Source organism: Papio anubis, chromosome 14 (assembly GCF_008728515.1).
Source record: "Papio anubis isolate 15944 chromosome 14, Panubis1.0, whole genome shotgun sequence".
NCBI lineage: Eukaryota > Metazoa > Chordata > Mammalia > Primates > Cercopithecidae > Papio > Papio anubis.
This window is the reverse complement of record NC_044989.1, coordinates 41137272-41425629: the sequence shown is the minus strand read 5'-3', so window position 1 is coordinate 41425629 and position 288358 is coordinate 41137272. Positions and strand designations below refer to the sequence as shown.

The window sequence follows — 288358 nt, the reverse complement described above, 5'->3', positions numbered from 1 at the left end:
TCCTCATTCTCGACATCATCTGTTGTTTCCAGACTTTTTAATGATTGCCTAACTGGCGTGAGATGGTATCTCATTATGGTTTTGATTTGCGTTTCTCTAATGACTAGTGACGATGAGCTTTTTTTCATATGTTTGTTGGCCACAAAAATGTCTTCTTTTGAAAAGTGTCTGTTCATATCCCTTGTCCACTTTTTGATGGGATTGTTTTTTTCTTGTAAAATTGTTTAAATTCCTTGTAGATTTTGAATATTACACCTTTGTCAGATGGATAGATTGCAAAAATTTTCTCTAATTCTCTAGGTTGCCTGTTAACTCTAATGATATTTTCTTTTGCTGAGCAAAAGTTCTTTATAACCTTGTGTAAATCCATCTTTCCATCTGATATGTTTCCTTTTTCTTGAAAGACTTCCTTTAACATTTGTTTAATGTGTATCTGCTTATGACACCCTCTTTTTTTCAGCTTTTGCATGTGTTTTCTTTAATTTTTATTATTTTATAGTTTTACAATTAATATATCATAGTTGTACATATTTCAGGGGCACATGTGATATTTTGATACATATATATCGTGTTTAATGATCAAGTCAGGATAATTGAGATTTCTATCACATTCAACATTGATCTTTTTTCTTTGTGATGGAAACATTACAATTCTTCTCTCCTAGCTATTTTAGAATGCACACTAACTTATTGTTAACTATAATTTCCCTACTGTAGTATCAAACACTAGAACTTATTCCTTCTATTTAACTGTATTTTTATACCCACCAACGAACTCTTATTTATTCCTCACCAACCCCTTCCCTTGCCATCATTCTACTCTCTACCTCCATGAGGTTCACTTTGTAGTTTCCACATATAAGTAAGAACATTTAATATTTATTTTACTGTGCCTGGGTTAATTTACTTAACATGATAACTTTCAGTTTCATTCATGTTGCTGCAAATGACAGGATTTCATTTTTATGATTGAATATTTTATTCTTTGTATATTCCACGTTTCTTTATTCATTCATCCATTGATGGACATTTTGGTTGATTCCAAATCTTGGCTATTATGAATAGTGCTGTGATAATCAGGGGAGTGCAGACACTGCTTCCATATACTGATTTCCTCTTTCTGGATATATGGCGAGCAGTGGTATAGCTGAATCATATGGTGTTTCTATTTTTAGTTTTTTTAGGAACCTCTGTGCTGATTTCCATATGGCTGTACTACTTTACATTCTCATCAACAGTGTGCAACTGTTCCCTTTTCTATGCATTCATGCCAATATTTGTCAGTTTTTTTTTTTTTTTTTTGGTCTTTTCAATAACAGTAGTTCTAACTGGCCTGAGATGCTATCTCATTGTGGTTTTGATTTGTATTTCTTGATAATTAGTGATGTTGAACTTTTTTTCATATACCTGTTGGCCATTAGTATGTCTTCTTTTGAGAAATATCTATTCAGTTATTTTGTCAATTATTAAATTGGATTGTTATTTTTAAACTATTCAATTGATTGAGTTTTAAAAATATATTCTGGTTATTAATTTATATTTGGGGCCACAAAACAATCCTCATACAAATTCAAGAAACGTTGAAATCGTATAAAGCCTTTTTTCTTATGACAATGAAATAAAACTAGAAATAAATCAAATGAGAAACTTTGGATACTGTACAACTACCTGGAAATTAAACAACATGCTCCTAAATTACAAATGGGTCAAAAAAGAAATTAAGAAGAAAATTGAAATATTTCTTGAAACAAATAAAAATGGAAACAAAACATAATGCAACCTGTAAGATACAGGAAAAGTAGTACTAAGAGGGAGGTTTAAAGCAATAAATGCCTATATTAAAAACATAGGTTCCAAATAAACAACTAAATGATGCATCTCAAGGAACTAAAAAAACAGGAGCAAACCAAGCCCCAAATTAGTAGAAAGACAGACATAATAAAGGTCAGAGCAGAAATATATGAAATTAATACTAGAAAAATAAAATAGTAACAAAATTGACAAACCTTTGACTATACTATCTAACAAAAACAAAGAGAATAACCAAATAAATAAAAATGAGATGAAAAAGAAAGTATTACAACTAATAGCATAGGAATACAAAGGATCATTAGAGACTATTATGAACAACTATATGCCGGCAAAATGGAAACCTAGAAGAAATGGATGAATTCCTGAACACATACAACATACCAAGATTGAATCATGAAGAAACAGAAAACGTGAATAGACAAATAATGAGTAATTAGATTGAAGTCATAATAGAAAGCTCAGGACCCGATTAATTCACTGCTGAATTCTACCAAATATATAAAGAAGAGCTAATACCAAATCTACTCAAACTATTTCAAAAAATTGAAGAGGAGGGAATACTTACAAACTAATTCTATGAGACTGGCATTACCTTTGTTACAAAACTAGAAAGGACTCAACAAAATAATAAAACTACAGGTCTATGTTCCAGGTGAAAATAAATTTAAAAATTTTCAACAGAATATTAGCAAACAGAATTCAAAAATGAGTTAGAAAGATTATCTACCATGATCGAGTGGGAGTCTTCCTAAGGATGCAAAAACAGTTTAACATACACAAATCAATAAATGTGATTTATCACGTCAGAAGAATCAAGGACAAAAATTACATGATTATTTCAATGGATGTTGAAAAAGCATTCAATACAATTCAACATCCCTTCATTATGGAAGTCTCAACAAATTGTGAATAGAAGAAACATACCTCAACACAAGAAACGCCATATATAGTATTACAAGGCCACAGCTAATAGATGATATACTAAATGAGAAACATTGAAAGCATTTCCACTAAGATGTGGAAGAAAACAAGTATGCTCACTTTCACCACTTTTATTCAATATGGTATGGGAAGGTCTAGCCAGAGCAACTAGGCAAGAGAAAAATATACAGGGCATCCAAATTGGAAAAGAAGTATTCAAATTAGCTTTTTATCCAGAAGACATGATTTATATTTAAAAATCCCTAAAGACTCCACCAAAAAAAAATTACAGTTGATAAAAGAATGTCATAAAGTTGTAGGATACATCAGCATATAAAATTAGTGCGTTTGTATACACTAACAGCCATCAATCTGAAAAAAAAAATCAGGAAAGCAATCCAATTTAAAATAGCTACAAAACAATTTCTACAAAGGAACAAATTTGATCAAAGAAGTAAAAGATCTCTACAAGAAAAACTATGAAACATTGATGAAATAAATTGAAGAGGACACCAAAAAATGGAAAAATATTTCATTCTCATTGTTAGAGTTAATATTTTTAAAATGTCTATGCCACTTAAAGCAATCTACAGGTTCCCTATCAAAATGCCAATGACATTCTTCACAGAAATAAGAAAAATGATCCTAAAATTAGTATGGCACCACAAAAAAACCCTAAATAGCTAATGCAATCTTGAGGAAAAAGAAAAAAGCTGGAGGCATCACACTAAAAGATTTCCAATTATATTACAAAGTTATAGTAATCAGAACAGTATGGTACTGGCAACAAGCAAATACACAGAACATTGGAAAATAATAGAGAAACAAGATATAAATTCATGTACTTACAGCCAACTCATTTTTGACAAAGGCATCAAAAATATACATTGGGAAAAGAACAGTCTTAAATCAGTGGTACAAGGGAAACTGTATATCCATGCAAAAGAATGAAGCTAGATCCCATCTTTCACCATAAACAAAAATCAACTCAAAATGGATTAAAGACTTACACATAAGACATAAAACTATGAAACTTCTAGAAGAAAACATTGGGGAAATGCTATAGGACATTGATCTGGGCGAAGAGTTTTTAGGCAAGACCACAAAAGCATAGACAACAAAACCAAAAATAAAATAGGCAAATGGGATTACATCAAGATAAAAAGCTTCTGCACAGAAATTGAAACAATTAACAAAGTGCAGAGATGACACACAGAATTACAGGAAATATTTGTATGTCTTAAAATACCCCCACCTCGTGTTAATTTTTGGAAGATATTTTTGCTGGTTATAGAATTCCAGGTGGATGGGGTTTTTTTTTGTTTCAGCTTTTTAAATTAATATCAGCACTTTAATGATACTGTTGTTTTATCTCTTGCATTGTTTCTGATGAGAAATCTGCTGTCATCCTTAATTTTAATCCAGTGCACACCATACACGCACCCTTGCACACCTCTGGATGTTAAGTTTTTCCCTTTACCATTGATTTTAGGCAATTTGATTATGATATTCCTTGGTGTCGTTTTCTTCATATTTCTTTGACTTGAGCTTCTTATTTGTTTGGTTTGAGATTTCATTATATTTGTAAAGTTCTGAGAGATTTTTCTGTCTGCCTCATTAGATACGAAATATTAATATTTAGTATTAAATTTTTTTTATGTCTCTGTCTCATCCTCTCCTCTCCTACGGGGCCTCCAAATACATCTTCATTAGGCTGCTCCAGTTTTAATGTTTTAACTATTCTCACCTCTATTAACTTTTCTGTGTGGAATCACATGAATGCTGTTTCTAGTCCATGAACATGTAGCTACTTGAAATTGTCTGCAGTTCCCTGATGACATGTTCTTTTTTTATATAAAAAAAAGTTTGTGTCTCTCATTTTGGTTCATTTCTGTGGCTGTGCATTCAAGTTCATTAACTTTTCTACTGCAATACCTAATCTTCCATTAATCCCATCAAGTTTTGTTTGTTTGTTTGTTTTGTTTTTGAGATGGAGTCTCGCTCTGTTGCCTAGGCTGGAGTGCAGTGCTATGATCTCGGCTCAGCACAACCTCTGCCTCCGAGGTTCAAGTTATTCTCCTGCCTCAGCCTCCCAAGTAGCTGGAACTACAGGCTCATGCCACCATGCCTGGCTAAGTTTTGTGTTTTTAGTAGAGACAGGGTTTCACTTCGTTGGCTAGGCTGGTCTTGAACTCCTGACCTCATGATCCACCTGCCTTGACCTCCCAAAGTCTAGGATTACAGGCATGAACTACCACACTCAGCCCCTTCAAACTTTTTTTTTTATCTCATGTATTGTAGTTTTCATCTCAAGAAGTTTGATCTTTGTGAGATTTAAAATATTTCTATACTTATCTCTTGATCAAGTGAAATAGAATTATAACAACTATTTTATTTTAAAGTTTTTGGTCTGACAATGCTCACATCTTTGCTAAACCTGAGTTGACTTTGATTAAATACTTTTTTTCTTTTCATTATCAGTTAATGTTTTCACCACCTTTGCAGGCCTGCTAATTTTTTTGATGCCTGATATTGTAAATACTAACTTGTGAGTGCTAGATATTTTTGTATTCATATTTGAACTTTCTTCTGGGACTCAGTTATGTTACTTTAAGAAAGTTTGATCCTTTTGAATCTTGATTTAAAATTTGTTAGATGGGAACAGAGCTGTCTTATTCTAGGACAGGTTTGTTCAACTTCAGCATTATTGACATTTGGGGTTGGATAATTTTTTAGCATAGATCATTGTCATGTGCAAATAGGATGTTTGGCATGATTCCTAGATCTACCTGCCTAATGCCAGTAGCACCCTCCACCTTCAGTTTGACAAGCAAACATTTTTCTACACATTTCTCAATGTCCCATGGGGTTCAAAATCACCTCTGGTTGAGAATCACTGGTTCAGAACTAATTACTACATACTCCTGAGGCAAGACCATTCTGAATGCCCTACCTGGTCTCCATGAATTACAGGATTTTTTTCTTCTGGCTGGTGGGAATCTTCTCAAATTTGTGAAGTGTTAGGCACTCCTCCCCTGATCCTTTGAGAGGGTTCTTTCCTCAGCTTATTCAGGTTGTTTCTTTACATCCATGTGCTGATCACTATTATACCAAATGCTTGTGGGGGCCCTCTCTCCTCTCCAGCATTTTTTCTTGCTAATTCTAGCTGCTTGGTCTCCTCTTATTCTCAGTTCTGTCTCTTCAATTCATAGTATCTGATAGGTACCCTTTCTCTGTACTGCAGACCAAAAATTCTCTCAAAGCAGAAAATGTGCATCTTTGTAAGCCTTACCTTGTTCATTTCCCAACATCTCTCAGGGATCACTGTACTTCATTATGTAATGTTCAGTGTCTCAAGATAGCTGTTTTACATATTTTGTCAAAATTTTTTATTAATTCAGGGAAGAAAATAAATCTTATCACTTTACTCCATCTTGATTTGAAATGATAGTATCCAATGCATATTTTTTAACCATTGTCAAACCATTCTTTTATATAGTTTCCTCACTTACATTTCTCTCTTATCATTCAACAACCTTCTTTTTCCCCTGGTCTTCCTTATCAATTGATATTTTTATGATAATATCTGGATAGACAGATAATAGATAATACCTGGAGTATCAGGATATCTATTTGACAGTTATCAGCATATAACCTGAATTAAAGTTGTGGGACTGGATAAGATTTGCCTATATAAAAAGTAAAGAAGGAGAAAAGAAAATGACTAAGAATTGATTCTTGTATATGTGATGTTTGAATTAATGTGTTCCATAGAAATAATTTAACATATATTTGCATGCAAGATGAATTCGGTTGTATATGCTTATCTCCATTTTAAGACTGACTAAACCTTGAGTACCGGGACTATGGCTTCTCTGCCATCTGTTATCTCAGTATAAAGTAAATAGTTAATGAGGAAATTGATGATGAGTGGTGAATGTAGCATAGAAGCAAAAGCGTAAGGATGAACAAAGAAGTTGGAAAAATGCTGTGCTATGTTGTATTTATCATCTGATTTTGCAATGATTTGAAATAATTGCAATCCTAGTCAGCCAGAAAAAAACAGATAATTATTTTGCTTTACCTTTAGCAAGAAATAGAGTTTAATTCTCAATCACCAGAACAAATGTTTAGATGGAGTTTTAATTGGTTATGCATCTTCAAAAAGGCTACCATCTGTATATGTGTAAGGCTACCATCTGTATATGTTTTCTATAACCAACACAAATGTCTACAGTGATATGGAACAATACACTTGAACTTTATGGAATGTGGCTATCTGGATAGTTTTATGGTTATTTGGATTAAATAATAAAACTGAAAACAGATTTACTTGACTTTGTTATGGATGCTTCTGTAATTGTAAAGTAAAATGTACACATCAATATGAAAATTCTTTTTTTTCTTTATTTCTTCTAAAAAAAATGGGATACATGTGCAGAACGTGCAGGTTTGTTACATAGGTATATGTGTGCCATGGTGGTTTGCTGCACCTATTGACCCATCCTCTAGGTTCCCTCCCCTCATCTCCCATCCCCCAACAGACCCTGGTATGTGTTGTTCCCCTCTCTGTGTCCGTGTGTTCTCAGTGTTCAACTCCCACTTATGGGTGAGAATAAGCGGTGTTTGATTTTCTATTCCTGTGTTAGTTTGCTGAGGATGATAACTTCCAGCTTCATCCATGTCCCTGTAAAGGACTTGATCTCATTCTTCTTATGGCTGCATAGGATTTCATGGTGTATATGTACCACATTATTTTTTATCCAGTCTATCATTGATGGGCATTTAGTTGGTTACATGTCTTTGCTATTGTAAATAGTGCTGCAATAAACATATGTGTGCATGTATCTTTATTGTACAATGATTTATATTCCTTTGTGTATATACTCAGTAATGGGATTGCTGGGTCAAATGGTATTTCTGGTTCTAGATCCTTGAGAAATCATGAGGAATCACCACACTGGCTTCCACAATGGTTGAACTAATTTACCTTCCCACCAACAGTGTAAAACTGTTCCTATTTCTCCATAGCCTCTCCAGCATCTATTGTTTCCTGACTGCTTAATAATCTATTCTGACAGGCATGGGATGATATCACATTGTGGTTTGGATTTGCATTTTTTTGATGATTGGTGATGGTGAGTTTGTTGGCTGCATAAATGTCTTCTTTTGAGAAGAGTCTTTTCATATTCTTTGCCCACTTTTTGATGGGGTTGCTTGTTTTTTCTTGTAAACATGTTTAAGTTCCTTGTAAATTCTGGATATTAGACCTTTCTCTGATGGGTAGGTTGCAAAAATTTTCTCCCATTCTGTAGGTTGCCTGTTAACTCTCATGATAGTTTCTTTTGTTGTACAGAAGCTCTTTAGTTTAGTTAGATCCAATTTGTCAATTTTGGCTTATGATTGCAATTGCTTTTGACATTTTGTCATGAAGTCTTTGTCCATGCCTATGTTCTGAATGGTATTGCCTAGGTTTTCTTCTAGGGTTTTTATGGTCTTGGGTTTTACATTTAACTCTTTAATCCATCTCGAGTTAATTTTTGTATAAGGTGTAAGGAAGGGGTCCAGTTTCGGTTTTCTGCATATGGCTAGCCAGTTTTTTCAGCACCATTTACTGAATAGGAGGTCCTTTCCTCATTGCTTGTTCTTGTCAGGTTTGTCGAAGATCAGATGGTTGTAGATATGTGGTGTTATTTCTGAGGTCTCTGTTCTGATCCATTGGTCTATATGTCAGTTTTTGGCACCAGTAGCATACTGTTTTTGTTACTGTAGTCTTGTAGTATAAATTCAGGTAGCATGATGCCTCTAGCTTTGTTCTTTTTGCTTATAATTTTCTTGGCTATATGGGGTCTTCTTTGATTCCATATGATATTTAAAATAGTTTTTTTCTCATTCTGTGAAGAATGTCAATGGTAGTTTGAAGGGAATAGCATTGAATCTGTAAATTACTTTGGGTAGTATGACCATTTTCACGATATTGATTCTTCCTATCCATGAGCATGGAATGTTTTTCCATTTGTTTGTGTCCTTTCTTATTTCCCTGAGCAGTGGTTTATAGTTCTCTTTGAAGAGGTCCTTCACATGCCTTGTAAGCTGTATTCCTAGGTATTTTATTCTGTTTGTAGCAATTGTGAATGAACTGTAGCAATTGTGAATGGAAGTTCATTCATCATTTGGCTCTCTGCTTGCCTATTGTTGGTGTAAAGAATGTTTGTGATTTTGCACATCAATTTTGTATCCTTAGACTTTTCTGAAGTTGCTTATCAGTTCAGGATGCTTTTGGGCTGAGATGATGGCATTTTCTAAATATAAAATCATGTCATCTGCAAACAGACACAACTTGACTTCCTTTCTTCCTATTTGAATATGCTGTGTATTTTTGTCTTGCCTGATTGCCCTGGCCAGAACTTCCAATACTATGTTGAGTACAAGTGGTGAGAGAGGGCATCCTTATCTTGTGCCAGTTTTCAAAGGGATTGCTTCCAGCATTTGCTCATTCAATGTGATATTGGCTGTGGTTTTGTCATAAATAGCTCTTATTATTTTGAGATATGTTCCATCAATACCTAGTTTACTGAATGTTTATTTTTTATTTTTTATTATTATTATACTTTAAGTTCTAGGGTACATGTGCATAACATGCAGGTTTGTTACATATGTATACTTGTGCCATGTTGCTGTGCTGCACCCATCAACTCGTCAGCACCCAACAACTTGTCATTTACATCAGGTATAACTCCCAATGCAATCCCTCCCCACTCCCCCCTCCCCATGATAGGCCCCGGTGTGTGATGTCCCCCTTCCCGAGTCCAAGTGATCTCATTGTTCAGTTCCCACCTATGAGTGAGAACATGCAGTATTTGGTTTTCTGTTCTTGTGATAGTTTGCTAAGAATGATGGTTTCCAGCTGCATCCATGTCCCTACAAAGGACATAAACTCATCCTTTTTTATGGCTGCATAGTATTCCATGGTGTATATGTGCCCCATTTTCTTAATCCAGTCTGTCACTGATGGACATTTGGGTTGATTCCAAGTCTTTGCTATTGTGAATAGTGCCGCAATGAACATACAGAAATCAACCAACGTAATCCATCACATAAACAGAACCAAAGACAAAAACCACTTCATTACCTCAATAGATGCAGAAAAGGTCTTTCATAAAATTCAGCATGACTTCATGTTAAAAACATTCAGTATAGAAATAGGAACACTTTTATACTGAATGTTTTTAACATGAAGTCATGTTGAATTTTATGAAAGAACTTTTCTGCATCTATTGAGATAATGAAGTGGTTTTTGTCTTTGGTTCTGTTTATGTGATGGATTACGTTGGTTGATTTCTGTATATTGAACCAGCCTTGCATCCCAAGGCCAAGGTGGCTGACTAGAAGCAGTGGTGTTCCAAGGCTCCCACCAAAAAATAAACGTAATAAGCATGTGAATCCTTCACCGGCAACTAAGGTTCTCTAATCAAAATTGACTAGAAGGCTAGTGTGACCCATAGAGAGAAAGAAGAGCAGTGTAGTCCTGCAGCCCACTTGAGAGCCACATGGGTTATTCTTGTTGGCAATTCCTCTTATCAAGGAAAACCTTTTATCAAAAGTTAGCAAAATCATTTATCAAGGTTGTTGGCTTCTTTGCATTGGGTTAGAACATATTCCTTTAGCTCATCGTAGTTTTTTATTACCCATCTTTTGCAGCCTACTTCTGTCAATTCGTCCATCTGTCTCCGTCCATTTCTGTGTCCTTGATGGAGAGATGTTACAATCATTTGGAGAAGAGGCACTCTGGCCTTTTGGGTTTTCACCATTTTTTTGTTGATTATTTCTGATGTTCGTGAGTTTGTCTAGTTCTGGTCTTTGAGGCTGCTGACCCTTGGATGGGGTTATTGTGGCGCCTTTTTTTGTTGGTGGTGCTGATGCTGTTGTTGTCACTTTCAGCTTGTTTATTTTTTATTTTTTTGTTTTTTCAATAGTCAGGTCCTTCTTCTATAGGGCTGCTGCAGTTTGCTGGGATTCACTTTAGCTCCTATTCTTCTGATTTGCTCCTGTGCCTAGAGATGTCGCTCGAGGAGGCTGGAGAGCAACAAAGATGGGTGCCTTTTCCTTCTGAGACCTCTGACCTTGAGGGCCACCCACCTGATACCAGTAAGATCACTCCTGTATAGAGCATCTGACAACTCTTGTTGGAGGGTCTCACCCAGTGGGGTGGCACAGGGAGTGGGACCTGTTTAATGAAAGACTTTGTCCCTTGGTGGAAAGGCTGTGTTTTGCTGGGGTAGGGGGGGAAGCCCACTTGTCTGGGATGCCCAGATTCCTCGGAACTATCAGGAGGAGAGGCTAAGTCTGCTGGTCTGCAGAGACTGCAGCCACCCCTCCTACTAGTGGCTCAGGCCCAGGGAGATCTGAATTCTGTTTCTGAGACTCTGGCTGGAGTTATTGGAGATCCTGCAGGGAAAGCCCACCCACTGAGGAAGGATGGGTCAGGGTTAAACCTGAAGAGGCACTCTCGCCACAGACTGCCACAGCTGGTGTATGTTGGGCTGTGAGTACATGTCTTGGAACCAAGCTGTTCAGCCTCCCTGGCTCCAGAAGGGTAAAAGTACAGCCTGGAGCTATAGAAATGGGTTCCATCCTTCTCCTGCCCAGTGAGCTTAGCGTGTTAGGCAGTTGTGAATCCCAGTGCTGGCTCTTGCCAGTCCCCCAAGAAGGTCAGATGGCTTAGACAGCAAGCAGCTGCAACTGGTGCTGGTTGCCGCTCCCACTGGGAGTTTGGTAGACTTAAGCAGATTCCAGCTGAGAGGCTGTAAGAATCTACACTTCTCACAGTTGGGATATTTGGCCCCAGTGGCATGGATTCGTGAGTGGGATCTTCGAATCTGGGTTGCCCAGTTCCATGGGAAAAGCAGTTTCCCTGGCTGGGTAGCATGCTCACTCACTGCCTCCTTTTATTTTGAGCTTGTGTGTCTTTGCAAATAAAATGGGTCTCCTGAATACAGCACACTGATGAGTCTTGACTCTTTATCCAGTTTGCCAGTCTGTGTCTTTTAATTGGGGGATTTAGTCTATTTACATTTAAAGTTAGTATTGTTATGTGTGAATTTGATCCTGTCATCATGATGCTTTTTGGTTATTTTGCACATTAGTTGATGCAGTTTCTTTGTAGTGTCATTGGTCTTTATGTTTTGGTGTGTTTTTGCAGTGACTGGTACCAGTTTTTCCTTTCCATATTTAGTGGTTCCTTCAGGAGCTCTTGCAGAGTAGGCCTGGTAGTAACGAAATTCCTCAGCATTTGCTTGTTTGGAAAGGATTTTATTTCTCCTTCACTTATGAAGCTTAGTGGATATGAAATTTCTGGGTTGAAAATTCTTTTCTTTTCTTTTTTGAGACCAAGTCTCACTCTGTCACCCAGGCTGGAGTGCAGTGGCTTGATGCCGCCTTACTGCAACCTCTGCCTCCCAGGTTCAAGTGATTCTCCTGCCTCAGCCTCCCAAGTAGCTGAGATTACAGGCATGTGCCACCATGCCCAGCTAATTTTGTGTATTTAGTAGAGATGGGGTTTCACCATGTTAGCCAGACTGATCTCGAAATCCCGACCTCTGGTGATCCATCTACCTCAGCCTCCCGAAGTGCTGGGATTACAGGCAGGAGCCACCTTGCCGGCTGAAAATTCTTTCCTTTAAGAATGTTGAATATTGGCCTCCAATCTCTTCTGACTTGTAGAGTTTCTGCTGAGAGAGGTCTGCTGTTAGTGTGATGGGCTTACCTTTGTAGGTGACCTGGCCTTTCTCTCTGGCTGCCCTTAACAGTTTTTCCTTCATTTCAACGTTGGAGAATCTGATGATTATGTGTTTTGGGGTTGATCTTCTTGTGGAGTATCTTAATGGTGTTCTCTGTATTTCCTGAATTTGCAAGTTGGCCTGTTTTACTAGGATGGGGAAGTTCATGGACCCTAAGGCCATATTAATATTTGACTATTTCAATAAGTTGATGACATCTAATATTTATATCATTGACAGAGCCCAAAAATATATAGGCTCCTTTTCAAATAATAGAGAAGTTTTGGCTAATAGAAAGATACTTTTGATTAGAGTTGGACTCCCTTTTGTCAAACTACAATGGACTGTGAAGTTGTGATAATCTTTTTTAAGACTATTTTTTAAATAGCACTTTTAGGTTCACAGTAAAATTTAGAGGAAAGTACAGAGATTTCTCACATTTCCCCTACCCTTAACCTCCATAGCTTCCACCTTAATCAATGTTCCCCACCAGAGTGGTACACTTGTTATAATTTATAAACCTGCACTGATATAGCATAACCACCCCAAGTCCATAGTTTATGTTAGGGTTCACTCTTGGTGTTATGTCATGGCCTTTTTATATAAATAGAAAACCATCTCATTGCTTTCAAATAAAAAGAAAAAGGTAACTTCCTGAAATTTTTTAAAATTTTTTGAGAGTAAAATGACAGACAATAAGGCATTTAATTTCTCACTGTTCCTGCAGTTCAGGTTGGAGAAATACATGATAATTATGTATGGTGTTTGATGACTCAGTGATATATATACTTAGAAGCAAAGTGGAAACATCTCTAGAGTAAAGAATGGCTTAGAGAAACTATTTCAGCCTTGTATTTATATTGGAATCAACATAACAGTGCTACTCTGCCAGTAGTATAAACCATTTAAACTGGACTTCAAATTTTTTTTTAAATCTTAATAGCTAAGTAGCCTATGATCCCTCCTCACCAGAGTCATTTTATGTGATAATACTGGCATTTTTTTCCTTTAGCTATGTATAATGAGTTCAGATCTTATTTTAGGCAAAAGGATGGGCTAGCCAACTAATGTGTTGATGACAGGGTAAACTTTTCAGTAGCAAATATTTTGAGTGCATGCTGTCTAGGTGACATTGATAGTATTGGGAGGCAGAAGCAATCCCTACTTTGAAAAACACATGTTTTTTAAATTGAGATACTACCAGACAGCACAGCATCTGGGTCATGAAATTATTTCCACTATGCAGTCTCTCAACTGTGTCTCTCAACTGTACTCTTCTCCTGCACACACACACAAAAACGTACACACACACATGCACACACACACACCCTTCAGGCTATGGTGAAAATATAGAGGATAGGGGTAAGTGGGAATGAGTTGTGAAACACTGTATGGGCTAGAATAAGGTCCAAAGCAGCAAAAGAGATGGTAGGGATGGACATTTTAAACATAAGTAGGTATTCAGGAGTTACTGACTCACTGAACCTAGGAGATGTGAGAAAGAGATGCTATTAGGAAGACTCTCAGGTTGTGGCTTGATTGCAAATCTTAGGATAGACAACACTGGCATATAAGTAGATTTTAGAGTTAAAGTAATGATTCTGTTTGGGAAATTTTGAGATACTTACAGAACATTTGAGAAAACATGTGTAATAGTCAGTTGAATAAGACAGGTCTAGAGCTCAAAATTAGAACCGAATTTAAAATCCTCAGCACAGAATAAAATCTTAGAAGACATTTATAGGAATGGGATTGAGGTAGAAAATTACCATCAGAATGAAATTGTGATGCATTAAATTCTTAAATTCTTGGGAAACAAAAAATAAGAAACAAATGGATCAAGGGACATGGCCACTTTAAGAGAAAGTCTGGAGAACATGAAAGAGTTCATAAAGACAGGCTTTGTGATATATAAGGCAAGATGTCTAATAGGATGGAGGAAATAATTGGGAGAGTGGGGAACGTGAAGAGTGCCTGGAATAGTCATGAGGGCAAGTTTAGAAGTTGAGGTGGGGACCCAACTGTGGAAGAATAAAGTATGACAGGATTCTTAATGGAGCTAATCAGTTTGGTCTGGTTATATTATTCAACATTCTGCAAAATGATGAAGACTATGATGAACTGGGTTAATCCAGGTTAGGGAATAAATGAGACTGGTGCTAGAGAAGGTCAGTATGCTTGCTTTTCTCTTATCGAGGGTATTGGTTGAAGAATTTGAACCCAGTGTGTAATACACTAATGAACTAAGGAAGAATTCAAAATACTGAAAGTCACAAAAAAGTAAAGAAATTTGAAAACTTCAAACTTAAGGTATGGTAGTCAGAGAAAAGTATTTGAGATTTTATGCTATGAGTTGGTGTACTTCAGGGCAATTTGACTTGATAAAGTAGAGATGATATAAAATTCAGAGATGTTTAGGAGATCAATGGTATGTGAAGACTGAAGGTCTAAGGTATTATCAACATGTGCTTAATGCAGTGGTTCTCAACCAGGGACAATCTCATTCCCTAGGTAGGACTGTCAGGTAAAATACACAACATCTAGTAAAATTTGAATGTCAGATGAGCAAAAATAACTTTTTAAGCATCAATATATCTTATTAAATATGTGGGACATATTTATACAAAAATTTGTTGTTTATCAAAAATTCAAATTTCATTGTGTTCTTTATGTTTATTTACTAAACCTAACAACCATGCCCTGGGACATACTGAGAAATTTCAATTGTCACATTGTGAGAAGGGATGTTACTGGAAACTAGGTTGAGGCCAGGGATGCTGCTAAACATTCTACAAAGCACAAGACCACCCCCACCCATCATGGCAAAGAATAATGTAGCTCACACTGCCAGTAGTGCTGAGGGTCAAGAAATCTTGGCTTATTGTAACTTCATAGAGAAGCTGTCCCTAACCAGCATAGTAGAGTAGGTTCTCCTATAGATACACTATATAACTTATTTTTCTCCTTGGTAGTATGTTCTTTTCAGAGTTGCAATAAAATCCTTATTTATTCGTGGACAATTTCTCCTAATAGATTAGAAACCCCATCAATGATGCAATTCTAATTTTTAATCCTGTGATGAGGTACAAAATAGAAGTGCAATAAATATTCATTGAATAATAAAATAGACAAAGAGGCTTTGAACTCACCTGAGATATTGAGAGTGAACAAGAATGAAAGAAATACAAGTATTTTGATGCAGTAAGTATTGATAGATATAATACAGGCGCCCAAGTCCCTATAGGATATGGAGCAGTATTTTAGAAGAGGCCATGTAATGATAATATTGATGAGAAGAAAGTGTAATACTGGAATGTAATGTTTTAAAGGAGGAGTTTGAACATCTTAGCAGGAAAATTGTAATGAGAAATTTTATAGAGACAGTTGCGAATATAATTAATAAAAATTAATGAGATCTTATTAATTTGTTCTAATTAAGTTGTACTGCTTCAGACTGACTTTTCATCTTCAAGGTATTTGACAGAATTTTCAAATGCAATAAAACATAGTACTGCTTTAAAACAATAAATGTGTTGGGGCCTTGGCTTAAAGAGCAGGTTCTTGGATATATTAATTTAAGTAACACATTGCACATTGTGAAACCAAAATCTGTGAACAATTGCTATGTGATTTCTCTAAAGGACAACAACAAGTTTATTGGATTACTTTATTATAAAACTAGGAATTTAAAGTTTCTGCTACCCTATAGTTCATCATGACAACTATTTATTCTTTAAATGCTTTTGTTACTCTAAATATAATTCTTTTTCAAAATTCTGAGTTAGTTCTGATGCTTCTGTTTATCACTGAATGTATCATTTCTTAGATATTCATAGGGATGTACTGGTTTGTTTCATTACCAGAAGGAAACATTGAAAGATAAATTTTAATCATTCTGCCATAAGTATATCTATTTTTCTAATTTTGCATAATGAATAAATCAATCATTTAAATAGCACTCATTAAATAACAAGAACGTTTATGCTTCTCCTTGTAGCATTAGGATGCATATTAATTCAGATATATTAATATAATTAAGATATATTTATTGAAAATCCATGTTTTCATAGCCTCTGGCTTGAGTAGATGAAGAAGGATAAAATGATAAGCAAAAATGTATATAGTTTATACGTTCATGGAGCTTACTAGTAAGCAGGGTAATAATTTTATTAGTTACATTATTATACCAGTAGTAATTTAGTTATACTTGCAAAATATATTAAAATATATTACAAATACATTATGAACATACCTGATGACACACATGCTAGGTACATTACAATAGTTATCTACATGCATAACAAAGAATTCTAAAACTTAGCAGCTAAAACAACACATTTTTATTATCTTGTAATTTCTGTGTGCCAGAAATTTGAGAATGCCCTAGCTGGGTTCTGGCTCAGAGTCTTTCATGAGATTGCAGTCAAGATATCAACTGGTGATGTTGTTAATGAGAAACTTGACTAAGACTGAATGATCCAGTTTAGACATGGCTTGCTCACTTGGCTATTGGCAGGAGTCTCAGTTCTTCACACACTGATGTCTCCAGAGAGCTGCTTGAATATCCTCATAATATGGTCCTTGGCTTCCCTTGGAATGAATAATCCAAGAGAGATAGCAAGCAGGAAGTTAAAATAATTTTTATCGCCTCATCTTATAAGTTATATAATGTCACTTCCACCAGATTCTATTTGTTGGAAACAAGTCACTAAGCACAGCTTACATTCAAGGGGGAAGAAATGTTTTTAGGCTCTACCTTTTAAAAGGGAGAGAAGCAAATAATTTGTGGATATAATTTAATGTTACTATATTTATCTTTCTTAATCTGAGACATAAAAAACCTGTTTCTTATAGGATGACACTGTACAAAGAATTGAAAGGTAAATGTAAAACCTATTGCTATATAACAATTGAAGGGTGATAGATCAAAATAGTTCCAGACACAGGAAACATACACAAACGTCCTAAAACAGAAGAAGTCGTGAGAAAAAAGAAAGAAAGAAAGGAAGGAAGAAAGGAAAGGAAAGGAAAGGAAGTAAGGAAGGAAGGAAGGAAGAGAGAAAGGAAAAGAGAAGAAAGAAAAAATGGAGGAGGGAAGGAAGGAAGAATAAGAAAAAAAGGCTGGTGTGACTGTGGAGACACCAGTGAAATAAAGAGTTGCGAGTTGAGGCTGGAGTGGGGCAGGAATGAAGAGGGAGGATATAGCAGATCAGGTTAAGAATTTTGTCCTTCATTCTAAGGCAATGTGAAGGCTTTGAAGAGTTTCAAGTGAGAGGATGGGAGTAGGGTTGAGGGTTGGGCACAATTAAGTCAGCAGTTTACCAACAAGATACAATAATCTGTCTTTGAAGAGAAAGAAATAAAGGGCATCCAAATCAGTAAAGAGGAAGTCAAACTGTTGCTGTTCACCAATTATATGATTGTATACCTAGAAAACCCTAAAGACTCATCCAGAAAGCTTCTAGATCTAATAAATGAGTTCAGTGAAGTTTCAGGATATATAATCAATGTACACAAATCAGTAGCACTGCTATACACCAATGATGACCAACCTGAGAATCAAATCAAGAACTCAATCCCTTTTACAATAGCTGCAAAAAATAAAATAAAATACTTAGAAATATACCTCACCAAGGAGGTGAAAGATCTCTGCAAAGAAAATTACAAAACACTGCTCAAAGGAACCATAGATGACACAAACAAATGGAAACACATTCCATGCTCATGGATTGGTAGAATCAATATTGTGAAAATGATTCTGCCAAGAGCAATCTACAAATCAATGCACAAATCTACAGATTCAATGTAATTCCCATCAAAATACCATCATCATTCTTTGCAGAACTAGAAAGAACAATCCTAAAATTCATATGGAACCCAAAAAGAGCCTGTATAACCTAAGCAAGACTAAGTAACAATAACAAATCTGGAGGCATCACACTACCTGACTCTAAATTGTACTACAGAGCTATAGTTATCAAAACAGCATGGTACTGATATAAAAATAGGTATGTAGACCAATGGAAAAGAATAAAAATCTAGAAATAAAGCCAAATACATATAGCCAACTGATCTTTGACAAAGCAAACAAAAACATAAAGTGGGAAAACGACACCCTATTCAACAAATGGTTCTGGGATAATTGTAAAGCCACATGTAGAAGAATGAAGCTGGTTTCCCATCTCTCACCTTATATAAAAATCAACTCAAGATGGATCAAAGACTTAAATCTAAGACCGGAAACCATAAAATTCCAGAAGACAACATTAGAAAAATTCTCCTAGATATTGGCTTAGTCAAAGTGTTCATGAACAAGAACCCAAAAGCAAATGCAACAAAAACAAAGATAAATAGATGGGACCTAATTAAACTAAACGCTTCTCAACAGCAAAAGAAATAACTGGTGGAGTAAACAGACAATCCACAGAGTGGGAGAAAATATTCACAAATTGTGTCTTTGACAAAGGACTAATGTGTAGAATCTATAAAGAACTAAAAAAATCAGCAAGAAAAAATAACCCCATTAAAAAGTGGGCAAAAGACTATTCTCAAAAGAAGATATACAAATGGCCAACAAACATGACAAAATGCTCAACATCACTAATGATCAGGGAAATGTAAATCAAAACCACAATGAGATACCACCTTACTCCTGCAAGAATGACTGTAATTAAATAATAAAAATAAAAATAAAAACAGATATTGTTGTGGATGTGGATGTGGGAATGTAAACTAGTAGAAACAATATGAAAAACAGTATGGAGATTCCTTAAAGAACTAAAAGTAGAACAACTACCATTGAATCCAGCAATCCCACTACCGGGTATCTACCCAGAGGAAAAGAAATCATTATATGAAAAAGACATTTGCACACACATGTTTATAGCAGCACAATTTACAATAGCAAAAATATGAAACCTGCCTAAATGACCATCAACCAATGGGTGAATAAAATGTGATACACACACACACACACACACCATGGAATACTACTCAGCCATAAAAAATACTACTCAAAAATACAGCCAAAAAAAATTACTACTCAGCCATGAAATGAATGAAATAATGGCATTCATGGAAACCTGGATGGAGTTAGAGACCACTATTCTAAGTGAAATAACTCAGAATGGAAAAGCAAACATTTTACTTTCTCAATTATAAGTGATAGCTAAGCTATGAGGACACAAAGACTTAAGAATGATATAATAGACTTGGGTGACCTGGGGGAAGGGTGAGAGAGTGGTGAGGGATAAAAGACTACACATTGGGTACAATTTGCACTTCTTGGGTGATGGGTGCACCAAAGTCTCAGAAATCACCACTAAAGAACCTTTCCATGCAACCAAATACCACCTCTTTCCCCAAAACTATTGAAATTTAAAAAAATTAAATTGTTGACAAGGAAAAAAAAGCATGAAAACAAACAAACATACTCTGTCTGCAGTGTGTGTAGGGACAGAGGTTAAAAAGTTGTTGCCTGATGCTTAAGATTTGAACCCATTGGTGACCATTGATGGAGAATAAAGAGGACGTATTTTAAATATATTTGAAGGTAGATTAGACAGGATTTGGGAATTAATTGGATATGGTAGGAAAAAGAGAGAAGGTGGCTAAAAGGATTCCTAGGTTTCCGGTTTAGGCAATAAATAGATGGTGGTAATACCATTTACATGCACTAAGAAAAGGAAACACATGGAGAACAATAGCTTTGTGAGCAAGGAGAAAAACTACAACTAAGATACTTACAACATAGTAAAGTCAATAGGAGATCCTCCAAAATAATCAATGTAATTTTCCCCAAATCACAGTTAACTATTTATTGGCAGAATGCATATCCCTTATATTTAAACTCAAGTAATTTCTACCACATTATGATTCCCTCTTTGTGGTTGTTTTCCTGTTTATTTGTTAGGAGATAGAAAAAGAGAGAATGATTGTAGCACCCCCTAGTAAACTCTTTATAGGTTTTTGACCTATCTTTGCATTTAGAGAAACAGATTTTTGATATGTGTGACTACTTAAGTAAAACACAAAAGAATTTTCATGGTGCTACATGGCTGATGTTTGGGATTATTTAACTGGAGTTTATCATACAGGCAAAGTAGACATTTTGTTCGGGGGAGAAGCTATGGGGAATAGTTAGAGTGACTAGGTAGAAGACGTAGATAGAAAAAGGTGGTTTCATAGAAAAAGGTGGTTTCATTCAAATATGTGGGTGGAAATTATGGGGAGAGAGAGAGAGAACATAAGTATCATAGTGAAAATCAAAATAAGTACTAATAAATATTTTTAACTTATTTTGAAGAACTGCTTTAGTACAGTCAAAATTGCCCTATAATATTCTGAGTCATTTTATGTGGGTCCTGGACAGAGTCAAGTAAACAATAAATCATGACCCATCAGTGTTGTTGAGGAAGGTACATGAACTTTGGGAGGCAGGGTTGGAAAGCATTTGAGACTCATATCACCTTTAATATCAGTTTAGGGGAATGGAGTTAGCTAATGAACAGCTTGGAATTCAGGATAAATTCAGGATAAAATGTTCATTTTTGAACATGAAGTATAAATAATAAATTAGAAACATTAATGGGCAGAGTGTTCTGGATGCTTTCTTGTAGAACGAATGTGAATTTAGAGAAGTCCTCTGTCACTCTAATATAGGGTGTATGAGCTTTGTTAGATTTGAGGTTTGCTACATTCAGGTTGGATTATGGCTTTTATGGAAGGCAATCCAGAATATTATATGAGGAATCATTTTAGGAATCAGATAAACCCAAGAGTGAGACTTGATTCTGCAACTTATCATGTGAGCAACACTGGATGAGTTAAACAATTTTTTTGATTGTACCTTTTTCTTCTCCAGTGTAGAAAAAATAACCTCATCAGTATCTCTGCTGTTCTGTGGTCTACACTTTGTACCTTCGTCAGGATCTTTCTCTTCTCTTACAACATTGTCCTGTTACTGCAGATTTGTTGATACTGTTAGGAGGGCTGATAAATAATTGATTGAGCTGCACATCCTAATTCACAGTAGGTAATATTTGTGGGTTATGATCACTGACCAGAACAAGCAGAATATTAGCTGATAAATGGAAATTTAGAGATCAACCATTTTGGCGAATGAGCTAAACAAAAGCTGGATGCCAAACCTGGGTCTAAGTGGACACAAAGCCAGAAAAATCCAATTAATGGGAGTGAGGTATATTTCCCTGAAGATTTAAAGTATATATGTTCGCTATTTACCTACAACCCCAAAGATATGTTAGGGAGTAAAGACTCAAAACTTGTCCAGTAAGAAAGTATTATAGCTTGGTCTGGTTGTGGAGATATCGAAATCAGCACAATGTTGTCATGCTAGTGGTTTGTACACTGTGTTCCAGAGTGAGACCATCCGGGTCCAAATAGCATCTTGGATACTTAGAACCTGCATGTATTTGGGAAATGACTTACATCCCCTGTATCTCCATTTCCTTATATGTACTCTGTGGATAATTATAGTATTTTCTCAAAGGGATCTTTTGAGAATCAAATTAAATGACAAGTGTCTTAGTCCAGTGCTTGGCTCTGGTAAATGATCAACAAATGATTTATGTTATCTGTTGTGATTATTACCTTCAGCAACAAATGTATAAGGGCCCACTGTAATATATTGGTACATCATTTAGCAAATATTATCTCAGCCTTCATCTTTGGGGCAGAGTATACTTCTTTACATGATTGACTTTGGCTTGATCTTATGATTCACTTTGATTTTACTTGTTTGGTTGGTTTGATGGGGAGAGAGAGTTTAAATGTACCTGCGTGCTTTAGTTTGGTTCGTTTGCTAGGAAACTTGCCTTGAGAAAAACATGCCCCAGTTAGTGCTGGTTCACAGAGAGCATGAAGACATGTAAAACTTATTTGAACCCTATCTGAAGACTGAAGCTAAGCCCAGCCAATGCACAGCTTAAATAGCAGCTGTCCAAGCCAACCCAGCTGACCCCTACACACTAGGTAAGAAAAAAATGCTTATATTTTAAGCCACTGAGTTTGTAGGTGTTTTATTACACAGCATTTTAGTGGCAATATCTAATTTGCCTTTTGTGCAGCAGTGATTCATTCCTAGCAAAGCAAGCTCCAGGTAGCCACTGCCCCTTTACCTGAGTAGCCTAAAGCAGAGCCACCAACCAAGCCCAGATTAGATGAGCCAAACTAATTGTTATGTGAGTTTGGGAGTATTTTTTTACATTGTTACAATAGCTGCTTGATCCTCCTATTTTGTGGCAGGCATGGGAAAGAACAAGGACAGTGTTGCTGTGGTGTTTGCATTAAAGTGAATATTTATAAATACTACTAAATATAAGTCAGATGCTTTTATTTCTGACCATAACGTTTTAGACAAAATGCTACAGTTCACTTTTTCTTATCTTTGGCCAAGATATGAAGCTAAAGTATAAACTCTTAAACCCATAAGTGAGAAAATAAATCCCAGAAGGTGCTACAAAGGAAACTGTAAAATCTCTTCCCTGAAGAATTTGAAATACAACATAATCAGGCTTTTGGTTAGATTATTGGGGTATCTGCCTATCTGAGGGAAGAGGTATGAACAAGAAAACTTAGAAGTTGCTCTGGTTTTAGGATTTTATTATTTTAAATAAGATAATCTTAGCCAGCTCAAATTGTAAGATGGCTTGGTATTTTCTGGTTTATGAAGGTAAATGATATATATATATATGTAAATTAATAATATAATTATATATACACATAGATATTGGAATCCATGTGTGTATATATATAATTTGTATATGTATAATGTATATATATATCCAATATCTATGTGTGTATATATAATTTATACATACATGTATAAATAATACACACACAAATATCCTTCAGAGATATTCTATATATATCTATGAAGGAATATCCTTCATAGATATTAAATATGTATGTGTGTATGCTTTATTCCCATAGATATTCCTTTTCCTCATGGTCCGAGGAAACACGCTTCAAAGCATGTCACCAGGTAGAAAGGCTGTCTTCCTAGAAGATTGAAAAGGTAGTGAAGAGCTTGATAAAATAGCTAGTACAGATTTTCAGATACAAAAGTTTCAAAGATGTCAAAGAAAACAATCAACAAAGTAAAGAGACAATATTGGGGTGATTGGACCCAACACCAGGTCATGGGAGTGATGAAGTCCTATGGAATCAAAGGAATGAGAAAAGACAGTTTGAGAGAGTAAGTGGGTTCAGGGGGCCAACGCGAGTATGGAGGCTGTGAAGGCCCCAAGCTCTGGAAGACCCCGAGCTCTGTTTGATCACTTATTGGTGATCAAAGAAACAGGTGGTGATAATGTGGGGGTCAAAAGGGAGAGTTGCATTAAACACATGATTTACAGCTGTGACAGTTTAGCATATGCTCTGCTACTTGAGATAATGAAAAGCAGGTTCTTTTAACTCAAGACATAATCCATCCTGGGAGAGCAAGGAGCAAGGAGCCAGAAAGTCTAGATACATTCCAGAGCCATGAGGGGTTTTACACCCTGAGCCCTGGAATCTATCCAAGCCACAAGCGGTTTTATGCCCTGGACTTAGATTATGGTGCATCAGGGTAGCATTCCACCCTTTAGCACAGAGCTTGATGTTCCAAAGGCCGTGAGGGGTTTTAGACCCTGAACTCTGGACATGTTCCAAGACTCTTTTACATTATGTCAGACATGCAAGCCCTGCTTCAGCTTCTCTCCCACCACTCAGTTTTTCTCCCAACAAAACAGCCTACAGAATAGGAGAATATATTTGCAAACTGTAAATGTTATAAGAGATTACTACAAAAATATATAAGGAACTCAAATAACTTATTAGCAAAAAACAAATAAATGAATATAAAATGTGCAAAAAACCTAAATAGCCACTTCTCAGAAGAAGACATATAAATGGCCAACAGATATACGAAAAAGTGCTCAATATCACTCATCAGGGAAGTACTAATCAAAACCACAATTAGATAACACTTCATTTCAGTTAGAACGGTTATGTTAAAGTGTCAAAATATAACAAATGCTGGTGAGAATATAGAGAAAAGGGTATTCACACACTGTTGGTGGAATATAAATTAGTATATCTATTATGGAAACAGTATTAAAATTCCTCAAAAAATTTAAAAATTGTACCATTATAAGATTCAATTACTGGGTATATATTCAAAGGAAATGACATAAGTATGTCAAAGAGATATCTGTACTGCCACAGCACTATTCACAATAACCAAGATATGGACTCAACCTAAGTGTACATCAACAGACGAATGGATAAAGAAGAAGTGGTATATATACACAATGGAATACTATTCAGTCATAAAAAAGAACAAATTTTTTGCATTTGTAACATGAACTTGGCTAGGATTATGTTAAGGGAAATAAACCAGATACAGAAAGATAAATGCCACATGATCTCACTCATACGTGCAATTTAAATAAATAGAATTAGAGAGTAGAATAGAGGTTACCAGAGGCTGGGGAAAGTAAGGGAAAGAGATGATGGAGAGTGAACAATATGTGCAATGTTACAGTTAGGAGAAATAAATTTATAGTTAACAATTGTCATCCTATAACTATAATAATAGTTACTTATACATAGTTAACAATAATGTATTGTATATATCCAAAAAGCTAGAAGAGAGGAATTTAAATGGTCTCATCTCAAAGAAATGATAAACGTTTTGAGGTAATGGAATTGCTAATTGCCCTGCTTTGATCAATATACAATATATTCATGTATCAAAACATCACACTGAACACATAAATTATATGCTTTATACAAGAAACCCACTAAAGTCATAGATAGGTTAAAATATGGAAAAAAAGATAATCTATGAAAATGTGAAGAAAAAGAATACTTAAGAGGCTCCATTAATATCAGATAAAGTGGACTTCAGAACAAGATTTCCTTTGGCATCCCATATATAAGACTTAAAAATTATGGCCAGAAAAAACAAAGAAAGGTAGGAAAATACAGAGTTAGAATTATTTGATTTTTCCCTCAGTTAGCTGATAGTACTTATCAGTAACTGATACCAGTTTTTTCCTTTATCTGTGTATTGGTCTTCACTGTGGAAAAACTTCTTTATTCCCCCAGTCCCCACACTAGATTTTGTCTCAATGTTTTTTTTTTTTTTTTTTTTGCGCATATGCTTGTAACCAAATAACAGATCTAATGAAATGCTAGTCACTTTCCAATAATTGCATGTAGTAAATAATTGTATAGTTAAATGTTAACAGAATCATTTTATAGGTGATGGCATAGAGACTCAGACTGGTTACTAATCTTTTGAAAGTCACACAACCAAGATATGGGGGCAGACAATAAGGTGAGGATTCATTTTGTTTTCTTCCAGGGGCTACTCTTATACATAACCCCCCACCCCACCCAAAATTTTGAGGCCAGGGCTCCTTATTACACCTCCTTTATAAGTGTTCTATTGCTGTATAACAAATTACCACCAACTTAGCACCTTGAACACAGCCACTGTGTGTGTGTGTGTGTGTGTGTGTGTGTGTGTAACATAGGCTACATATTATAGTATATATATAATTTAGCAGTTTTAAAAATCACTTCATAGTCTCTTAGTTCATTTTTTACGAGTCTGTAGTCTTTATGGTTTTGACTCCAGTGACTTTTATTTGCTTTTTTCATCGTTATATGCAATTTAACCATGAAAACTTGTGGACTTTTGAATCTGTTAATTATAATATCAGAAGATGGGAATGAATAGGAAAGGAGCAGGTTTGGGGAAAGGAGATAAATAGTTGTTTGAGTCAGGTTAATTTTAAATTAGGGAATCTGGTAGGAAAGACTGGTAAGTTATTAAATATTTGGGCCTGAAATTCAAAGGAGGAAGTACAGGTGGGGCATGAGAAGGAATAGGCTTATTCAGTAACCAGACTTAGAAAAGGCATTGGGTTGCTGTGCACAGGATGAAATAGGACACGTGAGGCACGGTGAAAGAGTGATTAAGAACACAGGCTTTTAATCACTGTTTGCATTCAAATCCTGGCTTGTGACTTACTCGTGTGATATTTCCTAATCCATAAATTTGTGGAGGTTGGAGAATAAAACCCAAACATGCTGACTCACCTTGCTTTCAGTTCATGATCATTCTCCTTAAGGAGGCCCTTGGTGCTGCCCATTATATTTACCTGGTCCATTCACCATGCCTCTCTTCTAGATGACTGTTTTATGACTTACAAGAGACATTTCATTTGCTTTTTCCATACTGTGGGCTGCAAGTGATGGCTATCTTGATTTATTCTTGGATCCGACTCCTCTAATTGAGGTTTTGTCAATGGTCTTTTCAAACCTGAAAATTCCAGCTTTTCCTGCCCTATCCTTAATCCTGGATGCCAGTATTTGCTGTTTCCAATTTCTTCCTTCTTGAGCCTATTTTAATCAGGCTTTTGCCCTCGCCACTTTATTAAAATTGCTCTTGCAGAGCTTATCATTGACTTCCACTTTAGTCATTAATCAATTATCAGAACTTGTTTTATCAGCAAGATTTGACATATTTGTTTATTTCTTTGTTTCTAGATACCAATCTATTTCAGTTACCCTTCTACCTAACAGGTCCTTCCTTTTCCATTTCTTTCTATGACTTTTTTTTCATCAAGTTGCTGACTTCTAAATATTGACATACTCTCACTCCAAACCTTATACTTCTTGTCTTTTAGGTATACACTGTAACCTTGGTAATTTTATCAATTTTCAAACTTTAAATATTATGTATATCTTGAGTATTCCCAATTTTATATCTCCAACTCATAACGTTATCCCTAAGTGTCAAACCTGTGTATCTAGCTGTCCATGTGACATCCTCACTTAATTGTCTGAAAGGCACGTCAGACTTAATATGTCCCAAGTCAAGTTTCTATTAACTTTTCTCCTATTTCAAAATTATTGCTTTAATATTATTTTTATGTCATCATTTGCCCACTGCATTTTTATATTTGCTCAAATATCTTAGATAGGTAAGTTGGGACATCATCCAACTCCCAGAAAGGAATGCAGACTCAATGGGTAACAAAGCAGGTAGATAGTAGATGTGGCAGTAGATGCCTGTGGAGATTTTTCTCCAATTGTTTTTATTTTCTTAGTGAACCCAGAAACCATCCCATATCTAATGCTAAAGTGGAGGAAATGAAAGGACAGGCTGAAGGGTTGGAGAGAAAGGGGCATTTGAGGAGACTTGAGTAGACTTTCTTTCATACCCTGCATCTGGCTCTAGCCTCAAATACATGAGGATTTGGATATTTCGTATTGTCTTTAATGCTACTACTCTCATCTAAGCCATCATCTCTCTCTTAGATTATTGTAATACCCTCTTAACTGATTTCCATGCTTACTTCCTTGCCACTTTCCCTTGGAGTTTTTTTTTTTTTTTTTTTTAATTCACCAATAAAAGAGATCCTTTAACATGTAAGTCAAATGTTGTTGCTCCATAAAAGCTTTCTATCTTAACCAGAATAAAGGCTAAAGTGAACAGTGGCCTTCAAGGCCTTGTATTTTCTGGCTCTGTGAACCTCCTTAGTCTGACTCCTACCAGCCTGCTCCTTGCTCCCTTGACTCCAGCTACATCAAGCCTGTTGTGGTGGCCAAACACAACAAACATAATCTGTACTTGATGTTCCTTCAACATGGCGTTCTTTTCCCTAAGAATTCTGGTTAGTTCAGTCCCTCATTTCCTTTCGTTCTCTTTCAAATGTCACTAGATCAGGGGAGTCTTCACTGATTACCCTGTATAAAATTGCAATGCTCCCTTCTCTACCACACCTACTGTGCCTGGTCTTCTTTAGCCTATTTATTATTTTACTTTCTGTAGCAAATATCACACCATCTGATATATTTTATTTTTGCTTTAAATATTTCTCCTTTCTTAGAAGCTGTGTAAGAAAAGCACCATTGTTTTTGTCATTATGAAATCTCTCATGCCTAAAACGCCAATTTAGCACACAGAAAGTACTCAATGAATATTTTCATATGAATGTGCATCATATTTATGAGACACCAAATCAAAGTTTAATTTTTCATATTTGTTACCTGCCTAGACAATATTTCAAAGGACATTTGCTTTTGAGAAACATTGAGGAATCATGAGACTAGCAGGGAGATTATCATCAGGATAGCTTTTTTGGTTTATGTCATAGTTGTGCTACTTTTTAACTTACGACTCTGGTTAATAGGAGATTTTATTTCACCATTTTGATCCTCAGTTTCTTAACCTGGGATTGGTAAAACAAAAAATACCTAACTAAATGAAGGCGATGTATATAAGAAGTCCTTGGAATATTTAAAATACCAGAGCACTGAACAATGTAGATTTCTACATTTAAATTTTGAATCAGGATTTGTTTTTTAAGGTGATAATGCTGCAATTTTTGAAATGTAGTTCAATTAATGATTTCATATACACATCATCCCTATGTTGATTAATATATCACTAGGTGAGTGACCCTCCAAAGCTAGAAAATTTTACTTCTGTACATCTCCATTATACAACTGTAATAAAAAATCCACCTAATCACCATATACAGAGCTCTATGCAATAACTAACACGTGGCCAAATTTGCAGAGTCAGTCTATTTTCCGGTAACATAGCACTTTCATACATGATCAAAAATCAAGGTTAATTATTCTGAAGAAGATTTGGTCTGTAATTAGGGCAAAGAAGTTATTATTAAAATGTTATTTTTGTTAAAGAAGATTCCCAGTATATAATTAGAGATATTTATGCCTGAGACTAAAACTGGAAAAAATGGCCATCTATTACATTCTTACAGATTGCTCTCTGATTTATCCACTTTCTTCCAAATCACAATATTGTATCCCCTTATACACACAAACACACACACCACATACACACATGTACACACACATGTGCACACACGCATTCCTGCTTAGGCCTGTAGAACTGTGGCCCATAAGCAGATTAAAATAACATGTTTGCTTGTTTGCACTAATCCCAGTTATGGTGGATTGTGGAGGAGCCAGGATACTCTCCTAGTTGTGGCATCGTTTGAGAGAGATGTTCAATCTTCAGAAAGCTAATGTAAACTTATCAGCTTATCCTGTGCAGACTGCCAGGCATGCCATTTTCCTCCTGTGTCTCACAAAGTCAAAACCATCTCTGTCTGCTGCTGTGTCATTGCCATTTGATTCATGTTCACACTACTGCCAGCCCTTCCCCAGGACATCCTTCTCTTGTCTTCTCACATCCTTTAAGATGAGGTTTGTGGTCAGCCTTAAGATTTCCTAGCCTTGGACAGTCAAAGAATGTCCCTCTGTTCTCAGAAAAGTTTATTGTGCTTAGACACCCCATAGTTCAGAATGTATTTCAAGTTCACTGACAAACTTGTTTATGTGATAATGACTGAAACCATATTTTGTTTCCTGAATTCTCCATAGTAAATACTTGCCTGAATGATTCATTTACTAACTGAATATAAAACCTAATATTGACAATTTCATCCAGTTTTCTGAAGCTACTTGTTTTACTTAAGCAATCACTTCTTTTCACACTTGGCATCACGATTCTAGATTTAGTATAGGAAAAATAATTTTAAAGGTATACTTATAGGTGGGGAATTTATCTTTCAATTCTAATAACTTATTATTAGAAGCAATATTGTTTAAATGGACTAATTAATGTAATACCAATTCAGTACCCACATAGAATTTCATGCAAGGGCAGAAAACTTCTTGGATGTACTGTAATAGATTATGGTCCTGAAAGTGTTACAGCTGTCTAAAGTCTACATTTCAAATGTTTTACAATTGTTTCTTCTGCAAGGATTTTCCAGAATCATACTCTCAGATTTGCATATAATTTGTATTTCTTAAGTGGCACTGAAATGTAGCCTTAGGCATTGTCCTCATTAAAGTTTTGTCACTGCTCTTCTCGAGGTCATTGCTTCATTCATCTATCTTTTTTTCTTTTTCCAATATATTCAAAATAGCTGGTCTAAATATACTAATAAGCAATTATCAAGTTACTACTTTACTATCTTACTGCCCCATCTGAGGCACCATCAACAGCAGGGGCTTACTATCACACTGGGAGAGAGGGCCAGAGAGAAAGAAAGAGAGAGAGTGAGACTAACTCTGTCAAAAGTATGTAAAATTTAACTATAATCAATGAAGTATTTGGGGTCTATAATATCTGCTTGCTTCTTTAATTTATTTAATCCATTCCCTGAATGCCTGATAGGTTGGTCTAGTTAATAGAAAATGCTGTCAGTATGAATATCAGTCATACTGTTGTGTTGTGAGTTCTACTAGAGTATAAAATCTTGGTCTCTGGTCCTTGATTTTGTCATTTATATCCCTCTTCCTAAATCCTACAGACTGCCTAGAGGACACTTGGTAACTATTTGTTGGTGAATGAGTGAATGAATGAGAATGTTATTTGGAGGATAACTGGTTTTGTGAATGACGCAATGTGGCATATCAGAAGGAGATAGAATTTGGGATTCACATACTCTAGGTTCAAATACCAACCCTGCCACTTAATAGCTATTATATTCAGCAAATTATTTTAGTCTGAGACTGATTGCTTAACTCAAACTTTCCTGAAGGGGGAAATACAGTTATATATTGTTATCTATTCTTTTTGTACATTCATTCTTTTACCACCTAGTGTCCTATTCGTCCTTGGAATAATATATTATCTTCTGTGAAATGATCTGCTATGTTTTCATGCCCTCAGGGAAAGATGAAGTTTCCATTTCAAACTTACTAAACACCTTTCTCTTGGAAAGTTATCTTTACTCTACTGCAACCCCTCCATTAAGTGAAAAGGAAAGCAATTGAAATAAAAATTAATTATAAAGAGATTTTCAATGTTACCCCAACAATATTGGTTCTAGGAGGGGAAACAGATAAGCTGTAGCTGGTCTATGATTCCCACTAAGTCATTTTCTGGTCATTAACAACTTATAAAACAGAAGTCTGTGTTTATTTTTAAAAAGCTTATTCTCATGACACACTTTTCATAGTTTAGTTTGCAAAACTGCAAAATTTGTGGTTCATTAAAAAAATAATGGTCCAGAGTGATTGAGACAATGATTACAACTATGAAGGCACGGATGGCAGTAAAGTTGGAGAATTAGAATGGGTCAGAGTCCTGAGAAGAGAGGATGGAAGAGAGAACCAAAATTGCTCTTCTTTCTTATGTGGAGATTTTTTGTTCTTAATCTTCTTTGCTTATACTGTACATTTATTACACAAGACTCTTTTCCTCTCAAAGACGGGAACTGGAACTTTGAGAGTGTTTGAGACTCTGAAAAGTAAGACTGTGTTGTCTGATAGAGAGGTCAATGAGAGTCACAGCATAGGAGTAGGGTAGAAGGCGGCTGGCAGAAGTATAATGGCAAACATCTGCCATTTAAAACATTGCCTGATCTCCATAGAGTGCACCTGACTCCTGTTCCCACGTACCCATAATTCAGTAACAACGGAGTAGGAAACCTGATCTTCTCTTCCTCAAGTCAGCTAACCCCTCTGGACTGTAAATGAAAAATTCAGCTATGACAGTTGTCCAACTGGGAGGATTAGTTACGTGGAGCTGGCAAAGCCTCCTTGAACCCTTTGAAATTAACCTGCAGATATGAGGTATTTGAAACTGACAGAAGTGCTATATTTTGCCCCCAGGAATTTAAAGTTCTTCCTGAAGCCCGTGATGCGACACATTTCTTGTAGCAATCTGCTTATGACTCAAATTCAGAGGTGTGAATTTTTTCTGATTTCTAATACATAATGTGCAGATGGGGGAGTAGGAAGAGATGCTTAAGGAGTTTTTTCTTCCCTCCACAAAGTTATATTTGTTTACTATGGATGTTTAGATCATGTAATTAGTGTGATATTGTTTTACCGGAGGAGGACAAAAAAATCCTTGTTTGATATTTAACTTCGTTACTTTATATGCAATGTAATTGAGCACAGCTGAACAAGTAACTGGCCATATTGGTCTAAAACTGTAGCTCAAGTCAAAATAAAATAGTTGGTCACAGGCATTTATCCTTAGGCTTGTATTTTGGAAAAGGAAATGCTTCCAAGATTTCACCTGCTTCTTTTTCTTCTTGGAGTGTTTAATGGGTGATGTTTCAAGAATCAGTTTATTTCCTTCAGTTCTTTCTTCCATCTGACCTTCCCTAATTTTTTGTTTTGCCTTTGCTTACTAACTTTTAGGCCACTAATAAAACCATGGTGAGTGTTGAGAAGATGTAGATATATCTTTAAAATGTATGCTATATGTTATGTATGTGGTATTTGCTGGCTGTCGCTGAGTGGGAATAACAACAGCATTTGGCTTTTTGGCGTGTGCTTCATTTATTGAAGAAAATAGTAAACCTCCCTACTATGGTGGCACTTTCATGAAGAGGCATGGAATCAGCTATATATTCATGGTGTCAAACAATTCACTGCTTGCCTTTTATCTTCTTTACTTTTCCCTTTTAAATCTAACATGATTACTTTAGCCTTACATAAAAGAAGGGAGAAGCTTTACTCCCATTTAGTTTGGTATTTTATTTGATAGTTCCCATTACGGAAATCATAACATATTTGAATCACAGGAGATAAACAATAAAATTCCTCATGGCTAATAACCCAAAATTTTGCCCTATAATTTTTTTTTATTTTTGATAAATACAAGGTTTTACACTGAATCTAACTTTAATAATAAAAATATTCTTAAAAATCCCTCTACTTATTTCTGGAAGGCTGATTTTCATTGGCAAATTAAATTGAAATTTCTGGCATCACAGAAGTCAATGGCTATAATGGGCATCATCCCAATGTTGGTGAATGCCACAGAAGATATTTAAGGAAAATTTCTGTTACTGTTGATTTTGGTGGTGGTTCTGGTGGTAGAAGTGAGGAGATTGAATCATTTGCCATATGTAGATTCCACTTCATCATAGGATAGAAAGTTTAAATTTTATTTTTTACATTTCAATATAAGATAGACTATTTTGAAATGCCATAGCTATTACCTAATATGATTATACGGAGCTCAAACATTACACTCTACATTAAAACTACATATCAGTATTAAAACACAATTGTCATAATAAACTTTTCATGAAACAATAATTAGAAAACACGTGTATATATGGTATTTGGTGTTGCTTAGTCTGAGACTGTAGATTTCATTTGGTTAAAAAATTATGCCCATGTGGCTACAGTGGCATCAGGATAAGCCCAGTGTAAACTTGAGGGTTTTTATAAATAAACTATTTTCCTTTAAAAGAAATATAAAGCATTTAAAATGCAGGATTTATTTGAAGGTAAATGGCCATATTATTTGTTAATGGATCTCTGAAATCTGTCACAGTCAATGAGGGAAAAAAGCACCAAGATAGTGGTATGTTTCTGCGAAAAGGGCTGTAGATGTTGGACATGCTGTATATTCCAGGGCTCTAGGTAAGTTTTAATTCTAATTAACTACACATTTTTTGACAAAATATTGATTTAATGATCTCAAAACTGCTAACTTGTTATTTTTGCTAGTTTAAATAAAAGATAATTTTTCTTTTATTTGCCTTAATAATTCTCACAAAGATAAGCTGATCAAAATTTTTAGAATAGTCAAGAAAACAACTTCTTATATGAGACTTTACTTTCCCTAAGATCATCAGAAATCTGAATTTTTTAGTCCCAAATGCTACAAGATAAACCTCAAGCCTGCACATCCTATGATCCTGTTAGTGGCATAAAACATATGAGAAAAAAGCAGGGTCAGTTTTCTACTTGGCATAGAAATGTACTTGTTACCATTCCATCACTACATACAGTTATAGTATGCACTGGTGTGGCACCTAGTGAGGTTCCTGTTTTAGATGTTTATTCAGGCTCTTGCTATTTTCTGCAAGGAAACTCACACCATTAATTATGTTATTTTGGTGGCTTGCAGAGCTATATTTTCTTTCATTTAAATACAAAATTTGTTTCTATTAGAAAATCATTCCTTTTAAAGTCGTTATTAACATAAAGTAAATTTGAAATCTAGGTATATCTAGCTACAAATAGCTGAGTCCCTTTACATATCTCTAGGCTATTGACTTTTACATGACACTGGAAAAAATGGACAGTTTTTTGTTGTTTCTCTGTGGGGTTTTCCTGCATGTAAAATAAAGAGAACAGCTGCCATGCGCTCATTCCAAATTGGAGTGATTCATAAGAATCACACGTGTGAAGACCTTGTACAGTGCAGAAAAGTGCTAGCTCAGCCAAAGCTATTATAGGCATGAAGGTTAATGTTCATGTCTATTTCCATTATAGCCACCTGCTCTGTTTGCATATGTATTTAATTTTCTATGATTTTATATCATCTCCTACCCTTGTTAGAGAAACTACATTTGTTTCCTGAAGATCTTAAAAAGAATATTTTGTAAGATTATTTTACAATGAAAACTAGATAAGACTATTAAACCAGATCTTTAAATAAAGGAAGGCTATTCAGAGAAAAATGTTACTCATAGATTTTTTTAGACTAACAGCTATGATATTATTAAAGAGTGAGTCTTCTAAATTTCCCAAGAATGAGGTTTTTCTAAGAGACACTATTGGCATGTCTGTTTTTTAGAGCATACTTTGATTTTATTTTCAATAGAAGCAATTTTGAGTCAGAAAGAAATAACTATATTCTGGGAAATGGTTTAGAAATCTATCATTTCTAATGGTCTTTCCTGATGTAGAAACACAGAACATTGCCTTGACCAGTGGACATATTTTGCTTACTGGCTTAAAATCTTTGACAAGTCTAGTGAAACCTGAGGAGCTAGAGACCAAAGAAGAGGCCTACGTGTAATGTTTTCCAGCTAAACTATAAACAAAAGGGAGATATACTTTCCTTGTTCTAGGAGTTTTTCAAAGGGTAAGGGTCCAGTTTGAAGATGCAATCAAAGATGAGATGAAGCAAGGCACTGCATTGGCATATATGGTAATAATGAGATGCTTAATTTTTGCCTCATGATGCCACTCATTTTTATTTTATAAAGGTCATTTGTATAAACAAATATTTTTCAATATGGAAAAATTGGAAAATACACACAAAAAGGGAAAAAAGGATTTCTCATAATCCTACTCAGAGATGATCACTGTTAACATTTTGGTGATTATATTTGTAGTCTTTGATATATTTGTCTATATTATAGGCATTCACAGATATGAATTAATATAGTGTGTTGGGCTATATTTTCTATTTTTTAAAAACTTGCCTTTCTATGAGCTATCTCTTGCTATTTTAGTATTTGGGTAAAACTCCTTTTGAATGTATGCATCATACTTTGTTTTATGGCTCTATAATTCTGAAAAATAGTTGTTTCAACTCCTTAAATGCTCACTTGCAAGCTGACCAAACAAGGTTGCAACCTTGGGGTGCTAAGAAATTCCCTCATCCTGGGTCATAATTAATATAGTATTGTACTGACACTATATTGTATATTTTTGGAAATGATATTCAGAAAACTCTGTTTCAGTTATCTCACTCATAAAATGAGGAACACATTTCCCATTTGGCCTCATAGAAACATTTTGCGGGTAAAATGAAATGTAAAACATTTTATAAAAAACCTATAAAGGTCCACACAAATGCAAAATGGTTTTGTTTTTGATACTGAGCTCCCTAGATTTAGATTACACGCATCTGCATTCCTGAAATCATCTCTAAGATGTAGTATACCAATTGAGTGGGTGCACTGTCATGTTGTAACTGCTTCATCCAACCAGCACCATGGATAGGTCCTTCAGGAGTCTGGTATTAAATCTTAAGACAATAGGAGTTAAATCTAGAGTGGTTGTAAATTAGATTTCTGTTTAACTTTATGTTAAATCCACTTAGATAAAATATCTAAACATAAACACAAAAATTGCAGATACATAAATATGAAAGTTTACAGACTAGGAACTGCATAATACTAGGTTGCACAGACATCAGCTCTGAAAAAAGAAAAAGAGTTATGCCTTTGTTGACACTATTAAGCCTATATGTGGGCTTCTTGTTGTAATAATTAAATGTCATTATTACTAAATTTCTGTTCATCCATTATTTAGCTTCTTGTTGTTGAAGGGATTCTTAAGTTATGTATAATATAAATATAAATGGAGTAATCCTTAATGGGACCTGCATGCTCTTTGTTTATAATTCCCATCACCCAAAATAATGCTTTCCATCTGGCAAGTGCATACACACACACACACACGCACACACACATATGTATGTATTATATATATTATAATATTATAGTTGCATATATTTAGGTGAATAAAATAGATACAAAATACACACAAAGGCATATATTTTTATGTATTCAGGACATTGCAACATGTGGAGAAATTTGCTTGAACTAGATGATAAACAAAGTGAAAGCAGAGATTCTCTTTATTTTATTTATCAATCTTCTCTGAGCTCCTAGCAAAGTATTTGTCTATGGCAGACTCTCATGAAGTATATTTTAATTAACAAATTAAGTAGCAAAGTAAAACACTAACGCATGTGATTACCACAATAACTCTACAAAGCATATCTCATAAATATTAGTATTCATTATTTACAGGTGAGAAAACTGATGGTCAAAATGACTAAATTATTCACTCAAGGTCATATTACTGGTAAATAGAACTCAGATCTCTTCATCCCCATGGCTAACACTATGCACATTGCCTTAGGAGCATCTTGTTCATTTAAGGGGATGATTGAACATATCATAATTGATTTGTAGCCTAGCAGTTTTTAGCCTAAAGTGTTTCTATATAAGAGGTATGATATGGTTTGGATCTGTGTCCTCACCCAAATCTCACATCGAATTGTAATCCCCAGTGTTGAAGGTGGGTCCTGGTAGGAGGTGATTGGATCATGGAGACAGAGTTCTCATGAATAGTTTAGCAACACCTCCCTTGATACCATGTAGTAATAGAGTTCTCATGAGATGTGGTTGCTTAAAAGTGCATAGCACCTCCTCTCACTTTCTTGCTCCTGCTCCCACCATGTAAGGCACCTGCTCCCGCTTTGTCTTCTGCCATAAGTAAAACCTCCCTGAGGCCTTCTCAGAAGCAGATGCCACCAGGCTTCCTCTACAGCCTGAACAACCATGAGCCAATTAAGTGTCTCTTCTTTATAAATTAACCAGTTTTGGTATTTATTTATAGCAGTGGGAGAATGGGCTAATACAAAGTGCATCAATCAGAATGTTTTGACTTGAGCGGTTTCAGGTAGCACTTTTAGGCTTCACAACTACCGGAGAAAGAAATAGAATATCTTTTCGTTTTATTTTTTGGAGTGAGGAGAACCTAGCTGGAATTCCCTAGTAGGCTCCCCGTTGAGTCTCAATGGGCAGGTTACCATCACATTCCTGTTTCTAATTTCTGACCATCTTTATCTTTTTTATCTCTTCTGCTCCTGTCCTTCCTCTCACCCTCCCCGCTCAAGTAGACCCCTGTGTCTGTTGTTTCCTTCTTTGAGTTCATAAGTTCCTATCATTTAGCTCCCACCTATAAGTAAGAACATGCAGTATTTTGCTTTTCTGTTCCCACATTAGTTTGCTAAGAATGATAGCCTCCAGCTCCATCCGTGTTCCTGAAAAAGACATGGTCTCGTTCTTTATTATGGCTGCATAATATTCCATGGTGCATATGAACCACATTTTCTTTATCCAATCTGTCATTGATGGGCATGTAGGTTGATTCCATGTCTTTGCTATTGTAAATAGTGCTGCAGTAAACATTCACAACAGTCCACGATATTTTAATCTTACTGTCATTACTGAAATTGTTTCAGTTCTAATGTTTTTGCAAATAACCCCAGGAGGGTCTATGTTTTAGGACCCTAGTACCTTTTTCTAAGGAGTTTTTCAAATGTTTGCACTTGATTTAACAGGCCTATGCAATATATAATGCTTTGTTTGGTAGAAAATGGGGTAAGAAACTCAGAAAGACAAAGAAACAAAAGGAAAAAAAAATGTAAATGAGAGAGCAACTATGCTTTAATATGAGAAACCTAGGTACTTTATGACACTCCGAATGAGCAAGTGCCAGAAATGACCCTTTACTACATATAAGATTTGGGATTGCTGGTGATATAAAATACTAACTCTCTAGGCAGTCTGTCCTCAGTGAACTTATATTTTAATGGAGGAAAAACCAAGTAAACCTATAGTTATTGTATAATACAAGTCTTGATTTCTTGAATCACAAAGTGCTCAGGACTCCATTGGAAGAGCACTTCATCAAGTCCTTAAATTCTCCAGCCATCTCTCTTCTTTTCAGTCTCTAAACACTACTTCACAGTTTTATTCTACTTCACAGTTTAGCACTTAAGCATATTCTCGTGTTTTTCAATGTTGTTTCATAAAAAAGAAGGTGAAGAAATTTTATTTACTAGATTTCTCCTGGGAAGAAAACTGTAGTTTTTTTCGAAAAAATATTTTTATAAGTAACTTAGAGAAGAGGTTGAAAATCTGATATGTCTAACTAAATGGCTTTGATCAGGAAATGAACTTATATTGTTCCTGAAAAATAAAGAGGGAGAGGGAGAGGAAAAGAGGACAGAGACAATAAGGGGACAATTTGAGAAAGTGGGAATTTGTTCAATCTGTGATGTGATCCCTCAATATCACTCTATGAATCATCAGAATTGTAGCCAAATTACTGTAATTTATGATGTGATTACAAGTAGGTTGTGTGTGTGTGTGTGTGTGTGTGTGTGTGAGGTAGAATGAGAGAAAGAGAGATTCTGGTGAAGGAGAGATGCTTTGTCTCTGACATTGGGAAAAAAGAGATAATATTGGTAAATAAAGAAGCCAGTGGCATCTGGAGGCTACAGTCATCATCTATATGAAGTAAAATAGTGTTGGTACTCCAAGTAAGACTGTAACACTATAAGCTTCTTAAGTTAGGGACTGTGACTCACTTTTATATATTTAGTGTAGACCAGAGAAGGCATTTAATTTTTTAAAATGACTCTCTTAGTTTTTGACAAATTAAAAATTAATATTTGAGTTGGCTGTGGTGGAAGGTGACAGAGACAGAAAGGGATGACATTTCTAGAAGTGATTTCAGATACATTAAATAACCAGACTGCTATGAACGTTGCTTCTTGCTGGCAATTTCCATTGAATCAGCAACATAGCATTTCTGCCTTTCTGATATTCTGAGAGATGTTCAACTCCAGACCTGCTGAATGTGATTAAACAACATGAGTAACAGCATGCCTCAGGAGAACAGTGTGCGGTCGTCTGTGCTGTGTGGTTGGAGGGATTGGCTCTGTGCCGCCTGTCAAAATGCATAACCTTATGGGCCAGAAAGGTCACAGCCATTTCCTGTGTGGATATAGCAAAGCTACTGCATGAATTCTTGACCAGAAAATGTCCTTGGCCGATATATACCAGGGGGAAAACAAACCCTGTGTTATAATGGGATTTACTTCCAATGACTTTGGGCTTCGAGGAGAAATCATCTACTCTGACAAAAATGTATTGCAAAGGAAGCTGCCATGCCACTCATCATATTAACCCTCATTGATAACAGCTTTGTAACTATATTCCAAAGCAATATTTTTTGCTATTTTTCACAATATGCCACACTGAAATCCTATAAGCAGCCGACTGCCTTATGTTGCCCACTGTTTTTGTTTACCATATGAATTTAATTCAAGCTTCCACTATGGTGGTATTTCACTAGTCTGGTTTCAGACTCTTTCCAAACTATAGATTTCCTGGTCTTTCTACAAAGTTTAGAATCTGAGTCTCTGGAGCTAGGGCCTGTTATCTGCATTTTAAAATGCATTACAGGTGATTTTTATGATCAAGTAGTTTCTGGATCTTTGTTCCAAGCAGCTGGCACGATCTTCACCACCCTAAGCTGTTCAGTTTAAAAGTCTAGGTCAGGACCATAACAGGACTTCCTGGATTCTACAGACCAGCCTTAAAATTAACCAGTGAAAGCTGTCAAATATACTAAATTATTCCTTTCTGGTTTACACTATAATAACTAAATAGCTTAACATTTACACTGACATTATTTGTTGTTTTGACATAGTTGTGCAAATTCTGAGTCTTACTATCACATGTTTAGACACAGTGAAAGCCAAATAGATAATAGAGGAGAAGTTAAAATTATTGTAAAACTTGTTATTTTATAAGTTTATCAGGGGTACTAGTTGAATATTTGCAAACAATAGGAAGAATACACTGAAAGGAATTAGGAAACTAATCAGGATGTATTTGCCATACATCAATACGAATAAAAAATAATAAAACACATTGCCCTAAATAAAATTGTTATTAAGGGCCTTCTTTCTTTTTTATAGGTGAGAACTGATTCTTCTCAGGAGACAGATTCTTCTAGCTCTCACCTCACTAAAGATTTGAGGAATAGCTTAGAAAGCATCTCTGAAGCTTTGAAATGTACCAACACCCTCTATAGGATCTCATGTTTTGGGAGATGACTATCGAAAAGCTCTGACTCTAAAGAAGGGTTAGGAATGCCACTGATAGAACAGAAAATTCTGTCAAATAATTTTAGAAATCACGAGGACTGTAAATTCCTAATTTAAGAGAGATTAAAAAATTAAAACAAAATTCTTTATAGAACTTGAAATTTTACAACAGGAAAAAACTCAATGATTTCTGTGAAGGATGTATACTGTGAAAAAGTAGAAAATATATATATATATATGTGTGTGTATATATATATATATTCATTTATTTAAATCAACTTCCTGATAGCTAGACCTGAGAATGAGTTTGAGGGACAGCCGATTTTCATGTCTATGATAGTGGTTTTATGGTAACCAAACATATTGGTTTGCCTGAGACTGAGGAGTTTCCCTAGACGAGGGGTTTCCTGGGACATAGAACTATCAGTGCTAAAGCTGTTTAAGCTGCAGGAAAACTGGGAAGAGTTGCTCACCCTAGTTAGTTACCTCCACACATGTACTGCATGGTGTGGACTTCCTGGGGACAACAAATTGCCTAGTTCCAAACCCCTCGCCACAAGGATTGATTCCGGCAGGGTATATAATCTAAATACTTTTGATGAGTGTGAAGCCAAGGACTTTTGCTTGATACTCTGAAGTAGAGAGGCCCTCCATTTCAGGGTGGCCTTGTGTTTATATAAATATAAAATAGACCGGGCGCAATGACTCACGCCTGTAATCCTAGTACTTTGGGAGGCCGAGGCGGGTGGATCACAAGGTCAGGAGATCGAGACCATCCTGGCTAACACGGTGAAACCCCATCTCTACTAAAAATACAAAAAATTAGCTGGATGTAGTGGTGGGCACTTGTAGTCCCAGCTACTTGGGAGGCTGAGGCAGGAGAATGGCGTGAACCCAGGAGGCCAAGCTTGCAGTGAGCCGAGATAGCACCACTGCACTCCAGCCTGGGTGACACAGTGAGACTCCATCTCAAAAAAAAATAAAAAATAAAAAATAAAAATAAATAAATAAATAAATAAATAAAAAATAAAACTGTTACAGCCCATTTTTGCTACAATAGAGAAACCAAATCCCAGGATGAAATTGACACATGGAGGAGGGTACAGTCTATGAACAGTAGGGAGGAACTGGAATCTTGATGACAATGAAGCCCTCCCTATCAAACATTATCTGAAACCTACCTTCACCCCGGACCTATTTAATCATTATCTGGAAAAGCCATGCCTCACGGAAAGTTAGATAATCAGAAGGGTTGACTTTATGATATTGGGTAATCCGTTTAACCTTGCTTTGTCTCTGAAACCTTATCTATAAAATGGACATAATTCCTTTTCTGTTTGCCATATGGGCTGCCAATCTATTAATTTTTTGTTCACTAAACAACTATTTATTGGAGTATTCACTGTCCTTCAGGCTCTAGGAACACAGCAATAATGAAGCCACATAGTGCTTAAAAAGTAGCTTTGGGACATAGCAAAATTATAGAGGGAACCCCTTGAGGGAGATCAACCATATTTTGGGACATTGGGTATCTGGGAGGTGAGATGGCATATGAAGTTGCTGGAAAATAACCTTAAAGTCTAGGATTATAGACAAGCATATGTTGTGTGGTGCTCATAAAAGATGAGTGACTGGAGGATCTCTGAACATACACTTGCCTGTTCTGTATGTGTAGTCCATGGCTGATCTTGACCTTCTCCTCTAAATCGGTGACCTGGTAAAACACAGCAATTGCAATTCAACTTTGTATTATTTGTTACTAGCAAGACTTGTAAAACTACTGATGTGTGTGCAATTGCTGTACCTTCAAGAACTTTAAGGGGTCATAGCTATCATCAAATAGAATATTTCCTGGGAGAGTGGTTATACATCCATTGGAATAGCCTGCCTCTAGCTCTTTGCTTCTGTTGGTCTCTGATTCTGTCTTCCTCTCTCCATCTGCCAAGCCTTTGATGAAGCCTTTTATTATTCCTTGTAAACAAAAGTGGTCTCTTGTTGAGGCTCTTAGAGAATTGCATCTGTGTTTTACTTTGACTCTTATCACAGATATTCTTGTATTATTATTTGTGTAGCATTTAGGTCATTGATGGGGACTGTGTGTGTGTGTGTGTGTGTGTGTGTGTGTATGTGTGTGTGTACTGTAAATAGCAATGCATAAGCATATGGTGAGTAGATAATTAAATTTTTACAAGGGTCGCATAATATGTTTTTGGCCTGTTTCGTAAATAGAGCTTCTAAATTTGATATATAACTTCTGTAAGTTCCTGTTTTAAAATGACTACATGTTAAAAATAGGCCGGGCGCGGTGGCTCAAGCCTGTAATCCCAGCGCTTTGGGAGGCCGAGACGGGCGGATCACGAGGTCAGGAGATCGAGACCATCCTGGCTAACACGGTGAAACCCCGTCTCTACTAAAAATACAAGAAAATTAGCCGGACGGGGTGGCGGGCGCCTGTAGTCCCAGCTACTCGGGAGGCTGAGGCAGGAGAATGGCGTGAACCCGTGGGGGCGGAGCTTGCAGTGAGCCGAGATCGCGCCACTGCACTCCAGCCTGGGGCACAGTGCAAGACTCCGTCTCAAAAAATAAAAAAAAAAAATAAAAAAAAAAATAAATAAAACTGCTTTTGTCTGAAGAAAATGGGAAACAATAGTAGGTAAATAAAAAGAAGATGGAGTTTTTTTTTTTTTCTTTTCTTTTTTTTATTATTATTATACTTTAAGTTCTAGGGTACATGTGCATAACGTGCAGGTTTGTTACATATGTATACTTGTGCCATGTTGCTGTGCTGCACCCACCAACTCGTCAGCACCCAACTACTCGTCATTTACATCAGGTATAACTCCCAATGCAATCCCTCCCCCCTCCCCCCTCCCCTTAATAGGCCCCGGTGTGTGATGTCCCCCTTCCCGAGTCCAAGTGATCTCATTGTTCAGTTCCCACCTATGAGTGAGAACATGCGGTGTTTGGTTTTCTGTTCTTGTGATAGTTTGCTAAGAATGATGGTTTCCAGCTGCATCCATGTCCCTACAAAGGACACAAATTCATCCTTTTTTATGGCTGCATAGTATTCCATGGTGTAAAAAAAAAAACTCCCTCCATATTTTAAACAATTGCTATCTAAAGAAAGGATTCACAGTGTTGCCAAGGATGCTGCTTAGTAAATAGTTTAAATTCCTTCCACTTGAGACAGAAAAGATCCAAAGTATATTAGTCTTTCCCTTCCCCGTCTAGTGAATTAATATTCCATGATATACACCACCATGAGGTGCTGATGGGGGCACCTCTTTTCAATGAACAGAGTTCAGCGAAATGGCTATTTCACAAATAATTAAAATATATCCTTGTAATTTTAATGTGTGTTTATGTAAAAAAAAAAGTGGTAGATTCATGTTAATAAACCTTGCTTAGGGAAAAAATAAAATAGTTGCCAAGCCAAAAAAAATAAAAAAATAAAAAAAAATAAAAAGAAGATGGACATGTTTCTTTTTCTAAGAAAATGATTATTTTATATCAAGCTTTTGGAAGCTCAGATGCCTCTGACACTGAGTATTATTTTCGGCCTTTTGCTGAGCTCCCAAATTATAGATGACCTGAACTGGCATCTCTTCTATGAAAATGAATTCTTCCTAGAGAACAATGGGAGTAAAAGTCCTGAGCTGGATGAATGAAAGGAAAAGACCAATTTTCCTTTTGCAGTGAGCTGGGAAAGAACCCTTGGAGATAACCATGGAGGAATTTTCAAAACCATAGAAATGATGTTGCGGGGAGGGTTTGCTGAAGAAGAGATGTTATCAAAGAAGTTGTCTTTGGCAAGTGATTCTCTACAAACTGAGCTCATTTTACGTTACACGTGTTTCTGACAATTACTCAAGTGACTCTATTTTTGTACAGTAAGTACTGGCTTCTAATGTTTCTTTATTTATCCCTTGCCTCTCATAGCACCTTTTCACCTAGAAGTGCCAATATTGTGAAGTAAACAGGAAACACATCATTACATCCAGAAACACTAAATACGGTCCAGTGAATACTCATTATCTCACATATGTGCAAACCAAGCAAGTGATTTGGACTCATCACTATGTCTCAAATAGGAACAACAACAACAAGCTGAAAAGGAGCAGAAGACTTGCAGAAAGAAAGAGAAATATTACGTAAATGAAATTACAGAAACAAAGGAGAAGTAAAGACAAGAACAGAGCTGCAAAGCTAAGAGGGATGCTGGACATTCTTTGGCAAAAGTTGTTATAAGGTTCCTTGTCTCTGAATCTCAGGAATGAAATAAAACTTGCACTCAGTTAGAAGAGAAAATCACATATGAGGAAAAATCAGTCTTCTTCACAATAATCTACAATTCTAGAGGCGTATAAAATAGACTTCTGGAATAACGTCTTCAAGGATGGCCCAAGAAGATCATGATCTCCCAGCTGCCCTTCATTTGAAAAGGAAGCAAAATACATTCTTAAATGCATTATAGAAAAAATAATACAGTCATTTTTAAAACTAATAAAACTACCGGATGATAAAATGCAACATAAAAGCAAATCTGAATCTCTGCAAAATATTCAGGACAAGAGGAACTTTGAGGAAAAGAGTGGGGGCTAAGTATTTAACCCATTGAAGTGGAGAACCAGTTTTTTAATGATTCCAATATTTTCATGTTATTAATAAAGTTTTATGACTCTTGACTGATATTTCAGAAAATAGTATATATGAAAAAAATATTATCTAGAATTTACCCCAAATATTAGTTTCATTTCTTTTTTTATTTGTTTACAGCAGCTTTGTTTATTTTTTTATTTTTTAATTTAACTTTTAAGTTCAGGAGTAAACGTGCAGGTTTGTTACATAAGTAAGCTTGTGTGATGGGGGTAGTTTATTTTCTTCATCTAAACATGAGAGAAATAAGTTAGTATCTCATAAAAATAATGTCATGGTCTGAATCTGTTTTTCTACCCTTTTTCTTTCTTCTTTCCCTTATTTTTGACTTTGTCTCTAGGTATATGGGCGTGTCTGAGACCATCTACAACCAATGCTAACAGCACTACTTCCAGGGTGATTTGATCAATATTTCAGCAAATAATACGTCTATGGTAAAGAAATATTATCTAAAATTTACCCCAAATTCTAGTTTCTTTTTTGTTTGTTTGTTTACAGCAGCTTTGTTTTTTTATTATTTTATTTTTTAATTTAACTCTTAAGTTCAAGGATACAAGTGCAGGCTTGTTACATACATAAACTTGTGTCATGGGGGTAGGTTAATTTCTTCATCTAAACATGAGAGAAATAAGTTAATATATGTTATAAAAATGATTTCATAGTCTGTTTTTCTACTCTTTTTCTTTCTTTCTCATATTTTTGGCTTTGTCTTTAGGCATATGGGCATGTCTGAGACCATGGACACCAAACGCTAACAGCACTTCCTTCAGGGTGATTTGATTTTGGCTTATTTAAGCTTTCTTCTCTTGACTGTCCTGTCACGCATGATTTCATTTTTTAGTATTAAGCACATATCATTTTTATAACAGAAGTCTTTCTTTTTTTAAAAAGAAGCTATTCATATGTTATTTTCATGTCGAAAGGCTATAAATGAAGTGTAAAGAAAGAAACTCTTTTTTACAAAAGATATTCAGTAAAACTTTGTCAATCAGGTAGTTTTGAGAAAGAAGCTTGCAAATTTCTTTGGAATTAAAAAAAAATAGATCTCTAGGTAAATCCTCCACCCCGTTGGTATCACATATCTATATAGTAAATAGCTGTCTTGCAAAACCTGCTAAGTGTCTGCTTGGGCTCCATCTTGCTAGGCAACAGCCTAAACGAAAAGGAAGGTGTTGTTCCAAATAGAGCCACAGAAAAGCTCTGCTTCTGCCACATTACTGTTTTTAAAAATATCAACTTGACTTTCATATGTAAAAATAGTTAAGCCCTATAATAGGTAAGCCCTATGTTTCTATGTATTTTTTTTCCACATAGAAAAATGATTTACTGTCTTTCAGGTTTTAGAAATGACCATTGTAAAACTTTTGCTGTATCATAAACTCTAACTTTTAACTTTTACAAATTAACATTAAAAATAAATTAGGTTCCTTCCTGGCCTTTGCTGATTCATTTAGCATTTCTAGTTCCCCAGGGCTAGAATAAGGACAAAGGCAGGTGGAGTTTCCTAAGGCTTGGAGAGAAGAAGAACTAGAGGAGCACTACATGTCACCATTGCCATATTCCTAGGACACTGGATCAGTCAAGGCCTAGTATTGAAAATAGCATCAGAACTGTTGTCAAGATCTTCACAGATAGTAACATATCTTATCAGCACAACCATTTTTATAAATTTGTCTATGGAGTTGAAGATATCCAGAGGTTCGGTAACCTACCTAACTGTCATAAGACTAATAAGTTTCAGCATCATGCCCTGAACCCAGAGAGTTTGGCTCCAGACTTTATTTATATGCCTCATCTGATATTTCAGAAGGTAAATTGCTTAGGTGTTAATAGATGTGTTCCTAGTTTCATAATGGGTGAAATGGTTCTATAAATAGCATTACCATAAATAATATACTCACTAAGGCTAATCTTTGAAAACATCTTTGAAAACTGAGATGGTTCTTAAATGGGAAAGTTCTTACTCATCAGTGGCACGTGCACATACTTAGTGTGTTTACTGTTTGGGAGATAATCTTTAAAGATGTATGTGTGTTGGGGGAGATTTGCAATTAAATAAGTATGAGAATACACAGAGAAGCAGATGTTGCAGCTGGATGCTCCTTTGGGGTCATACTGACAATGTTATTAATGCTCTGATGGTCATGAGGATAGATGTTCTTATGTGCTTGCAAGAGGCAAGAAAGTAGGCAGACAAGGGGAAGAACATAAATCTAACCAATAAAAATATTAGCCTATGCCAGTTTGAGTCAAGAAATAATAGTCTCTGTAAAGAACAGGGCATGGGTGTTTGTTTTTATTGTGCTGCCTTTAGGATTATTATGAGGCAGTGCAACTTATGTTTCTGTTGCCAACAACATTTGTAAAATTGGCACTTTTACAGGGAAGATTGTGAGCAGCTATAAAAATATTATTTCCCTATAGATAAAAGTTAATTTCTATTTCTATCATGCCATGAAGCATGGTCTAGGGATCGATCAAAAGAGTCAGGAGCAGTGGAATCTGGAATCTCATCTCAACTGTTGAGTCCTTAAGGATGTGCAAGTCTCAGGCTGTGTTTTCTTTGATTCCAAGTCTCTCTTGGCAATGAGCTAAGAATCTAGAGATAACTTATTCTTTCAGTTCTTTATAGGACCATTTTTTTTAGTACTGTAGCCATGAAAGCTTAAATACTAAAATCCTACCAGTTCCAGTGAATAGAACAAAAAATAATATTTTGCAATGGGCATTTTGGAGGTGATTGGAAACACAGAGCACTACAGTTCAGTTTCTGGCAAAACAAACAAACAAACAAAAAACAACAACAACAAAAACTGTTCTAGAGGTCAGCATAACATGTATGCTACGTATCTGTCTCATTGATATGATCATCAATAAATTCTTCACATGCAAGTTCACCTTTCTAGATGGAAAAGTTTTCTGAAAATGTTTGAGGTATGCTGCTATCTGGATACTCTAGCTTATTTGAGAGGATGACAGAAAATAATCCATAAGGTAGCCATAAATAGGAGAATAAAAAGTTTGGGGAGTATTAAAACTTATGTGTGTGTTAGATAAGCATACGTTAGTGTTTTCATCTAGAAAATGAGGACATGAAAAATGCAAAAGGCAAACTCAGGACTACAGTTTGTCAAATAGGAGAAGATAATATACAGGAGAAAGAGAAAAGAAAAGGAAACTATGTGTACCACTGCGTTATTGTATTTATTTGTTCATTAACTCATTTCAAAAATGTATATTAAGCCCCTACCATGTCCTAGATGTATCTTAGATGCTTGAAATAAATATATCAATGAGATAAAACACATAAAAGTTACAGTTTTTGTGGACTTTGAATTTTAGCAAGAGGATACAGAAAATAATAATAATAATGCATTAATAATATAGAACATTAGGAGATGATAACTGGTATGGAAAAATAGATCAAGGCAAGAAGTTATGGAAAAATTATGGAATTACATTCCTGGGTGCTGATTCCAAGTTATATGAAGGTATACAATTTAATATTTTTTAACAGAATGATGAGGATGGTTTACAGGCAAAATAGTTCAACGAAAATTGTTGGTATATTAAGGAGGAAGAGGGATGCATTAATAGAGGTTCTCTACAAGGAACGGACTGCATAAACATTGCTTATTATTTAATAAACATTGCTTATTGTTTAATAAACATTATGTTTACTAAAATGGTATGCTGTTTTCCTGGATGGAGATGTAATAGAGGGTCCATTAAAACTCACCAATCCTCTATAACAGTACCTGCTTTCCCTCCGTTTCATAGTAGTAAATCACAACATAAAAATACCTCATTTATGATTGTGAAGTCCAGGGAAAAAACTAAAGGAGCAGAAGAGTTCCTCTTTTTTGTTTTTCAGTTTAAGATCATGCTTTAAGAAGAGAAAGAAATATGAAAAGCCAATAGTTGAAGCAGCATTTCATTATTTGCGGTCTTGGTTTATGGTTTTAAGACTCATGAGCAAAGAGTATATCAAGCTTGCAAAAGCAAGGAAAAATCTTTCGGGCAGGTCACTGGCAGTGTTTACCTGAAATTTGAGGAGGAAAGAGAGGGAAATAAGTAATATGAAGAACGCTAGGTAGGACATAAGAAAATCTGTTGTTAAAGGGTTTCATGTCACTTTTGGAGAAATTAACAAGGAAACAGGAAATAGTGACGTATGTATGTCTATATATACTTTCTAAAATATATTAAAATGCATTTTAACAATATCACAAGTATGAAAAACTGGTAAATAGGATGTTTGGAATATCAAAATAAAAGCAATCAAATAAAAACAATGACATACGTCAGAAAAATACCTGCATATAAGAAGAAACCAACCTATAGTGCAAGCACAGTAGAGAGACAGTAGAGAGATTTAGCTGAAATTCAAAGGAGAAAGGAGTTACAATGCCTATAGGAAAGAACTATGTATTTGCAGATATTCTGTAGTATTGTATATGTAGAGATAAAAAGGCCGTTTAATAAGGTTTCATAAGGTTGTGCTATAAAGAAGCCATTTTTTGTCAACTATAAATTAGCTTGCACTATTAGCCAATAAGACAGATTGAAGGGTAGATTTTCTAACATCAACCTTGCTGCATGTTCTAGTCAATGTTCTTTGGGAATCAAGAATAAGAGACCCACTCAAACCAGTGCAATAAAAGTGGGGTTTTATTTTAAGGATTCAAAGACTCACAGGGCAGGAATTTCAAACCAGTTAGGTATCACAAGAACTAGAAAAGTGGGATAGCTCACTCAGTCACCAATCCCTGTGTGTATCTTCCTTCACCTTCTCTTTGCAAATTTACTGTATTCTGTTTCCAAACAGTAACATCCAATCATCAAACCAGTCTGACCTTTCAGTGTGCTTCAAATAACTCCTCTATTTCCTTGTCTCTCTGTCTCTGTGTGTATAAATATGTATATATCCTTCACTGCCTTCCTATGCTGTGTTTAGATTAAATTTCTCAATACTGTGTTCATGAATTATCTCTGTGGCTGTACTTAGCATAGAGTTTATCTTACCTTTTGATTTTTTTATATTTTATATTTTAATATTTTTATTTCTCTGATTGCTAAGTGGTTAATTTAAATTTGTGTGGTGTTTCATTTATCCCTACTTTTGTTCCAGAAGTTTTCTCATCTATGAATATTTTTGCTGTGTCTCTCTTTGAGTATTCTAAATTATCTATTTTAAGCAAATAACATCTGACTAAAATTATTCTATAATATTAATTTATCTACAATAAGTTCCTATTCTAATGGCTGTTGTTGAATTCCTTATTTAGCTCGAGATTCCTTCAGGTATTTTTAAATATTGGTTTGTCTGCCCAATTTGAGTGAGAAATTTTGGGTTTGATTTATCTTCTCTCTCTCTCTCTCTCTCTCTCTCTCTCTCTCTCTCTCTCTCTCCCTCTCTCTCCCTCTCTTTTCCCCTCCCTCCCTCTCCCTCTCCCTCTCTCTCTCCTTTGCCCTCTCCTCTCCATCTCCCTCTCTCTCTCTTTCTCTCTCTGTGTGTGTGTGTGTGTGTGTGTGTGTGTTTTCTTCCACATCCTTGGCAGTTACTGAAAATGAGGCTGTGTGTTTAGCTGTTATAGTATTAGCTGTATAGTTGTTAAACTAGAAATTCAATGCTGTTACAATCAGATAGAAAGAATATCCACCAGTCTTTAACCATTCCATAGTAATTTCCTGTTTGTTGGAGAACAAGGAATAGACTTCCTAGTGCCTGATCAGTCTGTAGAATGTTGTAACTTATTGTCAAGGTCATACTTCTCTATACATTATGATGCAAACCATAACAATTGCATACATGAGCACAATGGTTATAATTGCCTAGATGCAATGAGATTACATATGCTTTCCATGTTATAGCCTGGGGACAACAGAGTAAGTTAGCATTGCTAGACTCGTACATGGATGTTAGATTCAGCTGATGTTGTATGTGAAAGGCAGAACTTGAAACCATATGACGTAATTATGCTAGTTTTGTGATGACATTGTCAAGCATATAGGAGTCTAATAAGCTCTTAATTAGCGCTCTCCTCATAGCAGGTCCTTGCCCGAACAATTTTACCTCCACAAACCCAAGAGTAAACACCCAAAAGAACAGTGTGATTTTTATCGGGATGGCCTCTATGGGAACAAGCTTTGGCTAACATAATGGGTACAATTTTGACAAATTGAGGTTGAATTTGTTTGTTTGCATTGAGTGACATTTACATAAACCTAGTCGATAAGTAAATGAGTGTATATCTACAGCTCTGAGAAGCCATCTGTACAGTCTCCACTAATTTGGGAATCATGACCAGAACAATTGAAGTCATGGGCATGTGTGAGCAGGAAGTATAGCGTTTCAGGGAAAGAGGACCTGGAGAAAAACCTTGAATTACCTAATAATTAAAGGATCTCAAAAAAGAATAGAGTATTGAGAAACAAACTGAAGGAGAAACCAGGGACATAGGAAGTCCGCAAGAAGGGTTGTGAGTCAAGTATAGAAACAATTTCAAGAAGACGGTATTTTTCAATGGTGATGTGTACTGTCAAATATCTATTAGATTTAATAAGGTGATGGTTAATGACCATGAAGTGTTATGGCTACAAAACTTTAAATGTAGTTGGTTAAGGTGAAAGAGATAAATAAGTGAGGAGGACTTTACCAGATAGAATAACAGCAATAATTCTAGGTAGAGGATGCATTGTGGGGGACTTTATTTAAATAATACAGTAATGACATGAAGCTTTCTGTAATATTTTTCTCTGGAAGACTATGTCTTATAAAACTATGTCGTATAAAACTTGTACTGACTTCACTTTGTAGACACTTAATAAAATTTGTAGAATGGTTGAAAAACACATTTCGAAAGAACTTCATGAAGTGGAGGGAGAAGTGTGGGAAGAAACTCACTTGCATTTTGAGCACTTATGAGTGTAGCAAATGTCATAATTGGCCCATTCATATCTTCTAGGTGCTCATGATTATAAGCAAAAGGCTGCTTATGTTGACACCTGTGAGTCTCTGCCTAAGGGCTCTTTTCTGTCTATGGAAGATTGCTCAGCCTACACATAGGGCAAGCTAGAAGCACTGCACAGTTAATGCTCCCAGAAGCAGCTCTCAACTAACAGGCAAAGATAAACACTTCAGCTTTGTAAATATCAGAGGGATGTATTCTACACTGTCTCTTAGGGTTTACCAGAAGGATTAAACTCTAGTTTCCCACAGTGGTAACTTGCCTTATGATGCACCTTAATTGGCTTTCTTCCTTTGCCTCTCTCATTTCTTCTGCTAGTGATTCCTGAAATAATCTCCGAAATATATTATTACCCTAAAATCCTTGTATCTGACCCACTCTGGGAGCACCCCAAATAAGACACTGAGCTAGTCTCTATATGCTTTCACATTTTATGTCACTTAATCCTCATGGTTTATTTAACCCTGTGACTTTAGAACTAGATAGAGTATCCTATTTTATAAGTGATGGGTTGTAGGCTTGGAGGGATTGAGAGTATTGGCCAGGTTTGTACAGCTAGCAACTTCTGGAACAAACCAAACTCTTTTAGTCTAAATCTTAGGCCTTTTGTTTTAAAACTAATCGTTGCATCTCTGGTTTCTTGTTAGGTGAAGTCTTCATTCCTCTTCATCAGGACATTTTTTATAACTATGTGTATACATGGAGAGTAAACTAAATGTGAATAAAGTGAAAAACGAATTCTGTAATACAAATGTTATTTGGCTATTACCAAAAAGTAAAAAAACAACAGATGTTAGCAAGGCTGTGGTGAAAAAGGAATGCTTACACATTGTTGGTGGAAATGTAAATTAGTTCAGTCACTGTGGAAAGTAGTTTGGAGATTTCTCATAGAATTTAAAACAGAACTACAACTCAACCCAGCAATCCCATTATGGGGTATATATCCAAAAGAAAATAAATCATTCCACCAAAAAGACATACGTAGTCATATGTTCATCACAGCACTATTCACAATAGCAAAGACATGAAGTCAACCTTCATGCTCATCAACACGTATACACGACAGAATACTATGCAGGCAAAAAAAGAATGAAATCTTTTTTTTTTTTTTTTTTCTATCAGTAACATGGATGCAGTTGGAGACCATTATCCTAAGTGAAGTATCACAAAACAGAAAACTAAAAACCACATGTTCTCACTTATAAATGAGAGCTAAACATTGGGTACTCACGGACATAAAGATGGGAACAATAGACAATGGGGACTACTATGGAGGAGAGGAAGAGAGTAGGGCAGGGAATGAAAAATTAGCTATTTGGTACTATGCTCAGTGCCTGGGTGATAGGATCAATTGTATCCCAAACCTCAGCATCACACAACATGTATAGCTAAGCAACAAACCTGCACATGTACCACTTGAATCGAAAATAAAAGTTGAAATTACTTAAAAAATGAAAAGAACGTATTTGGAAGAAATTATTTGACTTTCCTCACTATCAGAGGTACCAATGATAGAAATCCTTCTCATTTCATATAACTTGTGTTTTTTTTTTTCATTTTTTAATTATTGAGACAGAGTCTGGCTCTGTCGTCCAGGCTGGAGTGCAGTGGCCGGATCTCAGCTCACTGCAAGCTCCGCCTCCCGGGTTTACGCCATTCTCCTGCCTCAGCCTCCCGAGTAGCTGGGACTACAGGCGCCCGCCACCTCGCCCGGCTAGTTTTTTTTTTGTATTTTTTTAGTAGAGACGGGGTTTCACCGTGTTAGCCAGGATGGTCTCGATCTCCTGACCTCGTGATTCGCCCGTCTCGGCCTCCCAAAGTGCTGGGATTACAGGCTTGAGCCACCACGCCCGGCCTAAAAAGCTGTATTGCATTTACTTGCGTATGATTAGCCATAGTGCCAATGTTTAAATGATTTCAAATTATCATAATGGTGGAATTTGGATTTAAAAAATCTTATTCCCAATGTAACACCATTTAAGATTTTTAAAACTCTTAATATTTCATAATTGAAGATTTTAGGTAATTACTTTTATAAAATTTTATTTTTTAGTTCTTTCCCTCCAGTTGTGGAGAATTTCTGCTAATATTATATTCTGACTTACTTTAATCAGACATTTTCACCTATGTAAACTAAATAGATATTATTTATATTTGCAAGAAATAGAACCAAAATTTGGTTTAATTAAAAGGAGGTTAATATATATGCAGCACACAAATTGAACAGCATCCATAGCTGTCATATGACAGTAATTACCCCTCTATAGAGGTTCAGCGGTCCCAAGCATCAACTATACATAAGATCTTGTGTGTGAACACATATAATGTAATTTCTTCCTTTCCAATATTAAGCCTTTTATTTCTTTTGCTGGCCTTCTTGCTCTGTCTAGGACTTCCAGTACTGTGATGACTATACGTGACAAAAGCAAGCATCCTGGCCTTGTTCCCAGTTTTTCAGTCTTTCACCATTTTTCTGTGGGGTTTTTTGTATTTGACTTTTATTACATTGTGGTAGTTTCATTCTAGTGCTAGTACGTTGAGTAAACACTCATGAAAGGTTTTTTGTTTGTTTGTTTGTTTGTTTTTTACCATGGAAGGGCATTGGATGTTGTTAAATACTTTTTCTGCACCAATGGAGATGACTGTTTATTTTATTTCCATTATTCTGTTAATGTGATGTATTACACTGATTGCTTTTTGTATGATGAGCCATCTTTGCATACTAAGAATAGATCCCACTTGGTCATGGTGTATAATTCTTTTAATATGCTGTTGAATTTGTTTTGCTAGTATTTTACTGATAATTTTTGCATCAATATTGTATTAATCTGTTCTCACACAGCTATAAAGAACTACCTGAGACTGGGTAATTTATGAAAAAAAGAGGAACTCTCAGTCCCACTAGCCATACAGGGAATGTGGCTGTGAGGCCTCAGGAAACTTACAATCATGGCGAAAGGCAAAGGGGAAGCAAGCACATCTTACCATAGCGGAGCAAGAGAAAAAGAGAGCAAGCAAGCAGAGAAGTGCCACAATTTTAAACCATCAGACCATCAGATCTTGTGAGGACTCATGATTATGAAAACAGCATAGAGGAAATTCATCCCTATGATCCAATCACTTCCCACCAGGCCCCTCCTTCAACACATGAGGATTAGAATTTGACATGAGATTTGGATGGAGACACAGAGTAAAACCATATCAAATATTAATTAGGGATATTGGTTTGTAGTTTTTCCATAAGTTCTTTAGATATTGTTCATTATAATTATATCTTTAAAATTTCTGTTCCTCAGACTTGATAATTTCAATAGTCCTATCTTCAAGTTTGTTGATTCTTCTTTCTATCTGCTCATATCTGCCTTTGAATCACTCTAGTGATTTTTTTTCATTTCAGAATCACAAGGGCAAACTGTGGAAGAAGCAAAGAAGAGGTATTATTTTAAATGAGCAACAGACTAGGAGGCTGTCATTTTGAATGTCATCTCATACATTGTTTAGCTACTTCCTATTCTGACAGTGGTCAGTAAGCCAGAGTTTCTGAATCACCTGGGAGCTTGTAAGAAATGAAGAATTCAGGTCTCCTCCCAGACTTAGTGAAACGAGATCTACGTTTACACAATCTGCAAGTGAAAGCATAATAGCAGTGCCTAAGGTGATGACTAGAGACCAACACATGATAATACATACCTTTCTATAGTAAATTCTTCTGTGTGGAGTCATATGAATACTACCTGTATGTTTAATTAGTCTTATACCATTATGTATGAATTCACAGTCAACTTGAATTAATATATTTGCAAAAATAGTTTTCAAAAGTACAGGCTTAAAACAGATATTTAATTGTTAAATCTAATGGACTGGTTTTATAAAATTCCTATTGAATACATGGTTGAAAATATATCAACTTCATACACGGAAATTTTACATCCTAATTGCAAACCCTGGGATTATTTGCATTTTTTTTGGTGATTTTCCATGCTGTTACAAAATATTAAAATGAACACATAATATTTTTGTGTCCACACAAGATGTTGTTTTAAAAATTGTGCTTTCCTTATCCGCTACAATGAAGTTGGCTTCATCCCCGGTATGCAAGGTTGGTTCAACATATGCAAATCAACAAATGTGATTCATCACATAAACAGAACTAGAGACAAAAACTACAAGATTATCTCAATAGATGCAGAAAAGACTTCTGATAAAATTCAACATCCCTTCATACTAAAAATTCTCCATAAATTAGGTATTGAAGGCACATACCTCAAAATAAGAGCCATATATGACAAACCCACAACCAATATCATACTAAATGGGAAAAAGCTGGAGGCATTCCCCTTGAAAACAAGCACAAAACAAGGATGCCCTCTCTCACCACTCCTCCTCAACATGGTATTGGAAGTTCTGGCCAGGGAAATCAGGCAGGAGAAAGAAATAAAGGGTGTTTGAATAGGAAGAGAGGAATTCAAATTATCTTTGTTTGCAGATGATATGATCCTGTATCTAACAAACTTCATTGTTTCAGCCCCAAAGCTTCATAAGCTGATAAGCAACTTCAATAAAGTCTCAGGATACAAAATCAATGTGCAAAAATCACTAGCCTTCCTATATACCAACAACACGCAGGCAGAGACCCAAATCATGAGTTAACTCCCATTCATAATTGCTACAAAAAGAATAAAATACCTAGGAATACAGCTATCAAGGGAAGTAAAGGACCTCTTCAAGGAGAACTACAAAGCACTGCTCAAAGAAATCAGAGATGACACAAACAAATGGAGAAACATTCCATGTTCATGGATAGGAAGAATCAATATTGTGAAAAAGGCCGTGCTGCCCAAGGTAATTTACAGATTCAATGCTTTTCCCATAAAACTAACATTGTCATTCTTCACAATATTAGAAAAAACTGTTTTAAATGCATATAGAACAAAAAAGAGCCTGAATAGCCAAGATAATCCTAAGCAAAAAGAGCAAAGTGAAGGCATCACACTACCTGACTTCAAATTATACGATAAGGTTACAGTAACCAAAACAGCATGGCACTGGTACAAGAACAGACACACAGACCAATAAAACCACACACCTATAACCATCTGATCTTTGAAAAACTTGACTAAAACAAGCAATGGGGAAAGGATTCCCTATTTAATAAATGGTGCTGGGAAAACTGGCTAGCCATATGCACAAAATTGAAACTGCACCCCTTCCTTACACCATATACAAAAATCAACTCAAGATGGATTAAAGACTTAAATGTAAAACCCGAAACTATAAAAACTCTAGAAGAAAATCTAAGCAATACCATTCAGGACATAGGCACAGGCAAAGATTTCGAGATGAAAATGGCAAAAACAATTGTAGCGAAAGAAAAATTTACAAATGGGATCTAATTAAACCAAAGATCTTCTGCACAGCAAAAGAAACTATCATCAGAATGAAGAGACAATCTACACAATGGAAGAAATATTTTGCAATCCATCCATCTGACAAAAGTCTAGTGTCTAGAATCCATAAGGAACTTAAATAAATTTACAAGAAACAAACAAACAAAAAAACATTAAAAAGTGGGCAAAGGGCATTAACAGGTACTTCTCAAAAGAAGACATACATGCAGTCAAGAAGATATGAAAAAAAGCTCAGCATCATTAATCATTAGAGAAATGCAAATAAAAACCACAATAAGATACCATCTCATGGAAGTCAGAATGGCTATTATTAAAAAGTGAAAAAACCAAAGATGCTGGTGAGGTTGTGGAGAAAATGGACCACTTTTATACTGTTGGTGGGAGTGTAAATTAGTTCAACTATTGTGGAAGGCAGTGTGGCAATTTTTCAAAAACCCAGAGGCAGAAATATCGTTTGATCCAGCAATTCCATTACTGGGAGTATACAAAGGAATATAAATCATTGTATTATAAATATACAAGCACCTGTATGTTCATTACAGTGCTATTCACAATAGCAAAGACATGGAATCAACCTAAATGCCCATCAGTGATAGACTGGTTAAAGAAAATGTGGTACATATACACCATGGAATACTATACAGCCATAAAAAGGAATGAAATCCTGTCCTTTGCAGGGACTTGGATGGAGCTGAAAGCCATTATTCTCAGGAACAGAAAACGAAACACAGCATGTTCTCACTTGTAAGTAGGAGCCGAATGATAAGAACGTATGACGGGAGAACAACACACACTGGGGGTTGTGTGGGGGGTGGGGGTAGGGAGACCATCCGGGAGAATAGGTAAGAGATGCTGGGCTTAATCGCTAGGTGATGAGATGATCTTTGCAGCACACCACTGTGGCACAGATTTACCTATGTAACAAACCTGCACATTCTGCACATGTACCCTTGAACTTAAAAGTTGAAGGAAAAAAACCACAACAAATAAACAAATGAAAATGTTACCAAGTAATGATATAGAAGCAGTCAACTGTAGAAGATAAGTAAATGTACCTTATTTTCACCTTTTAATCTCTCAAACTGGAGGAGTTATATGGCTGTTGTGACAGAGTTATGTGAAAGGTTTCATTGACACCTTCTGGTTAGGTTTTTAAAAAGTAGTAACCTCAAAACACTTTAGATACATAGATAATACAGAGATACACTCAGATATACTATAAGAACTCCGAAAAACGTAATTCTTTTACTGTGCTTCGTGGTGCTTTTGGTGGGGCCCTGTGTTTACTTCATGAAAGGATCTTAAAGGCTGGGCTAGCTTCCCACATCTGTAGAGCTCTGGGGACATAAGCCTTACTTCAGCATTACTATGCTTATTTAAAAATATGATTTATGCACTAAACTTCTTTGCAACATTTTATTAGAAAAATAGCATTTTATAACCAAAATTGTTTTTTAAAGTTGAAATGCCTAAGCAAACATGTTAGTCTCTAGAGTGACATTCAAAACCTTCTATTAGCATCTTTTCCGGTCTGGCATTAATTCATCATGCTATCTGAATTACACTTGTATGCACTAAAAAACAACTCGTCATTTCCTAAATTTGATGGCTTAGAGACCTAAATTGTCCACCTTTAGGTTAAGGTAATAGTTCACCCCTCTGCCTCTTCCTTGGTCTATTCCCTGTACTCCTTGAAGATACTGTGTGTTAGACATTCATTTTACAAACATACTCTTGCCTTCTCCCCCACAAATGTTACAAGTTGTTGCCCTATAAAACTTAGAACTCATATTCACTTGTTCTGCAAATCTTTGGTGGGCCTAAATATGCTAGGTCCTGGGATACAAGTGAACGTCAATGTGTTCACCATCCAATGAGGGAAAAGACAGAAAAATATATTAAATGAGAAATCCTGACTAGTGAGGTCCATCAATACAAATTCTAAAAGCTTTCCAGTTAATGATGATATGCACAAGACTTAAAAATCATGGGTAGACCATATTTACAGTCAATCAAGAACCCCATGTAATTGTATAAAGTGATTCTTAGAGACACATAGAAGAACTCTTGGCATAGTTTACTGCTTTGTTTCTCACCCTATCCCCACCATCATCTTTTTTTAAGTGAAAGGAGTCTTAGGCAGCTTTTATACTCAAAACCCACAGTTTCAGATAAAGGAATGATAAATGGAGAGGTATAGAGGCATGGCCAAGACAGTCACTCTGGTACTACTATGTAGTTCTTTTTCTTTTTCTTTTTTGAGATGGAGTCATGCTTTGTTGTCTAGGCTTGAGTGCAGTGGTGTGATCTTGGTTCACTGCAACCTCCGCCTCCTGGGTTTAAGTGATTCTCCTGCCTCAGCCTCTTGAGTAGCTGGGATTACAGGCACATACCACCATGCCCAGATAATTTTTTTGTATTTTTCATGGAGATAGGGTTTTGCCTTGTTGACCAGGTTGGTCTCGAACTCCTGACCTCAGGTGATCCACCTGCCTCAGCCTCCCAAAGTGCTAGGATTACAGGCGTGAGCCACCATGCCAGGCCTTCTATGTAGTTCTTCTAAGTCCTAGTTCAATGCTCTTGTCTTTCCATGCTGGACAGATTCAGTGCTATTATTACTATTAATACATTGTAGGTAGGAAAAATAACTCCCTTTTATAAAAGTCTTCTATCACACGTATATACCCTCATGGAAAACATAAATGCTTTAAATCCTATTTCTTCAGGAACTCTACATGCTTTGCCCTTAGACTTTTATTTTTCACTTACTTTCATGGGCAACGTCTGAATATGCACAATTATCCCCTATCATTGTATTTTTTATCAAATCACTATCAGCATCATAAGTTTCCCTACAACACCAGCTACTAAAATATATTTTTAGCTATGCAGTCATAGTTTGAGTTCAAAATATGTTTGTCAGGTTGAACTGTTCTTTTCTGGGTTATAGGTCAAGAGCAAATCACAAGCTGCCATTAGGAATATTTCTATATTTCTTCTTATTGTGCCCAGTGATTGCAACACCAACAACCAAAATCTGTGGTGTGTTTTCTGATTTACATAGCACATTTTTATACAGTTTCTCATTCAAATGTCTCAACTACTTTTATAAAGGGTAAATATAATCAGAGAAAAAAAGTGACTTCCCTCAAGGCACCCTGGTTGTCAGTTCTCAAGCAGGGGATTCGATTCCAGGTTTTCTTTTGGCAAATTTAAAAACGACGCTTTCTATTACAGGACTGTTGAGGAAATCAGAGTGTATTTTCCTAGCGAATGTACTATCGATTGGTGTTCTGTAGAGAGACCTGCTGCTTTTTTCTCAAATGAAAGTGCAAATGGGTGGTAAAACTTTGTTTTGTAAAATTTGGAGTTCTTCTTAAATTACCAGGGTTACAGGAAAAGTACTCAATGAGCAGACAAACTAATCATGACCACATGATGGATTTGTTATTATTTTCTCAGGATTAGTTCTGCCATCATATTTGTAAGAATTTCAAATACATTCGTTTTGTGGTCATGTTAAATTATTACTGAATATATACAGATACTGAATCATAGTTCATTGGTTTCCACATTTCCATACAGATAAGAGTATAATTGCATTAATCCTGTTTTTTTTTTTTTTTTTTTTTTGTTTTCTGTTTTTTGTGGTTTTTGTTTGTTTGTTTGAGATAGAGTCTTATTCTGTTGCCCAGGCTGGAGTGCAGTGGCGCTCACTGCAACCTCGGCCTCCTGGGTTCAAACAATTCTCATGCCTCAGCCACCCAAGTAGCTGGGGTTACAGGCATGTGTCACCATGCCCGGTCACTTTTTTGTATTTTTAGTAGAGGCGGGATCTCCCCGTGTTGCCCAGGCTGGTGTTGAACTCCTGAGCTCAAGCAATCTGCCTGCTTTGCCCTCCCAAAGTTCTGTGTGAGCCACCACATCTGGCTAACTGCATTAATTCTCTATGGTTTTGTTTTGCAGATGATATACCAATTCACTTAGAAACATCCATGAATTTCTAATATCTAGTTATACTTTAAAAAAAGATTTTATTGCAGCTGAAGATTCATTTGAATCCAAGCTAAAATAATACAGAAAGGAGTATAAAGTGATAGGCCTGGCATGGAGGAAATTATTGTCTTGTTATGGTATATTTATTTATTTATATAACTATATGCACACTTGTGAGTGTGTGTGTATGTGTGTGTATTGGAGATCAGGTAATTTGGTATTTAGACAGATGTATTCCTCCATACAGTAAGCCACGTGTAAATATATATGTTGATCAAAAAGAAAATGGAAGGGAAGCTGAGAAACAGGGTGACTCAAGGCAAGCCATGGCCTCTGATCATTTGCCTTAGGAAAAGAAGTTATATGTTCAAATTCAGATACTGCTGATTTCTGGCTGAATGTCTATAAGAAAGGAATTGAAGCCTTTGGATCTCTGTTTCCGCAAACAGAAAAATCAGAATGGCATATGAGATCAGAAATGTTTAGTCTATCTATCTATCTATCTATCTATCTATCTATCTATCTATCTATCTATCTATCTACTTACCAATCAATCATCTATCTGATTATCTAACTAATCTATCAACTGCATACTGTATACTGGCCTGTCAGTATGGAACCTTTTTCATAATGAAAGCTGACATGCAATCACCAATTGTAAAACAACTGAGTTTTTCTTGTTGAAGCTAGGGGTTCACCTCACAGGCTCAGTTTCTTTCCTTTTTCCTTTCAAAGAGCTATCAGTATCCCTTACCTTCCTTTAGGCTCTTTTTTTTCCCTAAGTTATATTTTTACAATATTATTATGTTACAAAACAATTTGGAAAAAAAAAAAAACTGGATCAGATGATTTCTTGGTTTTCCTTATGCTCTTACACTCAGTGATTAAACAAAAGGAATAAACTCTTAAAATAAATATAAATTTAAGATTAGTATCTCCTTCTCCTCTCTCTCTGAAATATGTGCATTATAGTGACTGGTTTGAATTAAATTCTAACTTTATTTGCTTATAAGTGGGTAATCAATGCAATTCTTTAAATAAATAAATGTATTATTCTCATATATATGTGAATTATTTCACGAATACCATCCCATTACATGCCTTCATACAAACATCCTTATTAATTAATTTTACATTTTTTGTACTTTTCTTTCTGAAATAGTTTATTCTTTCTATGTATATATAATGAATATAATTCAAACTATTTTGTAATCTTTCATATACGTTCTAATATGTTTATAATTTTCTATTATGTATCCATTACACTTTGATTGCAGTTTTACTGAATTCATAGATTTAATTGAGGAGAGCTTACATTTTCACTAACTAGAAATATATAGCACATTTTACCACAAATTATATCTTTTTATGTTCTTCACTAAAGTTTCATGATTTCACTCATACGATACTTACATATTTCTTGTTGAATGCTTTTTTTAAATTAATTAATTAATTTATTATTATTATTATACTTTAAGTTCTAGAGTACATGTGCATAACGTGCAGGTTTGTTACATATGTATACTTGTGCCATGTTGCTGTGCTGCACCCATCAACTCGTCAGCACCCATCAACTCGTCATTTACATCAGGTATAACTCCCAATGCAATCCCTCCCCCCTCCCCCCTCCCCATGATAGGCCCCGGTGTGTGATGTTCCCCTTCCCGAGTCCAAGTGATCTCATTGTTCAGTTCCCACCTATGAGTGAGAACATGCGGTGTTTGGTTTTCTGTTCTTGTGATAGTTTGCTAAGAATGATGGTTTCCAGCTGCATCCATGTCCCTACAAAGGACACAAACTCATCCTTTTTTATGGCTGCATAGTATTCCATGGTGTATATGTGCCCCATTTTCTTAATCCAGTCTGTCACTGATGGACATTTGGGTTGATTCCAAGTCTTTGCTATTGTGAATAGTGCTATAATTTATAATATGTGGTTTCATTATTTTTGTAATGGAGTGCTTTCATTATATTTTTATAGTTCATAGATCCTGGTATATAGAAAAGCTACATTTTAAGATGTTGAACTTAAAACTGTAAACTTTTACTGGTTTTTTTTTTTTTTTTTTTTTTTTTTTGAGACGGAGTCTTGCTCTGTCACCCAGGCTGGAGTGCAGTGGCCGGATCTCAGCTCACTGCAAGCTCCTCTTCTCGGGTTCACGCCATTCTCCTGCCTCAGCCTCCCAAGTAGCTGGGACTACAGGCACCCGCCACTTCGCCCGGCTAGTTTTTTGTATTTTTTAGTAGAGACGGGGTTTCACCGTATTAGCCAGGATGGTCTCGATCTCCTGACCTCATGATCCGCCCGTCTCGGCCTCCCAAAGTGCTGGGATTACAGGCTTGAGCCACCGCGCCCGGCCACTTTTACTGGTTTTAAATAATTTTCTGATTATTTTATTGGCATGGAATCATATCCCTCACCAAAAAGTATTGATGTTGTTTCTCCTTTCAAATACTTGAAGTTGCTTGGAATATAAATGGCACTTTTGGCAAAAGGGGTTGACAATTTCTTCTAAAGTTAAAACTCATCTATCATTTGACCCAGTAATACAATTTTTATAAATACCAGAGGAAAAAAAATGTTCACAAAAATAATTGTGTCTGGATTTTCATAGTAGCTGTATATATAACAACTAAAAATTCAAAGCAGCTTATGTTCCCATCCACAGGAGAACTGGTAAACTAATTGTGGTTTATTCTTCAATGGAATTCAGCACAGAAATATAAAAGAAGGAACTACAACCTGAATTGATCTCACAGGCGAGCTGAGTAAAACAAGCCTTTTGTTCTAAGGATAGTGTTGTAGGCTGACTGCTAAAACCATTTATTTTTCATCTTACTTGTTTTATTGAGTATATTTAAGAGTATAATTTCAGTTCTCACTTCTGTGGCTGCATCTGCATTCTAGAAATTTTGACATGTAGTACTTCTGTTTATATTCAAGTCTACATATTTTGTTAATTCCAGTTATCCTTTTTTAATGCTTAATTTAAAAGATGATGAAAAGTGGGACACACATAGGAGTCAGATGACCATATGAATTCTGAAATTCAGCTGTGAAGATGCTGCCAGGTCCTTCTACCCCAGGGATAAGCCTTAACTAGCTTTTGTTTTGCTACCTGAGGATGGTACCCAAGTCCATTGCTTTCTCCAGCTCTTGACCCCACTTTTGGGATGTACTTCCTTTTCCATTATCCTCCTTGGCCACATCTGCAGAGTTAAAATGGAAAAGTATGACCTTTTAGGCAGCCAAAGAAACTTTCCAATCTGTTCCCTTCCCTTATAACATTGAGAACCAGATATATTTTTGAATCTCAAATATTTTGGTTTTTTAGACCTGGTTGGTAGCGCTTTTGCTGGTACATCTCTTTTTCAAATATTCATCAATTTCTTTTGCAAAAGCCACCTCCATAAATCTTTTTTAGATAAAACTCTCTATATATTTAATTTCAGGTGATTTGAGTGCAAGTTTCTGAGTAACAGGCATGTAATCTTTTTGAGTGCATTTACATCTAGGAGAAAGGTCTACTAGACACTAACTAAATATTTCCAAGAGTGTTAACAGATGGAGTTGCAGCCACACTCTTGATTTGGTCTTTACCTTGAGCCCATTTCTTACTGTTTGTATCGTGGGTTTGGTCTTTTCCCTGTAGCTATGTTCAAATGACATGCCTTTGATTTTGTGAAAAACACTTTCATATTCTGACACTAAAATTTATGAGCTCTTTATTTTCCTTCTAAATTATCTTGTCAGTCAATATTATTCTGAGCTTCAACACTTTTTTGGATCACTGTAACAAATGCAACAAGCTGCAGCCTCTCAAACCTTGCACTTTCAACATACTTTCAGACCCTCATCATCAGATTTTATAGAAGTATTGGGTACTTTTCCTGTTTTCAGATTATTTTAGGCAGCACTTTTACCAAACATTTCACCACCATTTAACATGAATTACTATTTTTTAGCCTTCTATGTTTCTTCACCTCTCTATGGTCTCAAGTCAATACCATATGTTTTAGATTTTTGTTATAGCAGCACTACACTTCTTAGTAGCAATTTTTATGCAGTTAGCTATTGATATAATAATGTTTCATAATATATAAAAACAAAAGATTGGTGGCATTCAACCGTAAACATCTGTTTACTATCCAACCATTGGTGGGTTAGCTTCGATTCAGGTGATCTAGGCTGTGCTCTGTTAGGTTTAGGTCCAGTTCTGTCTATTAGTCTCAGACTTCTTACCCAGTGACTGCCCAAGGCATGTCCCTTTCATGGTGAAAGGCAGGAGTCAAAAGGCCTGGCTAAATTGTGCAAGCATGTTTCAAGCCTCTGTTCATGTTACCTGTACTAACATTCCATTGACTAAAGCAAGCCACATGACTAAGCTCTAAGTAAATGTGATAGGAGGTGTAGTCATCCCACGTAATCGTGGTCTTGAAGAGTGAAAATTTTCTGAATGCTAATCCTAATCTACTCAACTAGTATTTATTTTTAATTTATGGCAAAATATAGAAATAATCTCCCTTAGTTAAAAAAATGTCTACTGGGAATTTTTTTTTTTTAAATCTAAAGATAATTTAAATGTTTTTGTTTTCTTGTTTTGTTTGCTTTTTATGAATCAAGATTACAGGGGTTTGACGGACTTGGGGGGCAGCCAAGGTGAAAATATGGCAATGACAGGCTGTAGCACACCAAGCTCTATTGGGCAATGCCTTGGCAGGTTGACAAGTAGGGGAAGTTGCTTTCAGAAGGAATTTGTCCAGAAGCTGAGGTGTAGGGGTCTGCTACTCAGAAATGGAGGTGGCTCAGACAGGTAAGATAAGTCCTATAGGAGAGAGGAATCTCAGTATGGGCTTAAATATCCTGGTGATATTTAAGGAAGCAGGAAGTCTATGGGTCAGAGGACTCTGAAAGGTAGCAGTGATCCAGGGCCTTTCCACTAAAAAGACCTATTTTATCAACAGGTAACAATTGTTGGGTAAGGTTCCTGGGGTATACAAAACAGTCTCTGTAGGGCAAAACATTTGCTTATTTAGGCTATTTTTAAAATGTTAAATGTGCACATATTTGAATCTCATGCCAGTAGGCTTTTGAGCTAACAGCTCTCAGCCTGCAGTGAAGGAATAAACGACATAGGGGGCCAATACACAGAGGCAATTTTTGGCTCTTTTATGTAATAATGATGTAAGAGAAAAAAAATAGGTGATTATACATGGAAGGTTGGCTGCAACTTGAGCTCTGATACTGTTTTTAGGGATTTTGGTTAAATAAGTCACTTAATTCCTCTGAACCTGATTTTCTTCTTCTAAAATAGAGTAGATTAGACTAAGAGTCCCCAAACTGTAGCTCACAGGCCAAATCTGATCTACCACTTGTTTTTATAAATACACTTTTATTAGAACACAGCCATATTCATTCATTGATATATTGTTTATGGCTGCTTTTCCTCTACAAAGGCCAAGTTGAGGAGTTGTGACAGAGACCATATGGCCTACAAGACCAACATTTTTATTATCTAGCCCTTAACAAAAAAGGTTAGCTGACTGCTGGACTAGATGTAACACAGGCTTTCTTCAGATTCAAACTTTTTTGATTAAAATATTTTTTAAAGCCCAGCTCTTATCATCTTGCTCAGAGTTCCTGATTCCATTTTTTATTTATGTTTTGAACAATCAATTAATATTTCAGTTTTGCCATCTATTTGTAAGTTTCATACCAAACATCGTAGACATTGTTTCTCCTACTGCTAAAATGATGCCACTCTTACTGCATAAATCAGTAGCTATTTAATTTTCATGTCAAACCTAAAATGGAAATGGAAACAGAAGGCAAAAATAGTGCAGGAAAATGAAAATGACAAATATAATGTTTAATTGAAGTAACATGAATATTTTATGTTAAAATGTAATTACATAATAGATTTCAGACTGTGGAATGCAGCTTATCTCTGTCTTGGTGTGAGTGCCGATGATGATTTTATCTCAACAGGCATTCGGGTCTACAAATTCACATCTTAACTGACAGTGGACAAAAATTAATCAGAAGAAACTCAATTCATTTCAGTCACTTAAGTTTTCATTTGGCAAACATTATCCTTAAGCATTAATTCAATGTTTCAACTAGTAATTGTTCATTATTACAGGGAGCTTTAGAACTGTCAGAAGTCAAACTAAAACCTCTCAGAAATCATTAGTCCTTCCTTCTCCAATGAAATTGTTTTGCCATATGATGAATAAAATTTTATACAGATCTTCATTATATTACCAGCTCAAGAATAGCAAAACACATTATATAACTGTGTATCATATATATTTTAAAAATAATTTAAAGCATAATGAGAATTCTCACCTAAAAAGAGATATGTGTTCTTCTTAGAATGTTTTTGTCATACATATTCAAAATGATTCCTTCGTGAAAGTCCTTTTGAATGTGATTGAAATCAGAATTCATTTAAATTCAACTCTACTATGTACATTATGGTGAAGGCCCAGAGAATATAGTAAAAAGATAATGGCCACTAAGTTTCAAATAGAAAATTGATTTTCAAACAAAATGCAAGATGGGAATTAAAAAATTTACAATATACTTTTGGCTTACATGAGAAGTACAGTTTGATGGAGTTTTCTAATTTCAATACATATTATGTTTGCTATTTTTGCAGATTCCATAATGAATTGCACCTAGATCTAGCTGATGTATGCTGTGACTCATTACACTGTTTCAAATATTACCATTGGTGCCTTCAGAAGTATTTCCTCCTTTAATACTGACAACAGCCTTGTACACTAACTTCTTATTTTATTTTGTTTGTTACCATTAAGTAGTTGAGGAAACTGAAACTCAGAAAGACAAAGCATACACTAAAAATAAAATAAAAAGGCAGCAGAGCCAGGTTTCAAACCCTTCTCCTGGCTTTAGATATCTAAATAGAATAAGGACAAAAATCTTACCAAGCTAAGTCCATGCTGATTCTGACCTGGTTTGCTGACATCTATATTGATAAGACTGGTGAAATCCTGGTTTAAAAAAAATAACGATTAAGACAAAATCCTTTATATTGCTTTCTGAGAACTTTTCATGAAAAATATCAATCATCAAAAAGAGAACAGTAGAATGTTGGCAGTAGAAGAAAAGATAAAAGCTTACAAGCAAACATTAATTAATAGCAAAGTCAAACTGTAGTTGTAATGATGGTGGTTTAAATCACAAATTTCTCAAATGTGCTTTTTCCTTTGTTTTCTTGCTTCTGTCCATGCTATAGCATTGTTTTTTGTTTGTTTTTTATTTTGTACTCTGCTTCCTGCAGTATTTAGAAACTACCCCAGCAGAGTGCCTACTTGGACCTCCTTTGATAAGTGATACGGAGGGGATCAGCACGCTGTGCCAGCATATCCAGTGATTAGCAGGGGATGATGGGTCTTTATGGCATCTCGCAGGTCAGATGGATTGGGCTTTCTTAAGCACAATAGATCAGCTGCCCTCATGCTGTGGCTTTTGTTGATACTGTGTCATTCAGCCTGTCTCCAAAACAGCATGATTTTGACAAGGATTTTAGTTCCCGCTGCTGAATAGAGTATATTCAATGCCTAGTCAATTTGCAGCAGCAATTAAAAGAACCCTTAGCCTTGCTTCCTTTATGTAAAACTGTTGACAGGTAGTAAAGAGCTGTGTGGCACACTTGGATACGTGTTGAAAATGACTTGTGTTTTCAGACACACCTCAAATTCCCAAATACATGAACTATAAAGCAAATGCCAATCAGGTTAATGATTTCTTCCCACAGAATTCCATTACAGAAGTGAAATCAAGTTTTCTGATATATAGCCTAAAGTTTCAGTTGAATGCATTTCACTAAGAAGAGGTTAAGACATTATGACCAAACAATATGCTTGATATTTCTGTGGCAGGGAAAAAAATAGTTTTGACAAAGTATTCTGTACTGGTCCTACTTTCTCTTGGCTCCTACTTCCTTTCCTGAAGAATTATTTTTTTCTTAGATGGTATTATTTTCTTCCTTGATTAAAAATTCTCTCTCATCACTAATTGTTTTTTATGTGTTTGCTAGGTGACAGGTTTGTGATATTATTTAGTAACAATATTGGTATTAAATTAGTTTTTATTTTATTTTTATTTTTTATTTTAGTGGAAGTGAGATCTCACTGTGTTGCCCAGGCTGGTCTTGAACTCCTAGCCTCAAGTGATCCTCCCATCTCAGTGTCCCAAAGCGTTGGGATTACAGGTACGAACCACTGCGCCTGGCCAATAAGTTCTTTAAGCATGCTCTTGAAAGTGTGTTTTGGGATCTTCAGTGGCTATTTAAATATCTGTGCTTGGCTTGACATCTTTTGAACACTCATCCTGCTTAGAGGAATTTAGTACATTAGACATCCTGCCTACACAAGCTAGAAGCCCTTCTTTTCATAATGGCCTTCAAAACAGATTTTAGAAAAAGGTCCAAAGCTCTTTCAATTAGGCAAACGCACATGAGAGTCTGATTCAGGAGACAGTGATGTGAGAAAAAGGATGCTGTGTAGAATTAATTTGGGAAGATACAAGTTATGATGAAGAGATGTCTGGCTGTCAGAGCATCCTATGGCTGGAGCTGGCTTTGGGAGTCCCAGGGTTTGAACTTGGAGGTGGCTGCTGGAAGGTCTCCACTGGAGTAGCCTGCAGTCTAATCTAGGAACTGGTATCTCTAGTCTTAAAAAGTCTTGAGTCCTTGCAGAGGCTCAGTGAGCTGCCTCTATCCATATATATATATATATATGACATTATATATAGCTAAAGTGGATATTCTTATAAAACCAGCACTAGGAGATAACCAAACTTTCAAATAATGACTTTCAATTCTTATTTTGATATCTTATGTAGCTCTTAATAGAAAGAGGCATAGCAGATGTTTTCCCTTATATGCCAACCATTGCTTTAATCTACTTTCTATTCTCCTTGTTTAATCATCCACCACTACCTTTCATATGGTGGATACTCAATAAATACTGAATATATAAACTCTCTTATTCAAAACTTATGATATAAAATTCAAATTCTCTGTATCAAGTGCTTGAGGGCAAAGCAGCATTAAATTGATCATAAGTAGAAAATATTGCCCTAGAACTTAGTGGATTGAAAGTGCCTTGATGGAGGAAGTAGAACAATCAGATGAAAAGAGAGAAGGTGGATAATAGGAAAAAGGAAAAATAAGAAAAACTTGTTTATGAGCCACAAATTCTCCTTTAGTTATGAACAAAAAGAAAAAATGCTTTTTCATAAGCAATCAAAAAATAAATGTTGCCATTTAAATCATTTCTGTGAAAACAAAGATGTCATTTAAAATTTAATAACACTTGTCCAGAATGTTGTTTTATTAATTTTATAATAAAGTATGGAAAATGCAATAACAAAGGATAAAGTAATAAATCAAGTTGCCAGCGTGATAAAAAATTATTAGAGTAATATCAAATTTAACTGGACTCTCATTTAATGGGGCGTTAGAAAGCTAATAAAAATAGTTTTGAGGCAACAGGCAATAAGTGACTCCAACTCATACAACTTTAATAGTGAGGAAGAAGGGGTCTAGTTACACAAAATAATAATACGTGTCATTTTCTTTCTTTTCTTTTCTTTTTCATCTGTTTTGAAATAAACCTTTTATTTTAGAATAGTTTTACATTTACAGAAAAGTTGCAAAGATGGTATGTAAAGTTCCCCAGTTACCAGTTATCCCCACTGTTACCCAGTTTTCCGCACTGTTAATATCTTGTTACCCAGTTTTCCCCACTGTTAACATCTTACATTACTATGTTACATTAATCACAGTTAATGAACTGATATCAATATTATTATTATTAAAGGCTTTAAGAGTTATTGTTGAAGATTTATAAGTTTATACATGAAATAATATTTAGAACACACCAAGCTTTGAATTAGAAATATTTTAAAGTTTGAATTCTTTGATTTTAAGAATTAAAACTTTTGAATTCTTACATGTAGTCATAGTTGGGAATATATCCACAAAGCAAATAGACCAATTCTTGTGAGAATGATTCTAAAACAGGTTTTTCAGGTGTCATTCACCTTCTGGAAACTTGAAAGGGGGAAGATTACTTTCAAAGGCTAACATTCATTTAATCTACCTGTAGTACTCCATATGAATGGCAGTCACTATTTATCGACGTCTCAGGTTTTGTTAGATATGATATTTGTTTTGATTATTTATTTATTTATTTTTATTATACTTTAAGTTCTAGGGTACACGTGCACAATGTGCAGGTTTGTTACATATGTATATATGTGCCATGTTGGTGTTCTGCACCCATTAACTCGTCATTTACATTAAGTATATCCCCTAATGCTATCCCTCCCCCTTCCCCCTTCCCCACAATAGGCCCCAATGTGTGATGATCCCCTTCCTGTGTCCAAGTGATCTCATTGTTCAATTCCCACCTATGAGTGAGAACATGCGGTGTTTGGTTTTCTGTTCTTGCCATTGCTGAGAATGATGGTTTCCAGCTGCATCCATGTCCCTACAAAGGACACGAGCTCATCTTTTTTTATGGCCGCATAATATACGTGTCATTTTCAGCAACTAAAATTTCATTGTCTGAAACTTGTTTGGGAAAGTGCTCTAATTTAGTAACCCCTATTTTAATTGTATTTTTACAGTGAAGTAGACTTCACTTTCTGTCATGTGTCATCAATTCAGTTTTCAAAGCCTGTATGTCTCCACACACATCTACCTATACTACTACTACTACCAACAAAATATGAGAATAATTGGGTCAGAAAGCTATTCTGTTAAAACTGCATCATTTTCCTACACAAGTGAAAATCAGCAAGGTATTGTGACATACAAGTGCCAATATATTGAAGGTATAGATTCAAGTACTTTTAGAGGTTAAATGGACTTTAAAGGTCATCCCCAATTTTCTACTCCCTTAGGAATCTTTTCAATAACATCTCTGGCAGATGACCATATAATTGTAGTGGTAGGGACTCTGTTTCATATTAAGTATCCAATTGTTTACTTAACAAAATAATTATTGGTCTTTTTGCATGCTACAGGCATCATGCTAGGAGGGTGTTTGCTAGATATCATGTGCCACATGTTGTGGAGGCCTACCTTTAGAATGTTCTTCCCGTCTACAGTGGGCTCAAATTCAAACTTTATGACCCGTCAACAGCCATGCATTTATTTAAAATTAATCAATAGTTAAAATTTCTAGGTATCTTGAGCTTCATGATCCAAATAACTAAATTTAATTGTTAGATAGAGAAATTGGTACAGTTCCATTTAATTATACTTTTTCTTATCAGAATAGTAATCTTTATTAAAATATCAAGGCTTATCAACTTAAAGAACACCAAGTCAGGCATGGTGGCTCACGCCTGTAATCCCAGTACTTTGGGAAGCCAAGGCAGGAGGATCAGTTGAGCCAAGGGGCGCTCAAGGTTGCCGTGAGCTATGATCTTGACACTGCACTCCAGACTAGGCAAAATAAATAAATAAATAAATAATTTAAAAAAATTTAAAAACCCATTTAAGAGAGGATATATATTGAGTGAAATATATATCGAGGTACACTTTATCTTCTTATTCATAACTGTTTTTTTTTAACAATGTGCTGTAATTCCCAATCATGTTTCATGAAAAGATTTCTCCCTTCTATAGGTAAATCAAAATATAACGTATTTTCTTAACTTTGAATTACAAGTCTTTCTTGAATTTAAAACTGATGCAGTGCTGATGCGTCTCCTTTGCCTTCTGCCATGATTATGATGCCCACCCAGCCATGCTGAATTGTTAGTCCATTAAACCTCTTTCCTATATAAATTACCCAGTCTTGAGTGTGTCTTTATTTGCAGTGTGACTACAGGCTAGTACAATATATGCAAAGTTTCTGACACATATAAAATTAAAAGTATCAACGCATAGAACACTGTGGATAGTATATAAATGTGTTTTTAAAAGCCCTTATTTTTAAATGGACCTAAATTTTCTGAAAGAATACTAGGCTGAAGGGAAGATTACACACATATACACACACACAAAATGAAATTTTTAAAAAATATATTTAAATTTATATTTAAAGCAAAAAAGAAACAATATTGTATTGTATCGTGAAAAACATATTTAGAAGATATATAAGAAGAGCACAAAGGACAGGAAAAGGTTAAAAGGGATTACACTGTTGCAAATTTTATACGTTGTTTGACTGTACATAAGCAAAACATGCATATGGTAATCTCTAGGGCAGTCAAAGAGAGCAATATTATAAAGAGGATATCTCAAGAATTTGTAGGGGAAATACAAATCAAATGCTAGAAAAACATATTACTCAACAAAAAGTACAGATAAAGATCTGCGGAACAAAATGTATATTAGTATTTGGAACAAATATCAATACTTAGAATAAATGGAAAGAAAAGAAACACTCCAATTAAAAGACTTTGATTATAAGACTGAATTAAAAAACAAGATCTGCCTATATGCTATCTAAAAGGAATATTAAATAAAAAAGACACAGACTGCATTAAAATAAAAGTTTGAGGAAACTTCACTTTGAGAGCCCTAAGCATAAGAAAGCAGAGGTAAGTACATTAACATCAAAGTTTAGTGTACTTCATGACCAAAAATATTATCAAAAATAAATCTGTATGCTCACAATAATAGACTTTCAAAATACAAAAGCAAAATTAATAAATGTAGAAGAAAAATTAAAATGCACAAACAATTGGAAATATTAACACTACCCTCTCAAAAATGGATAGGACTCATAAAAATCAATGCAGACATGATATGTTTGAACAACTATAAATCTTAATTGACATCGATAGAACACTACATCTAACAGTTGAAGAGTAAATATTATTTTCAAGTGAGCATTAAACATTCACCAAGATAGACAAAATGCTTTCTCAGAAAACATAAGATCAAAGAATCAAAATAATGCAGAGTATATTCTCTGAGCACAACAACACTAATTTAGAAATCAGTAGAAAAGACATATACTCCAAGTATCTGTAATAATCCATGGCTCAATGAAGAAATTTAAGGTAAAATTAGAAGATCTTTTTAGTATTCTGCTAAAATGGTGTTAGAGTAAAATTTTTAGATTTAAGTGCCTGTAGTAGAAAGGAAAATGCCTGGGTAGAAAATCAGTGATTTAAATAACCACCATAAGAAAGTAGAAATGAGTGAATTTTTTTAAGTAGGTAGAAAAATAATAATAAACCATAAGATCTCATCATACTGTACCCCATAACATGCCTAATTAGTATATATGTCAATGAAAAATAAACATAAAGAAAGAAAATCAATGCTACAGGTCAATGATGAAGAAAAATAATGAACAAAATTAATGCTAAAGCCAACAATGAAGAAACATTTTTTAAATGGAATATTGGTTCCTGAAAAAGATTGATAAACCACTAGAGAAGCTGATCAAAGTTAAAGAGAAAGAGAAAAAAAAAACTATCAAGAAAATTCAAAATGACAATATCTAGAATTTAAAAAATGGATATCATTAGAAAGCTTTCTTATATGAAAAGAGTTATAAAGAGTATAAAAGACTTAGTGCCAAAAATTAGAAAATTTGGATAAAATAGAGTATTTGAAAACAAATCTCCAGACCAAGGCTTTACCTCTATTGCTTCTGAAACATTAATGAGCTTGGAAATCACTCTGAGGTTCTTGTTAAATTGCAGATTTTTATTCAGAGTTCTAGAGTAAGACTCAAGATGGTGCATTTGTAACAAACACCCATTTGATACTGATGCTGATAAAAGAACTGTACTCTATGAGAAGAGATATCCACTATGCTCTTCAATCCTTTTGTGTACTGAATGGATTTGTAAGCATAAAGGATAGGTTGCTTTCATCTGGAATCCAGGGAAGGAGAGCCAAAGACATGGGATATTGACTTTATAAGAATTTGAATGGTCACCAGGTTGTAACAGGCACCTGAGTACAAGGGGAAGAATCTACGTATTACTTGGAGAGAAATGAAAATAAAATTCTAAAAACACAAAAACAAAAAATCCACAAAATACACTTCACAAGCTTCATGCATCCTTCTTGAATTGGATCCTACTGATTCCGAGCTGAAGGGGTGAAGATACCTAAGTTAGAAGAGAAGCTATAATATAACTTTGATAATGGGTATAGTGGAAATCTGTACCTCTTTTTTTCCTCCGTTTTAATAATGGAGGTAAATTTTCAAAAAAATATTAAAAATAGCGAAAAAAAGTACAATTAAGTAAAGATCACATTTAATAGGGCCCTTGATTTGGAGAAAAAAATCAAGTGTATACATTTTTGTTGATATAATAATCTTTTAGGCTATGTCGCTTTAGTGAAAAAATGTAATTTGACTACTTTAAGAGTCACTAGTCTTCAAAAATAGTTAACCTTCAAAATTAAAACTAAGATACTTTTCTCATTTAAAAGTTAGCTGCACAGTCAATACAAAGTGTGTTTTGCCTCATATTAACACTGTGTGTCTCTAAAGCTCAGCATAAATAAAACAGGTACAGACCAAATTATTGTCTCTTTGATTTATATTTTTATTTCAGTAATACTTTACTTTCTATTCTGATTAATTTTAAATAAGAACCAACATCTAAGTTAGGATAATGTTGCTTGAAAAACCTTAGAAGTTTACTAAGATAAAACGCCAGACAAAAAGTAACCAATTATATCATAGAGCATCATGAAATAGCTACTTGGCTTTTGCAGCACACTAATTTCTTGGAGAGTGGATTTAATTCAGAGTCTGGCCTGAGGACTGAAGTTCCAGAAAATCACCTTTGTTAAGAAGACTCCAAATTAATCAGGCCCTCAATTTTACAGGATATGTGTGCACAAAGCAGGATATTAAAACATAGAGATGGCAGATGTTTTTTCCTCCTGATTGTATTTCACTCTCTGATGTGGCACATGCCTTTCCTGGAATCATGATTTCTAATAATCTGAATTCAGAGCATTAAGATGATTTACTGTATGAACTCAGAGCACAGGAAACTGGGCTAAAGGGTATGTTAGGCCATGGAAAATCCTGGTGATCTCTGTCATCACAGGATGTGCCTGTGTAGTGATTAGAGGGCTGTACAGTAAAGCTTGCATTACCCTAATCTGGTGTCTCTACCTATAGACTTTGTTAGATAAACACTGATGATTCCTCCACTGCCTTTGCTTCACATTTCTGGACTCTACTGAAACCTAGCACCTTCCTTCTATTCACTCATTTTTTTCTTCAGGCACTGTGGAAGGCAGAAAAAAAATGGCCCCTAAAGATGCCCACATCCTCACTCCTGGAACCTGAAAATATGCTATGCTCGGTGGCAAAGGGAAATTAAAGTCACAGATGGAATTAAGGTTGTTAATTAACCAACTTTAAGATAAGGACTATTCTAGATTATTCAGGTAGGATGAATGTCATCACAAGGGTTCTTAAATGGGGAAAGGGGAGGCAGAAGAGTTAGTCTCAGAGTGAGGCAGTATGAGGTGACTAGATTGGCCTTTGCTGGCTTTGGAGATGGCAGGGGACCACGAGCCTAGAAATGCTAGCAGCTTCAAGAAGCTGAAAAAGGCGAGTAAATGAAAACATCCCTCAAGCATCCAGAAAGAAATCAACCCTGCTAACACCTCAGTTTTAGTCCAGCGAGACCCATTTCAGACTTTTGACACCAAGAACTGTGACATAACAAATTTGTGTTGTTTCAAGCTGCCCAACTTGTTGTCACTTGTTACAGCAGCCAATAGCACAGGCACATTATTCTGTCCTGTTGCTTTACTTTTGTCTTAGGAAATATCTTGTGCTTTAAAGGGATTTTTACCCTTGAGAATTTAATCCAGTGTGAGTTGACTATAATGAAGACCAATTTATTGATGACTTACCTTACTATAGTTTTCTATATATTGACAACAAAAGCACGGGATATGGAGTAAAATAGTCGGAGTTCCAACTCTGGTTTTTCACTTGATGGCTCTGAGTCCTCTAATCAATTTGTTTTAAAGACTATCAATTTCTTAAACTATTATGCTTACTCAGCTATACCTAACTGACCTGACACATAGGATGTTTTGAAGTTCAGATTGGAGAATGATACATAATTAAGATAATCAACTTGTTTTCTTAATTTACAATGATAGACATTAAGATTGAAAGGGTATGCTATTTAGAAGCTGACTAACTTAGCAGGAGATATTTGCCCTATACCACTGTTTTTAAAACTCTGCCACTGGGCCGGGTGCGGTAGCTCAGGCCTATAATCCCAGCACTTTGGGAGGCCAAGGTGGTCACATTAAGAGCTCAGGTGATCAAGACCATCCTGGCTAACACGGTGAAACCCCGTCTCTACTAAAAATACAATTAGCTGGGCGTGGTGGTGGGCACCTGTAGTCCCAGCTACTCAGGAGGCTGAGTCAGGAGAATCACTTGAACCCAGGAGGCAGAGCTCGCAGTGAGCCAAGATCACGCCACTGCACTCCAGCCTGGGCAACAGAGCGAGACTCCATGTCAAAACAAACAAACAAACAAGCAAACAAACAAACACTCTGCCATTGATTTTGCTGGCAAACTTGATTGAGAGATGGGGAAATGTTGAAGGAAGGGAGAGGTTGGGTGGTGAACTAATTTCCTCCTTACCCACACTGGATTTAAACCAAAGCAATACCTATCTGTGAAAATACAATATGAAGTAAAGGGAGAGGGTTCAAAGAAATTGAGAATCCTTGCACTGTAGTATGTGCAAATGCAGGTCCATGTAGCCTTGAATAGTTCCTCTGGCCTATGTATGTCAACATTTGGTGATGCACAGTTCCTATAAACATGTGCATAGAAACAGAAGAATACATATTTGCATATAGAATTAAAAGAAATGACTGCTGTAAAATATCTAGCACAGAGCTACAGAGTATATTTTTAATACATTATGGTTGTTGAGTAAAGATGAGTATTTGATAACACTAAGTGATATGAAGCCAAGAAATGTAGTAGTGTTCGAATCCTCTCCACCTTCCTTACTCTTGGGTTCTGACTTTAGACACTAAATAATTCCAGGACGTAAGTGAAAACACATTTCAATTGACCTCTATTCTACGTACTTGGTAAATTAGCCTGCGCATTATTTTTTAAATGAATTTTTTTCTGTTTCTAAAATGCCTTTTCTAGAAAGTTTCTGTCTGTTGAATTCATTATTTAAAATTGAATCTTACTGCTTTGGGTAAATACCAGTATGATGTTTACTATATATTTGCATTGTGCTGGCATTAGGTAAGGATTTATACAGTGTTCCTTCTTATGATGAGTGACATATTTTATAAGAGGGAAAAACCATGGAAATGAATTCTCATAGTTTAAAAATAAAATATATCCAATGTCTGTCTTGCCAAATATTATAATACCACGTAGTTAATAATATAACAATTAATATTCTTAAACATTTCCAAAAGACCAAGTATACTATGAAAATATATATTTTTATAAAAGATACATTAAAACCCTTTGTTGGAATGCTTTCTACTTTCCACAGGACAGAACTAAAATAACATGTTATACAATTAGTCACAAATACAGTCTTCAAGTTTTTTGCCCATACACATGAGTATTTTTCTAAAACATGTCTTCTTTGTAGCAGCTAGGCCCTGCCACCACTGTGCTTGGCTGAGTTTACAAATCTGTTATAACGTGTAGCTTCCCTGTGACTTCTCTGGCTCGCCTCTCTTGCTAAGCTTTGTTTCCTAATTAAAATCTTCTGCCACTGCCATGGCTACTGCTTCTACTGGAACCGCCATAACCACCTTTGTTTTGTGTTTGGCAAAGTATTGGCCTCCACCACCATAAGGGCCAGAGCTTCTGCCTCTAAAATTTCCTCCCTTTGTGGGTCCAAAATTTGAAGAGTGATTGTTGTAATTGCCAAAATCCCTGTAGCTTCCACCACCTCCAAAATTGCTTCCATCATTACCAAATCCATTATAGCCATCCCCACTACCACCATATCCAACACCACCATGGCTGCCACCAAAGTCACCACAACCACTGAAGTTTCTTCCATGATCAAAGTTGTCATTCCCACTGAAACCACCTCCATGACCACCACCAAAGTTTCCAGAACCACTTCGACTTCTTTGGCTGGATGAACACTAGCCATCTCTCGCTTTGACAGGGCTTTCCTAACTTCACAGTTGTGGCCATTCACAGTATGGTATTTCTGAATGACAGTCTTATCCCTGGAGTCATGGTCGTCAAATGTTACAAAGTCAAAGTCCCTTTTCTTGTCACTGCCTTGGTCAGTCATGATTTCAGTCATTTTAATTTTTCCAAACTGTTCAAAATAATCTCTTAAGTGATGTTCTTCAGTGTCTTCATTAATGCCACCGACAAATATCTTCTTCACAGTTAAGTGGGCACCTGATCTTTCATAATCTTCTCTTGAGACAGGTCTGTTTGGTTCCATAACTCTTCCATCCACCTTGTGTGGCCTTGCATTTATGGCTGCATCCACCTCCTCCACAGTGGCATATGTGACAAACTCAAAGCTCCTGGAGCACTTAGTGTTTGGATCTCCCATGACTACACAGTCCATGAGCATTCCCCACTGCTCAAAATGGCTCCTTACGCTGTCATCAGTTGTTTCAAATCTTAACCCTCCACTGAGGAGCTTCCTCAGCTGTTGCGGCTCTTTAGCAGACTCTGACTTAGACATGATGGCAGGGAGAAGAGAGACTTTAACCATGCTTCTTCAGCAGTATCCACGGGCAGAAAGGCTATGAAAGTATTTTAAGCAAATAAATGTGTTACAAATATTTACAGAACACAAGAATTCTTAGTATTATCAGCGGGTGGTGAAAAATAAATAGACATGTGATAATTTCATTTGAATAAAGAAAGCACAATAAATTATCCCATGAAAAAGTTGAAGAAACAAAAATATTAACTGTCAAAACTTACTAAGATTGAGTGATAAAACTGATGTTTTTTCTTGGTAACTTTGCGATAGTTTATTCTGGGTAATTTCTATCGAGATACACTATAAAAGTTTGATTTTATTTATAATTTTTATGATACCCTCTTCCCCCACACACTTTCTGGATGAAAACAGCCTGAACTTCTATCATGTTTTCTTTCAAGGAAATGTTTAGTACAGACATACACAAAATAAATAAAACTTAAACCTACTTTAATAAGCTTCTGTAACGCACAGATTCCATATACACACGTACATGCACATGTGTATAATTCTACATTGTGTGTGTGTATATATATATCTGTGCTAACTTACATACAAACATATCAACTGTGATTACCAATACTGAGATGATATGAGATCGTGTATGAACATGACCATCTAATGACTGAAGACCTTGGTCTAGGAAAACATCTCTTTACTAAAAATTATTATATTTAATTCAATAATGAAAAACAATAATAATTATTTTCTACTATTTGTAATAGCTTTTGTCCTTTTTGAAACTGTAGGATGTTTTTAAATATTTGAAAAGTTCTCAAAATCTTTCACAAACAGCAGTTTTTTTTACACATTACAATTCTAAACAAAGAAATATATGCAGATTGTACATTCTAATTACTATTGGTCTCAAATGGATGCCAATCTATACTGTGAAAATATAATGGAAATTTGCCTTAACTTTGCATATTAGGGTGATGATAATAGACAATCACTACATATCAAATACTCTACTCCTCTAGATTCTGAAATTCTTTTTTCAACCCATTGTATTGTGAAAGTTCCAATACTGATACACTGGGAGGAGAAATTTTCTAGAGTGAGGAACAGTTCTTAGAAGTTTTATTATTATATATGATATGTGCAAAAAATGTATAATGTATATTAGCTATAATCGGTCTACATACATTTACTGAACAATTACTGATGCCTAATAGATGTGTCAAACCGAATATATTCTAACTAAATTCCTGGTCTTCCCCTAAAAACTTGCTCTACCACACTGCAAATAGTAGTAATTCTATCCTTTCAGTTAGTCATAAAATCTTGGAGTTACCCTTGATTTCTCTGTTTCTCTCAAAAAATCCTGTTATCTTCAAATATTTCCGAAATCCTACCACTTCCCACCACCTCTGCTGCTTGTCGAAGCCATCATCATCTCTAACTCGTATCCTTGTTCCCCTTACAGTCTAATCTCAACCTAGCAGCCAGTGTTATCCCCCTAAGTATAGATCATGCCATCTCTTAGTTCACATGTCCAAGAGCGCCCCATCTTACAAGAGTCAAGGCCAGCCTCTTCACAATGCCTGTGAGGCCCATCACACTAGCTCCCTGCTATTTCTTTGACCTATTCTTCAGCTCCAGCCACTCTGGCTCCTTCTTGGTTAATGACAACATCAGGAATTGCATTGGCTCTTCCTGATTCCAGGAATATTCTTTCTCCATATGTCTGGTGGCTTGTCCCTCCTGTCTTTCCAATCTTTACTTGCATGTAACCTTCACAGAGAGGCCTGCACTGACCACCATACTGAAGCTTGCAAACCAAACCCTGGCATTATTGTTCCCCTTCCCTTCTTGATTTTTGTCTGTAACACTAATAAACTTCTAACCTATAATACAGTTTACCTATTTCCCCTCACTAGAAAATCCATGAGGGAAGGAATTTGTTTATTTCTTTAGCCCAAGTCCCTTGAGGTGTGGCTTACATACAATGAAAATTTGTTGAGTGAATGAAAGAATATGTGCTATTCACTATAATTAAAGTACCCAGGAAGCCGATAGTGAACGGGACACATGCCTCCTGCTTAATGGAGTTTACAGGCTATTGCACTAGTTGTAGCACTTAAAATTTGAAGATATATTTAAATTGCATATATTCCAACTTCAACATTTTATAGATCAAGAAACTGAGGCCCAGTTAGGTTATGGAACTTTTTAATAACCCTAGAGGTTTGGGAATTCAATTATCTGATTCATAATTCAGCAGTGTTTTTACTACATACTGCGCTTAACAATTACCTTTTATCATAGTTTGTAATCAAAGTACAACAGGTGTTATAAAAATTAAATATAAGACATATGGGGAAAAGCCAATGCACAATATTATAAATTATATTATTTATGCTGCTGAATAAGTGGTATAAACAAATAATGCAGCCGGGTGCAGTGATGCATACCTGTAGTCCCAACTACTCTGGACATGAAATGGGAAGATCTCTTGAGCATGAGTTCAAATTCAATCTGAGTAACATAGCAAGACTTCATCTCTTTAGAGCAAAAACAACAACAACAATAAACAACAAATGATGCTGGAGTAGTTCGGAAATCTCTGTGCTCTAGAATTATTGTGGCATAATTCAGTGAACTGAAAGATGAGTGAACCAAAAATAATGAAATGAGGTATAATATAACCAAAGGTGTAGAAGTAGAGTAGATATAGTTTGGGGAGAGGACAGAGGAGAGTGAGACGCTCCCTTGAATTAATTTAAGTCTTTAATTTAAGTCTTTAGGCTTTAGTGAATTGAAATCCTTCCAGAGATTACACATTGAAGATGTGATCAAAGATGAACTCAAGATGTCATCATGGAAATCAGGTGAGAAAATGTTCTTTCAATTTTCAAAAAGATAAAAATTGTGGGTGACAGAAATAAAAATATTGAATAAACTAGCTAAACAAATCTTCCATGAGCAATTAGTGGCAGAATTGGCAGTTATAAGGAGTTAGCATAGGTTTAATGATAATAAGACTTGTTATAATGGTTTGACATTGCATCCTTTTTTTTTTTTTAACCTCCCACCTTTTTTTATTTTAATTTTAATTTTATTATTATTATTATTATACTTTAAGTTCTAGGGTACATGTGGATAACGTGCAGGTTTGTTACATATGTATACTTGTGCCATGTTGGTGTGCTGCACCCGTCAACTCGTCAGCACCCATCAGCTCGTCATTTACATCAGGCATTGCATCTTAAAGTTAGTATGGCCGAGGTAGGTGGATCACCTGAGGTCAGAAGTTTGAGACTAGCCTGGCCAAGATGGTGAAACCCCATCTCTACTAAAAACACAAAAATTAGCAAGGCATGGTGGCAGACACCTGTAATCCCAGATACTCAGGAGGCTGAGGCAGGAAAATCACTTGAACCCAGGAGGCAGAGGTTGCAGTGAGTTGAGATCACACCATTGCACTCCAGCCTGGGTGACAAGAGTGAAACTCTGTCTCGGAAAAAAAAAAAAAAAGTTAGTATGACAGTGCCCATGTTTGTTATGTGTGTATTTGTTTGTGTATGGTATGTGCATGCACATTTGTATGAATTTGAGAAAGGTATTTGATGAAGCTTCATTTGTTGTAGGCCATATGGAGTAAAATAATCACCACATTTTGCTGGTTCATAGCTGGCTGAACATTTATACCCCAATTATTGATTAATGAATAGGTTTCAACTTAGAATAGTCTTTATTGCAGCAAGTTTTCTACTTCATCTCATTTACATTTTCCTTTTTAACATTTGTGTCAATGACCTGAATGTAGATCAAAATAAAGCACAGTTATGAAATTTGAGGCTGAGGCTATATAATATGGCTATTTAAATATGAGATGACAGAATCAAGGTTTCAATGACATTGAGCAGAAATGATAATCATAATTTTAATTACCACATTTTGGAGTGCCTATTATGTGCTGAATAGGCACCTTTATACACTGCATCTCACTTGATTATTACAACTACCCAGCAAAGTAGATGTTATCCTCATTTATACATAAGAAATATAAAAATTAAATCACATACTCAGTGGTTGAGAAACAATTTTTATCTCGGCTCTGTCTTACTCAAGAGCTCATGCTATACCATTCCTATGCTGAAGTTTATACAATTTATGAGTAGGAAATTTAATAGAGATACATGCAAACCTCTACACTGAGATACCGAGTCATTTTCCTGAGTGTGGAAAGGGGCAACTTGAATTTAAAATACCTATTTTCTAATAGAAGATTTTTTTATATGAGTGAAGGATTTTATTCAGCTGCTAATAAAGCTAATATAATCTTAAATTTTAGGTTGCATTGAAAGTTTCAGACCAAAAGGATATTTGTCCCATTCTGTTCCTCTTTGGTCAGATCATATCTAGACTACTATGTTTAGTATGTCCTGTGGCTCGTAAAGAAGTATATGGACAAACTAATGAGACTCTTATGGAGCATGAATAATTACGACCACAGGACCTTTATCACATTATTTATTTATTTATTGTTATTTTTAAAGTGAGTTCTTACAGAAAATGTCCTAAATTTCTGTTTGGAAGATACTTATAACAACAGATGACCTAATCTTACAAATGAATATTTCTAAATCCAGACAGTTAGCAGATATACAAGATTTGAACTCATGCACGCTTACTGGATAGACCGGATCGCCGAATGGCTCTACAAAGCAACTTTAAGTACTTCTGGATAAAGCGAAATAACAATACAATAAACCACTTAGGACTACCACACTGAGAAAATGTAGCTCCAATAAAAGCTTTCACAGAGGAAAATATAATTAGGGTTTCTACCTATTTATAAGCATTATAGGATATATTTATAAGCACATGTATTCGTGCAAATAAAGAGTGTACTTTTTCTGTAAGTTCCTCCATTACTAAAGGTGCCATAACACATTTTATAGTCACCAGGTGAGAGTGGGAGGATAGTATAAAGCACGCCAGTCATTGCAGCGTATCGTGCAGAGGTAACTAGACTGACTTACATGGAAAATGACACTGCTGATCATCACATTCTGTTAGACTTTGAGACAGTTCATTTAGCCTTTGACGTTTTGGGTATATTAACTTCAATTTGGGCTTTCAAACCAGTTCCAACTGATTTGACAGGAGCAGAAGAGACTTCTGCTTTCCATTTAAAGACTGTGATCAAAGAAATCATGACTGAGATTTTTTTTTTTTTTTTTTTATTTGCAACACTGGTTTTCTTGAGTGCCTTCAGCTATGATCTGGTGCATTTATTGTTCTTTGAGGAAGAGTAAGGTAAGACTAATTTAACACAAATACCTGCAGCTGGAATACAAAGAGGGTTCACTGTGTCATCTCAGGAATTTTCCTCAATTAAGAGGGAGGGAAGCAATGAAAATTGATGTTCCCATAAATATACTGGTTTTCTTTCCATCGAATAAATTTGGAAACTCTGCCAATTGGAAAAAAGATTTTAATCGATGTCAGTTTTGTTACTCAGTTATTCTAGCAAAGGTCATAAAGGGAAAAGTCATAAATATTTCCACAAATACAGCAAAGACCATCAAGATTACTTTATTTAGGTCACATTAATGCTTTGTGCTAATGACCATAAAGTATTTTTCATTTAGCTGCTAGTCAACACTGCTAACGAACGTATTTCAGATCTCCTTCAGGTAAGATTGCCGTGAGTGACACTTTAGAATCTATGAATTAAGAACATGCTCACTGAGGAGAAACGCTCCCTTAAAAAAAAATTACTTCTCTTCAATATCCTTCCTCCACATAAATACCAAGGACATTAATAATATTATTGTCAATGCAAGAAAGAGATTAAGCTATATTTATCAGTTTAGCATTCTTAGGTCACTTATATTTCTGGAACTCGAATATCAAGCATCTATACTCTAGGATAAGTTTAGTGCAAAGTTTTCAAGCAGGTTAATTGATGTACTGATTGACAAATCTTTACATTGCTCAATTTACTGGCTCAGGAATTTAGTGCTAACTACAACAGAATAATTAGAATGTCATTTTAAAGTTTATTATTGGTCAGGCGTGGTGGCTCATGCTTGTAATCCTAGTACTTTGGAAGGCCACGGCAGGCAGATTGCTTGAGATTAAGAGCTCAAGACTAGCCTGGCCAACATGATGAAAACCCATCTCTACTAAAAATACAAAAATTAGCCAGGTGTGGTGGCACACATTTATAGTCCTACCTACTCAGGAGGCTGAAGAAGGAGAATCGCTTGACGCTGGGAGGCTGAGGTTGCAGTGAGCTGAGATCCGGCCATTGCACTCCAGCCCGGGCGACAGAGCAAGACTCCCTCTCAAAAAAAAAAAAAAAAGTTTTTTATTGATAACTATATCCTCTCTTTGGGCACTCCAGAGGCTATGAAGACCAATTATATCACAAAACAAAAAATAACAAAAATGAGAAAAAGAATGCAAATTTCAACTTTGAAGAGAAATCTAGCCTGAACAGATTGACTACATTATTCAAACTTGATTGTGGCTGAAAGTCCAATTTAATCAAAAGCACTGGATCTTTTGCTTATGTCAGTGCTTAATTTCGACAATTTGCTGTGTAAAGCAGAGAAAATCAAAATAGTGACAACTGTTTCATGTGGATATAGTGTGGGTCAGTAGCCCCTCAACGAAGACTTGGAGGAAGTGGTTTCCTAAGTGAGGAAACAAATTATTGTCTGGGAATATGCATTCAGATGTATACACTCAAAATAAAAGCCAAATTTCAATATCTTTTCTACCAACAGGAAAAAGTCATGATAAGATTTTCATGAGGAAGGAGAAAATAGAACATTAATTTGAAGCCTCTTGTAGGCATCCTGGCAAGAGATGATGAGAATCTAAAGTAAATCAAGCAGGAGTTTGGGGAAAAGGTGGAAGGGATAATTTTGAGTTATGTGCAACTCAAAACACTAGCTACAATAGAATATCAGTTTTAAGTTTATTATCGATAACTTTATCCTAAAATCCATAGATTTTAGTGGCTGAATATAGAAAATGAGAGAAATAAGAGTCACAGATACCACTAGGCTTCTAGATTGGAGGCATTGTTTTGAAGAACAAGGCTAAATGACAGCAGAAACTATCGGAAATCAGAATTTATTATACATCTGTATTAATAAGACAGTATAGAATTTTATTAGCACAAAGAAAGACAAATCGAATATAATAACTAGAGACTTCAAAAATAGGCCCATATTTACACAATCACCTGATTTACAATTTATAACCAAAGTTCCATCATAAAACATTAAGGAAATAATGTCTTCTCAGTAAATAGTGAGGAGTTTACTCAGTATCAGTATAGAAAAAAAAAAAATAAACTTTCAACCCTATCTTTCACTTCACACAAAAATCAGTTTAGTTGGATGGTAGAAAAAGGGTGAAAAATTAAAAAGATAAACACAGTTTCTATAAGGTAACAAGTATAATTCTTCATGTCTTTGTGGTAGGTAAAGATTTTGAAAAAACAAGAGACAGCAATAGCAATAAAGGAAGAAATTGATGAATTGTACTCAATAAAATTATGAACTTTCCTTCATCAAAAGACAGCATTAAGATAGAAAAAAATATATAGAATGGAAGAGATATTTGCTATAAAAATTTTTGAAACAGTGCTCATATTAAATAGAGAGAGAGAACTCATAAAATCAATTTTTAAAAGATAACAATATTTTAAAAGGTACAAAACTATTGAATACACACATTATTTTTCTTAAAAAGATATGTGAAAGTTCAGCTGGCTAGATTCCTTTTTAAATTATATTTCGGAGTATTTTAAACAGGTGCAGCCTGAAATGTTCAATAATATGTATTTTCTGCAAAATGTTAGTGATTCAAAGCTTGTTCTTTAACACAACTAAAAAAAGCGGCACCATCTTTATTATAGCAATGGTAATGTGAGTTCTAGAATGATTCGTTTTCTGCTTATTTATTAATAAAACTAGTGGCAAACTCCATAAATGTTAGTCGAAAATAATAGGTACATTTTATTGAATACTTATTAAATACAGAAAACTCTAATAAGAATTCTAGATCATTATCTCATTTCATGCAATTAATAAGCATGTAAGATTGGAATTAGTATTATTTCTCCTCTTTTATAGAAAAGGACATTGGAACTAAAGATGTTAAATAATTTTTCCAAAACCTAAGCACTAATGGGAGATGGAGTTAAATTCAAATTGCCAGCATGCCCCTGGACAACGTGCTCTTAAGCACTGTGCAATGCAGTAATGAGTTATGGTAAATTCCCTTTCACATTTTAGCAGATTTACCACTGCTTTTCCCTATCAGTGAATTCTAATGCAAACTTTCATTTGGCAATTTTTCTCACGTTAGAGATCCCCTGAAAGACAGGTCATTGAATAAAAGTATTTAGGATCAGTTACAAGATTTCTACTGACTGCAAGTGTTTGACAAGGAAAAATGCCATCAATACTTACAGATGCTTTTAACTGTAACCAAAGTACACTTACTGATGATATGTTTTTCAAGCAGAAACTGATAACAGGAGTGTAAGCTGAGGACACAATTTATTATTCCATTCGAAAGTGCTTATAAGTCAATGACTTTCAACTCGGAAATTAAAGGGGAAAGTAAGATTTAACTAAATGAGGCTTTTATTCTCTGATTAAGAAAGCAATGCTTACTAAAGAATATTTGGAAATACTGATAAATGTGAAGAAAAAAAGTAAAATTGCCCAAATTTATATATTAAAAATTCAGACAATTGGCACAATATATAAAATTGGATCAGGTTAAACTTAATTTTGAGCTATTTGCAACTAGTTGCTATTAAATGAATGTAAAGAATCAAAAACCTTCAATTTCAGTCTTGTGTAACTGATTTTATAGTATAGAGATTGACTTTAGTGTGGCTTAATACTAAAATTTATAGGCAAAAAGTAAAAGCAACTTGTCCCAGCTCTGGTTTAAATCAATTCTGTATTTTCTTAGACAGTTATTTAACTTCTCATACTTATTGGTATTTGTGATGGGGTAATACAAAACTTATTCTGTCAACTTCTCAAATTGATAATAAAAATCAATGAAATTTTAGGTGTCAAACTTTGCATAAGAGAATACTATCTAATTTCTGTATGTTTCACTTTTGCTCCTTTTTAGTATTACTATTACTAATACTCCCAAATAAAACACTCATTGCATTTCGTGTAAACTATTTAGGTAGTTTCTCACTTGTCCACTACCCTTCAGCTTAACTATTTAATGCACAGCCCATCATCCTGAGTGATACTCTTGCAAAAGAACAGTTTTAAGTCTGCCACTTCTATTAGTAGACAGTGATTACAGAAGTGCAGAACTACTGTAGCCTGCCTTCTTCATTTATTCCACAGGGTTGCTGTAAAACTTCATTCTATTTTGATGGCTTGCTTTCTTCCTTTAAACCTCTCATTCTCAAAAACTTGGGGAAGGGCCTTTATGGTTATCTTCACACAAAAGAAAATGGATGTAATGAATGAGGCCTTGCAACTTGCTCATCCTCTCCCCTCCTCTAAATGTCCATGGATTCCATTCTTACTTCAGAGGAAGCCATGTGTCTTCTCTCCGAAGTGTGAACTCCATGTAGGCACTCCAGCTCATCCCTCTTAATTTCCTGAGGTCCATGATTCACAAGTTCCATTTCATATTTTGTCTTCATACTTTCCCTTTCTATGATCCCTTTCCTTCTCTCTGTAAAATTGTTCAAGCTGCCTTCATCTTTTGAAAAGCTTACTTCAACCTTACCTTGCATTCAAACCACCATTATTTCTTTCCTTTGCTGACACATTACTTAAGCCAAGCCTCTAATTATTTTCCACTTATTCAGCTCCTTTTACTTTTCAACTAATTTCAATTTAGGTTTTTTATTAATTTGAAAATTGACTTTGATAAGATCACCAGTGAGCTAAAAATTATTAATCCAATGCCTCACTTCACTGCTCACTAGATAGACCCCTCTCTAGGATTTAACATTACTGATGTCATTCTTCAGACTCTTTCTTCCTTGGATTGATACAAAACTCATTTTTTCTGGTTTCCCTTCTATCTTTTGACTTGATTACTTATGCCTGTTTCATCATCATTCCTTAAAATGTTGATATTTTTCATGCAGCTCTAACTACCCATTTGCTCTTCATTTATATATGCTTCTCCTTTTGGTAACATATGCTACATATGTTGTCTATACTCTTATGATTTTCCCTTACGCCTAAGCGTTCATAGCTCTAACCACTACTTTCTCATGAAAGTTCTTCTCCCCTGCCTTTCCATACCACAATATGCTTGATTTGATGCTATCTATCTTTCAGAGTCTCACTCAAAACCCTCCATTATAGATGTTCCTTGCTTCTTTCCCTCCCTCCTGATTTGTGTATCCTATATTGTGTTTGTTGTGTCCTTGTGATACATTACTTTCTACCTTGCTTTATCTGCAGCGATGTGGAAATGTATGCTACCTGAGTACAATGTTCTTGTTTCTTTAGCTGCATATCAGTGCTTTTCACAGTCTTCTGTATAGTAATTTCTCAATAAGCATTTGTCGAATGTGTGAAAAATAAATATCAAAATTGCAAAATATCTTACAGATGATCAGATTTTGTTTTGATAGCAAATGGTCAGACTCAGGATGGGGCATCTTATAACTTAATCTTATCCTGTGCTCAAAAGAGCCTCATTAGTTCCTGAAATATTTTTTATTGAAGCATATAGATCCAACAGCTTTCATAAAATTTCTCTGATTGAGCAAAGTGTGCTGCCAGTGTTCCTCCTTCTCACCAAATTAAAAACTTCCCTTCTTTCTTCTGCAGAAATAATGAACAAAATAGATAGTACATGAGATCAGTATTATTTAATCCCTTTAGAAATATAGTTTTTACCACATATTTGACTTTCCTCATGTATGGTTTTCTGATACGTATACATAAAAACAAAAGGAACACAGGTATGGATCACGTGTGACTGGGAAATGTTCTTTAATTTCAAGAGCAGAAGAAAGACGAGCCAGTGTGAGTGAAGGAAGAGAAATGGGATCCCCTTTTGGGTTACTCAGTAATCCTGTGATAATATCAGTTCCTGTACACAAATATTTTAAAAATACATAGAGCAAGTGAGAGCTGTTTTTCTAATTTCATAGGCTTTTTGAAAAATTAGGGATGTTTGATTTTATAGAAATTAATTGCAGAATAATAATAGTAAGCTGAGCTAATTGAGCACCAGTGATTGCTGACTCTGCAGTTAGTTTTAGCAATACAAGTACAGGAGAAAGACTCTGAGGAGTGAAGCATCAAACACAATGAAAAAGTAAGATATAAGAAAGATGGTCAGGAGCACATGCCCTAATCTAAAACAGGTAAGTTAAAATTCAGAGGCTGTAGAAAGACAGTAATTTACTATTTCTGTAGAATGAATAAAAAGAATTGAGATTATATAAAGTTCTTACTAGAAGAACAGAAAATATTTTTCCAGAAACTATGACTGGGCAGAGGTTAGTTGATTCACTCATTCAACAGATATTTATTTACTGTTCTGTGTGCTAGACATTGTTTTATGTGCTCAGGATAGACCAGTGAATATAATAAACAAAGATCTCTGACCTCCTAGAGCTTATATTGTAATGGGAGAAAACAATAAGCAACGAGTATGATAATAAATAAGTAAATGATATGGTGTATTAGAAAGTGAAAGTGTTATGGGAAAATAAAGTAGTACAGTTTAAGAAGAATTAGGAGTTCTGTGCTGTATTAATGCAGTGGTCAGGGTAGATTCATTGGGGAAGTGAAGTTTGAGCAAAGACTTCAACTAAGTGAGATGGACAGCCAAGCTGTCATTGGATTGCCAGTCAGAATACATTTCCAAACCCCTGTGAGAAACGCAGGCATTAAATATGGTAGGAGATTTGGCCCAGGAAATGAGAAGACAGGATTCCTCTACTTACTTACATAGTTATGCTGCTGAAATCATTAAAATTCTATTAATTCTCAATTTCTTCATTTGTAAAAGAAGTATAGTATTATTAATCTCACAGTACAGAAAAAATAAAAAAGTTTTATATTTAATAAACTTTTAAAATTTAGAATTGATTTAGATTTACAGAAAACTTAGGAAGATAATAAAGAAAATTCCCATATATCCTACACCCAGTTTCCCCCGTTATTAATGTCTTACAATAACATATTTGCCACAATTAGCTGACCAATATTGATTCATTAATGTTAACCAAAGTCAATATTTTATTCAAATGTCCTTAGTTATTACCTAATCTTCTGTACAGGTTATTCCATCCAGGATACCATATTACATTCAGTTCATGTCCTCTGGGACTCTTGTTGGCTGTGAAATTTTTTCAGATATTCGTTGTTTTTCTTGACCTTGACAGTTCTGAGGAGTAATGGTCAGGTATTTTGTAGAATATCCCTCCACTGGCAATCATTTGATCTTTTCCTCATGATCCAACCAAACTTACAGGTTTTGGGGAAGAAGGTTACTGAGGTAAAGTGCCAGGCTCATCACATTGTGTCCAGGACACGTACTATCAACGTGACTTATAAGCTGTTGATGTTAATCTTGATCAGCTGACTGAGGTAGTGTTTGTCAGGTTTCTCCAAAAGCTTCACACTTAACCGTGAGTTTTACAGAGACCTAAAACTAAAATCTAGCCCCATGTTACTTGACGATATTTGTTGAATCCACCTCCTGGGCAAGGAAATCTACATCCATTAAATGTATATTCCTAGAATCTGTTTGTACTCTGTGCTGAAATGCATCAATTTCATAAAGCAACACAGCTCTCTCATAAAAGGAAGTAATTTATGAATTCTTTTCTCTCAGATAAATGTTGTGGGAAGAACAGGAGTTTTCAAATGTACTTCCTTGTAGCTATATACAAGCCTTTGGTCATATTTTCCTTCAATTATATTTTAACACAAAAAGAGTAAACTCCATATCTCTTTCAACTTGTAACATGTCAAATTTGTATGTTGCTTTGGAATGTAATTGTACTACCGTCCAGCAGTTCTGTGTGGGAATAGAAAATACATTTTCTAGTGACAAGAGCACATTTCAACTGAAGCAGCAAGTTGGTTATAAGGGCCCAGGTTATATTTCAGAAAATGAAAAGCAAGCAAATCAAACAGAAGGATAGGCAGGCCTTGCGGGCTATCCAAAGCCTTCATGTCTTTCTAATTTTACTTTCATGATTCCCACAGAGTAAATTATATTGCACAAAGTGAAATGGGGCCTTCTTTGTTCATACACTCATTCCTTTGTATATGTTTCAAAAGATGCCAGACCCAGATCAAGCCCAAATTTTAGTGCCACCCTGTCAACACCAATGACAAAAATGTTTGCATTGTACATTGCCATTTTTCTTTAAATGCAACTCATTTTCATCAAAAGCAGCCCTCAGAGGGCACAGAGTGCTAGCTTGGAGTGGTTCGTTACAGAATGTTTGGTTAATGATTTTAATCTGTAAAAGTGCAGCAAACAGCTCCTGTAGCTGCCCCTTTGTTGTGGACAGATCGGCTCTCCCTCCAGGGAGAGTCTGATCCTTGTCCAAACAGAGAAGCACATTTGTCCTTGGATTGTCCTTTACTGCCTCTGGTGCCCAGGGTCTCTTCTGTCCTACAGTCTCCTCATTAATCCAGAACTGTGATTTGGTGAGATGTTAACCCTGAGGCCTGGTGTGATTTTACATAACTTTGAAAAAATAAGATACATTCTAGACCAAAAGAGATACATTTCTAATTATGGAATATTAGAGGATTTTTTTGCTCAGGGGACATTGCCTCACATGTATCATACTATTAAACATAGTATGGCTCTGAGTAGCTGTAAACTATTTTATTACTGGAGACATTGTGACATTTAGCTTCATCTCTTATACCTGCTTTAATATTTTAGTATTATATTTAACCATCCCTCCCCTTTCCTCATAACTCAGTCAAAGACATCTTCACTGTAAACTTTATGGGATACTGGCTAGAAAAGGGAGAAAATGAGTAATATATACAGAAAAATATTTTTCTTTAATATTCCTTTTTAAATAGTGCATGGGATGCCTCTCTATATAATTAAAGTTTGCTATAAATGTTCACATATACCCCCCATTTCTAATCTGCCCAAATCTATGTTATTTATACCTATATTTAGTTAGCATTAATTCCTACATCTTTCTTCCTAGAATACTACATTTATCTTCCTTATTTATTTAACCCCTCTGGAATATCCTTTCTTAAACAAGTAATAAAACTCTTTGTATGGATCATGAAAGAGTCCCTACGAGTAAGTAGTTGAATTAGTTTGTCAGCAAACAACCGTGCTTACATGGGGAATAAAATACTAAATGCATGTTATCAGGAGTATGGGTGGTAATTACATAAGTCTCACGGCAAAGTCAATCTGATGCATGTTTAACAATGTCTATATTATTGTGTTGCATGATAAGCACAAATGAAAAAGTTAATCTAATGTCTATATTTAGTATTTCTTATGCTGAACCAAAGCATGTTTTTCTCACCTTTTTACATATTTTCCTGTTTTTGTAAATAACAGTCACTAAAATCTGAGCTCCCTGAAGGCACACATCCGCTTCACTGTGTGTCCTCTGGTCTTAGCACAATGTCTGCTCTATGACAGTTTCACAATCAATGTTGAATGAGTAAATCCATATATCTACCCAAACATTAAAGTTGACACTTGTCCGTGAAAAAAAAAATATATATATATATATACATATATATATATCTCCTTTCAGACTGTACTGGCATAATGACCAACTGAGATGACCACATACACTCAAACAATTCCAGAATTATTTTGTGTCCTACCCTATTTGTGTTTGACATTGGTCTATATCCAGCCCTACAGTCATGAAAAGCCACAGTCCATGCCATCCAGGAGTTAACAGTCTAGTGGAAAAAGTGGATAAGATACAAAACAATGTGGAATGCTGCATCATATATTGCCTGTGAGAGAATGAAAAGACTGGAAAATTATGCTTAGATTTTTGATTATCTTGAAAGAATTGGGTGTATCTTAGATCACTTTTAAACAGACAGTGACAGGAAACACTTATAAAAAGATAAGCAATCTAATACTTCAAAAGTCATAATTATATGTGCCTATAATTCTAGCCCAGGGCTGAGAATCTGGCCTGTTTTAACTCCATTTCTAACTTCTATTCCAGTGGTTTTCAACCTTATCTACTTATGAAAATCACCTGCAGAGCATATAAAAAATACTGAAGTCTAGGCCATGTATTTCTTCTGATTTTTTGGTATGGATTAGAGGCTAATGCATCATTTTTTAAAAAAGAAGTACCTCCCAGTTGATTCTAATATCCAGTCATGTTTGCAAATCATGATTCTGTTTTCTTCCTTTCATGACTTAGAAGAACTAGGCATCAGAAATTCAGATATGAGGCTACAAATGGATAGCTAATTTGGGGAGCTATAGTTTTATTGTGATATAGGAAGAAATAATCTGAGTTTGTAACTCATTCGGGTGCTGATTGGAGGCACGTCAGTGATGTTCTACCCTTCATTAACTTAGAAGGTCTCTCTCTTTTTTTTTTTTTTTTTTTTTTGAGGCAGGATCACCCAGGCTGGATTGCAGTGGCACAATCATGGCTCACTCAGTCTTGAACTCCTAGGCTCAAGTGATCCTCTCATCTCAGCTTTCTGAGTCTCTGGGATTATGGACATGTGCCACCATGGCTGGCTAATTAAATTTTTTTTTTTTTTTTTTGTAGAGACGTGATCTTGCTGTGTTTCCCAGGCTCCTCTCTAACTCCTGGCCTCAAGCAATCTTCTCACTTCTTGATAAAGACTCTTTAGTAGTACCAGGCAAGCCAGATCAAAATATTCCATTGATCTTTGATGTGATTTTGGAGAAAGGAGAGGGAAGGGAAAAGTGAGAGAAAAATATAAGTACTCTAGGGCTTGAAAGTGAAGGTGAGGAGTGGAATGAAAAGAGATGAAAGTTAAAGAAACTTGAAATTATAAATCTTTCTCTTCATTTTATCATATTATTAATAATACAGATCCTAGAGGAGTGGTATCAAAATGCCCTCTCCCGAACTCTGGAGAAACAATGATATTGAAGTGATAGATCTTTCTGTGAAAAGGAAGTACTACTATTACTTATTTATAATTTTATAATACAGATGTAATTATAAATCACAGGTTTATGGTTATACTTTCTATAATTCTATTCATAATTTTTATGTTTGTAATTCTATAATTTTGCTTATGACTTTTGCTTATAATTTTTACTTTGATTAAGTATTTGTGTTGTTTATTCAGTCACAGAAAAACAAATTACCCAATGTCTATTTCAGTCTGCAGTTACATTTCACACCCATACACAAACATGCCCACAAGTCTCTGAACTTTATGCTGTGATCTTGAGGGGATTTAGCATATCAATTCACACATGCCTTCTCGGTCCTCCTCAATGCCTGGGTTCTGACTGACTTTGTTGTTAACTTCATAATCATTTTGTTTCCTGAGTTGGGGCCTTTTTTTTGGACAAATATACATATTAAGAATTTCTGATGTCTCAATTGGGCAAGAACAATAGATAAAGCAAATTTGACTTCGAAATCAGAACAAGGATGATGGTAGAAGTTACTCTTTAAATCTTTGCAATAATTCTTTAAATATATTGGGGACAGACACACATTTTTGTGTAATTTAAACATATATTCATATTTAGAAAGAAAAAATGTTTAACTTGATAGCTTAACTTGACGGCTTCAATGGATAGAGGCTTATTTTCTTAAGTAATAAGATATTTGGAGCTGGATTCCAAGATGGCCACAACTACCCAAGGATCTCGTGTCTTCTAGTTTTCTGTTCTATCCTTTTTTAAAGCATGTAGCCTTTGTTCTCATCATCACAACATGGCTGCTGCTCCTGCAGGCATTGTGTCTACTTGCCTGGAACAAGTAGGTAAAGTAAGTGCGAAGGAGAAAAAATCAAAGTTATGTGACAGCTGAGTTCATCCCATTTATAAAGCTTTCCCAGGAGGCCCACTCAGAAATTTTCTTTTGTATTTCATTGCCATACCTTGATTATATGGCCACCTCTACCCATAAGAAATTCCAGTATGGATTAAGCTGGCCATCTTAATCCACCACCCAGTTTCTCTTCCCTACTAACCTTATCTAAGTTTTCTTTGTTTTTAAACTTTAATCTCTTTAATTTCTGGAATGAAATTTTAAAAATCAACTGAAGAGGTAAAGCTGAAACTCATTGATAAGAGTTGTTGATGTACATATGAGAAACCACAGGCTTATAGCAAGGTTCAGTAAGTATGAAGGGATCACTTAGGATTTAGAACGAAACAAATTAAGTTATCCTCTTAAAAGTACTGAAAGAATACTTCAAAACTGCAGACTTCTTAATAATTGAGTAACCATTTGATTTTGCCCTGCTCAGTTCTTTTTAAGAACTGTGCCATTAAATACTTTTTCTGGGGGGAAGAAAAAAAAACTCAGAGGAAAAAATGATGATTTTTCTCTTCAAACTGCCTTAGAAACTAGGCAGCAATTAATGTTGCCAGATTAACGTGGGGAGACATTTTGGTGGCACTGTTGCTATTCTTGAGTTATTAACTACCAGTATCACTACATAATGGAAAAGCATTGATATTAAGATTAATGAAGTTGTTACTTCATCCAAAAAAAATCAAGCAGAGGTGTTCTTTTCTGTGGATGTTCACTGGATTCATTTGTTAATCCTGATTAGAAGTATTTAAGTTATTAAGTGTGCCCATGTTATGCCTAAGTGATATGTACTAGCTTTGAATCTGATTAAGTTTTCTTCATAAATATTTAAATTTATATTAGGAATATCAATTTAGTTACTTGTTAGTGAGCCTTTCTTGGCACATGAATACATAAATACAAACAAACACAAACTGAAACCATTCTCTATTCTCCATAGTAAAATGGAAGAATCAGGTTCTGAAGGCAAAATTAAATATCTGTACCTTTGGTTTATGTCTTTTTATAGTAGCTGAATTGAACTGCATTTTTGTATGTGTTTGGACCATATAGGAATGAGTTTGCCTTACTAATTAGGATGCATACTGAGTGGAGAGTATAAATCAGTCCTTTTTTTTTTTTTTTTTTTTGAGACGGAGTTTCACTCTTGTTGCCCAGGCTGAGGTACAATGATGCCATCTCAGCTCACTGCAGCCTCTGCCTCCTGACTTCAAGTGATTCTCTTGCCTCAGCCTCCCAAGTAGCTGGGATTACAGGCACACACCACCACACCCGTCTAATTGTGTATTTTTAGTAGAGATGAGGTTTCACCATGTTGATCAGGCTGGACTCAAACTCCTGACCTCAGGTGAACCACCTGCACCGGCCTCCCAAAGTGCTGGGATTACAGGCATGAGCCACCATGCCTGGCCTAAATCAGTCTTGATTATTCACCAGTGATGATAACAAACACACATTCACTCACAAGCGATAATTATCCCAGAGAGGACTTAAATTTACTTTCTAGTTTCTCTGATTAAGATTAGAAAGTCCATTTCATTTTGATGTTAACTACAGCTGAAAAATTTAAATTGTTAAAAAGAAAAATACATACTATTTAATTCACACAAATTAAATTGTATTCATATGAATGGTTCAAGGTATTCTTTTTAGAAAATACATTTAAATTTTGATGGTTGGTTCTAATATGAATGTAGCAATATTTTGATGAGCATTCATATCTTGGTGAGGTACTGTGAGGAATGTTTATAAAAAGAGTTTTAGTTAATTTTTCACCTTGTATTTTGTGTTATGACCTTCACGTTTGAAGAAACCATGACAATTGCTGACAAAAATCCGCATAGTATTGTAATTTTATTGTCAGTAGAAATTACACATGAATTGTTTATATATTTTGAGGCAAGATATTCTTTGCTTGAGGGTCAAAGCTTTGATTATGACTGTATTCCTGTTAGTTTGCAGATGCACTTTCTGGTTCAGAAAAGTAATTTTTTTTGTCAGGATTGAAAAACTGTATTTTGGTCATACTGAATTGTTTACTGCTCTTATGGAATGAACTCCTCCTGGAATGAGTCATCAAATTAAATCGATAAGAACTGTTTTCTCTGAAAGTAGTTTTGCCACTGATTCTTCTGTGGGGAACAGTCCATGTTTAATTGACACACAATGTATCCATTAGGATTTTGATCTTGAAGCTATTTTTTTAAAAAAATACAAATAGCAATCTGCCTTTGAAACGCCTATCCCCTCCTTTTTAAAAATTATTTTATTTTATTTTGAGACAGGGTCTTGCTCTGTCACCTAGCCTGGAGTGCAGTGGTATTACATGGTTCACTTCAACCTCGAACTCCTGGGCTCAAGCAATCCTCCCTTTTTAGCCTCCCAAGTAAGTGGGACTGAAGGCACATGTCACCATGCCTGGCATTTTTTTTTAAGTAGAGATGAGGTCTCACTATATTGTTCAGGCTGGTCTCAAGCCCCTGGGACTCAAGCAATCCTCTGGCCTTGGCCTCGCAAAGTGCTGGGATTACAGGCGTAAGCCACTGTGCCCGGTCTCCTCCTCTTATGAGTGCCCTACTTCAATTATTGTGCCTGTGCTTTCTTGGGTTTAAATGTTATTGTTAGACAGTGGGCTTCTCTGTTTATATCAAAATTAGAAGAATTCTTTTCAAAGCAAATGTTTTACTTCAGGATCTAAAATAGGCTACTAAAATAGTTTTAGTTTCATAATTGCTATATTTTTTGTTTTCATAATTACTATAGAAATTTTATGTAAGAAAGTATAGAAGCTAGATGAGATCAGATTAGCAGTTTAATCAAAAGACTAGTCATTTTGACAAGGCTAACTATGAGAAAAAATAAGATGAATGACGTAAGGTGAACAAATCCCTTTAATAAAATAGATTTAGTTATCAGAGATTAGGAAAATAACCACATGTGAATAATGCCTTCATAACTGAGAGCAAATACTATATACTAACCAACTTACCTATTAATCATTTTTTATTTGATCCAAACCAAAGAAACATAATGTAGGGATAAGATAAAACCATCACCAGGATGGATCAAACATCCTGAGAATTCAAACTAGAATTAAAAGATGTCTAAAGATTCAGAAATATATTTATTTTCCAATTGTAATACTGCATTTATGAAGATGACATTTGGGGATCCTATCATGAAGTATATAGATATTGGCATGTGAATGAGAATTTTTGAAATTTTATAACATTAACATTGTGAAAGGCACTTAATGACAAACAAACCTTAAGGCCCAGCTTTGAGGAGTGTTGCTTTCTAAAACATTAATTGAATGAGGGCCATTCTTCAAAAGTGAAAGTGCAAATTGAACAAAGACTGCTCACAGGAACAGTAGTTGGTTAATACAGTATCAAAGCATGTAAAGATCTGGGAGATGAGGTGTTGAGTCCAGTGGTGGAAACCTGGGAGCCCCGACAATATAGGGTCTAGATAAAGACAGATACATGTAGATAAATAGATCTTAATAAAGTATAATAAACACTCTTTCTTGCTTTTCAAGAGTGATTGAACCTGATTTAGATATCTCTCAGCAAGGACCATGGACAGAAAAATAGCTAGAAAAAGTGGGAAGCTATACAAACTGAAAGCAGGCAGAATCACATGTCTCCTAGATGCATGATAATGCACAACCTCATTTGATTTACTTTCAAAAGATTTTTAACATTCATCAGAATTCCTCAATGGTTGCCCGTTACCACTTTGTCAATGCCAGATGCTTGTTCAGGGTCAGAAAGATATTGCTGAAATTCAGAATTTGATTTTTAGGGTGTATGTTGTTTCCAGGTGGATTTTTCTGTCTGTGTTTCTTGCTGAGAGTTATCTAAATCAGCTTCAATAACTCTTGATAAGCAAGAGAGACTGTCTGTTATACTTTTTTGAGATCTGTTTATCTACATGTATCTGTCTTTATCTAGACTCTATACCCTATAGCCTAGGAATGTAGCAGAATATACCATTCAGATACAAGCAAATATACCCTGTGATATTTGCACAATGATGAAATTGTCTAATGATGCATTTATCAGAATGTATCCCCCAGATTAAGTAATGCATGATGGTACATATACATTGTGAAATGTTTACCACTATGAAGCTAATAAACATATTCCTCATGTCATACAGTTACCATTTTTTCTGCATGCGGTGGGAACATTTAAGATCTATTCTTTTAGCACATTTTAAGTACGGAATAGAGTATTATTAATTATAGTCATCATGCTATATATTAGATCTCCAGAATTCGTTCATTCTGTATAACTGAAATTTATACTCTTGGGCCAACATTTACCCATTTTCCCCACCTTTTCTGTATCATAACAGAACTAAGCAGGAAGGGATCAGCCTTGGAATTTAGAACCACAGCTGTCAGGGCTATAAAACATGCAGTCTTAACTAAGGTTCAAAGATATTCTGCTGGCCCATCAGATACGAACAAGCCTACCAGGCAAAAGGAGGAGAGGAACTAATCGGAAGCTAGAAGGATAAAATAGGGTGATGAGCAGTTTTAGACAATCAGTCAGTGGTAGAATATAAGGGTGTAGGTACCAATGGATGTATTTTTCAAGATTTTTATATGTTTGCAATTTTCTCCTTAAGGTGACCATTGCTGCTTTCCTAATACGTTTAAGAACTTTTGGCTAAAACTATAGATGGGTCTATCTCCCCCAGGGCTTGATACCACTTCTCTGGTAGATTTTGACAGTACACTAGGGATAAATATTGAAATTCTGGCATGTGATTATAAGGCATTCTCCCAGAGAAAGGTCCACCATTTAGAACCTGAACTCCTACTCTACCAGAACCAGGTAAGTCAGTTAGCTATGTAACTGAAAATCAGAGGCTAAAAACTATCCCTAGAGAATATTCTCTCATTAGTCAACATAGCACACAAATGCAAGGATGAAATGAACAAACTTTAGGAATTAACATGATGCAATTTACTGTATCCTGAAAAATAGCTGATATTTTGATGTGAATCTGGATCCAGACACAGAGGATACATGCAACATTTTCTACAGGTACATAGATATTTTTCAGCATTTTCTACTCTGTGGTACAATGGAAGATTATGGAGTTCTTTGAAAGAACAGTTTTAAATTGCAAAAGCTATCCAGCTAACCATTTGGATCCTTCAAAAGGGAGCATGCAATTGTTGGAACAAATATTTCAGTGGTATCCACAGAAAACTAATAGTTCAGCTGAAAAATGTTCAGGTGCAATTAAACAGAACTTCTTCCTTCCAACAGCAAGACTGAGATGGAGTTTAGTTTCTGTTAAGCACTAACTGATGCTAATTATTTTCTCTTCTTTTTGAGTTAAGAAAAAGAGAAAAGTTATTTGGACATGAAACTATCTCTCCTACAAGAGGTAAATAACTTTTTTCTTAAGTTCTCTAAATGTAAAAGTCAGAGTATAGTGTAGTATATAGTACTGTCATTTCACAGTTTCTACTTCAACAAAAATATATGTGCTCCCTCAAATATAAAATATATTATCATATAATTTATACACACACAAACCTTACACTTACCTATCTTGATTCATACTAATAACAAGGATTTTCATTTGAATAGATGCTATACTGTTCTCCATCATATTTTCATTTCTCAACCTTAGATGTTTAATCTAGATGTTTTAAGTGAAAAGTACTACAAAAATTATTAGTCTATCAGTACACTTTCTGTATGACACAAGGAATAAATTGATCTACTGCATGGTTACTGGATGACTAAGTACTTTTCCATGTAGAGTAGGTAATTTTATGATATGATTACTATATTTTATGATATGTCATTTTATGTCATGTAACATTAATATAAATATATACATTACATTAAATATAAGCCTAAGGAGAGAAGTTTCCATAGGACAATGTCTTATTTCAGAAAGACTATATCCGTTAAAAAATATCTGAGATTAGGTTTATTTTTTTCACTCTTCAGGTATATTTTAAGATGTTTCTTTACTTTCATTTCAATTCCTGCTTTTCCCCTACCACCTCAACCCTACTTCCTTATGTTTTTCACTACCTATCACATATGAAAATTACACTAGGCGCTAGGAACAAAGACAATCAAAACAAAATTTCGGATCCCAAAAACCTTCAGTCTGGTGAATTAGACAGAAAAGGAAATTAATAGTTCATTAAAGAATAAGTTATAAGAGATAGGCACAGAGAGAGCTACGAAAACCAAAGCTTTCTGAAACACCTGACTCAGAGTATCAAGTGATGCTTGGCTGAGATTATACCAAAGTTACAGTAAGTATAAGTAGAAGATAACACAGCAAAAAATGAAGGAGTATATCCTCAAAAGAAAGGGAGTATTTTCAGTTTAATAAATGTGAGTTATTTGGTATGGCTGTAGTTCCACGAAAATATGTATTTTAATTAACAAGTCTCATTTTGGCCATCTGAGAATAGAGGCATTTCCAATGTGAACATCACTGCCAAGACAATCTCTTTGTATTGATTGAATCTACACATTCTTCTAATTTAAAGCAAGTTATTAAAAAGCTTCTTAGTCTACCCAAATATGGAATCATTATCTATTTTCACATTAGCAATTTTTAGGCATCCAAAAACTTTGCGATTGTTTTCATGATTCATACCTCCCCTCAGTCTTTTCAAGCACTATTCAAACTATTCTGAGAGAATAGTTTCTATTCTCTCAGAGAAGAGAAACTAAAGTGAAATGGTTTGTCCAAATCTATGTGGTAATTTAAGAAAGAAAATGGAATTAAATATACTATGGTCTCTTTATTTGGAGACTAATATATATCCCACTGAGTTTTATTTCCTGTTAGCTATTTTCTTTTTACCAATTATGCCTTGGTATACCTCATTAGTGATGAAGCAACCTGATCTGAAAAACATTTAAAACCTCAATAAAATTGTATATGTGGGTTTTCTCTTTCTAAGAGTTTCATTTAAACATCTTTTTGTCTTTTCAACGCTGGTATCTGATTAAATCAACCAAGGTTCTCTGGGGTCTCCTGAATTTGAGATTAGAAGACTATATCAACATATTTCACTATTGTTTCTTGATGTCACTAAGATATCATTTACAAAGAAGTATTGCAACATACTACTGACAACTAGGAATAGAATAAGAAAAAATCAGAAGAAATTCTATTGGTTCTTCAAAATCCACTCATGTGCTTCAACCTTAGAAGATACTCCATGGATCTGAGGACTTTCAGAAATAGAGCTAATTCTGTAGTCAAATTAATTTATCTCTGACATGTATTGCTTCTGACATCTGCACCAAAATGCACATTTATATTTTCTCTCCAGAATAGACACTGATCTGCTCAGGGATACTTTAATATAGAGAAATTGAATAGAAAAAATCTTTAATCATATTGCTTACTGCCCCAGCTGCCTTCTTCTCTCTCCCAGGATTGGAGAAATACCCCGTGAAAGAGGTTCAGCATGACAACCACCAGATTGAACCAGACTGCATTGTGCTTTAAATACCAGAGCTAATCTGAAACAATAAATTCACACACAGACATTTACATGGCCATAGAGAGTTGATAACAAGATTCCATTTGTATTTGCTTGAGAGTTGAAAGACTAGGAGCTACTTGAATACATTTGGAAAGTCCTTTGAAGTAGCTGTGTATAAGGTTAGTGAATTCTGCCACAGTTTCTCTTTTATTTCCATAATGGTGTACATATTCTGATGACACACACAGTGTCACATTTAATCTAGCTGCTAAGAAATTTAAAAACTAGTCTTAAAGATAGCAATTTAAAATCTGAACTCTGATTTATTTCTGTAGGCTTATCATACAGTACTCAATTTAAGAATGACTTGAGACAGAAAGGTATAGCATTCTGGTTAACACAACGTGTTTTGGAAACATACCTGATCTAATCTGATCAGGATTAGAAATGACCTGCCACATACTGGCTGTATGATGCTAGGCAAGTTTCTTTGTTCACCAGAGGCTCTATTTCCTCATCTATAAAATAGAAATAATAATAGGATACATGCTGTATATATAATAAATGAGTTAACTATATAAAGTATTTAATAAAACAATTGGCAAAAATCAAATGCCAAGGAAATGTAGCATTTTTTATCAGGCACAAATTTAATATAGATGGTAATAGTTACATTGTAGCATTTCGGGATAGACTTTTTGTTTCTCCTACACAAATTATTTTGGCTAAATAAATTAGATACATAAACCTTTTTAGTCACTAAGATACCATTTACAAAGAAGTGCTGCAACATATTATGAACAACATAATGGGTTGGCAGGAGAAATGGGCCTTTAAATGTATCTTCTGGATCAGTGTAGTTGATTATATAAGATGAATCTACTAACAGTTTTCTCACTTTTAGCCACTATCAGAGAGCCGCCTATGATCTTCCTTGTTTTTAACACTTTAATTTTTCAATCTCTTAGAGAGGATCATAAAGGCATTCCAGTTCCAGTCAATCTACTGAGTTTGGTTAATATGTACATAAATCATCAGCCATCAGTAAGGAAGGTGACTATTTGCAGGTAGAGCGAATCCATCATCAGGACTATGAAACAGCTGCTCCTTTTATAGAGGAAATAAAAGCAAATAGAGAAAACCTTAAGACTTAAAGATTTCTGTATTATCAAGTCCATGTGCTTTTACCTGTGTGATATTTGCAACTTTTGTTTTCTGATTCTTAGAATTATGGTAATATATGTATTAATCCTGCTACTTTGGCCTTTTGATTTTGGCATGATTTCATTCTTCTTGTAGAAAAAATAATCAATGTATCTCCACCTAGTTTGTTTCCTTAACAAACAGGGAATATACTTTTACTGCTCACCATGTTTAACAGGGAATATACTTTTACTGCTCACCATGATTGCAATCATTATATTAGTATTGAAAATACCAAAACAGTTAGTGACATACCTTTGGAAGAAATTAATAACCATGTAGGGGGAAGAATGGATTGCCAAGCCATATACTCAAGTTCAGAGTCTTTATTTATTACTGTTTAATTTGGGGAGAACTTTCAAAGAGATAAGCTTTAAAATCTGCACTGGAATTCAGAAAGTGACATGAGCCTGTCTCTGGGAAACAGAAATGAGATTGATGATATAATTTAGAAGTACAGCAGTGACATAAGCCATGTGCAAAACAAGGTAGGTGCTTACTTCATTCATGACCTTTGAAAATTTCTCAGTGATAGTGTGGGAGGCTTTTTTAGGAATGGAATTGGAACAATATGTGCCTCTTCCTACGAGTAAACTGTGAAATGAGTGTTTAAAATGATTTTTAATTACAATTTCTGAGCCCAGTACTTGAAGGTGCCAGTTGAGATGAAAAGCATGTAGTTTGTTTATTTCATTGTCAGGATGAGAGTATGATATAAAAGAGTTCCTAACTCACATTAGAATTCATTTAAACATTATGAGGAAAAAACCGAAAAACAAAAACCTTTGCCTAGTGGGATTTAGGTAAAATATATTTGAGTAAAATTTGAGTTCAAGAAAAATTTGGATCCTCTCTAAGGAATTTCTATCACTAACAGAGCTATTTATATTTAACATATTTAATGATAAGCAAAGTAGGAAAGTTGTACTACAGGCCAGTTTTTTAAGAATCAGAGAAGTTATTTTTTGCTTAATGAGTGTAAAAATATTAAAACATAATAATTTCCTCTTCTTTACATGTTTTTCATACCTATATTTTTTGTATTTATTTAAAAATTAGGCCAGTGACAAAACAAAAACATAACTCAAGTTAAAAATGAAACATATGTTAACCAATTGACATAAAGATGTTTTGACCATAAGGTTTTGAGTCTTACATGATTGTGGTGCTTTAAAGTGACAACAGAATTTCTTATTCATATATAATTTGATATTAAGAATATACCAAAGGCAGGAAAAACAATAAATAGAAGAAGTAGGCAAGTAGATAATATTTTGTAGTGAAAGTTTTGTTAAAGAGTGAGTAGATTATAGACCAAGTCATAATGGTCTGTAAGAATTATTCAGACTCAACAAGATATGTGGAATTCTTTCACAAATGGCATTTAATAATATCTGGGCTCCTTCTTAGTTAGGTCTGCCTTATTTTCCCTCATATTTGGGTCTTTTTTTTTTTTTTCTGAGACATAGTCTTACTCTGTCACCCAGGCTGTAGAGCAGTGGCTCAATCACAGCTCACTGCAGCCTCAACCACCCTGGGCTTAGGTGATCCTCCCACCTCAACCTCCTGAGTAGCTGGGACTACAGGTGCACACTTCCACTCCCAGCTAATTTTTTAAATTTGTTGTAGAGACACCAGGTTTCACCATGTTCCCCAGGCTGGTCTTAAACTCCTGAGGCTCAAGCTATCCACCTGCGTTGGCCTCCCAAAGTGTGGGTTCTTATAAGTAATCTTTAACAAGAACTAGAGAAGTATACTAATAAATGAATCCATTTATTATTTTCATAAAATAATCTGCTAGCAATATAATCCAATGTTCTCCAAACATTTTTATTGTGCATCTCCATTTGTTAATAAAAATTTAACATACAACCTTAACATACATTATACCAGTTCTAAAATGCACATTTTTTCACATTTTAATGTTTCTTAAATAAGGATACATTTCACAATTATAGTCACACAGCTACAGATAGTGTAATGATTTCAAGTTATGTACCTCAATCGTTCTGCACATTTTGAGTTTGTCATTTAAAAGTCTTCTAAATCATTACTTTGAATAATTGGACACTGAAAGAAATTGACCTTGTATAACCGGCCTGGCATAAAAGCAGGGTGGCAGAGCATAAATTCAATCTATTCGCATCAAACATTTGTCTTTGAAAGAATGGCTTCCATTTTGTAGTTTTTTGCGAAGGAACAAAATACATCACATATCCTAAAAAAAGACGATATCCACAAGTAAGTAAAAGTTTGTTACCATTTTTAAATTATCAAACACCAAGTAATGCAACTGATAACAAACAATGTGAATACCATAGAGCAAATGAAGAGAATTCTAAAACAAGAGTCTCTTGTGATCAATACCTGTGTCATTCTGGACTCTTTTTTACAAAGCATGTTGTCATAAGATTTTTTCCAATAGCATTTTTTCTTTCATAATTATATACAAAATAGTAAATGTTATAATTGATTTCATCTTAGAGTCTACAGGAAATAAAGACTGTATGAAATATGGGATATTATGGAAAATAAAATAGTTATAAGTGATACACATTTACTACTTCCCTATTTTATGTTAAATGTCTTATGGTTTTACAAATTATGTATATATAAAAGTATCCTATATATACAATGCACTTATATTTTCTGACATTGGTCTGGATATATACGCAGTAGTGGGTGGAATTGGTGGGTCATCTGGTAATTCTATTTTTAATTTTTGGGGGAACCTGCTGGTATGGTTAGGCTCTGTGTCCCCACAAATCTCACCTTGAGTTATAATCCCCATAATCTCCATGTATCAAGGGCAGGACCAGCTGGAGGTAATTAGATCATGGGGATGGTCTCCCCTATGCTGTTCTCATGGTAGTGGATGAGTCTCATGAGACCTGATGGTTTCATAAATGTCTGGCATTTCCCCTGCTGGCACTCACTCTGTCCTGCCACCCTGTGAAGAAGAAGCCTGCTTCTCTTTTACCTTTTGCCATGATTGTAAGTTTCCTGAGGCATCCCCAGCAATGTGGAACTGTGAGTCAAATAAACCTCTTTCCTTTATAAATTACCCAGTTTTGAGTACTTCCTCATAGCAGTGTGAGAACGGACTAATACAGTAAATTGGTACCACGGTAGTGGGGCACTGCTATAAGGATACCTGAAAATGTGGAAACAAATTTGGAACTGGATAACAGGCAGAGGTTGGAACAGTTTGAAGGGCTCAGAAGAAGACAGGAATATGTGGGAAAATGTCTAACTTCCTAGAGACTTGTTGAATGGCTTTGACCAAAATGCTGATAGTGATATGGACAATGAAGTCCAGGCTGAGGTGGTCTCAGATGGAGATGAGGAACTTGTTGTGAACTGGAACAAAGGTGATTCTTGCTATGCTTTAACAAAAAAACTGGTGGCATTTCGCTCCCGCCCTAAAGATCTGTGGAATTTTGAACTTGAGAAAGATAATTTAGGGTATCTGTCAGAAGAAATTTCTAAGTGGCAAAGTGTTCAAGAGGAAGCAGAGCATAAAAGTTTGGAAAGTTTGTAGGCTGATGATGTGATACAGAAGAAAAACCCACTTGGTGGGGAGAAATTCAAGCCCATGCCTGCTGCAGAAATTTGCATAAGTAACGAGGGGCTGAATCTTAATCACCAGACCAATGGGGAAAATGTCTCCAGGGCATGTCAGAGACATTCGTGGAAGCCCCTCCCATCACAGGCCCAGAGACCTAGGAAGGATAAATGGTTTTTGTCCCAACCCAAATCTCATGTTGAATTGTAATCCCCAATGTTGAAAGAGGGGCCTAGTAGGAGGTGATTGGATCATGGAGTAGACTTCTCCCTTGCTGTTCTTTTGATGGTGAGTTCTCATGAGATCTGGTTGTTTGAAAGTGTGTGGCACCTCCACTTTCTCTCTCTCTTCCTCCTCTGCCAGCCATGTGATATGTGCCATCTTCCTCTTTGCCTTCTGCCATGATTGTAAATTTCCTGAGGCCTCCCCAGCCCTGCTTCCTGTACAACCTGTGGAACTGTGAGTCAACTAACCATCTTTTCTTTATAAATTACCCAGTCTCAGAAATTTCTTTATAGCAATGTGAGAGCTGATGAATATACCTTCCAGTAGTAGAAGGTATATCATCTTAAATTTTCTTGGAGGACGTAATAGAACACTAATTTAGTAATTATAATTGTTATAGGCTTTGTAATAGTAAAAGCAGAAGGTTTTCAGTAGCACAATGTAGTTATCTAACTCAGCATCCAGTGCATGACTTCCTGGGAGAAATATTGTCCAAACTGGGATGTGAAGTTTGGGTAGCAGCCAGGGAAAATGAGAAGTGAAGAGAAAGCTCCAGACAGAGAAATAACTATGTCTGGAAGCCCAGAAGCAAAAGATGTCTAGAATATTTGAGGGAGTGATGTTCAGTATGGTTATACTGAGTGAAGAAGAAAGAGAGATAAGACAGAGACTAGAAAGGAAAAGAAGGGGAAGACCCCAAAGGCCTTGTGTTATTTATCACTGAGAGAAGAAAATTCTCCTCCACTTCATGTCTGAGTCAGGCTAACAATGAACTTCTTCTCTATGTGGTTACAAATCTTTCAGAAAATAAGTAACATTACAGTTCACCAGGAGGTATACATTCCTGGTTCAGTCAATGGCAAATATGAATTGAGAGTAGTAGCATTTTCAGAGGCTGGGTAACTATACCCCATCCCTATGATATCTCAACTCAGCCATCTTTGGCAAATGTGCTGCCACAGTTCTGCTGCATCCTCATAATAACTCACATTGATATAGTCGTTTGAAATGTAGACATGTCTTCGTTCCTTTTCCTAGGACTAGCCCATATTTTTACTGTGAACTTCTAATAAGCAGTCCTTGTTAACTCAAATGGCATTTCCTATTCGTTGTGTCAGATAGATAATGTTATCACAATCATTAGGAGAAGGGCAAGTGAGACTAAACACCTTTAAATGACTTCTGTATATTAATAGACCACGGACAAATTGGAGGTTGGATACTAACCATGTCTGTAAAATTCCATGTCAAATGATCATTTCCCACATCATATCATTAATGTGCCTCAGTCCCTCTCCCATGGTTTTGGGTCTTCTCATAGAAGATCGTAAAATTTCATTTAAAAATCATTAACCTTTGTAAACTGAGGCATGATATATTATGTAGGCCTATATCCTGTTAGAGGAGGATAGTTAATAAAAACATGGTCTTTTCTTGACAAAAAAAGGAGAGGCTGTCATAATATTGAAAGTTTAATTTTGGAATTTTCAAGTTTTCAGTCATTGACAGTACAGCATACAAATTGCACTAGGAAATACAAATCACTAAGTGGGATAATTTTAAATATAAATATTGCTTCAAACAGAAAAGTAATGATATTTATTTGTCATGTATGTTCAATGGAAATGATGACCAGGTATCTGTATTACCAAAACTAAATTATCAAGTAATACATTAAAAAGGCATTGGGGGTGGGTGGATAACAATTCAATTAAATTCTGCATGTCTTGCTGCCCGTCAGACATACTGTTTTCTAGTAGACAACAGAGCTTTTGTCTTGACTGTCTTTCTAGCTTGGTGTTAGCACTTTTGTTCCATGTACAATAAAAAGAACAGAGAGGAGTGACCAAACATGTGATCACTGGACATTCTTCCAGTAACCCAAAGAGGACACACATTCTCAAGACAAATATGAAATGAGAAAACTTCCTTGGAGGTCCTCCTTCATCTGTTGCTGACACCTATTTTTATACCTTGTAATCCCTATCCTTTACTGCAATTCTCCAATTCATCATTCCCATGTCTGCTCTGTCAAATTTAGCCCTTCAGTTTCTAGTCACTATTTTTTGAGTTATTGTCTCTCCCATAGAGTTTGATGTTTAGATCAAAGAGTATCTCTATTTTTACTTTCTACTTTATGTAGTATGTGGAAATTTTGTGAGTATAATTAGTTTTATAATGAGAAAAATGAAAACGTATTTCCATTTTGTGAAAATGAGGTATTTGTGAGTGAACATTTAAAGACTGAATTGTAGAAAAGATCAATGGGAAAATTCATGGGGGAAGACTGCTTCATTATTTTGCTCCACCCTAATCCATTTGTGCCCTGAAAGTGACTGAAAACACTCTGGGTATTTTTAAGTGAGGGAATTTAATGCTGATGATTGGTTACATGGGATTGAAGAGCTAAGAAGCCAAATATGGGCTAGAAAGATAAATGGCAATTAATATTGTCATGAAGTCACTAGCACCCTACAGCTGGGGGAAAAAGGGAAGAGTTGATGGTTTCTGAGTCTAGCGACTAGGATAGTCCAGCAGAGGATGGATCTTTCAGACCCAGTCTGTTTCTTGCTACAAAGTGTCAGAAAAATGGCTTTGGAAAAACTAAAAATCTCCCCATCTTGTGGCAAGCATAGAACCAGTCACCCAACAAATGACATGGCCTATGACAGCAAAATATAAGGTACAAGGAAGAGACAGCCTGGAGATAAGAATGTTTATTATTGGAGCTGCAGAGCCCAAAGGAGGTGATGTAGCTGCTGCAGGAGGTTCTTGCAAAGATAGAGAAAGGAGACTAGACACACTGACCCCTCCTCCTTCCCACTCTTTCAACTCCTGTAATTTTTCCCATGTCAAACTCACCTATAATCCAGATGACAGAGGGGCTTGAGAAATTCAGCTTGGAGAGTCAGACAAATTGTGTTATGGAAAAGAACAGAGGAATAATGAGTATCTTGTGTCTGGTACTGTAGAAATGAGGCCTGGCATGGGAACTCTTGTCCAGATGACTTATGTGAAGAGTGCTTTTAAAAGAAGATTGATAAAAATAGGATCGAGCAAAGGGTGGTGTTACCTAAGCAACACTATGGTCACAGCTGGATCCTAGCTTTCCTCTGAGTCCATAGAAAAGTGCTAGAAGTGTAGTTAGGCCCATCTCAACGCCAGGGGCACAGCTTTTGTCCCTGCCAGTCCATCACTCCCTGAAGTTTGTGTGGGTGTTGGGGTAGCTTACACTTGACTGAGGGGAGTTTCCAGAAAGGGGGTAAGTAGTGGGTCATGACCCACACTCACAGTAAGTGGGGCATGGGTGCACTGTACATTCAAGAGGGTCTGGACAGGGCACTCCAGTCACTGCAGACAGAGCTGTGAGCAAAAAGCCAGAAAACTGGTACCATCATGGTTGGAATTACAACAGAATAAAATCAAGGAAGAATTAAAAGCATTTGGAATCTTTGAGGGATGAGGTGATGGGAGTCTGTATTGAATTAAAGTAGTGGGAATGAAATGCATTCGACAGGAAAGATTTTTCATTAGAAAGGAAATATTGAAAAGTCATTACAAAGTAACAGTAAAGAACACATAGTGACTGATTTTAAATGAAGTTTGTAGAAGATGATTTTAAGATTGTATTATGTTTCTGAAACATTTCTGGGAAAGTGATTCTGGCTTTCACAGAAACTGGGAGCAAAGAGGAAAACCTGACTTAGAAGAAAAGGTGGTCTAATGATTTCAGATGACCACAGAAAATCCAAGCAGACATTTTTTATGTTATTATCAGTATTTTGCACATGGGATATACTGGGTAACTGTGCTTTGTTGTTTTATTATATGAGAAATGCAATATTTAAAATATGCTGGTTAAATCATTTGTACAGAATTGATATTTTTCAATAGTCAATAGGATCACAGAGATTATATAAAGAAAATAGATAAAAAGCCAAAGATCAGTCTTAAGAAATACCCCAAAACAAGAGCTAGAGTTAAAAAAAAAAGAGGCAAATACTCTATATTTTGTATCTTAGCTGAACCACATACAATGTGAAATATTTTATGAATGATGAAAACAGTAGTATAAGCTTCCTCCCAGAGAAACAGAAATATAAAATCAGAAAAAAGTCTCATTTTAAAAAGAAATCATATTTAGTTAAAATGAAGCAATGAGTCAAATCGCGTGAACCTAAAAATACTTTTTTAAATGTTCACATACTATCCAATAAATGAAAAATCATTTCTCTTGACCAAAAAGAAAAGTTAAATTATACAGAATATTTATGAACCATGAAAACAAATAAATCTAGTTTGAGATCTCTGTCGCAAGAATAATTTTGTTCATATTTCTAGCTCTTTCAAAGTAATAGGTTTCATCTCTTTTTTTTTTTCAAAGAGATATGTTTTCTGCTGCCAAACTGTTTTGCTTCTGAGCTTTCTATCCAGCCAAAAATTTAAATATTGTATCATCATAGACCTCAATGTTCATCAAACTAACTGTGAGTAATTTCGGAAAGTCATAAATAATGGTATATTTGTTTTCTATATTGTTGATATAACAAATCACCACAAACTTTGTGGTAATTTGTGGATTAAAAACAATACAAACTTGGCCAAGCACTGTGGCTCACACCTGTAATCCCAGCACTTTGGGAAGCTGAGGCAGGTGGATCACCTAAGGATTAGGAGTTTGAGACTAGCCTGGCCAACATGGTGAAACCCTGTCTCTAATAAAAATACAAAAATTAGCTACGCATGATGGTGCACGCTTGTAATTCCAGCTACTTGGGAGGCTGTGGTGGGAGGATTGCTTGAATCTGGGAGGCAGAGGTTGCAGTGAGCCAAGATCATGCCACTGTTCTCCAGCCTGGGCAACAGAGCCAGACTCCATTTCAAAAGAAAAAAAAAAATCCAAAGCAAACAGAAAACCCCCCACAAACTTACTATCTTACAATTTTATAAAGTAAGAAGGCTGACACAGGTCTCACTGTGATGATGTCAGCAAGGCTGGTTCCTCTGGAGGCTACAGAGGAAATTTCCTTCCTTTTTCCAGCTTCTAGAGGCCACATGACTTCCTTGGATAGTGGCTCCATTTCTTCATCAACTAGCAACTATTATTTTCTGATCCTTTCTGCACTGTCAGTATCTCTGGACACAGCTGGGAAAGGTTCTTGCTCTTAAGGATCCCTGTGATTATATTGCGTCTGCCTGGATAATCCGCAATAATTGCCCTATCTCAATGTCAGCTGATTAGCAAACTTAATTGCATCTTTAATTCATTCTCTTTTGCCATGTTCACAGGTTCTAGTGACATCTTTGGTTTGAAGGTGGGGAGGGAGCTTACTTTTCATACTTCCTACGAGGAATATATTATCACTTCAGATTTAAGTAAATTTATAATGAGCTTACTAATTGTTTTCAGATGTTTTTCCCAACTGGAAATATATTTGACATTCTAGAAACCTCAGTGAAGCATTTAGTATTTGAAATTACTGACTTTTAAATTACTTTCTCTCTGCTGCTGCTGTGTACCAAAAGTTTGAATCAAATAAACGTGCTTCTGAAAATTCCTGAACACAAAATACAAGGTGAATATTGTATTCTTTCCCATTATTTTATTTCTTATAATGCATGAAGTAGATATTATTTTAATCTTAACCTGCAGATTGAAAAAAAACTGTCTTCATATCTTTAGTTAATTTGCCTAGTTAATTACATTTGGGGATTCTAATTCTTACTGTTAATTTTTGGCCTTGTTTCATTCTCCAACACTCTTTGATTTCATATATAAGAGTATTTATTTTTGTCTGGGATCTATTTTTGTCCCACTAGTAAATAAAGTCCATGAGGCAGATACTTCATTGTTGCAGTCGGTGTTCACTGCTGTTCCTCAGAGCACTTAGAACAACATCACCTGACTTTTTCTCTGCTCCACACTGACATGAAAGATGGCAAAGCAATGAAAAGACTGAAGATGGTGTAGAGTTGTAGAAGCCAAGTGACGTGAGAGTGTCTTCTCTGCATTGAGGGTGATCCAATGATCCTGCTTTATGGCACCGTTACTTATAAAACAGGAGGAAGAAACTGATGATGGAACAGTCAATCTGACAAGTGGATATCTATTTTAAAATCTACGTCAGAACCTAGGTGGACGTATAAGCATAAGTACAGGTTTATACGTACATTGAGGTAAATAGTGAAAGGTTTGTGGGCCTAGAAACACTTTTACTATGTGTTTTTTTGAACTATAAATAATACTGACCTAGCTCTACCTATTTCACCAGAGTAAACTATTTCCTAGTCATTATTTCCTTTAATAATGATAACAATTACTAATAGGCACCTGATTTAAAACTTCTTGGGACCTATTAGCCATTAGTCCACAAATACTTAACAATGGCTTGCTATGAACCAGACATCATGTTAAGTGGAATACAAAGGGCAGTGAGGGGAGGGAGAGAATCAGTACAAATTCACTTTAATATGACCTCTAAAGATTTCTTAAGAATGCCCCACCGTATTAGTCAGAATTTTCGAAGGAGTCAGAACCAATAGGAGATAATATAGACATACAAAGATATGAGGTGGCATTTATTAGAGGACTTGGCTCACGTAATTATGGAGGCTAAGTAGTCCCATGGTGGGCTGTCTGCAAGCTGGAGAAACAGAGAAGCTGGTAGAGTGGCTCAGTCCAAATTTCAAAGCCTCAGGATCAGGGAAGCCAATGGCATAACAGTCCAAGGCTAAAGATCTAAAACCTTGAGGCGCTGCTGGTGAAAGTCCTGGAATTCAAAGGCCAGAGAACCTGAAATTCTAATGTCCAATGTTAGGAGAAAAAAGGTATCTTAGCTCTAGGAGAAAGAAAGGCAATTTGTCTTTCCCGTGCCTTTTTGTTCTATCCCGGCCCTCAGCCAATTGGCTCATGCCCACCCACGTTGGGTGAGGGCGGATCTTCCTTAGTCAGCCCACTGATTCAAATGCCAACCTCTTCTGGAAACAGCCTCACAGACATACCCAGAAATAATGCTCTACCAACTATTTGAGTATCCCTTAATCTAGTCAAGTTGACACCTAAAATTAACCATCACACTCCCCCGCTGAATTTTATCATACTTTTTTCCACATTCAGAGAAAACAAGAGAACTAGCCAATTCGTCCCACTGGTTTAAAAATTCCTTTGAGTGGGAGAATCATAACAAGTAATTTGTAAACAATATTTCCACCAAGTTGATAAGAATATTTGCCAAATTGATTTTTGATGACAAGATCTATTCAATCAGAAAATTTTTCTGTAAACATCATTTTTTTCTGGTCATAAGCCAAGGTACATGTGTCTCAGTCCACTTATTTGAGGACACAAGGGAAAAAAAGAAAATGCTAAGAAATGCCATTTATAATATGGTACATCTTTCCAAGAGAGGACTTGAAAGTAACAATTTGGAAATCATATTCTAATGGTGTGGAGCTCCTATTTCCTTTCTGACTTCATCTGCTACTACGGCTGCCTTCCCATTTCATTCCAACCAGAGTGGCTTCCTTGCTGTCTTTTAAACACAACAGCCATCCACTCATCTTGGCATATTTTCACTTCCTCTTCCGTTTTTGTGTAGTTCTTTCTACCTGTGTTACTCCCCAGCTCTTTCACAACCTTAATATGTGCTACCTCCCCAAGGTCTATTCTGGCCACACTTCATGAGATTTCAAACTCCTCTCTACCTCACATTCTGTCTCCTTTTCCTTTTTAATCCTTTTTCTCTGTAATATTATTTATTATCTTTTTCATCTGTCTTATGTGCCAGAACTTAAGCCCTTGAGGCAGAGGAAGTTTGGTTATTTTGTCCAGGGCTGTACCCCCGGTTGTAGAACATTCTCAAGCACTTAATAAATATTTGTCAAAGGAATGGATTCGAGGTTACCTAATCTGATTCCAGAGCTCCAATGGGTAGCTCGAATATGTTACTAGACAGTGAGTTCTTAAGGCTAGGATCTCTTGTGTAGGATCTCTCTCTCTCTCTCTTGCTTTTGTTGTTTGTTTTGTTATTGCTTTGCCGTTCCACAGTAGCTGAAAAAAAGTGTCCACTTAAATGTTTGCTGAATTTAAATTAGTTATATTTTATAGCACATCTAAAAGGAGTGGTGAAAATTGTAGCTAACTTTAAAGAAATCTATTGTCATAGAACGACTTCTGGGTCTGAGGACTCTGATTTTATGTAACAATTTATAAAATGGGATGCATTTACCATGGTGAGTATTTTCAGAGAAGAGATAATTAGGAAGAGAGTTAAGTCCTTTCCTAATAAGAGATAATTACCTATACTTACTTTCAAGTATTTTAACTGTATTCAGGACAGGGAGGTTTAAGCCTAAGAGGAACCATAAATATCAAGAAAATACTGTTTCCTTCTGAGAATAAACACGGTGTGTGGGTGGAAATTCTGGCTAAATGGTCACTGAATGAATACAGCCAAAATCTTGATGGCTTAAGCAGAAAATATAGGTGTTTTTTAAAAATCATACTCCAAAATAGAATACTTAAAGTTGCTTTGGTTTAATTATAGGCAGTTCAGTGACCTTTGGGAGCCAAGCTCTTGCCTGCTGGTAGCCTTTCACATAACAACATCTCTAATATTGCAATGCTTTACATTACCTCTCAGGTAGTACTGCTGTTTAAAGGCTTCTCTAGTATTGAACTGTCTTGCTCAATTCTAATCTTATTTTCTATATTTTTATCTTTCCCACATACCAACATCAACTTATATATTTTTTAAAAGCAAAAGAAATCTAGAAACTTCCTTTTACTTACTTGCTTTATTATTTTTTAATTGACACAAAATAACTGTACATATTTATGGGATACAGTGTGATATTTTGAATATTTTGATACATGTATACAATGTGCGATGATCAAGTCAGGGTAATTAGCATACCAATCATTTCAAATGCTTATTTCTTTGTTTTGAGAATATTAAAAACCTGCTGTTTTAGCTATTCGGTACAATAAATTGTTAATTATAGTCATCCTATAGTGCTATAGAACAGTCACACTTATTCCTGCTATCTAGCTGTAATTTTGTATCCATTAATGAACCTCTGGCTATCTTCTGCTTCCTAATCTTTAGACTATTATATATACTGAGATGATAATATGAGGGGGCAATTGGTGGATTTTTTTTTCTGATTTTTATTCTAGGTCTACCTCTTTTGTTCCTGGTACTCAAAGCATACACATAAACCATATTTTTTTAAAAACTGTCATCCATTAACAAGGAGGGGGAGGAGTTTTTAAGTTTCCTAAATTTGGGAGTCATTATGGGACAGATAAATAATATTTCTTAGATATTTTCATCAGACACCACAATGTATATATCCTGGTGTTCCTCTAAGATCGTTTTTCTTCTCCTTCTCCTTCTTCTTTCTCTCTGTGTTGCCTAGACTGGAGTGCAGTGGCATGATCTCAGCTCACTGCAACCTCTGCCCCCTTCAAGTGATTCTCCTGCCTTAGCCTCCCAAGTAGCTGGGATTACAGGCATGTGCCGTCATGCCCAGCTAATTTTGTATTTTTAGTAGAGATGGGGTTTCACCGTGTTGGTCAGGCTGGTCTCAAGCTCCTGACCTCAGCTGATCCGCCCACCTTGGCCTACCAAAGTGCTGGGATGACAGGCGTGAGCCACCACATCAGGCCAGAGATCCTTTTAAAGGTGCTAAATAATTGTACTTCTTTTATCTTTTGTGGGTTTCTTGCTTATCTCAAAATCATCTCATTTGCTCAGTTAAAACACTAAGCACTTAGAGTGGCAAATCTGTGGATATAAGAGAGTAAGTTTTTTATAGCCCGCATAGTGGGGGGCTTGCTAAGTTTTCTTTCCCTCCAGAAAATAATAATATAACACAAATAATGATTAAACATTATTTAATGAAAATTATTTGATAGAAGTAGTATCAAGGCTTTCCTGTTTTAACTGAATTTTCAGACTCAATAACCAAGTTTATTGCCTACATTTTCTCTGAGAACTTGTGACATGATCAATAAAATCAGTAAATTTACGATTCAGTAGAATTCAGCTATAGATATCAGATCAGACCAATATATACAGGAGCACTTCCATTTTCACTGACAAAAGAATTTGTCTGTAGAGATGGACTGGTTATGTAATCTTTTTGGATGAAGAATAGATCTCTATAATATTACAGTGTGCAAATCAGACAAGCATCTCAACCATGCAATCAAAGTTGATACCAACATGTCATGTTGGTAAGTCATGTTGATAGAACGCATCCTTGATATGATGTGATAAGAATTGTAATTTACCTTTACACTCTTCCTTCCAAGTATGTATAACCCTTGTCTACCACAAACTGTAGAATGTTCTATAAAATTCCTGACCAGCATGACTCACAACTGTTAAGTTTAAGTTAGAAACAAGGAAAAACTGAGAAACTCTGACAGCCAAGAAGAGCCTGAGGAGACTTGCTGACTAAATGTCATGTGGTATACTAGACAATATCCTTAAATAGGAAAAAAGAACTCTAGGGGAAAACTAAAGAATCTGAATAGAATATGGACTTAAGAATGTATCAATATTGATCAACAGTTGTGACAAATATACTATCATAAGATGTTAATGATAGGATAAATAGTGTAGAGTATGTAGGAATTCTCTGCACTATTTTTGTAGCTTTTGGTAAATTAAAAAAACTTATAAAATGAAAAGTTTGTTAAAAATAAAGAAGTTTGTCAAGTATATTGTTTAAAAAATTGTCATATTTATCAACGTTAAATGAATTTTAAAAAAGAAAGAATAATTTTCTCAGTCCAACTGAACACATTTAAGGTGCACAATAGTTGCATGTGGCTAGAGTCACAAGGTTAGGTTGACTAACCCTACTGGACAGCACAGATGTTAAACAGAAACTATTACCACACAAAGTTGTGTTACACGTTGTAAAACTCCAGAGACAGCTTTCTCTCCATTTCTGATACTGGTTTTGAAGAACTGATATTGTATTTGTTGATTTTCTATTGTAGGTCTGCATTTAATTTCATCCATTTATATTCTTATCTATATATTCTATATAGTTTTTCTTTCTACTTCCCTTGGATTTACTTTGTCGTTCTATTTTTTAGCTTCTTGTAAAGGCATAGATCAATGTTCCAAAGTGTTCTTTAAAAAATATATACATGTAAATATATATATTTGACTATAAATTTAAAATCTTCCATTTAGCTATATCTCATAATTTGTGATATTTTTATTTCACTCAGCTCAGAAATGTTCTAATTTATGTTTTCTCTCACCTGCCTTGGTTTAATGTTATCAAATATTTTACTAGTTTATATGTTACATATATTATACAACATAGTTGTTACTGTTATATTAAAGGATTAATACTATTCATTTTCTTACATATTTTTATTTTTTGTTTCTGCACAATTCCATTCTTACATCTGCAGTCATTTCTGTTAGTGCTTCTTATTTTAGTAATGATTTCTCTCAGCTTTTTCTTGTCTAAACCGTGTTGCCTTTATTTTCATATTTGAAAGATATTTTTATTGCATATAGAATTTTAGTTTAACACTCTTTTCCTTTTTACTTTTTTCTTTCTATTCCTTTTAGCAGCACATTAAATGTGTCATTCCATTGTCTTCGTCGTTTCACAATTTTAGTTAAAATATCAGAGGTTGATTTTATGATTATTTTTCCTGTGAAAGTAAAGTATCTTTTTTGCAGGGCTGCTTTTAAAATTTTCTATTTAGCTTTGGCTTATGGAATTGTTACTATTCTGATGATTGTCTGTGAGTGTATGTGTGTGTGTGTGTTTGTTTGTTATTCTACTTAGGGTATGCAGAGCAGAGTAAATTAATGTGTTTAAATCTGTCTTCAGTTTTGGAAAGACATTTTCTCTTATCTCTTAAAATATTGCTTTGGCAAAATTATATTTCTAGTTTTTTTGAGGGGAGACTTTAATTTCATGCATTTTTTACCATTTGATCTGCATCTTTCTTCTGCTCTGCTATTTTCATTCTTTATTCACCAGTCTGTGCTTTAATTTGGTAATTTTCTATGTCCTGTATTTGAGTTCACTATTTTTCTTTTTCTGTGCCTGGCATGTTAAACCTATGAAATAAGTTATTAATTTTAGAAATTTTAATTTTCAAGTCTAGAATGCACTATAGATTATTTTTATAGATTTCAATTTTCTGTTGACACTGGCCATCTTTTTCGTACTTTTGTCATATTTTCCTCATATACAATAATCAAGGTTATTTTAAAGTCCTTATTTACCAACTCCAATACCTTAGGCACATGTTTGTATCCTTTTCCTCTTTATCATTCAGTTACATTTTTCTGTCTCTTCACATGTGTGGTATATTTTTTCCTTTGTATTATTTTATTTTGTACATTTTACATAATGTAACCATATAGAATAAAGTTGTTCTAGTGCTTCTTTCCAGAAATTTTACCAAAGTGAAACAAATGGTATATCAGGCATGAACTACCTAAAGAAATGAGGTAATGTCTATAAAACAAAGAGAATGCTCTGTGATATGAAAGGGAAAGGTTTCCAGGATGTATTGTTAAGTATAAAAGTATGTAAAGATGCATATGTATAGTGTGTTTCTATTTTGTTAAAGTATAAGCATACATGGCCGGGCGCGGTGGCTCAAGCCTGTAATCCCAGCACTTTGGGAGGCCGAGGCGGGTGGATCACAAGGTCAGGAGATCGAGACTATCCCTGGCTAACATGGTGAAACCCCGTCTCTACTAAAAATACAAAAAACTAGCCGGGCGCGGTAGCGGGCGCCTGTAGTCCCAGCTACTCGGGAGGCTGAGGCGGGAGAATGGCGTGAACCCGGGGGGCGGAGCTTGCAGTGAGCCGAGATCTGGCCACTGCGCTCCAGCCTGGGAGACACAGCGAGACTCCGTCTCAAAAAAAAAAAAAAAAAAAGTATAAGCATACAAGAATTATAGAAACACAATCAAATAATGTTTATTTCAACTTTTTATTATTTAAAAAACATGTAAAGATTCTGAAAATATCTCTTTTTAATTCTTCTTCTATTTGAAAAATGTTATACCTCCTTCTCAACAAGAAGAAGAAAAGAGAGAATAAAAGCAAGAAGCAAGACAAAAAGGCAAAAACAAAAATAAAAACAAACAAAAAACAATGGGGGGGATGAAAGAGGAAAGGAGGAAAAAAATGTCTGAAAATCATAGCTTTAGAGATTATTATCCATCATTGTGAAATATGCCTTATGAAAGGTAAAAATATTACTTAGAGAATCATTAAAACATTAACTTTTAAATATGTATTCTTTAATAATAAACTTTTGTATTTAATTGCCAGATTGTCTCTACTTTTACAGTATACAGCTAAGTAAATATTAGGGTGAATTTTGCTATGAGCTCAATATCATTACAGAAATGCAAATTAAAACCACAACAAGATACTATCTCACACCAGTCAGAATGGCTGTTACTAAAAGCCAAAAATTAACCGATGCTGGTGAGGAGATGATGATGTTGTGGAGAAAAGGGAGTACACTGTTGCTGAGAGTGTAAATTAGCTCAACCGTTTTGGAAGGCAGTGTAGCAATTCCTCAAAACGCTAAAAACAGAACTACTATTTGACCCAGCAATCCCATTACTGAGTGTATACCCAAAGGAACGTAAATCATTCTACCGTAAAGACACATGCAAACATGTGTTCACTGCAGCACTAGTCACAATAGCAAAGACATGGGTTCATGCCCGTCAATGACAGATTGGATAAAGAAAATGTGGTACATAGACACCACGGAATACTATGGTGACATAAAAAAATAGTGAGATCATGTCCTTTGTGGGAATATAGATGGAGCTGGAGGCCATTATCCTCAGCAAACTAATGCAAGAACAGAAAACCAAATACCGCATGTTCTTACTTGTAAGGGCTAAATGATGAGAACACACGGACACAAAGAGAGGAACAATAGACACTGGGGCCTACTTAAGGGTAGAAGGTGGGAGGTGGGAGAGAATCAGCAAAAAATAACCCTTGGGTACTAGGCTTAGTTCCTGGGTGACAAAGTAATCTATACAACAAATCCTTGTGACACAAGTTTACGTATGTAACAAACCTGCATATGTACCCCTGAACCTGAAATAAAAGTAGAAAGAAAATTTGTTATGAGTATGAATTAAAGGCATATCTTGACTTAATTTTGGCCTGGAATTCAATTTCATCATACAATATGAATTGAATACTTAATGCAAATATTAATGCTCTAAAAATAACTTCTGCTTTATGATGAAAATTATCTTTTCAGATATAAAGTATACTCAGTTCCCTTGGTAGCCAATATAATTTATACCTAAACTTTTATTTATATAAAATAATAAATGTACATATCCATAGAGAAATACAATGTAGTAGAACTTAGAGTAACATATATGAACAGCAAAAACTATAAGCCATAAAATTTTAGCATTAACTGTGAGTTCACATAGTGATTTAATATCTGATTTGATATTTCCTAAAATAAATATGTCAAATGACTGTCACTACGTCAACCAACTGAAAGTTCAGTACCTCTCAAGGCAATAAATGTCAGTATCTGAGAGTTCTGATTGTTAGAAATGTAATTCTTATATAGAATAAAATTAATTTACTTTCTCCATAGGTCACTTTATCTATTAATTGGTAAGCATACAATTCCCATATCTAAATAACTAGCCTTGCCTTCTTTAGAAATTCCAGGCTTGAATTTCAAATCATTTTTTATTCTCACTACCTGTATAGAGTAAACCCCTCTAAATCAACATGACCACAATTTCATCTAAGTGTTTGTATCCTTCTCACACCTGCATTGTCTATTTTATCCTCCTAATTACAATAGAAAACATCTTTAATTGTGACCCTCCCTACTTTATAACATATACCCAGTTCTTTAATAATTCATTTTTACTTTTAAAATGTAACTCATTTATTTCCTTCTCATTTCCATTTTAATAGTCTCTGCAATCATTATTTCTCCTTTTTCCTTTTCCTCCTATGAAGCCTTGGGTACACATAATTGTTCCAATCATAATCCCTAGTTTATGATGTACTGCTTTAATTACTCAATGGAAAACTCTTTTACTTTATTTATTCTAATGGTATAGTGAACATTGTGAACATATTATCAAACCTGAGAACCAGAAAATTAACAATAACTATGTGCTTCTCTCTGATCCTAAAACCCTCCTAAATTTATTTTAACATTCTCTTTCTCTTCCATAATAGTTTCATCACATATTTTTATGACCAAACTATATTTTGGTTACTTTTAGATGACTTTGAGTTTTGTGAAAAGGGAATATATTTTAGATACTCCTCTGAAACTTGCTTTTATTAACTCAACATTAATGTATTGATACTCATTTTTACTTGTGCATAACATTTTATTTATCTAACATAAATTGTTCATTATCTATTTGTTTCCAGCTTGAGTCTTTTAGAAATAATTTTTATGGACAGCCATGTTTCTTTCTACACTTATGCAACAGTATCTCCTGGGTATATGCAAAAGTAAAATTGCTATACGAGTATGTCAATATTCAATTTTTAAAATAGTAGAAAATTGCTTTCAAAGTGGTTATAGAAATTACATTCCTATCAAATGTGCCTATTGATCCATACATATGTTTGCTAAATTTGGTTTGATTAAACATTAAAATGTAGGAATTAAATGGGGACAATGATGTCTTCTGTTTCTGACTTGCAATTTTTGACTAGTAATGAGATTTTTTTCATATTTATCAGAATCACCCATTTTGCCTTTTGAGAAATGCCTGCTTATATCTTTTGCACAATTTTCAAATGCATAGTTTTTCCATGTCCCTTCATTTTTAGGAGTTATTTATACATTCTGGGTATCAATTGTGCCGGTTTTATATATTGCAAAATATCTTCTCCTGGTTTATAGCTTGTCTTTATACTTCTTCTTCTTCTTTTTTTTTTTTTTCTTTGAGACTGAGTCTGGCCTTGTCACCAGGCTGGAGTTCAGTGGCGCCATCTGGGCTCACTGCAACCTTGCCTCCCAGATTCAAGCAATTCTCCTGCCTCAGCCTCCCGAATAGCTGGGATTGCAGGCACAAGCCACCACACCGAGCTAATTTTTATATTTTTAGTAGAGACAGGTTTCACCATGTTGGCCAGGATGGTCTGGATCTCCTGACCTTGTGATCTGCCTCCCTCAGCCTCCCGAAGTGCTGGGATTACAGGCGTGAGCCCCCGCGCCCAGGGGTCTTTATACTTTCATTAAGTTGGAATTTGATGAACAAGAGTCCTTAAATTTAAATGGTTAATGATTTGTTTCTTGTTTAATAAATAATTCCCTTGACCACATGGTAGAAAGTTGTTTGTATTTCCTTCTAAAAGTTTTGTTTTATATATGAAAGTTTTTAATCCATCTGAAGTTAATTTCTATGCCTGATAAACAGAGTGAGATGTAATTTCATTTTTCTTCCATATGGGTAATTCATCTTTCTTTATGATCTTCAATGACAAATATATGAAAATTCCATAAATTTTTAGACTTTTGTTTGTTTGTTTGTTTTTTGAGATAGGGTCTTACTCTGTTACACAGACTGGAGTGCTTTGGTGCAATCTCGGTTCACCACAACCTCTACCTCCCAGGCTCAAGTGATTCTCCTTCCTCAGCCTCTCAAGTAGGTGGGATTACAGGCGCATGCCATTACTGCCTGGCTCATTTTTGTATTTTTAGTTGAGATGGGGTTTCACTATGTTGGCCAGGATGGTCTGAACTCCTGACCTCAAATGATCCACCCACCTCGGCTTCCCGAAGTGCTGGAATTACAAGCGTGAACCACTGTGCCCAGCCGTAAACACGTTTTTAAGTTGCCTATTCATTATGTTAATAAATATATTCACCAAATAAATGTACTAAATATCCTTAACATCTAGAATTTTTATAATGAGTGCTAATATCTGGTATGGCAATACTCTTCCACCTTTTTATTCTTTCTTTCAGAAGTATCTTAAACTGTGTTACAGTTTATTAAAAAATGGTAATAAATTTTTATTAGAGTTCCATAGAATCTATAGCATTTAGAGGAGTATTGCTATATCCACAACTATTTACTTATTAATGAACATAGAACATATTCTCTAATAAGGAAGGCAAGAACCATTGCCTTCTTTATAGTTCTATAGATTTTAGTAAAGCTTTTATATTTTTATGTAGGTTTTCCACAGCATTTTGGTGAAATTTTCCCAGGTGCTTTTAAGTTTTTGCTTTTTATGATTGAAAATGGTGCTGATTTTTAAAAGAAAGTTGTATTTGAAATATATATACACAAACTGTGCTTATTGGAAGGGTAAAGCTTACCACAGTTTAAGTGAACATGATTCCATAACCAGCACCAAATCAAGAAAGAGGATATTAATTTATGCATATATTTTTAAAATTATATTTTCTAGTGTTTTTGTTACTGCATAAAAGTACAACTGATTTTTATTTTGATACTATTTTTAGCTATATTACTACCTTATCTTGTTTCTAATAATTTGAAGATATTTTAGTGTAAATCATCAGAAAATATGCCAATAATGAGATTCATTTTTCTTCTTTCTATTTCTTATGCTTTCAGAATTGTATACTCTAATTGCAACATTTCGGGCATCCACTGCAATGCTGCATTTGAGTGGTGGTAGTAAGACTACTTTTCTTGTGCCTGGTTTAAAGGCTTTCGACATATTCTCATTTGATTCTTATGATAACTTTTCAGATTAAGAATGTTCTCTTCAAACTCAGTTTAATAGAAGTTTGGTCAAGGACAGATGCTGACATTTACGGAATGCCTTTTCTATATATGTTGAGGATATAAAATGTTTTTCTTCTTTAATATATTAATGCAGTGACTCATACACACATTGTACATGTATACACATATTAGATCATTTGCTTTTCTTAGGATAAACCCAACTTTGTCATATTATATTATAATTTTAATATCCTCTTGGATTTTTTTCTAATATATTATTTAGAATCATTGTAGTCCTATAATACTGTTTTTCCTTATTATCTTTATTTGTTTGGGTATGGTAGTTTAACCACAAAGAATGAATTATGGAATCTATTTTTCTTTTCTGTTCTCTTTCATGTTTCCATGTTCAAGTTTGACATGGAGTTCTAACTTTTTAAAATATCTTTTATGTTAACTTCTTTGGCCCATGAGTTAATTAGAAATAAATTCTTAATTTGTAAATATATTGAGATTTTAGGAGTTTTTATTTTTTACTAACTTCTGATTTGATAATTCCATGGTCAAAGCTTCTGACCTACATAACTAATCTTTATATTTTTCAAAACATTGTTAATATCTCAGAAATTAATCAATCAACTTTATAAATGTATCATGTCTGAGAATAATGTGTACTTTCAAATTATTTTATTTAGAACTCTAAATATGTGAGTTAGATGAACTTTATTATTTTGCTCAAATATTATTTATTGATTGAATTTTAGCCTGTTTGATTTATCAATAATTGATGGATACTGAAGTACTACACTGTGATTTTGTATGGATTAACACTATTTCTTTCAAATATTTATTAAATGCTTAAGTGATTAGTGTTTTATCTTCCTGAAGAAGTCAATACTTTTATCAGCATGTGGTTACTCTCTATATTCTTAATAATATTTTGCCTTAACATCTGTTTTTAAAATATTAATATAGCTACAGGAATTTTTTTCTGCTTAGTGTTTATTATTTTAAATTTTTCTGTAACTTTTACATTGATGTAATTTTACATTAACTTAAAAGGTGCAAGAATAATATAAGGAATATTCATAAACACTTTTTCTAAATTCACTATTTTTTTTTTTTTTTTTTTTGAGACAGAGTCTCTCTGTCACCCAGGCTGGAGTGCAGTGGCCTGATCTCGGCTCACTGCAAGCTCCACTTCCTGGGTTCATGTCATTCTCCTGCCTCAGCCTCCCCAGTAACTGGGACTACAGGCACCCACCACCACGCCCGGCTTTTTTTTTTTTTTTTTTTTTTTTTTTTTTGTATTTTTAGTAGAGACAGGGTTTCACCATGTTAGCCAGGATGGTCGCGATCTCCTGACCTCGTGATCCGCCCGCCTCGGCCTCCCAAAGTGCTGGAATTACAGGTGTGAGCCACTGCGCCCGACCTCTAGATTCACTATTCATTTGTTGTCTCATTTGCTTTATATTGTGTCATTTTTAATATTATTGCTTAATCGTTCCCTAAATTTTCCTTCTCCTTTATCATATATATATACATAATATTACTATACACTCATGTTGATTTTGTATATTCATATATAATTTTCTGAGCTGATGAGAGTAAGTTGGAGATGAACAGTCTAGTGTTATTTCCTAAGAACAAGGACAGTCTATTACAAGAGTATACTACAATCAAAATTAAGAAATTGATATTCATGCAGTAAATTGTGTTTCCTTAGTCTTTTTTAGTCATTCTAGTGTTGTGTAGTGGTATCTCACTGTAGTTTAATTTACATTTTTCTGAAACATATTGTTGAAGACTTTATCAGGTGCCTTTTGAACATTGCATTTCTTGCTTTGTAAAATGTCCATTCAAGACAATTGTTTTTTGTTGTTGTTGTGATTCTTTTATTGGCTTGTTCTGACTGTGGTTGATTTTTTAAAAAATTATTAAGTTGTAATAGTTCTTTTTATATTTTGCTGTAATATCATTATCAGATGCAAAACTTGAAAACACTTTTGGTCGCTTGTCTATTCATTTTTTAATGGAGTATTTTATTAAGCAGATGCTTTTGTTTTTAGTAAAATCTAAATTATCAGTTTTTCTTTCATTATTATTTTTTCTGTCTTAACTAAAAAATATTTACCAACTTCTAGGCCATGAAGATATTCTCTTTAATATTTTAAAAGCATTATTATATTTTTACCATTGACTTTTAGTTATATGATTCATCTTAATTAATTCTGAGTATTGTGCAATGTAGGGGCAGACGTTCATCATTTTCTACAAGTATATCCAGTTGTTCTAGCATCCTTTGTTAAAAGGTGATCATTTCCCATGAATAGATTTGGTGACTTTGCTGACAATGATTTTATAACAGTATACGTATTTCTGGACTGTTTATTTGTTTAACTAGTCTTATTTTAATTCCACACTCTCTTGGCTTCTGTAACATTTTAATAATACTTGAAGTATGGTGGTGTAAGTCCTCTATCTTTCTTCTTCATTTTGAAGTTGTTTTGGAAATTATTGGTACTTCACATATCTGTATAAATATATGAATTGCATTAATTTCTGTGGATTAATATTGAGATTGTACTGAATTGATAGTTTGACTTGTGGATAATTGGTTTAGCAAAATAGAATCTTCTATTTCTGTGAATATAGTCATGTGACATCTAGGTAATGAACATACTGCAGGTTCTGCCGTGATTAATGAAATGGTGGCCCTGCCTATTTCCAGTTATGAGCTGGAAGAGCCTAAAACATCAGTAGCATTTGGAGATGAGGCAGTGATGGAGATTTTAATCCCTGGTTACTTTATTATGGCTGGTGTGTACTATCTTTGAGGTTACGACTGCTTAGAAACATAATCCTTGTCTGAGGGCTGGGAGGGCCATGGGGCCATTGGGCCAAAGTAACACATAACAACATATATAAATGTTGTTAATATAACATTCCTGCACAGAGCTGGCTAAAATTAGTGAGGAATTAGGTTATTTTGTTTAAAATGCAATCATAGAGCATTCTACATATAGGTAGGGAGCTGAGCTAAATAAATGGTAAGATATTCTATTGTCATAATCACTAATTTACTCAATCCTGGTTCTTTGTCTTTTTTGTTTCATGATAATTTTGAACTTCATAAATTATCTATTTTAAGGGTTAGATACATTTTCTTTATAAAGCATAATATATTTGACACCTAATTCCAATCTCACAATCCAAGTAGAGAGCTTGATAATTTGATCCTCACAAAAATCTTAATTTAGTTGCTATATCAAAAGTAAAATGAGCACAGTGACTTCTGATAATTCAGGTGCTACAATAAATAGAATTCTTCTCCTTCAGTACAGTGGTCAAACTGATGACTCCTGTCTTCATGATAGTCTTCTGAAAGTTGAGTAAGAAGAGTGTCTGATGTTATATTCATCAAATTCCCTCTCATGTTTGAAAAGCCAGGACATGGAATACTGTCAGTATTTTTAATTTAAGAATCTTATAATTAATCAAATATAGGTACAGTTTAATGTAATCCTCTCACTATATAAACAATTGTGATTCATTTTAATATTTCACTGAATTTGGAGTTCAGGAAGCAAGGGAAGAGAGAGAGTCAGAGAGAGGTAGAAAGAGAGAATTTTTTTTTATTACAAATTGTCTTAGTAACTTATCCCTTCACACCACTTGTCTATTCTGCTACTCTGGAGTCTGGAGGCAGGCTTCTCTGAGCAAACGCTCATTCAACAGCATGTTTACTCATAAGTTCAAGGCTCTGTTTAAGGTATCAGAAAAATGTTACAGTGCTCAGAGTACAATGCAGCTCCTTAATTAGATAATTTATTTACATATTAACTTTAGTCTTCGTATTAGACATATTAGCTTTCTGTCTTCTTCCCTTCTCGTCCTTCCTTCCCTTCCCTACCTTCTTTTCTCCTTCCACTCCTTTCTCTCCTTCTTTTATTCCTTTTTCCTATCATTCTCATCTACTGTATGTGGGATCCTTTATTTTAGTTAGAGTCCTCTGAGAAGCAGATGCCAAGAGAGAAATAAATGTCCAGGAGATTTGAGGAATGGAATACCTGTGATGGATAAAGCAATAGGCAGGGAAAGCCTTCAAATCCTCATGCAGGTTTGATATCTGTGACAGGAGAAGGAAAAGAAAGAAGGAAGACTGGGCAGGAGGAGATTCAGACTGCTGAGTATTTCTAAGAAAGTTTATATTAGGTCAATGAAGAGTATCAAGTCCCTCAGGAATAGGCCTAGAGAGGTCACCACCTATCATGCTCAGACAAAACTGAATGGATCTAAAACTGCATCCCTATATGTCTTAGAACTCTTTTCTAATAAAAACATACATTTAATTTTTATATCCAATATGATAATATCTGACTTTTAAAAGTCAAGCCTGGTGTGTTGATATTTATTGATGTATTTACATTTATTTATTTCATTTTTTTCCCTTTAAAACAAGGTCTTGCTGTGTTGCCCAGGCTGGAGTGCAGTGGTGTGATCATAGCTCACTGCAGCATCAACCTCTAGGGCTCACACAATCCTGCCACCTCAGCTTCCTGAGTACCTCGGACCACAGGAACACATCCCCATGCCCAGCTAAACTTTCTTGTTTTTTCATAGAGACAAGGACTCACTACGTTACCCAGGCTGGTCTTGAAATTCTGGGTTCAGATGATCCTCTTGCCTTGACCTCCCAGAATCCTGGGGTTACAGGTGCGAGTCACCATGCCCAATCTAAATTTATTTCTATCATTTTATTTTGTGATTTTTTCATTTCCCTGAATGATACTTGAATATATTTTCTTCCTTTCCTCCTTTTAACTGAAATGATTGTGTTTATGTTTAATTCCTTCTCTTTACCCCTTTCCAAGTTTTTATTTTTATTCTTTTATTTTAAAAGTCATTACTCTTAATATGTGAATATGCGTGAGGAAAGCTGATATCTTTATTCAACTCAATGCTAATCAGTCCTTTTGCCATCCATGATATTGCTACCCACCATTTTAGTTGTAGCTTGTTTTTACCTTGTATGGAAAGAAGAAGCCCGTGTAGGTTCTTAGTTGGAAGGAACCCCTGTAGAAAGAGAAAGTTTAACAAGAGAAAAACAAATAGAAATTTATTAACATGCATATTTTATTTATACTTGGAAGAAATCCTGGGAATAAAAAGTGCTCAAAGAGATGGTCTTGAATTCCAGCTTATATAGCATCTTCAACAAAGAACAGTTAATTTTTAGAAAAGTGACAATACAAAAGAAAAGGACTTTGAGTCTCTAGGGGTGTCAACTTGGGGGTAGGCAAATAAATGGCAGGAAAGGCAGGTTAGCAGGGCTTATTAATGTAGATTATTCTGATACCATTTCCAGGATGATAGGATCTAAATTGTCTTCCACGGTTAACCTTAACCTTTGTCTTTCCTGGTTGGGAGTGTCAGAGTATTTTTTGTCTTTGCAAATTTACGTCTTGGTTTAATGCTAGTAGAGGAAAGGGAAATAACTGTCTTACATCAACTATTTTATTTCTTAATTATCTTCAGCTTAGCAGTTCTTCATAACATGGGGTGGCAATGTCTGGTCTCCCACAACACCCAAAAACTAGAAATAATTATGATTATTTTTTCACATGGTCAATAATATTTTTTATTGTACTACCTCTTTATCAGTTTCTTTATCATTTTTTTTTGTCTGCAATCTTCATTTCTGGGACCTATTTACATTTTTTTCAAATATATCTGTAACCATGGGACCAGCCCAAACTGGGCCCACTCTGCTGATAACAAAATGTAGAGTTATCTTGTAGATGTAACAGTATCAAAAACTGGCTCATGTAGCCCAGGCATGCACAATAGAAAAAGCTTAGACCTTTCACAACATCTAGAACAAATTATTCCTCCTCTCAGAACCAAGAAGACTGGGACATGACCAGAACATAAATGATAGAACTCTCAAAAGCAAGGGGTCTGTTGGTCGGAAAGATTCAGAGCTAAAATCTGTCTCAACATACCTTACTGTAAATGGTCAAATTTGAAGCCCTCCAAGAAGACCCTGCCAAACAAACATTCCTAAGTCATTTTCGTTGCCCTCTGGTCCCTTAAAACTTGCTTCAGACCTCATTTAGGGAGACAGATTTGAGCTTGTTTTCTATCTCCTTGCTGAAGAGGCAGAAAACAATAGAGCCTTCCCTTTCCCAATAACCCATCGCCACAGTATTGGCTTCTGTGTGCATTGGGTGGCAAGCTCATTTGCTTGACAAAATATCCTTTATTAATTTTGTGGTGAGGTTCTATTAGTAGTTAGCTATCAACCCTTTTCAGAGTGCTTATTTATGAATGATAATTTAACTTGGCATAGAATTATAATCTGTAAGTTTTTTTTTTTTTAAATCAGTGAATTGTTAGCTTATGTGTTTTAGTCCTAATTTTTACTGCACTATTCATTTTTTTTGAGTCCTGAGGATTTTCTTACTTCATTATACCTTATAATTTGTATAGGGGAGGGAATCATGAATTTGTAATTGCCCAAAGCGTCCTTCTTGCCTACTACCCAGATAGAGCCGATTTACCAAGACAACAGAACTGTAATAGAGAAAGAATTTAATAAATGCTGAGCCAGCTAAGTGTAAGACTGGAGTTTACTACTCAAATCAGTTTTCCAAAAAAATTGGAAACCAGGGTTTTTAAGGATAATTTGACAGATAGGGGGCTAGAGAATGGGGAATGCTGATTGATTGGGTTGGGGGTGAAATCACAGGGAGTTGAAGCGGGGTCTGCTTGGTCTCCCCAGTTTCTAGGTGGGATTGCAGAAGTACTTGAGCCAATTTACTGGTCTGAATGGCACCAGCTGGTACATTAGAAAGCAGAGTCTGAAAAACATCTTGAACACCAATCTAGGTTTTACAATAGTGATGTTACCCAATGGGAACAACTGGGGAGGTTAGGAATCTGTGGTCTCTGGCTTCATGACTTCTGAGCAATAATTTCTCTTCTTGTGGTAAATTCGCTAGGCACTTTAGGCCCCAAGCAAGTAGGAGATTTGTTTGGGAGATTTGTCATCTTTGTTTAAAAGTTAAACTATAAACTAAGGTCCCCCCATAGTTAGCTCAGCCATGACAGGAATGAACAAGGGCAGCTTGGAGGTTAAAAGCAAGACAGAGATAGGCAGGTCATATTTCCTTCACTGCCATAATTTTTCTGTATCAGTTTTTTCTCACTGTCATAATTTTTGCAAAGGGTGTTTCAGCTTCCCCGCACACTCCTAGGTTTTTTGGCTGGGCCAAGGTAATTCTATGGGCTATCATAAGGCAGATTAAAAGGAGAATTTAAAAACCATTTTAGTTATGTGCATATCTATATATGCAAGGCAATCTTACAAAAATATGAGATTCAAAGAAGGGCCAGACAATTGAAGCTTATATAGCATCCTGAGTTACAGAAAGAAATAGGGGATTGGGGCTTCTTTGGTGATGGATGAAGGGCTGAGCCAAATTATGAGCCAGTGAGGGCAGGAAATGTATGGTGAATAAACGTTAACTTATTATGCAAATAAAAGCCTCTCAGGTGATAAAACTTGTGTTACAGTACCTTTCTTCCTGGTATAGATAGTTCTACTAACGTAAATTTCCTTTATAGATATGTTTCCTTTACAAATGGGAGGTTTTTAAGAGCTACTCCTGTGTCTGCAGTTCTCAAAATAACCAACTCCAAATAATCAATATGCCAGAGAGGTATATTTTGGAGTGGCATATTCTGGTCTCCTGAAGTCATAGTTTGAGCTGGTGCGTCCTGGGCCTCAATATGTGTATTTAGAAATACCTTCTTTATATTATATCTAGCATCTAGAAATTTTGAAGGGAATAGTTTCTTTGTTTTGTTTTGTTTTTTAATCTGCTTTGCTATTTTCCTAGAAGTGGAAATCTGCTAACATAGCATCATAAAGTCAGAGCTGGCAGGTAATTGCTTGGTCTCTGTTGATTACCAGCTTCTAACTCTTATCCATTGTTATTCTCATTGAAAGGATTTATCCTTAAATGACCTTTTGTTGCACTTTTCATGACACTTTGTGCATTTGGTAGATGAGAATTAGCAAAATCATTCCCTGTTATCTGAAGTGCAGGAGTGGGGATAGGGGCTAAATCCAGACCATCACATCATGAGAAAATATTATGAGCATTTCTATGGAATTAGTAGTTTAATTAAACAGTGGCCCAAAATCTATAAACAATATGGTAGACACTGAACAGAAGCAGGAAAATCAGCTAAACCAGAGAAAAGGCTCTACATAGATTTCGTTATGGAAAAGGCTGCCTTTTGTATTAGTCTTTTCACATCTTCACATGTATTTTTAATATTGTCAAAAATTCACAACTAAGAAAGTTAGATAAGGAAAACCTGAAGCGCTTAAAACACTTAGAAAAAGAGTATCAAGCATGTTTTGTGCTGCCATAAATTTCTTTATGATATTTTATGATTGAGATCATGAGATATAAATTTATTTAATAAACCAAAAACATATTAGACAGAAAAAAAATTATTCCACTGGGTTCTGTTGATGATTTGGAACTCAGAAAACAGCCTCAGAGTGAAGGTGAAGGCTGCAGAAACAGACTCAAAGGCAGTTTCTCTCTGACCTTCTGTGCCTCCCTTTCTCTCATCCCTCACTTTCCTGCACTGCAAGCCATAGGATCTAGAATCCTTCTCTCCAAGGGAAGTCATGGAAACCAAAACCCCTTTTCTCTAAAGCCAGCCATAAAATCTAAAAATATTACTCTAACTTTCCCCCTTCTTTCTATGTAAGAATTGGCCAAGAAAGAAATTATCTATCTTTTTTGATTGTAGGCAGTAAGACCCTCATTCCAGAGACAGCCATTCCCCATACCTAGAAGGAAGGAAGGAAAGCTGCACAAGAGGCCAAGAAGAACCTGAACAGAGAGGCCTTGCTACGTTTCCCCACTCAGTCTATTTTCATTAGCTCCTACCCTTTTTGCCCAGTCACATTTCTACATGGCCATCCCTGCTTTATCAAACCAAAGCATGAAGTCAGATTGTTTCCCCTGTTTCTTCAGGCTTCTTTCTGAAGGCTCCTATGCCATATAAAATTATGATTAAATAAATTTGTTATGTTTTTTCTTGCTAATCTGCCTTTTGTTGTAGAAATGGAGGTTGCAACCCTGATGATAATGCTGATCATGCTTGCGTTATGGGACAGAATATTTAACTCTTAGATTTCTTTGTTAACTCAGAGACAAAGATGAAAATTTTTCTACTGTTATGCCATAAGGAAAAGGAATAGATACATTGAAATGGTAATGCTTTGTGTGATTCTTGTATTTCTGCATCTGCATATTATGTTCTAATATGAGGCCAACGTTCCTGCAATCATGATTATAGTGGATTAAATTGTGTCCCTCCAAAATATATGTTGAAGTCTTAAACACTCATTCTTTTGAATTTTATTTAGAAATAGGGTCTTTCAGATGTAACCAAGTTAAAATCAGATCCTTACACGAGGTGCTAATTCAAAATAACTGTTATCCTTATAAGAAGAGAAGAAGAGGCACAGACAGAGGCACACAGGGAGAATGCCACGTGATAATGAGGGCAAAGAGTGGAATGATGTGTCTAAGAAAATGGTGCGGAGCCAGTTCTCCCTCAGGTCTTCAGAGAGAAATGGCCCTACCAACAATTTCATTTCAGACTTCAAGCCTCTAAGACTTATGGGAGAATACATTTCTGCTGTTTTAAGCCAATCAGTTTGCATACTTTGTTTTAAGCAACTCAGTTTGTGTACAACTGCATACAGATTAGGCATTGTGGAAAGGAAGATTAATGAACTCAAATCCAAAGTAAAAGATTGGAAAAAAATTTCTAAATGAGGAAAAGGAGAAAGCAGAGAAAAAGGATGAGAAGGGAATATCAGTCAGTGATCTATGGGATAACTTTAAGTAAACTGGTATATGTGTAACTGGAGTCTGTGACAGAGGAGAGAGAGGAGGAACAGATTGCATGCTAATTTGAACATCTATTTTAGTTATGGGTCAGTGTTATTTGTGTGACTTTTCTCCTCTTGAGGGTGATAGTTTCCAGCTTCCTTTTATGCTGTAATTTTTTTTATGTCTTTGTAAGTGTTTTTAATTGGATGACAGGCATTGTGAATTTTACTATGTTGAGCGCTGTGTATTTTTGTTTTCCCTAAGTATTCTTAGGCTTTTTTTTCAGAGTCGCAATTAAGTTACTTGAAAATTATGTGATCATGCTGTTTTTGCTTTTAAGATTAAGATTTTTTTCAGGTGAGACCAGAGCTGTGTTCAGTCTAAGGTTAATGATTTCCCACATCTGAGACAGGAATCTAAGGAACCTACTGCGTATTCTCTTCCAGTTCCCAAAGAATCTTGAAGTTTTCTAGTAAGTCTGGTGAAAACAGGTACTATTCCTTGCCATGTGTGAGCTCTAGGCACTGCTGTTTCTCTTTGTAAGTTATTTATCTGGCCTCAGCTGGATTCCCCAGACACTTGCGCTAATCAACCAGTGCTGAGAGGAATACCAGATGAGTGCCCTCTGCAAATCTTCAGGTCACTCTCTTTAAACCTCCTCCTCATTTTGTACTTTGTCCTGAGAACTTTAGCTACTGTAGTCTCCTCGGGCTGTCAGTTCTAAGGCATTAAGTCATCAATTTATGGCAACCTTAGAGTTCACCTTTTTTCCCAGTTCACGGGGATGACTGTTTTTTGTTGCCTGATATACAGTGCTTGCAAAATGTTATTCTATAATTATTTTTCTGGTTATTTCAAGTGGGATGGCGAATCCAGTCCGTATTACTCCATTTTGAAAGGAACTGGAATGTTCCCTCCTGCATTCATTTTAATTATTTTCTGTCTAATAAACCAGAGAGCACTTAAGACCGAAGATAGAAAATGTTTAACAAAATTTACATTTTAGAAATAACTGTTAGGCCGGGCGCGGTGGCTCAAGCCTGTAATCCCAGCACTTTGGGAGGCCGAGACGGGCGGATCATGAGGTCAAGAGATCCAGACCATTCTGGCTAACACAGTGAAACCCCGTCTCTACTGAAAAATACAAAAAACTAGCCAGGTGAGGTGGCGGGCGCCTGTAGTCCCAGCTACTCGGGAGGCTGAGGCAGGAGAATGGCGGGAACCCGGGAGGCGGAGCTTGCAGTGAGCTGAGATCCGGCCACTGCACTCCAGCCCGGGCGACAGCGCGAGACTCCGTCTCAAAAAAAAAAAAAAAAAAAAAAAAAGAAAAGAAATAACTGTTAAAAAGAGGGAAGAAAAAGGAGGTCTAGGATAGATAGGAGCTTTATTGAAACATGAGTTTTGTTTTCTGAAAAATATCTCTTTACTCTCAATTTGTCTTACTGGCATTAACATTTAAAGAGAAGACCATGGATAGTCATCATAATTTCCCCAAATCTGATATGAAGTCAAGGTAACAGGAAGAAGTGTTACTTAAGAAAATATCAGAAATATTAGACATGAAAACATTATAAATAAACTCAGTCCCAAGAGGCTTTTTACTCATGCTGTTTTCTTAATTTTTGTTTATTCTAAATTTTCCATCTTCAAATTGCACTCAATCGTATAAGATTAGTTTAAGTCCTACCCTTACAAGAAAGCCTTCCAAACAGCTCTAGGCTTTTAAAAATTGTAGAATTTATGACATAAAAACCAAATTTAGTGGTTTATGATATTCTGTTATGCATTATTAATTTCATTATATTTTAAAATCTTGTGATAACAGAATTAATATCCCTTTTCACATTTCTATATGTCTGCATACATTTTTTACCTTACTGTTCATTTTTTAATAGTTCTTGAATTACACTAGGTTACTGAGTATTTTATCTTAATCATGATGTTTTATTTATTACAAACCGTTTAGTTTACGTAATAACTGTTTACTTCAGGTTTTAAATTCCACACTGTCTTCATAGGTTAGGTGTAGCCAAGGGAAATAACTTGTTTTTATTCCATTGTTTTAAATGTGTTTCTTTTAAATAAAGGCTGTAGTTTTATTTTAAATAAAGCCAGTAGTTTATACAAACACAGTGAAGAAGATTAATAAGTACATTTAACTAAAGTTTTTTGGATGTACCCAATAACCAGCAAAAAGAAAGAGAAGCAAAAGGAGAATGTCAAGTGTTACAGCAAGGAATAAGATAGGAGCTGAGATATTGACTCAAATTTTAGAAACAAACTGAAATCTGAGCTAAAACTGAGATATACTGGGAGAGCATGAAGAAAGGCAAAGAAAGTTTTCTTAATCTATCCAACTCTTTAGTCCATTAGATAATTTCATGAGTGCTGTGTGACACGGATCAAGGTTTTTCTCCCAAAGTAAATATCTAATGGAGTCAGCATCTTTTAATGAAAAGATCTTCCTTTCCCTTATGGTATTGTATTAGTAGTACCCTTGTCATTAAGCTGGTGACCATTTATTTGAAAGTCTGTTTCTGGTTTCTACTCTGTTACATTTGTCTGTCCTCAAAATGTTATATTTATATGTCCTTAAATTAGATATTCCTAATTTCCACAAAAGAAAAACTCCTATTATTTGACTAGGCTTTAATTGAATCTATAGATCAATTTCAGAGAATTGATATTTATTGCCCTAGTGAATTTGAAGTTTCCATTTTGTGACTATGGTTTGTTACTTCTTGTTGTTATTTCTGTTATTATTATTATTATTTTGAGACAGAATCTCTCTGTCACCCAGGCTGGAGTGCAGTGGCACCATCTCGGCTCACTGCAACCTCCGCCTCCCAGGTTCAAGCAATTCCCCTGCCTCAGCCTCCCGAGTAGCTGGAACTACAGACATGCACCACCATTGCTGGCTAATTTTTTTGTATTTTTAGTAGAGATGGGGTTTCACCATGTTGTCTAGGCTGGTCTCAAATTCCTAACCTCAGGCAATCTGCCCACTTCGGCCTCCCAAAGTGCTGAGATCACACACATGAGCCACCGCAATGGGCTGGTTTATAAGTTTTTAATTTAAGTTTTTGCTTTTTCTCCACAATGATTTGTAATTTCCTGTATGGAAGTACTTTTTATGTAACTACCAGAATGATTTCCAATTTTCATAATTATCATCCGCTGTCATTACTGCTGGCTTATTCAGTTTTTCTCCTTTTAATTATGTTGTTTTATACTGAATTTTTAAAAACCATTTACATAAACCCAGTAAGATCCCTTGTGACTCTTCCCAATCTCGACCCCTACAACCAGATAAAAAAATATTTTTTAAATTTCTGTCATCATATAATAGTTTTGTCTGCTCATGAACCTCATACAAATAGAAACATATATACTCTGGCGTTTCTGCTTCCTCATTCACTTACTATTTTTGAGAATCAGTTGTGTTGTTGCATATATAATTTTTTTTCCTTTTTACTACTAATATTTTGTTTGAATACATTATAATTTGTTTATTCATTCTCTTACTGATTAATATTTGGTTTACTTACAGTTTTTTAATTATTAGGAATAGAACATATTTGAGCATTCCTTTATAAGTCTTCTTTTTTTAAAACCATTCAATGAGCATTTATTTGTTGTTACCCTTCACTAGTCATTGTATCAGGCATGGGAGATACTGAGATAAGAAAGCCTCTGTTCTTTAGGAACTCTCCCCGCCCCGCCCCCCCTTTTTTAAAATTATACTTTAAGTTCCGGGATACATGTGCAGAATGTGCAGGTTTGTTACATAGGTATACACGTGCCATGGTGGTTTGCTGCACCCATCAACCCATCATCTATATTAGGTATTCCTTCTAATGCTATCCCCCGCCAGTCCCCCACTCCTTGACAGGCCCCGGTGTATGATGTTCCCCTCCCTATATCTATGTCATTGTTCAACTGCCACTTCTGAGTGAGAACATGCGGTGTTTGATTTTCTGTTCCTGTATTAGCTTGCTGAGAATGATGGTTTTCAGTTTCATCCATGTCCCTGCAAAGGAGATGAACTCATCCTTTTTTATGACTGCATAGTATTCCATGGTGTATATGTACTGCATTTTCTTTATCCAGTCTATCATTGATGGGCATTTGGGTTGGTTAAAAGTCTTTGCTATTGTGAATAGTGGTGCAATAAACATATGTGTGCATATGTCTTCATAGTAGAATGATTTATAATACTTTGGGTATATACTCAGTAATGGGATTGCTGGGTCAAATGGTATTTCTTGTTCTAGATCCTTGAGGAATCACCACACTGTCTTCCACAAGGGTTGAACTAATTTACACTCCCACCAATAGTCTAAAAGTATTCCTATTTCTCAACACCCTTGCCAGCCTTTGTTCTTTCCTGACTTTTAATGATAGCCATTCTAACTGGCATGAGATGGTATCTCATTGTGGTTTAGATTTGCATTTCTCTAATGATCAGTGATGATGAGCTTTTTTTTCATATGTTTGTTGGCCGCATAAATGTCTTATTTTGAGAAGTGTCTGTTGATATTCTTTGTCCACTTTTTGATGGGGTCATTTCTTTTTTTCCTTGTGAATTTCTTTAAGTTGCCTGTAAATTCTGGATATTAGCCCTTTGTCAGATGGATAGAATGCAAAAATTTTCTCCCATTTTGTATGTTGCCTATTCACTCTGATAATAGTTTCTTTTGCTGTGCAGAAGCTTTTTAGTTTAATTAGATCCCATTTGTCAATTTTGACTTTTGTTGCCATTGCTTTTGGTGTTTTCATCATGAAATCTTTGCCCATATCTATGTATTGAATGGTATTGCCTAGATTTTTTTCTAGGATTCTTATGGTTTTAGGTCTTATGTTGAAGTCTTTAATCCATCTTGAGTTAATTTTTGTATAAGGCATAAAGAAGGGATCCAGTTTCAATTTTCTGCATATGGCTAGCCAGTTTTCCCAACACCATTTATTAAGTAGGGAATCCTTTCCCCATTGCTTGTTTTTGTCAGGTGTGTCAAAAATCAGATGGTTGTACATGTGTGGCATTATTTGTGAGGCCTCTGTTCTTTTCCATTGGTCTAGGTCTCTGTTTTGGTACCAGTACCATGCTGGTTTTGTTACTGTAGCCTTGTAGTATAGTCTGAAGTCAGGTAGTGTGATGCCTTCAGCTTTGTTCTTTTTGCTTAGGGTTGTCTTGGCTATACAGGCTCTTTTTTGGTTCCATATGAAATTTAAAGTAGTTTTTTCTAATTCTGGGAAGAAAGTCAATGGTAGCTTGATAGAGATAGCATTGAATCTATAAATTACTTTGGGCAGTATGGCCATTTTCATGATATTGATTCTTCCTATCCATGAGCATGACCATTTGTTTGTGTCCTCTCTTATTTCTTTGAGGAGTGGTTTGTAGTTCTCCTTGAAGACATCCTTCACATCCCTTGTAAGTTGTATTCCTAGTTATTTTATTATCTTTGTAGCAATTGTGAATGGGAGTTCACTCATCATTTGGCTCTTTGTTTGTCTACTATTGGTGTATAGGAATGCTTTTGATTTTTGCACATTGATTTTGTATCCCGAGACTTTGCTGATGTTGCTTATTGTCTCAAGGAGGTTTTGGATGGAAACGATGTGGTTTTCTAAATGTACAATCATGTCATCTGCAAACAGAGACAATTTGACTTCCTTTCTTCCTATTTGGATGCATTTTATTTCTTCCTCTTGCCTGATTGCCCTAGCCAGAACTTCCAATACTAAATACTATGTTGAATAGGAGTCGTGAGAGAGGGCATCCTTGTCTTGTGCCAATTTTCAAAGGGAATGATTCCAGGTTTCGCCCTTTCAGTATGATATTGGCTGTGGGTCTGTCATAAATAGCTCTTGTGATTTTGAGATACAAACTATCAATACCTAGTTTATTGAGAGTTTTTAGTATTAAGGGGTGTTGAATTTTATCGACGGCCTTTTCTGCACCTATTAAGATAAATCATGTGGTTTTTGTCATTGGTTCCGTTTATGTGATAAATTATGTTTATTGATTTACATATCTTGAACCAGCCTTGCATCCCAAGGATGAAGACGACTTGACTGTGGTGAGTAAGCTTTTTGATGTGCTGCTGGACTTGGTTTGCCAGTATTTTACTGAGGATTTTTGCATCAATGTTCATCAGGGGTATTGGCCTGAAGTTTTCTTTTTTTGTTGTGTCTCTATAAGTCTTCTTGTAGGTACATGTTTTCACTTAATTTTGGTAAATATCTAAGAGTGGAATTGATGGGTCATAGGGTATGTTTACGTTTATTAGAAATGCCCAAACAATTTTCCAAAGTGTTTCATTATTTTACATTTCTGTCAGCAATGTATGAGAGTTCACATGACTCTAAAGTCTTGCCAACACATTTCATCATCAGTCTTTTAATTATGGCCATTTTGCTGAGTATGTAGTGCTGTTCATTGTGGTTTTATTTTGAATTATCCTAGTGATTGTTTCTGATCATCTTTTCATACAATAATTGGCCTCTCATATATCAACTTTTGTGAACATTCCTTTCAAGCATTTTTTAAGAATTTTATTTTTATTGTTCTTTATCATTATCCTTTTTATCTGATGGAGGATGTACATATGGATATGGATATATTTATGGTATTGTAATTGTACCATTGTCATTAAGCTGGTGACCATTTATGTGTAGGTCTGTTTCTGGTTTCTGTGTGTGTGTATATATATATATATGATTATGGATTAGATATATATCAATAGTATATACAATATTGGATATGTCATATATAGTATATATGGTATTAGATATGTCATATATAGTAATATATGATATTGGATATATAATATATATGCTATTACATATAAGATATATGATATGTATATTATATCATATATATGACGTATATCCATATATAAACATATCCATATATATCATACTTTTTCCAGTCTGTGCCTTACTTTTTCACTTTCTTAACACTTAACTTGGTCCTTTTATTATCCTTTATCTTCTCTTTCTACATTTTACTTTGAATAATCCTAGATTCATCAGAAGTTGCAAAAAATGTATAGACAGGTCCTCTGTGCCCTTCATCCAGTTTTCTCCGATGATAACTAACTTCATTATCTTAAAATAATATCAAAGCCTATAAAAGGACATTTATATTGGTATAATTTACAAAACCTATCCAGATTTCACCAGTTTTATTTGTACTTGTGTTTGTATAGTTTTGCACAATTCCAGCACATGTGTAGACTGATCTAATCACCAACACAATGAAGATACAGAACTGTTCCCTACTTTAAGGTAAAATATGCAATGCATTTACATTTTTGACAAACATTGAAATTATTTCAGCCCTGGGTAATTCTAGAAATGTAAAACACCTACGTATTACTCAGTTTTGTTCTTATCGTAATAATATAATTTGAACATTTTGAGTTATTTCATACATTAGGCTAAAAAATTCACTTCTGAAAATCATACACTTATTGTTTATTTGAGACAGTAAAAATAAGATATCTTGATGCATCTGTGTTGGTATCACACATAATTCATTTGCTTGACATCTTTTGTCCCAATATTCATAAACATAGCTATTTAAAGGTATAAATGACAACAAAAGTTTTATTAGGTCATACTCATTTATATTTAACAATGCCAAATGGTATTTCTTTAAATAGAATTGTATTCTATTTAAAAGCATGTATAAGAGTAACTATAATACAAATGGCTGATGGCATAGATAGGTGGAGAAAGAACCAATAAAATAAAAGACCACCATGTTTTTCTTCTCATTCACCAGTCATTTATTGGCCTGATAATGTACGGTTGAAATTAAAAGCTCTCATCTGTGACACATATTAGATCTTCAGAATTCCATTCATTTCCTACCTGAAGAAAGAAAAATATGGGATATAGGGCGGATGAAGGAAGAATGTCTGAACTGTAGGAGTTAGCTCTCAATAAGCTCACAAAGAATCAAATAATCTTTTCCAAGATGAACCCTAATCCACTCATATAATACAATATTGTCATCTGACAAAAGTGCTTATGATTTCTCACCTTCTTTTTTGACTCATGTAGAACCTTACTTACTGGAGATCAAGACCTGTCTTATAAGATCAGGATACTATAAAGTGGCTTCAGACATGTTAAGCTTAACTTGAGAAGACCAATCTGCTGGTACCAAGTTGTGGATTTCTGTAAAAACTCCACAAATCACAAATCCGATCTAAATTATATTCCTCTGTCATCTGTGAGGCAGTACTGTGCCAAGTTGGATAAAAAGATGGTCTCCTCCTACTCTTCTCTTCCCATGCATGGTATAGGCCAAAGGAAGCCCCATTTCTATACCCAAACCTACAGTTTTATCTTATGTCCACAAGTACTTGTGAGGCTGATGTTGTGAGTTCCAGTCCTAATCTTGCTGATCCCTTTTTGTTCTGAAAGAATTAGAAATTTACTCCCTCTCAATTTTGGACCCAAATTGTCAGAATATTCCTCAAATCTTTATCTGATTAAAAAAAAACAGACCCAATATAGCTTTTCCTTGTAAAAAGGGAGAAGAATAATACTTCACTTAAATTACTTTGTTAATAAATATATAAAACAAAAAAGTTAGTCATCAAGCTATTTTTCATAAGTTCCCCTTTCCCTTTCTAGCTATGTGATGCACTGTATTTTAAATGTATTACATTAAAATGCTGATGAGAAAAAAGAGAATGATTTGTTTTTTCCTTTCCTGAAGATTATTCATCTATCAAAAGCTTAATTTACTTGAAAGTAATAAATCACGCTGGGCTTGTCACAAGATTTTGGGTTCTTTTTTTAATTTATGTCAATTAGAAAAAAGCTGGTCTGTTGGAACTGAAGTTGAATTAATGATACATGTACTTTGATGTCAGAATGAGCTCTGCCTTGGTTTCCTGAGACTTTTAGAGAATGCCCCAAATCTGATATACCTCACCCTAAAGAAGGGCCTACCTCCAAGGAGTCTTATAAAAATAGACCTTTGGGAATGAGTCCAACCAAAAAAAAACAATGTACAGTGATGAAAGGTCACACCCAGAAAGTAGCATTGAGTGATTCCAGTAGAAATCATGAGGGACCGAGAATTGTAGTCAGATTTTCCTCTGTTGATTAACTAAACTCTTGGAAACAGCTATTGTAAACTAATCCATTGTTTTCTGGAGGATATTACTTTGTCCACATCTAATTGCTTCCATGTATTCATCATTGTTCAAAATGTTCCTTTTAAACAGTTGCATGGATATCACCTATGACTTTTCCCTATGAAATTTTAATGATTATTAAGGTATGCCCAGTAGGCAGTCATGGTCTGCTACTACAGATTTCATTTACAGAAGTCATAAATATCTGAACACGCAGAAAGGCAATTTCTGCAGTAGTGTTTTGGAGCACACATTTTGCAGTGACAGAAGATCAGTCTACACTCACTCTCTGCCACATTCATGGCTTATGGATAGCAATCCTAGAGTCATACTCTTCCAAGATCTCCTTGGAGAGTAAGGACTATACCTTCTGTTTCTTTACAATCTGAGTCTCTTGATCGTATTTCTCTTTTGGATGGTATTATGTTCTTACCTAGAATATAAGTTTTGGTTCTCTTTGTAAAATTTCTCCTACCTTATAAATAATTAGGGGCGTATTTGATTCCTGTAATACCTACAACTATCTTGCATGTGGCCGTTGCTCAATGAGTGTTTATAGTATAAAGAGACAGAATTTGACTCAGAAAGATGGTGTTTGAATATTATGGTTGCATAAGGTAGTGGCATAACTTTGGGCAAGTTTATCCAGTTCTTTACTCTTCAGTGCCTACATAAATAAAATGAGGATAATAATTCTAAATTTGTGTAGGGGTGAGAATTATAAATAATATTTTATAACATCTAGAACATTATCTGTCACATAGTAAACATCTGAAATGCCAGTTGCTTTATTGTTTAATGAATATTGTTAAGGTCATTGCTGAATTACCTTATTATACCTAACTCAGCCTCACAAATGCTATCAACCTACTAGAAGTGTCTTTATATTTAGTTGAACTTGAGTGGTTTGGGAGAGAATAAGGTATTTATGATTTGGCTAACTTTATTTGTGCAAGATAAAGAAACCAGCATGTATTGAACACTAGAAAAATTCAATTCCATGAGACCTTGGGAATACTTCAAATGTACAAATCAACACATAGCCGTAGATGGTGTCATTAATTCTCAGATTATTTGCTTCCTTGTATCAAACAACATAATGGGAAAAAACAAAATGCCCAATAAGTTCTCAAAAATAAGTCACTTTTTATCTTATAGTTGGAATCAGCCTAGAATGTCAGATACTATGTCAATTTTAATATTTTAATTTTGAGTTATCAGTTTCCTGAAATGATAGCTAAACTTTATGCCTGATAATGCAATGTGGTTAAGTGTATAACACCGATTATATTCCAGACACTGTTATTAAAATAATATTGAGGCATTGTTACTCTGATTCTTTAGAATAATCTGCATTTTGAACACTGTGTTTCATCATGATACCATATTTCCAATCACTTTTAACTCATTAATTAGTAGAAAATTACATTCTCATAGTTCAATAAATTTCCATTCCATGAATGGGTATGTATCTGATAAAAATAAGATCTTATGTTAATTAAATAAAATATATGAGAATTTAAAAAATATATATATGCAACTTTAAGGCAACTTTTCAACTGAACAATGACACAAGCCATTAATGAGGACAATCAAAATGTAGAATTAATTGAGCAGTGCTAACACGTTTGCTAAACTGGCAAATGTTGAGGCAGTGATGGTGGCTTTAGACTGTCAACCTGATAGGTTTACATAGAAGAATGCAGAATAATTAAACCTTATAAATGATCTTGATCTACCATATACAACATATCCTGACATTTTATGTCATCTGGAGCTTTGATAATTATGAGGGGACTTCAAAAAGTTTCTGAAAAAATGAAATTAAAAGATACAAATTAAAAGCATAAACTTTATTTCTCAGCATAACCTTCATCAACGTCAAGACACTTTTCTAAGCAATGATACCAATCATTTTGTCCATCCCAAAGACCTAAGGACCCTGGGAGTTTAATCAAGTCAATGTAGTCTTTCTTACATTATTAACTGAAAAAAACATTGGAGAAGCTTTAAAGATTTTCTTAAGATTAGAAACAAAAATAAGTCAAAAGAGTCCAAATCAGAACTGTAAGGTGTATGCCTATTGATTTCTCATTGAAACTCTTGCAAAATTGCCCTTGTTTGATGACAGAAAGGAATAGGGTTATTGTCGTGATGGAGAAAGCCTCTCTGATGAAGCTTTCTTGGGCATTTCTCTGCTAAAGCTTTGGCTAAGTTTCTCAAAGCATTCTCATAATAAGCAGATGTTATTATTCTCTGACCCTCCGGGAAGTCAACAGCAAATATCTTGAACATTTTCCCCAAAATGTTGCCATGACTTTTGCTGTTGACTGGTGGTTTGCTTTTGCTTTGACTGCACTGTTTCTGCCTCTTGGTAGCCATTGCTTTGATTGTGCTTTGTCTTCAGGATCATACTGGTAAATCTATGCTTCATTTCCTGCTACAATTCTTCAAAAAAACAAAATGCTTCAGAATCTTGATCCCACTTGTTTAAAACTTCAATTGAAAGTTCTGCTCTTGTTTATAGCCAATCTGAGCACAATGATTTTTGGCACTTACTAAATGGGAAGGTTTGTTCAGCTTTAATTTTTCATTCAGAATTGTGTATGCTGGAACAATTGAGATGTCTATAGTGTTGGCTATTTGTGTGGTTATTTGTCAGTCCTCTTCAATTAGGGCATAAACAAGATTGATTTGTTCTCACAAATTGATGTGGGTGGTCTGCTAGTATAGACTTCATTACAGCATCATCTCATCCCTTCTTAAAATAAGTTGTCCATTTGTAAGCTGTCATTTTATTTGGAGAATTATACCCATAAACTCCTCATAAAGCATCAATGATCTCACCATTCTTCTACCCAAGCTTCACCATAAAATTGATGTTTGTTTTGCTTCAATTTTAGCAGAATTTGTTTTGCTCTGATAGGAGCTTTTTTCAAACTGATGCATTATCCTTCTTAGTTTCTCCCCAACCCAAATCTTGTTCAAATATGTTTACAAGTTTATTTTGGTGCAAAGTATTTTTCAAATCCATGCATAGTTTTTTATTTATAATACACATTGTCCGTAAAATTTAAAAGACTCCCTTCTATATCATTTATGTTATTCTCCACACTGTTTATTATAACACATGTTAACAAGGGCTGTGCTTTAGAGCAGAGTTCTCCCACTGCCCCTTGAAGCTTCTTTTACTATGCTGACACTGAGTTATCAACCCTCTCCCTCTAAACTTAACTGTTTTGAGGTAAGTGATTCAGAGAAAATTTAAATCCAGCTACTGACCTTGGTGGACGTCCTAGCTTCATATGCTAACTTGCATACGTTAGCAAAACTGAAACAAACTTTCCATCTTGACAATTGTTCTGTAAGTTATACAACTAATGTCATACAAAGAAGCTTTTTAGGGTATGCTACCTATATAAACTTAAATTTAGTTGTACAGTTCAAGCAAAAAAGATGCAGTACTCAAGTATTTCTTTTGGTTCTCATGGGTCCTCTCAAATCAAGTGAAATTTGTTCTTGGATTTGGAAAGGGGCTTTATTTTACAAGAATTGCTATTTCATTCTACTCAGTATTGCTCCATTCACAGAACAGCTGTAAGCAAGGGGATATGTGGGAATTCTTATCAGAACATAATAAACAATATCATTTTCTAGCAAAGTATAGGAAATGGTGCAAGAGGTTCAATCTCTTCAGGTTGCTAAGTGTGGCAGGATGTTTTTGGAAGGTGACACATTCACAGTGCACTATGTAACCTGATGAAAAGGTAGAAACTCATAACAATGAATATGAAAACAATAACAACAACAACAATCATAAAATCAAGCTTTACTATGCCCTTGCTTTGATAGAGAAACATGGGTGAAAAACAGAGAAATCAGATTTCAGATGTGACAGCAAATCTAAGGATACTTTAAGCATTAATTTTTAAAAATTTAGGTTATTTCATTCTAACTAAAGGCAGCATTAAGTAATCTTATGCTCTAAACTGACTGCAACAGTGATAGAATGATTAAGACTAAGAGAGCTTATTTGGGGTGTGGGTTGGGTCAGGGTTGCAAGGATGTTTGGCAAGGTACAGTTAGCAAAAGTATATCAATAGGATAGGGATGAAGGTTATGGTTGAAATTAGAGCAGCGTTTGAGGTCAGAACTAACATTTACTTGGAAATAATGTAAACTTTGTTGTCAAAGAAATGTGATTCCCATTAAAGAAGAGAATAGTTAAAAATGCAATTAAGAAGGAAATAATATCAAATGAAAAGTAAATATTCTGCTGAGCAAACTTGCAGAGGAATATACAATCATGAATGGTTAATACAAAAATTGGGAACAAACTCACCTTACCTAAAGAGGAACCAAGGATTAGGATTTATGGACTTTAATACTACTTTGGATACTAACAAATAATGTACACATTAGGAAAGCCAACTTACTGCCTTTGAATGGAAATAATGTATGTTAGTCTAACAATATCTTCTCATTTCATTGAAAAAATGTTAAGTAATCAAATACTAATCGTATGTCTAGGGCTATATGCTAAATTCTTGGATTAAGTAGTGTTTGTGGAGGACTCATGGGAACAAGGAAATAAGAAATCAAAATTACTGAGCCTGTCAAATAGTTGGGGAGCACAAAACACAGAAAGTACAATTGAACACAAGTAAGATGATGCTCATGCCTAGTGTTACAAAACTAATCTTTCTGTATCTAAGGAGAGATTTTAAGATGGAATAAAACAATACTCTTCTAAATCAGAGATGTTAAACATATATCTGGTACTGAACTTTGGGCTCAAAAAGATCTGATCATACTTATCTCCAATATCTGTGAGGTTGGTCAGTCATTTGCCTCTCTAGGCTTTCATTTTTGTAGTTTAATGTGTTAATACACTTTAAACACTTAGCACAATGCCTGGGACCTAATAAACATTAAATAAATGACAATGTTTAAGTTTACTAATATGTTTACAATGTTAAAAATAGAATAAAAGAGGCAATATGACCATCTTACATTTTTAAACTATTGGATTCTTTCACTCTTTCACCTTGCTTGATCCAATGAATACATACGGTTAAAAAAAAAAAAGTCACAAGGAAAGTAGTAAAAGATTAAACTTACCTGCCATATATTCACATAAAAATTTATGATTTTCAGTTAACAACTGGATCTATTATAGCTGGCGCATGTTGTATGAAAATTTATTACCCAAAGCTATAATTAAACAAATTAATATTTTTGTTTCATTTTATTTTGATAAAATAACTATGCACAAGGGAAAATTCTACCCATATAAACATCTCACTTTTATGTGTTGTCAATTATTCTGCACTCATTTCTAAGAAGTTACAAAATTAACACAGGTATCATAAAACTGTATGAATTATTTAACACCAATTTAACACTCTGATTATTTATATATTTTTATCTTTATATTTTGCTTATATTTCATTTGTTTAGTCTTTCTCTCTATCTTTTGCCCCGAATCTTTGTTTTTCAGAAAGCAAAGTTTCTATTTCATCCACTGACATGATTAGGTTAAGATATGGGGGATTCAGTGAGTGCTTAAAACTACTCTTGTAAAAATCAGTTTCACACACACACTGATTTCACTGAACAAGTAAGAAGTCTGCCAAGACATCCTTCCCTCCTCACTCTTAATATCAAGAGAATCAGGAAAGGCTTTGGGAACACACGTGTCAACACTATGAGTCAGGCACTCAATACTCAAGGTCAGCCCAGTTGATCACAATATTTTGGCTTACTATAAGGATCTAACCCCTCTCATCCCATTTACTACAAGTCTTCACGTGATTTCAGAGGCAACTGTCCTCCTCTACTCTGATTAGTTTATCTGTATTTCTTTCAGAACTCTCTACTCAATTGAAGAGGGTCTTTTGCAAAATGAAGAGCTGCTAGTGCACTGCTTGTCACTTATCCGTTTGATCTTGACCCCTTTTTGGAGGAATCATTTAATGAATCTTGTTATTTTCCACATACCAATGACAAGTATAGGATAAAGGCTGAGAACAAAGATTTTAGAAACCTAGAGAACAGATTTAGATGCCAAGCTATACTATTTAATAGCTGTAAAATCGTTTTAGAAATACTTTTATCTCCTGCAGTTATTGTAGATATTGGATTTTATACCATGTATATAAAACTCTTAGCACAATGCTTTGCACATAGAAAACAATCAAATGCCAGTGATGGATGACAACAAGGATGTTGACTGTGATGATAAGGAAGATGATGGTGAAGATAATGGAGGTAACATTTGTATAGAACTCTGGATATTTGAGAGCAAGTAATACATGATATAGCCAGTGCAAATTATATATAATATAAATATATATGTACATCCATATATGTACACCCATATATACTTTAAATAAATGTATATATACTTTAAATATATATACTTTATATATATACTTTAAATATATATATATATTTATATTTGCTTTGTTATGCCAATAAATGTAGCAATGAATGAAAGGGCTACACTACTAATTCATGGTTTCATACATTCAGATATTACAATTGTCAGCAAATATTTTCTTAAAAGGTCAGATATTAAATACTTTTTACTTTGCAGGCCATATGGTCTCTGTCACCGGGAACTCAAATCTGCCACTGTAGCATAAAAGCAGTCATGGAGAATACATAAATTAATGGGATGGGTATGGTTGTGTTTCAAGTAAACTTTTCAGTAAAGTGGCCAGTGCATGTTTGCTGAATCCTGAAATAGACTATTATATGCTTATTTGGTACTTCTGAAGGTAATATAAATGTTATAAATTTGATATCAAGTATCTGAGATATATAGCATTTTAATGCACTACCACCATTTAATTATAATTAAGTAAAATGGTTAACTTCTCTTTGTACATGTCTTGATTTGTTTACATATTTATTTATCCAACAAATACTTATAAAGTGACAATCAAGTCCCAAATGCTAAATCTTGTGCCAAGATAACAAAGAAGAATAAGGCAAAATCTCTTTCCAAAATGGAACAAAAATTCGTTCTTTATATATACACACCTACTATGTCCCCATAAAAATTTTTTAAAAAATTAAAAGTTAACAAGTTTAAAGAGATATAATATTTGTATTCACATGCAAAGTGAGTAGTATGAGCATTATGGATCCGTAAAATAAATAGGCTTTCAAAGTCCTCAGCTGTGGTAGATTGCAATAATTGTCACAATATTTGGCAGTTCCCCCAATCAAGAGGCAGAGTTTATTTCCCACCCCTTGAATCAAACCATGTGATTTGCTCTGAAAACAGCACATTGACAACTGTAATGCAAGCAGAGACTTGGAAATGTTCTTACGTAGTGGGTCCTGGACTTTCTGGCTGCTATTCAGGATGCAGAGAGCATCCTGTGAAGAAGTCCAGGACAGCCTGCTGAAGAATAAGAGATCATGTGGAACAGAAATTAGCACAGCTGAGACTCCCTAGATTAATCAGTCTGCTAACAACAGATGTAAGAGTTAGACCATCTTAAGTCATTCAATCCCAGTTTAGACTCTTATTAACCATAAATATCAGTTGAGCTGGCAAAGACCAGATAAATGGGACAACTGACCTGTAGAACCATGAGACTTTTTTAAAATTATTATTTACTTGTGTCATGATTTGTTAGGCATCCAAAGCTAACTGAAATAATAGCTACAGTTCTATCACTTGGAACACATATATAATACATTGGCATATTCACATGTATGTTTATGTGTGTGAGTGTGTGTGCAAGCATGTGTGGTATACATATTTATATAACAAGCACACTCACAGTCTACATAATTTTATAACTCTTTAATGTATATCTCAGTTGTATAACTAAATTGAGATATTTTGTAAAGAATGCCAATTAATGTAACATTGTATTGACATCCTTTAATTGACATTCTTCAGCTACTGAGAGGAGGTTTCTTTTAAAAGGGATAAAAAAGGAATGAAGAAAATGAACTTTTGCCCAAAATTAAAATGTGTAACATTTAAAAATATGCCATGTACCATATGCCACATTGGCTTATATTACTACAGTAATTCATAACATTTCTGGGTGGCAGCAAAACTTAGTAGTCTGTACAATATGGTCTTCACTTCACTGGCATTTGTCATTGCTTGATATTATATTACTAACTGTTAGTAAAGAGATGAAGTTTCTGACCATTTGGAGGACCACTAATTCCTATATCTCATAACAATTCTTATGGTAAGTACTAATGATGCTCAAGGTACTGCATAGGTAATGTTCTTATAAGATATGAACAATTCTTCTTTTCCTACACATAGAAAAAGGAAACACAAGGCACATCTTCACTTGGCAATAAATGTTAATTCTGGAGCTCTTGCAGGCCCAACTAACATTCTATCCCAGAATAGGATCACAGATAAAAGACAAGGTGCTCATCTGCATAAGAACTCCACAGTATGTAGGAGCTTGTAGACTCCTACAGGGCATGATTTTCCTCCGCTGCCCCATCTGATTCCCAAAATGAGACTTTCTTTCTTTACCGCATTCACACGTGAGTCCAGATTATCCTAAGATTGCTCCCTAAGGGGTGCACACATTCTTTTTGGTGGCCCTCCATTTTATTGTTGTTCTTAGAAGGGTAGTATATGTGTGCCAATGGGAATGAGGAGATGTAGATAGTTTACAATAATGGGATACTTCACAACTTTCTGTCACTTGTTTAAAAAGTAAATAACACCCAAATGATTCTGACAGAGACACAATGCTCTACTCCAAAACTGGTAGACCTTCGAATATGAGGGACCAAAATATTTTAAGTGTTTTTCTAGTATAACTACTGTGTCAGTTATCCTCAGACAAACAAAACAAAACAAAACAAAACAAACTTCACCACAGCTTAGAGTCTTAAAATTTCTAACTATTCTTTCTTATAGTTCTGTCAGTTGGCTGGGTGGTTTCTTGCTGTATTCACATGGACACACATAGCTGCATAGCTGCATTCACGTGGAGAATCAACTGGATTGGAAGGTCCAAGATAGCCTCACTCACATACTACTGGGCTATATTGACTTCCCTGTATGTTAATTTCAGGGCAATGTTCCAAGCAGGTGAGGGAGAAGGCTGCCAAGATGTCTTAAAACCTATGCTCCATAACTCATACACCATTACTAAATGCCACATTATTCTAGTGGTCAAAATGAGTGACATGGACAGCCCAGATCTAAGAGGGTAGGGAAATAGACTCCCTCTTCGGATGGGAGATGTGGTAAAGCATAGTTGCAAAGGGACATGTATACTCGAATGGGAGGAATCTGTGGCCATTAAGGAATCAATGACTGTCAACTTTATGGCATAACCATAAAAAACACTGCTTAATTTGGAATGAAGATCAAATATCATTCTGGATTATGTTTGCTATCATTCCAGGATAGTTGAGGACAGTATTTCTCAATAAGTGTTCTAAGGAGTGCAATATTTAAAGATATTCACAGAACATGCAGTATTTGGTTTTCTGTTCTTGTGATAGATGAGAATGATGGTTTCCAGCTGCATCCATGTCCCTACAAAGGACACAAACTCATCCTTTTTTATGGCTGCATAGTATTCCATGGTGTATATGTGCCACATTTTCTTAATCCAGTCTGTCACTGATGGACATTTGGGTTGGTTCCAAGGCTTTGCTATTGTGAATAATGCCGCAATAAACATACGTGTTCATGTGTCTTTATAGCAGCATGATTTATAATCCTTTGGGTATATACCCAGCAATGGGATGGCTGAGTCAAATGGTATTTCTAGTTCTAGATCCTTGAGGAATCGCCACACTGTCTTCCACAATGGTTGATTAGTTTACAGGCCCACCAATGATGTAAAAGTGTTCCTATTTCTCCACATCCTCTCCAGCACCTGTTGTTTCCTGACTTTTTACATATGTAACAAACCTGCACATTGTGCACATGTGCCCTAGAATATAAAGTATAATAAAAAAAATTGACAATAAAAAAATAAAATTAAGAAGGAAAAAAAAAAAAGATATTCACAGGAAAGTTACAAAATGTGCCTCAATGAGGTTGAGATAAGCTACATGTTATATTCCACTCAGAGATTAGCAATAGACATTAACAAAACAAAGGTTCTAAATTAAAGGCTAGAAAAGGGAAACTATTGAACTTTGCTTAACTCAGTATTTGAGAAGTGACACTTCTTACTAGCCATTACCCTTTAAGAATTCTGGCTGAAAGAGTATTCTGGTTTGAAAAATGTTGAGATAAATGAACAGGAAATCCTCACACAAATTGATAAACAATGAGCACAATTACTATCTCCCTGGTCAGTAATGGAAAAATAATCAAGTGCTGATAATTATAGGCATAACAATAAATTAATTATACAAAGTACACATTTTCTACTGATTCCTGCCAGAGTGGGAACATCCTTTCCCTGCTTTTGTTTCATCACCTGATTGTGATATTTGGATAAAGTAACTGAAGAGGATTCAATGAGTGAAAAGACCCTGCTATACTAATTCGCCTCCAACCAACTTTGTGGCAGTATGTATAGCAATTGGTAGTGCCAAAGTCTTCTAAATTATTTAACAATTTGATCTCTATGCGGAAGAGACATTTCTCCTCTGCTATATTCCCCATAGGCTTTTCTAAAGTGTTTATATTCACAGTAAATTGGAAAGGTTTGTAATTCATCAAAGTAATAAATTTTCTCATGCCAGTTTTCAAAGCAATATCACAGTTAACCATTGTTTCCATTTTCACACATAAAATACCTCAGATATAAAATAAAAGTGAGTTTAGCAAAGGAGTAACTTTGCTAGGGTAGATGGCATCTACAATGCTATTGAAATACGAATACACATTGATGACTGCTCAGTCTTCCATAAATGTAAGAAATAAGTGCTTATAATTACATCTTGCATTTTGTATCTGTATTATTACTAGCTACACAGTACCATATTGTACAATAATATAACGTAAAATGGGTGCAAGTCCTCATTTTTTTCTCTTAATTGGAAAGAATAATTTTTTTTGGAGAAAGATCATATTGCCTTTACTAGGTGTCATCAATTTGAGACCTTTTGTAATCCAGGCACACTGTATAAGATTTAATTTTTCTACTGAATAAAATAAGATTTATGAGTTTTTTGATAAGGTAAAATAAAGTCTGGTACCTTCACATTGTACAGGATCCAGATTGTAGTTAGAATGTAATTGAGGGACTCTGAAGTAGAAAGGCATCAGTTCATCTACAGATGAGGTTAGATAATTTTTGTTATCTTCTCTTTTTTTCTAGATTAATGTTCTATTGTCCTTTTTATTTGAAACCATGTAAAACAACAGAAGAATACCAGCGTAGCCTGTGAATGTGATACAAATCATACGGTATTAGAACAAATGTTTTCCACTGAAAATTGTATTTTCAGGAAACTTAAATGAGAAAATTGTAGTAAACTAGTATCATGTTTTAGTTAATACTAATGACTAAGAAGGAAGTAAAAAAGCCAGGAAAATAAATTACACTCCTGACCACCAGAAACTGACTGAAACCTATTTCTCTCCACCTCTCCATCTGGAAAAAAAAAATATGAAACTGTGATATTTAGACACTGGACAAAGGTCAGTACAGGATTGTGATCCTCAAGAGAAGGGAAACAAATGAGATGATCCCTTTGATTGCCTTATCTTGTACTTTCAGGGCAGTTTCTTGGCCACAGAACAAGGAGACAAAAAATTGAAAAGTAGGGAGAACAAAAGCAGCTGCAGAGGTGGGAGCTGTGTGGAGGTGAGAGCCGTGCACAGAGAGAAATTCCAGAGGTCTTCACAGGGTTCCTTATGCCTGCAACTGAGTTCTGATTAGCAAATGTGTTTGAGACTGAGAAAAAAGCCACTTGATAGGAACAGGTAAAACAATCTCAGGAGCTCACATAAAGCCAAGAATAGTTTCTTCTCTCACAGTCAACATGGGCAAATCTTATAATACTTGGAGTCCTAGGTACAGTAAATAAATGCTATTGCTGGTACTTTTTCCTACTCTTCCTTGTAAGAACAGATTAAAATGCTGGGCATTATATATTAAATAAACATAATAAGCCTCTGAAAAGTGAAGAGAAGAAGGCAGGCTGGTCAAAGACCTCAGGATCTAAGGAATGATATAGTGGTAACTTACTCTGAGTTTTCTTCTTTTGGCATCATAGATCCAGGGCTGAGTGCTGGAGAAGGCAGCACCCTAGAAACATCAATGGACACAGACAAAACAAAGCCCCAACAGAAACCTGTTCTATTCACTTAAGAGACCAGAAAAGGGATATCCTATTAGGACAGATAATAACTGTTCTACTCCAGCCACAAACCACAGAAAAACTATGGCCCCATCCCCATGTCTCCCAGTAAAGGCTGAATGGAGAGTCTAGACTTCTACCTTCGTCAGGATATAACGATGTGCTCCAACACTCTGCTGGGATGTTGTCAGAGAAGGCTGCATAGGGAGCTGGGATATCTGTTGTCCAGCAGGTGGTAAGGCCTCTCCTTCCTGATGTTAATGGAGACCATAGAGGGAGCCTGGACATCCACACCATATGGTGGTGGAAGCATCCCATTGTCTCCCTGCTAGGGGGGTGTAAAAAGGAGGCTGGTGGAGTTTCAGTAATGAATCCTAGCAGTAATGAGGCCATCACCCTACAATGTCAGCATAGGTCATGTGAGTGTAAGCCCCAGGGTATCAATGCATAACTAGAGGGAATCTGTATTTCCACATTTCTTTAACATATGGCAGAAATGAGAGGGCATCCGCTTGCCTTTACTGGAGTGGTGTCACAGGAGAAATTAAATAAAGCAAAATATTTAAATAAGATCCAGAGTCTCACAAAATAATACCTAAAATGCCTAGGTTTCATTTGAAAAATCACCCTTCACACCAAGAACAAGAAAAATTCAGACTCAAATGACAAAAGGCAATCAAAGAGACCACACAGATGTAGGAGTAATCAGAAATGATTTTTCAAACAGCCATTATAAAAATGGTTCTATTAGCAATTTTGAACACACTTCAAACAAATGAAAATATATAGTCTTAGCGAAGAAATATAAATTCTCAGAAAAGACATAAAAATAGAAATTTTGGTAGTAAAAATGCAATAATAGACAAAAAAATCCTCCATGGAAGTACTCATTATCAGTATGGAGGCAATAGAGAAAATAATTAGTGAAGTTGAAGATAGAAAAATAGAAAATACTTAGTCTGATCAACAAAAGGAAAAGTAACGGAGAAAAAAATACCCGTCAAGGAACTGGGATCATAACAAAGGAATCTAGCATTTGTTTCATTGGAATTCCAGAAAGAGAGTAGAAAGTTGTATGGCATCTAAAAAGTATTTTTAAAAATGACAGAATTGAAAAAAAAACTTGTCAAAAGATTTCAATGTGACATTCATAAATTGTACCGCTATGACTTTATCCTTGTAAAATAGCTATTTATTGAATTTTCTTTTAAAACCTATATTTACTGTTTTTTTTTCCTTCTCTCAGTTTAAACATTTTAACAGAGAACTGGTTACTGTTTATTAAAAGAATTGCATTTGGAAGCAAGAAAACAACCTGATTTACAATCATATGAAGAAACAATAATGCCTTTATTATCAAGTATTAAGCACAATTCTTATACAAACTGTGATAAATTCTTTTCTTTTTCCTTTGCCACATTATTTTCTTATGAACAAACCAAAAATTCATGGTGAGCAGTTGCAGTGTTGACTGATATATCTTTTATGTACAGGGAATTAGAAGAGGACAGTGGATTCATTTAGAAGTGTAACTGGTGCTGTGATTATAGCAATACATTTGTTAGTTGTACTTCATCTTTTTCATGCTAGCTTTTTAAATGTTTAGTTTTCCTCTTGTCATTATCAGCTGCTGAATTTACTTGAAGGATGTAGAATACTGTTTAAAAAATACTAAAATCTGTACAATTAGGTCAAAGAATTGTGCAGTCATTTCCTTTTTAATTGTTAAAATGTTGAGGGTCATAAATATTTGAGAACATCAGATCGAATGGAGCGTAGTGATGCTATTTAATTTAACCAAAGTCTCTAGTGAATATTTCAACTTTGAATGTAAACTAACGAATAAACTTGACCACCAAGGAGATTGTTTGCCCAGAGTTTCAAAGCACATTGTCTACAAATGGAAATTGAAATAATTTATAAAATATTGACTTTACTATGTTTTTTAAAAAGTTCCTAATTTTTTCACTAAATGGAGGAAACTATTAGTTTTATTGTTAAATATGGTAGATATTAATATTCCTCTTAGATGACCAGTGATTCCAATTGTCCCAGTTTGAAATAAGTACCCTGTGAGTATGAGATAAATTAGTGACAATCAGAACAAGTTTCAGTATCAGATGTTCAACAGGAAGTTGCTATTGTTGCACTGATTTTAATATTTGTACATAAACACTGATTTTTTTGAGCATTATTTTGTATTTGTTGTACTTTAATACCTGGTGTGCAGTTCCAGATATAAAAATCTGGGAATCTTAAAAAAAAAAAAAAAACAAAAACAAAAACCAAAACAAACATTTAATCCCACAGACTCAAGAAGCTGAGTAAACCCCAAACAGGATAAGCTAATAAAAAAAATTCTGAAAAACAGTAATAAAGAAAGCCATGACTGAGAAATGAAAAGTGACAACCTGACTAACTGTAGAGGAAAACAATTCCAATGACAACAAATTTGTTGGAATAAACCGTGGCGGCACCATATTTTTCAAGTGTTGAAAGAAGATAATTGTTAAATCAAAATGATCCAGAGAAAATATTCTTCAGGAATGAAGAGAAAAATCAAATGAATTAGCACTAAAGAATTCAAGTGAATAACAGAATTTGTCACCTTCAGATTTAGTCTAAAAGAATGGCAGAAGGAATTTTTCTAATGATACAGAAACATGATACAGAAAAAAAAATTGAAACATCTGAACATAAGAAAGAACAGAATGAGCAAAAATATGGTGAGATCTAATAGATTTTTCCATATTTCTTTCTCTTGAATTTTCTAAATTATGGGCTATAGTTGAAGCAAAAAATATAATGCTCTTTTGTGTGGTTCTCAATATATGTAGAAGAAATATTTAAGACAATGAATGATAAACAAGGGAAGATTAAAGAACATAAAAGGTTTCTCAATTTCAATTGAACTGGTAAAATTTTGACTCCAGTAGACTGAGATAAATAATGTGTATATAATAAAATACCCATAACAACAACTAAAAGGCTATACAAAAAGATACAGTCAAAAATATTAGATATGAATCAGAATGGAAATAAAAATAATATTCAACTAACTCATAGGAATACGGGAAAAAGAAAACAAAGAAACAGAAAAACTGAAAACAAATCAAAACCAAAAAATAACATAGCACACTTAAGACATATCTAAAATTGCCTTTGATATAAATGGTAAATAAATTAAATGACAGAGATGAACAGAGTTAATTTTTTTAAATGACTGAACAGAATGCTGCTTACAAGAAACTCACTTCAGATACAACTCTCTCTATATATAGGTTGGTAATAAAAGGAAGAAAAAAAAATACAGCTGTTCTTTGGTATTTATGAGGGCTCTTTACAAGACCTCCTGCTAATACCAAAGTCCTTGGTTGTTCAAGTTCAAGATATAAAATGGCGTAGGATTTGCATTCAACTTATGCACATCCTCCTGTATACTTTAAATCATCTCTAGATTAGTTATCTAATATTGAATACAATGTAAATGGTATGTGAATAGCTTTTATACTGCATTATTTAAAGAATTATGAGAAGAAAAAAGATATTTAGTATAGACACAATTTTATTTTTTGAATATTTTCAATCTGGAGTTGATTGAATCCATGGATGTGGAGCCCGTGGATACAGAAAGTTGACTGTATTATACAAAAGTTAAAAGAAAGTAGGAATGGCTAGATTAATATTAGATAAAGTAGACCTTAGATGAATTGATAGGTGTGTAGAGGCATGAAGAAATGTACATATATGTTATAAATCAAGTACAGTAAATGCTAATTACAAGTGGTAGATATATGGTTATTCACTGCAAACATGTTTTCAATTTTTCTACATGTTTGACAATTTATAATGAAGTGTTGGGAGACAAATTCATGTAAAGATACGATGAAATTATCCGAAAGAGAGTGAACAAGATGGCGAATAGGAACAGCTCAGTCTCCAACTCCCAGCGGCGACACAGAAGACCGGTGATTTCTGCATTTCAGCGAGTCACTGGGTTCATCTCACTGGGAGTGCCAGACTGATCCCGGTGCTGGTCAGCTGCTGCAGCCCGACCAGCGAGGCACAACAGGGCGAGGCAGCTAAAACCTCACCACCAAGGAAGCGCAGGGGAAAGAATCCCTTTTCTAGCCAGGGAACTGAGACACACAACACCTGGAGAAAATCGGGTAACTCCCACCCCAATATTGCGCTTTTAAGCAAACAGGCACACCAGGAGATCATATCCCACCTGGCCGGGAGGGTCCCGCCCAGGGAGCCTCCCTGCATTGCTAACACATCCAGTCTGTGATCTACTGGCAAAGTGAGCGAGGCTGGGAGGAAGCCCGCCATTGTTGAGCCCAAGTAGGTAAATAAAGCTGCTGGGAAGCTCCAACTGGGTGGAGCTCACAGCAGCTCAAGCTCCTGCCTGTCTCTGTAGACTCCACCTCTGGGACAGGGCACAGCTACACAGCAACAACAACAACAACAACAAGCAGCAGAAACCTCTGCAGGCCATAGCGACTCTGTCTGACAGCTTTGAGAGCAGTGGATCTCACAACATGGAGGCTGAGATCTGAGGAGCAGACAGACTGCCTGCTCAAGTGGGTCCCTGACCCTGAGTAGCCTAACTGGGAGACATCCCCACTGAGGCAGTCTGACACCCCACACCTCACAGGGTGAGTACACCTGAGAGGAAGCTTCCAAAGCAAGAATCAGACAGCTACACTCGCTGTTCAGAAATATTCTATCTTCTGCAGCCTCTGCTGCACGATACCCAGGCAAACAGGGTCTGGGTGGACCTCAGAAACAGTCTCCAACAGACCTACAGCTGAGGGTCCTACAGAGCTGTTAGAAGGAGGAAAACTATCAAACAGGAAGGACACCTACCACCATCAGTACATCACCATCATCAAGACCAGAGACGAATCAAAACCACAAGATCATGGGGAAAAAGCAGAGACAGAAAAACTGGAAATTCAAAACAGGTGCATCTCCCGGCAAAGGGCGCCAGCTCATACGCCAACAACGGATCAAACTGAATGAGGAGAATGACTTGGCGAGATGAGAGAAGAAGGCTTCAGTCATCAAATTTCTCAAAATTCACTTTTAAAGAGGAGAATTGCGATACCCAGCGCAAAAAGAAACTAAAATCTTGAAAAAAGTGGAAGAATTGACTAAGAGTAATTAATGCAGAAGGTCTAAAACAAAAGGAAATGAAAAGAGATGAAAACCATGACCGCGAGAAATCGTGACAAATACACAAGCCAGTAACCGACTCGATCGCTGGAAGAAAAAGAAGTATCAGCGGTCGAGGATCAAATAGATAAATAAACCGAAAAAAGAAAGAAAAAAGAAATGAACAAAGCCTGCAAGAGGTATGGGATTATGTAAAAGAAGACCAAATCTCGTCTGATTGGGGTGCCTGAATGTGAGAGAAAAATGGAACCAAGTTGGAAAACACTCTTCAGGATATCATCAGGAGAACTTCCCCAACCTAGTAGGGCAGGCCAACATTGGAAATCCAGGAAATACAGAGAACGCCACAAAGATACTCCTCGAGGAAAGAGCAACTCCAAGACACATAATTGCCAGATTCACCAAAGTTGAAATGAAGGAAAAAATCTTAAGGGCAGCCAGAGAAAGGTCGGGTTACCCACAAAGGGAAGCCCATCAGACTCACAACAGATCTCTAGGCAAGAAACTCTACAAGCCAGAGAGTGGGGGCCAATGATTCAACATTCTTAAGAAAAAGAATTTTAAACCCAGAATTTCATATCCAACCAAACTAGTTTCATAGAAGGAAAATAAAATCCTTTACAGATAAGCAAATGTAGAATTTTATGCGCCCTGGAGCCTGCCTAAGAACCCTGAAGGGAAGCACTCCAACATGAAAGGAACAACTGGTACCAGCCATTGCAAAAACATGCCAAAATGTAAAGACCATCATTTAGGAAAAACTGCATCAACTAACGAGCAAAATAACCAGTTAATATCATAATGGCAGGATTCACACATAACAATCTTAACCTTAAATGTAAATGCAGACTAAATGCTCAATTAAAGACACAGACTGACAAACTGGATAAAAAGTCAAGACCCATCAGTCTGCTGTATTCAGGGAGACCCATCTCACATGCAAGAGACATACCTGGAAGCTCAAAATAAAAGGAGGATGGAGGAAAGATTTACCAAGCAAATGAGAGAACAAAAGCTTGGGGGTTGCAATCCTAGTCTCTGATAAAACAGACTTAAACCATCAAAGATCAAAAGAGACAAAAGAGACCATTATATAATGGTAAAAGGGATCAATTCAACAGGAAGAGTACAACTATCCTAAATATATATGCACCCAATACAGGAGCACCCAGATTCATAAAGCAAGAGTCATGAGAGACTTCCTACAAGAGACTTAGACTCCCATACAATAATGGGAGACTTCAACACTCCACTGTCAACATTAGACAGATCAACAAGACAGAAAAGTTAACAAAGATATCCAGGAATTGAACTCATCTCTGCAGCAAGCAGACCTAATAGACATCTATAGAACTCTCCACCCCAAATCAACAGAATATACATTCTTCTCAGCACCACGTCATTGCCCCTCCCAAAAATTGACCATATAATTGGAAGTAAGCACTCTCAACAAATGTACAAGAACAGAAATTATAACAAACTGTCTCTCAGACCACGGTGCAATCAAACTAGAACTCGGGACCCCTAAGAGAAACTCAATCAAAACCACGCTCAACTACATGGAAACTGAACATGCAACCTGAATGACTACTGGATACATAACGAAATGAAGGTGAAATAAAAGATGTTCTTTGAAAACCAATGAGAACAAAGATACAACCAAGAATCTCTGGGACACATTTAAAGCAGTGTGTAGAGGGGTATAGCACTAAATGCCCACAAGAGAAAGCAGGGAAAGATCCAAAATTGTGCTCAATAACATGCAATTAAAGAACTAGAAGAAGCAAAGAGCAAACACATTCGAAAGCTAGCAGAGGCAAAATAACTAAGATCAGAGCAGAACAGAGGAGATAGAGACACAAAAACCCTCCAAAAATCAATGAATCCAGGAGTTGGTTTTTGAAAAGATCAACAAAAATTGACAGACCACTAGCAAGACTAATAAAGAAGAAAAGAGAAAGAATCAAATCGGCCTTAATTAAAATGATAAAAGGGATATCACCACAAACCCCACAGAAGCCACAAACTACCATCAGAGAATACTATAAACACCTCTACGCAAATAAACTGGAGAAACCTAGAAGAAATGCATAATTTCCTGGACACTTACACTCTTCAAGACTAAACCAGGAAGAAGTTGAATCCCTGAATAGACCAATAGTAGGCTCTGAAATTGAGGCAATAATTAATAGCCACCACCAACCAAAAAAAAGTCCAGGTTAGATGGATTCACAGCTGAATTCTACCAGAGGTATAAGGAGGAGTTGGTACCATTCCTTTATGAAACTATTCCAATCAATGAAAAAGAGGGAATCCTCCCTAACTCATTTTATGAAGACCAACATCATCCTGATACTAAAGCCTGGCAGGGCACAACAAAAAGAATTTTTAGACCAATATCCTGATGAACATCGATGCGAAATCCTCAATAAAATACTGGCAAACCGGATTCAACAACACATCCAAAAAGCATCCACCACCATGATCAAGTGGGCTTCATCCCTGGGATGCAAGGCTAGTTCAACATTTACCAAATCAATAAACATAATCCAGCATATAAACAGAACGAAGACAAGAACCACATGATTATCTCAATATAGATGAAAGGCTTGACAAAATTCAGCAGCCCTTCATGCTAAAACGCTCAATAAATTCAGTGATGGAACATTACCTCAAAATAATAAGAGCTATTTATGACAAACCACAGCCAATATCATACTGAATGGGCAAAACTGGAAAAATTGCCTTTGAAAGCTGGCACAAGACAGGGATGCCCTCTCTCACCCACTCCTATTCAACATGGTGTTGGAAGTTCTGGCTAGAGACAGTGGAGGCAGAGAAAGAAATCGGGGGTATTCAGTTAGGAAAAGAAAGAAGTCAAATTGTCCCTGTTTGCAGATGACATGATTGTATGTTATTTAGAAAGCCCATTGTCTCAGCCAAAATCTCCTTAAGCTGATAGCAACTTCAGCAAAGTCTCAGGATACAAAATTAATGTGCAAGAATCACAAGCATTCTTATACACACACCAATAACAGACAAACACAGAGCCAAATCATGAATGAACCATTCTGGTGCTTCAAGAGAATCAAATACCTAGGAATCCAACTTACAAAGGGATGTAAGGACCTCTTCAGAGAGAACTACAAACCACTGCTCAGTGAAATAAAAGAGGACACAAACAAATGGAAGAACACCACCATGCTCATGGATAGAAGAATCAATGTCTCGTGAAAATGGCCATACTGCCCAAGGTAATTTATAGGTCAATGCCATCCCCATCAAGCTACCAATGAGTTTCTTCACAGAATTGGAAAAACTGCTTTAAAAGTTCATATGGAACAAAAAAAGAGCCCGCATCTCCAAGACAATCCCACAAGTCAAAGAACAAAGCTGGAGGCATCACGTTACCTGACTTCAAACTATATACAAGGCTACAGTAACAGAAACAGCATGGTACTGGTACCAAAACAGAGATATAGACCAATGGAACAGAACCAAGTCCTCCCGAAATAATACCACACACATCTACAGCCATCTGATCTTTGACAAACCTGAGAGAAACAAAATGGAGAAGGATTCCCTATTTAATAAATAGTGCTGGAAAATTGGCTAGCCATAGAAAGTGAAAGCTGAAACTGGATCCTTTCCTTGCTCCTTATACGAAAAGTAATTCAAGATGGATTAGAGACTTAAATGTTAGACCTAATACCATAAAAATCTAAGGAAAACCTAGGTAGTACCATTCAGGACATAGGCATGGGCAAAGACTTCATGTCTAAAACACAAAGAAAGCAGCAGCAAAGCCAAAATTGACAAATGGGATCTAATTAAATAAAGAGCTTCTGTACAATAAAGAAACCATCAGAGTGAACAGGCAACCCTACAGGAGATGGGAGAAAATTTTTGCAATCTACTCATCTGACAAAGGGGAGGCTAATATCCAGAACCTACAAAGAACTCAAACAAATTTACAGAAAAAACAAAGAACCCCATCAAAAAGTGGGCAAAGGATATGAACGAACATTTCTCAAAGAAGACATTCATACAGCCAACAGACATATGAAAAAATGCTCATCATCACTGTATCAGAGAAATGCAAATCAAAACCACAGTGAGATACCATCTCGCACCAGTTAGAATGGCGATCATTAAAAGTCGGAAGCAACAGATTGCTGGAGGGATGTGGAGAAATAGGAACACTTTTACACTTTGTTGGTGGGATTGTAAAACTAGTTCAACCATTATGGAAAACAGCTGGCAGTCAAGGATCTAGAACTAGATGTACCATATGACCCCTTCATCCCATTACTGGGTATATACCCAAGGATTATAAATTATGCTGCTATAAAGACACATGCACACGTATGTTTATTGCAAGCACTATTCTAATAGCAAAAGAACGGAATCAACCCAAATGTCATCAGTATGAATTGGATTAAGAAAATGTGTACATATACACCATGGAATACTATGCAGCCATAAAAGGATGAGTTGCATCCTTTGTAGGGACATGGATGCAGCTGGAAGCTATCATTCTTAGCAAACTATCACAAGAACAGAAAACCAAACACCGCATGTTCTCACTCATGGGTGGGCTGAACAATGAAAATCACTTGGACTCAGGAAGGGGAGCATCCACACACACCGGGGCCTATCATGGGGAGGGAGGGAGGCAGTGGGATTACGTGGGAGTTATGCACCTGATGAAATGACAGAGTTGATGGGTGCAGCAGACCAGCTTGGCACAAGTATATGTATGTAACAAAACCTGCGTTATGCACATGTACCTACAGCAAAGTATATAATAACAATAAATAAATTTAAAAAAAAATTATCGAAAGAAATGATGTTCCTCCTGTAGCAGTTCAAAAATTGTCATAGATGAGAAGTTGCTATTGTCCTGTCTAATAAGGTTTAAAAGAAAGACTCTAAAGGACACAACAGTTTCTATATAACTTAACTGCATCTCAGAATAAACCTCGAGTTTTTTTCATAAGAATTCAAACACATCCAGTCTCTAACAAAATGCAATTCAGAATACTTGGCAATCAAGAAAAAAGTACAAGGCATGTAAAGAAGCAGAAAAATACAACCTATGATGAAAACAAGAATCAAACCAAGAGTGACAGTCTTGTATATGAGACGGTAACATTCATGCACAAATATATTAAATGAGTTCCTATAGCTATGTTAGATATGTTACAGAAGGTAGAGAAAAGCGTAAGCCAGTTAAGGAGACAGATGCAAAATATAATAAAGATCCAATGAATTTGTAGTGATTAAAAATCTAAAATTTAATATGAAAATAATGCATTGGATGGGTTTAACAGACAATTAGACATTGCAGGAAAAAAAACAATTAGTAAACATGAAGGTATATCAGTAGAAATTATACCAAGTGAAACATAAATATTAATGCTAGTAATAGTAACAATAAATAATGATAATAATAAACAGAGCATCAGTGAGCTGTGGGACAACTCCAAGTAGCCAAATATACATGTAAGTAAAGTCTCTGAAGAGGAGGGCAGAAAAAATATTTGAAGAAATAAGGCTAAAAGCTTTCCAAATTTGATAGAAGCTATAGACTCTCAGACCCAATAAGTTTGACAAATCCCAAGTACAACAAAAATGAATAAAGTTCTGTTAAAACATGTCATAACCAAATTGCTTAAATAAATGATAAACAGAAAATTCTATAAATAGCCCGAAAAGAAAGACATAGTATATGCAGAGGAGCAAAGAAAACAATGACAGCAAGCTTCTTTTAAAAAACATGCTACATGACAGTGAAGCACATTTTTAAAGCATAAGAGAAAAATGTCTTAGCTAGAAATCTGTAGCGAGTAGAAATATATTTTAAAAACAAAGACTGGCCAGGCACGGTGGCTCATGCCTATAATCCTAGCACTTTGGGTGGCTGAGGCAGGCAGATCACTTGAGGTCAGGAGTTCAAAACTATTTGCATGTGTGTGTGTGTGTGTGTGTGTGTATACACATATATAAATAAGCTGGGTGTGGTGGTGGGCACCTGTAATTCTAGCTACTCAGGAGGCTGACGTAGGAGAATTGCTTGAACGCAGCAGGTGGAGGTTGCAGTTAACCAACATTGTGCCATTGTACTCCAGCCTGGGCAACAAGAGTGAAACTCCATCTAAAAAAAAGAAAAAGAAACCAACAAAAAAACAAAACTGCATGAACTCTTTTTCAGACATACGAAAGCTAAAATAATGTATTACCCTTAGACCTACTATACAAGAAATTTTACATGAATTATTTCAGCGAGAAGAAAAACACCAGATGGGAGTATGGATTTATACAAAGGAATGAAGAACAATGGAAATAAGAGGGTATCTATAAAAGACTGTTAAAATATCTTTTAAAATCTTCTTTTAATTATAAGTGACCATGTAAAGCCAAAAAATGACATTGTGGGTTTTAGAATATATATAAAAATAAAATATTTGACTACAAGAGCACAGAGTTTAATAGTGGAAAACAGTAGTATACTATTATAATTTTATTGCACCATGCATGAAGATTTACAATATGTTTAGAAGTTAGTTAATGATAAGTTTACATAATTCATAATTCCATTTACTTAAAAATTATAGAAAATGCAAACTAATCTATGGTGATAGGAGGAGATCAATGGTTGCCTAAAAATGATAGACAAGGACCTAGGAATGGAGGGATAGATTGCAAAATGGCAGAAGGAAGCATTGGAGTTGATTGATATATTCAATATCTTGATTATGACAATGGTTTTACATGTTTATACACATTTATTAGTGAAAAAAATTCAATCATAATTCATTTGAATAATTTGGAAAAGTTAGTTCCCTCTTTTAAAAAATGTTTCAAAATTGATCATTTACTATGTGTCAGGCTTTATATCAAAAGCATTATAAGAAAGATCTTCTTTCGTATTTATGACATGCATTACCATGAAAGTACAATTATTATGTCCATTCCATACAAGGGAAAACAGTGGTGAAAGTGACTGTGTAAGTTACTCAATGTAACAGAGCTAGTTTTTTGCAAGACCAGAATTAAATCTTGGGCAGTCTGATTTCAGGATCTATAGTCTTCAGCATCCATACTCTTATCACCTACTTTATCCTGCTAATACTGATATTTTGCTCTAATATCAATGTTAAAATGTTAAAATCAATTTTAACATTAAGCATTTCACACTTCTTTCTTTCTCCTCCTGCAACCTCCACCCCCCGTGGAATTGATCAGTTCTGTACTGAAGCACAAGGTCGCTGCAGCAGCATTTAATCTCTCTGATGTGGTTTCATCCTTTCCACAAAGATCTCGCTGACCATTTCCAGAACTACTGTCGTGATACACTAGTTTCCATAGGTCACCTGCCTTTTCAGGATCTTAGAATAACTCTGTGATTCAAAACCCTATTCAAACTTCACAAAATTCCCCACCACTGCCTGCCAGTTACATATTATCACTTGTAATTTTAAATATACACAACTCTTTTTTTTTTTTTTTTTTTTTTTTTTTTTTTTTGAGACGGAGTCTGGCTCTGTCGCCTGGGCTGGAGTGCAGTGGCCGGATCTCAGCTCACTGCAAGCTCCGCCTCCCAGGTTTACGCCATTCTCCTGCCTCAGCCTCCCGAGTAGCTGGGACTACAGGCGCCCGCCATCTCGCCCGGCTAGTTTTTTGTATTTTTTAGTAGAGACGGGGTTTCACCGTGTTAGCCAGGATGGTCTCGATCTCCTGACCTCGTGATCCGCCCGTCTCGGCCTCCCAAAGTGCTAGGATTACAGGCTTGAGCCACCGCGCCCGGCCCACAACTCTTATAATTAGCATGTGACATACATATTCTCAGGCCAGTGTCTGAGTTCAATCTCTCTCTCCAATAAGGACTTCCACTCAACTTATTTTAGAATATCTGAATCTCCTCCTTTCTTTTTTACTGAAATCAAACTCTATTTGCTCCATGGATTCTATTCTGGATCCTGTAATCCATACTCATATCCTCCTTTTTTGAATGCATTTAATGTTTATAATCGGCACTTAACATTTAACCCTTGTTTATTGGTTTTAGATAAGGTTCATGAGATTATAAACACTTTCAGAGCAAGACCTACTTCTCCTTTTGTGTCAACTACAATTCCACAGCTGTTGGAGTATCAGTAAGTCTTTACAAGTTTTCTGAATCACAAAGTATATATTTTATGTTGTGAAGTGTCTCTGTGCATAGCTTTAAAGTCATTACTTAGATAATTTTTACTTACAGTTAGTTATGTCAACATCATTATGGCCACTTTGGGTGAATAGGATTATGGTTAAAGAGTTATTCAGTTACGTGATTCATTTCCATAAATGTAAAAAGTGCATGCATAGTGTTTGTATTCATATCATCTACCACCACTGTGACACAGATATTGTTCTAGGTATTTATGTTAAGTATATTATTTTATATAATTTGTCTCGTTACACTTTAGACTCTTACAGGACTTTAGGCTTATTGTTTTGAGCAGTAATTCCCATTACACAGGATTATTGATGCTAGCAAGTTCAAAGACTTGGCTGAATGGGCCAACATCCTTTAGAAATCTGTTAACTTTCCTATTTGTCTTTAAAACATATAATTTAATTTTTTAGCCAATACCAAGTTTCTGCTTTGTTGCATTAACTGGAAGAGGTAGTGGGAACACAGTGTAAACAGGATATAGGCTCTGTAGTCAGGGAGGTTATAGCCTGTGCCTGTGAAGTAGACAAATGCATAGGCAATGGGATTACAGCATGAGGCAGGCTGTGAAAGGAAGGCATCCAGAGTCCTGTGCATCACAGAGAAGAGTTGTATAACTCAACTGGAGCAACCTAGGCTAAAAATATAGAATCCTGCATTAAAATTTGGACATAACCACACATACTATCACAAAGCAGTACCAATTCGAGTTCAGTTTTTGCAATTTTCACTTGGAATCGTTGGTACTTTCAATTCTGTTAAATTAATGTTTGTGGGTCATAGATTGCTTCCTAGGTTATGAACAGCCTTCTAGATGCTATTGTGGATAGAAAGAATAGAAAGATTAGCCTCTGTCTTCTGGATGTACAAATATTCTCTGTAGTGGACTATCCTTCTAATTTGAAGATGGCAACAAGAACTTGGTCTGACAAAAAGAATGAGTGATCAATATGCATACTATTATATTTGGTCAAAAATCGATATATTATTATAGTGTTGAGGCTTATGTTTTTTCAGGCTTTGTATATTGATTTTTTTTAGCAAAGCCAAAAATAGCATACATAAAAAATATTTTGAGAAGTAAAAACACCTAAGTTATATTATTTCTCACCTTGATATATAAGATTCTATGTTAGAATCACTTATTATGTATGTATAGTCCTTGTGATGTCCCGTCTCCCTCTTTCAGCTTTTCAAGAGCTCATTTAATAGCATTGGAATTACTCCCAGATTTTAAAATAAAACCCACAAAGCCAGCTCTACAGAGAGAATGTCTTCTGATATAATTGAACCAATAGAAAAATGTTGGTACTTGTTGTGTAAAAAATCCAAACCAATCTGAGTTTAAAATATATATAACTCCCAGGAAGGAATCCAAACTTGTTAAAGAGTTTTATCATGTTGCAAATGTTTTGCACAAATAGAGTGATTTAAATGAGAGTTTGCCTCAGAAGACTCTTTTCAACACTTTTATTTGGTTAATGTTAAGTCTACTGCATTTACTAGTTTAAAAAGAAAATAAATACAAGAAAGTAAAAAAAAAAAAAATCAAAACCATACTAAGATTGAGTCTACTTATCTTTAAAGTTTTTCTGTAAGGGAAGACAAAAATAACAGCCCCAACACCCCAACACAAACACACACATTTTTTAGATTAATTGTCTAAACTATATTTGATTTTACACCCAAGTTATAGCGAACACATGTCACTCATTGATTTTGGAGAGTTTCCTCAGTCTTTTATTTACAATTCTGTTTGGAAAACTCAACTCTCTAAAGCAAAGAATAAATAATGACTTAAAAAGTGAAGGGAAATTAACCTTACAAAAAATGAAAAGCCCAATGAAATGTGAATTATAAATACTGAAAAAGCAATTCATTCAAATTATTCTTAGATTCATTATAATTAGGTAATCTGTGCATTTCAAAAAATTAAAACTTTTCTTACTGTTGATTTTTTATGGCAACCAAATGGGAGTCTGTATGACTATCTTCTTTGATATTGCTTTGCTACCTTCTAATCTTCCTTTTATACTTATATGTATATATCCAAACTAAGAAACTCAATTGAGAGTACTTAATAAAACTAGGATCAAAAGAATCCTTAAAATTGCCTATAAAAAGATCTTAATTCAGAGATATGTGTCAACATGCAAACCATTCTTTGATACTGATCTGTTTGGTTTTATTCACAAAACCAAACACAAATTTATTGGAAATTAATGATAATAAATATTTGTGTTACTTTAATATTGTAGAGGAGTAGTTAGAAAGATAGTGTAATTCACCAATGTGGCTTTCCAAATGTGTTCCTTGGAAATGTGGCTCTGCAAGGACCATCTGGAACTCACAGTGTTGAATATATGTATAATCTATGCTTGGAGTAATGTTTTTGTGCTTTACTTCTAATGGTGAATTGGGAGCCTGAAGTTACAAATCACAGCATAGAAACAAAAAGAGAGAAAATTTATGTGTAGGAATTCAAAGATACTAATCTTATAGATATAACACTGTGTTAGATATAGAGGAATTAATGATAATGTCAGTTTGGTTCCTTGAACAGCAGCATAATAGATAAAAACATGCTTTCTGGAGGCATGCAGCAGGTTTTCAAATCTTGAGTGACTTTTCTATGAGTACTGCTTCCTATGACTCAGTTTCCTTAAACATAAAATTGTGTTAATATGACTTAATCATCAAAGGGAAAATGCAATAATAAAAATATTCAAAAAATCTGAGACAAACCAAGAAAGGACAATTAAAAAAAAAAAAAGGAACAGGAGAGGGAGGCTACAGAGCACAAAATAAGATGGTAGATATGAACCCAAATATTTTGATAATTACAATAAATGTAACTATACTAAATGTTCCAATTAAAATACCAATATTTTCAGACTAGATTTAAAGATTTAAAATCAAATTATAGTCTTTTACAAAAGGAACATATGAACATAGTGCTACAAAAAATATTAGAAATAAGTTGAGGGAAAAAGAAATGCTTTACCACTATGTCCAAAAGAAAGTCTGTGGAGTCATGTTAATATCAGGCACACCGAACTTTAATGCAAGCAAACTACTAGAGATAAGAAGAGGCATTCCTGTGATAAAGATTCACCAGGCAAGTGGAACTATTTAATATTTGAGTACACTCAGTAACATAGCTACAAAATGTAGAAAGCAGAAAAAGACTGATCTATGGGGAGGAAAAAAATCAACTTATAGTGAGAAATTTGAACCAGCTCCTTTCAATATTTTATAGACCAAGATGGAAAAGTCAACATAATACGAACGCAATGCACAAGGAGAACATATATTGATGCCTAGTTTGGAGTAGCTATGCATCACTCGGTAAGATGAACTAACAGGCCTGAAAATGAAGTCTTTTGAGACATCACCCCTTCTTCCATCCTTTCCACACTCTTGTTCACTCTGGGTTCAACTTTCCGGAATTCTATTAGTAACTTGACAAAGTCAGACCTACTAGCTTAGCACAGTCTTTAATGAAAGAACATTTCTTATTTTTTCCCTCACTGCTTCTTGAGGCAAAATTCTATCAATGATGGACTGTTCCATTTTCCAGTCTTCAGCTTTATTTGTTTCCAACCAGAACTTAATCAAGATTTAAGGTCAATGAATAGAGTCAGTCTGGCCCTTGAGGGAATGAATGATAGCAAAGAACACATGTGACTTAGAAAGATTCTTATCACTGCCATTAGAACTATAGACAATCAAATAATATCTGGCTGTTTAAAGACTTTATTTTAACACTCCAATGATCTGACTGGTTATAATTTGGAAAAGGAAATCCAGCTAGGGCCAGTCAAGGCAATTACATATAAGAAGGAAAACTTGATTGTTTTTCCATGCATGAAAACATTAAGAAAATTAAGTCTTTCCCCTTTTGTCCAAGTATTGGCTGTAATTATAGATAGCAGGGATTCTTAGTTACTATAAAATATGGAAGTGCTTTTATATTGCTGCTAACTGTATAATTGTTTATTAAAGGATTATAGGAAAGCTTTGGTTTAATGAGTGCATTTTTGAAAAACAATGGGGAGAAAAGGCATTACTACATAATACTCTGCTCCTTCATTATTAGCTTGAAAGGACAGCCAAAAGAAATGTTAAACTAGCTCAGCCTCCATGCTAACATGAATTTCCCATTAGTTGTTCTATCGCTAACTCTTGTTTCTGAAAAGACAGGGAAATGCAAATATATAACGCTGTCACTTAAAGGCTATTTAAACTGCAATTTTCCTGTGACATTGTCCAAAGTGTTCTCAGCCTGGTAGACAAAACAGAAACTCTTGATTTATATCAGAATAAGTTTAGAAACAGGATAGAAACTTGGTAATAGAGGTGAAGAATACATGTCAAAAGAAAAGCAATGTTCTAAGTCAGAAATAAGTTGAATGTTTAGAGTCGGAAAGAAATTTTTAAAAAGACACATTAGTTAGATTGTAGGCAATTCCAATAACTGCCATAATCTTAGTGATTATTATTACTAATTGTACAACTGTCTACTCTAACATTGAACATGAAAAACTCAATGGAGTATCATCAGAAAACAACTTGTCTCCCACAGTCCCTTTAAATTTACTCTGTGGGTTTAAGCTTTCCCTTGCCCATGGAAGAAAAATGAAACAAATCTTCAGGGTGTTTCTGTTTAATCTTAAGTAGTTCCGATGATTTTCCAGTCTCCTAAATTCACACAACACAGTTTCAGTTTAGTAACCAATTGTTTAAGTCTATGTAATAGTGATAAATTCAGTATTGCTTTCAAGTCCAACTTCTTCCCTGACTTGCTTACTATAAATGAGAATCTGAAGATGGAGAAAGGGCTTACAGTTCCTTACCCCATTTCCACTATATGCCTTTATTCCTCCTTTACCCATTTTGTTAATTATAATTTTTGGCCCCCTATGATTGGAGCAGTAGGGGGAGGAGAGGAAATAGAAGCAGGAAATTTCCAGTGACTGGTGCCATTGTGAAGATCTAGCACCCTCTGAGCTTGGCAGATATTTCAATTCATTCTCAGAAATCTCACCATCACTCTGACAAATGCAACTGAGGTTCCATAAGTGTTGAACTTATCTCTATTCTAACTTTTCCCCTATGATTCCTTTCACAGCCTCTAGGTATCACCATTATGCTCAGCTTCTTTCTGCTGTGAACTTGGATATGTTCAAAGACACCCAATGTTGGCTTCTGTTTGTTTTCACACATATGTGTCCAAGGAAATTCTCATGCTTCCAATACCCTGAAAACCCTGAAAAATTTGTGAATGCTGGAAAATTTGAGGGAATAACAATTGCTTATCTTTTCCACCATCAGATCAGATAGATCAGATCAGATAGACTAGATTCAGATAGATAGATATTGTTTATCAGAGAGCAGTCCATTGTGTCCCACAAACTAGGTTAGAGCCATGTAAGATGTTCTGAGTTGCCAAGTAAAGCCTCTTTCCTTAGTCTGGAAGTGAGAAACAAGGCTTCCTGTAATCCTTCTTTATAGAAGTTGTGATGTTTATCACACTAGTATCTGTTGGCCAAAGTATATTCTAATCTGTAACCACGTGAAGTATATTCTAATCTGTAACCTCTTGTCTCCTTAAAGGGGATGAATAGTTTAAAAGTCATAAATTGTTTATAACTGGTTAATATGCATTCCTGGTATCATGCCTTTTCACTTCTCTTTAAAATGTGGTATGTATTGCCACAGTACTTCAACTACAACTTCCATTTTACGTTGTGTTCCATTAAGGTTGATGTTATCATTGCACAAATAAGGAGACTACTTGGTCACAACTAATTTCATTTGATAGATCATTCTTGCACAAAGTTCTTAGATTAATTGCTGTTTGGGCTAGAAATCAGTGCACAAAAATATCTAAGATAGTATGGCATTATTCTTACCCTATATAGTTGTAGAAGTGAGCTGAAATATAAAGAATAGCACTTTGCATTTTACTAATATTTGTAATTGCAGAACTTTTTGCTAGCATTCTACTACTTATTCTTTATTATGATTGCTTTTTAAAGATTGAGTGAATAGTCAGAGATAGGCTAAATAAAGACCTCGTCTTGAAGAAATAAAAGATTACTGGTGAATTTGGAAGCACTAAATCCCCAGAACATTTATTGCCCCTAAATAATTGCCTCTATTGTGTCTCCACAATAATGTTTTTTTATGTTTTCCAGATTATGGAAGCATGGGCTAGTAGAACCAAAATGAAAGCAAGTTTTTACAATGATTAGTGCATAATATTAGGTTCTTTTGCCAAGTATAGTTTTGCTCTTTAAATAACAGGAATATCACACTCTAATTGAGTCTCCGAGTAATACTGCGTTCAGAAATTCCTTACAAGTTCATTAATGTATTTTCCAGAAATGCTTGGTAGAAAAGTGTCCAAATCATTCTTTTAGTCACAAGAGAAACTAATAAAGAAAACTGCTGACAGTAAAGACTGCAGGGCTAAGTCCAAGAAACCTGGATTTTCCACTGCATGGAAGTGTCATCTCACACAAGATATTTAATTTCCTTGGACTTCATTTAACTTGTTTTCCAAAATGTTGAATAATCCTGTATAGGCTGCCTCACAGATTACGAAATAAAATCCATGCATAAAAGTCCTTTGCAATTTTAATAAAAGTTTAAATCACTGTGTTCAGTTATGATCACCACCATTGCCATCATTGTACTTTGGTTTTTATTTTTTAAATCCTAATGTGAGATATTGTCATTTAGGCCTTTTATTTAAAAAAAAACTCTGAAATATTATGGATGTTTTAAGAAATAATCTAAATTTGGTGAAATTTATAACTTAAGACTAGTTGGGACTATGTCACTATAGATTTTTTCATACATACAAAAATGTCCTTTGATATTAATATTATGCTGAGATTGGGGAGGTGTAAGAGGTCAAAACTTGCAAAATTGATCATGTATACTTCATAAAAAAAGTGACTATCATTTTTGATAGACCCACTAAAATTTATCATTCTCATTCTTTAAAGGTTATCATGACAAAATGATGACCACAGTCATCTGTAGGTGAAGATTCAATATATTTTTGCAAGAGGAAAAGGGCTACTAGATGCACAGACAACTCATAATATATCCATTTTGACAGGAAACTCAATGTATTAAAATACTGATTTTGGATTAATCTAGAGCAGGTCACCCAAAGCAAGTGCTGAAAAAGGTCAAAAAGCAACAGCACTCAATAAAGCAATAAAGTTTGTACATTTCCTCTAGTTTTCAATGTCTATATTAAAAACAGCTGTAATGTGGAAGAAATATCCAACCCCAAGTGTGCAAGGAATGCCAAAACCTCAAAACCACCAAAGGTATAAAACCACGTCCTACTTAATTGAGGCTGGATGAAAAATGATAGTAAAATGTTGCTTGAGGTTTTCACATAGAGCTTTCCTCAAGCCAGGAGAAAATAAACAATCTCCAGATGTTCAGATGATGTGCACATTTCCTTTACTAATGTTTTCATGTGGTCTCCTAGTTAATCGTTTATAGCAGTTCTAACTAGGAAAAGAATAACATTTTATTTTAGAGACTTTTCTCAAAGATGGATGTTTAGGTGTATAAATCATTCTTTTCTCACTTAAACTTTGAATCTCTTAGGATTAGTAGGATGAAACATCTTGGAACCACAAAATGAAGCTAATGCTAAAACCATTGCAATTTGCTGTCTGGCTAAAGAATCATCGCAGCTGCCTATAACAACCTTCAGCTAAGGGGTGGTCTAATTAGGTATAAGATAATATTTTTCCGATTATTTCTTTCAAGACATTTAAATCGAATGACATACTCTATGCCTTCTCCTTCTTTGATGGATACTCAACCATATTCCACTTTATGGAATTCTATAATGCCCTCTTATTTTTAAGTCATCTGAGTTGAAGAGGTACTACCAAAAGGAACTAGGAGCTAGGTTTAATGGTATGGCTGTTTTAAATTACCAAGTATAATCAAGTATCTCTTTTCTACAAATATTCTGAGTATTATCACTGTATGTGAGTCAACTTACTATTTTTTCTTTTGATTTAGCCTTGGCATCTTTAAAGGTATAGACATGGTCAGAAATTATAAATGAACATGATGTATTACTTTTTTTTGAAGAGACGTATTTTTTTTCTAGGATTTTTCCCTTATTACAATGTAGATTGACAGTAAGGGGCAAAGTGAAAAGGGAATTACTTTTCTGCTGTTTCCAAACTTCAGGATGTATTATTGTCTAAAACATTCCATGAGCATCAGGACCTATTTATAATTGTGAGTGTGTGTGTGTGTGTGTGTGTGTGTGTTGGGAGGGGGTGTTTTTTATTTTATTTTTTTAAAAAAACAATTTTTTCAGGAATATATCCACTCAGATTTGATTTTAGTTCCTTATAAAACTACTTAAAATTTTTAATTTTAAATAGTCTTTTTTTTGGAAGGGCAGTACTCTCGAGGAACTATTATTATTCCCTGTAGAAAATTCAACTACCATTTTTTTCTGCTTATTTTACCCAGAAAGATTTACCACGAGGATAACTTGTAATAATACTTGTCCTAATTTTTTTATTACCATCATAAAAGTTACAATAAACTTAGTGACTTAAACAATACAAATATGTTCTCTTCTCTGAGAGTTATGGAGATCAGAGTCCAAAATAGAACGTAATGGCCTAAAATCAAAATGTGTACAGGGCATTCTAGAGGCTTTAGGGAAGAACCTATTTCCTTGACTTTTTCAGCTTCTAGGGCTGCTTGTATTCCTTGGCTTATAGCTTCTTCCAGCTCAAAGTCAGCATCTTTTAACTGCTCTCTGAGTCTGATGCTCACTCTTCTGACTCTTTCTTTCAGTTATTAGAATCTCTGTGATTAGGCTGGGCACACTCAGATAACTCAAGATAATTTCCCCACCTCAAAGTCAGCTGAATAACAATTTTTTCCCATCTGTAAACATAATTTCCCCATCATATAGGATATAAGCTATTCAAAGTTTACAGAAATTAGGACATGAGTATCTTTGGGTAGGGGGGAATGGAGGGAGGTGATTATTCCTACTAGCATAATAGTTAATCAAGAAAATAGTAGTAATATGGTTACTTCCAGAGACAACCCTCACACCTGAATTCTCTTGAATGCTCACATCCCTTGACTTCACTGTCTTTATACCTAACGGAAATTTGAGTTGCATGTTCCATTTCAATTGCAATTCCCTATTTGAGGGTTAGGGTTCTTCAGAGGCATAACATATTAATTATTATTTTTTTTAAATTTATTGTGACTACACACAAGTATTACATAAACAGATTAAGTGGGTTCTTTATATTCTGCTTGTTTGAAGTGCCTTACTTTTGATATTGTTGTTGCAATTTCAATATCTACTTGGCAAGTTCAAGGTGCTGCCAAAAGGAACTATTGCATGGCAGACTCCCTGCCTCATTAGGGACCCTCCTGAAGTGATATGGTGCATATCTCAACAATGCAGAAACAATTAATACATTTGAAATGTTTTGTTGTGCTAACTTTGGGTTTGTGAACTAACATGTCTTGAGTGTCCATTTTGTGGGGTGTGTTTAATGAGCAACTTTTATTTATCCCTTGAAACCACCTTCCATAGATGATGGAGCTGGGGCTCAGCTTTCTGACCTTGTCCAGAAAACGTAAACAAGATCGCACAGCCAATATTTGGTGGAGTTGAGATTCAAATTTGGTTCTGTCTGAGATAATTACTTAACTAATAATACACCATAACAAAAACTAAGGAAGGGCATTTAAAAATATAACTATAGTTACAGATAGAAGTAAAAAAAGAAAACAGCCCATTCAGGATGATATTGGCCGTGGGTTTGTCATAAATAGCTCTTATTATTTAGAGATATGTTACAACAATAACTAGTTTATCGAGTTTTTAGCATGAAGGGCTGTTGAATTTTGTCAAAGGTCTTTTCTGTATCTATTGAGATAATCATGTGGTTTTGTTGTTGGTTCTGTTTAAGTGATGGATTATGTTTATTGATTTGCGTATGTTGAACCAGCTTTGCATTCCAGGGATGAAGTCAACTTGATCATTGTGGATAAGTTTTTTGATGTGCTGCTGGATTCGGTTTGCGTGTATTTTATTGAGGATTTTTGCATCGATGATCATCAGGGATATTGGCCTAAAATTCTCTTTTTTTTGTTGTGTCTCTGCCAGGCTTTGTTTCAGGATAATGCTGGCCTCATAAAATGAGTTAGGGAGGATTCCCTCTTTTTCTATTGATTGGAATAGTTTCAGAAGGAATGCTGTCAGCTCCTCTTTGTACCTCTGGTAGAATTCGGCTGTGCATCTGTCTGGTCCTGGACTTTTTTTGGTTGGTAGGCTCTTAATTATTGCCTCAATTTCAGAGCCTGTTATTGGTCTATTCAGGGATTCAACTTCTTCCTGGTTTAGTCTTGGGAGGGTGTATGTGTCTAGGGAATTATCCATTTCTTCTAGATTTTCTAGTTTATTTGCATAGAGGTGTTTATAGTATTCTCTGATGGTAGTTTCTATTTTTGTGAGATTGGTGGTGATCTCCCCTTTATCATTTTTTATTGCATCTATTTGATTCTTCTCTTTTTTCTTCTTTATTAGTCTTGCTAGCGGTCTGTCAATTTTGTTGATCTTTTCAAAAACCCAGCTCCTGCATTCATTGATTTTTTGAAGGTTTTATTTTTTTGTGTCTCTATCTCCTTCAGTTCTGCTCTGATCTTAGTTATTTCTTGCCTTCTGCTAGTTTTTGAATTTGTTTGCTCTTGCTCCTCTAGTTCTTTTAATTGTGATGTTAGAGTGTCGATTTTAGATCTTTCCTGCTTTCTCTGTGGGCAGTTACTGCTATAAATTTCCCTCTACACACCGCTTTAAATGTGTACCAGAGATTCTGGTATGTTGTGTCTTTGTTCTCATTGGTTTCAAAGAAGATCTTTATTTCTGCCTTCATTTTGTTATTTACCCAGTAGTTATTCAGGAGCAGGTTGTTCAGTTTCCATGTAGTTTTGTGGTTTTGAGTGAGTTTCTTAATCCTGAGTTCTAATTTGATTGCACTGTGATCTGAGAGACACTTTGTTGTGATTTCTGTTCTTTTACATTTGCTGAGGAGTGCTTTAGTTCCAACTATGTGGTCAATTTTGGAATAAGTATGATGTGGTGCTGAGAAGAATGTCTATTTTGTTGATTTGGAGTGGAGAGTTCTGTAGATGTCTATTAGGTCCGCTTGGTGCAGAGTTGAGTTTAATTCCTGGATATCTTTTTTAACCTTCTGTCTTGTTGATCTGTCTAATATTGACAGTGGGATGTTAAAGTCTCCCATTATTATTGCATGGGAGTCTAAGTCTCTTTGTAGGTATCTAAGGACTTGCTTTATGAATCTAGGTGCTCCTGTATGGGGTGCATATATATTTAGGACAGTTAGCTCTTCTTGTTGATTTGATCCCTTTACCATTATGTAATGACCTTCTTTGTCTCTTTTGATCTTTGATGGTTTAAAGTCTGTTTTATCAGAGACTAGATTGCAACTCCTGCTTTCTTTTTGCTTTCCATTTGCTTGGGAGATCTTCCTCCATCCCATTATTTTGAGTCTATGTATGTATCTGCATGTGAGATGGGTCTCCTGAATACGGCACACTAATGGGTCTTGACTCTTTATCTAACTTGCCAGTCTATGTCTTTTAATTTAACCCATTTACATTTAACCCATTTACATTTAGGGTTAATGCTGTTATGTGTGAATTTGATCCTGTCATTATGATGTTAGCTGGTTATTTTGCCCGTTAGTTGATGCAGTTTCTTCTTAGCATGGATGGTCTTTACAATTTGGCATGTTTTTGCGGTGACTGGTATGGTTGTCCCTTTCCATGTTTAGTGCTTCCTTCAGGAGCTCTTGTAAGGCAGGCCTGGTAGTGACAAAATCTCTCAGCATTTGCTTGTCTGTAAAGGATTTTATTTCTCCTTCACTTATGAAGCTTGGTTTGCCTGGATATGAAATTCTGGGTTTAAAATTCTTTTCTTTAAGGATGTTGAATATTGGCGCCCACTCTCTTCTGGCTTGTAGAGTTTCTGCTGAGAGATCTGCTGTTAGTCTGATGGGCTTCCCTTTGTGGGTAACCCGACCTTTCTCTCTGGCTGCCCTTAAGATTTTTTCCTTCATTTCAACCTTGGGGAATCTGACAATTATGTTTCTTGGGGTTGCTCTTCTCAAGGAGTATCTTTATAATGTTATCTGTATTTCCTGAATTTGAGTGTTGGTCTGCCTTCCTAGGTTGGGGAAGTTCTCCTGGATAATATTGTGAAGAGTGTTTTCCAGCTTGGTTCCACTCTCCCCATCATTTTCAGGTACAAAAATCAAACGTAGATTTGGTCTTTTCACATAGTCCCATATTTCTTGGAGGCTTTGTTCGTTTGTTTTCACTCTTTTCTCTCCAAACTTCTCTTCTGGCTTTATTTCAAAAATTTGGTCTTCAAACACTGATACCCTTTCTTCCACTTGATCAAATCGGCTATCCCACAGCCAATATCATACTGAATGGGCAAAACCTGAAGCATTCCCTTTGAAAACTGGCACAAAACAGGGATACCCTCTCCCTCTACTTCTATTAAACATAGTTTTGGAAGTTCCGGCCAGGGCAATCAGGCAAGAGAAAGAAATAAAGGGTATTCAATTAGGAAAAGAGGAAGTCAAACTGTCCCTGTCTGCAGATGGCATATTTAGAAAACCCCATCATCTCAGCCCAAAATCTCCTTAAGCTGATAAGCGACTTCAGCATAGTCTCATGATACAAAATCAATGTGCAAAAATCACAAACATTCCTATACACCAATAACAGACAGAGAGCCAAATCATGAGTGAACTCCCACTCACAATTCCTTCAAATAGAATGAATTACCTAGGAATCAGCTTACGTGAGAAGTGAAGGACCTCTTCACGGAGAACTACAAACCACTGCTCAATGAAATAAAAGAGGACGCAAACAAATGGAAGAACTTTCCATGCTCATACATAGGAAAAATCAATACCATGAAAATGGCCATACTGCCCAAGGTAATTTATAGAGTCAACGCCATCCCCATCAAGTTACCAATGACTTTCTTCACAGAATTGGAAAAAACCACTCTAAAGTTCATACGGAACCAAAAAAGAGCCCGCATTGCCAAGACAATCCTAAACCAAAAGAACAAAGCTGGAGGCATCACACTACCTGACTTCAAACTATACTACAAGGCTACAGTAACCAAAACAGCATGGTACTGGTACCAAAACAGAGATATAGACCAATGGAACAGAATAGAGGCCTCAGAAATACCACCACACATCTACAACCATCTGATCTTTGACAAACCTGACAAAAAAAGAAATAGGGATAGGATTCCCTATTTAATAAATGGTGCTGAGAAAACTGGCTAGCCATATGTAGAAAGGTGAAACTGGATCCCTTCCTTACACCTTATATGAAAATTAATTCAAGATGGATTAGAGACTTAAATGTTAGACCTAAAACCATAAAAACCCTAGAAGAAAACCTAGGCAATACCATTCAGAACATAGGCATGGGCAAGACTAAATAACTAAATGACTTGGTGTTTCATGATTAAAACACAAAAAGCAATGGCAACAAAAGCCAAATTAGACAAATGGAATCTAATTAAACTAAACAGCTTCTGCACAGAAAAAGAAACTATTATCAGAGTGAACAGGAAACCTACAGAATGGGAGAAAATTTTGCAATCTACCCATCTGACAAAGGGCTAATATCCAGAATCTGCAAAGAACTTAAACAAATTTACAAGAAAAAAACAAACAACCCCATCAAAAAGTGGGTAAAGGATATGAACAGACACTTCTCAGAAGAAGACATTAATGCAGCCATCAGACACATGAAAAAATGCTCATCATCACTGGTCATCAGAGAAATGCAAATCAAAACCATAATGAGATACTAGTTAGAATGGCGATCATTAAAAAGTCAGGAAACAAAAGATGCTAGAAACAACAGAGAGCATGTGGAGAAATAGGAACACTTTTACACTGTTGGTGGGACTGTAAACTAGTTCAACCATTGTGGAAGACAGTGTGGCGATTCCTCAAGGATCTAGAACTAGAAATACCATTTGACCTAGCAATCCCATTATGGGTATATACCCAAAGGATTATAAATTGTGCTACTATAAAGACATATGCACACATATGTTTGTTGAGGCACTGTTCACAATAGCAAAGACTTTGAAGCAACCCAAATATCTATCAATGGTAGACTGGATTAAGAAAATGTGGCACATATACAGCATGGAATACTATGCAGTCATAAAAAAGGATGAGCTCATGTCCTTTGCAGGGACATGGATGCAGTTGGAAACCATCATTCTCAGCAAACTATCACAAGGACAGAAAACCAAACACCACATGTTCTCACTCATAGGTGGGAGTTGAACAATGAGAACACTTGGACACAGGGCAGGGAACATCACACTCCGGGACCTGTCATGAGGTGAGGGGAGCAGGGAGGGACAGCATTAGGAGAAATACCTAGCATAAATGACAAGTTAATGGGTGCAGCAAACCAACATGGTAAATGTATACATATGTGACAAACCTGCACATTGTGCATGTGTACCCTAGAACTTAAAGTATAATAAAAAACAAATTAAATAAATAAATAAAAAGAAAATAGCAATATCATGTTAATTAGGGCAATGCAAGTTTTGAGGATAGGGTGATCCACATTGCATTTGTGGCAGAGAAAGGGAAGATTAAGGATAATAAGAAGATCACTTAATTATTGTTGATCCATCTACAAGACAGGGGTATTGGTATTAAGATGGGTTAGATGGCTAAATGCAGGGAGATCAAGGGTGATAGGAAATTAAGATAGAGATAAAAAAAATCTCAGTGCAAAAATGAAAGCACCAAAGGAAAGAAAAGAGAATGAACAGCAATTAGAATAAAAGAAGAGCATCTGTTGGTGCTATATAAAGAACCAACACTGGAGTTAAACATATATGAGTGAGAACTTTACTTCTGCCATTTAGTAGACATAACTGTGGCCATTTAATAACTATTTGGACTGCAGTTTCCCGTCTGAAAAATAGGGGAAATACTAATTAATTAATGTTGTTATAAGGATAAAGTATAAAAATATTAGATGTAATTAGCGCTAGAGGATTTAAATGCTGAAAGAAAATGGGCTTGCTGGAAGAGAATGGACAGAGCACTGAAAAAAAGGTGACAAGTAATGGAGATGTTGGGTGTTTTTTTTTTTTTGTTTTGTTTTTTTTTTTTTTTCCCCCGAGATGGAGTCTCTCTCTTGTTGCCCAGGCTGGAGTGCAGTGGTGTGATCTCGGCTCATCGCAACCTCTGCCTCTTGGTTTCAAGCAATTCTCCTGCCTCAGACTCCTGAGTAGCTGGGTTTACAGGCATGTACCACCTTGCCCAGCTAATTTTGTATTTTTAGTAGAGATGGGGTTTCTCCATGTTGGCCAGGCTGGTCTTGAACTCCTGACCTCAGGTGATCCGCCTGCCTCGGCCTCCCAGAGTGCCAAGATTACAGGCGTGAGCCACCATGCCCAGCCGACATGTTGGTTTTTAAGGAGATTGAGAAGGATTGAAATCCAGAGGCTAGGTGGAAGAGTTAACATTCAGCCAAAGATTTATATTGTGTGTATCTCCTTAAGTAAACTCATGGAGTAATTCCATAATGGTGAGAATGAGATACCATTAAAAAATGTCAGATGAAGGAGTAAAAGGCTGTCTGATCTCCTTTAAGTTCTTCAGAGTGTCATTGGCTCTATCTCTGTCTCTTTCTAGTCAGTTCTGAAACCTCTGCTAAGAAAGAATACAATATCTCAGAAATCCCTCTCAAATACAAAGCATTATTAGATTTCTGCAGCTTGACTAACTTCTTAGCTTTGTGATATTAATTGGTTGCCTAGTGTGCAGCGGTGTGAAGAGGGCGACTTGCATTGGTATTCTCCAATACGACGATGATTCTCCAATTCTCCTGCCTCAGACTCCTGAGTAGCTGGGATTACAGGCATGTACAACCCGTCAGGAGACTCATGAGGGGGCTTCTGTATAGCTGGGCAACAATTCCTTTCCACAAGCAAGGTAATCTAGTCTAATCAACATTTGGAATGTGGTCAGGTTAAACTAGGTACCAGTTTACTTTTTTCATGAGAAATCATTACGACACAGAAATCAGCATGACTACTCAGTGTGCTTTCATATTTGGCCTCTTAGAAGACGCCATATAAATCTCCATTAGAAATTAGTGCCAGGAAAACCTTACTGCTCCTGTTGATATCATATGATTTCTTTTATAGTACGTTACAAAAATAGACAAAAATAGACCACACCGGGTTGTGCTTTTGTGTGTGTGTGTTTTGTCTTTTCTTATAGAAAATTCGAAACTAAGCAAAACACTAAGTAAAGTAACTGTGTTATTGGAGTCCTTTGTAGGATTTTGTTTTTAAGATTTGTTTGACAATACTCAGTTAAAACACACACACACACACACACATACACACACAATTATATATATAACAATTTACAATTTAAAAAAGAATTAGTAAAATGTTAATAGTGATTGTGCTTAAATGATGAGAGAATAGGTATGTTTTTCTTCTCTAATCTTTCTTCAATAAGTTGAGTAGTTTTACTTCTATTATAAGAGAAAATAAAAAGGATTAATCCTACATGACCTCAAATTTTTCTTATAGCAGTTTAATTTATTCATTTATTTATTTTGTTATTTTGTGTTTTCATTGTCATCTCAAATGGATTATTCTTTAGAAACTAGCAGGAAATAAATTTTATGAAACATAAAATGCTGTATGTAAATATTTTGATAGATCAAAGACATTTATTTTAATGCTTTTTCTTTAAATTGATTCTAATTTTAAAGAATAGCACATTGTCATTGAGAATTTTGAGTAGGAAAATAAGAAAAGGCTAGTGAATAGAAAGAAGTCATATCAAAGAAAATATAAAAATCTAGTCAGAGCATCTTTGGATACTAGATAACCCAGCCTGTGGTATTTGCTGTGTTCATAAATGTTCTTTAAAAAATAATAATAAAATAAGACATAATGATAAGGGAACTTCCTGGGAAATCAGAGGATTAACATCTAAGTGTTGTGATTCTTGATTTTAAGAAAGGGAGAGAGCCTCCTCCTATCCTAAATTAGTTAGTTTCTCTTCTGGCTTGCTCTACCAACTAAGACTTGTATGTACGTGTGTGTGTGTGTGTGTGTGCGCGCACGCGTATTAGTTTGTTTTCATGCTGCTAATAAAGACATACCTGAGACTGGACAATTTATAAAAGGAAGAGGTTTATTGAACTTACAGTTCCATGTGGCTGGGTAGGCCTCACAATCAGGGCAGAAGGTGAAAGGCATGTTTCATGGAGGCAGACAAGAGATAGCTTGTACAGGGAAACTCCCATTTTTACAACCATCAGATCTCCTGAGACTCATACACCGGGGCCTATCATGGGGAGGGGGTAGGGGGGAGGGATTGCATCAGGAGTTATACCTGATGTAAATGACGAGTTGATGGGTGCTGACGAGTTGATGGGTGCAGCACAGCAACATGGCACAAGTGTACATATGTAACAAACCTGCACGTTATGCACATGTACCCTAGAACTTAAAGTATAATAATAATAATAATAATAATAATAAATAAACAAACAAACAAACGAAAAAATAACAAGAACAGCACAGGAAAGACCCACCCCCCATAATTCAATCACCTCCCACTAGGTTCATCCCACAACATGTGGGAACTGTGGGAGTGACAATTCAAGATGGCATTTGGGTGGGGACATTGCCAAACCATAACATTCTGCCCCTGGTCACTCCCAAATCTCATGTCCTCACATTTAAAAACAAATCATGCTTTCCCAATAGTCCCCCAAAGTGTTATTTCAGCATTAACTCAAAAGCCAACAGTCCCAAGTCTCATCTGAGACACAGCAAGTCCCTTCTGCCTATGAGCCTGTAAAATCAAAAGCAAGTTAGTTACTTCCTAGATGCAATGCGGGTACAGGCATTGGATAAATACAGTCATTCCAAATGGGAGAAATTGGCCCAAACGAAGGGGCTACAGGTCCCATGAAAGTCCAAAATCCAGGGCGAGGAGGCGCAGTGGAAGTCAAATCTCAAAGCTCCAAAGTGATCTCCTCTGACTCCATGTCTAATATCCAGGTCACACTGATGCAAGGGGTGAGTGCCCATGGTCTTGGGCAGCTCCACTCCTGTGGTTTTGCAGGGTACAGCCTCCTTCCCAGCTGCTTTCCCAGGCTGGCACTGAGTGCCTGTGGCTTTTCCAGGCTTACTGTGTAAGCTGTAGGTGGATCTATCATTCTGGGGTCTGGAGCTCACAGCTCCACTAGGTAGTGTCCCAGTAGGGACTCTGTGTGGGGTTCCCACCCCCATTTCCTTTCCACATTGCCCTACAGAGGTTCTCTATGTGGACCCTGCCCCTACAGCAAACTTTGCTTGGGCATTCAGGCATTTCCATACATCTTCTGAAATCTAGGCGGAGGTTCCCAGACCCCAATTCTTGACTTCTGGGCAATCACAGGCTCAATAACACGTGGAAGCTGCCAAGGCTTGACACTTGCACCCTTTGAAGCTGTGGCCTGAGCTCTGTGTTGGCCCCTTTCAGCCATGGCTGGAGCAGCTGGGATGCAGGGACCCAAGTCCCTAAGGTACACACAGCATGGGTACCCTGGGCCCAGCCTATGAAACCACGTTTTCCTCTTAGGCTTTCAGACCTGTGATGGGAGGGGCTGCCATGAAGACTTCTGATATGCCCTGGAAATATTTTCCCCATCATCTTGGGGATTAACATTTGGCTCCTTGTTACTTATGCAAATCTCTACAACCAGCTTGAATTTATCCTCAGAAAGTGGGATTTTATGTTCTATTGCATTGTGGGCTGCAAATTTTCTGAACTTTTATGCTCTGTTTCCCTTTTGAAATTGAATGCCTTTAACAGCACCCGAGTCACCTCTGGAATGCTTTGCTGCCTAGAAAGTTCTTATGCCAGATACCCTAAATCATCTCTCTCAAGTTCAAAGTTCCACAGGAAATCTCCAGGGCAGGTGTAAAATGCCACCAGTGTCTTTGCTAAAACATAGCAAGAGTCACCATTGCTCCTGTTCCCAAAAAGTTCCTTATTCCCCTTGGAGACCACCTCAACCTGGACTTTATTGTCCACATTACTATCAGCATTTTGGGCGAAGCCATTCAACAAGTCTCTAGGAAGTGCCATACCTTCCCACATTTTACTCTCTCCTTTTGAGCCCTCCATACTGTTCCATCCTTTGCCTGTTCCCCAGTTCCAAATTTGTTTCCACATTTTTGGGCATCTTTTCAGTAGTGCCCCACTCTACTGGTACCAATTTACTGTATTTGTTTGTTTTCACACTACTAATAAAGACATATCTGAGACTGGGTAATTTACAAAAGGAAGAGGTTTATTGAACTTACAGTTCCATGTGTCTTGGGAGGCCTCAATCATGGTGGAAGGTAAAAGGTATGTCTCACATGGCAGCAGACAGGTGAGAGCTTGTGCAGGTTGACTCCCATTTTTGAAACCGTCAGATCTCATGAGACTCATTCACTATGATGAGAACAGCACAGGAAAGACCTGCCCTCATAATTCAATCACCTCCCACCGGTGCCTCCCATGACACATGGGAATTATGGGAGTTACAATTCAAGATGAGATTTGGGTGGGGAAAGAGTCAAACCATATCTGTGTGTATGTGTGTATGTGTGTGTGTTAAGAAGAGAAGACAAATGAAAGGAAGAGAAAAAAATGGAAGGGGAGAGAAAAAATGTAAGGGGCTGAAAAGAGGAAAGGAAGTGAGAGGAGGGGATAGAAGGCAGTACGGGAAGAAAAGAGACAGTTTTGCAGCCTTGGACTTAGTGGAAATGATTAAGAATCATACTTTTAAGGATAAAAGAAAGGGAAGGAGTTAGTCTGAATATCGAAGGAAAAGGGTTGTAAAAACAAACTTCTTTGGCTTCTTTCTTCAATAGCTTTTATTTTTTTAAGAATCTGTCATTATTATGAGAATTTATTTTAGATGCAGTAGAATACATGCAACCTATATTAAATAGTTGAGTGATTGTGTGGGGAACATTCTTAATAAAATGAATCCAATTTTATTTGCATGTGAGGATAAAAGTCTTGGCATTGAATAGGGTGCTGATTTTGTCTTCTAATGTATTATATGTTATTTCTATTTGATGCTATTGATAGAGTTACAGAACACTTCATTACTGTACTTGTTCAAGGCAATAATAAAAATTATTGACTAGGAAGGTGTTCTTAGATTTCCATCATTGACTTCTTGCTGTATTTATAATATTTTACTACAAGAATATCTGTATTATGATGGTTATAGAAAGATAGTAGAAACTTGATTACTGCCCTCAAGAAAACTGTAATTTGGCTAAGGAGGTATGAATATGTTGAATAATGTGTTTTATCTGGTCAAGATTATACGACAGATACAAATTTAGAGATATTAAAGATCAGAATAGGAAGAAATATTTTTCATTTTGCTTGATCCAGAGAAGGAGATAATTGAATTGAGTCTTGGAGAGTAGGTGGCTTTGGTATGTAGAAATAAAGGAGTAGACATTTCAGAAAGAGGAACGCACCAGCAGAAGGTTAAGATAGTTGAAGATAAGACATAATCAGGAAATGTTAGATTAGGCAAAGAAAATCAGTTAAATAATTTTCATAAATTTAGTTAGCAAATAAATTGCCAGTTTTTTATTGTTAGCCTTAAACATAAACCCACATTCTTTCCCTTTGTTATGCTGTTTCTGTTCCATTGCTCTTTAAGAAGAAAAGAATTACTCAACCAGGCAATACTTAGGGACATTCCTTTAGACATGTTGTGCAAAATAGATAGTAAGAGGAAGCCCTTAAAGAACTTGCAATGGTTCACATTGGAAGAGTAGTTTTCAGTCATTTATTTGAACACTATCTGTCCTTCCTATCAGAATATTAGGATTAAAATACATAGGCTACCTCCTCATCTATCCATCTTTATTTATTTAGACAAATGTAAATTTTTCCATATTGGCATGATGTATCTAGCAATGTGGACAGTTTACACTGCCAAAAGGTCCTTTTAAGGCCTGTCAATTAAAATTTGGGAAACAAACTAGTCTGTGATTAATGAACCCATCTTTTAACCGGGATCCCTTAGGCTAGATTACCTCATTAATGAAGACTGCACTGCTGTCTTGAAAATAGCCGTTATCTTTTGGTCATTCACAGCCCGAGAAAGCACTCTATAATTCATTTTTCTGAGTGGAAAATCTCACAAGGAAGTTTCATTATCTCTTGAACTAATTATTTACCAGAACCTTTTGTAAAAATAATGGTATTTGGGGCTGAAAGATGTCAAAAATATTCTTGATTACAATAAGCACAAGGAAAAACAAGTATTATGAAGAGGACATGAAATCTTGAATTCCAAATAATCAATTTGATCATTACACATTGTATTCTTGCATCAAAATAGCACATGTACCCAGTAAATATGTACAACTATTACGTGTCAATAATTTCAACAGACCTTATAATTTGCAGGACAAGTTGAGAAGAATTATTAAATTTCATTCTAATTTTTCACATTCAATTAAATGAAGATGACATGAATTTCATGCTTACTTCACAGATTTGCAAATGTACTTTGAATGTTTAAACTGCTCTGCAAATATTGTTAAAGTATTGACCCAAATAATAAGCAATGTTATTTTAAGAGTAAGAAACTCATATAGAGCTGTCTTGACATTCAAAGATACAGACCTTGCTTAACCTCTCTTGGTTCCTCAATTATGTCATTGCTTCTGCTACAAATATACTGTTCTGAATTACATTACCAATTAAGGGGAACAGGATGCTCAGAAAAGACAAGCTGTATAATGGTTTGGAAATAATTATCTACATATATATATATATATATATATATATATATTTTAATCTGAATTTAAAAATTTTTGACTTTTCTTTTTAAAATGAAGTTGTATTCCTTGTGGCTGTATTAGCTCTTTTGTTCACAACATTCTGTAAAGCTTTAAAAGGAAAGGCATGTAAAACAATTGGGCAATTTTTTTGAAAGGAATAAATAAATATACATTATCCATAGCATCAGAAAAGGTACAAATCTAAGTAGAATGAATCTTTTACTCTCTAAGAAATAAACTAAATAAACTACCTTTCCGTAGACTTTTCTTTAATTAAAAAGTTGTTTGTTAGAGAACAATTCTGTAATTTCAAAATTGCATTTGAAAACTCCAATTCGAGATGATCTGAAACTAAAATCAATGCTGTCTACTTTTCGGCATTTGCCTAAGTTCTACATTATTTGGGTGTCTGTATTGTTACTCAGTTCTTTATTAATACTGTGATGTGAGTATGCTTTCCTCATTTAATCCCTTTTCAAAACTAAAATGTCTTCAATGTGGGTAGCTAGGGAAAAATTTTATTTGTTAAAATAACCAATTCTTTGCACAGAGTGTGCTATAGTAAAACAATTGGCTGCAATGGTAATGAAAGCACTTACTTCTGTATTGGAGATTTCCCTAGAATGTTCTAGTTGCATTAACTGCCAGACTTTATACGTTCAACATAATTCTGTGATTAGTTCCAGAAAAATAGCCAGAGTTTAAAATGTTTCAAACTTGTTTTTTTGTAAGTGGTCTGGGACTTATAGCTTCTAACATCATATTGTTAGAAATGCCTCTGAGTTATGAGGCATGGATTTAAATGATAACTATCAATAGAACAACTACCTTAAAAAAATCATCTATTATATGTAAAAAATCAATTGACCAAGATATAAACTGTGAATCTCTTCTAGTTTCTTTGGTCAAGTGATGGAGCTTGTCTCTTCAGCCACCACTGTCTGTGATTACATCAACCTATTCCATGGAAACAAAAATAAGGTTATTGAGCCAGTCTCTCATCAATAGTTATAACTAAGGGGAACTAACTGGCTAGAGAAAAATGGGAATTTGTTATCTCATAACTTCACACAAAGACTTCAAGCAAAATGAAATAAGAATTTGTATATAAATAAAAAAGCTGAAATTTCAGGCTGTTTTAATGCTATAGTTCTGCAGTATTCTTTATAACTTTCTATGAAGTAATGATTTTAGGTTTATAAAAGTATACAACTCACCTAGCAGACCAAGCAGAAATGCTATTAAAGACCATGAATTAGTAGCTTTTTATAAGTCATTACATTCTGTTACAGATCAAGCATTAGTAAGTATCAGCAGGTCACAGAGCACAGCAGTAAACACTATGATTTATATGTGGTTTCCCACAATTCAAGAGAAAGCTCTCTTTGGTTCTTCCAAGCAACAGAAAGATGAAAATCAATTACCTTTTATTTATTTATTTATTCTTTTGAGATAGAGTCTCACTCTGTCTCCCAGGCTGGAGTGCAATGGCATGATCTCAGCTCACTGCAACCACTGCAGTGATTCTCCTGCCTCAAGTGATTCTCCTGCCTCAGCCTCTTGTGTAGCTAGGATTATAGGTGTGTGCCACCATGCCTGGCTAATTTCTTTTTTCTTTTCTTTTCTTTTTTTTTTTTTGAGACAGAGTTTCAATTTTGTTGCCTAGGTTGGAGTGCAATGGCGTAATCTTGGCTCACTGCAACTCCTGCCTTCCTGATTCAAGCAACTCTCCTGTCTCAACCTCCTGAGTAACTGGGATTACAGGCACCTGCCACAGTGCCCAGCTAAATTTTTTGTATTTTTAGTAGAGACAGGGTTTCACCATGTTGGCCAGGTTGGTCTCAAATTCCTGACCTCAAGTCATTTGCCTGCCTTGGCCTCCCAAAATGCTAGGATTATAGTCACTCTGCCCAGCCTATTATCTTAAAAATCTACTCTTATGATCATTTTAATCTTATATGTAACTCTGAAACTTTTGTTAAGTTGATAGTTCAAAAAGAATTGTGATTTTAGAAAATTATGCTATAGGATTTTAGGGACTTGGAGTTTTCTAATGGTGGCACACATATCATATACACATATCTTTCAATCGTGTTAGGGGGAAATTGATGTAAGTTTAAGATGGTCTTCCCCAAAATTTGTACAAAAGATTTAGAGATAGGTCTATAAAATATCCTCACATAGTTCTTATTTTCCTGAATGAGAGAACAGTTTTTTACAGTCCTATAATAAATTTTCAACTTCTTTTTTTCTTTATTTAACTTTTATTTTAAGTTTGGGGGTACATGTGCTGGTTTGTTATAAAGGTAAAATTGTACCATGGCGGTTTGTTGTACAGATAATTTCATCATTCAGGTATTAAGCCTGGTGTAACCCATTAGTTACTTCTCCTGATTCTCTGCCTCCTCTCACCCTCCACCCTCCAATAGGCCCCAATGTGTTTTGTTGCCTTCTGTGTGTCCATGTGTTTTCATCATGTAGCTCCCGCTTCTTAGTGAGAACATGTGGTGTTTGATTTCTGCTCCTGTGTTAGTTTGCTAAGGATAATGGCCTCCAGCTCAATCGATGTTCCTGTAAAGAACATCATCTGTTCTTTTTTATGGCTGCTTAGTATTCTGTGATGTATATCTACCACATTTTCTGTATTCAGTCTACCATTGCTGGTCATTTAGGTTGATTCCATGTCTTTGCTATTGTGTTTTGTGCAGCAGTGAACATATTCATGCATGTGTCTTTATGATAGAGCAACTTATATTATTTTGGACACCCAGTAATGGAATTTCCAAGTCAAAAAGCTATTTTTAGGTTTTTGAGGAATTGCCACACTGTTTTACACAATGGTTGAACTAATTACACTTCCACCAGCAGTGTATAAGCATTCCTTCTCTACAACCTCCATCTGTTAATTTTTGACTTTTTAATAGTAGCCATTCTTACTTGTGTGAGATGGTACCTCACTGTGGTTTTGATTAGCATTTCTGTAACGATCAGTGGTGTTGACCTTTTTTCCATATGCTTGTTGGCTACATGTATGTCTTCTTTTGAAAAATGTCTGTTTATATCTGTTGTTCCCTTTTTAATGGAGTTCTTTGTTTTCTTTCTTATGAATTTGTTTAAGTTTCTTACAGATGATGGATATTCGATCTTTGTCAGATGCATAGATCATTTTGCTGTAAAGAAGATCTTTAGTTTAATTAGATCCCATTTGTCAATTTTTGCTTTTGTTGCAATTGTTGTTGGCAGCCTTGTCATGGAATCTTTACTTATTCCTGTGACCAACATGGTATTGCTTAGGTTGTCTTCTAGGGTTTTTATAGTTTTGGTTTTTACATCTAAATCTTCAATTAATCTTTGAATTAACTATTGTATATGGTATAAAGAAGAGGTCCAGTTTCAATCTTCTGCATATGGCTACCCAGTTATCCCAGCACCATTTATTAAATAGGGATTCCTATCCCCAAAGCAATCAGGCAAGAGAAAGAAATAAAGGGCATCCAAATAAAGGGCATCCAAATGCAAACTATTCCTGTTTGCAGATAGCGTGATCCTATATCTAGAAAACCCCATGGTCTCAATCCAAAATCTCCTTAGCTGATAAACAACTTCATCATTGTTTGAAGATACAATGTCAATGTACAAAAATTATCAGCATTCCTATATACCAACAACAATCAAGCTGAGAGTGAAATTAGGAATGCAATCCCACTCACAGTTGCCACAACCAGAATAAAATACCTACGAAAACAGCTAATCAGAGAGGTGAAAGATCTCTACAAGGATAACTACAAAACGCAACTCAAAGAAATCAGATATGACACAAGCAAATGGAAAAAAAAAAAAAAACATTTCGTATTCATGGATAAGGAGAATGAATATTGTTAAAATGACCAGACTGCCCAAAGCAATTTATAGATTCAGTGATATTTCTGTTAAACTGTCAAAGACATTCTTCAAAGAACTAGGAAAAGATATTTTAAAATTCATATGGAACCAAAAAGGAGTCCGAGTGGCCAAGGCAATCCTAAGCAAAAAGAACAAAGCTAGAGGCATCAGGTACCTAACTTCAAACTATACTACAGGGCTATAGTAACCATAATAGCATGGTACTGGTACATAAAAAAGACATATAGACCAATGGAACAGAATAGAGAACCCAGAAATAAGACTGCATGCTTACAACTATCAGTTTCATTTTTAGTAGAATCAGAAACCAAGATCAAAATAGTCCCATTGGAAGTTTTTACTTCATTTGCTATTCCATATCAATGATCTTAGTTTACATTTATCTTTTCCTTCAAATGTTCATATTATATTTCTAAAAATGATATGTATGTCACATTTGTAGCTATATCTGTGGGTTGTTCCTCCTCTTTCTTTTAACCAATGGATGGCTTTCTCATCAGATTCCTGTATTAAATGTGGTGATTGAGAGCGTGAGCTCTTGGCTAGAAAACTTGGGTTTAAATTTCTACTCTGACAGTTACTAGTTATGTAACTTTAGACAACATATTTAACCACTCTATGATTCAGCTTTCTTATTACATTCTCATATAGATTAAATTGCTCAATAGATGTAATGAGTCAAAGAATACCTAGCACCAAGTAATCACTCTTATTACTATTATTATCCCTATTATTTTTATCATAGGCAAAAATAAATGTATATGTGGATGATCCGTTGGGAAGCTTTCTATCTGCTCAGTTTCCCAGGAGCATTATTTCAAGAAGCTAATGATTTCAGAAGTAACGTAGACAAATTCTAACCTGTAAGTCCTGATGTCTTGGCTCCAAGAGTCTAAAGAGAGTTTATCTTCAAATAACTGTAAAAGACAGGAGCATTAATGTGAAACAGAGTGGCCCTGATTGAGGGAGAGGGTGGGCTTAGCAGTTTGATGGTTGACCAGAAGGATGGCAACTATCCTGATGCTAGAAGATGAATTGATACCGCTTTTGGAGAAAGATGAGTGGAATGGTACTGGCTTTAGAAACATTGTTCTCATGGGTGGGCATGTAGAATTCAGCATCTGGGAGTGACAGATTTCAAGGATTCAGGTGAGGAAGATGGGCTTTCAGATAAACAATGGGAATTCTGAGCCATGTGGCAACCCAGGTCTTCAGGAACTAGGAATACATGTAAAATCTAAGCCAAGAGGTATCTGCTGTCTGCCAAAGAGAGAAGAACTAATCTCTGCCCCATACCAGTGACTGGTGAAGGTCTGTAAGTGAATGGCAGCAAACACACTTGACTTTAATGTGAAGTACATCCAAGGTAGAGGCTCTTTATATGATTCAAGCTCTAAATTGTCACTGGGCTAAGGAGTGGTTTGTTTTGAAACTTCAACTAGGACAAGCTGCTGACTCAAATATGGATTAAGGTGATAGGTTGTTTGTAAATGAATGGAAGGTTAAGATCTTTCAATTAATTTTCTTTACTATACCCAGCATTTCTTGTGTTTGGTATTTGTTGGACCTTGAATTGCAGTATATACTCAATGGGTCCTACTCGTTCACAGACACCACATAGCTGATTCTCTCCTGCTGTTGGTATCATCATTTATTCCTCTTTTCAGAGCAGATGGAGACCTCATGGCTGTATTCCCCTGCCCAGTACCCTCCTCACGCTTCCTTCAAAAGCCATGCATGCACACCCATCTTTCTGTCTTTTGTGGAGTGGACTCTGCCCTCTCCTGCTTCATGTGTCCTTCAGGATGGCTCTCTTCCTGTTCTGTCGGGATCTACCAGATGTCTTCAGTTAACCCCCCACTGATTAACAAGAGAGATTGCTCCACAGGGCAGACATTCGCTTTATAGGCCAGGATGTTTCTCATTTTATGTAGGTTTAGAGAGTGTGATGAGAGGTGGCATAAATTAAAACATCAGCCTCATCTTCCTTTCGTATACATTAAACAAGCTGAGTGAGAAAAAGAAAACACCCTGATTATTTTAGTGCGCAATAATTTAAGATTTAAAAAGTGAGCATTCTGTATAATTCAGAAAGTAAATAGATTTATGAGAATAGTAAATCTCAATCAAAACCTCAAAAGTGTGAGACCCCATCTCTACAAAAAATTAAAAAATTAACTGGGCGTGGTGGTGCCCATCTATGGTCCTGGCTGCTTGGGAGGCTGAGGAGAGATGATGGTCTGAGTCCAGGAGTTCGAGGCTACAGAGAGATGTGATAGTGCCAATGCACTCCAGATTGAGTGACAAAGCAAGACTCCATCTTAAACAAACAAACAAACAAACACAAATCCCTCAAAAGTTTCTAATCACCACCCCCATATCTTGCCCTATACAGTATATGTAAATCCCCCAAAAGAGATGAAGCAAATTACTGAAATGTTGTTTTTACCACTAAAATGCTTGGATGGAGAGAGGATGCCCTTATTTATAAGTGGTTATTTCAAGACCCATTTAATGGCTATTTGTATCCTTTTACTAAAAAATAATTAATTGTTACTGTTTTTCTGCGCATTACGTAACTTGACTCCTTGACTCAAAAAAAAAAAAAAAAAAAAAGCAAGCAAGAAAAGAAAAAACAAACTGAAGTTTCCCCAGACAGCATACATTAGTATGTCCGAAAGCCATTGCCTTCCAAACAGCTCTGTTCTTTCTGAAATGTTATTTAAAAATAAAGTCCTGATAAAAACATTCCTAGGATATAAATTATCTCTGCCACGTAGGCCTGACATGGCAAAACTAAGGGAAAAAAATGTTTTAACTGTTTCCGAAAGGGACTATAGGCAGCTTTAAAACTTTGTCCTCTCTTAAAGAAAATCCTAAATTACAAAATAAAAAAAAATTAACATTTCACTATGCTCTTGTAGCAGGATAAGCCACAGACAAAACACCTCAGACACCGAGTTAAAGAAAGAAGGGCTTTATTCAGCTGGGAGGATCGGCGGACTTATGTCTCCAAAAACCGAGCTCTCCAAGTGAGCAATTCCTGTCCCTTTTAAGGGCTTACGACTCTAAGGGGGTCTGCATGAGAGGGTCGTGATCGATTGAGCAAGCAGTGGGTACGTGACTGGGGGCTGCATTCACCGGTGGTTAGAACAGAACAGAGCAGGACAGGGATTTTCACAGAGCTTTCCCATACAATGTCTGGAATCTATAGGTAACATAACCAGTTAGGTCAGAGGTCAGTCTTCAACTACCAGGCCTGGAATGCAGCACGGATTATGTGACTACTGATTTCACTTCTGTCTTTTCTTTAACTCCTACTTTTCCTTTGAGGCAGAAATTGGTCATAAGACAATATGAGGGGTGGTCTCTTCCCTTACTAGAACTTTATCAAGATTACTATAGTTTTGTCAATGTTCTAGTTGCAAAATTCCATAAATTTTAAGTGGTCTTCTACAATCTTGTTTTTCCCTGTAAACTGTGATTTTGCTGAGCTGAGATTTTTCAGAAGTGCGTATGTATAGCATTGAAACAGAAATGCCTGCTTTGTTTTTCTGAGCTGTGCATGCTTTTATTAAGTGCAAGAGAAGCATTGAGGCTTGGGATGATTTTTCATACACCAAAGTGTAATGTTACATTTGAGTGGCACAATTTAATAATGTTTAGCTCTACTCAGTGAAAGATTTACAGTGGCAATACGACAGCCAAATGTTTTTCACGTCAATCAGTTATTTTCAAATTTAAAGCCATAGCCTTATTATAGAAACAGTTGTTATAGTTCAAGTATTTTAATTGTTTTTGAGGCGTTAACAGAGCACTAGGATGGAAAACTAGGTCTCATCAATTAAATATTCCAGATTTTATTTTCTACGTTTTGCCTGAGTGTGAAATTTAAAATAATTCACAGTGTATCAAATCTGAGCATAAAATATGGCTGAGAAACACGACTGATTCTGGTAAAACCAATCACATTACTTCATCTGAACACGTTTTCTTAAGGAGTATAGACAAAAGAAGAAAATGATGTTAGTAATTACTTCTTAAATTAGGTTCGTGGTGACCTTGTGGAAATTCTCCTATAATTCTGAGTAAAAAGACGTCTATTCTGTGTCCCACAGTAGAGAGCAATAATTAGAGAAGTAATTCTGGAAGAAGAAGAAAAAAACAACAACCTCGAGTTGTTGACTCCAGGTGTTCTGAATTGAATCAGAAATGAGTACTCCAGACCTGTCCTAACAACAGCTTTAAAGTTAAATGGGGACTGATGATCAAGGGTACAGGCTTGCCAAGCAATGCTGTCTGAGATAATATATCATGGTACCTATCCAGTTCAAAACACACACATCATAAGAAAACTAATACATTGTATTAAAAATCACAACCATGCAATTATTTTTTTCTGTTTTTAACAACTATTGGTCTGCCTCACAGGTGGAGGATTCTTTTTTTCTTAAAGATAAGTTTAGGCATCTCTGACATATTATATTTGTCCATAGGTTTATGCTAGTCAGTTGAGGCAATGGTAATGCAGTGCTGCATGTGATTGGTGAGCCACGAAGCCGCCATCCTTCAGGAATCTGGATAAATTCAGAAGTGGTAGAGTGCGGTAGTTGCACAAAAGGCCTAACAGTGGAGAAACTAGTTTGAATTTTGGTTATGTTGTCTGTTAATTGTGTGACCTTGTGCATGTAACCTCACTGAGCTTCAATTTCTCAGTTATGACAAAGTAGAAAACGCATTATGGTGTTTTAAGTTGAATTTATTAACATCAATAAAGCCACTACTGTTCAGTAAATTTTAGATCTGGTTAGTGATTGGAGTAATGTATTAACTGGAGTAGCTAGATAATCTATTGATAAGCTAAACCACATCTTGTTTTCACCACCATAGAGGCCTCCAAGATGGTAGCCACTCTTATTCCCACCCCCAGAAGGGTAAGTAGGTCATGTTCTTAAGAAGTGAACTTATCTTTCTCAAGAGAATTGATTATCATTTTTATGTTTCTGGGTTGGAAAGGAGTCATTGACAGTCAGTATTGGTATTGACCTGAAGTCTTTCTTCAAACTTTTGTTTCAATGCCCATGAAGTCATTGAAGCTAAATTGTCTAAAGGGAGAAAGGAATGGATGGAGTTTGTTGTTGTTGTTATGAGTGTTAAGGGTTTGAACACCCAGAAGAGACTGGAAGCAAGGAGAAAGTGGTGAGGCCCTTGTACAGGGGTTTGGACCCCTGAGTCACATCTTAAGAAAGGTTCTCTAGAGGGTATGCTACCCAGACAGTGGGTGCATGGGTGTATAGAAAAACTCTTAGATCCCTGGAAGCTTCCAAGGAATAGTACTAGATCAGAGAGGCAACCTTAGCCCTTCCTGCCTGACAAAATTCCTTAGGGCAGTGCGAGAATTGATCTTTTCTTCCATTGTTTAATCCTAATTGAGAACACATTGGCTGAGATCAGAAACTTGATCTGTGACTTGCACATTCATGCAAGTGGGGAAAAGAAAAAAAACCTACCACTTTCTCACCCTTTGGGTGTCACATTATTGAACCACCCAATGAGAATGCCTCACTGAATCTCCCACCTCCAACTTCAAACCACATTTGGACCCCTGCAGGAGGGGAGGAGTTAGGAGAGGAATTTCTGTACTTCCATCTCTTGAGAGCAGTGTGGGGAGGGCGTTGGGTGATCGCAAGCTGGGAAGAGAAGAGCGTGTGTACATTGTCATTATGATCACCTCAATATATTTTGAAATTGATACGACTTTTTGATCTTCTAAACACTGGAAAAAAAAGAGTTTTCATGTTTATATTATCAGAAAGAGTTCAGCTCTAGAATTTTTGAGAAAAGAATGTGTTTTTTTTTTCTAACCCAAGGATAGTAAATATCTTTCAACCTTCATCTGAGGTATTTTGAGGCAACTGTTGTTAATTGTGCTGCTTGTTTTACACCCTGGGTTTCATTAGATAAGTGGTGGTGTCATTTAAAACCACCAAGTAAGGAGGCTCTGAAGGACAGAAAGGAAAACCAGTTAAAACTAAAAAGACAGGAGAAGCCCTATGGTGAAGTTAGAGACAGATCATCAGCTTTTTCCTTCTCTTAAAATTTAAAACAATTTTTGTTTTCTATCTCTCCTTTCAGGTGCTTTGATTCTTTCCATAGCATATTACCTAGTTTATAAAGAGCTTTTGGAAATAACTTTTTAACAGGTACTGTTACCACCTTGTAATTTAGCTTGAGTAGAATGACAAAGCTGGGAGAATTTAAGTTATGATTGCTTTAGAAATTTAGCAGCACACTGCTCAGCTGTAGAAAACAATGTCATTGTTAGAAATAAGGGATCTTATTCTGTTCAATATTTTGGGAAGAATGGAGACCTGAAACAGAAACTTTCCAAGAAGTTGGACTTACAATAAAGTTTCCAGGGACTTGTGCTAATTGTTTACTATATGCAGGGTTTTACATTCACTGTGAGAGTTATTACCTATGACTATCCTGGAAGGAAAATGTAAGTTAGTATTTCCATTTCTTGAATCAATTACATTGTACCAAAAATGTGTGGATGAGAAATATGTTACCACGTAGTCTATGTAATAATGTGTTATACAAGCAAATAAGGCTTGTAATTATTTTAGTGATTTTCAAAATACTTCATTTTAAAGCAAAAAAAAATAGTTTTCACAGAAAACAGATTATGTGTGAAATGAAGTAGATTTATTAAATCTTAACCAATAAATAGATTTCAAATTTCCATGGTGATCTGTCTTTGTACAATGATTACTTCAGAACTTACACTGGAGATGTACAAAGCATATTTAACAAATACCTAGAATATTTTTTAAATAAATTAATGACACAACTAGGAGTTGAAAACTGTTTTCTGTTTTTTTTGTGTGTGTTTTTTTTTTGAGATGGAGTTTCGTTCTTGTCACCCAGGCTGGAATGCAATGGCACGATCTAGGCTTACCATAACCTCTGCCTCCAGGGTTCAGGTGATTCTCCTGCCTCAGCCTCCCAAGTAGTTGGGATTAAGGCGGCCGCCATCACACCCAGCTCATTTTTTGTATTTTTAGTAGAGATGGGGTTTCACCATGTTGGCCAGGCTGGTCTCGAACTCCTTGACTTCAGGCCATTCACCCTCATTGGCCTCCCAAAGTGCTGTGATTACAGGTGTGAGCCATCATGCCTGGGTGAAAACTGTATTTTTATTCCATCATTATATCCTACTCAAATTTATTGGCTATTTATCTGAAAAAAAAAAAAAAAAAAAAAAAAGATTGCCTGCTATGTACATTTCCACATTTCCATCCATTATTTTCTTTTAATTTTCAGTATGATCATCTGCAGTTTGTTTTATTAAAGACCAGAAAGGTTAACTGAATTGAAAAAAATCACTCAGCTATTAAGTACCTGAGGCAGAATTAGAACCAAGCGCTGTCTTTCTAAATATATGACAATTTTTACATGAAGAGACCTTTACTACTTCATAGCTGACTTCTTTGTGGGATGGTAATTGCTCCACTCTGAAATGATAAGACTGTATCTAAAAACTTTACCCGGGACAGAGAGGGGCCTTTCAAAGTTCAGAAAACTGACGGTGCGACTGGATGCCAGGCTATGAAGCAGAGGTAGATCTAATTAACAGAAAGCCACTAACAAGGTTGTAAAAGATGAAAAGATCTGTGGAGTCTTAAAGTTGAGAGAGAAGAAAAATGTGCTTGCTACCACCACTTCTATTAAACATTTTTATTAGAAATCCTAACCGAGAAGAAGAAATAAAAGGCATCGAATTTAAAGAGGAAAAAGTAAATATGTTCTTATTTACAGATAATGTGATCATTATGTAGAATATAATAAACAAATAACAACAACTACGAAAAACTCTATAAATAATAATGAAACTAAGAAGACAATCACAATGGTCAAAGGCAGTAGTTTGCTAGACCTGCTGACATCTATTCTCAAGAACTAATTTTTAACAATAATGTCTTGTGATTTCAAAATGGTAGAAGAGATGATTTGGAATATTCTCACCACAGAGAAGTGATAAGTGTTTGAAGTTATGTATATGCTAATTACCCTGATTTGATTATTACACAATGCACACATGTATTGAAACATCACACTGTATCCATAAATATATACCAATATCTTGTGCCAGTCAGAAACAAAGTAAAACTTAACAAAATTGACAAATTGAACCCCAGAAAAAGTTAAATTTCCTGTTCATCAAAAAACACCATTAAGAAAATTACAAGGAAAATCATGAACTAGGATAAAATTGCATCCATATATCCTTTAAAAAGACTTGTGTCTTGAATATATAATAAACTCTTTCCAATGAACAATAAAAAGATAGACAATATGATTTAACAGTTGGCAAAAGACTTGAACAGACAGTTCACCAAAGAAGATGTATGGATGGTCAATAATCTCATGACAAGGGGATCAACATTGTTGACCATCAGGATAATGCAAATGATAACCCACCATGTAAGGTCATTTCAACAAATTAGAAGCTATAAAATAAAAAGTGGCAATGTCAAAGAATGGCAAGGATGTCAACAAGTGAACCTGCCACATGGTGTTGATGTGGATACAAAACTGTAACTGCTTTGGTGAATTGCGGTAATTTCTAATAAAGGTAAATGCATATCTGTTGTGCTTTCTATTACAATTTGATGGAAACTGTGAAGTCCAAGATCTAGGCACTGGCAGATCTGATAAATCTAGGGTACCCCTCCAGGTTTGCAGACAACTGTTTTATCCTGGTATCTTCACAACGTGGAGAGAGAGAAATTATCTTTTTCACGTCTCTTCTTATGAGGGCACTAATCCTATTCATGAAGTCCCCACCCTCATGAATCCCTTCTCCCAAAGGTGTCACCTCCAAATGTCAATATATTGGGAATTTAGGCTTTAACATATGCATTTTGAAAGGACATATTCAGTTCATAGCAGATTCTGATTTGAAAGCTCTACTAATATGACTTGCACATTACCTATTCTTTATGACTCTGGCTGCCACAGATCACATATTGGATTTATTCAACTACTCAATTATATGTGACTATGTTTCTATAATAGAAATGTCTCAGTTTTCGTGCTCATATTCCAATGATATTTGTTGGCCCATTTTGACGAGGAACAGAATTTATTACCATGCGAATTTTGTATTGTAGAAATAAAACATAAAAAGAAAATGCAAAATGAGTTCCACACAGGACAGGAAATGTGATTTGTATTGATACGTATAAAGAGCCACAACTAAAACAACAATTATCTCCAATATTAATATAAAAGAATGACAGTGGCAATCTATTACATTTTGATTCTCACATCAGCGGTATGTAGTAAATGGTCATTAAAAGTCTACATCCGAAAGTTAGCCATCAGGTCAATCTTAAATATTTTGTAGTATATATAATTCAATAAATAAAATGATGATAGTGATATTTCTCTTCTTTTTTTTTTTCTTTTTTTATTTTCTTTTTCTTTTTTTTTTTTGAGACGGAGTTTCGCTCTTGTCGCCCAGGTTGGAGAGCAGTGGTGTGATCTTGGCTCACTGCAACCTCTGCCTCCCAAGTTCAAGAGATTCCCCTGCCTCAGCCTCTTGAGTAGCTGGGATTACAAACGTTCGCCACCACACACAGCTAATTTTTGTGTTTTTAGTAGAGACGACTTTCACCACATTGGCCAGTCTGATCTGGAGCTCCTGACCTCAGGCGATCCGCCTGCCTTGGCCTCTCAAAATGCTGAGATTACTGGGCAATATTTCTCTTCTAATGCAAAAAATTACAAGTGCCTGTGAAGAAATGTCAAGCTTAGGTTGTAGCTTTCACCTGGCATGACAAAGGAGTTTCTGTTTGCATACCATCTCTCAATTGCTTAGTGGTATTGCCTAGGTTATCATGATAAAAAAAAGTCCTTGGTTGGGCCTTATGTAAGTGTCATTAAATGGACTGAGGATGGGAGAGTCGTAACTTTCATATAACATTTGTAATATTTCTTGATTATGGCCTTAGGAAATTTCCACTCTGTAAAGACAGCTTTAGGAGGGCAGCTTTCCCCTTCTGTTTACTGTTTCTGTGCTCACCCTACAGCAACATATCACCAAGATCCAAACAATTGCAGGTTGTGTGTTTTTTATGTCCAAAAACATGAGAGGATATGTCAGGACAGACAATATATGTAGATGTGTAGTGACAGATACAGTTAAATCAAGCCATGTTTAGTTTAGGTTAAGACATCCTTGGAATTCCCTTGTTTTAGCGACTGTGTCACACAGAGGTACTTTTATCTCATCACAGGCAAATAGCTTATTCACTATCCTGGACCCTTCCGTCAGCTTATCCAAGGAGCTTTCTTTAATTCTGTTTTAGCACTACTTTCTTTGTAACCAAGTAATGTTAAAAACACTAACTTGGATTAATATATGATATTTTATAATTTATGTAACCCTGGAAATTTTGTCCTTCTATCTGATACATTAAATAATTTTGGGATGTATGTAAATGTTACTCCAGTTTCTTATTCAAGGGAGGAGAAAAAAGCAAATGTACAAGTGATCAAAGAAACAACTTTCTTTTCTAAATTCAGAAATGATTCCAGAACTCAGCTACCTGACTTTCAAATCTTTAACACTTAGCCACAAAGAGCAGATATAGTATATACAAACATAGTGTAAGCAAAAGCATAGTAACAAAAGTATCCAGGATAAAGCTGGAATATAGTGGTTATTCTGATAGCTCTTATTACTACCTAGAAGACAGGGAATCTTATGTCAGAACAACCAGTTCAAAGTGTAAAACTGCACTGAATATGAGAGAAAGATCTGAAAGATTTTTCTACTCCTTGAATGAAACATTTGTGCTGGTGTGTTTTGCACAGCTCCAAAAAATGCTGCACTTCCTGCATTTAATCCTGGACTATAGCTTCTCTTTTCTGCTTAAATAAGTCCCCTAATCTCCACAAAGACTTGCTGAAATATAGTGGCAATTTGAGGTAATTGTGTCAGTAGAAAAAGGGGAATTCAAATTTATTTTGTTATTTCCATTCATAGTAAACCATTTTCCAATGCTAATATTTGTCAGAAGTGTTTGTGGGAATAAAAATGGATTCCCAGTGTGATTTGTTTCTACTCATCTTTCCTTTTTTAAAAAAAGTAGAAGATAAATAATTTGATATAGTAATTAAGTATAAATCCTCTTTTAAATGTTTATTTCTTGTGAAATTAGAATGAATATAAATATATAACATTTCGGGATTTTTTAGAGGATTAAAAAATCCTCTGAAATGGGAAATTATGGTATAAACTGTAAAGAAAATGTTCTTAATCTGGGATCCAGGGTCAAATTGTCACTATCAAAGCTGTCAGGGTCCTAGATAATTTCTAGAAAATTGAAAATAATCAGGATTATATGAAAAATTAATTTTGGATGTTTGTATTTAATGCTTTGTATTCAAGTTGTGCTTTTTTGTACATTGGCTTTTCCCTCGGTAACATACATGGGGCCATCATTCTCATTTAAAGAAACTAAAGGCAGATGACAAAGTATTTGAACTGGACTTTCAGACTCAGAACCCAGTTTTCATGATTCCAGCTCTCTGCTCTTTAGAATATACTAGATATGTACTCAAAATTACAGACACACAGTTCTATTTAAATCTGTGCTTTTTGTAATTTCAAAGACAGAGAAGAAAGCCTCAGTTATCTGTAGTATCTCTATGTATAAATTTTAATATTCTTTGTCATTATTTCCTTTCAGCCTTATTTGAATAATCTCTATTTGAATAATGGACTAACTAAGCAGAGTCAGCATTTAAACCCAGACATTCAATGCTCATTTGGGAGAAGTTTCTGGGTGAGAATCTGCCCTCTTCTGGAATGCAATCATAATATGGTGAATGATCCAAAAGGACTTCATTCAGCAGCTGTTTATTGAATTTGTACCTTGAATATTAATATATTGATATGGTTTGGCTGTGTCCCCACTCAAATCTCATCTTGAATTATAGCTCCCGTAATTCCCAATGTGTCTGGGAGGGACCCAGTGGGAGGTAATTGAATCATGGGGTCCAGTCTTTCCCATGCTGTTCTCATGATAGTGAATAAGTCTCACGAGATCTGATGGTTTTATAAATGGGAGTTCCCCTGCCTACGCTCTCTTTTTCTTCTGCCATATAAGACATGACTTGGCTCCTCCTTTGCCTTCTGCCATGATTGCGAGGCCTCCCTAGCCACGTGGAACTGTGAGTCAACTAAACCTCTTTCCTTTATAAGTTACCCAGTCTTGGATATGCCTTTATTAGGAGCATGAGAAAGTACTGATACGTATATTAAGTAGAGGGAGAAAAGGTACCTAGACTTTTCTAGCTTCCCACTCAAGAAGGGTCTTGAGCATGTAGAGAAATCAGTGGATTTGTACCGCAGAAAGTGAGTTATGCCTGCTCTTTAGAGCACAGACTGGTGCGTGGCTTGATGTAAAACTGAGTGCCCAACCAGGATGATACTGTAAGAATCCTGATGATAGTAAAGAGTGATGGGGAGAGGAATGGGAGTAGAGATAGGGGGAAGAGGGTGAATTTGTAGATATTTAAATGTTGTAATAAGTAGTCCTTAATGGATGTTGGACTGTTTGATGAGGGGAGTGAGGGAAAGTTGAGGGAGGTGCCTGGATTTCTTACTTGAGTACTCAGGATGATGAGGATGATCTCATAAGGAATTCAATGGAGAGCAAAGCTTTTTTTTCTTTTTTAGAAGTTTATTACTCATTTTAATTATTTTTCTGAAAAGATAAAGTGAAAACTTTGAAAGCTTTTATAGAAAGATTTGAAGGTTTTTTGTTTTTGTTTGCTGGCCTTTTGGGCTAAAGCATGATGGTCAGTAGAGCTATTACAATGCATAGAAGAGAAATTTTCCGCAGTTGAGGTCAGGTATAATCAGTGTTTCAATTGGATAATTTTGTCCTGTCTCACCGATGGTGAAATTTCCATGCCTGTCATGTTGTGATGTGTCATAGAGCCAGTCAACTGGCAGCAGTTTGTTCTATTTACCAAGAGCATTTGTAGCTTGAAATTGATTTGTTAACTTAATCCAGTGACTGCTAAGCATGCTAAGAATAGGAGGTGAAGGGGATCTCCATAGCCTGAGAGGTGGGCTGAAAACTTAGAACTCTTACAGGCTGAACTCTATGTGGCTTTATACATGTTGCACCCCTTTCCATTTTCCTACTGTGAAATAAGGGCAGCTGCAGCAGTCCCGTGCTGGGCTGTGGACATCCCCTACACAATGACAGGATGCCAGCAATGTTACAGTATCTTAACATTATGGAGCTAGAAAGCTTAAGTAAAAAATACACTCCAATTACACACATATTCCAGACAAAATTAACCCTTTCACTTAAATCACTAGTTTGAAATATGTTTTAATGTCTGATTTAAATATTTATTTTGTTATAGGAAAAAAACATGAATAATGGTTTTTTTTCTTTTTTTTTTTTAGCTACATGTCTTTCTACTGTGAAATTTATTTATTTATTTGTTTATTTATTTATTTATTTATTTATTTATTTATTTATTTGAGACAGAGTGTCACTCTGCCACCCAGGCTGGAATGCAGTGGCACAATCTCAGGTAAATGCAACCTTCGCCTCCTGGGTTCAAGTGATCCTCTTACGTCAGCCTCTCAAGTAACTAGGATTACAGGCATGGGACACCATGCCTGGCTATCTTCTTTCGTATTTTAGTAGAGATGGGGTTTTGTCATGTTGGCCAGGCTGGTCTCAATCTCCTGGCCTCAAGCAATCCACCCGCCTTGGCCTCGCAAAGTGCTGCGATTACAGGCATGAGCCACTGTGCTGGCCATTTATTTTTAATTCTCACTTCCATATTAAGATGTAAGGTAATATGCTCATTTTAAAATATAAGAACATAAGAGTTTCGATGACTTCCCTAAGGTCATTTAATAGTTAGGAGCATAGATAGACCTGACGAAAGCACCGCTCTGATCATATATGGTAATAAATAGAACCTGAGTGATTTTGCCTGCTAGGGGACATTTGGCAATGTCTGGGGACATTTGTCAAAGACTGAGGGTATGATGCAATTGGCATCTAGTTGGTAAGTGACAGTATGCTGCTAAACATCTTAAAATACACAGAGAAGCTCCTACCCCCATCCCCACCCCCCTCCACACACACACATTCATGCACTCACCACAAAACACAATAATCCAGCCCTAAAGGACTTTTGATCCAAGTAGTGTACACCTAGATCAAAGTTTATAGGTAATTAGATAGTTAATCTTAGGGAGTTTCTACCTGTCCCATATACTGCATCTTTTGCAATTTTGGGAGATTGGGCCACTTGCCTTTTTAGGAAGTAGTAAAGATGAAGGTTGCTATTTCCATATTTAAGGGGAAATGTCTCAAGACTATTCTATTTTATAATTATTATATAACATCTCACCTATTCTTCTGAAGATAACAAACTTTATTAGAGAATAAGAATAATACAAAAAAGTCTGTCAAAATTATTTGTCTCCAAGCAACACAAGTGTACCAGAATTTACATGTATACCCAAATGCAAACATACATATGCATATATATATATCAATGCATACATATAGAGATATACATATACATGCATATATATGCACACATATACATGCACAAATGTTTATATCCACAGGCTCAGGTAATTTTATTATGAATGCATAGTGGGCACAACTCTTTCTGCAATGATTTAGTGATTTATCTGAAGCTATTGCTTGAGACTTCTTCCTGTATGAAGCAAATTACAAATTTGCAATATCAAATTAATAGGAAGTTTATGATCTCTGAAGTCACCCAAAGTAAAATTCACAACTTCAAATCTAGAAGAAGTTATCTGTGTCAAAATCAGTTCTTCATGGAAAACATCAAGAACATCAGCCTGTAAACCTTCATCATAAACACTAAAATGCATGTCAGAATGTGAGTTTAAAAACCCAAATGTAACCTCAAATGTGGACATCCCCAAACAAGACTTTGCTATTACGTTGTAAACAGCAAAATAACCACATAGTTAGAGGAGAGATCCTTGTCCCCTATAATGTAGGTATTTTTAGATTGGTGTTTTAGATTGAAGTAATTAATTTCATAATTCCATAGGATTTTGGCAAATCAAAATATGTGCATCACTGGAATTCTAATGATCATGAACAAAAGAAGCCTTGCAAGGGGCATAAGATAAGGAGAGGTGGAAATAGTCAATATGCAGCTGGAATAGTATTTTGGAGGGAGTTTGCCAAAGGACGATCAAATACTCTATACAGTGGAGGATGGGAGATGAGACCAAGAGAGATCCGTGAAAGATAATTGATATTGAGTACCTGTGGTAAGGCACCATGGGCTACACGAACACATAAGACATCACTCTAACTTGGAAGCCTACACAAATTGAAAACAAGAAATATTAAAATACACAAGATGATAATAAAGGTTAAAGAATCCTATATATATATATATATACACATTTTTTTTTTTTTTTTTTGAGCTGGAGTCTCACTGTGTTGCCAGGCTGGAGTGCAGTAGTATGATTGTGTGATCTCGGCTCACGGCAACCTCGACCTCCCAGGTTCAAGTGATTCTCCTGCCTCAACCTCCCAAGTAACTGGGACTACAGGTGAGTGCCACCACACCCCACTAATTTTTTTGTATTTTTAGTAGAGATGGGGTTTCACCATGCTGAGCAGGATGGTCTTGATCTCTTGACATCGTGATCTGCCCACTTTGGGCTCCCAAAGTGCTGAGATTACAGCGTGAGCTACCATGGCCGGCTGACAAATTATATATCTTATAGTTAAAATGGAGAATAGTTTCACAGATGTATTATTTGGCTCCTTAATTGAGCCTTAAAACTATCAGTTTATATTGAAAAAATATAACAAACAAAGTGCAACAAAGAGAGAAAAATGAAATCATGTGTTTGCGGTCTGTGATGTCTGTGATGAGGTTTTAATTGTTAATTTTTTAAAACCCACACATGACTTCCTGTTTATCCCCTGATTAAGTTCTTACCTGCTGTCCTCTCCATAATCCTTTCCCCTAAGCATGCATCTCCTGCTTACCTCACCACTGTCTTCAAAAGTTACCTTTTATGGTGGGACCACCATCTTTCCTGATTTTGTATTCCCAGTTTATGAGAACCATGATACAGTGTAGGCAGTTTATAAAATTTGTGAAATAATAAAAATGAAAACCTAGGGCAAGCTCTGGACGAGGTGAAAGACTTTCTTTACTCATCACAAGGAAAATTCAAGGCCCAGAGTTTACACTGTGCAGAAATATTCTGAGACTGAGCACAGAAACTACTTAAATGATATTACAGTGCACCTGAGTAAGGAGTGAAAGGATACATGTGAAAAGATGAAAGACCTGGGAATATATGTGCTAGCAAAAGAACACACTGAACTACTGAGGAGTTAGGAGTTAGACGTAATCATTACTTTGCCTTTAAACTGTCGTATAGCTGTAAGTCTCTGGTCTCTCACTAAAATAAAACCAGCTGATTTTTGGGACTTCTGTCTATAAGATGAGCTTGTAAAACTAGTAATTATCCCTTATAGTGGGCAAAGCCACTGTTTGGGAACAGTAAAATAACAGATATAAAATAATTTTAAAGATACAAAATATCCCTTGAATAAAAAAATTATATGATGAAATATATGGCTAATTAGACCATGTTGATACAATGTCCCTTTCAGGAAAACATTTCTGTTTTTGAAGAGCACATAGGGGTTACATTTGAATACAGTCATCATTCTCTCTTGCTCACCAAAATGTTACGTATTCTGAGCAGTGATATACATAAACTGAGAGACTAAGAAATATTAATATGAGTAAAAATGCAACTATTTTTAGAAATTTTCTCTTTAAAGGTGACTTATTTATTGCTTATTCTGAGTAAGTGTACCAGTTTGAGAATTCTACATTGGCAAATGTTCGGTAGAGCTCTTTCCCCTTTATGTAGAATTACCGTATGGAAATTCTTTTTTCTTCATTTTTCCCCTGTGAAAAACAACCTGAGCACATTTTTTACCCCCAGAACCTCACAGATGGAATCACCTGTTCTGCGTCAATGTTTACTGGAAATAGAGTTTGGCTTATAGAATTGCTATCTGCCCCATGTATGGTTAGCTAAGGTTGTGAGGCATTTCTCTGACCTGGAGACACTCTTTAGAGCTATATGTTTAAATGATATTACAGTGCATCTTAAATGACCAATTTAAGACCTGGAAAAATCATTGGCAACTCAAGCTCTGGCAGCTCTTCATAGGCAGCAGAGACGAAGCTAAAACAATTAGAAGGGGCATAGATTCTCTAAAAGCAGTGGTAACTGGAAGTCATTGACATTCATAATTGCTTTTACATGGCCCTAGCATCTGCAAATGCAAACTTAATTCCCCTTCAAGACAAAATTTGAAGCTGGTAATGCAATCCCAAAATCAAAAAGTGGGTAGAGTAAACCAAGTACAGGGAGAAGGAGAACAAAAGGTACTCCCTATTGAATATTAGTAACAATGATCCTTAAAAAGAAATCTGCATATGGTTGAGCACAATACCTGGCTTTGCATGACGGTTTATACCACACCATTGGTTGTCTCTCAATATACATTTATTCTTTCTTCCTTGTTAACAGAATCTTTCCTTTTCAGTTTATTAAAATTATCTTTTCAAAAAATTTTATTCATTTTTAAATTGATATACAATAATTGTACATATTTGTGGAGTATGTAGTGATATTTCACCACATAAGGTAAAGTGATCAGACCAGGGTAATAAGCCAATATTTATTATTTCTTTGTATTGGGGGCAACTAACGTCCTCCTTCTAGTTATTTGAAACTATATATCATTGTTAATTATAGTCATGCTAGAGTGGTAGAGAACACTAGAGCTTATTCTTCATATCTAGCCGTAGTTTTGTATTCTTTAGCAAATTTCCCCCTTGATTATATTCAGAGAAGCAATGTCCCTGAGATAAGAACCATTTTCCCAGCCTTCCTTTGTAGTAGGAGTGGCCATGAAACAATTTCACCAATGAAACATGCTACGGTTTGAATGTGTCCCCCAGATTCCTGTGCTGAAAGCTTAATCCCCATTGCAACATTGTTGAGAGGTGGGACATTTAGGAAGTGATGACTTCATGAGGGCTCTGCCCTCATGAATAGATCAATGCCATTATCACAGGAGTGGGTTAGTTATCATGGGAGCTGATTCCAGATAAAAGGATTAATTTGGTTCCCTTCCTCTCCCTCTTGCACATGCTCTCTTCCCCTTCCACCTCCCTCCATGGAATGACAGGAAGAAGACCCTTGGAAGCTGCCAGCACCTTCATATTGGATTTCCCAGCCTTCAGAACTATGAGATATACATTTGTTTCCTTTATACATTGCCAATTCTGTAGTATTCTGTTATATCAACACAAAGCAGAGTAAAACAAAACATAAATGTAAATTTACAGCATTTTATTTCAAAAGCTTTTGCTTTCCTGAAAAAGAGAGACTTGCACAGCCTTTCTTCTTTCTTCCCTGTCCTTGCATTAAAAGCAGGCCTGGTGCCTGTAATTGAGCAGCCATCTGGTAATCCTGAGGAGACAAATGTGAGGGTGGTGGAGCAGAAAGCAGAATTGCCGCAGGTCCAAATGATCTCGTGGAGCACCTGCTCCATGTCTAGCACCCGCCTAGCTCTGGACTTCAATGTAGGAGAGTTAAATAAATCCCTAAACTGAGTTCAAACTCAATTGAGTTGAATTTTCTGTTGCTAGCAGTGAATTCAATCCTAACTGATACAGCAGTCATCTTTCATTATGCAATAAGCACTAAATAATCTAATCATCTAACTCAATGTTTGGGTCAAAGGGAAAAGGAAATAGAGTAAAAATTCAGAACACAAAGTACATAATAAGTGATTTCTCTCTAGGACATGAGGGTGGAGTCAATGTTTAAGCAGGTTTTAGGTGACCATTGAGACAGAAATGGGCTGCACGTGAGTAAGGAGTGAAAGGATACATGTGAAAAGATGAAAGACCTGGGAATATATGTGCTAGCAAAAGAACACACTGAACTACTGAGGAGTTAGGAGTTAGACGTAATGGTTACTTTGCCTTTAAATTGTTGTATAGCTATAAGTCTCCGTTCTCTCACTAAAATAAAACCAGCTGATTTTTGGGAATTCTGTGAATAAGATGAGTTTGTAAAACTAGTAATTATCCCTTAGAGTGGGTAAAGCCACTGTTTGGGGACAATGAAATAACAAATATAAAATAATTTTAAAGATACAAAATATCCCTTGAATAAAAAATTATATAATGAAATATATGGCTAATTAGACCAGAAAAGGTCTAATTGGGCCATTAATCAGAATTGGGCCATTTATCTTAAAATAATGGAACCTTAAAGGTTTAATGTGTTTATTTGAATTATTTTTCCATGTTTTCTTCGTACATTTAAAACGTATCTTCTGATATCAGAGATAGGCTTTTGATTATTCAGAAATGTGATTATTTTAAGCATTATACAGACAAGGCTGCCAGCGTGACTTTATTTATTGTGATTGTGTAGTCAGCAGGTGGTATCTGTTAAGGTATATATTTCTCATATGTCAGTTTAGAATTTCAAGAATTGACTAAAAGTGAAAATCATTGTAATGCATAAGGAATTTTATTTAGCACAATGATTCTGTTGGTAATGGTGGAAAATGAAGCCTAATGGGAATAGAAATAATGAAATGGATAATAGAAAGGTTAGGATTATATGATAATGTATTACAGAAATATGGCAATTTTAATATAAGGAATACTGGGTGTGAAATATATATGTGTGTGTGTACGTTCATATATATATGAGCATATGTGTTCATATGTATAAATATATAAATATATTTAAAATAATATATGTTCATATATATAACAAATATACGAATATTAATATATTCGTATATTTGTTATATATATGAACATATATTATTTTAATATAAGACCTACTTTATTTTAATATAAGAACTACTGAGTGCGAAATATATATGTGTGTGTACGTTCATATATATGAACATTCATATATGTTCATGTCCATATATGGACATATATATGAACGTCCATATATGTTCATGTTTATATATGAACATATATATGAACATACACACAGACATATATATTTCACACCCAGTATTTCTTATATTAGAATAATATATATATATGAATGTACACACACACACACAGCCACACACACATACACACACACACAGAGGTGAGACCTGAACCACGCAGGAGTTAAGGGTGCCAACTTCCTACACAGTTGAAAATCTGCATAAAATTTTGACTCCCCAAAAACTTAACTACTAACAGTTTACTGTTGTCTTGAAGACTCACTGATAGCGTAAAGTCAATTAACGCATATTTTGTATGTTATATGTATTATGTACTATATTACAATATAGGAAGCTAGAGAAAAGAAAATATTATTTAAGGATATTATAAGAAAGCAAAAAAAGTATTTGCTCTTTATTAAGTGGAGGTGAATCTCCATAAAGGTTTTCATCCTAGGTGTTTTTACATTGAGTAGTCTGAAGAGGAAAAGGAGAGCTTGATCTTGCTGCCTGAGGGGTGGTAGAGGTTGAAGAGGTGGAGGAGTTGAAAGGGGAGGCAGGAGAGACAGCACACTCTGTGTAACTTTATGGAAATAAATCATAATTTCTGTCTGGCTTTTTGGCATTTTCATTTCTCTAAAAATATTTCTATGTGGAACCAATCCTTTTTCCACCATTTGCTTTAGTTTCAGTTCGTGTATCATAAAGGGTTCATTTTGTAAAAGAGTTAAAAGCAGGTTTGAATAATCTGAACACTTCTGCCAGATTGTCTAATGCCAACTTGTTTTCTGTCACTGCTGCTTCCATGTCTTCTTCATCATCTGGCACTGGTTCAGAAGCACTCATCTCCATCAAGTCATCTTCTGTTCATTCCTGTGGTGTGGTGTCTATTAACTCTTGAATTTATCCAAGATCTATATCTTGGAACACTTCGTCCTCCACCTTTTTTTTTTTTTTTTTTTTGCCATATCCATAAATGCTTTCATGATTTACCTGATTGACTCTGTCAGTCCTGTAAAGTCATGAACAATATAGGAACACAGATTTCTCCAGCAGGATGGTTTTTGCTTTGTTTTTGGGCTTGATGACTTTCATGGCGTTTTCTGTAACTATGACAGCATTTTCAGCTGTGTAATCTTTCCATACTTTTGTGATGTTCTTTCTGTAGTTCTCTTCTGTATTATGATAATCCTTTTGATAATGAGTACGACAACAGTTTAAGACTCTTATGACCCCCTGATTAGAGGTTGAGTTAGAGACATTGTATTTGGAGGAAAGTGGACCACTTCAAAACCTTTGGTATTAAACTCCTGGGGTTCTGAGTGGCATTGTCCAATATCAAAAGAACCGTAAAAGGCAGTCTCTTACTGGGAAGGTACTTATTGACTTCAGGGACAATGTATCAATGGAACCAGTCCAGAAAAGGGATTTCATTGTCCAGACCTTATTGTTGTACAACAGAAAAACTGGCAGCTGGTATTTACTTTGCCCCTTCAAGGCTTGAGCTTTATAAATAAGGGCAGCCCTGACCATAAACCCAACTGCATTTGCACAGAACAGTAGAATTAGCCTATCTCTTTCTGCCTTAAATCCTGGTGTTGACTTCTCTTCCTTAGTAATAAATGTTCTTTGTGGCATTTTCTCCCCAAATCAGTACTTTCATCTCCATTAAAAATCTGTTCAGGTAGATATCATTCCTCCTCAATAATTTTTCTTAATGGTTTTGGGAACTCTGCTGCCTTTGAGTAGGCAGAAGCCCCTTCTCAAGCTGATATTTCAAAAGCCAAACCTCCTTTTAAAATTATCAAACTATCCCTTACTGACATTAAACTCATAACTGAGGAGTGGAAAAGCAAATATCGTATGTTTGCACTTATAAGGAGGAGTTAAGCTATGAGGATGCAAAGACATGAGAATGATATAATGGACTTTGGGAACTCAGAAAAGAGTGGAAGGGGGTGAGGGAAAAAAGACTACACATTGGGTACAGGGTACACTGCTCTGCTGATGGGTTCACCAAAATCTCAGAAATCACCACTAAAGAACTTATCCATATAACTAAATTTACACGCTTCCCCAAATCTATTGAAATTAAAAAAAAAAAAAATTCTACAGCTTTAGGTCCTTTACTGTCTTTTATCTTATGATTTTTTCATATCCTGATTTTGCTTTTTCTCAAATCATATTACCCTATAGGTATGCCTTTCTTATAGCAATCCTGTACCAACACAAAAGCTGCATTTTCAGTACAAGTTAAAAAGGTATTTCTCAAAGAATGCAAGGCTTTGTACCCACTGGCATAGCTGCGGCAATGCCTTCAAATTTTTTTTTTTCCTTTTTAAAATAATCCTTATGCCAGATTCATTTCTCTAGAAATGGTGGGCAACTGCAACGGCAGACCTCAATCTCTGCTACATATCAAGCTGTTAAACTTTTTCTTCTAACGTCATGACTTTTTGTTTTGTTTGTTTTGTTTTTCTTGGGAGTGCTTTCAACATCACTAGTGACACATTTTATGGGTCCCACGTTGTTGCTCAAGGTTTACAGTATTGGATTAAACATGATGAAAAATACATGAGAACTGTATACGTTTGGATAAATTTTAACTTTTCGTAATAGATTGGTATATATTAGTGAGAAAATACACTAACACCTACATATAATTTACGGACTTATGACATACCTAACTTTTTCTTAATTTTTTGATATTTCTAGGCTACATAGTTTGTGAGTTTTTTCAAATTGACAAAAATCTCCAAAAATTTTTCCATTATATTTATTGAAAGAAGTCCATGTATAAGTGGACCCATGCAGTTCAAGCCCATGTAGTTCAAGGATCGAATGCACACACACACATACACACACACACAAACATTTTATATATACACACACATGTATTTTATTTACACTTGGTGCTGTTTGGGTTTGGTTATTAATAAGCCATGTGATCTTTAATAAGTCACTTATTCTCTCGAATCTCCCTTTCTTATCAGTATGTAAGTTATATTTCCCATAAAGTTTTAATTTTAAACATTTTTTTCTCTATGTCTGCTAGGACAATAGTACCACTTGGGAAATGAAGAGCTGATCTCACTTTCTTCTGTGTCTCTAGGAAATCATACAGTAGTCCAAGGTAGTTTTGCCCTGGCCCGCACCTCTTGCTGCCCTTTTGTGCTCCATTGCAGTTGTTTTATTTGATTCAAACCTATCTGTGCTTGATAATCTTCTTGTTATGGACTGAATATTGTATCCATCCAAAATTTATATGTTGAAGCCCTAACCCTCAGCTCTTTCTCTCTCTCTCTCTCTTTCTCTCTCTCTCTCAGTTCCTGAACCAAGGAAAGAGCATATAATGACATAGTGAAAAGGTGGCTGTCTGCAAGTCAGAAAGAGAGCCCTCACCAGGGAGTAAATTGGCCAGAACCTTGATCTTGGACTTCTAGCCTCCAGAACTGTGGGAAAATAAATTTCTGTTGTTTAAGTCACCTAGATTGTGGCATTTTGTTATGACAGCCCAAGCACACTAAGACGCTATTCCAGATTTTCTGTCTTTACACTGTTCCCAGGCCTCTTCCCAGATGGTTGTCTGGGTCTGCCTACAGCTGCCTACAATGACCCATCTTCCTATGGCTATTTGAGGTTTTCCACGTAGAGATAAGATCTGCACTTTTATGTTAAGCACTTCCTGGAATTTCGGTTTGCTGAAAATTTTTGCTATCTGTTTTCCCATAACTGATGGTCACTTCTCTGTTCTGTTGGAAGAGAAACACACACTTTTTATTTCTCTTGAAAATGTTTTTTGTTTTGTTTGTTTTTGGAGAGGAACATAGATTTCAGATATTTGGGCCCAGAGGAGGTGTTTATTTCATATTTTCCTTCAGGTTCTTCTCAGGATATGGAGACATTCAGTGAGGAGGGAGGAGATTCTCTTACATGAAGAAGCTGAGCACAGGCTCACCTTACATCAACATCCACTGTACTGCCCCTCTGTACCCAGGACCTGCTGCCAAGTCGAGCTGATCTTCAGTGGTAGCAGACTTGTGCCTTATATGTCATGACATTTTTCCCAGTGGGTCCATTTTATTAATCATGACATAGTATCTGTTATTGGCCACAGATTGTATTGGCCATATCTTTACAAATGAACACCAATTTTCAAATGAATCACAATTTACAAATGCACTCCAAATGTTGACACAGGTAACTTTATTGATCACAGGCTTAGCAAACCCCATGCAAATGAATGTATATGGCAGAGTCCCACGGAAATATCCCTGAGCATGAGTGGATATTCCAGGAACTTTATACTAAAGCGCTCTTGTAGGAGAATAATTTTGTAATTTGTTATTTAGTATTTTGTTACCTAAACCCTGAATATCTTTACGACTTTCATCAAGATATTCTATTATGTGAAAAATGGGTATGTAACTACTGAGAAAAGAAAAGAAAACACAGTCTATAGTACCACACAAGCTTAGTTATTTGATTTATCCCTTCATTTAAGATAATAAAAATTTATACTTTAATGGCCAGATGCTATTAGGGTTAATCCATATAATCACATGACATTAATTTTTATGAGGGTGGAATTTGGATATAATTATTTTGCTAGCCAGGTCTGGAACAGAATAAACAAAACAAAATACAACTATCTCTGAATGATGACATCAGAATTTTTTTTATTACTAAGATATAACTGGATATACTTTAAAATAATCATAGTTTATGAGCTGTAATCGATCTTAGTTATCTTTTTCTTCAAATTCTACATTTAAAAAAGTCCATTTGGGGGTTAGAGATTATGTACATATATTCAAGAGAACAACTTATTATCGCTCTAGTAATAAGTGAGTCAGGTCTCTGATAATTCCTGGAAATGTATAGCCTTAATGGCTGTGAGTTACACAAGTTTGTACTGAAACTTCAGAACTGTGTAAAGGACAAGGACGTAAACAAGCTTATGTCACAAAAACCTATTTCTTGTTCAATTCCCTTTGTCTGTTTTTTTCCTTCAGTAAGATGCTGGCTGTCATCATTTCCTGATGTGACAGACCCTTCTTTGTTCTGTTCCATAATGTCTTTGGGACCGGCTTAGTCACAATGCTGAATACTCAGCTTCCTCTGCCAGAAACAGTATTACTTGTACCAAAATTAATCACTTGCAGAGACTCTGAGCTCTTTTTTCCAACTACTCTCTCTTAAATATGTAAAATAGTCTGCCAGACACCGCTTTTTATTTATTTCTCAGTTGTAGCAAAGTATCTGTTGGGCCTCAGATGGTCTCATGGGAACTAAAGAAGGACATAAAGTACCTGAATTTCTATTAATGCAGAATCAGAATTAGTAAAAATAATAACATAGTTGCCATTCTTTAAACATTTGGTACCTGCTGATTTCCATGTTAGTTATTTTATATGAATTATCTCTATCTCTATTCTTTTAAAAAAACTATAAATAACCTTTATTGTCTCTGCAATGCAGATTAAGAAAAGGAAGTTCAGAATAATTAAATTAGTTACCATGTCAACGCAGCTAGCAAGTGTTTAGGTGAGGACTGAAATGTAGTCTGCCTTTCTCAAATATCCCTAGTCTTTTTACTGTAGCCTTTTCATTTTCTTAGTGCTTTTATTGCCAATAGCAACAATAATGACAGTTATTATATAGTGAGTACGATTATGTGCCAGACACTGTGCTAAGCACTTTATCTGCATCTTTACAAATTTTATTTGTCCTATATGCAGATGTGTGATACAGATGATGCCATTGATTAGAATATGGGTCATACGTGGCATTTAGTATATCTGAGATTCAATTACCAATCATTATTGGCCTCATTAAATCCCTGCATTCTAAATGATTGTCTCCTAGGCTCATTATCCAAAACCATGAGCTCTCAAGCTTCCACCTAGATTCCAACATATTCCCATTGTATTTGCATTTGGTTGCTTATGTCCTCCCTAGATGGTCCATGTTCTCTAATGGGCTGTGTGCCTTCATTTCTCACATTTTCTTTGTCCAAGATGAACTTCCTAATCTCTTCAAATCCTCTTATCCTTTTTTTTTTTTTTTTTTTTTTTTCACCCAAATGTCTTATCCTTAGTAAAGTTTCCCCTGGTAACCCACTCTCAATATAAAACCATCTTTCCATTTTCTTTGTTCCCAAGAGGACTTTTATTACACTTGTCTAGTGGAACTGATGATTTTAAAATTATGTTGTTCCTGTGTGTGTATGTGTATGTACACACTTCTACATTTCCTACCTTCATTATACTGTAGGATAAGAAACGGCACTGTTTATTTTCTTTTTATAAGGTAGCACATTTCCTATCCGAAAATTTTACAGATTTATAAAGAAGAAATTCTTTATTTCTTCTTTCAAACATATAAAGAAGAAATTGTCATTTGTAATTCTACCATTTACATATAATTACTATTAATATATGATTTCTTTAGTTGTTTTTTTTTTTTTTTTTAATCTTTTTTTTTTAATACAGGGTATCACTAGGTTTCCCAGGCTGGTCTTGAACTCTGAGCCTCAACCAATCCTCCCACCTTGGCCTCCCAAAGTGCTGGGATTACACATGTAAACCACCACACTCAGCCTATAAACCACATTCTTATCTAAATTTTATGACTGTAAAATAGATATTGTATTACTTGTGAGTAAACCTCACAATTGTTAATCCAATGTTAAAATGCAGTTGTATAATTTGGATATTGTATGTATCTAAAATTATTAAGAGACAAATTTTTGTCTTTTATTCACATTGCAAGAATTTGCACACATGACTAGTAAAGATCAAAATGCATGTACACTTTTGCAAACATTTTGTGGATAGGTGTGGTGGCTCACACCTGTAATCCCACCACTTTGGGAGGTCAATGCAGGCAAATCATGAGGTCAGGAGTTTGAGATCAGCCTGACCAACACAGTGAAACCCCATTTCTACTAAAAATACAAAAAATTAGCTGTGTGTCATGATGGGCACCTGTAATCCCAGCTAATTAGGAGGCTAAGACAGGAGAATTGCTTGAACCTGGGAGGCAGAGGTTGCAGTGAGCCAAGATCATGCCACTGCACTCCAGCCTGTGCGACAGTGTGAGACTCCGTCTTAAAAAAAAAAAAAAAAAAGAGAGAAAGAAAGAAACATTTTGCCATATATTTCAAGGTACAAATAACGTATGCCATCTGATGAAGTAATTGAACAGCTAGAAACCTTAAGACAAGTAATCGATGTTGCAAAAAGATGATTTATGTGTAAGAATTCACATTGTAATTATTTGTAACAGTGAAAAATTATAAACAACTTAAATATAAAATTATTATATAATAGCCACATATTTGAAACACAATAGTAATAACACATACTTAGCATGTGCTAGAACCTGCTTAGTATATTCCAGAATAGTTTTAGAGCTTTACACATATTATCTCATTAAGTTCTCAGAATAATCCTGTACAATACTCAATTATAGTATGTCCATTTTCTACATAAAGAAATAAGGCACAGTTCACATGAGTAGCCTAAGATCATACAAGTAGTATTGTCAAAGCCAGAATTTGAATTCAGATTTCTAGCTCCAAGCCTTTTCTTACCACTGTATTCTATTGCCACTGTATAGCATCATTCAAGATATTTTTAATATGGATGAAGATTATCCTTCAAATATCTTGAACTTTATGTCTATGATCTTCTCACCTCCAATGATCTTGTTTCTCATCTACCTCATCCGCACACAACCGCTGTCATCCACAAAACTTTGCTATAACCTTCAAATTTTCCATATCAAGCACTCACTTTCAGACAAACACCACCTATCTTTAAAATTTATTCTGTATCGTATCTTGACGCCAGCAATTTTTTGACGCCTTACTATTTTAAAATAATGTACACTAATGCCTTTTTACTTTTCCTAATTTTCTTTATTCCAGTTGGATCAGAACCCTATCATTATCATTACTTCTTTGTAAACCTTCTCTACTTCCTCTCTTTTTTCTTCTTCCAATCTCCATCCTGGTTAAATGTACATCTCTACCTACTCTAAGCCTGATATTTGAGTAGTTGAAGGTGGCTTAGAATATAGAGAAAAATATAAAACCATGCTGAATCATCTCAGTTTTAATCATGAACACTAAACCAAAAAGACCCCATATAGCCAAGACAGTCCTATGCAAAAAGAACAAAACTGGAGTCATCACAATACCTGACTTCAAACTATACTACAAGGTTACAATAATCAAAATATCATGATACTGGTACAAAAAACAGACACATAGACCAATGGAACCGAATAGAGAACTCAGAAATATAACCACACACCTACAAGCATCTGATCTTCAACAAACCTGACAGAAACAAACAATGGGGAAAGGAGTCCCTATTTAATAAATGATGCTGGGAAAACTGGCTATCAATATGCAGAAAATTGCAACTGGACCCCTTCCTTACACCTTATACAAAAATTAACTCAAATGGATTAAATACTTAAATGTAAACCCCAAAACTATAAAAACCCCAGAAGAAAATCTAGGCAATGTTATTCAGGACAATAGGCATGGGCAAAGATTTCATGACAAAAAACCAAAAACAATTGCAACAAAAGCCAAAATTGACAAATGGGATTTAATTGAACTAAAGAGCTTCTGCACAGCAAAAGAAACTGTCATCAGAGTGAGCAGACAGCCTACCTAATAGGAGAAAGTTTTTGCTGTCTATCCATCTGACAAAGATCTAATATCCAGAGTTCACAAGGAACTTAAACAAATTTACAAGAAAAAAGCAAAGAACTCCATTAAAAAGTGGGCAAAGGACATGAACAGGCACTTTTCAAAAGAAGACATTCATGTGACCAACAAGCATATGAAAAAAAGCTCAACATCACTGATTATTAAAGAAATACAAATCAAAACCATAATAAGATACCATCTCATGCCGTTCAGAGTGGCTGTTACTAAAAACACAAGAAACAACAGTTGCTGGCTATGATGTGGATAAAAAGGAATGCTTTTACAGTGCTGGTGGGAGTGTAAATTAGTTCAACCATTGTGGAAGACAGTGTAGAGATTACTCAAGGATCTAGAAGCAGAAATACCATTTGACCCAGCAATCCCATTACTGGGTTTATACCCAAAGAAATATAAATCATTCTGTTATAAAGATATGTGCACACATATGTTCATTGACAGCACTATTCACAATAGCAGAGGCATGGAACCAACCCAAATTCCCATCAATGATAGACTGGATAAAGAAAATGTGGTACTTATATACCATGGAATACTATGCAGCCATAAAAAGGAACGAGATTATATCCTTTGCAGGGACGTGGATAGAGCTGAAAGCCGTTGTCCTCAGCAAACTAACACAGGAACAGAAAACCAAATGCTGCATGTTCTCTCTTAAAAGTGGTGGCTGAATAATGAGAACGCATGGACACACTGGAGGGAACAACACATACTGGAGCCTGTTGGAGGAAGGGGAGGAAGAGCATCAGGAAGAATAGCTAATGGATGCTGGGCTTAATATCTAGGTGATGGTTGATATGTGCAGCAAACAATCATGGCATATGTTCACCAGTGTAACAAACCTGCACATCCTGTGCATGCACCCCAGAACTTAAAATAAAAGTTGAAGAAAAAAAATTAATTTCTTAGTGCTACCTGACAATACTGCTATTAACTCTCTCACTCTCTTAGATGATTATTTCACATAATCAACTTTTCCTCGTACCTTCAAATTTTCTTTTATTTTTTTTTCTGTCACTTGCAGTTGATGGGCTTATATCTTATTGTGTAAATAGAGTAACAAGAAATTCAAGAAATTTCCTGGAGCTTAATATAAACTTTAGCATAACACATGTACCTTTAGCATTTTTTTCCGTTTTAATGAATTTAACTTTCCACATTCTCATGTAGAGCCAACACCAGTGCTACACACAAGATAATATACCTGCTCTTTATTCCAGAAACTCATACTTGCCTTGACTTCTCTCCTTTTCACCACCAATAGCGCTCTCTCTCCTGGATAATTTATATTATCATGAAAATACAAAATCATATTGCCTGTCTTTAAACAAGCCCTTCTGATAAAAGCATATTTCCCACCAGGTAATGCCCAATCTGTCCAACTCCCCATTTTCAGAAAAGCTTCTCAAATTTTAGGCTATATTTTCTTTCCTTGCTTTCTCTAGCCTCACTCTATCTTAAACACACCCCAATCAGACATCCACCCTGCCAATCTACCAAAGCCCTTCTCACAGTGACTATCCCCTTTAGTTGTCACTTCAGGGGTTATTAGCTCTCCTATTATCTGATCTGACAGCTGCATCTGAAACTCTTGATTGCCTCATTCTTCTTTAAACACCCTTAATTTTCTTCCTTTGGTATACCACTTTTTCTTCATATCTCCAAATTTTCCAGCCTCTTATTTTTGTTCCCTACCCTGCATCCTCCTTGGGTTCCTACACTCTACCTGTAGAGTTTGCTCAGAGTATGGGCATTGGCAATCCTCTCTCTCTTCACACAGTCCCTTGAACCCCCTACAATATGAAAACACCATCCATTAATTGTTAACTCGCAAAGTTTTGTCTTTGGCCCAGATTACTTCACTGAGATCCAAATTCTCAAATTCTTGACATTTTGACTTGAATTTCAAGTACTCATCTAAAATTTAACAAGTTCAAAACCAAACTGCTGATTTCCGACCTGTTCCTCCTATCAAGGTAACTTCCGAGTTTTCATTTGCTCAAATAAAATGTTTGGCATCATGCTTGATTTCTGTCTTTCAGGGATACCCCACAGTGGTCAGTCATGAAATCCTTTTAGCTCTACAAAAGATAATACGCAGAATTTGACTATTTCTCACTTCAGCAATCACAGTTGTTCAAGCCACTGTAATTTCTTACCCAGGCCATACTTTCCTGGATGTTCTTTCTGTGGTCACTCTGGGCTCTCTATGGTCTATCCTCCACAGAGCAGCCAAAGCCATCATTTCATAAAGCAAGCCAGATCCCATTACTTTACATGACTGGCCAATCACTAATGATAAAAGTCTAAATCTAATACAGCCTTCAGAGCCCTACGTCACCTGGTCACTTTATCCTGTTATGGCTTTCTTTCTTCCACTCCCACCTTATTCTTTTGTCATCCTTCAAATATTTCAAGCAAGGTTTTGCATCAGCATTTGCAATAACTGTTCTGCCTAACAGACATTTCCTTCAGATCCTCCCCTGAGTGGCTCCTTCACTTCTTCAGTTCTCTAATCAAATGTCACCCTTGGAGAGAAGTCTTCCCTGAACACTGTGTACAATGCAGCCCTCACCCCAATTATTCTTTGTCCTCCTGCCCTGCATATCCTGCACCATTGCACTGCCACTTAACACATACGTACATGCTTTTGCATCTTTGGTGTCTGTGAATTTTCAGTAGAATGTAAACTTTAGCAGGATCTTCATTTTGCATAAATAAAATAATATGTGGTACCTTGTAAGTTCTCAATTAATATTTAATGAATAAACAGGGGATTCGGTTAATATGACTTACTTCTGTACACTTTTTAAAATTATTTGCATCTAAAACTTTTGATGACAAGAGAAAATGTCTGAGATACAATGTTAAGTTGTTAAAGCAAAAGAAAACACTGTTTGACAAAATGGGGCAAAACATTTGTTTTAAAGCCCAGTTCTTCACAATGTATAATTACACATAGATACATTGAATATTAATGAGTGCATCAAAATATTGACAGTGATTTTAGCTCAGTTTGGGACTAAAATGTCTAATTTATGTTTTGTCTTCATATCATCAAATTTGTAAGCCAACATACATTAATTTTTAATATTTTAGAACCATGAAATGAAATAGATTTATTTTAAAAATAAATAAAATCAGTATGTATTACCTACATACTATCATACCTTCTTAACAGTTGTATTCTTGACACTGTCCAGCATAACATCATGCATATAGCAGATGTGTAGCAATTTCCATAAAATAAATGCCTAAAATGCCATTTCAATGTGAAGGTCTTATGATCAGTTTTAACTTCCGGCAAAGTGCTTCAAAAGTACTTTTATTTATTCTCAGAATTCTATAAACATTTGTTAAGCCACAATTCTGTGCCAGGCAAGTTTCTAACCACTAAGAATATAGGGTGGGCATGACAGCTAATGTTGCTACCTTATAGATTTGACTTTCTACTACAATTAGACATATTAAGCCATGTAGATTTCCAAAATATTGATTAATAGTCACCTCTTTTGTTAGGTATTATAATAAAATGATGAAAAGTTAAGGAAATTCTATTTGATTGGAAGCAGTATGAGATTCTTTCTAGAAACATGTTTTAAATGTCCAATTGAATACATTTTATTGACATTTGATTTTTCCTTATATATATTGTGATAAAATATAATCATTGTTGTTACTTGTGCTTTATCAGCCCTAAATATGTGTTTAAGACCTCAAAAATGAAACACACTAAGAATATTAAAATCATCATAGAAATGTGAGTATACATATGTATATATGTATACACATACACACACACATTTAATGTATATTTTGAAGCACAAACAATTCTTACTATTACATATAACAATGTTTACAAGCTTAACTGATTCAGTTTGGGTGATTATAAAATGAAATCATATAAATTTTAGGTTATCAGAATCCAAAGCCATTAAATGTTTCATTACCAGTTTAATTCTTCCTCTGATTTCAAGTTTGCCAAGTGTCATTCTGATTGCAATTTGTTTTTTGATGTAATTTATCTTCAGGGTTAAAATATGGGTGTTGGTGAAGTTGCTGTGAGAATAGACTTGACAGTAATATTTCTTGATTAATGTAATTAAATTTTTATTAGATTGCATATTTCTATGAAAAATCAATGTGAAAATAAATGTTTTCCGGAGATAGTTCCATGATTGGTTACAACTATATCACATGTAATACGAGGAAAAATACCAATGGTACTTTATCAATTACATTAATTATCAAATGTTGATAAGTGATATCATTTTTCCTTCGACTATGAGAATGCCTTTTATTAAACAAGGTTTCCAGAAACATATGCTTATTTAAACTGAGTTGAATAACATAGTCTAAAGCATAATACCTCTATTTGCATGAAGTTGCTAAATTAAGTTACTAAATAAGTTCAAATAGCATACAATATTGAAAGATTATTTACTTGATTCAAAAAAAGAAAAATTCTAGCACTCTACTTACTTCTAAAGATATTATCTGAGTGGAAAATATAGTCTCAAAAAAAAGATTACAAGCTCACATCTGAGAATGAACACTATGTGCAATTTTTCAGACTAGAAAATGGTTTATCATCAGGTATAACATGTTATTTTAAATTTTTAATAAAGTTTTATTTCCAAAGGCATTTATATTCTATAATAGTTAAGTGATATGTATGTGTGTGTGTGTTCTCTTAGATTAAAGTGAATACTTTCTGGTCTAGTTTTATTTTCTAGAAAGATGGCAATGCATAAATTAAAGTTGGTCTCTATTTCTCACTATATTATACATTTCTCAATACCCTTATGTAAAAGAATTAAAAATGAAACACAAATAAGGTGAAAGATCATACTATCACTGGCAGAATGAAAGGTCATTATCTCTAACGTATCTTCAGAAACTTGAAGAAAAGTAGCTGAGATATTCAATAAGACCAAAAAAATTATAATAATCGCATCCTCTACTTTCTTTTTCTACTCACTTTCTTCTGATAATAATTATTGATTTCACCTTGTCTAGCAGTTGAAATATAAAGAACATAGGCTTTATAATCAGACAAAAGAGGATGTGAATTTCACCTTTGTACTTACTCTGTGGCTTAACACAAATTATTTATCAGCATTTATTTTAATTTTCTTTATGTATAAAATGTAAATGATAAGTTCTACTTCATGACATTGCAAAGATTTAATGAAATAACATGCAGACTGCTGAATATATTGTGCTGAATATTGGTTGACCAGTTTCCTCAATGATGAATCTTGTGGGGTAGGTGAATCTTTTTTTTAGATGGCTGAGGGTCACAGTTGAGAATTGCGAATTCTAAATTCACGATTAAACTCTAATTTCACTAGAATTAAAACTAGTACTCTGTGAATTTTCTAAAACAGAAATTTTTTAAAACTAAAGATAATAATTGCTATCAGAAGAAAGGCTACCTCTAGAGCAGGCAAAGCATTAGGCGAGCACTTCTGGTAGTCAGACAAACTCCACAAGTTAGGAACTTAATAAAAATAACTTAAAAATAGAAAATATGAGGCTCAGTAATGTTGAATAGCCTCCTGTAATAAAGTGCATGGAATATATTAATATCTAAAATCATCCCTTGATTCTCAGTGTCTTTGACATGCACATGGCCATTGCAATGAGGAAGACATGCATTAACATTTGCATTGAGGGTATATTGACATGGATAGGTTTAAGTCTATCATCTCACTAATTGTTTTCTATTGGTTTATCTCTCCTTTGTTCCATGTTTCCTCTTTTACTGCCTTTTCAGGGATTAATTACAAATCAGATACTTTATTTTCCTTTTGGCATTGATGTAAAAACTGGCAAAATCCAAATAAAATCTGGAGATTAGTTAATAGTAATGTACCAATTTTGATTTCTTACTTTTGATAAACATAGTGATGCAACAGAAGATGTTAACATTACAGAAGCTGGGTAAGGAGTAAGGGATATATGGAAACTCTCTGTATTACCTTTAAAACATTTTTATAAACTTATAAAGTTATTCTAAAATTTAAGATATTTAAAAGGGTAAAGAGATTGCCAGTGAAAACAAAAGCTGAACAAATAAATTGCCAGCATACCTGCACCAATGGAAATGCTAAGGACCATTCTTTCAGCTGAGGGAAAATAATCGTATAGAGAACTGAAAGGTAGGAGGGATTGAAAAGTAAAGAAAAAGGTAAATGTATATGTAAGTCTAAATATTCACTATATAAAACAAAATAATATTATGTGGGTTTAAAATAAATGTAAAATTTTAGATTCTAATAAGGCAAGGGTACATACTCTGGGATGAATCATATAATAAAAATACAAGAACTTTCATCTGACAAATTAAAAAAAGGGAAAATGAAATGATGCATTGTTCATTTCAAAGTATAAATTAGACAAAAGGGAAACTAATGATAAGACAGTTAAGAAAAACTGAAATATAAAAATTATTGTAATGTGAGGGATATAATGATATATCTTTCTAAAGAGTCCTACACACAGGCAACAAGAGTAAAACTAGACAAATGGGTCGGCATCAAACTAAAAAGTGTCTCTCCAGCATAGAAAACAATTAAGAAAGTGAAAGTACCATCCATAGAATGGGAGAAAATATTTGCAAACTATTCATCTGATAAGAGGTTAATATCCAAAATATATAAGGAACTAAATAACTTAATAGCAAGAAAACAAATAACCAGATTAAGATAGGCAAAGGACTAGAACAGACATTTCTCAAAAGATACATGCAAATGGCCAACAGGTACACAAAAAATGCTCAGCATCACTTATTATTAGGGAAAGGTAAAATAAAACCACAATGCAACATCACCTCACACATGTTTGAATGGCTTTTATGAAAAAGATAAAAGATAATAAGTTTGTCAAGGATGTAGAGAAAAAGAAACTCTTGTATATTGTTGGTAGACATGTAAATTAGTATAGTCATCATAGAAAATGGTGTAGAGATTCCCCAAAAAACTAAAAATAGAGCTACTGTATGATCCAGTAATCCGACTTCTGGGTACATATCCAAAGGAACATAAATCAACATATTGTAGGAATACCTGCACTCCCATATTCATTGCAGCATTATTCATAATGTTCAAGGCATAGAATCAACCTAAGTGCCTGTCAATAGATGGTTGAATGTTTAAAATGTGGTATATATAAATAATGGAATACTATTCAGCTTTTAAAAGAGGAGAAGGCCTGACATTTTTGACAACATGGATGAATCTGGTGGAGATCATGCTAGGTAAAATAAACCAGGTGCAGAAGGACAAAAACCACAGCATCTTACTTAAAACAAACCAGGCACAGAAGGACAAAAACCACATCATCTTACTTACATGTAGAATCTGCAAAAGTTGAATTTACAGAAGAGAGTTGAATGATGACTACCTGAGGCTGGGAGGGTTAGAAAAGAGGGAATGGTGAGTTGACTAAAGGGTAGCAAGTTTAAGACAGGAGAAATAGGTATTGAAATTTATCGTATAGCAGAGTAACTATAGTAAATAATAATGTATATTTTAAAATAATAAAATGAGTAAATTTTAAATGTCTTATAAAAATGATAGGTGGTCACTATGTTAATTAGCTTGATTTAATAATTTCACATTGTAGGCATATATTGAAATATCACATTGTACACAACAAATGGTAAAATTATAATTTTTCAATCAATCAATAATAATAAATCCATATATATTAGATTAAGTATCAAGTATCCAATTAGAGAACACAGGCTGTCAGACTGTAAATATTTTTAAAAACATCACCATATGCTGTTTACAAAAGGAGTATAATCCAGAACATTTGAAAGTAAAAGAATTGAGAACGATTATGAAACTAGTAAACAAAGTAAATACTGTATATCAAAGTAGTTTTTAAAACATTATTTGATAGAACCAAAGACATTTCTACTTGAAAGATATCATTTTAAATCTATATGAATCCAAAAACTTAGTTTGAAAATATATTAAGTAAAAGGTGAAGAACTTTAGGTAGAAATAAACAATTCCACAATATTAGTGAAGATATTAACACATCTCCCTCAATTACTGATGGAAGAAATAGCAAGAATATAGGAGATTTGGACAACAGTAATAATAAACATGACTTGATTGGCATATACACAACACTTAAATAGAGAAAAATGTAGTAAGAATCATTTTAACTGGAAACTAAAAATAAAAGTAAAATCATTTAATCATATTTAGAAATTCCCATACCAAATAGTATACATCATGGCGAATTATGAGAGCTTTCCACTGAAAATGGAAGAAAAGAAAGTACGCTTGTGGTCAACATTTATATTCAGGTCCTCGGTGCCAAAAGAAAGCAACAACAAAAAGCCAGAAGAAATGAAAAATAATAAATAAAACTGTTAATTGTTGTGAATGGCATAATTGTAAACATAGAAAAAACAAAATATTCAGAGATAAAAGTTTAGAATTGTTGGGTGATTTTTAGCATCCTGTTAAATATACAAAAAAATTACAAAAATAATTTTGATACTCCATTTAATTCTATACATGAAACAAATAACCAGAAAGTATAAGCAATACTATTTATATCAGTATTTAAACTACCAAGTAATCAATTGAATGTAAGGTGTTCAAACATCTCAAAAATCTACAAACTATTACTAAGATAAATTATAAAAGACCTAATTAACTGAAAGATTATATGTTGCAATGGTTTGGAAAAACAAAACTAAATACTGTAAAGATGTCAGCTTCCCCCAAATTAATCTCCAGTTTCAGTTTAAACCAATCTTGTATTATTTTTGTGGAATATAACAAGCTGATTTCCAAACTTTTCATATGAAAATATGAGCATCCAAAGCTAGCCAATATAATGTTGAAGAATAAGAACAATTTGAAGGAGTTTTACTACAATATATTGAGACATTATAAAACCACAGTAACTAATAACAGTTTGCTATTGGCACGAAAAGACATAAATAGGCCAAAGGGACTATATAGGGAGTCCAGAACACTTAACATGCAATCATTTGATTTATGACAATGATGTCATAAATGGAGTGCAGATTTTTTTAAAAACCAGTAATGTTAATTGTATACTCATAGGTGAGAAATAAATAGTTTTTTGATTTCCTATGTCATATTATACATAGAAATCAATTCCAGGTAGAATATAGACCTAACTGTAAAAGGTAAAAATTGTCATCAATTGATACTATTAAGATAATGTAAAATCAAGCTAGACCATAGTTGTGATATAAAATTCCAATGATAGACATGAAATCTAAATATTAAAACTTCTTACAAAACAATAAATGAAAAGGCCAGCCAAATTTAAACAATGGGCAAAAGACTCAAACAAGAACATACCCTTTTCTTTTCATACAAAAACTACAATGTGGAGGAAGCACAGCTGTTAGGTAAATAAGCTTTCTTCCTCATGTTGGGTGTCATAGCTGTATGTCAGTTAATACAATGGAATGAAGACCAGAGAAACCTGAACTCTCCTAAAGTAAGTGAAAAAGGAATAAAATTATAATTTAAGTATGCCTTATGTTCTTATTTGATTACCCTAAATATTTTGGGGTATACTCAATTAATTATGAAAATAGAAAATTTAGTGAATTTGAATTGTTGAAGACTAAAACAATCTTGTTAGAGAAAAATTCATCCACTGATATTTGCATGTTTTGTTTTGCTTCTTGAAGAATTTTGTTGCAGGTAATTAACAGGACACCAATTGTGAGAATGAAAGAAAAGATGGAATAAAATAAAAATATCTTTAGTTTAGGTAAGAGATATTATTGGTAGCATGAAAAAGGCAAGTGTTATTCTCACAGAATGGATAACCAAGTATTCAAAAACATCAATATATAAATGTAAAAACACATTTTATTCCCATGAAAACTTTCAATCTTTGAGCTTTGGTTTGCCTGTTGGGAATTTATTTTGGGTAAAAATCTTAAGAGCACAGATACATGAGAAAAAAAATCAACTAAAATTCTTTTGGCGTATACAACTCCCATGCATCTTAGCATTATGGACGAGAGAATTTTTAACATTACAACTACCTTGAACATGCTTAAGTCAATTAAGATTTAAAAAATGAACAATGGGTTACACATTGATTTTTTAACATTATAAGCACAAAGTATTCTTGATATTTTATTTATTTATTTATTTATTTATTTTTTAAATTTATTTATTATTATTATACTGTAAGTTGTAGGGTACATGTGCATAACGTGCAGGTTTGTTACATATGTATACTTGTGCCTTGTTGGTGTGCTGGGATGAGTTTGTGTCCTTTGTAGGGACATGGATGCAGCTGGAATCCATCATTCTTAGCAAACTATCACAAGAACAGAAAACCAAACACCGCATGTTCTCACTCATAGGTGGGAACTGAACAATGAGATCACTTGGACTCAGGAAGGGGAACATCACACACCGGGGCCTATCATGGGGAGGGGGGAGGAGGGAGGGATTGCATTGGGAGTTATACCTGATGTAAATGATGATATTTTATTTATTTTAAAGCAGCATGACATAATATAATTTTGTGGGTAGTTCATTCATTTGGTATTTCACTAATTCATGATTTTCTGATATTTATTAATTCACAGTATATTTCCTGAAACTGTCTTCCTAAAAAAGGGACCACTTTTCTGAAGCTTAGAATATGACTAGAACTGGCCATATTTCACCAACATTTCTACTTGAGTTTGGTATGACCAAAAGGCTGATTTATAAGCAATTAATTTCTCCCTCAATGAAATGTACTTTTTTCATTCCCCTTTGTGTCTGTTAGCTAGTATTCTGCCTTTACTACTTACAATTTCATAAGATGTAAGATGTCTTTTTTTTTTTGAGACGGAGTCTCGCTCTGTCTCCCTGGCTGGAGTGTAGTGGCACAATCTTGGCTTAAGCCATTCTCCTGCCTAAGCCTCCCGAGTAGCTGGGACTACAGGCACCCGCCACCATATCAGGCTAATTTTTTGTATTTTTAGTGGAGACGGGGTTTCATCGTGTTAGCCAGAATGGTGTCGATCCCCTGACCTTGTGATCTGCCCACCTTGGCCTCCCAGAGTGCTGGGATTACAGGCGTGAGCCACCGCGCCCGGCCCATAAGATGTCTTTTTAAAGTAATACAGTTTTCTACAACGAAGTCCTTACCAGAAAACAAGTTTAGGAATGAGGAAGAAAATGCCATCTTTAGAGGACATTGTAGAAAGATTTCAAATACTTTAACACGTTTTAACATGGGTAAATAAGTGTATGTGCATCAGGTATCTTAATGTCTTATCAAATTCATCTAAGGGTTTTTCATATACTTTAAAATTTTACCTTAGTGTATTTCTTTTATAACTGCTATTATGAGAAGATGTTTGTAAGATAAATTTTGTAAATAATTAGCATTATCATAGTCATAAATTTCATCAAATAAAGTAACAGCTCTCATGATGATCAAACAAATACGATTTTCTTTACAATCAATAAGGGCAACACTCTTCTCTTGAACCAGAGTATACACCATCAAGCTGACGTGGAATCTTGAACCAAATAATGACAAGGAAGAAGGCCCTAGTGAAAATGTTTCCTTGGGTAGGGAGCCAGCCTTCTTTTCATTGCTTCAGTGATGGAGAAAGCTTTCCTGTACAGAGTATTTGTGCTTACAACACTCATTTCTTTAAGTAAACAAAAATCCAGTTTTAATTGTTGACCTTAGCTCCCTCTGATTTGTAGAATTTCTGCCTTAAAATCCATTCTTGAGTGAGTGAAGCATTAACTTTTCAAATCATAAAGCACTGTGGAAAATTGTAAGTATATTTTCATCTGAGTTATAGCAAAAGTTTCATATAGGAAAAATAACTCTTGTGTTCAGTCTGTTTCTGACAGTTTCTACTTGGAAAGTCTAGTCACAAGATCTTAGTCTCAGCATTCCAGTAATTTAGGACATAATATTACTACCTCATAAGAGTAAGATAATTAAATAAAGTATGTGGAAACAATCAACATGGCATCTAGAACTTTGCTGACTCTTCATAAACATTACCTTTCTTCCTTGTAACAAAGATAAAAGCTATCATGCTTATTCTAATGTCATTTCTCTCTCATGAGCAAAGGCTTAATTTGGACCATGCATAGGTCTGATTTATTTCTTTTAGTGCCCTGTAATTACAGAATATTGTCAGACACATGTAGGTATTATATTACATGCCAATTGAGTTGCAATAATTCACATTTACTTAACAATGATTAAAAAGTAATGTTGTATTTACCAATTAGTTGATTGTATTAATATGTTGGTAATATGTTAGAGGTATTACCTGCACAATTCTTAAATTTAAAGAAAAGGGCTTTAATATTTAAAAGGAATGCATCCTCATTCCAAGAAGAAACAGTGTGATGTGAAGGAAAGAACAAGATTTTAAATCAAACAGACCTGGGTTCAACTTCTGCCTCTGTCAGAAACTAGTTGTGTGACCATGAGAAAATAACTTACCTGATTTTGCTTCAGTTTTTTTTTTTTCCAGTAAAATACTACCTTGAAAAATTCTTCAAAGGATTAGATATAATATAGAGAGTTGATCTTCATTACATGTGGATTCTGTATTTGCAAATTTGCCTACTCATTAATATGTGTTTGTAACACGAAAATCAATATTGTGTTCATTTCATGGTCATTCATGGATATGTCAAAGCAGCAAAATTTGGAGTCACCTAACATGCATGTTCCCAGTTGAGGCTGAACACGGCTGTGTGTGCTCTGCCTTCTTGTTTGACTTTACCTACTATAAGTAGTATGGTCTAGTCAGTCCCACAGAAACACACATAAAACAATGTTATATATTGATCATTTTACAAAAATGTTCGGACCAAAGGCTTACAGGAACCTAACCTTGTGTGTCCAGTAGGAGCAGTGCTTAAATATTCATTCATTCAACGTTCACAGTGACTTCATGAATATGTGAATATTCATTAACAATGAGAAACGTTTGTGTGTGTGTGTGTGTGTGTGTGTGTGTGTGTATGTGTGTGTGTGTGAAAAGTTTAGTACTTGCTACAGTATCAGTAGAGTGGGAAAGAAGCAGCCAGGAGTCCAGGAACTGGCCTGTCAGTTAGGCCTTGGTGTTCCCCTGCTGAGCATAAACAATTTCACAGAGAAGGGATCTCTGTGACCTGGATGGATTATGACAAAAATAAGGCTATTCTGTAATGATGCCTGGGCACAGACAAAACGTGAACATTGTCCAAGCCATGGAATACATACATAACACTCCCCTCACAAGTAATATGAGGGGTTCTGCTGATTCTTTACCCATTTACCTATTATTATAAAACTTGCTCTAGTCTGCCCTCTGTATTGATACGATTTAGTAAGATACCCAGTTATAGGATGGCTCCACTCTCTGACAGCACCAAATCCACATCAAACTCTTCCTTTTTTGGACCCCTCTTCAAAATCACCAGAGGACAAATGCTCTAATTAGTTCTTTTGAACACCCTCTTACTGAGATAAGCCGGTTATCTATGCCACGTATTCTCCCTCACCGCAATGAAAAATAAAGTCATTTGTTTACACCCTGTGTGTGTTCCTGGTGGTCTTTGCCTGCAGGGCATTAACAACAGATGTCATTAGCAGGTAATAGTGGTGGTGTTGATGTTATAGATAGATTTTTCCATCTGATAACCATCCCAAATGGACTCACAAAAGCAATTTGCAGGATGTAGTTCCTTCATAGACAGTTAATTTTGTTGTCATGGGTGTGTTGCAGGTTCTTTACTGTTTTGCATAGTACTACAAAGAGTTAAAATGTAGAAACTTTACTGTATTAATCATGATATTTTATATTCTGATGTTTTGACATGTTGAAGCCTTGCCGGCTCCGTAGGGATTGCCCCTGGAAGGGTTAGCTTATTCCTAGAAATAACAAACAACTTCCTGTGTCTGTGCCATTCATTCAAACCAAGCAAGCCAGAGTCCATGCCCCCAACACTCTCTTTTATCAGTCTCTCAGGCTCTGGATTACGATTTCCCTGCCCTCATCACCCCAGGGCCGGGTACTAGCAATTATAAACAGCTCCTATGCCCCAGAGCCCACTGAAATTATTTAAACTAGCCAATCCTAGACCTGTGTTTATGCTGACTCTCTTGTTCCTTTCCATGGAAATCACAAATGTGGGACTTGTCCACAGTTCACTGCATCCCCACCTTGATTCCTTTGCCTCATTCCTGACCCTAGTACTTCCCATCTGACTTGCGTGTGGCGTGGTGTACCCCCTTATCTTGAAGTCTATGTGTCTAACAAGCTATCATTTCAAAATTTCAGCTGTCTCCTCTTATGTTGACCTTGCTATACTTAAATAATAACAAAACTTATATTTTAAAAACTCAGCTATTCTCATAAAGAAATTTTGACTGTAACTTTGGAGACCAGATAACTTACAAAAGAGAACAAAAACAAAGCAATCAAACACAATATGTAACTGGTGCAAAACCAACACAAAGGTAGTTGTAAGAATGATTGATAGGGTTGGCACAAAACACAAGAAGGCTGAACGGGCAATTAAAAACAGCAGTGCATGGAGGAATGAGGCATGCTTGTCAGATGAGAGACAATTGAAGGTCTTTGTGCTGTAAGTGATGAATGAAGCAGTGAATTTGGAAGTAGTTGGTTCCCTTGCAAAATTACTTCATTAAGGCAAGGCATTACAATTTTCTGGTTTTAATTTTAAAAACATACATTTGATCAGGTAATGAATTAAAAATGGGTCTGAATGATGCTAATTCTCAAAAGCAAGCATCTTTTATGGGATATTTGAGATGCAGAGGTGAGCTTTGATTTTTATCTCAAAAAAATGACCCAGATAAATATATAATGCTTATAGACATATACCTCTGTATCCAGGCAACATCACTTTGAAGTAGGGGGCAGATTATTGACATTTTATATCCAGGGTTCTAAGAATACAAAAAAAAAGAAAAAAAAGAAAAAAAAAAAAGCCAGTCTTGGAAGCAGAAATAGCCCACAGGCCAGGGATCCTGGAAAATTGGGATAATTACTGAAATTAATTCTAGCTTGCAAAGAACATAAAAGCTGAACACACACTGTTAAATTGCATTCAGCTCACCTGTGGTTTATCTTTTTTTTTTTTTAATGTTCAGATTTTGTAAAGGCCAAGTGGAATTTCTAATAGATCATTAATAAGAAGCACTCGTGGCAGAAACAGGAACACCAACTTATCACAGCGCTTAAAATATCTACACTTCCTATAAACTTAAAATTAATAAAATGGAATAAAAATTACTAAATTGCTTTCAGCAAATGCCATTTATGGATAACATGTATATGTAAATGCTTTTTAAAGCTTTTAATACATATGATTCAATTTATGAAGTGGTTAATGCTACTTGGATTTGAGAAGTCATATCTATATGAATAATGCCATGAATCTCTACTAATTATCAATTTATTAATATACCCCATGTGATCCACACATAATTCAGGCATCATGTAGTGGGCTTTTCAGGATAAGAGATAATTGCTGTCACAAGTGCTGTGGAGTAAATGATTGCCTCAACATGAGGAAGGAATGATCCACAGTGTGTTGGCTTCATGTCCAATGAACCACATTTATATGATATTACTGACTCAGAGAAGGAACAAATGCCTAAACCAAAAGAAGGTTATTAATATGGCTTCAAGCCTATTTAGCCCATAGAAAATCCAGAAATACTACTTCAGCACAATTCTGTGGAGGCCTCAGAAAATCAATTCCATAGTGTGTTCTTTAAGCTTATTGCTAGAATATATCAGAAGTGATAGTGAAATTCATCTTTTGATCTTGAATGAATATAAATCCTACTGATGCCACCTGAATGAATAATTGCAATTAACGTGTAAAGAGCAGAATTTTTCTTTTGTTTGTTTGTTTTGAGACAGAGTCTCTCTCTGTTGTCCAGGCTAGAGTGCAGTGGCACGATCTCGTCTCTCTGCAACCTCCGCCTCCCGGGTTCAAGCGATTCTCATGCCTCAGCCTCCTGAATAGCTGTGATTATAGGCATGCACCATGACACCCAGCTAATTGTTGTACTTTTAGTAGAGATGGAATTTCACCATGTTGGCCAGGCTGGTCTTGAACTTCTGACCTCAAATGATCTGCCTGTCTCAGCCTCCCAAAGTGCTGGGATTACAAGCACTTTGGGAGGCTGAGACAGGCAGATCATTTTACGGCCAGGAGCCACCGCACCTGGCCGCCAAACATTTTTGAAACAGACGTACTTAGCTTTGAGTCTCAATATTGTCTCTTCCTAGCAGAATAACTGAATACAAATTATTGAACCTCTTAGAGCCTCCATTTTGCGCGTATTTATAGATTAAGTACAACACATATCTTGTGAATATTAAATAAAAATTTATATGAAAGAACAAGGTTGGCACATAGTGGGTACTCAAAATATTAATCACTCTTCAAAGAACTGCAGTAATTCTAAAAGAAATTGGGATCTTTAGAAGAAATGGCTTAAAGTCACTCTTGATCTCCTGATCCTACTCAAAACTGGAAAGTGAGGGGTTTAGCTTCATTATCGCTCAATTTACCCCTCAGAACCACTTTATCTTTGTAGAGTGGCTCAGTGCTCCCCATCACTTCTGAAAAGTGCTTCTTCTAAGAAGAAAATCTGTGATTTATTCACTCTGAACTGTATTACAAATTAACGCACCTTTGCCAAGTATTTAAAGACTTTAAAGTAGAAAAATGAAAGAGGTTTTAGCTATTGGGTACACGTTTTGTGTGTGGAAGTGTGGAAGGCAGAGTAAGGGATGGTGGGAAAGAGAGTTTAGGCTGGGATGTTGACTTATAAAATGTAAACATGGTGGATTATAACGAGGAAAACAACTTTACTTTCTGAAGGAAAGCTTTGTGTACTCTTTTAAGCTACTTTGTACTAGTAATTGTATTCAGAATGTTTTCTGTAAACAGAATTGTAATACAAAGTGTTTTAAGAGGGTTTTTTACTTAACACAATGTTTAAATGGGTTTCCTATCCAAAAATCACTCATACAAAGAAAAAATTAAAATTATAGAAATATATTAAGCTATACAAAACCCAAGATCTTATAAGACTAAAATTTTTTTCTTTGTCCTGTGCTAGGCATTTAGTTTTATCCACTTGCTTTTGTTACTTTCAGGGCAAATGTGCTTCCTTGCTTTTCACTCAGTGCTGAGTATACTTATTACAGAGAAAAATACGACTGACTGGAAGTCGGGAGTCCTAGTAGCAAGAGCCTGAATTACTAACAATTTGATATGAAAGCATGAATAAGTTTTTTCCTTAATGTCTTTGTTTTCTTTTATAATATGTAAAAGTAAAGAAGTTTTGTTTAGTTCTGCTTGGAACACTTGAATAAGCATGGCTGGAAATTTTCCTGTATCAAAAGGCAAAAAGCAAGGAGTGGACAATTAAATTGGGGAGATAAATAAGTATAATTAATGGCACATACCGTATGCATCCTTTTTTATAGTCAACGAAGTTCCCAACATTCATAAAAGAGTTTCATATGCTTATGCGATTAGAATGTAGCCTATACCCCATGTAGCCTGAGGATTTTCTCCCCAGAATAAGTCATATGCCATCAAATCAAAATAATTTCATGTAGAAGAAAGCTACATTTGCAAGAATGTTAAATTGGGTAGATGCACCTGGAGGCTCAAAAAGAATCACATTACAAAATTTAAAAAATAATTTTACTTGAAGCTGTAATGTGGGGAATAGACACTGTTGATTATTTTACATAGTTATTGGTGCTATTTGAAATGATTACTCTTCAGAGTCTTAATTTCTAACCCTTTTCATGGTGGAACTGATTGCACAAAAGTAAAATTTAATCTTTTTCCAAGTCGTATGTTTTACAAATGCAGTTTAACTTTGGGCAATTACATTCAAAATTAAGGGATTTAAGCTGAAAGGAAGTAGGTTTAGAGGCAGTGTGAATTCAAAGACCTTTCTCTTCCTTAAGCAGCATCTACTCAAATGAATATGCAAAACCTACGTACTCTGTGTTTTTCTCACATTTCTCTCCTCTTTCCTATTGAAACAAGGTCCCCACATAATAATGATCTTTGGACTTGCTTCCCACATGCTGCTGTTAACAGTATTTCTCTGTTCTTTGGCTGAATTGCTTTTACTTTTAAAATAGATGCTTTGAAATCGGTGCAGATATTAGGAGTCACTTGTATTTTAACATAGATATATACATATACCTTAAATATATATTTTTTATGTGTCAATCATACTTCAAAAATTCCAGAGGCAAAACAAAAAGAAAAGTGAAATGGTGGGTGATTGATAGATAAATAAATGATAGGTAGATAGATAGCTAGGTAGACAGATAGATAGGTTAAATAGACAGATAGGTAGACAGACAGATAGAGGATAGACAAAAAGTGCTTTAAATGACTTCTGGCTGTGGTCCGCTGGAAAATGTTTAAAATGAGACATCTGAGAGAGAAAAAAGTACCACTTGTTAATGTTTGTGGTGTAAATACTTCCACTTCTAGCTACTAATATGATGTCATTGAATAAGGAGTTGGGAGGAGATATAGAGTAGCACATCCAACAGAGCAGGAGGCCCCATCTTCAAGGCTGCGGACTGGGCAAGCAGCATTACCGCCTGAGCCCCGCCTCCCTTCAGATGAGCCTCCGCCATTAGATTCTCATAGAAACTTGAACCCTATTGTGAGCTGCACATGCGAGGAATTTAGGTAGTGCGCTCCTTATGAGACTGTAATGCCTGATGATTGGAGGTGGGACGATTTCACCCCGAAACCATCCGCCCAACTCCCTGGTCCGTGGAAAAATTGTGTTCCACCAAAGTGGTCCCTAGTGCCAAAAAGGTTGGTGACCACTGCAATAGAGGATACCATGGATGTAAATCACTTCATGAGGATAAATGGTAAAATGTAGACAGTAATATATTGCGAGTGTATTAACTTGTTTTTAGTGTAAATTATTTAATTGTACATTAATATGATTTAGTTTCAAATAATATTAGCTTTAAACAACTGGCTCAAAAATTCCTGAAAATATAATAATTGGTTCTGATAGGCCAGTACAAGGTAACTCCAGCGTACCACTGAAAAATCTGAATAGAAGGAAGAGGCAGCAATTAAATCATGGGTTTTGACGGGTGGGCAAGACATAGTTTTAGTTTCAGAACGGTTAGTATTCCTTAAATAGCAGTTGAAATAACTTCCTTTATCCTTGGGTATGTTCATACATCACCTTAGCATTTGATAAATTGGGAAGATTTTTGCACTTATCCTAGGATGGCATGGTTTCAAAAACCCACATTTTTGGAGTACAGTTAAATGTTTAATGCGTTAGAAAGGCAGTTACCCACCTGAGAGGCAGAAGAGGCCACTGCCTTGAAGTGCAGCATACTCTGAAGCCCAGCTACCGGCTTTTACATCTTGGCCTCTCCATTTATTTTTTGCTTTAGGCAAGGTATTTAAGTTCTCTGTCTCTCTGTTTCTTTATCTGCAAAATATGCAGAATAATATTTCTTACTTACGAGGGTTCTGTAGTGTGGTTGGAATGTATCAAGTGTTTAATAAAGTTTAGCTATCAATCTCATTTGACTTTTGTGAGATTTTCCTTTTTTGGAAAATGTTGTTTCTTAGCCTCCTCACATGCAGGAATTTCCCTATTCGGCACAAAACAACTGTATGTGTTGAGAGGTCATCATTAATTTACCATATACTGTATATCACTGTCTTTTATGACAGTTCCCTACTTGATGGGAACAGAGCTATGCTCCCTGACAGTAAACTAACATTAGAGAAGCTTACTTTTTTTTGGTCCCTCTCCAAGCACTGGTCCCTCTACCTTTTATATAATCTCTCTCACATTGTTGGCAGCACCTTTCTAATTTCACTGGCTGTTTCAACCCAAGCCCTTAGATTGCTTCCTGTACCTATCTTAACTTCCCCTCTGTAAAGCTATTAATGTTTCTCATGGATTAAAAAATGTACCTTATCATATCATTCTCTTTTCCAGAATCCCTGATTATTCTAATGATGATCAAACATTGACTACTTTTGAAGAATGTGCCTAATGTTTTTATTTTCCTGTGAAAGAGATAGCAGTTTCATATTATTTTAAACAACTTCATTTATTTGGCAGAGATTGTAGGGTGTTACAAACTAAAATCCCTTCTAACATGAATGTCCCAGGTTCCTGAAAACCGAGTGATTTCAAGGTAGCCATTATTTATTCATTTTTATTTTCATTGTTTAATTTCTTTCAGACAGAGTATTGCTCTGTCACCCAGGCTGAAGTGCAGTGGTGGGATCTCAGCTCACTGCAACCTCCACCTCACAATTAGCCCTCATTTTAATTATTGAATTTAAAATAACCAAAAACAAACAGAAAGTTTATAAATTTTGTCAAGTTTATAAATTACTGATTTTAGTGTTAATTTTATGAATATTGTATTTTATTAGTCATCCAGGGACATTTTTATTTAATTTTCAAACATAAATATTTGAGAAGACATCCTTTTTGTTCATCAAATGTCTACATTCTCCTTCCCCACTTGAATAAGGAATATCAGTAACAGCACTTTCTTTCTCTTTCTTTCTTTTTCTTTCTTTCTTTCTTTTTCTTTCTTTTCCTTCCTTCTTTCTTTCCTTCCTTCCTTTATTCCTTATCAATAACAGCACTTTCTTCTTTTTTTTTCTTTCTTTCTTTCTTTTTCTTTCTTTCTTTTCCTTCTTTCTTTCTTTCCTTCCTTCCTTTATTCCTTATCAGTAACAGCACTTTCTTTTCTTTCTTTCTTTTCTTTCTTTCTTTCTCTCTCTCTCTCTCTCTCTCTCTCTCTCCCCCCCTCTCCTTCCTTCCTTCCTTCCTTTGTGCGCTCTCTCTCTCTCTCTCTCTTTCTTTCTTTCTATTGAGACGGAGTCTCACTCTGTCGCCCAGGCTGGAGTACAGTGGCACAATCTTGGCTCACTGCAACCTCCGCCTCCCGGGTTCAAGCAAATTCTCCTGCCTCAGCCTCGTGAGTAGCTGGGAATACAGGCGCCTGTCACCACTCCAAACTAATTTTTGTATTTTTAGTAGAGACAGGGTTTCACCATGTTGGTCAGGCTGGTCTGGAACTCCTGACCTCAGGCGATCTGCCCTCCTCAGCCTCCCAAAGTTCTGGGATTACAGGTGTGAGCCACCGTGCCCAGTCAACAAAACCTTCTTTCGATTCTCTAGCTTAAAGATAATAAGAAAACATAGCTAGGTTTGTTTTTTTTTTTTTCTCATTTCCTTGATTGTCTTTTATGATTTTCTTGGGGGAATAGTTGGATTGAAGATCATCTCAGCTATCAAACAATGCACCCTCAGCATTCCTCTGTGTGTGTGTGTGTGTGTGTGTGTGTGTGTGTGTTTGTGTGTTTCTTTTCATGTGATTTTTAAAATATAAAGCACATGTCTGACTCTAATGCCACTCACATTATGTTGTAGCTAAGCAAGTTCTAAATAACTAAGTATGACTAAAAAATGTTTCGCAAGAAGATCAAGTGCCCCTAACTGAATTTCAAATACAAAAAGAGAATAAAACACACTATTTTCATTTCCTCCAAACAACAAGCACCTATATAAGAAAACAGTACAGGGGCTTAGAATTCAAGAAATCAACACTCTTTCATGTCTTTTCTCTAAAACAGATAGTTGGCATTAGGTTTTGAGAAAGTCAATATAGTCATTCTTTTATATTCAGCTTTGGTACTAAATGACTAATATTTAGCAATTAACAGTGATAGCACCTTTTCCATATCTACATATTACATTTTCTTGATTGGATGATGAAAAAGATGTAGCTAAATATATTAATATCCAAGTGCCTATATTACCTAATACAGCTAGCAATGTTTCTAGGAATGTTAAATTTGAATAGTTATACCCTTTTAACACTTATTTGCTGGTCATTATTCACCTTTACTTTTCTTCAGACAAAAGCCTCTAGGATGGTCCCCAGTGATTCCCACCTCTTATATTTTTGACTTCTGTTGAATGTGGGCTTTACCTGATGGCTGGCTTCTGAATAATAAAACTGGACAACATTAATGTGATGCCACTTTTGTAATTAAGCTACAAAAATATTGTTGCTTTTTTTTTTTTTTTTAAACTCTTGGGCTGCCTTCTGTCATTCTCTGACTCACTTGCTCTGTGAGAAGTCAGCTGCCATGTCATGAGCTTCCTCATGGAAAGATCCACATGGCAAGGAACTAATGTTTCTAGGCAATAGCCATTGAGGACCTGGGGCCTGCCAACAGACACGTGAGTGAGCTTGAGGGTGGATATGTCTAGGACTTACAGGTAGGCCTTGAAACAACTGCGGCCCTGGCCAACACCTTGAATATGGCGTTGTGAAGAGTCTGAGCTAAAAGAACCCAACTAAAGCCCAATCCCTGTTCCACAGAGACTGAGATAGCAAATGCTTGTTGCTTTAAACTTCTATGTTTTGGGGTATTTGTTACTCTGTTATTATCTGTTGATAATGATGCAGGCAGATTCTTTGTCTATTTAATAAGTCTCTCATCAATTTATAATTTGCACAAATTCCACTCTGTTCTGTCAAAGATTATATACAAACCACAAATTTGGGGAAAAGACTCACACATTGTCTTTTGGTAACCTTTTATTTCCTATTTATGTTCCAAATAATGTATTATTTAATTACATGGAAGATTAGAATATCAGGTGAGTCCTTCTCATTTCATCAAGCTATATTTTTCTTTAGAAATACTAGTTTCTCTCAATGGATAACAATAAGTAAAAGAATATATTTCTTTTAGATAGATAGACTAGCATAGATATCTATATAAACAATTACTTTAATTACAGAAAATAATCAATACTTAAGTCAATTAATTCAAATAATATTTACATCTCTTCATTTCATGAAAAATCTCTTTTTAATGAAAAATCTCATCCAAGATGAAACAGTGCTTTTCATAGATAAAGAAATGAGAAATTAATCTATGCTAAAAGAAATATTGAATAGGTTCTGAGTCATTCTGTGAAATATTTTCCATAAGCAAAAAGTCTTTTGAAGAAGAGATGACTGGATTTTTATTAGGATATGCAGTTTCCAGAACATTTTGGAAACTTGAAGATACTCCATTCTGATCAACTGTCTTTAATTAGACCCCAATAAGATGCAGCGGAAACTATCTGTAGCAGTGATTATATGTTAACACTGGTCAGTTTTGAAGTATGTATGAAATAAACCAAACAAATTTGACCATTTTGCGGGAATATGCAAGATATTTATCTATATTTTTAGATTGTGTTTATGTAGTTATATGCATCATAGAATGATTATATTCACTGGTTCCATAGAATTTAGTTCTGAATTTAAAACCATAGCATACAGACTCTAGTCACTATAAATTACTCTCAGAACATGGAGATTCCTGGCAAGGAAAATATTGTTACATGAAGTAGTTACCAGGTGAAATGTTCCCTCAGGAGTCCTGGGATGGATCTGTTCAATGTCTTCTTGGTTTCCAAATTCCTAATTTGGACGCTCCTCCTGTGAGTGCAGCTGTAATTGAAAAGAGAGGAAAAGCACTCTGCTAAATGTTTACTGTTAATAAGGGAGTGGGAAATAGAGAGAAGTTCAGAGGCTGTTAGAAAGAAGTACATTTTCCTGACCAGCTATGTCCTTCAGAAAAGATTTCTTCAACATATTTTAAGAAGGCAGATAATATCATTGTTTTAAAACAGAGCTTTTTGAAAACTCAGTATAGTTTTAAGGGAGTTTCCCATTGTAAAAACAAAACAAAACAAACAAAAACAAAACTATTGGTTGAGGAAAGTGTTTATATACCTATTATGAACAGGTCTTTTTATGACCAGGTATCTTTACCTACAAACTAATGCTATTTCTTCTATTACATTTGATTTTAAAAATAGTGCTCTTCCTTTTAAAGATGTTTAAACATTTGGACTCATTCTAGGATACATGTATATACATGCATACATCATATAAAAATCTATGCATATACACTATGTATATTCAGTGTGTATATATACATATATGCAGTATATATGTATTTACAGTATACATGTACAGTATACATATACAGTATACACAGTGTATATCCATAAATACACATATATGTGTTTGTACATATGTGTAGTTAAATAGCTGTTAATCTTGAAAATATCGACCCAACACTAATGATGTTGATTTATTAATTTTATTAATCATTTTAACATTTTTCTAACATTTCCAAAGGACTTATTTTTTATAACAATATATTTAATAGTATTTTCAAATATATGAGAAGTTCTCAAGAAAATTGACACTTTTAGAAAATAAGAATTTTGGCAGAACCATTGTAATAAAAATAAAATTAATAACATATTCTCAGAATTTTCAGTGTACTCAAAATAATGTTTCTTTCAGACCTGAGGCATAGTTGAAATTGTAACTGCCCAGTGGGTTCACCTTGCCTACTGCCTAGACAGAACCAATTTATCAAGACATGGGAATTACAATAGAGAAAGAGTAATTCATGCAGAGCCGCCTGTGCAGGATTCCAGAGTTTTATTATTATTCAAATCAGTCTCCCCAGCATTCAAGGATCAGAGGTTTTTTTGTTAATTTTTTAATTTTTTAATTTTTTATTGTTATTATACTTTAAGTTCTGGGATACATGTGCAGAACATGCAGGTTTGTTACACAGGTGGTGGTTTGCTGCACCCATCAACCCGTAATCTACATTAGGTATTTCTCCTAAAGCTATCCCTCCTCTAGTCCCAGCCCCCGACAGGTCCTGGTGTGTGATGTTCCCTCCTTGTGTCCATGTCTTCTCATTGTTCAACTCCCACTTATGAGTGAGAACATAAACACAACTTGGTGGGTAGGGGGAAGCCAGCGAGCCAGGAGTGCTGATTGGTTAGGTCAGAGATGAAATCATAGGGAATCGAAGCTGTCTTCTTATGCCAGGTCAGTTCTTGGGTGGAGGCAACAAGATCAGATGAGCCAGCTTATCGATCTGGGTGGTGCCAGCTTGTCAGAGGCCATAGAACCAAAGCGACTCCATTTTGAGTAAGGGCTAGGAAAATGAGGCTGAGACTTGCTGGGCTGCATTCTCAGAAAATTAGGCATTCCTAGCCTCTAGATGTTTACACATAAGGGGACAAATTAATAATGTTTACTAAACAGACCCAGTCTTGGGAGTGTCCAGATATCCCAATATCTGGAAAACAAAGCCATTCCTAATTTTGCTTTAACGACAATACTATTGATTCTTGCAAAATACAGTAATTAAGAAAATTAATCCTTTATCACAAACCCTTATAGCAGAGCACATCTCCTCATATATAGGAGTATTGTACCCAGGGTGGACACCATCCTCCTCTTACTTTCTGGAAAGTCCTACTCTGGAGTCCCTACTATGGAGTCCTACTCCATAAAGTTCTATGGAGTTGCTGTCCTTTTACCACTTTACTTTCTTAATAAACTTAATTTTGCATCTCTCTTGGGGTCTGGATGGGGACATGTTTCCTGTAACAAGCTGATCCATTAAGTGCAGGGTTTGTAAAATATCTCAAGCACTGATCTTAGGAGCAGTTGAGCAAGGGTCAGAATCTTGTAGCCTCTAGCTGCATAACTCCTAAGCCATAATTTCTAATATTGTGGCTAATTTGTTGGTCCGACAAAGGCAGTCTAGTCCCCAGGAAGAAGGAGGGTTTTTTTTTGGGAAAAGGGCTGTTATCATCTTTGTTTTAAACTATAAACTATACACTAAGTTCCTCCCAAAGTTAAATCCGCCTACACCCAGGAATGAACAAGGACTGTTTGAAAGTTAGAAGCAAGATGGAGTTGGTTAGGTCAGATCTCTTTCACTGTCTCAGATACAGTTTTGCAATGGCAGTTTCAAAATTTGTCTTGACAATGTAACATACAGACAAGTTGCAAAATGTGTATTTAAAAATAATGGAAATTAAAAAATAGTAGGATATAAAGATAAAATGAGAAAGAATACAAATTTTATCTGATTTACAGTTGCTTGTAGCCTGCCAACATTACCTTTTTAATAAAAATATCACGTTTCTAATTCAATACTATTGGCAAAGTTTGATTGTTTTACTTGAGGTTTAAACGTCAAAATGAATTTTCTTTAAATTGGTCTATTTTTCAAACATAAGGCTATTTTTCTCCTCAATGAATTGTAGTGATTACAAATTCAATTGATACAAAAAAGTATAATACTTAGAAAAAATAAATAAGAAACAGCAAGAACATCTGATAACAAATTATTTGGTATATTGTGTTTAAAAGAAATAGTTAGTAACTTGAAGGGAAGTATTTAATGGATAATATATCTCAACAAAGACTAAAAGTACAATTTGTAAGCTGAAAGAAAATTTGCAATTTGGGATATTGTGAAAGAAATAACATCACTGAGAAGAAACTTTTACCTAATCAAAGCTAACTGTCTCCACATTGTTGATTTCCACTTCTTCAGAGGAAATCTTGTTGTAATTTAACATAGTACTCTCACTTAGTTTTGAATTTTAAGTTACTTCTATAGATCAGCTGATATAAAAGTTGTTTTGAAATATAAGATATGCTACTCGGTTTAGAAGAAAAGGCACCGTTCTTTTGAAGTAGAGTTATGCTATTTAAAAACAAATTGTTTAAATATAAAATTTTATACAAGCTGTTTAATGTTTTTGTGCATATCAACAGCTTAATTGCACTAAAGTTATTAACATCTCATCACTATACCCCAGATTATTTTCAGTAATGTTAGGCAGAAAATTAATCAATGATTTATAGTTATATCTAGCTCATGCACTGAAAGATTTCATCTAAATACGTGTTTTGATAGACCAGGCTCACGGAAGAATGTCTTATTCTTCACAATTCCTTATCAATATAAATATTTGAAATTTCAAATCACATATTTAAAACTTAGAAATAGTAATATAGTGCATGCCTTGGTAATAGCTATAATCATGTAGAAGTAATGTAGAGAAGAAACTCCAAAAAGAAAGGTTAGGCTGGTTAAAACATAAATTTTAAGTGGTATGATAGAAAAAAAGCAGTGGTATAGGCTGAGGCAATGGATTTGGATAATTTGGGATGGAAGAAGGAAATTGAAAAAACATATATTGAGCATCTACATGTTTCAGGCATTTTTAAAGATACCATCTATTCTTTATAGTAGTGACAGGTTGATAGAATAAATATCATATTTATTACACTTGAGGGAACTGGACAAGTGATGTTCTTACCCAAGACCACACAGCTAATATGTTGGTTAAAATACTTCTATGAGATTTTCTTGGGAAATTCAGAGCACCTTGACATTGATACAAACTCATACATGTGACTCCAAAACCTATCCACTTCTTACTGTACCTGATATTATTGTATGAGCAAAGCCAGAGTAAGATATGAAATATCATTATGTGTTGGGGTAATGGGTCTGTGGCAGGAGTTTGGGTTATGAGGCCATAGTAGAGTTGGACTTAAATGACAGCTTGTAATTTAACTCTCCAATTTAAAGAAAACCATAAATATCAGTATAAGAACTTACATTTTATACTGTACTCAGTGGGGAGTCAACAAAAATTTTAACCAGAAGAGTAAACAAATCAAAATTATGGTTTAGTTTTGTGCATTCCTTCAGCTTGTTCTAGGAAGAACACATTCTCCAACCCAGCATCATGTTTAAAAGTGGCTCAGCTAAGCTACATTACATTCTAATTGTGTTGGTTTAAAAATAAATTTAATTTAAATTTAAAATATGACAGTTTCATAACAATTGCAGTTTCCAATCAACATTTTCACTGTTACTTTCTTTTTAAACTAAATTTGAACATTTCCATTCAGTGATTAAATGTAAAATCTTACCTACAATGAACAGTTATCAATCCCAAAAGGAGAAGAATTAGAAGAATGTAGGCGTATACTCTTTATAGAAAAGTTGAGGGTTTTGGCTCAAATGTATTAAACAACATATAATGGGATAAGTTTTGAGGAGAAAGAAAACCTGGAGGTTTTTTTTTTTTTAATTTTTTTTTTTATTTTCAGTCATTCAACAGGGATACACAAAATGCCTCTTAAGTGCCAGAAACACTTGTAAGTTCTAAGATTATGTACAGCAGTGAAGATACTCCTTTTCTCCAGTGAATTTTATTTCATTAGGATGGAAATATTCAACAGACAAACAAATAAGGCAATAACAGAGTTCTGATAAATGCAATAAAATGGGTAAAGGAAGGAGCAAATTTGGAGTGGGGAGGTACATTGCAAACAGAACATTTGAGCAGAGATCTGAAAGGTATGAGAAAGTGAGTAGAAAGCTTATCTGCAAGTTAGCATTTCAGGCAAAGGGAAGAGACACTACAAATAAGTTAGGTGAAATTTTTCTGGAATATTTGATCACCTCAAGTGTTCTTGGAGTGTGCAATGAAACGGAGTATGAGAGAGAAGATAATGAAAACACATGAGTATTCAGGAGGTAGCTGGGGAGGCTAGAACATGGAGAGTCTTGTAAGATACCATTTGGATTTTTGCATTTACTCAGAGATAGAAGGGAATTTATTAAAGTTTTTTTATATGAGTGTCATAATATTTTTTATTTTTTAATTATTTTTTTAAACATTCTGGCCGGGCGCGGTGGCTCAAGCCTGTAATCCCAGCACTTTGGGAGGCCGAGACGGGCGGATCACGAGGTCAGGAGATCGAGACCATCCTGGCTAACAAGGTGAAACCCCGTCTCTACTAAAAAATACAAAAAACTAGCCGGGCGAAGTGGCGGGCGCCTGTGGTCCCAGCTACTCGGGAGGCTGAGGCAGGAGAATGGCGTGAACCCGGGAGGCAGAGCTTGCAGTGAGCTGAGATCCGGCCACTGCACTCCAGCCTGGGCGACAGAGCCAGACTCAGTCTCAAAAAAAAAAAAAAAAAAAAACCATTCTGAAAGGACCATTATAGGGGCAGATTGGGAGGTGAGGACAAAAATAGTCATACAAGTTAAAACCATTGTAATAATCCAAGTAAGAAGTATTTATTGTCTGAAGTTTGCTTGTAGCAGTAGATATTCTGAAGGTAGTAAAATTCTAGATCTATACTCAAGACAACGTAATTTGCTGATAGAGTGGGTATGGCATATGAAAGAAACAGGAAACAGAAGAATCTAAATGAGAAAGGGAGAATGAGGAAGAGAAACTGTTGAGAGGGTTAAGGAATCAAGAGATTAGTTTTATTAATGTTAAATTTGAGATGAATATTAATATCCAAGTATAAATATTGACTAGTTGTATATTAAAATCTGGAATTTAGAGAAATAGAGCTTAAGATATAAAATGAGGAACTTAAATGTATAAATAATATTTGCAACTACAAGGCTGGGTGAGATCTTCCAGGTAGTAATTATGAATTAAAAAAGGAAGAAGCCTTAGGCCAAAGATTTGGGGCATTCCAATATTTATGTTAGACGAAAAAGAAAAAAAACAACACAAAGGAGGTAGCAGCAATGGATGTAGGAGAATCAAGAGAGATTGATATCTTGAAAGCTAAGAGAAAAAAAAAGTACAATGTAGTAAGTTATTAACTGTCTAAGACCACTGGATTTAGCAATGAATAAGTTGGCCCCGGCAATAGCTGTTGGCCCCGGCAATAGCTGTTTATTCGAGTTTTGAAGAAGAACATCTAATTATACTAGATTAAAAAGTCAGTGAAGGGGAATAAGTAGAGGCAGTATTCTTAAGGAGTTTTATTGTGTAAAGGTACAAATAAATGCAGCATTAACTGGAGCAGAATGTGGGCAACAATATATATTTTAAATATGGCATCTATTATGGCAGGTTTTTATTATTATTGAAAAGCCCTAGTATGGATGGAAGAGTTGATGATGTAGCAAAGAAACGGGAAATTTGAGTAGATGAGAGGAGATTAAATGTGGTCCATAGAAATATGGACATTTTGTCCATAATTTGATAGATGTGATCTCAGAAATGTGTAAAAGCTATCTATCATTCCTTCTACTGGGGTTTATATTATATATTTATTGTCCTTTAAAAAGATATTGAAATCTATACATTTAACTGTTTTCTGAAAAAAATGTCATGATGTATATATTAATAAGCAGCTTTCTGGCCTTTTTACTCTTAAGCCAGTGCTTTTAAAAAACTATATTCAACCACTAATATTTACAACTTCAGAGAAGGGTTAACAAATACAGAGAAATGTTTTAATACATCCCTCTTTTCTATATTTTTTGAATTTTGGTGAATAGTATTCATTTTCTGACATGATCTTGCTATTTGCCAACTGGAGCATGTTAACTTCTCTATAAATATTAGCTATTATAAGGAAAATAAATGGAGGAGTATAATTTCTTGGTTGATATCACTTCATGACACTTGAGACTTCAGCTATTCTTTATTTTTATACACACCAATTCTTTAAAATGTTATTTAACTGTGGAGCAAAACAACTTACTGTGCATAAAAACATCAGACAAGCTAGAGTTTCCCATTCAGTAAGTAGGGATAGGGCCAGGTAATTTCCAGTTCAATAATACTATCAGAAAATTTATCACCAGAAATTTGAAGGCTAGGAGAGAATGGGATGGTATATACAAAGTGCTGAAGAAAAAACACACCAACCAAGAATACTGAACTCAGAAAGCTATCCTTCAGAAATAACAGAAAATTAGACTTTCTCAGGTAAACAAAAGCTAATGGGGCTTATCACAGTAGACCTGCCTTAGAAAAAATACTGGATATTCTTCAAGCTGAAATGAAAGATCACTAATGAGTAAAGTGGAAACACATGAAAGTATAAAACTTACTGATAAAAGAATGTAGTCAAATTCAGAATATTTTAATACTTCAATGATAGTGTGTAAATTACTTATAACTCTAGTATATAGATTAAAAGATGAAAGTATTAAAAATAACTCAAATAATTTGAAGAGGATAGATATACAAAATAAAAAGGTATAAATCGTGACATAAAAAACAAAATGTGGGGGGCAAGGAATAAAAGTATTGAGTTTTTATATGCTACCGAAGTTAAATTGTTGTCGGCTTAAAGTAGACTGTGAAAATTTTTATTTGTAAGCCTCATGGTAACCACAAAACAAAAATCTATGGTAGACACGCAAAAGATACAGAGAAAGGAATCAAAACATATCACTACAGAAAATCATCAAATCACAAGGGAAGACAGCAAGAGAGAAAAAAGAGAACAAAGAATCTACAAACAGCCCCAAAATAATTCACAAACTGGCAATAGGAAGTTCTTGCCTATCAACAATTACTTTAAATGTAAATGAATTGAATTCTTCAATGAAAAATGCAGAGTGGCTGAATGGAGTAAAAAACAAGACCAAACTGTACGCTGTCTATAAGATCCCCATTTCAGCTTTGAAGACATATATAGACTTAAAGTGAAGGTTTTAGGAAAAAAAATCTATGCAAATGTAAATCAAAAGAGAGCAAGGGTAGCACTACTTATATGAGACAAAATAGACTTTCAGTTAAAATCTGAAACAAGAAACAAAGAGGGTCATTATATAATGATAAAGATTCAATTTGTCATCAAGAGGATATAAGAGTCATAAATGTATATGGACTCAACATCAGAGCACTTAGATATATAAAACAAATAGTAACAGATCTGAAGGGAGAGATAGACTGTAATACAAAATTAATACGAGAATTCAATACCCTTCTTTCAGCAATAGACAGAATATTCAATCAGAAAATCAATAAGAACACATCAGACGGGACTTATCCTTTTAAAAAATTTTTATTTATTTATTTATTTTTAAAGAAGGGGTCACACTATATTGCCCAGGCTGGCATCAAACTTCTGGGCCCAAGGGATCCTCCCACTTCAGCCGGCAAGTAGCTGGGACCACAGATGCATGCCACTGTGCCTGACTTTGGATTACTCTTTAGAACAAATGGACCTAACAGACGTGTATAGCACATGCCATTCAGTAATAGCAGAATATACATTCTTCTCAAGTGTATACAAAACATGCTTCAAGAAAGATGATATGTTTGGCCAAAAACAGGTTTTAACAAGTTTAAGAAGATTGATCATATCAAGCATCGTTTCTGACCATAATGGCATAAAACTACGAATGAGTAGCTGACGGAAAATTAGAAAATTTAAAAATATGTGGAAATTAAACAGCACACTCTTGAACAATCTATAGGTCTAAGAAGAAATTAAGGCCAGGCGCGGTGGCTCACGCCTGTAATCCCAGCACTTTGGGATGCCGAGGCGGGAGGATCATGAGGTCAGGAGATTGAGACTCTCCTGGCTAACATGGTGAAACCCGATCTCTACTGAAATAAATAAATAAATTAATTAATTAATTAATTAATGTAAAAATAAATTAGCCGGGCATGATGCCCGGCGCCTATAGTCCCAGCTACTTGGGAGGCTGAGGCAGGAGAGTGGCGTGAACCCGGAGGCAGGCGGAGCTTGCAGTGAGCCGAGATTGCACCACTGCACTCAAGCCTGGGTGACAGAGCGAGATTCCATCTCAAAAAATAGTAATAAATAAATAAGATTAAATAAAAAAAAATAAGAAGTGTAGTCAAAATAACGTTTTGTCTACCTTTAAAATGCTCTGTGTTACCTTTAAATAATTGCATTTTATCTTTAAATCATGCTCTGTTTTATCTTTACCTGGCATGTGCCCTCATTCGGCCAATATAAATTAGAGAAGAATAAGGGTCAGCTTTTATATGCTCAACATAATGGAATGGAAAACTATGATACATGCCTTCAGAGTCATGATTTATGTAAAGGAAAAACTGTTACTTCAAGTGATCTTGCCTTTTTCTGATTTTTTTTTCTTTGTAGTCACTCATTCAACACATTACCTTTTAGAATTCTACTTGAGAGCACTGCTTTCTACATAAGGGAGAAATGGTGATCTTCACGTTTCTCTCTCTCTCTCTCTTTTTTTTTTTTTTTTTTTGAGGTGGGGTCTTACTCTGTCCCCCAGGCTGGAGTGCAGTGGTGTGATTTCTGCTCACTCCAACCTCTGCCTCCTGGGTTCAAGCAATTCTCTTGCCTCAGTCTCCAAATTAGCTGGGGCTACAGGTGCTTGCCACCATGCCTGGCTAATTTTTTGTATTTTTATTAGAGACAGAGTTTCACCATATTGGCCAGGCTGGTCTCGAACTCCTGATCTCATGACCCACCTGCCTCCAGCCTCCCAAAGTGCTGGGATTACGAGTGTGAGCCACTGTGCCCGGCCCACAATATTTTTTATTAAAAGAGTTCATTTTATGTTCTTACAAGCAGGGAACTTAGAATTTTTAACACGAAGTGACTATCTGAAATAAGAGCACTCTTTCCTGAGACTCCATGTTATAGAAACTGTAAAGAAATTTTTTATAACTTCTACTATTTTTAGAAGAATTGTCACGTATAGGTTGTGTAAATATAGTATATTGTACCTTATAGAAAACTAAAGTTCTTGCCAACTATATTCATTTTTTTTTACTAGTGAAAAGGTATTTTATTGATTAAAGGAGATTATTTTTTTCTAGCAAATATGCATTAAGTCAGTCTTCTATTACTTTTTTTTATTTATTTTTTTATTATTATTATACTTTAAGTTCTAGGGTACATGTGCATAACATGCAGGTTTGTTACATATGCAGCTGTGCTGCACCCATCAACTCGTCAGCACCCATCAACTCGTCATTTACATCAGGTATAACTCCCAGTGCAATCCCTCCCCCCTCCCCTCTCCCCATGATAGGCCCCGGTGTGTGATGTTCCCCTTCCCAAGTCCAAGTGATCTCATTGTTCAGTTCCCACCTATGAGTGAGAATATGCGGTGTTTGGTTTTCTGTTCTTGTGATAGTTTACTAAGAATGATGGTTTCCAGCTGCATCCATGTCATAGGTAAGGTCTAGAACCCTGGGTGTAGCCACATTTGTTATCAAGTATTTGTTTTATGAGTGATATTGGTCAAGGATGAAGAAACCCAAAACTATGGATTCTCTAAAAGATTTAAAATGAAACACAGATGAAAAATGTTTCACAAGAATAATAGCTAGCATATATTGAACATGTATGTAGAACATTTTCTTATCACCTTTTAAAAGTTACATATGGTGGATACTTGTATTATTTATATTTTACAGATGAACAGACCAAAGCATTGACAGGGTAAACAACTATCCATGATCTCGCAGATACTAAATGGAATTTAGTATCCGTGCATTTGGGTTGCAGAGTTCACATACTTAATGACTGTATTCTATTACCTCATCCAACTCAATGTTTGAAAGACACAAGTTTTACCCATTTTACAGTCTCTCCCACACCTAAGAAACTGTCAAACTTTGTTATCGTAGAAACATACAGGATGCCTTGAAAGCAAGTTGAGGAGACTTCTGAATTTATAATGAAGACTTTAAAAATTCCTAATACTAGCCTGAAGTCAAGGCATGTCTTTAATGATTAAATGTATTTTACTTTTAATGACAAAAACCGCAGTTACTTTTGCACCAATCTAATAGCTACAGGTTAAAACGAATAGGAGCCAAAAGGTGTCTGCAGCATTTGAAAACAGACTATAAAGCAAAAGGCATTGCAAGAATGAGGACTTTGCTTATTAGGGACAATCTTCTGATCAATTTATTTATTATTTTTAATTAAAGATTGTTATGACTAAAAATTTAATAAACTATATACTTTCTTTTTTTTTTTTTTAATTTATTTATTATTATTATACTTTAAGTTGTAGGGTACATGTGCATAACATGCAGGTTTGTTACATATGTATACTTGTGCCATGTTAGTCTGCTGCACCCATCAACTCGTCATTTACATCAGGTATAACTCCCAATGCAATCCCTCCCCCCTCCCCCCTCCCCATGATAGGCCCCGGTGTGTGATGTTCCCCTTCCTGAGTCCAAGTGATCTCGTTGTTCAGTTCCCACCTATGAGTGAGAACATGCGGTGTTTGGTTTTCTGTTCTTGTGATAGTTTGCTAAGAATGATGGTTTCCAGCTGCATCCATGTCCCTACAAAGGACGCAAACTCATCCTTTTTTATGGCTGCATAGTATTCCATGGTGTATATGTGCCACATTTTCTTAATCCAATCTGTCACTGATGGACATTTGGGTTGATTCCAAGTCTTTGCTATTGTGAATAGTGCTGCAATAAACATACGTGTGCATGTGTCTTTATAGCAGCATAATTTATAATCCTTTGGGTATATCCCCAGTAATGGGATGGCTGGGTCATATGGTACATCTAGTTCTAGATCCTTGAGGAATCGCCATACTGTTTTCCATAATGGTTGAACTAGTTTACAATCCCACCAACAGTGTAAAAGTGTTCCTATTTCTCCACATCCCCTCCAGCACCTGTTGTTTCCTGACTTTTTAATGATCGCCATTCTAACTGGTGTGAGATGGTATCTCATTGTGGTTTTGATTTGCATTTCTCTGATGGCCAGTGATGATGAGCATTTTTTCATATGTCTGTTGGCTGTATGAATGTCCTCTTTTGAGAAATGTCTGTTCATATCCTTTGCCCACTTTTTGATGGGGTTGTTTGTTTTTTTCTTGTAAATTTGTTGGAGTTCTTTGTAGGTTCTGGATATTAGCCGTTTGTCAGATGAGTAGATTGCAAAAATTTTCTCCCATTCTGTAGGTTGCCTATTCACTCTGATGGTAGTTTCTTTTGCTGTGCAGAAGCTCTTTAGTTTAATTAGATCCCATTTGTCAATTTTAGCTTTTGCTGCCGTTGCTTTTGGTGTTTTAGACATGAAGTCTTTGCCCATGCCTATGTCCTGAATGGTACTACCTAGGTTTTCCTCGAGGATTTTTATGGTATTAGGTCTAACATTTAAGTCTCTAATCCATCTTGAATTAATTTTCGTATAAGGAGTAAGGAAAGGATCCAGTTTCAGCTTTCTACTTATGGCTAGCCAATTTTCCCAGCACCATTTATTAAATAGGGAATCCTTTCCCCATTTCTTGTTTTTCTCAGGTTTGTCAAAGATCAGATGGCTGTAGATGTGCGGTATTATTTCTGAGGACTCTGTTCTGTTCCATTGGTCTATATCTCTGTTTTGGTACCAGTACCATGCTGTTTTGGTTACTGTAGCCTTGTAGTATAGTTTGAAGTCAGGTAGCGTGATGCCTCCAGCTTTGTTCTTTTGACTTAGGATTGTCTTGGAGATGCGGGCTCTTTTTTGGTTCCATATGAACTTTAAAGCAGTTTTTTCCAATTCTGTGAAGAAACTCATTGGTAGCTTGATGGGGATGGCATTGAATCTATAAATTACCTTGGGCAGTATGGCCATTTTCACGATATTGATTCTTCCTATCCATGAGCATGGTATGTTCTTCCATTTGTTTGTGTCCTCTTTTATTTCACTGAGCAGTGGTTTGTAGTTCTCCTTGAAGAGGTCCTTTACATCCCTTGTAAGTTGGATTCCTAGGTATTTGATTCTCTTTGAAGCAATTGTGAATGGAAGTTCATTCATGATTTGGCTCTGTGTTTGTCTGTTATTGGTGTATAAGAATGCTTGTGATTTTTGCACATTAATTTTGTATCCTGAGACTTTGCTGAAGTTGCTTATCAGCTTAAGGAGATTTTGGGCTGAGACAATGGGGTTTTCTAAATATACAATCATGTCATCTGCAAACAGGGACAATTTGACTTCTTCTTTTCCTAACTGAATACCCCTGATTTCTTTCTCTTGCCTAATTGCCTTAGCCAGAACTTCCAACACTATGTTGAATAGGAGTGGTGAGAGAGGGCATCCCTGTCTTGTGCCAGTTTTCAAAGGAAATTTTTCCAGTTTTTGCCCATTCAGTATGATATTGGCTGTGGGTTTGTCATAAATAGCTCTTATTATTTTGAGGTACGTTCCATCAATACCGAATTTATTGAGTGTTTTTAGCATGAAGGGCTGTTGAATTTTGTCAAAAGCCTTTTCTGCATCTATTGAGATAATCATGTGGTTCTTGTCTTTGGTTCTGTTTATATGCTGGATTATGTTTATTGATTTGCGAATGTTGAACCAGCCTTGCATCCCAGGGATGAAGCCCACTTGATCATGGTGGATAAGCTTTTTGATGTGTTGTTGAATCCGGTTTGCTAGTATTTTATTGAGGATTTTTGCATCGATGTTCATCAGGGATATTGGTCTAAAATTCTCTTTTTTTGTTGTGTCTCTGCCAGGCTTTGGTATCAGGATGATGTTGGCCTCATAAAATGAGTTAGGGAGGATTCCCTCTTTTTCTATTGATTGGAATAGTTTCAGAAGGAATGGTACCAACTCCTCCTTATACCTCTGGTAGAATTCAGCTGTGAATCCATCTGGTCCTGGACTTTTTTTGGTTGGTAGGCTATTAATTATTGCCTCAATTTCAGAGCCTACTATTGGTCTATTCAGGGATTCAACTTCTTCCTGGTTTAGTCTTGGAAGAGTGTAAGTGTCCAGGAAATTATCCATTTCTTCTAGGTTTTCCAGTTTATTTGCATAGAGGTGTTTATAGTATTCTCTGATGGTAGTTTGTATTTCTGTGGGGTCGGTGGTGATATCCCCTTTATCATTTTTAATTGCGTCGATTTGATTCTTCTCTCTTTTCTTCTTTATTAGTCTTGCTAGTGGTCTGTCAATTTTGTTGATCTTTTCAAAAAACCAACTCCTGGATTCATTGATTTTTTGGAGGGTTTTTTTGTGTCTCTATCTCCTTCAGTTCTGCTCTGATCTTAGTTATTTCTTGCCTTCTGCTAGCTTTGGAATGTGTTTGCTCTTGCTTCTCTAGTTCTTTTAATTGCAATGTTAGAGTGTCAATTTTTGATCTTTCCTGCTTTCTCTTGTGGGCATTTAGTGCTATAAATTTCCCTCTGCACACTGCTTTAAATGTGTCCCAGAGATTCTGGTATGTTGTATCTTTGTTCTCATTGGTTTCAAAGAACGTCTTTATTTCTGCCTTCATTTCATTATGTACCCAGTAGTCATTCAGGAGCAGGTTGTTCAGTTTCCATGTAGTTGAGCGGTTTTGATTGAGTTTCTTAGTCCTGAGTTCTAGTTTGATTGCACTGTGGTCTGAGAGACAGTTTGTTATAATTTCTGTTCTTGTACATTTGCTGAGGAGTGCTTTACTTCCAATTATATGGTCAATTTTGGAGTAAGTACGATGTGGTGCTGAGAAGAATGTATATTCTGTTGATTTGGGGTGGAGAGTTCTATAGATGTCTATTAGGTCTGCTTGCTGCAGAGATGAGTTCAATTCCTGGACATCCTTGTTAACTTTCTGTCTCGTTGATCTGTCTAATGTTGACAGTGGAGTGTTGAAGTCTCCCATTATTATTGTATGGGAGTCTAAGTCTCTTTGTAAGTCTCTAAGGACTTGCTTTATGAATCTGGGTGCTCCTGTATTGGGTGCATATATATTTAGGATAGTTAGCTCTTCCTGTTGAATTGATCCCTTGACCATTATGTAATGGCCTTCTTTGTCTCTTTTGATCTTTGATGGTTTAAAGTCTGTTTTATCAGAGACTAGGATTGCAACCCCTGCTTTTTTTTGTTCTCCATTTGCTTGGTAAATCTTCCTCCATCCCTTTATTTTGAGCCTATGTATGTCTCTGCGTGTGAGATGGGTCTCCTGAATACAGCAGACTGATGGGTCTTGACTCTTTATCCAGTTTGCCAGTCTGTGTCTTTTCATTGGAGCATTTAGTCCATTTACATTTAAGGTTAAGATTGTTATGTGTGAACTTGATGCTGCCATTATGATATTAACTGGTTATTTTGCTCGTTAGTTGATGCAGTTTCTTCCTAGCCTTGATGGTCTTTACATTTTGGCATGTTTTTGCAATGGCTGGTACCGGTTGTTCCTTTCCATGTTGAGTGCTTCCTTCAGGGTCTCTTGTAAGGCAGGCCTAGTGGTGACAAAATCTCTAAGCATTTGCTTATCTGTAAAGGATTTTATTTCTCCTTCACTGATGAAACTTAGTTTGGCTGGATATGAAATTCTGGGTTTAAAATTCTTTTCTTTAAGAATGTTGAATATTGGCCCCCACTCTCTTCTGGCTTGGAGAGTTTCTGCCGAGAGATCTGCTGTGAGTCTGATGGGCTTCCCTTTGTGGGTAACCCGACCTTTCTCTCTGGCTGCCCTTAAGATTTTTTCCTTCATTTCAACTTTGGTGAATCTGGCAATTATGTGTCTTGGAGTTGCTCTTCTCGAGGAGTATCTTTGTGGCGTTCTCTGTATTTCCTGGATTTGAATGTTGGCCTGCCCTACTAGGTTGGGGAAGTTCTCCTGGATGATATCCTGAAGAGTGTTTTCCAACTTGGTTCCATTTTCCCCCTCACTTTCAGGCACCCCAATCAGACGTAGATTTGGTCTTTTTACATAATCCCATACTTCTTGCAGGCTTTGTTCATTTCTTTTTCTTCTTTTTTCTTTTGGTTTCTCTTCTCGCTTCATTTCATTCATTTGATCCTCAATCGCTGATACTCTTTCTTCCAGTTGATCGAGTCGGTTACTGAAGCTTGTGCATTTGTCACGTATTTCTCGTGTCATGGTTTTCATCTCTTTCATTTCGTTTATGACCTTCTCTGCATTAATTAGTCTAGCCGTCAGTTCTTCCACTTTTTTTTCAAGATTTTTAGTTTCTTTGCGCTGGGTACGTAATTCCTCCTTTAGCTCTAAGAAATTTGATGGACTGAAGCCTTCTTCTCTCATCTCGTCAAAGTCATTTTCCGTCCAGCTTTGATCCGTTGCTGGCGATGAGCTGCGCTCCTTTGCCGGGGGAGATGTGCTCTTATTTTTTGAATTTCCAGCTTTTCTGCCCTGCTTTTTCCCCATCTTTGTGGTTTTATCTGCCTCTGGTCTTTGATGATGGTGATGTACTGATGGGGTTTTAGTGTAGGTGTCCTTCCTGTTTGATAGTTTTCCTTCTAACAGTCAGGACCCTCAGCTGTAGGTCTGTTGGAGATTGCTTGAGGTCCACTCCAGACCCTGTTTGCCTGGGTATCAGCAGCAGAGGCTGCAGAAGATAGAATATTTCTGAACAGCGAGTGTACCTGTCTGATTCTTGCTTTGGAAGCTTCCTCTCAGGGGTGTACTCCACCCTGTGAGGTGTGGGGTGTCAGACTGCCCCTAGTGGGGGATGTCTCCCAGTTAGGCTACTCAGGGGTCAGGGACCCACTTGAGCAGGCAGTCTGTCCGTTCTCAGATCTCAGCCTCCGTGTTGGGAGATCCACTGCTCTCTTCAAAGCTGTCAGACAGAGTCGTTTGCGTCTGCAGAGTTTTCTGCTGCTTTGTTGTTGTTGTTGTTGTTGTTGTGTAGCTGTGCCCTGTCCCCAGAGGTGGAGTCTACAGAGACAGGCAGGTTTCCTTGAGCTGCTGTGAGCTCCACCCAGTTGGAGCTTCCCAGCAGCTTTGTTTACCTACTTAAGCCTCAGCAATGGCGGGCGCCCATCCCCCAGCCTCGCTGCTGCCTTGCCGGTAGATCACAGACTGCTGTGCTAGCAATGAGGGAGGCTCCGTGGGCGTGGGACCCTCCCGGCCAGGTGTGGGATATGATCTCCTGGTGTGCCTGTTTGCTTAAAGCGCAATATTGGGGTGGGAGTTACCCGATTTTCCAGGTGTTGTGTGTCTCAGTTCCCCTGGCTAGGAAAAGGGATTCCCTTCCCCTTTGCGCTTCCCAGGTGAGGCGATGCCTCGCCCTGCTTCAGCTCTTGCTGGTCGGGCTGCAGCAGCTGACCAGCACCGATCGTCCTGCACTCCCCAGTGAGATGAACCCAGTACCTCAGTTGAAAATGCAGAAATCACCGGTCTTCTGTGTCGCTGGCGCTGGGAGTTGGAGACTGGAGCTGTTCCTATTCGGCCATCTTGCTCCGCCCTAAACTATATACTTTCTACAGTGATCCCCTGTGAAGCTGAATGGTACCTATTAAAAGTAGAAATGGGGCCGGGCGCGGTGGCTCAAGCCTGTAATCCCAGCACTTTGGGAGGCCGAGATGGGCGGATCACGAGGTCAGGAGATCGAGACCATCCTGGCTAACACGGTGAAACCCTGTCTCTACTAAGAAATACAAAAAATAGCCGGGCGAGGTGGCAGCGCCTGTAGTCCCAGCTACTCGGGAGGCTGAGGCCAGAGAATGGCGTGAACCCGGGAGGCGGAGCTTTCAGTGAGCTGAAATCCGGCCACTGCACTCCAGCCCGGGCGACAGAGCGAGACTCCGTCTCAAAAAAAAAAAAAAAAAAAAAAAAGGTAGAAATGGTTGGAATCTGTTTTTAAATATGCTTAAATTTAAGCATTACATCTCAATATTATTGAGAGTTCATATCTTTAATTTTTTATGTAGTTTCAATTTTAAAAAGAATTAGTGAGAGGAGTACTGCTCCTCATAGGCAGAGAAACATTCTAGTACTTGAAAAAAAATTATTTTCTGTTTAATAGTATTCAAATACCAGGAAGCAAACTACATGTAAAGAATTGAAAACCAATGCTATAAATAATTTTGAACTCTAATATACAGTGAACTAAGAACAAATTCTAATTTTAAAAATTGGACTGTAACATTTGTTGCCTTTCAATACAGAAGTAGAATTTTCTTTTCTTTTTTGACTGGGGGCAGGCAGAGTGTTTGTTGTCCAGGCTGGAGTGCAGTGCCATGATCACAATTCACTATAACTTCAACTTCCTAGGCTCAACCTCAGCTAGGGACTATAGGCATCACCACAACACCCAGCTAATTTTGTAATTTTTTTACAGAGGGGGGTCTGACTAGGTTGCCAGGGCTGATCTTGAACTCCTGGGCTCAGGTGATTCTCCTGCCTCAGCCTCCCAAAGTGCTGAGATTACAGGCGTAAGCAATTGTGCCTGGCTGGAAGTAGAATTTTCATTCAAAATGTTTCATTGTGGATTATTAGTGACTAAGAGGGGAGAATATATAATTCCTTGATTTCAGAATGAGAGACTTCTCCTGGTTATTGGTAAATCCTGAATTCTCCATCTCTTGAGTACTACCATGTACATGCTAATCATAAAGTTGTATAAACCTACATGGAAACAGAGTCATCCAGACAGACTCAAATTTTCAATTAAAATTTTAAAGTTTTATTTGAACACTCATTCAGAAACGTACTTTCTTTTTTTGCCCTAAGACTTTCTGCTTTATTCATTTGTCATCCTTAGATTAAAAAAGAAAGAAAGAAAAAGGGAATGAAAGAGAGAAAACTGATGATGATTCTTAAACTGTGTGCTGGAAAAAAAAGTTTTTAGGCTTTATTTGTGTAGGGTTTATAGGTTTCTGCCATTCAAAATGAAAGTTTTGAATATTTACTAACTCAATTGCTATTATTGCTGCATTAATAATTCTGGCATAAAATTAATTAATCTCATTTTTCCATTTGACATAATAATAACCAAAAAGGACATGTTTTAGAAAGCTGTTTTATTCAGCAATTTAAAAAAATCTATGAATGAGTGAAAATTGCTGATTAGATTTTTTCACTTTACAGTTCATAGAACGTACAGATTTTACATTCACCTTTTTTACAAAAGAGAGACAATATACTTACATTGAACTAAAAATTGAACTAACATAAGCCTATTTTTAACAAGGCAAATGTAGTTGTTTGTTGATCACTTCCAGGACTCACCTCTTTACTGATTTCGTGGAATCTAAGGTATTAAAATATTTCCATCACTATTCAAAGGCAGAGGAACACCAAAATGGACTTCAAAAGTAGTTATTGGCCTAGCTGTGAATAAAATTAACTGCAAAATAAGTGATTTATTCTGTGTATTATTTTATGGTTTAATTTATTAAATTTGAGTTTGAGGAGTTTTTACAATCTCAATTTTGTATTATCTCAAATACCATATATACCAAAAGCATGGTGAAGACTACATACCTAATCTTAAAGTAGAAAAATGCAAACTAACTCAATCTGATAAACATTTACCATGGTATCTAGTAGGTATGTATTTTAAATGAAGTAACTGGCCAGTACTAAATCGCTTATCAAATGTGGAGAGATTCTAAGTCCTAATTTTGGTTTTTACCTAACTGTAGGCAAAATTTGACACATACATAGAGGCAGTGCTTGTTTTTGCACAGTTTCAACATTCACGAAATTCAGATATCATGATTTAGTCAGAGAATACCAGTCCCCATAAATACAGTTCCAACTTCAATTACCACAATATATTAACTGTGAGTAACTGTATAAAGTAAAAAAAAAAAAAAAAAAAAAAAAAATACTATTAGCTCTTTAGTCTACAAATCACTGCATAAACAACAGATCCCCATCATGATAAATGAATGGTAATGTCACTTATTTTAGATCTGTCCGTAAGTGATCACTGCCCATCTGTTATTTAGTTCTTATTCTGACAGCAAACATGAAGAAGTGTTACCTCCCTATTTTCCCAGTGATTCAACCACATGCCATTTTACATAACTTGATCTTTGGAATGGGGGAATTGGCCAACAAAGATAAAAGTTCAACAAAGAAACTATAAGTGATAATGCTAGAAGTAAAATTCAAAACAAACATAAATGGATGTCTGAAGAAGTAAGTGACCATAGGAATGTTGACAGTGGTGTTATTTCGAAGACTGAAAATATAGAAGCAGTGGAACTTAATACTTGCAAACTTACTGAAATAAATGAGGAAAGTGGTTGTGACCAAAATAAATAAATAAATAAAGTAATGAAGATGTTCCAGAGCAAGTGATGTCAGTGAAACACCCCACATTAAAGAAATTCCCAAAGGTATTTTATAGCATAGAAAGGACAAAGACTAAAATTAAGAGCCAGTCGTTTAGAGAAGTATGATAATTCACTAAGGCATTGGAAAAGTACTTGCTTCATATTGTTAGTTAATGCACAAGGCAAACACTGTTCAATTACCCTTAATTAGTTTTTTTTTTACTAAGAGATAAAATACATCAATTCTCAATGGTTTGAACATTGTAAACTGATGTGCTACGGTTTGAATATTTGTGTTCTTTCCAAAATTCATGTTGAAACTTAATTCCCAATGCAATATTAAGAGATAGATACAAATACAAAAAACCCAGTGAGGTGAAAAGCCTGTAGTCCCAGCTACTAGGAGGCTGAGGCAGGAAAGATGGGCGTGAACCGGGAATGAGGCTTGCAGTGAGAGCTGAGATCCGGCCACTGCACTCCAGCCTGGGCTGACAAGCGAGACTCCGTCTCAAAGAGATAGAGCCTTTGGGAGGGCAGGTGCCCAGTCATCTTGGGCTCCTCCCTCATGATTAGGGGTTAGGAGCCTTATGAAATGGGCATGAGACAGCATTCAGCCCTTTGTACCCTTCTGCCTTCCGCCATGTTGAGGACACAGCAACACGGTGCCATCGTGAAAGTAGGGAAAACTGTCTTCACCAGACACCAATTTGCTGGTGCCTTGATCTTGGACTTCCAAGACTCCAGAACTGTGAGAAATACATTTATATTTTATATTAATTACCCAATGTGTGGTATTTTGTTATAGCAGCACAAAAATAAGAAGACACAATGCAATAAGTAATACTGGTTTTACTGTTTTTGCATTCTCCTATACCTATATAACTGACAATAAGAAAGCTTTAAATACTTTGACAAAAGTTTTAAAGATGATGGAAAATGATCTACTATTAAGGTGACTTTGTACAGTTTCACATTTTAGTCTTTTTGCAGTCCTGAAAAGCCATACAAAATTACATGTATATATTTCTCTGTGTGTATATATGTATACATATATAAAAACATGTATATACCTATATACATACATATATACACATATATATGCATGCATATATGTACACATATGTATATATACATACGTATATGTAATGAGGTTGCAGTTTTAACCTCTTATTTTAAGTAGATGTGTGTATCTTCATCTGAGAGTAATTTCACCATTGTAGACCTCAACTGATCAATAATAAAAAGAAAATATTTCTGATGAGAGATTTTTTCCTTCAACTGGGAAGAAAACTCTTCACCATTCTGATCCTAGTATGAATCCTGAGTTAAAAACTATGTCATTGTTCAGTTCCCACCTATGAGTGAGAACATGCGGTGTTTGGTTTTCTGTTCTTGTGATAGTTTGCTGAGAATGATGGTTTCCAGCTGCATCCATGTCCCTACAAAGGACACAAACTCATCCTTTTTTATGGCTGCATAGTATTCCATGGTGTATATGTGCCACATTTTCTTAATCCAATCTGTCACTGATGGACATTTGGGTTGATTCCAAGTCTTTGCTATTGTGAATAGTGCCGCAATAAACATACGTGTGCATGTGTCTTTATAGCAGCATGATTTATAATCCTTTGGGTATATACCCAGTAATGGGATGGCTGGGTCATATGGTACATCTACTTCTAGATCCTTGAGGAATCGCCATACTGTTTTCCATAATGGTTGAACTAGTTTACAATCCCACCAACAGTGTAAAAGTGTTCCTATTTCTCCACATCCTCTCCAGCACCTGTTGTTTCCTGACTTTTTAATGATCGCCATTCTAACTGGTGTGAGATGGTATCTCATTGTGGTTTTGATTTGCATTTCTCTGATGGCCAGTGATGATGAGCATTTTTTCATGTGTCTGTTGGCTGTATGAATGTCTTCTTTTGAGAAATATCTGTTCATATCCTTTGCCCACTTTTTGATGGGGTTGTTTGTTTTTTTCTTGTAAATGTGTTTGAGTTCTTTGTAGGTTCTGGATATTAGCCGTTTGTCAGATGAGTAGATTGCAAAAATTTTCTCCCATTCTGTAGGTTGCCTGTTCACTCTGATGGTAGTTTCTTTTGCTGTGCAGAAGCTCTTTAGTTTAATGAGATCCCATTTGTCAATTTTGGCTTTTGTTGCCGTTGCTTTTGGTGTTTTAGACATGAAGTCTTTGCCCATGCCTATGTCCTGAATGGTACTACCTAGGTTTTCCTCTGGGATTTTTATGGTATTAGGTCTAACATTTAACATTATTAGGTCTAACATTTACTGTGTGGGCCTGGGCATCCCAAAATGAATAAGGTGGACTTCAAGGTGCTCACAATACAGTGGTGATTATATCATGTGAAAATGTACAACACTTACTACATTTGTAAGTGGTTAATCATTTTTGTAAAATAAAAGAGTAAAAATATGTTAATTATTTTTTAGAATTAAAAAAAAAAAAAAAAAAAAACAACTATGTCAAGGGAGGCCGAGACGGGCGGATCACGAGGTCAGGAGATCGAGACCATCCTGGCTAACACGGTGAAACCCCGTCTCTACTAACAAATATAAAAATTAGCGCCTGTAGTCCCAGCTACTCGGGAGGCTGAGGCAGGAGAATGGCATGAATCCGGGAGGCGGAGCTTGCAGTGAGCTGAGATCTGGCCACTGCACTCCAATCTGGGCAAAAGAGCGAGACTCTGTCTAAAAAAAAAAAAAAAAAAAACTATGTCAAAAGGAAAGTGCTTCTTTAAGGACAGAATTGATAGAGGAAAAAGTCCTCCATGCCATCTGGTGACTTAACAACGTTAAAATGAAAGATTTTTGTGTACCTCTCTCTGTAAACACAGTAATTAATGGCCATTCTTTAACAACCTGAGAATCATGTGTCTTCAGGTCATCTGCCAATGAATCATCCATCAAAGGTAGAGTTTCTCAAATAATCTCAAATTAGAGTCTCAAGCTCTAGTGTTGCTAGATGTACAACAGAGATCAAATTACAGGGATTCAAACCATGTGGCAAAAAGAAAGGAACAATACACATCTCAAAATGAGTATTCTTAGTGAAAGAAGTTGCATACAAATTGGTACACATGGAGTGATTCTACTTATATGAAACTCTAGAAAGTGCAAACTGATTAATAGTGATAGAAAGCAGATCAACAGTTGTCTAGGACATGGTATGCGGGAGGAATTGACCACAAAGGGGCACGAGAAAAGGTTTAGAGTTGATAGAAATGTTTTGTATTGTAATTGCGATGGTGGTTTCCCAGGTATATACATCATCAAAACTCATCACAGTGTTTATAAATGAGTACAGTTTTTTGGGTGTAAATTATATCATAGTAAAGTCATGAAAAAGTCAAACAGTTCAAGATTTGAACAAGATCAGACTAGATTATATCAAGCCCCAGAGGAGCCAAAATGTATTCTTTGGATTTTATAGATTTTCCACAATAATCTTTCAATTCTGTGTTTACAATCACAAGGAAAACCTTTAAGAGGCTAATTTAAGCATTATTCATGATTGACATCCTTTTCACTATGTTATGCCCATGAGCTGTGGGAACATGTGTTCATTTGCGTGTACACTTTTGCTGCTACATAGTGCTGCCATGATATTGTAATCATTGTGATATGCTCAAAACTTAAGAAGTAGATGTTTTTATATATACATTATGGATTTCTATTAAGTGAATATAAATCTCTGTCAAGCAAAGATTTGAAAGCTCAGACAAAAGAAAGTCATGAAAGTCATTAAAGTTCTGCAAAGCCAGTATGTTGTTAACATCTCAACTCAAAAGTCCTTGAAATGTTCATACAGTGAGGGCAAAAACATTTTTAAGGTTTTAATTTAATTTTACTTTTGGTTCTGTAGTCTTTCTTGAAAGTGTAGAGCACCTGTAGTTATAATGTCATATACACAGTTTATATGCATAGAAATTAAATATTATAATGAAAATAGCTATGCCATTTTTCCTTTAAAAGGAATTTTTAAAAATCATTACAGTTTAAGAACTATCTCCCAATATCACTTTGAAAACACTGATAATTTTGTTATAACTCTATATCTGGTAATAATGTTTCTGTCAAAAATAGCATGACATTAAATGCAATTCAGATTATTATTCTTTTGAAGTCATAATATCCCCTCCAGTTTTTTATTGTAAATATATAATATTCTAATGATATTATAAATTAAGCAAGTTTTATTTGTTCGCTTGTTAAATATCTGTGAATTCGGAGATTAAAGAACTCATTTCTGTTTGTAAATAGCAACTTGTCAAATGCATTAGAATATAAGCATTTCACAGTGAGTATTACTGATATGTATGGCATGGTTTTTGAAGAGCTGGCAGCATCCATATACATTTTTTTAAACTAAATTTTTAAAAAATTCTGTGTTTTTTTTTTTGTTGTTGGTTATGTTAAAAGCAAACATGCTTTCCTTAGCAAGTAAGGCACTGAGAAAAGTGAAGATTGAGAAAAATGCCAAGTTAGTCAATTTGTGATAGCCACTGCTACAACAGTATAAAGGAATGTCCTGATGATTTTTCATACCTTTTTATTTCAATAAACCTAAAAGATGTTGCTCATGCCTCCAATGGAAGCAAGTCAGCCAGGTAGTATTCTTCCAATCTTAAAAAAATGGGAAAAATAACACCAACAAGAATGCCCATTAATATTAGCCATTCTGATTTGTGTGAGATGGTATCTCATTGTGGTTTTGATTTGTATTTCTCTGATGATTAAAGATGATATCATATGGTTGTTGGCCTCTTGTATGAGAAAAATGTTGCACATATACACCATAGGATTCTATGCAGCCATGAAAAAGAGCAAAATCTTGTCTTTTGCAACATGAATATAGCTGGAGGTCATAATCCTAAGCAAATTAATGTAGAAACAGAAAGCCAAATATAGCATGTTTTCACTTATATGTGGGAGCTAAACATTGAGTACACAGGGGCATAAAGATGGGAACAACAGAGACTGCAGACTACTAGAGTAGGGAGGGAAGAAGAGGGGTGTGGGGTAACAGATTACCTATTGGGCATTATGCTCACTTCCTGAGTGACAGGATCCATATCCCAAACTTCAGCATCATGTTATATACCCATGTGACAAACCTGCACATGCACCCCTGTAACTAAAAGTTGAAATTTTATATATATAAAAAGAATGCCCATTAGAGAAAGCTGAAACTTTAATTGAAAAAAAACAAAAACAAAAAAAACAATATATGCTATGCCAGCTTCTGCTACTTTTTTGCCCCTACCCAACAACCAACTGAACACTAAGCCTTGAAATCTTGGAATGCTTCTGTTTTATAGCCACACAAGGATGGCATACCTTTGTTTTAGAAGATAAAGTTTACAAAAGCAACACGTTATCATGATGGTCTCAGTGAAGAACAACTTTTTAATGAGAAGCTAATCAAAACTATTTCAAACTTAAACTGGAAATATTTAATGACATCTTTGGAGTAGCCAGTTATTTTTACACCTTAAAATCTACCTAAGATTTATTTTTAATGATTTTACAGGAAAAGAACAGAAAATGGGCGCAAATATTAGCTGTAAAAATGTCTGAGCTTCATTCACGACTTAACAGTTTAAATCATGTACAAGCCAGTACCATCCAGGGCAAGATAGCTTAATGATTCAGGACACCAGACTCATATCTTCATTTTCATTGACTTGTATGTTGACTTCTGCAAGTTATTTTCCCTCTTCGAATCTGTTTCATATCTTTCAATGGAGCAGATTGACTAGGTGTGACATTTTCATATCAAAGCTTCCTTGTTTATGCATCAGAGACCCCTAGGGACTGGACTGATCAGGTGTCCATCTCCCCATCTCCCGCATTCATTCTGCAGGAAAATACTGTAATTATGTATTTATATACTGGTTTTAGTGTTATTGTTGCTGTTGTTTTTAAGAGGTGCTTGCAACTATTAGAATGGATTATCTCTATGGTTCCATCCAACATCTATAATTAAGCCTACCAGCAATGGAAATTGGTGCTCAGAACTTGTTATTACTGTTAATAATGACACCAGCAGGCCGCTAAAAGACAGATATTTGTAATACAATTAGCCCCCCATTTAAAACCAGAATTTGAGGCGCACATTTATTTATAAGTTAGGTATTTGAGAGATGAAAAGCATTTTTCCATAGAACCAGTTTTTAAGGTGAAGTGGTTAGAGTAGTCAAAGATAATAATAATTATTAATAATAACAAAACAAACTAATTTAACTGCCACAGTAAAGACAGTCTGTTTTTGATAAATAGGAATGAGAAAAAATACTCTTGCAAAAGCTGCAGTTAAAATTTAGGAAGAAAGCAGTGTTATATTTTGAGGTTTTTAAACTTTGTTTTGAATGTTTGAAGACAAATGTTTTTAGAAATACAATATTTATTTTAATATCCTTTTGGTTTTAGAAGTTATCCAAAGTGACATGATTAGAGAGACACCTGTTTACTGATGTTGACATGGTGACTGAGATTTCAAAATTTAAATTAAATTAAAAAGTCAATGCCCACTTAACTTTATTCAGAATGAGAGGTTTGCTCAATCCCTTTTAAATCTTTATATTCCTCTTCAAGCTAAACCTAAAGACCTTGTGTCGGTGGTAGAGGAAAAAAAGCAGCACTAATAGATTTTACCATCTATTTCTACCTTTGTTTAAATATACAGGTTTTTAATCAGAAGATGCTGATAACTCAGGGAGTTGCTCCATTAAAACTGATGGAATACTTACATGTTTTCAAAATCTTCCCTCAAGTGCACATCTTGTTAAAAAGATCAGTAAATGGAGATCCAGAAAAATAAAGCTTAAGAGAATCTAAATATCTAGGTAACATATTCAACAGGAATATAAATATCTAGATATTGTGAATGCAATTAGTTCTACTTAACTAAAAGTATTTTTTGTTTTAAAGGGTTCCAGTGCTTAATAGAAAAATCCATTTCACCTATGCTGGAATATTTTCAGGCTAAATATTGTAATGGGAGAGTATGGTTTAGAATACACAGTGCATTAATAAATTGTTCAATATAACTAGTAAATGAGACACACATCAAAAGTGATTGTAACAATTGCTATAAAATTCTAGGTTCATCAATCTCAGTTCTTGGATGTTTACACATTTTGCAAGTGTCATGTACTCCTTCACCTCCAACACCAGAATAGTTGGGCATCACTCCGAAATTTTTGTTTCCACGATTATGGGAAGTGAATATTCCATATTATTATATCCCAAGATTGTACTTAACATAGTCAAAGTTATATGATCATTCTGACCTAAAAGTTAGTACACAGTGGGTACTCTCTATATATTTTAAAACCTTGTAATTGTGAAGAAAAATGATCTATCCATTTTTATCATTAAAATGAAAATTTTTTCTTAGCCTTATGTTTTAAGCACTAGTATAGGACCTCTTTCATTATCACAAATACACGAAATTCCCTTTGCTCCTTTATGATGGGGATGAGCAGTGTATACTCAAAATAACAAAAAATACATATTTCCGATTTCCCATTTCCCCTATTGCATAAAAAATGTATAAACAAGAAATTCAAAGGTTGAATGAACATATGCCATGAGATTTTAACCATTAGAGGAAGTGTGCTTCCTAGGTTATTATTTTTAGAAAGGTAATATGTACTTCTCCAGGCAGAGGTTCCACTTTGACACGAGCATGACATATATCTCACACAGTAATTCTGTGTCATTTGGGGTAGATTGGCATCATAAAAAAAAATACATATGCATTATGGCATATGAAAATTATAGCTTGATTTGATTTTTTAAAAATTTCAAGTAACACTATAGCTTCTTGGAATCATAAATTTCATAAGGAAAGAAAAATGATTTCTCTTTCTGGGAAGATAAAACTGAGAGGTGACGTCTTACTTTTCTTACCAAAATGTCAGCACAGTCTTTCAACAATGTCAGCATATGGCTGGATCTTGTCTTCCTTCTATATATTTTTTCTCCCACTGTGAAAGCTGAAAGTGATTGAAAGGGAGAGAGAAATGTACTGTACATTATAGGGTTCTTCAGCAGAAATTCCACTCCCCTTGCTTTCTTGCTCATTATCTGCATCTCACATGTATGAAGAAATTACACACCTAGTCGGGAAAATTGTTTACTATAAAATAAATTTTAAAATGCCAAGATTCTTAAAAATTATGCTTTTATAAAAATGTTTTATTTTCTTTATAAGGTTATAGGATATGCTATAGACTGTTTCTTAATTATTAGTTATGAGTTTCCCAATTATTAAAAAATTGGTTTCTAGAAACCCAAAGGCCACATAACAGGCTTTTGTATCATATAAAAATTAATCCAGTTTGTAAATAGAGGGCTTTGAAATAATTTTAAAATTCTGTTTCTGGAATCTTAACCAGAATCTCCATAAAATTTTTTAGAACTAAACTGATGTGGAGCTTTGGTTAAATGCAAATTAAGAAATGTCAAGAAAGATATTTAAGTTAGGTAACAAAATATAAAAAAGGGAGCTTAAGTTAAAAAGTAAAATGAAAAATAAGATACAGACAATATTTGGGACATGAATGAGAAATCGGAAATAAGATATAAAACATTTCATGTAGTAGTTTAACTAAGTAGGTAGGTAACAAGAGAAGCTTAAACAAAACAGGGAACCTTTATACCAAGCTTGTCCAACCCATGGCCCATGGGCTGCATGAGGCCCTGGACAGCTTGGAATATGGCTCAACAAATTCATAAACTTTCTTAAAACATTATGAAAATCTTTTGCCTGTTTTTTTTTTTTTTTAAGCTCATCAGCTATCATTAGTGTTAGTGTATTTTATGTGTGATCCAAGATAATTTTTCTTCCAGTGTTGCCCAGGGAAGCCAAAAGATTGGACACTCCTGCTTTAAACACGTATATACATCCACAAGCAATTGTAAAATAGCAGATTTGTATCTCCCTATGTTTATATAACATTTTAAATATTATAATATTACCATAATAATATTTCTTTTAGAAAACTGTTTTATTGAAGTGTGATATAGTAAAGTGCAGCTTAAGGAACTTCTGTATGTATATGCACCCTGGTAACCACCAAATTAAGATATAAGACATTGCAAAAGGTTCTCTCTTGCCCATCTCAGTGAATTTCCTGCTCACCCATGGTAACCCTGATTCTCTCTTACCTATTACAGTTGTTCTGCCATTTGTTGAACCTCACATATATATATATAAAATTATACAGTATGTATTTTTGTGTGCCCATCTTCTTTTTCTCATCTTTATATCTGTTGTAAATATCACATCTTACATATCCATGCTATTGAGTGTAACAGTAGTTCATTCTTTATTTCTAAGTAGTATGCTATTGATTAGGTGCACCACAAATTACTTACATAAGCGTGCTAATGGTAAGGGGCGGTGCAAACCTTCCATTCCCACTACACAGGTTACTCAGGCATGTCCTCCAGAGTCTCTTTTGCCACCTGTGATCTCCAAAGGAGAAAAAACAGTGGTGAGACTAAAAGCAGAAGATTCCCATCTTTTATGCAGTAGGATATGTTACCTCTTTTTTCTTCACATTTTTTTTTCACATTTCAATGACTTTTTTCTTCACATCTGATGATGAATACATTAAACCACTGAACTCAGATATCAAAACTTACAGAGAACCACTCTTTTCCATACTTAACATAATAGCAGGATTCAACAACAGATAAACATACATCACCTCTGACAGCTGTGGGCAAAAGAATAGGAAGAGGGGAGGGATTCGCTGGTAATGGAGATATTTTAGCCATTCTTCAGGTGGCAGGACACATGCATTTGGGAACATGCAAGCAGGCAGTCACATATTGATGGATGTGACTTGAAAAGGATGTCCCTAAGGGTATTATTTGATCTAAAAACATGTCCTTGGTTTTTCCAAACAGTTCAAGTAATTTCTCAGACTAAAACTATGTGAAGCATATTCTACGTAATTAGATTGTCACAGTTTATTTCCTGTTATCTTAGTACCTCCAGCTCTCTCTTTTGTTAAGGACCTGGATGACAACCCTTTCACTCTGACGTATGATTTGCATCTCAGCAAATAAAACTTTATACTATGCAAGACCAAGGTCAATTTATTATTATTATTATTATTATACTTTTAAGTTCTAGGGTACATGTGCATAACGTGCAGGTTTGTTATATATGTATACTTGTGCCATGTTGGTGTGCTGCACCCATCAACTCGTCATTTACATCAGGTATAACTCCCAATCCAATCCCACCTCCCCCGTACCCGTGATGGGCCCCGGTGTGTGATGTTCCCCTTCCCGAGTCCAAGTGATCTCATTGTTCAGTTCCCACCTATGAGTGAGAACATGCGGTATTTGGTTTTCTGTTCTTGCGATAATTTGCTGAGAATGATGGTTTCCAGCTGCATCCATGTCCCTACAAAGGACACAAACTCATCCTTTTTTATGGCTGCATAGTATTCCGTGGTGTATATGTGCCGCACTTTCTTAATCCAGTCTGTCACTGGTGGACATTTGGGTTGATTCCAAGTCTTTGCTATTGTGAATAGTGCCGCAATAAACATACGTGTGCATGTGTCTTTATAGCAGCATGATTTATAATCCTTTGAGTATATATCCAGTAATGGGATGGCTGGGTCATATGGTACACCAGTTAGAATGGCAACCGTTAAAAAGCCAAGGTCGTTTTTGAAGTAATTTATGTTCTCTTTTCTACAGCAATTAAAGTTAATTTGATTATAGGCATGTTTTACAAAATGTGAAAACTTAGAAAAAATGTATTCAAAACAAGTTTATTTTATTCTTTAAAACTTTGATTTTTGTGTCTTTTTGTAATTCTGAAATGGCAAGAAATTTTCTTCATGCAACATATTTATTTTTGATAAACAGACATTTTCAATGATGTGTCCCATTTTGCCTCATATTTGTTATTTATTGAATTATTTATTCAATTTTATTTTGCTTGAACCACCCCTTAAAGTTCAAACTACTTATTTGTAGCTCTTGAAAAGTATTGACATTTATGGATAAATTTATTGTCAGTTTACACAAAAAAATCAATGTCAAACTGTATCTTATTAAAATTAATAAGGCATCTATGAATTATATATTATCACTCTTGAAGTTTTATATTGTTTCACTATCTGTGATATTAATTCAATAATTAAAATACTTGATCAATTTATAAGTGCTTCTTTCTTCTACATCATTTTTTATTCTAGTCATGCATCATTCAACAAGTAAAATAAGTTTATTTTCAGAAATTCATAAAACTTTGGCTTTTTTTCATAAATAATCCAATATCCCTATAATTATATAGGAATTATATATATATATATATATATATATTTTTTTTTACAGAAAATAACTTCATTCTGCAATCGAAAGAATAACAGCAAGCTCTCATTGTACCAAGGTGGGTAAATTTTTCTTTCTTCTTAAAATGCATGTTTCCATGTCATAGAGGAGAAGGTGTATTGCTTTAAAAACTAATTTCTGTAGATATTCTGTTTTAAAAGACAATAAACTTTAGAGTATTCTACAATACTCACTTTTAAGCACGTAGTTCTTACAGATTAACGTATTACTTTGCATTGATGATTTTCTTTTAATGATTATCTCAAACTGTTCTGGAATAACCAAAATTTTGAAAAGCTGGTAACTGTATGCTAATTGATTATAACGTGTAAGTATAGTTTTGTCCAAACTAACGTTAGTTTTGGTGTTGACAGCCAAATTGTATGTTGCTGAAAATGTATGTTGTAAGCTCTAATTTCATTTAGATATTACAATATTTCATGGTACGTCTTATAAAACAATGGGGAGATATCCATTGTATGACACACCAGTGCACCTGACTGATAAACCCCCAAAGAGTGTGGATTAATGGATTCATGCAACCTGAAGAGAGGCCTCTTATGAAGCAGTATAGAACTGTCCACATTTTTACAAACACCTTTGAAGATGAGAGAGAAGTCATGGTTATTACATTTATAAATGGCTGGAAATCCGAAGATTAATTAATGTAAGATATAAGATGCAAGATTGGGAGGCTGAGGTGGGTGGATCACTTGAGGTCAGAAGTTCGAGACCAAATGGCAAGGTGGTATGGATTGTTGATTCCTTAATATATAAAAATAGAGGAATCGGAGATGTTTAGTCTGGAGTAAATAGCACTAAGAATATAGAAACAAAATAGATACCATAAAATATGTGAAGAATTTTCATGTTCAAGAGTTATTACATTTCTTCTATGTATCTCCAATGAGACAAACAGAAATACCATAGAGACATATTTTGTGTAAGTAGAAATAGGATGAATGGTAGGAATTTAATTCAACATTCAATCAGTGCCTTCCACATGGTATGCTAGACTGGGAGTGTGAATGAAAATATCAGATGAATAAAACATGGTCTCTTCCGGATGTTTAGAGAGGAAAGTTCCAGCTCAAAAAGCAAACTTCCCTTAAGGAAGTTTTTGAGTTAAGGGAAGTTCTGTGTATATATATATTTGCCAGCCCTTTTATGATTAGATGGTGTAGATGAATAGTTAGTCCTCCTAGAGAAGATTTTCACAATTGCAATGGGCCCACTTAGTAATGTAATAGATAGTGTTTTAATAGGGCTAAGGTGTGACAGTAACTTTTCTAGCTACACATGGCTTTTATTCTGAAATTTTCTTGGTATGTAGAGATGATACCTGGAGTGTAAATAGAAAACTTTGCATAGGAATAAGGAACATCTTGAGAAAAAGTAATCCAGATTTCTGCCTCACCGAAGATTCACCCTGTTAGAACCTCTGTCAAAAAGTGAAGGTTTCCAGATAGAACAAATCCTGAAAAGTCATACTAGGGTTTACATGTTCTTAGATGAGGGCTGGTTCTACCTGAGCCTGATGTTTACTCCAAAAGACCTGTCTGACCCAGCCACTTTGACGGAGCAGTTCTGTTTTAAGTAAAATGTTTGAGCATGTCAGCATAATCCAGAAGAATGATAATCTTGAGATGCTGATCTTCCTGATATTTGTTGGAATTATTATTCAAAAATGAAATAAAAATGACATTTGCTGGAAAGATGATTTATTTCCAAAGAGAGTATACCTGAATTTGTAGATGTATACCTTTTCCTTTCCAATCTTGTCTATTACATGTTAGAGTAGTGATGGGAGCTGAAAAAAAGACGATAATGCTTAAACTTACTCTCTTAAGTTAAAGTCTAAAAATCATGCTGAAATAAAAGATCAATTAACAGATAGAATGCATTTATTCACCGTAAAAAAAACCTTCTCACTTAGAATAGTATTTCTATGCTCAATTGTTTTAATATGAAAACTAACTTCACATAATAATAGAATAATCATTCTTTGCTGGATGGACATTATCAAATTGACTATGTCCCACCCCACACTAACTAAATATAAATTTATGCATTTAGTGCCTTATAATCAATATATATGTTTTAATTAAAATCAATTTTTTAAATTATACTTTAAGTTCTGGGGTACATGTGCAGAATGTGCAGATTAGTTACATAGGTATACAGGTGCTGTGGTGGTTTGCTGCACCCATCAACCTGTCATCTACATTAGGTATTTTTCCTAATGCTGTCCCTCCCTTAGCCCCCCACCCCCTGACAGGCCCAGGTATGTGATGTTCCCCTCCCTGTGTCCATGTGCTCTCATTGTTCAACCCTCACTTATGAGTGAGAACATGCAGTGTTTGGCTTTCTGTTCTTGTGTTAGTTTGCTGAGAATGATGGTTTCCAGCTTTATCCATGTCCCTGGAAAGGACATTAACTCATCCTTTTTTATGGCTGCATAGTATTCCGTGGTATACATGTGCCACATTTTCTTTATCCAGTCTATCATTGTTGGGCATGTGGGTTGGTTCCAAGTCTTTGCTATTGTGAACAGTGTCACAATAAACATACGTATGCATGTGTCTTTATAGTAGAATGATTTATAATCCTTTGGGTATATACCCAGTAATGGGATTGCTGGGTCAAATAGTATTTCTAGTTCTAGATCCTTGAGGAATCGCCACACTGTCTTCCACAATGGGTAAACTAATTTACACTCCAGCCAACAGTGTGAAAGCTTTCCTATTTTTCCACGTCCTCTCCAGCATCTATTGTTTCCTGACTTTTTAATGATCAGCATTCTAACTGGCATGAGATGGTATTTCATTGTGGTTTTAATTTGCATTTCTCTAAAAAATCAGATGATTTTAATGTGCTTTCAGGATTGAGAAGCACCATCATAGAGCAGTGGTTCTCAAAGTGTAGTATAGCCACATTTGTATCTCCTGGAAACTTATTGGAACTGCAGATTCTCTGGTCCAACCCTGACCTTCTTGATCAAATACTCCGGGGAAAGAACCCCTGAGTAATTTTTAGTGATATTCAAGTTTGTGAACAGTGTCATAATGTCATATAAAGAGCTGTAATTCTTCTACTGATGAATATGAATCAGACTTGTTGATTAACCAATTGCAACCAAGAGGATGTCTTGGAGATAAGAACCATATTCTATGTTTCTTCTGTATTCACCTGAAATCTAGATAAATGTGTGAAACATACATTAAGTTATCAGTAAATATGTGCTGATGAATTTGCTCCTCTGTATTTGAAGATTTTTATGCCTAAAATGACAGAATGCTGATTGCTGTGGACTGAATGTTTGTTTTCCCCCCTCCAAATTTATATGTTGATATTTTAATACCAAATGTGATGGCATTTAACAGTAATGTTTTTGGGAGGTATCTGAATTTGGATAAAATTGACATTCTAATATGGAGATGAAGAGACCAGATCTTTCTCTCTCTCTCTGTCTGTCTGTCTGTCTGTCTCTCTCTCTCCCATGTGAGGATACAGCAAGGGTGTAGCCTTCTACAGATTTGGAAGTTGGCCTTCACCAGACACTGAGTCTGCCAGCACCTTGAATTTGAATTTCTCAGCCTCTGTAACTGTGAGAAATACATGTTTGTTGTTAAAGCCACCCAGTGTATGGTATTTGTAGCAGTAGTCCAAGTTGACTAAGACATTGTTTATGTTCAACCTGTACAAAGCCTTTGTCTCTTATGTGTCATGTTTTATGCAGCATCAGAAGTGAATGGACACAGATAAAACCTTGCCATTCATTTATTCAACAACTATTCAATAAGTGTGCAACTATGTGCCAGGTATAATAGATCCTGGGAATACCTCAGTGAACAAAATAGACGAGAATTTTTCCTCTAGAAGAGATAACGCCCTGGTGGGAGAGGCAGAAAATAAGCAACAAACATAAAAGCAAAATACATGTATTATATTTGAGAGTTGCATGTATTATAGAAAACAAAGAGTAGGAAGGGTAAAGAGAATCAGGATTAGGGAGGATGGGAAAGGAAGTAGATGGGCCACTTGAAACACTAAATAGAGTTGATAGTATAAGCCTCAGAGTGGAGGTGAGATTTGAGCAGCAGCTAGAAGGAGGTGAGGGAGTGAACCAAGAAGGTGACTGCATTAAGAACTGAGAGAGGGAACAAAGAGGATAAAGGCTATAAAGCAGGATCATGTCATCAGTGTTTGAAAACCAACACGGTGGCCAGTGCAGCTGTATGATGGTGAGCAAGTGGAGGTGAGCAGAGAGAAGGTCTGGGAAAAAGCAAATAATGGAGCAGGGAGGGCCTTGTGGCCATGTGGAAGGATTTTTGTCCCTTCCTAGGAGTGGAATGGGAAGTCATTGGAATGACATGATCAGGCTTACTTTTTAAATCAATTACTGTAGTTGCTAGGTGCAACTGGAGTGTGGTAAGGGTAGTAGCAGGGGATAAATCAGAAGACTTGACAATAATATGGAGAGAAAAGATGATTGCTCAGATTAGGATGGCAGCAGACCATCTGGTGTCAAGATTCTAGAAATATTTCAAAATTGGAACCAATATAATTTGTTTATGAATCAGAAGAGCAAAGAAGAGGAATTATGTATCATTCTAAGGATTTTGGCTCAGGCAACTGGAAGAATGCCAGACAAACAAATGATTGGAAATGCAAAGAAATATATATATATATAAAATAGTAAGACTACATACATTCAGATTATCTTTCTTCTTAAGCCTCAAACTGTCCATTCCTGATGCCACAAAAAAGAATACCAGCCCTTAAGTCACACTGTGTTTGTCTTCATGCTACTTGATTGCTGAGTTTAAGGATCATGGTATCTATGTCCTTTTAAACTGCTCGCAGTACTTTCCCTGGAGGGTGCATACCCAGTAGATTTTTATTCACTTATATACTTAACAAACATTAACCCAGCATCCATCCCCAGGCAATTGGAAGGCACTGGTGATAAACTGCTAACAAATAAACATGGTGCTGCTAATATGAACCTTATAGTAGACTAGATCATCTGATCACATAGAACCTTTTGTTTCAACTTGAAAGTTATTTTATCTCTCTACATTTCCTGCACTGCCTGAGTAATACCTAAAAAGGGCAATCTCCCTAATTTACTTCTATGGCATGACTGACCTTAGGAAAGGATACCTGTACAGGCAACAGGAACAAAAATCGACAAATAGGACTATATTAAAATGAAAGACTTCTGCACAGTAAAAATAAAAATAATAAACAATAAACAGAATGAAGAGATGGTCTCTTGAATGGGAGAAAATATTTGCAAACTACTCATCTGACAAGGGAATAAAACCTATAATACACAAAGTACTCAAACAACCTAGCAGTAAAAAAAAAAAAAAAAAAAAAAAAATCCCATTAAAAAGTGGGCAAAGGACTGGACAGACATTACTCAAAAGAAGACATACAAACAGGCAACAGGTTTAATACTTAACATCACAAATCGTCAGAGAAATGCAAATCAAAACCATAATGAGATATCATCTTATCCAAGTTATAAAGGCCATTATTAAAAAGACAAAAAATAGCAGATGCTCATGAGAATGTGGGAAAAAGGGACCCCTTATATGCTGTTGGTGGGAATGCAAATTTAGCCACTATGAAAAACAGTATGGAGATTTTTCAAAAAACTAAAAATAGAACTACCATATGATCTAACAATC

At 35.4% G+C, this 288358-nt stretch overlaps 1 long non-coding RNA gene across 1 annotated transcript; it reads left to right on the top strand.

Annotated features, from left to right (window-relative positions):
• The first annotated feature begins 70202 nt into the window (after positions 1 to 70202).
• Positions 70203 to 284750, top strand: LOC108581846. Its single transcript, XR_002516620.2, has 3 exons — positions 70203 to 70245; positions 83476 to 83566; positions 282663 to 284750. It is a non-coding gene; the product is annotated as an uncharacterized LOC108581846 (long non-coding RNA).
• Positions 284751 to 288358: the final 3608 nt, after the last annotated feature.